General features: G+C 37.6%; 11 protein-coding genes, 1 long non-coding RNA gene and 1 pseudogene across 22 annotated transcripts; 7 read left to right on the plus strand and 6 right to left on the minus strand.

Annotated features, from left to right (window-relative positions):
* Nucleotides 1–492: 492 nt before the first annotated feature.
* LOC306844836 lies at nt 493–3,816 on the minus strand. The gene is made up of 3 exons (XR_013781943.1): nt 2,884–3,816; nt 2,268–2,365; nt 493–1,867 (listed from the first exon to the last, which is right to left on the minus strand). It is a non-coding gene; the product is annotated as an uncharacterized lncRNA (long non-coding RNA).
* A 418-nt stretch (nt 3,817–4,234) lies between these two features.
* LOC306844965 (cytochrome P450 20A1-like) lies at nt 4,235–9,467 on the plus strand. The gene is made up of 13 exons (XM_079377431.1): nt 4,235–4,420; nt 4,697–4,746; nt 4,828–4,994; nt 5,235–5,380; nt 5,640–5,807; nt 5,912–5,990; nt 6,073–6,188; nt 6,305–6,359; nt 6,786–6,906; nt 7,288–7,399; nt 7,629–7,693; nt 7,779–7,868; nt 9,077–9,467. The coding sequence occupies exons 1-13, from the start codon at nt 4,349–4,351 to the stop codon at nt 9,225–9,227; spliced, it is 1,392 nt and encodes a 463-aa protein (XP_079233557.1). The 5' UTR covers nt 4,235–4,348; the 3' UTR covers nt 9,228–9,467.
* Nucleotides 9,468–9,673: 206 nt separating this feature from the next.
* Nucleotides 9,674–32,366, plus strand: LOC306845406 (abl interactor 2-like; annotated as a pseudogene). Its single transcript, XR_013785987.1, has 12 exons — nt 9,674–9,837; nt 13,783–13,950; nt 14,292–14,468; nt 15,464–15,481; nt 15,578–15,675; nt 18,799–18,945; nt 20,847–20,968; nt 21,578–21,818; nt 23,108–23,296; nt 27,747–27,833; nt 29,285–29,476; nt 30,696–32,366. The product of XR_013785987.1 is annotated as an abl interactor 2-like (transcript).
* Nucleotides 31,552–41,998, minus strand: LOC306845405 (integral membrane protein 2B-like). Of its 3 annotated transcripts, none has more exons than XM_079378183.1 (7): nt 41,753–41,990; nt 38,362–38,493; nt 36,527–36,742; nt 36,294–36,404; nt 35,963–36,113; nt 34,961–35,068; nt 31,552–32,439 (listed from the first exon to the last, which is right to left on the minus strand). In XM_079378183.1, exons 1-6 carry the CDS (start codon nt 41,837–41,839, stop codon nt 34,980–34,982), a joined length of 786 nt encoding a protein of 261 aa, XP_079234309.1. In that variant the 5' UTR covers nt 41,840–41,990; the 3' UTR covers nt 31,552–32,439; nt 34,961–34,979. The 3 variants fall into 3 exon arrangements, with proteins under 3 accessions (XP_079234309.1, XP_079234308.1, XP_079234307.1); XM_079378182.1 differs by lacking the exon at nt 31,552–32,439 and adding an exon at nt 34,033–34,679 and having other exon boundaries at nt 41,753–41,998; XM_079378181.1 differs by lacking the exon at nt 31,552–32,439 and adding an exon at nt 34,033–34,876.
* Nucleotides 41,999–44,797: 2,799 nt separating this feature from the next.
* Nucleotides 44,798–49,294, minus strand: LOC306845068 (nucleotide triphosphate diphosphatase NUDT15-like). The gene is made up of 4 exons (XM_079377626.1): nt 49,072–49,294; nt 47,459–47,632; nt 47,115–47,311; nt 44,798–46,142 (listed from the first exon to the last, which is right to left on the minus strand). The coding sequence occupies exons 1-4, from the start codon at nt 49,110–49,112 to the stop codon at nt 46,039–46,041; spliced, it is 516 nt and encodes a 171-aa protein (XP_079233752.1). The 5' UTR covers nt 49,113–49,294; the 3' UTR covers nt 44,798–46,038.
* A 6-nt stretch (nt 49,295–49,300) lies between these two features.
* Nucleotides 49,301–60,975, plus strand: LOC306845069 (succinate--CoA ligase [ADP-forming] subunit beta, mitochondrial). Its single transcript, XM_079377627.1, has 11 exons — nt 49,301–49,451; nt 50,398–50,593; nt 55,461–55,560; nt 55,646–55,808; nt 56,058–56,186; nt 56,277–56,415; nt 57,428–57,589; nt 57,844–57,986; nt 58,097–58,217; nt 58,953–59,041; nt 59,997–60,975. Exons 1-11 carry the CDS (start codon nt 49,368–49,370, stop codon nt 60,069–60,071), a joined length of 1,401 nt encoding a protein of 466 aa, XP_079233753.1. The 5' UTR covers nt 49,301–49,367; the 3' UTR covers nt 60,072–60,975.
* A 10,717-nt stretch (nt 60,976–71,692) lies between these two features.
* On the plus strand, nt 71,693–78,831 carry LOC306844975 (5-hydroxytryptamine receptor 2A-like; the record flags this gene model as incomplete). The annotated part of the gene is made up of 3 exons (XM_079377445.1): nt 71,693–72,080; nt 77,686–77,886; nt 78,029–78,831. 3 exons carry the CDS (start codon nt 71,693–71,695, stop codon nt 78,829–78,831), a joined length of 1,392 nt encoding a protein of 463 aa, XP_079233571.1.
* Nucleotides 78,832–81,690: 2,859 nt separating this feature from the next.
* Nucleotides 81,691–99,891, plus strand: atp7b (ATPase copper transporting beta). 2 transcript variants are annotated; one of them, XM_079377694.1, is made up of 21 exons: nt 81,691–82,008; nt 83,173–84,004; nt 84,667–84,870; nt 85,023–85,186; nt 86,059–86,220; nt 86,342–86,418; nt 87,140–87,323; nt 88,001–88,234; nt 89,238–89,329; nt 90,846–90,973; nt 91,410–91,564; nt 93,785–93,919; nt 94,033–94,227; nt 95,163–95,345; nt 95,552–95,777; nt 96,571–96,708; nt 96,958–97,100; nt 97,739–97,942; nt 98,041–98,158; nt 98,268–98,370; nt 99,328–99,891. In XM_079377694.1, exons 1-21 carry the CDS (start codon nt 81,829–81,831, stop codon nt 99,572–99,574), a joined length of 4,104 nt encoding a protein of 1,367 aa, XP_079233820.1. In that variant the 5' UTR covers nt 81,691–81,828; the 3' UTR covers nt 99,575–99,891. The 2 variants fall into 2 exon arrangements, with proteins under 2 accessions (XP_079233820.1, XP_079233821.1); XM_079377695.1 differs by having other exon boundaries at nt 94,033–94,155.
* Nucleotides 99,892–101,737: 1,846 nt separating this feature from the next.
* LOC306844690 (beta-1,3-galactosyltransferase 1-like) lies at nt 101,738–102,727 on the minus strand (the record flags this gene model as incomplete). Its single annotated transcript, XM_079377005.1, has 1 exon — nt 101,738–102,727. One exon carries the CDS (start codon nt 102,725–102,727, stop codon nt 101,738–101,740), a length of 990 nt encoding a protein of 329 aa, XP_079233131.1.
* Nucleotides 102,728–116,293: 13,566 nt separating this feature from the next.
* LOC306845166 (uncharacterized protein) lies at nt 116,294–149,856 on the minus strand. Its single transcript, XM_079377806.1, has 10 exons — nt 149,571–149,856; nt 138,296–138,392; nt 132,650–132,780; nt 131,508–131,642; nt 131,176–131,244; nt 130,460–130,526; nt 130,251–130,354; nt 119,177–128,273; nt 118,557–118,690; nt 116,294–118,286 (listed from the first exon to the last, which is right to left on the minus strand). The coding sequence occupies exons 1-9, from the start codon at nt 149,754–149,756 to the stop codon at nt 118,596–118,598; spliced, it is 9,981 nt and encodes a 3,326-aa protein (XP_079233932.1). The 5' UTR covers nt 149,757–149,856; the 3' UTR covers nt 116,294–118,286; nt 118,557–118,595.
* A 9,505-nt stretch (nt 149,857–159,361) lies between these two features.
* On the minus strand, nt 159,362–198,559 carry LOC306844904 (sodium channel protein type 2 subunit alpha-like; the record flags this gene model as incomplete). 5 transcript variants are annotated; one of them, XM_079377336.1, is made up of 26 exons in its annotated part: nt 159,362–160,557; nt 161,714–161,984; nt 162,079–162,179; nt 162,544–162,685; nt 163,534–163,587; nt 163,708–163,989; nt 165,874–165,996; nt 166,113–166,286; nt 166,381–166,535; nt 168,504–168,636; nt 171,774–172,265; nt 175,426–175,782; nt 176,066–176,239; nt 176,527–176,765; nt 177,351–177,480; nt 177,716–177,913; nt 180,714–180,989; nt 191,402–191,608; nt 192,871–193,012; nt 193,386–193,449; nt 193,791–194,039; nt 195,629–195,720; nt 196,226–196,354; nt 197,081–197,161; nt 197,976–198,118; nt 198,290–198,559. In XM_079377336.1, 26 exons carry the CDS (start codon nt 198,557–198,559, stop codon nt 159,362–159,364), a joined length of 5,874 nt encoding a protein of 1,957 aa, XP_079233462.1. The 5 variants fall into 5 exon arrangements, with proteins under 5 accessions (XP_079233462.1, XP_079233461.1, XP_079233459.1 ...); XM_079377335.1 differs by having other exon boundaries at nt 177,626–177,913; XM_079377333.1 differs by having other exon boundaries at nt 177,575–177,913.
* Nucleotides 198,560–210,285: 11,726 nt separating this feature from the next.
* Nucleotides 210,286–219,190, plus strand: LOC306844866 (uncharacterized protein). 3 transcript variants are annotated; one of them, XM_079377286.1, is made up of 12 exons: nt 210,286–210,421; nt 211,857–211,946; nt 212,161–212,307; nt 212,416–212,617; nt 212,885–213,110; nt 213,694–213,735; nt 213,867–213,973; nt 214,224–214,445; nt 214,930–215,035; nt 216,174–216,309; nt 216,460–217,693; nt 218,692–219,190. In XM_079377286.1, exons 3-12 carry the CDS (start codon nt 212,216–212,218, stop codon nt 218,731–218,733), a joined length of 2,409 nt encoding a protein of 802 aa, XP_079233412.1. In that variant the 5' UTR covers nt 210,286–210,421; nt 211,857–211,946; nt 212,161–212,215; the 3' UTR covers nt 218,734–219,190. The 3 variants fall into 3 exon arrangements, with proteins under 3 accessions (XP_079233412.1, XP_079233410.1, XP_079233411.1); XM_079377284.1 differs by lacking the exon at nt 218,692–219,190 and having other exon boundaries at nt 210,311–210,421; nt 216,171–216,309; nt 216,460–217,847; XM_079377285.1 differs by lacking the exon at nt 218,692–219,190 and having other exon boundaries at nt 210,311–210,421; nt 216,460–217,847.
* Nucleotides 219,191–223,560: 4,370 nt separating this feature from the next.
* Nucleotides 223,561–238,996, plus strand: LOC306844515 (fidgetin-like). The gene is made up of 3 exons (XM_079376714.1): nt 223,561–223,745; nt 224,516–224,690; nt 234,664–238,996. Exons 2-3 carry the CDS (start codon nt 224,660–224,662, stop codon nt 235,854–235,856), a joined length of 1,224 nt encoding a protein of 407 aa, XP_079232840.1. The 5' UTR covers nt 223,561–223,745; nt 224,516–224,659; the 3' UTR covers nt 235,857–238,996.
* The last annotated feature ends 22,630 nt before the right edge of the window (nt 238,997–261,626 follow it).

The raw sequence follows: 261,626 nt of genomic DNA on the forward strand, positions 1-261,626 counted from the left end.
TTATCAATCATTTTATCAATCATTCCTCATAATCTTTTTTTTCCAAAAATACAAAAGTGAAAAATTCCACCGGAGATCTTTCATCATAGTCACCCATCCAGCTCTGCAATTTGCTTTGGCATGCAAATTTGTTCCTCCTTTTCCAGTGAAAGGACACTGGGAAATTGTATTTCTCCATCCCAATTTCTATTTCTGCACCAGTCAGCTGCAGTCCTGGTGTCTCTCACAAAATGTTTTCCTGCTGTGAAAGAAGAAAGTATGGTCAAAATATTTGGTGTTGTGTATATACAAATGTTACAATTAATACCTCAAACTTGTAGGCCTAGAGCATGTACAGTACATGACATAAATGATCTTTTCTAACAATGAATGTTTTCTATAAATACATTACTACCGTTTTTCTTTGTAAAATAACAGTAAAAATTATTTGCAACAAAACTTATGAAAATTACACATTGTTTTGCAACAAATAAAACGTTTTTCTACACTCACCATAGTTTAAGGGGGAAAGGGACGTTCTCTGCATTTAACCCATCCAGGAACACCTGGAGCAGCGGGCAGCCATCAATGCGGCGCCCGGGGAGCAGTTGAGGGGTTCGGTGCCTTGCTCAAGGGTCTCACCTCAGTCGTGGTTGCCGGACCTGAGACTCGAACCCACGACCTTCGGGTTACAAGTCCAACTCTCTATCCATTAGGCCACGACTGCCCCCTGTATTGTTACTACTTTTGTTATTATTTTGGAATAAATGTAAAAATACGTAAAAACACTAACTTGATGACATTTATTGGTTTTGATAAACAGAATATTACACAGTGTAAAAATACAAAATATAATTGTATTTGGCCTTTTTAGTGTAATGTTTATTTAAGGGAAATGTGACAACATATACACATACACGCTTAGAAAGTGCAAGACAGACTCATATTGAAGTAATAACTTACAAAGTACCAGGAAATCCCTAATATGGACAAAAGCATCCAGCTATCACTGTATGATCTGAATAAAAGGCAGAAACCTTTGGAAACATGAAGGCATTAAACACACGATTGCGACCATATATGGTTTATTTGTACTTTTTTTCAATCATCTTCATGTGATTTTATGGTAAATTACCAGGTAAGTTTATGAACAATTCAGTGCTACCTGACATAGCATTTATTACAGTACAAAAACTATTGTCTTATATTTGATAAAAATGAATAAAAAAAAGTGTTTGTAGTACATTAACAAATATATATATATATATATATATATATATATATATATATATAAAATAACATTTTTGTCCCACTCCTGAAATGTTGGCTATGCACCTGTGTATAGTATACACGTGCATACGGTCTATACAGCTAAGCACTCCTTGTGTGTTCTTTATGGGAAAATGCTGTTTAGCTTATTGGGTTCATATTCTGATCGCATCTGCTTGCTGGTATGTAATATGCATCATCAAATCTTTCATTTAAAAATAAAACTGTGTAGTTTACATCAGAAACGGCGATAAACGATCGTGACTCCTGATACGAACTCTGGCAGCTGATACATAGAAATGTATTATAATAATACAAACAATCATAATAAATAACACACCTGTGGGAACTTTGCATTATTAAAACACCATCGATCGCCACCATGAACAGTGTAGTTTTAAACAGCACCACAAACGGCGAGAAAAAACCGTGGCATCTGTCACGAAATCTGGCAGCTGCCAGAAAAGACCTGGCAGCTGCCACGAACTCTGGCAGCTGCCGGTGGCATTTGGCGATGCCACCGGAAGTGGTGCTACGACCTGCAGTTGATTATGTGTAAAGCAAAGAGCATCATGTTCCTTTCTCGACACTGGGCGGTCCCCTTCAGCTTCCTCCTCATCTTGAACAGAAAACAAACAGACATACAGAAGTTCAGTGACAAAGTATGACAACTTTGGAGGGTGTAGCTTATGGGACCACTGGGCTGGTGTATTATGGCTCGTTTCCACTGAGCGGTACAGTACAGTACGGTATGGTTCGGGTCGGTAAACCATGAATCGGCTAGCGTTTCCACTGCCACAGTACCCTTACTTGATAGGCGAGGTGTAACCCATGCCGGAAAGAAGTGATGTGCAATGTGCATTAAAATTGTACGGTACGGTTCGGCTTTTTGGTACCATTCACAACTTTTGACAGTGGAAACGCAAATAATTGCGTACCGTACCGTACTGTACCGCTCAGTGGAAACGAGCCATTAGACTGCATTAGTTTTAGCTTTATGTTTAAGAGATTATTCATACCACTGCAAAGATCAATGGTACAGTCTTGTTCCATCTCAGCCATGGAAGAAGCAGGTTGCATGTCAGGGCGTTCATCTCTCTTCCTTTTCCTCTGATACCTAAAGGAAAACAAAAGGAACAATTAGAGCTGTGTGAAACCATTTAATCATTGTCTAGTTAAACTAGGCCTGCACAATATTGCTTTAATTAAATTACATTTAAATGTAATCAATAATAATTAATATATTATATTATAGTATCTCCTTGAGGCATGCATATACACTGACACACATCAGACCAATATGAGTATTGATTTAATTTAAACAAGGTCCACAGTCCATTTAAGACAGAAGGAGAGAGAACGTGTGACTCAAGAAAGGGCTAGTGAAAGTTGTTCAAAGACATTTGGATAAGGATTAGACTAGGTGGTCTAGACTAGTCACAGTTAAACAAATGTTGTCACAAAGTTGGCGCTAGCCTGCGGCTAACTGCTAGCAGCATGACATTTAAAACAAACCATTAACCAGCATAGCTTAACGTTATAGGCTAGTGTACAGAAAACTGCAAAAAAATCATGCAATCCAGGCTTTCGAGTTTAATCTAATAGAAAGGGATGATAAAGGAAGGATGACTTTACCTGATATGAAGTGAGCACTACAAACACGAGCCTCATTGATCGTAGCATTGTCCCAGTCTGCCGTTTAATAGCTTGCAGCCACAGATGTCGTCTATTTTTTTTGAAAAGGATGAGATCCTGCAGGAATCCTAAAAAACTTGACTCCACAATTGGTGCGATTTGCACCGTCCACGACACAACAACTAGGCATTTTGATGAGAAATCATCTGGTTAACAGTAACACAGGATGGAGCGTTCTGACCCCGACATGCGCAGTACGCACTTCGAATTTTCCTGTGACGTCGACCGTGAAGGGGTCTATACATCTGATCTGCTTGAACATGGCTCATGAACTTAAAACAATTGTGTACTGTACTGTGATCAATGCAGTGGATATAGCATCTGTATCCTCCATTAACCAAAGACCACCATCACATTCCCTTAGTCTGAATATACATTTTGTCCCCGTGAGGTTAATTTAAAAATAAGAACAATCCACTGACGTACGCGGAAAGTATAGTCTACACTCGTTATAAATATGTGTGTGTGTGTGCGCGTGTAGCAAACTTTTGTACCCCGTTCGTTCGTAAACCCAATTCCCCAAGCCTCACAAAGTTTAATTAATAAGCCTACTGTGTTGTATTTTTCTTGTCACATGAACATGTATGGATTTATTCTTTAGTGCCAGCCTTTTATGTCTTTATGCAGCCTTTTTGAATCTTTGATTGCACGTTCAAGTTTAATTTTAATTTTGCTCAGCATACTATAAAAAACAAAACAAAAAAAAAAAAAAACAGCAAACAAACAAACAAAAAAATGTCAAATTACAATGATTGAAGACATAACAACATAACATTTATTATTCAGAGCACGATATACAACCATAATGAGTCCCGTGACCGGCTTATACAGCTGTGATGTGACCGACGTATTTAACCGTGAGGAGTCCAGTGGCGTATACAGACGTGTATAGTCGCGTTGAGACCGATGACAGACGCACATGTCAGTGGCAGCTGTTGTACTGGTAGCGGTGACGTGCGAGTGGCAGCTGCCAGTGCCATGCGCACGAAGCGGTGACATGTGGAGTGGCAGCTGCCAGTGCCATGCGCACATAGCGGTGACATGTGGAGTGCCATGCGCACGAAGCGGTGACTTGTGGAGTGGCAGCTGCCAGTGCCATGCGCACGTAGCGGTGACATGTGGAGTGGCAGCTGCCAGTGCCATGCGCACATAGCGGTGACATGTGGAGTGCCATGCGCACGAAGCGGTGACTTGTGGAGTGGCAGCTGCCAGTGCCATGCGCACGTAGCGGTGACATGTGGGGTGGCATATGCCAGTGGCACGGAAAGATTTTACTCTTACTGTCTACAGGGGCGCACCGGCGCAGGTCTCTGATGGTCACTGTAGACGTGGATAGTTAGCTACTAGTTCAGTGACCAGTTTAATTACATTTATGACGATCCTCTGACATTTCTGAACAGCAAATATGCTGGATTTTGCTATATTTGCAGTGACATTTGTCATTATCCTTATCGGTGCCGTCCTCTATTTGTATCCGGTGAAAAATATAAATATTATCTTCACTGTTTTGTAGTTGTTGTGATCATGTTTTTATGAAATATATGTTTGAATCGCTATTAAATATGTTCTGACCTGCTGCATTTAGAAGGTCATCACTGGACTATTGAGTTTGCTTATTTTTGAGCAACTTGATAAAATGTTGGATATGTGTAAAAGAAAGTCAGCAATTAAAACTGCTATAATTTGCTGTGAAGGGACTTTAATAATTCAGATATGTGTATTTTAACCTGACGTTTTCTTATTTTAATGTCAGTCGTCTAGAAGTGCCTCTGGTGTGCCTGGACTAAACCCCACAGAAGAGAAGTAAGAGTTTGAGATACTCTCTTTATTTCCTTTTGACCTTTGGTCAGTTTCTCCAACAAACGTCTTTCTTTACTTTTCCAGAGATGGGAATCTGCCAGATATAGTGAACAAAGGAAGCCTGCATGAGTTCCTGGTGGGTCTTCATGATGAGTTTGGGTCTGTGGCATCTTTCTGGTTCGGTCGGAGACCAGTGGTCAGCCTGGGTGCTGTGGACCAACTACGACAACACATCAACCCCAACTGGACGAGTGAGTGGCCTGCAGCAAGGGAGGGAATAAGCGTTTCCTCCTAATAAACTAAATGTTAATATTTTGTCACAAAATGATTTCATTTCAATGATAAGATTTCAATGTAAAAGACAGCTGTTAAGTGCTGTTTAATGTTTTTATGGAGAAATTAACATTATAAATGTCATTACCTTGACAGAAAATTGCTAAAAACTACTATGTATGCTTTTTCTAACACATATGTTTGTACTCTTTCCTCAGCGGATTCCTTTGAGACAATGCTCAAGTCGTTGCTAGGTTACCAGACAGGTTCAGGAGTGGGAGTGACGGAGTCGATGATAAGAAAAAAAGTGTATGAGGGAGCTATCAATAAAACCTTGGAGAACAACTTCCCTCTATTGCTTCAGGTCTGTTCACGAGTGTTTATATATATATATATATATATCCCTAGTTCAGGATTTGGACCGACAACAGTTGTTCTCTTCATTGCACAAAATTGCATGACCCATTGATATCTGCCTTAAACTAAAGTTCTTGGATTCTTTTTTATATTAAAGCATAGGTGATTTGTTTTTGTTTGTATTATAAACAATACTGAATATAATGAACTGTCCCTATTTTTAAACATGTGATCCATCTCTCACTACTCTGGCTTTTTTTTTTTAGCTGGTGGAGGAGCTGGTTGAAAAGTGGGCATCTTATCCTAAATCACAGCACACGCCTCTTTGTGCTCATCTGCTTGGATTGGCTATGAAGGCTGTCACTCAGCTTGCCATGGGGAGTCGCTTTCGGGATGAAGCTGAGGTCATCCGGTTCCGTAAGAACCATGAAGCGGTGAGCATTCCTCACTAGGTATATTTAGCGTCATGCTTATGAAAATTATTATTAAACAATGTGATATTTTACATGTAAATGCATATATATCTGGATTTGAAAAGATCTGGTCAGAGATCGGTAAAGGTTATCTGGATGGATCCCTAGAGAAGAGTTCCAGCAGAAAGACTCATTATGAGAGCGGTAAGAAGGCAGCTGAGCAGCGTTTGAAAGTTTTGACCTTATTGTTCAATGTCAATTGATCATGTGGTTTTGTTATTTTCAGCTCTGGCTGAGATGGAGTCGGTGCTGAAGTCTCTGGCAAAGCAGAGGAGTGGACAAGGATCCAGTCAGTCATCTTTCGTTACCTATTTACTCCAGGCCAATCTGACAGAGCGACAGGTAACATCATCTGATTCAAAATGATTCATTTTCAAATTGAGATACTGAATAATATTTATGCATAAATTATAAACAAACAATTATTAAATATGTTTTGCTGCTTTTTTTGTCCTCAGGTGATGGAAGATGGTATGGTTTTTACTCTAGCTGGCTGTGTGATCACTGCTAACTGTAAGATTCAATTTCTCCTTTTTTAGTTGATTGGTGTTGCTTCAGTGTTATTTTAGTGTTGTATAATAATATAGTTTTTATTGACATTTTAACATTAGCTTTTATTTTTATATTTATAATTTAGTTTAATATTTAGTCATTTGTGTTTTTGTTATTTTTATTAGTTTTGTATATTACTATTTAGATGTAATTTATTTCTTATTTATTAATATTTTTACCTTAGAGCTTCAACTTTTCTAAACGAAATTTAATTTACGTATTTAATATAATATTTATATTTTATTTAAGCTTCAGTTAACAAAACAAAATGTATTAATAGTTTTAGTTAATGATAATAACTCTGTGTAGCTTTTCTTTTTTCCATGTCTGTATTTCTGTTATTCTTATACATCATTTATGCCTGTTCTCATCTGTATTATTTCCCAGTGTGCATCTGGGCAGTTCACTTCCTATCAATCTCAGAAGCAGTGCAGGAACGGCTCTATCATGAGCTTGTTGAAGTGCTTGGAGAGGAGCCTGTTACCTTGGAGAAGATTCCACAACTTAGGTGAGCAATAGTCATAGCTTCTGTTATAATTCTGATAATATTATCCATATGGTATTCACATTTATCGATTTACAAGATGCTAAATCAAGCGACCCCTACGTGAAAAAAGTTTAACCATGAAGAAATTAATAGTACATATAGTATAGTAGTAAGCTCCAAAAAAGAGCTGTTTTGGTCCAGAGATATGGGCTTACAATAAATATGCTTGTTATTTATATGAGTATATGCTCCTGGGTTTTTCTTTTCTCTGTACATTCTGGCCACCAGAGGGCATATGTGTGGCAATTCTGTGATTTCAATAAAATACCTTGAGTTAAACTTTATTCCACATGGCCATTACTTTGTCTGGAAATCATCATTCTTGTTCACGTTTTCCCCCAGATACTGCCAGCAGGTGCTGAGTGAAACCGTCCGCACAGCCAAACTGACGCCCATGGCTGCCAGATTACAGGAGGTGGAGGGGAAGGTGGACCAACATGTCATTCCCAAAGAAGTAAGAACTAGTCTTTTTCATTACTAGGCCCACATAAAGACTTAAAAAGCTTTGCAGGTTTCATTCAGTCATTCACAGACTTCTACAATATCCTTAGCCACTTGCATGTTAGTTTTTTTTTGTGTAAATTATGCTTTCATATATTTTTAATTATATCTAGTCTAGTCAGTATGGAGAGAGCTGTGACTTGCCTATAATGTTAAAAATAATACTGGTTGCATGTTTGTAGACATTGGTTATCTATGCCCTGGGTGTCGTCCTTCAAGATGCAGATACTTGGTCACTTCCATACAGGTGTGTTTGTATATGTTCATTTTATATACGGTTGTGTAAGGTTCATGGTTTGCTGGTATTCTGATTGGTTTGTCTTCTTTGACAGATTTAACCCTGACAGATTTGCTGATGAGTCAGTAATGAAGAGCTTCTCGCTGCTTGGGTTTTCAGGGAGACAGGCCTGCCCTGAACTAAGGTACAAGGAGAGAAATTCAGATATTATCGTTAATAAATAACCATAACAAGATCACCAAAAATGTGAAGTTTATCATTTACTTATTCTTGTGTCCTTCCAAGCCTGTTTGAATTTCTGTTTTCTGTGGAACACAAAAGGAGATGTTTAGCAGAATGTTCAGGCTGCTTTACTTCATACAGCAAAAGTGAATGGGAACGGGGTCCGGCAGGCTCCAAAATTTGAGTGAACCACCTTAGCCTTTAATATTGTCGTGGAATTAAAAATAGGTTGAGCATCACTGGTCAATAGGACTCATGATCTACTTTTATGGGGCTTTTTGAGAGAAAGTGTAACACTGCTTTGTAAATAATGCTAGAAGTAATGCTAGCTAACCTTAGAAAGATGCAACATTTATGGGACAGTTAATGTCAGATTTTTTTCCATTTAAGTAGATACGAGTTGGCCTTCGATGCCCAAAATAACTGGCTGGAGGTGTTGCAAAAATGTCTGCCGAGTGACCTTTCGTTTCATTGTAAGGGGTGATATTTATAGACCCCTGTGTAGGTGAAGATATTTCTGGTGTATTGAGAAAGCTGCTTGTTTTCAAACTCTTAATTTACACAAACTAGGGTTGGCTATATATTAAAATAATGAAATAATTCTAAATAATTACAATTAAAATGATTAAATTCCATAATTCTAGATGTTCAAGAACTCAATGTTTTTTAAGGTTCTCACTCTTAATGAGAAATTAATCTACATGACTTTTAATCATTTGGGATTACGAGAAGTTTTACTCACAAATTAGTTTTTTAATCAATTTCTATACGATAAAATATTACAAATCTTGACACAACTAGAACATTTCCATGACTTTTAAAAGCACACCTTTAAAATTCCTTTACATATCCAGGTTTTCCAAGACCATGGAAACCTAAAAAGGATAGTTGTTAAGGGAATTAATTAAAATAAGAAATATTAGCTTGATTTCCTGTCTCTGTTATTGCTTATTTTAAAGATTGTGTTTTTTTAATTGAAATCATTTTAAGCCATCATACAGCCCCCTTTGAAGTATGCTGAGGCCCCCTAGTGGACTCTGGCCCCTGGTTGAGAACCACTACTATAAATGTATAGGAATAATATTATTTTGTAAACTATTCTTTTAAGAAACATTCAATGTCAGATAGTTCACAAATCTTCTCGCTCTGTCCTTCTCTTCCTCTCTTTAGATTTGCATATACTGTGGCCGCAGTGCTGCTCAGCACGCTGGTGCGCAGGTTGAGACCGCACAGAGTGGAAGGGCAGGTGCTTGAGGCCAGGTATGAGCTGGTGACCACACCCAAAGATGACACCTGGATCACAGTCAGCAAGAGGAACTGAAGGACCCATAGGTCCTCTTGGGAAATGATTCATGGCCATTGGCTCTATATTGTGTGGGGCAGCAATTGATAAGATCAAAGCAATGTCATTTAGAACTGTTTCAGGTTATTAAAACTATATGCCATTGTTTTTAGACCCTTTGAATATCATAGACATTCCATAAACAATGATTAATGTTGAATCGCAATCTTTTAACTGCAGTCTTATTATACTAATAAAAGAGTGTGATGAAGAAGTGTGCATCTATCTATCCATCCATCCATCCTGGCCAAATAATGAAACCATTCTGTTGAGTAGAGCATTATAGGGATACAGAAAAGGGGACAGAAAGTTTGACAAATAGACACATATAGGGGAGGAGGAAAGAGAATTGTGAATGTGAAAGAGAGAGAGGGGGGTATTGTGATGGTGTTTTCCTCCTGCGTGCATCAGTGAGTGAGAGGGGAGTGTGATGGTGGTGTTTTCCTCCTGCATGCATCAGTAAGATGTGAAGATGGCGGAGCTGCAGATGCTGTTGGAAGAGGAGATTCCTGCCGGACGAGGAGCTCTGCTGGACAGCTACGCCAACCTAGAGAGAGTCGCCGAGTACTGCGAGAGCAACTACATACAGGTGACTTTACAAAACCAAAAAATAACCGAGACACGGTCAAATACATTATGAGAGAAATGAAACGAGAGAGAAATGATCCGACTGCTTGTGTTGTCGAGTGACAATGCAGTCGAGTCGGACTTAATTCAAGGCATGTTAATATTGCTTGTGATTCATACTAGTTTATATTGCACTAATTCAACACTTAACACACTTTATGGGGATTCTGTTACCTGTTTTCAATGGTTTTGTACATGGGGCCTCAAACGCTGAGCTAGTAGGCTAACGCGCTAGCCGAAGCGAAACCAATGTGTAAACCTCAATATTACCACATCAAAAGACTCTTTTTCATTTTTTTTTAATTTAGTATGAATTTATTAGTTTTATATGCACAATTAAAACAGAGTGATATGATTTAAAGTGGTGTATTGAGTAATAGCGCTTGTGAAGATCTTTTAATCAAAACAGCGCTGTTTTTGAAGTTAGCTCTGCTGCTAAATACTGGAGGCTTATGGACTGTTTTTATTTGATATAATTGCCTTTTAGTGTAGCTATCTATTAATGTTAGTGTTTCTACTAGTTTGATATTATAATGTTTTTTTGTGTTAGTTTATGGTCTAGAGAGAATACGTGCATAAGTGATAGTTTTAGTATTTTGGTAATATGGCGTTTAATCATTTGCGTTTTTGAAATTGCGAGATTTTACTATGGTTTAAATTATTAACTGTTGTATCTGCTTAGTTGTCTGCAAATACCGTTTGTTTGTTTGTTAGTTGTGTTGGTCTAATGGTAAAGCCGTGCTTGCTTACTATGATATTACACAAATACCAAAGCTACTATACAAGAACTGTGGTAAATGCAGTTTTTCCCCCTTCTAGCTTGAGTTTGATGATTCACTCTGGAATCGGTGAAGTGCTTCTGGAACGAAAAAATGAATGATTAAATTCATGTTATTTTCAGTATTCCTGGGGGATCCACAGAAGTGGGTGTGTAAGTATCTGCATTTTTGTTTAGTGTTTGTCATCCCTCAGAAATAGAGCATCAGAAATCAAACTCTTGACATTTATTGCTCCAAAAATACAGGGCATGTCACATGGACCCCGGCAGATCAGTGACTGGATGTCACTGGATATGAGTTTGTTCTCTGTGGATGCTGATTCCAGTACTTTTGAGTCGTGATGTGTTCCTGATAAATATTGCATACTTGACTAGCATTTGCTGGCCTGTTAATGCGCAAAACCATAGGGTTAGAGCTTAAGAGGGAGAGCTCACAGCTGTAAAGATGTTAAACAGGGTTTGCTTTGTGATTTGACTCAGGGGGGTCTCAGTTCATATTGTACCTGATTCAGGCCCTCAGGAATCATGCAGAGATCACAGAGATGCTCTGTGAATGCATTTTATGCTATCTGTAAATAAAGTCTGCTGGTTGTGAGCGTTCATGGTATTTTTCTCACTTCATAGCTTTGTCACAGAGCAGAAATACCATAAATAGCTTCATGTGTCCGAGCTTGGATTTCTTTCCATGGCAGCTTGTAGCTCGGGTTGATATGAGTCTTGCTTGTCTGTGGTCTGATTGTAGTTTAGCATGTAACCCAATATTTACCACTTCCTCACTTCATGCATATTGAATACAGATATGTTAGTGAATTCAGAGAGGTTTTCGTTCCTGTCATGATGTTTTTTGAATAAATAAGCCTGATTGTTTGTTTTGGGAAGGTCATATTAATAGCCTAATTGTTGCATTATTTTGTATGTGTCATGGTCATAGATAGAAAAGTTAATGACAAAAGAAGGTTTTTATCTCGAGCTGACAGTGCAATGACTGTTCCCCTATAGTTTATCACCTCATCATGACATTCAAACCCTCTACGATTGTCTTTCTTCAGTAGAACACCGAATGGCTAAATAATATCCATGTATTGAAAATTGAGTTGATAAAACTATCATGAAAGTAGAACTAGTACTTGTGAGCATTCCAAGTCTTTGAAAGCCGTATGGCAGTTTTGCACAAAGAAAAAAAAAAAAGTAAGTTCATCACAGATATGACATTAATATTGACTCCAAAGCACCCTTGGTTCTTGCGTGTTTTGCATTGTAATCTGTCACATTACATCTAAAATCATGACTGTAAATTTGATTTATTCATTAGTAGTGTGTAAGTGTGTCATTATTCATTATCGGTATATAAGCAACAGCCATTTTGAGGCCAGTGCTTACATAAAGTTGTAGCATGGCAGTTGAAGACTTGAAATATAGTGTACAAACCAAGTGGAATACATTTAAGATGCTTTTTTTGAAGCTTGGCACTGGCAGAATAAATCATCATCCACTGTTGTTAAATGGAAAAGAGCAGCTCAGACATCAGACGTCTCCTTTTATATTTCACTGAAGAAACAAAACAATATGCATTGGAGCAACATGAGGTTGAACTATGGGTGACCTAATAACTAATGGTCAGCTCAGGCACAGGAGTACGTTAACTCAGACAGCTGATGTTTTGGGGAATTACTGTTTTAGTTGGTTTTGATGTGAATTTCCATTTCTTTTGAATGCTATCAGGCGTGTTTCTCTCACACACTACCCTCCTCCCCCACTATCCTCACTCATCGTACCGTTCATCACTGGGCCTTCCCATATATTTGACAGCATCACCATGGATACACCGAAAGGGAATGAATGATGGTTGTAGGCAGCCAATGAGGCAGCCAGTGACTCAAGGCATTTTTTTCCATTCTAGTGCTTTGCTCTGATTGGTTGCCGTAGTGTCTGTTTTGCTCGTTCATATATGGGAATTAATCATGAAAGGGAGTATGGTTGTGCGATATTGACAAAAAAAGAGATCTACATTTTCTGGGATTTTTTTTTTTTTTTTAGATATGTATTTTAAGTGTATTTTTGTGTTGGTGCCTTGGCTGTTTTTCAGTGAATATTGTTTTTTGTGTGTGTGTGTGAAATAGTTCTTTAAACATGAAACTAAAACCAGAAGTAAGTGATGGCAAGTCACTGTCTTCAGCGAGTCATTGAGTCGTTTATTGAACAGATTTGTTCAAATGACTGATTCATTCATTCAGGAACAAAATAAAGTGAATGCATTTATAAATTATAAATTTATAAATGCATTCCATTCCAAAACACAGATTCGTTCGGAGACATGCAACAGTTCTTCTGTGGCTTAGTTTGAAACTGTTTTCATCGATGAAAGACAATATTGGCAATATTGTCTGAAATGTACATCACGTAATAAACAAATATTTCACACACACACACAAAAAAAAAAATTCATCATTTACTCACTCTCATGTCCTTCCAAACCTATATTAGTCTTTTTATTATGTTGAAGACAAAAGATGTTTTGAAGAATTGTTGTTGGCCCCCATTGACTTCCATAGTAAGGAAAGAAATACTAATGGGGTCAATGGGGGCCATCAACTGTTTGATTGCCAGCATTCTTAAGAATATCTTCATTTATGTTCAACATAAGAAAAAAACTCATATAGGTTTGGATCAGCATCACAGTGAGTAAATACTGACAAAATTAAAATGTTGGGGTGAACTATTCCTTTAACTTGTTTATTCTGCTGTTGGATATAATCAGTCACATTTGCAATGATGCTGATATTGAGGAAAACCGCATTCTTGCATGTGATATTGCTTAACTATATCATATGATATAAATAAAGACAGATGCTGGGTATTTTTTGCCTCTATCTTGAATTTTGGGGGGCATTCTAATAGGTTACATAACAAAATGCAAGCATGCATTCTCAAGACACTCAATAATGTGAGCTCACACAATGTTAAAACAATTATAGTATAGTAGATGATACATATCGCACTCCTAAAGGGGAGTGTAAATGAGGGAACAGAAATTAGGCCACGAGTCAATAACATGTTCTCTTTCACCTCTATTCATCCTTCTGTGCTGAGATTAACACTCTCATCTCCTCTCCTTCTCTCTCCATCTAGTCTCCAGATAAGCACAGAGCTCTAGAAGAAACCAAAAGCTACACCACTCAGTCTTTGGCCAGCGTAGCGTATCTGATCAACACTCTCGCCAATAATGTGCTCCAGATGCTGGATATACAGGCGTCTCAGCTACGCCGTATGGAGTCGTCCATCAACCACATCTCACAGGTGCTTTTTACTGTTATAACAAACATTTAATAGTGTGGATATTTTGTACATTGCAATTTTGCTTCTTCTTTCACTTAAATTTCTAAGGCAAGCATCACTTAATTTTTATTGTTCATAAAAGCACTCAAATCAATAGAGCACAGCGCTACTTTTATATTAATTAAATTATATTTTTTAGATTAATTAAACTCTCTTCTACAGATTGTTGCATGATTCATGTCCTACTTTTAGGCTCTTCTTGATTTTAACATGGTTTTGATTTCATACTCAAACCTGTATTTTGATATGTTTCTGTCTACATTTCTGCATACATCGAATCACATTTCATAATTCCTCCACAGACGGTGGACATCCATAAAGAGAAGGTGGCCAGGCGAGAAATTGGCATCCTCACTACGAATAAGAACACTTCCCGCACACACAAGATCATTGCACCAGCCAATCCTGAGAGGCCTGTACGCTACATCCGCAAGCCCATTGACTTCAGTCTGCTGGATGACGTAGGCCACGGCGTAAAGGTAGGGATGAAGCCAGTCTGTGTGTGTTTGTGTAGTTTACTTCCCAAAAGTACCAATTTACATTTGTAAGAGCACTGAATAGGGCGGAATTAGTAATTAGTATTTAAATAGTATCACTTAAGGTGTGATCATGTTAACATTTTGTGGACGAAAAAGGTCCATTGTCAATAGTGTAGTGATGTATGAAGTAGAGCTCACACAGAAGTCACTTTCAAACCATGCACTTTTGGGATGGTCAGCTAATTTGTGTGACCAACCAATCCTAAACCTGCGTGAGAAAGTTATGAAATTCCCAAATTTCTGTTGAAATGACTGTTTTGACCATGAAAATTCAGCAGAAAACAGTTGGTTTGACCACACCTTTAGAGGCTTGTGTATTTGTTATACTGATTTGCTGTAATATTTATTTTGGTGGGGTGAGGTATACTAAAATAGTTTGGTGTGCAGAAAAACTTCTAATAAATAACATGCAAAGTCCTGATATTATCTGCTTCAAATATCAGCAAGAGCTATAATTTTGTGTGTTACAAAAAAATATGTTTGTAAAATGCAAAATTAAGTAAATTCATATAAAATAAGTTAGTTTTTTTCCTTCTGATTTGGGAGCAGCCATGTTAAGATCACATGACCAGCTAAATGCTACTCACTTTATTTCAGTTATTGCACACTTTGCCACTTTAAATTAATCATGGCTGACTGTGAATACCTTTTGTGCTTTTTTAACAGAATTTAAAAGTCTGTTTTAACATTGCTGCTATATCAGTCTGCACAACATAAACAAAAAAATACTGTGCACCTTTTAATAATGGTAATATTGTATTACTATATTGAACACATTAATATGAAATACTATGCATTGCTAGTTAATATGAATGTATTTTGCTTTGAATCATATGGACACTTTGTGTGTGAGTGAGTTTCTCTTTACTCTTCACATTAACGGTTTGCATCTTTTCTCTCCTCACCTTTCTTATTGCCTTCATTTCTGAATGTAGTGGTTACTAAGGTTTAAGGTAAGGATTCAGTCGGGTTTTGTGTATGTAGTGCAATGTCAGTGTCTTTACATTTGTTCTGACTCAGAATAATGAGATTTCACCTTCACCCTTCAGGTCAATGCCCAGAATATGAAAGCGGGTACAACTCCACGCACAGCCGCCCCGACCCAGAAACCACCCAGCCCTCCCGTCCCAGGCAAAGGAACCCTGGGGTAAGTTAGTGCACATTTGCACAGGCTCTGGTTTATTAACTTTTGTCTTGATGACATTTATAAAATGAAAGTTATAATTTGTTAGGAAATGTCAGTAATATATTTTTTCGAGACCTAACCTTCATAGATGTGAACAGATGTAGTTTAATTGAAATATTCTGTCAGACTGCCATCTGGACTGGAGGTAAAACTCGCTGCGGTACATTCATATTAAATAAAAAAAGCTTATGTTTGTCAAACTGTTTTTCTGTACAGAAATATTTGGGAGGTCTTGATTTCTATTGAAAGAACAGAGGCAGTCCTTAAAAGGGGTCATATCATGGTGAATAAAACTTTCCTTGATCTTTCCTAGAGCTCATTGTACTAAGAAAACATTCTGTAACTTTCAGAACTCAAAACTTATGGCGCATTCCACAAAGATCACTTGTTGAAATGAACGCACTGTGTTGAATATGATTTCATTGACAATGGACATTAATGTTCCTAAACGCCTGTAAAACAAATACGAATGCTGTTCCGTTTTATTATATGTGCCACTCAGTATTTTTTTCCCTCATTAAAAAGTTTTACGCAAAAATAAATAACAAAATTAATAGTCTTATTGCCTAATAAAATATATATTTTTTAAAGTGCCCCTATTATGGATTTTTGAACACAGCTCTAAGTGAATGAAAACAGCCTGCAATGTTTTAAATCGGAAAGTGCTCCATGTATAAAGTTATTGTCTCTCAAAAGAAAGAGTCGACTCTGAATCATTGAAATGAGTCATTTTTAAAACGAATCCCCAGCCGTTCATGTTGATGTAAACATGAAATATTAGTATATTGCCCGCCCACAGCGTTGGTCTGAATGAAAATGCTAATTCATTCTTTGCCACTAGGTGCCTCTTTTGAAAATGTAAAAATAGCGGTTTCCCTGGTAACGCTGTACACAAAGCAACACTGCAACTCTGCTTTATCAGGCATTACAGGCATGATGAAATGAAAATAAGACCAATCACTGCAGATTAGCGTCATACAAAGGAGGGGTTTGGAAAAATGAATCTTTGATCGAATTGTTTGGGAGTCCTTGAGCAAGTAAGATAAAAATAAATGCATATTATAAGACAATGAAGGTGTTTTTTGACCTTGCATGCATATCAATCTGTTGTTTGGGAGTCCCAAAAGCAAAATATGAACCTTTCATCACCCATAATAGGGGCACTTTAATACAAAGAGCAGGTTGCCTAATTGGACCAGTCAAAGTGCTACTCACCGTATTTTAAAGGGAACATAACACACACAGTTTCACTCAATCTCTTGTTAATGTTGAGTACCTATAGAATAGTATTGCATCCATGCATATTTTCATAGTCTTTAGTTTTATCATATATATATATATATATATATATAAAAAAAAGTTACAGCTTTATGATCCTCTCTGAAAACAGTCAAGCCCCTGGAGGCATGCCGTGACGGAGTTAAAGAGTCACAAGCACTTGCGCCGATTGCCAACAAAACATAGAAAATTGATGCAGTTTTGCATTTCAGGCTTCAGAGCTCAGAACATTTCAGCCTGATCTGAATTGTTTTTGCATCATATTTTAGTGCAAAAACCTTAACTTGCATTATAAATGGACAACCAGGAGTGAAATAATACAATAAAAATGCATGAAATGACCCCTTTAAATTGTGAGATACTATTGTGCACGTGTTGATTTGGTGGTTGGAAATTCTCTCTGTTGCTTCTCTCCATCTCTTATCTAATCTCTTTTCCTGACAGCCACGCTCACACACATCTACGACTGTGTGTATTGTAGTTAACAGTTTTGGCTTGTTCTCTGTTCAGGGACTGACACACTTAAGCGTTCTGGATCTGTGTGTTTCAGTCTTTGTGCCTTTTTTTGCTACTGCAGGTCACTGTGGAGAACAAACTGTCATGTTGTGTTTGTGATGTGTTATTATTATTTTGTCATTGAGTTTTTACAGCTGATGTTTGTTATTGTTAAACCTCAACTGTGTTCTTCCCCCTCATACCCATGTCCACGGCCCCAACCCCTCACTGTCACCATGGCAACGCAACGGCCAACCACAAGCAGTTCAGACAAACTTCTGTAATACAACACAACAGGCTCTTTTAAATATCTACCCGACATATGACAGATTCCTGCTAGGCCAGGGTCGGTATGACAATATATACTATGCGACAGTAAGAATGCATCGCTGGTAGAGTGTTCCTGTACTGTGGAAATATACTACTAATAGTTACATTATTTACCCATGAGAGCAATGAAGAAACATACAGTAATGTAAAAATGCAGAGTGGGATGTGTCCCAAACAAGTTAAGACAGTAACTGTAGTACAGTTAACAGTTGTTTACATTTGCTAAACTTCATTACTATTATAGACTGAGCTACATCACACCATTATTATAAAATATCTTATTAATTTCTGCTATTTATATGTAATGTATAAAGCAATTTTATATAAACTTAATAGTAATAATGCATGTGTTTAACTAAACATTAGAGATTGTTATTAATAACAAATAACAATGTTAAATTAGATTTCATTTTTTCTTTGTGTGTAACGGTTTAGATAAAATGCTACACATTTCTCACTTGAGAATGAACAAACACTGTTATTTCCTGTTGAATGCACAGTGGTGTGACATCTCTTAACTGAAAAGTAGAAAAGTGTAAAAAGTATCGGTCAAACCAATTTTTGGTCTAGTATTTGTCATTTGTAAATTTACTAGATTATGTTAAGGCATTGTCAGGTGATTATTTATTATTTAAACTTTTTTTGTTGTTGAATTTAAAGTAAAAATGACTGTATTGTCATAAACTCATTGTCATAAAATATTGATATTATTTGTAGATCCATAAATAAAATTACTCATACTTTGATCTGTTTTGGTCATACCGCCCACTCTAATTGCTTCACAGATTTACAAATAACTATAAATAAGATATGACTTGTGAGGGTTTGTTTTGCGGTACTGTTGTGATGTTCTAAATGGCTTTTTACACAAGATGTGACACAAGATCTTCCAGTATATAATTATTGGGGTCTGTCATCAGTGATGTTTGACTCCACCCCTTAGTGGATATTAAAATATTTTAACCCCGCCCCCCTCGGCAGACGGCACTCCCCTTACCGGACGCTCGAGCCTGTGCGTCCACCCGTCATCCCTAACGACTATGTGCCGAGTCCAACACGAAACACCGCACCACCCCTGCAGAGCCCGGCTAGAACTGCATCCGTTAATCAGAGGACTCGCACGTACAGGTACTCACACACACACACACGGTTACTCCACACATACAGCATTATCCCCTGGACAGGCTTAAAATAATAAACTTTGAAAAGGAAAAAAAAGGTCCCTCACACTTTCTCACCCTCTTTTTCCGCATCCTCTTTTCCTTTCCCGTCTGTCCTTCCTGTCGCTGTTGTTCTGTTTTTAAGCTGTCTTTGTTTGGTGTCTGTCGCAGTGTGACTCTCGGCCAAAGTAACAGTCACTCACTAACTTTCTCTTTTCTTCTCCTTTGCTTTCTATCTCTCTTGCTTGGATCTTTTTTTGGTTCAGACAGCCATAGCCTACTTAAAGAAGAGGTCTTTCCTGCTCTTTCACTCACCGTCTTTTTCTATTTCAGTCTTTCTTACCTGTATCTCTTCAGCTCTTTGCTGTTTGCATTCTCAGCGCTCTGATTTTGAGTCTCAAGGGACAAACAGAGAGCACATAATCACATTCTTACAGAATGCTTCCTCTTCTCAGATTCTCACCCACAATTCCTCAGTTCATGACCATGCAAAATGTGTATGAAAAGATCTTTGTTGATTCTATACATGAAGAGTTCAGATGCAAAAGCCTCTAAGTGCCATCTGAAATTTTCTTCTAAATTGAGCATTTTTATCAGGCACCTATGTGTAGGTTCAGTAATTTCCCTTTAATGGCACTTTTCATTGCCATTAAAGAGAAATGGTCACAGGTTTTTTTTCAATGCCATTAAAGAGAAATAACTAAACAAAAACATAGGATCCTGAGAAAAATGCTAATTTTAGAAGAAAATTTCTCGGCACTTAGAGGCTTTTGCATCTGACCTCTTCACATTAATACACTACTGTTCAAAGACATTCAAAATGTTACAAAAGATTTTAGTTTCAACTTTTGAACTTTGTGTTTATCAAAGAACGCTGAAAAAAAGTATCACGGATTCCAATGCAATATAAAGCAGCAGATCAGTTTTTAACTGTTTTCGACCCTAAACTTTTGAAAAGTAGTGTAAATTTACTCCAATTAATCAGGAATTGGACTGAAATTGATCATCAAGTGGGAGTGATTGGGACATTTAGAAAACTCAGTAGTTTGACTTATGGTTAACCAAGCAAAATTGTTGAAATTAAATAGTCTTAAAAAGCTTTAAATACAGAATATGCATTATGTATTGACAAGGCTGTTAGATTTATAACTGACAAAGTACTTCTTATGCTTTATATTATCTGATAATCTGACAATGGCCAAATATTGTCACAATATTGACCAGGCTTTTAAATCAGTCTGCCATTATTATTAACTGATCTGAAAATGGTCCAATGTGAAGTTATTCTTCATGGCCATTTCATCATTCCACCACTAGTTAACCTGGAAATGACCAAGTATTGCCTTTATTACCTTTAGTCATCTCTTGGTAATCTGGATATGGCCAAATATCGGCCAGGCTGAATTTTTTCATCTGCAGTTGACATTTTATAATCTGAAAATAGCAAAATATTGATTCATTAAGTGGCCTGGTCAAAGAAATTTTGACAATGTGCTAAAATTATTATTTTTGGTTAAGGGACAAAATGAGTTGTGCAAGGCCGAATGTGAGGTTCTGCACACTCTGTTCTGAATTATTAATTCTTTAAACAAAATGTAATAACATGCTCTTCCTTTAAAATGACACGTCATTTCTGTTTTGACGCTCTATTGAAAAATGTAAACCAAACAGTTTTTTAGCTCTTATATTCAGTTTGGCTTCATTCAGTTTCTCTTCATTCGTTTTGAGGACAAAAATGAAGTCCCACACTACATTTTTTCCCCCCCTAGTTCCCTATCCTGTTTGAGTCGGCAATGCGTCAAGTTATGGAAGTAAAACCGGCAAATACAGATCGACCTTAACTTGCATGATGTGTTTTGTGTGTGTCAGTAGTGGCAGCAGCGGCGGCAGTCATCCCAGCAGTCGCAGTAGCAGCAGAGAGAACAGTGGGAGTGGAAGCGTGGGCGTGCCCATCGCCGTGCCAACCCCTGCCCCGCCCACCGCCTTTCCCGGTGAGATTCCTGTAATTACTTATTATGCTGCTTTCACGCCATGTCGTAATTACCGTAATTCTGAGATGACAACATGTGACATTTTTGTCAAAGCTTTCCATGTCCTCGCACTCTGAGTTAGCGCCTAAATGAACCGGCGGTGGTCAGGTGGTACAGCTGTCACTGGTCCAAGTCGTAGCTCTAAGAACATTCCGAGTTTACAAATTGTAATTACGGGTTCTGGAGCACGTGAGGGGTTTGGAGTTGATAGTGTTGCCATAGAAACACATAATTCAGCTATGAGTAGAATGTCACGTGTTGTCATCTAGGAAATTACGGTAATTATTACATGGCGTGAACACCGCTTTAGTAAATGAATCTGAGAACTGTCCAAGGTTCTGAAAGAAGCATTCTTGTTACTGTATAGAAGGCTATCTCTTGTCCCATTATTAGAGATGATAACTACTCTTTCTGTTCACTGCCTCTTTATTTCTTCTCTTTTTACTCGCTGCACCTATCCCTCCTCCCTGTGGCCCTGTTTCTCCTTTCAACCTTTCTTTCCTCTGTTCTGTCACTCTTGTTCTCTTCTCCCCTGGGCTTCCTGTCTCTGTATGGCGCGTGGGGCTTCAGGTACAGCACCTGCCCTTCCCAACCCTCCCAAACCCCCTCCGAGCGTTACTATCCCTGCCCCTCCTGTACCACCGCCACCTCCCACCCCAGAGCCAGTGCCACCCGCCCCTGCCCCTGCCCCGACCCCTGCTCTGCCAGCAGAGGGCCCTCCCGAAATACCGCCACCCCCCACAGCTGCCCCCCAACCTCCCCGTTAGCACCAACACCAACCCTGCCGCTGCAACTAGCACCCCCGCTCAAGGTGAGTCCCCTCACCCCTTCCTCAAGTCCATCTCCACACTCGTCCATCTTTGAGTCACAACCTGCATGTGATCATATGTGATTGACTCGACATTACCCAGGATTCATCCCTCCTCCACCTCACCCAGGCTTCACCTGCATGGGCTTGGTTTGTCTTGGCTCGCTGTGCATCCGTGCTCCAGTTCTTGGGTGGATTACATTCCCAGTGGCATTTATCTCCATCACATCATTTGGTCCATCTTTACTTTCTGTTTGTGCTTCTTAGGGGTCTTTCTTTTTATGATGAGATGTTTCATAACAAATTTAAGTGAGGAATTTATTATGGGCCAACATATTTACATGGACTGATTGGTTTGAGGGTCATGTTTTTCTCTATAGCTCTGTTCCAAATCTAGTGAGCTGCTTACCTAGATATCATTATTAAGACAGGGTTTATGTTGCCTTCTAGGACAGCAACCACGTTCAAGGCCCAGAAAGGTAGTATAAGGACATTGTTAAAATAGTCCGTGTGAGATCAGTGGTTCGACTTTAATTTTATGAAGCTACGAGAAGAACCTGGATGCATTGCGCCTTGGAGGGAGATGCACACTGTACATAAAAGTCTTTGTGAACATGTCTGAAGATTTTGACAGAGAGGATGACTTGCAATTTTTGCCCAACCTTACTTATTTGAATATACAAATATACTTAAGATAACTAAGAGAAATCAATGTTCTACATAATTGTTTTCTTTGTGCACAAAATGTATTCTCATAGCTTCATAAAATCATAGTTGAACCACTGATGTCACATGGACTAGTTTAACGATGTCCTTAATACCTTTCTGGGCCTTGAACATGTCAGTTGCTTTGCCGTCTATGGAGGGTCAGAAAGCTCTCGGATTTCATCAAAAATATCTTAATTTGTGATATATTTGGAGGTTTGGAACAACAGGAGGGTGAATAATTAATGACAGAATTTTCATCTTTTGGTGAACTATCCCTTTAACTGTGAGCATTAGTTGTGTCTCTTGTCTATTTATCATGAGTGCTACTTTTGCAGACCTGCTGTCTGTATGGTGTGACCCACATGAGTTAATTATGAGGTTTAATTTCAGTTAGGATGCTGCCTGGGAAGGTACTGTAGCAGACAGTGAGGTGGCTCACTAGGGTTTGGTCAGAGCTTGTGTCTTCAGATCATTTCATATATCATTGAATGTATTGTGGTCTGCATATTGTGTATCCTGTACTGTGATTCAGGGAAGAACCAACAGAATTAGTTTTATTAATTAATTTTCTCTTTGTCTCCCAGGCAATGGTCCTCACTTTTACAGTATGAACCGACCGATGACGCGGCATGCCACGCCCTCAGTGGGAGGTTCCCTGCCCTATCGCCGGCCGTCATCAGTTACTGGACAGCCCAACAACATGCCTCAGAACACAAATCCAAACATGATCCAAAACCAGCTCAATGGAGGGCCACACTACAACCAAAACCAAGGTAGACACAGTAGACATGTTCAAGTGTCCATATAATGGTAGAAAATAAATACAACAACTAGATAAAGAGCTTGTTTGTCATTTAAATCAGTCTAGTGTTGTCAAAAGTACTGACTTCGGTACCAGTCGGTACTGAAATTTAAAAAATGACCGTTTCCCACTAGCATTTGAGCACTGAAAAGCAGAATTTTAAATATCGCTGATTGGCCATTGTGTTCGGGTGCTCAACAGATGTGACTGTGATTGGCTACAATGACCATCGCTGAGCACTCTTCACCGAGCACTCACACAGAAGCACATTTTTTAAAAATTTAAACATTTTTAAAATTTCAGTACCGACTGGTACCCAAATCTGTATTTTTTGGCTAATTTTCAGTGAGCGGTATGGGTCAGTACAGTACGGTATGGTACGATTCGGGACTGAACACCCTGATTGCTTTTCCACCGCCAACAGTACCCTTACTTGAAAGGCGTGGTGTATGCCGGAAAGTAGCGATTTGCTAAATGTCAGTTTTAAAGGTGGGGTATGTTATTTTTCAAAAACGCTTTAGGCTGCATTTACACTGCAAGTCTTGATGACTAATTCTGATTTTGTGACTATATCCGATTTTTTGGACGATGTGCTTGCATTTCTTTTAAAAGTGACCTGTATCCGATGTTTGCATTTTACACTGCACTTGGTGAAACAAGCCAAAAATAGCAAATGACATCACAAACCAATTTGAATAGCACATTGAGTTTAATTTATTAACATGGAATTCATATGGAAACATTTTTAATGCAATAGTTACATCTAGCCTATACATCAGAATAATTATATAGCCTAGAACAAATTCTTCAGGACAGTGATGTACGCTGCTCCACTGAAAGCTTTCAAGTGGAATAATACTCGGGTGGTAAATATTGTTAAACATGGCACATCGTCTGTGTTTGTTTAGTAATTAAAACCAAATGCGTTCATCAGTGATTTATATATCAAAGGTATGTTTGTGTGCATTTTATTTTATTGTTTCAATGGAACGATCGGGACTGAAGCGCTCGTCTGTGCATGAGCCGTCGTCACTGACAACAGCAGCACATTTCAGCATCAGATCACCTCTTATTTAACACAAACGAACGAAATTAATACTCTGCTATTCAACTAGAGATGTTTCATTTGTTACAGGTATGTCTGTACCGCAAAATGTTTAAAAAAAAACAACTCACTTTTCAATAATGTAGGAGACGCATTTACAGGGGAAGATCCAATCTGACCGCTTACACGCCCGGCACAAATAGGGCTGTCACGGTTATGAAATTTGGCAGACGATTAATTGTCTAATTTTAGGGCTTTGGCGATTATGCCGATTATCACGATTAATTGTCAGTTTTTTTATGGCTTTCATTATATAATTGTAATTAATTTAAGGTTTCAGTAAATAATTATGATGTTATCTTTTAATCTTTCTTTACAGATCCAACACCAGCGCTATTTTTTTTCTACACCACTAAAAAATATCAATACTGTTTTTGAGGAACTAATAGTCACTCTTTTTTAAACCCTTTGTTAAACACAATCCACTAAATACTCACTTTCTCACTACAGAGAAAAACTACATTTGAATAAAAATATATAAGCTATGAAATTAAACTAGCTAACTGCATAATTTAGCAGCAAAAACTATATCTTGAAAAAAAATCTTTGGTACACATTATACAATTTTTATTCTGTTAACTATTTGTATTCTTACAAAATACATTCATGGAAATAAGATAGAAATCATGAGAAAAAGAAAGGCTTCTAATAGTCTTTCTGTGTGCAAAACTTTGATCATGTGAAACGCTTTAAACAAAGCTTTTATGCACATGCGGGGTGCAGATTGGTGCATTTGAAGCAACATGGAGTCGCAGCGCTTATGCACATCTAGTGTGCAGAATGATGTGCTTGAAGCAACATAAGTCGCTGCGCGCTGCACTACAAACTAGGGGTGTGCAAATTTTGGTATGGATCCGATACAGTAAATACAGGGCCAGTATCGCCGATACCGATACTTGTCATTTAAAAACAAAACATGCATTTAAATGACCAACAACAATTAAAAAAATTAACAATGCTAATGTTGATATGACTAATATTATATTCACCTTAAATGTACGTGGATATTATTTGCCTTTCTAAAAGGATTTTGCAGGTAGAGGAGCCCAGAACATGAAAGCAATGCACAGTTTCATGTTAAGTATTTTCCTCCCATAGAAAAGAGTTATAATTAACGTGGCTTAATTAAGAACGTAATATTAAAAGACAAAACTCAGTATACACCTTATTAATGTTGCAAACTAGATATACAAGTTAGCAGATGTGCCCAGAATACGAAAGCAACGCTCAAAGTTTTCACATTATGCATTTTCCTCCCATAGAAAACCATTATAAAGAAACGTTTAACGTAAGTGGCTTATTGAATGAAGACAGTGATATAGTAACAGAGCTATAGAGAAAAACATGACCCTCAAACCAATTAGTCCATGTAAATATACTTAATAGTTCTGAAAAAGAACTATTAAGCCATAACTCGTTTATTATTGAAAGGATTTTCGTATGTTATGTACTGTATTTTCTGTTTGTTTTATACATACTGAAATGGTTGTTATTATTGCAATACAAAAACTGATATGAAAAGGGCAAATTTGGTATAGTTTATAAAAATATATAGGCCTACTATGTATGTACAGGTAAGCAGATGAACCCAGAACATGAATGCAACACGCTGAAGTTAATTTTCTCTCATTGCAATATAAAAACATTTAATATGGTGCAATGGAGGAAGACCGTGATAAAGACCAAATAAATAAAGACTAAATTCAGTATACAGTTTGTTAATAAAATATAATGTCTGGCAACCAGCTGAGCCCAGAATATATGCAAACTTGCTAAATTACATGTTAAGCATTTTACTCCCATAGAAAACTGTTATAATGAAAACATTTAAAAAAATCAGAATTGGGTCACTTGAACCATGCAGTGTAAATGCGGCCTTAGAGTCAGGGCCGAGTACCAAAACAAACTTGTAGCCAATCAGCAGTAAGGGGCATGTATACTCATGATATGAAGGAGAAGAGCGTTCAGTGAACAGCCGAGCCGAGTTACAGAAAGATAGAGATGGCAGATTAAAAAAAAACAAAAGAGGATAACGTCTGCTGAACGATAAGGCGAGAAATAGGACCCGTGTAAATATTGGATCAGCTTTCCAGCACTGGAGAGAACTCAAGGAGCGATAGCCCTGCGTTCGGACGCCGAGGTTGATTTGTTTCTTCCCGATAGGTGAGTAACACCGTGTCTACACCAGACGTGCCGTGACGCAACAGCTAAAGTATGCCTACACTGGACACGATAAAGCAACCTTTGAAAATCATTTGAAATTTGTGTCAGTACGTCATAAATAGAACGCGGCAGCAGTTCTCTGTCAGATTTGTTGCGCCCGAGCTCGTGAAATGTATGTCAAATGTATGTACTTTTGTATGCTACAAAGTGAACGCTGTACTACGGTAAAGTTCAAAATAAATATTACTTAAACATAACTTTTGTGCTCAGCCAAAATTATATGACCAGAAACAAATAATAGATTCATGAGACCACGAATGCCTGTTAAATATACCCAAAACGAATTGTATCTCATGTTTAATCACTACAGAGACATCAGAGCTAGCGGCAAATGTCGGAAGGGCTAGCCGAGCTAAGGCTTCTATATGTGGATACATGAGCACTGAGCGCCCGGTCATCGCCTGGAGCTCCGAAATCGGCATAGCAAATTTTCCAAATAGCCTGAAATCTTTCCTGAAAAACTCTTAAAACTACATTTCATGACACGATAACAGTAATATTTAGAAAATTACGTGGGTTTTTGGGCAATGACGTTTCACAAGTCCACAAGAACAGAAAAGAAGGCATATTGAGAAACGGCTATTGTCTGTGTGAAAAATATAAAATGATAAAATACACTGTTATATTTTTTGTGTGTTTGTGCACTCTGATGTAAATAAGCCCAACACTCATGGACAACGGAGTAGAATGAGTGAAGGAGAAGTTTTATCCCCTTGTACCACTCAAAAGTGACGATTCTAGTCAACCAATCAATGTTCTGCAGTGAGTTTAGCTCCACCCTTTTGGTACCCTTTGTAAAAAAAAAAAAGTGGTTTGCTATTTTGGTACATTCACAACTTCTGACAATGGAAACAGACGTAATTGCATACCGTACTGTACTGCTCGGTGGAAACAAGCCATTTGATAACACTTAAGTGGGTTCAGTCTTATTGGCTTGATCTGATAGCTCTCTCTTTTTTAACTTGCCATCTCCTTCTGTTTTCTTTGCAACTTCCTCTGTTTTCATTCCTTTTGTTTGACCCACACTCAATTTATTTTTGTTTCCTCACTTCCCTTTCTTATTTCCTCTCTGAACTGTTGTTGGGGTGGGTAGCCCCTATGGCCCCTCCACCCCCCTCTATTCTCCAGATCACCCCCCAGCTACCGCTCATGGGCTTTGTGGCTCGGGTTCAGGAAACCAGTAAGTTATTGGTTTGGGAAAATAATCTTGAATGTATGGAAGACCATTTCTGCTGCGGAATAAAAAGCTAAATAAAGGATTTTTAATTATTAGATTTTTTTCTCACAATTCTGAGTTTGTCTTAAAATTTGGGCCTTTTTTCCTTAATTCAACAAGTTTAGAGCTTGTTTCAGCCATGGGATAAAGGTAATTGTGAATTTGTATCTCACAATTTACAAAACCTTTTCTATTGCCATTCTAAATATAAAAAAAATTCAAATGGTGATATAAATTCACCACTGCAAGAAAATTATGAATTGTCATATGAAAAGTCACAATTACCTTATTACCTTTATTCATTTCATGGTTGAAAAAAATTGTCAAATGTAAACTCATAAAACTCATAAGTGAAACAAGTTATAATTGAGATGTAAATGTGGTATTACAAGAAAAAAACGCTGAATTGTAAAAGTCAAAGTTCTTTTTCATGACAGAAACGGGCATCCATGCAAATGTGTCTGTGGTAGATTAATGAATGTGTTTAGTGTTTAACAGGTTTTGCATGCTATTTAAACATGCATGTTTGTGTATATATATTAAAATGTCTCATTGTATTTCACAGACTTGTTGCATGTTATTTCACATCTGATTTGATCCATCAATAACCTACTAAAACATAGTGTTAAGGCATGCAGGGAGTTTCTAACAGTGTGTCCTAACCAGATGCAGTGAGAAAAGTCATTTGTTAATCCACTCCAGATGCAACCAAATCAATCACAAAACACAGCCAATCAGACGAGCGTGTGGGCAGGCTTGTACTCGCAATGAAATGAGAACATGATCAAATTTATAAAAATAAAAATCCATTTTAACTTTATTCACTATACATACTCAGTGACTTTGTCTTGGAATATACTTACTTGTTCACACAGGTTACAGTCAGAACGTTCTTGTTTCCCAAGAGTTGAACTCAACCATAATGATCGCAACAATGGATAATTAAGTCACACGCATTTATATTAAAAATCAAATTAAAGCCTTTTAAGATTATATAGTTTGTATGTTCTTGTTCCCAGCCGTGGTGTTGCAGAAATAGAATCCCCTGTCGCGGCTGGTTAGGACAACAACTCTGATTAATATGGAAAATATACCTTTTTGTGAGGTGTGGGGTCACGTCGCATCTGGTTAGGCCACATTCATAATATAATTGTTCAGAAAATGTGACGAGCCATTGTTTTGTTTAGCTGTTGCTGTTTAACAACCTACGTTCTGTATATTAACCACTTGTTCATTTTTAAATCAGACATGACTCAAAGTAATGACTTAAGGTTCAGTTACTTTTTGAGTAATTCTATAGAACTTGCACATAAGAGTCAGACTAATCCTCCTTAACTTCCCCATCCAGCATGAGTCATTTGTCTCGCATCAGCAATAGAAATCTATATCTGAGATTGTTTTTTTCATCCCTTTAGTCTCAGACGCTCCTCCACCACCGCCTCCTGCAGAAGAGGTGGAGTTTGAGGAAGCAACCCCGCCCCCGCCTCCTCCAGAGGACTATGAGGATGAGGAGGGTGATGATGAGGAAGAGTCAGCGGTGGTGGAGTACAGTGACCCCTACGCTGAAGAAGACCCGCCATGGGCCCCACGCAGTTACCTGGAGAAAGGTAAGTTTCTGTTTTTAGCATTTATTTCTAGCTGTTTCTCCCAGGGCACAGAAAACCCTTGTTTGGGCATCTAGGAAAACAGCTATTTTTATTGTAGGTAATAAGGCATGTAAGCATAGCGCCTACTGATTTGAATGGAGAAAGATCCATATCTCCAACATGATTGCATTTCAATAATGTATATCAAATCAGCAATGATTAAACATAATTACTGATTAATAATAGCAATGTTATCATAAATGTGACCCTGGACCACAAAACCAATTTTTCAAAATTGAGATTTATACATCATCTGAATAAATAAGCTTTCCATTGATGTATGGTTTGTTAGGATAGGACAATATTTGGTCGAGATGCAACTATTTGAAAATCTGGGATCTGAGGGTGCAAAAAAATCTAAATCTTGAGAAAATCGCCTTTAAAGTTGTTCAAATGAAGTTCTTAGCGATGCATATTACTAATCAAAAATGAAGTTTTGATATATTTACGGTAAGAAATTTACAAAATATCTTCATGGAACATGATCTTAATGTCCTAATTATTTTTGGCATAAAAGAAAAATTCATAATTTTGACCCATACAATGTATTTTTGGCTATTGCTACAAATATACCCCAGCGACTTAAGACTGGTTTTGTGCTCCAGGGTCACAAATGTTACTTATTCAGCTCAAATAACAAAAACTATTTATAATCCTGCAGATTTTTTACAGTTCATACATTTTACTGAAAATCTGTATAAGCCCATTTTTGCTGCATAAGGAAAAGAAAATCAAGCTTTGAATGAAAGTTGAAATTAAGTCAAAATTTGTGCGATTGTAAAATAAAAACTTAATGACAAGTTTAAATTTGTTACAAAGATTTGTTATAATAATAACTTTTTATCTGATGACTTTGATCTGATGATTAAAAAGTCAAAATTATGACAAAAAGTAATATCCTAATAGTAGTATCTCATAATTTTGACTTTTTGTGTCATAATTATTGGAATTAGTTTTTTAAATTAGTTGAAATGGGCTTCTGTAAAAATGTATAGGGTTTTCAATTTTAATTTAATTTCTAGAGTATTGAAAATCTGGCCAATGCTGATAATTATTTTTGAATTACAAATTCACTTTGAAGCTAAATGAAAAAAATCCCTGCTGTGCTGTAACACTTAATTACAGTAAATACATGAGCAGACATTGTGTTTTCTTCTTTTTATCACACTATTCCCATCAGTGGTGGCTATTTACGACTACACACGCGACAAAGAGGACGAGCTGTCCTTCCAGGAGGGGGCGATCATTTACGTCATCAAGAAGAACGACGACGGCTGGTTCGAGGGTGTGATGAGCGGCACCACGGGCCTCTTCCCCGGGAACTACGTGGAGTCCATCATGCATTACGCTGACTGAGCCAGCGGGTGGTGCCACTGCTCCTCTGTCCATCATCTTCCTCATTCTTTTGAGTGTGCACGCACACACACACACACAAACACACACACATGAATTCAGCTACACTACGTCATGCACAAGCTTGTTGCAGACAAACAGACTGAGAACTTGCGGTGAAGAAACTGCAGTGGCGACGATTTTAACGGGGATAAAACTGTTCAAATGTGTAAGATAACTACATTAGGAACATTTATTCATCTCTTAATTTCAGTCTCTTAGAAACATGTATCAGAAAATTGTTGGTTTGCTTGACTTGTGTTGATAGTGATCGCTCTGCTTTCGCTCTTATCCGTCTCTGCTCCGGAGGAATGGGCCTGACTAGCAGAAGGACAGTTGTATGGCATGTTCCTTTTACATCACCTCTTAACCGTGTGCTGTCCACTGACCAGCAACTGACAGAAAAAGCTTTTGCCAAGAATGACAGAACAGGGATTTTATGCATATTATGGTGCCAGGTAATAGAGAGATGCAAGGATTCAGGTGGGCTTCTTTCCTTTAGTTTTTCATTGCGTTCAGAGTTGAGTTGCTTTTAAACCGTTACATTTTGAGTGCAGTTCAGTTTGATATGCTCAGCAGGAGGATATACCAAAGGATTTCAGTGGCGTTTGGGATCAATTACAACAATTTTCACCATTCCTTTACATTCATTTCTTTCCAACAAGATTTTATTGCTTGAAATATTTGCAAGTATGTGTATTCTTTGTATGTATGATAAAAAGTAAAAAAAAAACACTTAAATTGTTCAGGAAGTTTGTGCCATAAAGAAATGTTCGTAGGCGGTCATATTTTCGGATGTGAGAGGTTGTTTCTTGAATCTCAGCACCAGATGTGGTGTTCTTCAGGAAGAACATGTGTATTGTGATCTTTAACCTCCGATTCATCCCTTTGACCAACTGTGGACTTAAAGATTCAAGACTATTCTATATGTACGCTATATATTGATTTATATTCTAGAAATACTATTGTGTTGGTGTATGAGTGGTGTAGAGACGAGAACCCCATTTATCTGCAATAACAAAGGCACAGTTAGAAAGCCCTCAGTCGACGAGCTACAGAGATTTTTCAAGCACAAGAGATGCACGTGATCTTAGGGAGACCTTATAAAATGTGAAGAACTGATTTTTAGATGAAGAGATACTAAAAAAACAGAAACCAGCCCAAGTTTTAAAACCTCCTCATACCCACATGCAGATAATGTGGAACAAACTGTACTAATGCACAGAGACTTTTTCTATCGAGTACTTTGATGTCTATATGTAAGTGTGTGTGAGTGCGTATGTGAGCGTGAAGCCGATCGATTTCATTGTTTCTGGATCATTGGTGACTGACTTGCTTGTCTGTGTGCAAATCTTTATTTTCAATGAACAGTCTGTGGCGAGGGTGTGTGAATTGAGTCTTGCATGTTGATCATTTCTGTGATTTTCCTGCTGATGGAGAATAAACTGGATATATCTGGTCTGCTTGCTCTTGCTTCCTCCGAGTTCAAGGGTCGTGGATGGTTTTCTGCTGGAGCGGGTAAGAACCAGACGCTGTTGTGAAGAGGAATTGATTTTCTGGTTAGATTTATTCTAATAAATCCAGAGCACTGCTGAGGTCCTCTTAGGTAAAGAGAAATTTAACAGTTTTACTCTAACAGCTAATATGTTTTAGGGTTTTATATTAAGTGAAATTAGAAGTGGTTATATTTAAAAAAATAAAATGAAAAAAAGTCTTTATTAAACCTAATGGAGAATTTTTTTTTATTACTAATGCACAATGCCATTCCAGGGTCTTTTCTGCACCTTATTCACATTTCCATAAATCAGTCAGTTTAATGTTTAATATTCAGAATATGAAATATATTGAACCACTTTTATTGAAGAAAATTATGTAGGAAACAAATCACTTGCCATCACAGCATCTTGTGTGTACATGTACATACATATTTATATATACACACATATATATATATATATGCAATCAGTTGTTGAAGCCACAGTATTAAGGTGTGCTGACCCAAAAATCTTTTAAAAACCTGGGCCAAGTTTAAACCAGTAACCAGGCATCAGTCTGACTTTGACGTATATATTGCCATTATTATGTTTTATTGCTGGTCTTCAATGATAATGTCAAGTTACTTTAATGTATTTGCACCAAAAAATAAGGATTTATGCTGATATCGTCCAAAACCGCACTTTGCCAGGGGTGTTTCCAAACTTTTGGAGGGCAGTGTGTATGTGTGTGTGTGTGTGTGTATATATATATATATATATATATATATATATATATATATATATATATATAATAGTGCTGTCAAATGATTAATCACATCCAAAATAAGTTTTAGTTTTTTGAGTGTGTACTGTGTATATTTATGCATATATAAAAATACAAACACATGCATGTGTATATATTTAAGAAAAATGTTTATATATTAAATATTTTCAAAATACATGTTTTTATATGTACATAAATATACACAGTACACACTCAAAAAACTAAAACTTATTTTGGATGTGATTAATCATTTGACAGCACTATTATATATATATATATACACAATTTTTTTTTTTTGAAAATAAAACAAAAAAATAAAATGCAAATAAACTTTTAAATTTTTTCATGAAGTCTGTTGCTCACAAAGGCTGCATTTATGCACTCAAAAATACAGTAGTAATAGTGGCATTATAATTATTAAATGTTTTCTATTGCAATATTTAAAAAATGTAATTTATTCCTGTGATGCAAAGCTGAATTTTCAGCATTACTCCAGTTTTCAGTGTCGCATGATCATTCACAAATCATTTTAATATGCTGATTTCTGCTCAAGAAACATTTATCCATATTGAAGACAGTTCATTTCTCATTTTAATTTATTTAACTTAATATACTAAAACTGAAATAAAAAAACAACTACATAAACATTAAAAAAAGAGAAAAGGAATAAAACAGTCACAAATGAACTTGTTACAACTTAAAATTTATATATATTATAAATATAATATTATTATTATACATATTTAAACGAATTTTATTAAACTAAATATAAACTAATAAAATACTATTATAGTTTTTATTAATATCTCAGTGATACTAAAAAAGATTTTCTTCCTAAGAAAAAGCAGAAATAAAGACGAGCAAACTTGACTGGTCAAATTTTTATTAGTATTAACATGTTTAACATTAAAACCTTTTGGGTTATGTGCAAAGTATAAATCATTCCAACTCATATTGAACTGGTAGACATTTTAGTAAATTTAAACAATCTTTACAGAATTCATCCATCAATCTACACCCAATACCTCGGCAGCCCCTAAGTGACATAACAGTTAAACATTTTATTACTCTGCACTTAGACTTCTGATTGAACTCTTTTGGATTTTTTTTTTTTTTAAGATTTACAAAATGTTTTGCATCCTCTAGATTTGATCCTAGATTTGAATTCTGTACTATAGGATGTTTTAGCAGTGTATTAACTTACAGCAGAGCACATTCTGTCATTTAAAATAAAAACCTAAAGTGTAACTAGTACAAAAATCAATTCTGTGTATTTCTTACATGTAATAATTGGCCGTATATCACAAATCTCTAGTCAAATATATTTCCAGTATAGAATCTGGTATCTGTGACGGTTCACAGTTTTAAACAAACACTAAACATTTAGTGCATCTTTTATAGATTTCATTGTACATTTATCCTCTGCGAGTCCTTCCCTCTCCCACGGTCAACTTGGTACTAGTTATTTTCATACGTTACATCCCACGCACCCTGTTGTTTGAGATTGAGCTCCCTGCTTAACAGAAACCCAGACACAGAAAAATGTTTACAAAGAGAGAGAAACTGGTCCAAATGTTTTCCTACACACAAATGTTTCTACGCATTATATTGCTCTTGGCGTTCCGTCTCATTCTCTCTCTGCAATATTGATTGTTGCTATACAGAGAAACAAATCTGAGAGCAGCACACACTCCCACGCACACACACAGACTAACAGGGGAAACAGGAAGAGGTTTAATGGAAGGAGAGGAAGGGTCAGAGCGGAATTTGTCAAAAGTGGTTTTATCTTGTTACCCAGCTGTCTTCACCCCCCCTACGGCTCACAGATAAGAGTCTCCACCACAAACTTGTTCTCAAAGTGAAGAATCTTGTGGCAGTTGAGAGCCTCTCGCTTCTGGATACCTGTGAAAAAGAGAAAAATGGTGTGGTGAATGTATGTGGCCCAATTATGTGTCAGAGCTCAATACGACACATTATGGCAACATGTACTCTAATATATCTATATACACCAATATACATATAGTAAAAAAGTAATACTCTCAGATATTACAATTTAAAATGTTTTCAGTTTTAATGTAATTTATTCCTGTGATGACAAAGCTACATTTTTCAATTTTCAGAAATCATTCTAATATGCTGATTTGCTGCTTTCTGCTAAGTAAACAGTTGTGCTGCTTAATATTTATGCAGAAACCATATATCATGATACTCGTTTCTGCTAGTGGAAGAGGCAACATTTCTCATTTTAATTGTTTACCTTGATGTACTAAAACTGAAATAAAAATTAAACAATATAGATATTTAAAAAAGGAATAGAAAATGACAAAAAATTACTAAAACTTAAATCATAAAAAATGTATCTTATTGATGCTGAAAAGAGTCACGATGCTTAATATTTTTGTTGAACTTGTGATACTTTTTATTTCAGGATTCTTTAAAAATTATTCAAATCTGTAAATGGCAAAATAAATTGGAAATCTATGAACTGTGATGTATGAAAATGTACATTTATTTACCTTATTTTATTTATATTCTATTATTTTGTTTCAGTGGTTTTGATGGTTTGGAGTGTCTTTTTGTTTTGCTGTTCAAACCAAAGCCATTAAATAAATTATATATATATATATATATATATAAAAAAGAAAAAATCTGAAATTTTGTAACATTGCAAAATATAATATTTAAAAAACACCCTAGTAAAGACTCATAAATGGGACAAAAAGTCTTAACTGGCAAATACTGTCTGTAGAGGTTAGTGTGTAATTAACCTAAGAACAATGGGATGCATGCGTTTACCAAAAACGGCCTCTCTGCGCTCCAGTTTGTAAGTGTCTCTCCCTCTGCAGAGACCATAGATGAAGTAACCCAGCTGATCCACATGCTCCAACTTTCCGGTCACTATCATCTGTTCACGCACCAGGTAGGACTGCGGCAGGTATGTTCCAGCCTGCAAACACAACCAAAAATCACAGACTAGAACTGTGTTGCAAAGCCTTGCCAGTTCACAACCTGGACTTCATTTATGGTCACTGTTCAAATGTCTAAGTAGGCAGTTCAGGAGGCTTTGAGACAGACTAAAGGATTTTGAAGAAGCTCAAATATAAGACAACAGTGTTGCTGCAGTTACCTTGATGTTGACAAGAAGCTCCAGGAAGTCTTTGGGTGGCATCACGACAGAAGTGTTGAGAGGAATGATGTAGCATTTGTTCAGACGCAGATCCAGATAGGCTGTCAGTCTCTAAAAGCAGAGAAGGAAAACCGACATGTTACTATTTTGGTACATGTAGTTTATTTTTGGGAATCTGATGAAATTGTCTGTGAATGTATGGCTTTGTGAGGGAGATAAACTTCGGTTCTCACCCTGTTGAAGTCATGAACGATGTCAGCAGGGTCGCTGTCGCTGAACTTGGGCACTGGGATGTTAATGAGCTCCACCCCCTCGTCCTCCAGAACTCTCACTCTCTCCTCGATCCTCCTGGACGCAGCTGGCAAATCCATGTTGTTTTCCTCCTGGCTGTCCTGCATCTTGTAATTTTCCTCACGGTAGTTCACCCCGCAGAAATACATCCTCTCCTCCTGGAGACCATCATTATGAATAGACACATTCATTCACCATGCTCAACTAGACACACATCATTCTGTCAGATGTTTCAGTATGCTTAAGGAAATGGAATTTAAGATTTTAAGTTTGCACCAATTTTGTAACCAAAGATTATTATTTTTTTTAAATAAATCATATTTAATTAAATAGTAAGGTTTTTACACCACATCACCTAGTTCAATTATAATTCTGTTGCATTTTGAAGTCAACATGCTGAGATTCAACATACTTTTGTAGAGTAACTGTAATTTGGATAATAATGTAGATTAGTAACATTTATAGGGGCCTATGATTTCCACGATGGGAGAATTGGCAAGATTCAGTCATATAAACGGAATTTATGTGGAATGTCATAAGAATTTGTCAAATTTTGGATGGCTACATCAAAAGTAGGTCAGTACACTGTACACACAAAATGTGATATGGACTAGTGTCTGTGAACATTAAGCCACCAAAACTAGAATTTAAATATGAATCCTGTGTGAATAAATTGCACAGACACACAGTTTCATTTACTACAGAAGCACACCTGACGCTTGCTGTGTTTTCAGACTCTGCCGCCTCAATGAGTACATGAAGAATCTCTAGAACTGCCCCAAGTGAGCATTTGATCATTTGTTATGAATAAAACTATTGTTATATCATATAAAAACAGAAACCTAAAGGTCTTTACAGCAACCCATCAAAATAAAAGTCTGGTTTAACTTGATGAAACCGTGACAGAAATAGTACCTAATGTAATGATATTACTAACTATTAATAAAATTATTACTAAAACATTATTCTGAAAGGAATATTTCCCAGAAAATTTATTTCCCAGAATTTATCAGAAAAATGTAAATACACAACAGTATTCTGGAAAAAATAAACAAAACTTTTTTCTTTTTAAATCAATTAATTAGAGATGTTTTTCATTATTACTAATTAATTACCATTAAAATGAATGAAAACAGAATGGTAAAAATAAAACATTTCATAGGGCCTTAAAAAGGTCATTTTTGTTAAACTTTTAATGAATTGGTTTAATCTTCATATAATTTAAATTAATTAGACATGCTTTTGATGAAGAAAATTTTATTAAACAATTAAATCTGTTTTTTAAGTAAATAAAATAATAATATTTATATATATATATATATATATATATATATATATATATATATATATATATATATATATATATATCTCAATGAAAATGGAAAAAACTGAATCCAGAAATATTTAAATGGAAAAACGGAATTTGGTAATTCACCGCTGACAAGATAGGCTTTTATTAAAATGGAAAAAAACCTGAAATTGTTGCTACAACATGACTAGAGAAAACAAAGAAATAGGGCTGTGGTATTTCTATTAGCTAAAAACTTCAACGCCCATAATGCTAACATTGAAACAATACAAAGCTGGCTGAAATGTTTGTTTTTTGTTACTAATTTTTCATGGAAGAATGTTTATCGTACTGACAAAGAAATCACTTCATCTATTTTTGGACTTTTTATTGTTCTTAAATTTTGAAGTAAATCATAAACATTTGAATACTTTAAGGATCCAACAGATTCACATTCTTATTGACAGCTGATGGAAATGGTTCTCTCACCTCTATGAAGTAGTACCTGTACAGGTAAGCTCCGCCCACAACCACTCCAGACAGAATGAGGGCCAGACCCAAACACATGCACCAGCACCAGGCCCTGGACTGCTGCCTGATACGGAGACCATCCTCCAAGTCCTATATGCAGACACACACACACACACACACACAAATACGAGGAAGAAAAGCTGAATTATATGCTTCTGGTAAAAAATATTTTTTTAAGCAGCTGATGACTTCAACAATACATGCTACATTTACTCTTTTAGCTTTGGAATAGGCAATCTAAATAGGCATATAATCTTTTATGTAATATATGGTCTCACTTCATGACGCCATATGAGAACTACTGTTGGGAACTGTGTTTTTGTTTCCAAATGTTCACATTTTTCTTGCTGAAATCCCCACAGATTGCACTCACTACTAGTTCACCTGCATGTGTTTATCTGTGTTAAAGGAGAATTTTCATCAATTTTATGTGCGAGCGTATTTAGTCTGGGTGTGGCTTTGTAGAAAACAATTGCATTGTTTGCAACAGATACTGGGAAATTTCCAACCTCCCTCCAGAGACCAACAGGAACAAACACACTGCATGATGCAAATGAACAAAACATCAGCTGACTGATGAACAAGGACGAAAGTGAAAACAAATCAGACTGAAAATGGTGACAATTTGGCACCAAATCTTTTTGGTCCTCATTTGTTTGTCATATTTTTCATATACAACATAATGAGAGCAAAAGAAGATAAAGTAGCTAAGCTGTGTTTACAACAGCTAAGATGTTGCAGACTCCAGGGAAATTATGAGCAACAAAAACGAGTCCATTTCAGCTAGAAGCATCTATAACATACATAAAGGTTTGTTTACATGTGTGTCTGAGGGATGCATTGCAGTCTGTACTAAATTTCCCATGACAATGCTGCAATTTAAATGAGTCTAGTCATCATTATCTCTCCTCTAGTTCAGTAAACACCAACCTTATGACCTTGCACAGACATATTTCATATTGTGTGTGTTTGAAAATGATTAGGCAGCAAACACCGATCAATAATGAAAAGTCAACCAACACATTTTAAAAATGCATGTTCATAAAGCAAGTGGTCACATCAAAAGACCAAGTTAAACAGGGAAAAAATTTTTTTTATAAAAAAAAAGTATTATGATTATTTATTTCTTCAAAATCAAATAAAAATGGCTGGTTTTATTATTAAAATGCTAAAATATTCTGTTGCTTACAGTATTTGTTGTAATACATAAAATATATATAGTATATGTAATAATGTATGGCATAAGATTTACATAATATATATGTTTTTTGGAACAATTTATGTTGTAACATCCTTGTTATACGTTACATGTAATTACAAGCAACTAACCCTAAACCTTACAGTAAGTAATATAAACATTTAATATTATGATTAATATTACTAAGTACATTGTAATAATGACTCCATTATCAAAATAAACAGTTACAAATATTTGCACCCATTAAAAATTCAAAAAATTACATACAAAAATAAACACCCACACTGATTATGAATCCTGATTAGGCAAATATTTGAAGCTGCATATTCAAATGCTCCTCTACTGAATTATTACTGGTAGACTTTGAAGTTATACTAGACTTTTGAAGCTATAATCTAGGACACCAATCCATGTTTTAATTATCTGTGAAGGCACAGCATCTGCACAACATGAAATACATTCAAAATCACCCTAAAGTAATGTTGGTCTTAATCAGTTTAAAAAAATGTTTTTATCATTTTAGATTTCATTTCTTTTAATCTATGCAGCACACATGCATCAATAATTTGTGGTCATGCGACATTATAGTTGCATGAATGCACTTTCTGTTGTGGACTTTGCAAAACACGAGCCGAAAACAAAAACCTTAAAAGATTCACTCACACATTTACACACAAACACACCTGTTTCAAATACACAAAGCCTTGCCCGCACACACACAGACACACTGCAGATTACGGCTTAGCTAACAGAGACCGTCTTAGTTTAAATAAGCAGAGCCTTCAGGAGTTTTTCCAAGGAAAAAAACATGGCTGTTTTTGGTAGTCTGCTCCAGCCGCAAGTTCAGTGAGGCTTTGATCACCTGTGTGACAGAGGATTGCAGACCACACAGCACGATCTTTACAGCTTATCTCATGATTAATTGACACCTTTTAACCGATTTAGGTAGTATTAAGAGTCTCTGATTGCCCGAAATGTCTAAAGGCAAGGAGCATCGCTCCATGCATGAAACCTTCTGAATCAATTTCTTCTTTCATAAGACATATGCCTGCCAAAATACTTGCTGAATTAGTGCCAGTGAGATCAGGCTGCAGACCGTTGGTCTGATCGCAGTGGCAGTGTTTCAGCAGACACAACAGTGTCTTATGAATGATTCACGACCTCTTCTTCTTGATTATCAACCCAATTCGCACACTAGGCGCTGACTCATCCTCAGTGGCAGCTGATGATTGTATTTGAAGAACAGAAACAGCCAGACGGTGCATGCATCTGAGTGGGAGTTGGTCTCACACTTATGAAAGTCTCCCACGATAAGCTGGCTAAACATGTATTTCCTCTTCCTGATTTTACTATGTTTACAACTGCAACCTATTCAGGAAGTGCAAGAGACAAATGTATACATCCACTTTCCTTTAAATGCAAATCTCATATGAAATTAACTGTTTAATTTTAAATAGTGTAATGACTGCACAGACGTGTTCTAGTAGTTCTAGTAGCCTGCATCAGGCTACTAGAACAAGCATTTAAACTGCAATTCATGATTATATATATATATATATATATATATACACATGCACCTTTGTACATGCATTTCTTGCAATGTTGCAAAAAATTTTATTTATCTGAACATTGCATGTGCATGCATTAGGAATCTTGATGGAAAACATCTCAAAAGTGCAATGCAATAAGATTTGTGTGTATATATCCTAGAGTTTGTGTTGGACTGTCGGCCATTTTCCTGTAAGCTCAAAGCTGTCACACACACACACACACACACACAGAAACAAGGCAGGAGATGGCTTCCCCCTAAACACACAAAAACAAAACTACCAGACAAAAAATAAGGTTATAATCCTCACACAGCCTGGACGAACATCGTCTACGTGTTTCAGTTACACTGATGTAAATAACGTCTATACTGCAGTCAAACATCAACTATGTTTTTGTTTACTTTTAATGTTTATTTTTGTACAAATCCTTTATGAATTCATTTAATGTCGTCGTTATATGTTTATTTAAACACTCTGACCGACCACTGTTACAACACGTTATAAAGAATATAATGGCTAAAAGCAATGCTGTTATTAACGTTGTTTTTAATTTCATTAACAGTTAACTTAGCCGGTTAGCGTTTGTGCTAACGAAACTCACCACATCCTGAGGGATCAAAGCTTCATCCTTCTCCTCCTTTTTTAAATCCTTCTGTCCGAGAGCGGAGTTGAAAGCGAGTTTCACCATGTTGTGTAACTGAAATTTGTTTTATCAATGTTTTTTTTTTGTCCCCACCGAACTACAGCGAAAGCTTGGCGAATCCGACGACCTCTTTGTACACTGTGCTGCTTCTCAACTTGCTGTGGCGCATTTAGCTCGAGCCGACCGGATTCAGACTGTATGTTCATCAATGAACGGAAAGGGGGCGCTGTTTCCACCAAATATACATAACATCGTTTGTTTAATTTTAATAAAGTTATATTTCAATGTGATAAATAAATTACATGAACAGACAACGTATATTATAAAATAATATAATATAATATTATATAATCAATTCACTGATGGGGGCGTGGTTTCTAAAAAAATGAGACTGTCCAACCTACCAGGTAATGTTTATTTGAGTGCAGGTAAGGTTTATGTGGAAAAATAATACGTTATGAAATACTTGCAGTAGTATTACAAATGTAAAGGGTGTTGTCTGGTGGGAACAGTTAGAGTAAGTTTGCGTGAGGAAGTTATGATGAAATATTGGTAACACTTTACAATAAAATATTTCATTATTAATACAGGTTAATGCTATTTTATTACTTGCAGGGATGGGCAGTATTTCAAATACATGTATTTAAAATACGTATTTGAAATACAAAATAATATTTTGTATTTAAATACCTTTGAAAAAAATCTAATGTATTTTTTATTTAAATAGATTTAATATTAGTATTTTGTATTTTCAAAATACATAAAATACTCTTTATTAGACTGCTGATTTCCTGTATCAACTAGCACAAACATGCCACTTTCATTCATGTGAGCTGCAGCTGTGTGATCTAGAATTGGTTAGTTAAATTTTCTGGATTCCTGTAAGGAAACAAGGAATAATACTGCCTACGTGTGCTATCAAAATTTCCTATTTCCAATGTCATAAGTCCTGATTACAATCATGTCGCAGTCAAGTGCTTTGCTGTTGGAAAGAATAGGAATCGTGGAGGACGCCAGGTTTCCTGGGGAAATCTTATTAAGGTCAAAATCGTAGATATTTAAGATATTTCATTTTGAATAAAATGTAGCATCCCATTTGTTTTTTTGGTCAGATTTTGGTTTTATCAACTAGTCAAATGTGTTCATTAAACTTTACTGCTTGCTATGGCGATATGACAATATAAATGTCAGCGATGTTACAAACTGTAAATCGATTAAACTTTTTCTATATCATTTATATATCATCTTGGTATGCAAATGTATCTGTGGAGCTTCGAGTGGGCAGGAGCTATTGACACGTCAGAGCGATAAAGAAACATGGATAAATGAGCAATAAGCAGCTTTCTGTGTGTGTGTACCCCAAAACAAAGATAACTATAATGTTAATAATAAAGAAAATTAAAATTAATTGGGCATACTCACACTAGGCACAGCTGTCTTGTACTAAAGTTCAAGCGCGATTGTCCTTTCGCTAACAGACATCACAGGTTTACAACCCAAATTCCGAAAATGTTGGGATGTTTTTTATATTTGAATAAAATGAAAACTAAGACTTTCAAATCACGAGCCAATATTTTATTCACAATAGAACATAAAAAAAAATTAAATGGAGAAATTTTACACTTTTATCCACTAAATTAATTTAAAATTTGATGCCTGCAAAAGGTCTCAAAAAAGTTGGCACGGGGGCAACAAAGGGCTGAAAAAGCAAGAAATTTTGAAAAGATTCAGCTGGGAGAATATCTAGCAACTAATTAAGTTAATTGACATCAGGTCTGTAACATGATTAGCTATAAAAGGGACGTCTTAGAAAGGCAGAGTCTCTCAGAAGTAAAGATGGGCAGAGGCTCTCCAATCTGTGAAAGAGTTTGGAAAAAGATTGTGGAATACTTTAAAAACAATGTTCCTCAAAGTCAAATTGGAAAGGCTTTGCAAATCTCATCATCTACAGTGAATAATATCATCAAAAGATTCAGAGAAACTGGAGAAATCTCTGTGTGTAAGGGACAAGGCTGAAGACCTTTGTTGGATGCCCGTGGTCTTCGGGCCCTCAGACAACACTGCATCACTCATCGGCATGATTCTGTCATTGGCATTACTAAATGGGCCCAGGAATACAGGTAAACACAATCCGCCATGCCATCTGCAGATGCCAACTAAAAACTCTATCATGCAAAGAGGAAGCCATATGTGAACATGGTCCAGAAGCGCAGTCGTGTCCTGTGGGGCAAGGCTCATTTAAAATTGATTGTTTCAAAGTGGAAACGTGTTCTACGGTCAGACGAGTCCAAATTTGACATTGTTGTTGGAAATCATGGATGCTGTGTCCTCCGGGCTGAAGAGGAGGGAGACCTTCCAGCGTGTTATCAGCATTCAGTTCAAAAGCCAGCATCTCTGATGGTATGGGGGTGCATAAGTGCATACGGTATGGGCAGCTTACATGTTTTGGAAGGCACTATGAATGCTGAAAGGTATATAAAGGTTTTAGAGCAACATATGCTCCCCTCCAGATGACATCTATTTCAGCAGGACAATGCAAAACCACATACTGCAGCTTTTACATCAGCATGGCTTCGTAGCAGAAGAGTCTGGGTGCTGAATTGGCCTGTCTGCAGTACAGATTTTTCACCTATAGAGAACATCTGGCACATCATTAAACGAAAAATATACGTCAAAGACGACCACGAACTCTTCAGCAGCTGGAAACCTATATCAGGCAAGAATGGGACCAAATTCCAACACCAAAACTCCAGAAACTGATAACCTCGATGCCCAGACATCTTCAAACTGTTTTGAAAAGAAGAGGAGATGCTACACCATGGTAAACATGCCCCCGTCCCAACTATTTTCAGACCTGTAGCAGGCACCAAATTTGAAATGAGTTCATTTTGTGTATAAAATTTTAATATTTCTCAGTTTAAACATTTGTTATGTTATCTATGTTCTATTGTGAATAAAATATTGGCTCATGTGATTTGAAATTCTTTTAGTTTTCATTTTATTCAAATTTAAAACACGTCAGCTGAGTATAATGGTGGAATTTGCAGTTTTACTCGCAAACTACAATACCTGTTCATCAATAAGATGAGAACCAGACCCATTGTAAATCTAAATGTACTCAAATTCAATTAATTGAAAAGTGTGATATCCAAGTAGTTCTAAAGATTTTTGCTGTCATAATGATAACAATAGCGCATACAAAAATAGTAAATTAACTGTTCCATGCTCCGGCGCGGTTAGTGATCACACTACATGCGTACTGCACATGAGCCACCTCTTCAAGCGGTACAGGGCATGGTTAAACGAACCACGCTGGACACGGTACAGAGCAGTCACACTTGTGAAATTAACTGGACTTTGGGGGTCAATTGTGCTCAAGCATGGATCAGATCCCATTGTGTGAGTACATCCTAAATCTAAGTGAATAGAAGATAGCACACCACAACTATAACCATAACAGCACGAAACATTATAAATGATAAAAACATTGACAGCCAATCGGAATCATTTCTGCTTTAAAGAGCTTGAGCATTTAAAGTGACAGATGACACAACTGCATTGTATACTTAGAATACACTAATATACGTAGTTACCTTTATAATTATCGTTCTTGCTGTAAACAGGCCTTAATAGTGTTACTTTTTCATTGGATGGCCAATTTCAAATGTATTTTCTTGTATTTGTATTTAAATACATTTTTCCACACAGTATTTTGTATTTTTATTTTAAATACATTTAGATGTATTTGTGCCCATCTCTGATTACTTGAATGTTAAAATGTAGAAATTAGAATTGGGCAAAATTAAATGCTGTAAAAGTATTGCTTTTGGGATACCTAATGCATTCAGTAATGTTAACAACCCCTTATCGTTAACTGTTAACAAAATATCACACATAACATGCTGTGTACTTATTATACCGGCATGTACAAAAAAATATATGACTGATAAGACCTAATAGCTTAATAGCCTTAGATATAATTTAATACACACGTGTGTTCAATAAAATCATTTGGCTATTGGAAAGCTGGAATAACTTTCAGTAATTAATTATCCATAACAGTCAATCTGAAAGTACAGTATGTTAATCTCACAATTTAAGGCCAGGGTGTGTGTCCTTTCGACAGGTCAAAGCTCTCTTCAAAATGAGTGAGAAAAAGCCTAAGGTGAGTTCAGTTCACCTGATCCTGAATAAGGTTAAGTCAGGGAGTGACAAGGTTGATTTCTTAACTACAGAAAATCCCTTTAACTCTTTCTGAATGGCTGGAAGTCCTGCTGTCTCAGGTTGGCTAATGGCAAGAATAGCTGCTCTTCAGGGGGAAAATCCTCCCACCGCCTCCATGTCCAACCTGAGAAAGAAATAACTAATGAATCTGAAGCTTTCAGTGAAATACTGCAGTAACACTGCTGCTGCTTGGCATTTGGGCAGATACAGTCAAATAATTAAAAATGAATCACTAATTTTTCAGTATTAGCTACACTCACATAATAAATTGATGTCTAATACTAAATAAACTAATTTATACTTGGTCAATACTTACTCATAGAAATCATACATACAACATAGAAATACAAAGCATATGATTTGGTTTTATGCAGTGCATGACTATGTAAACATCAAGTAAATCTACAGATACTTTTGCTGCCATACTTTGTCTTGACTATCGGCATACAGTGGCATGTTTACATAAAACATCTTTTATGTAAAATATCTTACGACAGTAGAAATAAAAAATAACCGATTCTGCAAGGGGTTCCAATACTTTCGCATTCCACTGTATAGTCTGGCTCACACTGGTGTTTATTCTGGCCAAAAAGCACTCATTTAGATACTAAAAGTGTGCTTAAACAAAATATAATGTGACCAATTCTTATTACAAATATTTGACTCCAACTGCAATCACTCCTGATTATGTCAAATTGTATGATCATACCTGATGGATATCATTAAGAAAATCAAGACTTTGAAGTTGGGACAGAGATTACTTTTGTGTAGATCTACTTTTATTTCTATGTTAATGTCATCTTAATCAATAGTTTGTCTAGCATATCTATTCATTTGAACATCAAATAAACCATGGGATTTAAACTTTTAGTGCTTTATAAAAAGCCATGTCATCATTATCTTATACTGTATTCAAAAAACATTTTAATATTTGCTCAAAACTGCTAAAACCTGTTGTAATGGTGACTGCCAAGTTGGCGTGAGACAGGCAATAGTCTCACATGACAGATTTTTATCACTATCATGAATGATCTGTGGGTGGGCCATCTGGGCCCTAGACTACACAGGCAATAACACATTCAAAGAAATGGTTTACCTTCATTCTTCTCTGGCTCCAAATTAAATGGTTCAGCTGAGAAAGACCTGTCCATTTCTCCCTGCATGAAGATTGTGACATAATGGTAGTTTTCCTCCAGTCTGATGGAGTTGACGACGGATACAAAGCGAATGTTCTTCAGTCGGACACCAGCTTCCTCCATCACCTCTCTCTGGGCACATTCCTCCCAAGTTTCTCTGATAATTGAAATTAATTTACATGCAACCCATGTGTATTAATGCACTAGCGCATAAGAAAAGTTAACATGAATTAGCAGGAATTATAAAGAATTTGATACATTAATAAAAGACCACACTGATGCATTTTTGTGATGGCAAACTCACCCGAATTCAATGTGACCTCCTGGTAACTGGTAGGTGCCTTTCCCAACTCTGGTTGTTCTTTTTCCTAACAGGACACATCCTGGATTGGAGGAGTCTGTCACAAGAACCCCAAGTCCCACTCCAGGACGTTTGAGCATGGGTTTTCCACTTTGAACAGCCTCAGACATATTTAAACTGTGTTATAAGAGACAAACAGTTATATAGCTGTAAACAGTTTTGTTTACATAATATATATGTGTCAGTGGTCTAGGCCATTCACATTATAGCCTATGTAATATAGAGTGGCCCCCTCATTTTAAGATGGGCCACCCCAAAATTAAAATTCTGGCTACACCACTGATATGTGTGCACTGTGTATATTTATTAGGGTGAAGTCAGCTAAAATGGGCTATCAGGTAAAATGGGCCAAATAAGGATGTAGCATCAAAATTTTTACAGAAAATCACAATAACTGATTTTGCATTGTTGCTTCAACACTTTTTTATTGGACTGAGTTTTTTTAAAGACGGGCAGGGCAGAGTGTTACATGAAGCTTGTCAGAGAAATAGTAATTGAGCCTGACAGAGAAAATTTCATTCATCACTAATAAGGGTACTAAAGCAATTATAAGTAAGCTTACCAACAAAGCAAAGGCTTATGAACAATGTTTTGACATGCTCTTTCAAATAAAAAGTTTAATTTATAAAAGAAACTTTGATTTTTGTGAAAAAGGTTGTTTTAGGTAGAACTGTCTGGTTACGCTAAAATGGGCCACAATTTTCTGCTAAAATGGGCTGTATACACACACACACACACACTTTTACACAGAAATTGAGGGTGAGAATAGGTTTATATGCCTAGATATGTATCCATACAAAATCTTAATAGTCTTTAAAAAAAATTGCATTGCATACAGTATGGCAGGAGGACAAGCAAAGAAAGGAAACAGAGAGACGAGAAGAGAAAGGGAAAGGAAGGAAGATGTCAGTAAAATGGGCTGAATACACACACTTTTACACAGAAATTGAGGGTGAGAATAGGTTTATAGGCCTACTGTAGATATGTATACAAAATCTTAACAGTCTTTAAAAAAAGTCTCTTTTTATTTTGGCCCATTTTACCTGAATGTTGTGCCGTGGCACAAGAAGGTATCTGCTGATACTCTAACTCTCATAATTTAAAAACTTTTATACTTTTTCACAATATAAAAAATATAAATATATTTAAGAGACCCATGCTAATTTCTAACAATATCATTAGATCTCATGCATAGCTTATTTGATGGTATTATAAGTCATTTACCAAAACGTGGCCCATTTTTGCTGACTTTACCCTATGTATATAGAAATACACACACTTGCATGTATATATTTCAGAAAAATATGTTATATTTATATATTAAATTATATTTATAATATAAATTACATGAATATAAATATAAACATGTAAATATATATATATATATATATATATATATATATATATATATATATATATATATATATATATATATATATATATTCTTTTTTAAACCCTCCACTAGTGAGAGAGAAGGACGTGCAATGCTGGGGATCCGCATGAGCATAATTAAGCAACACAACTTTACTGGAAATCACATCATAGTCTAAACTTACCAATATCTTACTTGGTAGATGAGTCTCCTTACAGAAAGCATACCTTTTACGATCTGGTTGAAGCTTGTGCACTATTAGATGTGCAAATGGTACTATTAAATCATCTTAATTCCCAAAAGAAAGCAAATCTTTGTCACAGTAAACAAGTGAGTTGATTTGAATGGTAAGCTTTGGTTCATGGAGAAGGAAACAGCCAGCTGCGATTCTCAAAGTGGAGCTGCGCAGTTGACGTACGTCCTGACGCAGGCGCGTGCAGTCATTTGTTTTTGTGCTGCGCTGCTTGTGCACAGAGCAACATGGCGACGTCCCTGATCTGTGGCCGGTTGTCCGCTGGACTGTGGAATTCCGGCTCCAGGACGACTTTAAACTCGGCAGCTAAGGTCAGTTTTGCGTACACACATCAGATAACTATATCCGACTGTCATTTGTGAAGTGGCTTGCTTTTTTGATCACTTTTAGTGACACCAAGTGGGCGATTCTCCTTTGACATTAGCCTTCAGGCTAGCTGCCTGTCACTATTACTAGTGCTTAGATTAGCAAACCTATTCATTTTCTGCTGAGCGGACGCTCTTTTGGAGTTAGGCAGATTTAACTTAAATTATATCTGGGAGTTTGATTTGTTTGTTTGTGTATATGGTTATCATACACACTGTACATGCCATCTGGGTTTCCGAGTTAACTTTGACCTACATTGACAGAGGACCAGTCTGTTTTGTTACACTTCAGTGTTTCTATTCAACTTTAATAAAGTTAACTCTTAAACCACTCAGATCTGCAAATATGTCTGTTGTAATGAACAAAATTATACTATCCTTTACTGTAAACCTTCCTGAATCATACATTTCATATCATAAATGTCTTATGTTTGGTCATTAGAAGGTTGTAACCTTGAGTAAGACACCCAAGTTGCTCCGTAAAGGACTGTTCCTATAATGAGTGTACTGTATGTCACTTTGGATTACAGCAAAATATTAATCAGTCATTAATTCATCAGCTAATCATCTTATATTGCTGGTGCAGATAGTCTCTTTCAATAGATGTTATGATTCCACATATTCTGATATCCCACATATAACTGAAAGATTTGACTAAAGTCAGTTAAGTATTAATCTATTGAGCAAGGGACAGGGAAAATCCTTCTCCTTGTAAAACTGAGACTTTGCTTGTTCTTGTTTCTGTTTGTGGATTCCATTTGGCAATCTACAAAAGTTAGTGTTTGCAATGTAAATATGACCATGGCTTTGTAGCAACCGTATTGTCTCGTTTGCCAGAATTTATTTGTGTTGGATTTAATCAGTATTTTCTCTCTTAACTTAAAATTACCAGGTGCTTGGTGGGACATTGGGCTTATTTGGTAATCATGGCAACCAGCCGTCTCCAATGCTGTCAGTGCAGCAGCAGAGGAACCTCTCCCTGCATGAATACATGAGCATCGGGCTGCTGAAGGAAGCGGGCATCTCTGTGCCTGCCGGTTTGGTAGCCAGCACGCCTGATGAGGCTTATGTTGTTGCCAAGCAGATCGGTAAGAACACATGAACATATGCTGGGAACTAATTGAGGAAAGTCGACAATATTTATTCTCAAAGGGATGCATGCTGCATAACTGTTCCATAACATATGCACACCGACTCATTTGTATTTTCCACTGTTTAACATATTTTTCACATTGGAATGATCTTGAGTAGTATTTCAATACAGTGTATATGCATTTTACGGTATGCCATGCTATTACGCAGGTCATATTACAGTGTTTTGAACAGGACTGCCAGATTACCCTATTTTAGGGTCTTGAATTCACTGTGTGTTTGTGTTTCAGCTGTTGTGCTGTTCTCACACACGCTGCAGTCTAAACATAGTTTTGCACCACCTCTGGAGAATGTGGCTGGCCTAAACTTTAATCTAACTATCAGCATATAGGAAGCACCTTCACAGACCCGTGATGGACAGGCAGTGCTGTTAGCTGGAATAAAGGAGGGTAGGGTGTCACAAGCATGGCGGGACTAGCTTTAGACTGAGAAACATGCACAGTACAGAATGGGCTTAAGTGACTCGTTAGTTTGAATCGTGTGGCAGTTCTGAATAAAATTGCATTTTACTTACTGTTTCCACATGAATAGCCTTTCATTTGCTGTGCATTTCATTTCTGGTAAATGCAAAAAGTGGGAGTGTTTTATTTGCAAAATTGCAACATGGACAAATATCTATAGTTTCACAATGTTAAATCAGCGTTTTAATGGCGTTCTGTGGGGCACTTCCCTTTTTCAGTGCTCCAACTTGGTACAACTTTAAAAGGGTTAGTTGCCCAAAGCTGAAAATTCTGTCAGTTTTTACTCACCCTCTTGATGCCTAAACCTCCTGTGACAGATGTTCTGTGGAACATCTTATTATTGAATTGAATGAATTGAATTGAATTGAATGATGCATTTATATAGCGCTTTTATTGTGTATTGCTGTACACCCAAAGCGCTTTACAATCATGTGGGGGGGTCTCTCCTCAACCACCACCAGTGTGCAGCATCCACTTGGATGATGCGACGGCAGCCACAGGACAACGGCGCCAGTGCGCTCACCACACACCAGCTACAGGTGGAGAGGAGAGAGAGTCATAGAGCCAATCAAGTGGATGGGGATTATTAGGAGGCCATGATAGACAAGGGCCAGTAGAGGGAATTTGGCCAGGACACCGGGGTTACACCCCTACTCTTTACGAGAAGTGCCATGGGATTTTTAATGACCACAGAGAGTCAGGACCTCGGTTTAACGTCTCATCCGAAAGACGGTGCTTTTTGACAGTATAGTGTCCCCGTCACTATACCGGGGCATTAGGACCCACACAGACCGCAGGGTGAGCACCCCCTGCTGGCCTCACTAACACCTCTTCCAACAGCAACCTAGTTTTCACCGGAGGTCTCCCATCCAGGTACTGACCAGGCTCAACCCTGCTTAGCTTCAGTGGGCAACCGGTCTTGGGCTGCAGGGTGATATGGCTGTGGCTTTATTGCCAATGTTTAAAATTGTTGTGCTGTTTAATATTTTTGTGGCAACCGTGTTACATTTTTAGGATTTTTTGATGAATAGAAAGTTCAATAGAACAGCATTTTTTTGCATAGAAATCTTTTGTAACATCTTTGCAGTCACATTTGATAAATGTACAACTCGAATTACGGAAATGGTAGGACGTTTTTTGAAATTTGAGTAAAATGAAAACTAAAAGACTTTCAAATCACATGACCCACTATTTTATTCACAATAGAACGTGGTTGGGCCCTATGAAATCCGTTTTATTTTTTCCCAAATTCTGTTTTATTTTTTTCTAAATTTAAGTTTTTAATTTTTCTGGACTGCTTTTTAATGGTCAAATTAAATTTTATTCATCAAAAAGCATGCCTAATTAAAATCATGAAACTTTTACAACTTAACATTAACTTTTTAAAAGTGTAACAAAAATGACATGTTTAGGGCCATATGAAATGTTTTATTTTTTTCTCACCTTACGTTTTATTGTTACCAAATTCTGTGTTTTAGCATTTCTAATTATTTGATTGCATATAAAATGTATTATTTATTCTTACAGTAGTTTTATGAAATGTTTTTTTTTTCCCCTCAGAAATTCTGTATTTAAATTGTACTGGTTATCAGATGAAGCATCAAAACATTGATTTAATTTATATTTTAATTAATGAAAATTAAACATTTACATTTTTGGCAAATAAAGGGGATTTACTATTAAAATTTATATATTTTGTGATTATTTCTCCAAAAAATAAAGTTTTATTATTTTTCAACAGTAGTAGTAGTAGCCTATTACGCACATTCTACTAAATAATAGTAATATAGCCTATTTCTGGCACAATGTCTTTAATTTGTTAAACCAAACTTTTATTTTGACGGGTTGCCGTGAATACCTTTAAAGTTCTGTGTGTATATAATATGACGCTAGTTTTACTGAAATGAAATGGTAAAATTGTTGTGAAGTGACTCTCAGATCAGTTCTGGAGATGTTGTTCATGTATTTATGTCCTCATTGAGACGGCAGACGCTGAAATCACCGCGAGCGCCACGTGCGCTGTGTATGTAACGTTAGTAAACAAAACAGGATTCATATTTGAAAAGACCTTTGGGGCTTAATATTTAAAGATACTAGTCCATATCGCGATTTGATTTAAGTGTAATGACCTACTTTTGATGAATTCATCCAATCTTTCACAAATTCCGTGACATTCCGCGTTAAACTGTAAATTCCGTTTTTATAACTGGATTCCGCGATTCCGTCCGCGTTTTCTGCATCGCGGAAATCATAGGGCCATACAAGTGTTTAAACTGAGAAATTTTACAATTTTATGCACAAAATGAGCTTATTTCAAATTTGGTGCCTGCTACAGGTCTCAAAATAGTTGGGACGGGGGCATGTTTACCATGGTGTAGCATCTCCTCTCCTTTTCAAAACAGTTTGAAGATGTCTGGGGATTGAGGTTATGAGTTTCTGGAGTTTTGGTGTTGGAATTTAGTCCCATTCTTGCCTGATATTGGTTTCCAGCTGCTGAAGAGTTTGCGGTCATCTTTGATGTATTTTTTTGTTTAATGATACGCCAGATGTTCTCTATTGGTGAAAGATCTGTACTGCAGACAGGCCAATTCAGCACCCAGACTCTTCTACTATGAAGCCATGCTGTTGTAAAAGCTGCAGTATGTGGTTTCGCATTGTCCTGCTGAAATACATGTCATCTGGAGGGGAGCATATGTTGCTCTAAAACCTTTATATACCTTTCAGCATTCATAGTGCCTTCCAAAACATGCAAGCTGCCCATACCGTATGCACTTATGCACCCCCATACCATCAGAGATGCTGGCTTTTGAACTGAATGCTGATAACACGCTGGAAGGTCTCCCTCCTCTTTAGCCCGGAGGACACGGCATCCGTGATTTCCTACAAGAATGTCAAATTTGGACTTGTCTGACCATAGAACACTTTTCCACTTTGAAACAGTCAATTTTAAATGAGCCTTGGCCCACAGGACACGACGGTGCTTCTGGAGCATGTTCACATATGGCTTCCTTTTTGCATGATAGAGATTTACTTGACATCTGCAGATGCCATGGCGGATTGTGTTTACCGACAGTGGTTTCTGGATGTATTCCTGGGCCCATTTAGTAATGTCAATGACAGAATCATGCCGATGAGTGATGCAGTGTTGTCTGAGGGCCCGAAGACCACGTGCATCCAACAAAGGTCTTCAGCCTTGTCCCTTACACACAGAGATTTCTCCAGTTTTTCTGAATCTTTTGATGTTATGCACTGTAGATGATGAGATTTGCAAAGCCTTTCCAATTTGACATTGAGGATTGTTGTTTCTAAAGTATTCCACAATCTTTTTACGCACTCTTTCACAGATTGGAGAGCCACTACCCATCTTTACTTCTGAGAGACTCTGCCTCTCTAAGACGTCCCTTTTATGTTACAGACCTGATGTCAATTAACTTAATTAGTCGCTGATGTTCTCCCAGCTGAATCTTTTCAAAATGTCTTTATTTTTCAGCCCTTTGTTGCCCCCGTGCCAACTTTTTTGAGACATGTAGCAGGCATCAAATTTGATATGAGCTCATTTAGTGGATAAAAGTGTAAAATTTATCCGTTTAAACATTTGTTATCTATGTTCTATTGTGAATAAAATATTGGCTCATGTGATTTGAAAGTCTTTTAGTTTTCATTTTATTCAAATTTAAGAAATGTCCCCAAACGTAATGCATTCATGCAGAATATTAACTTGTTTAAAAAAAACTGCCTCAAACTTGAACAGTAGTGTAGTGAAGAACAGTCAAATTCAAGCTATTAGGAACAAAATGAGGGTGAGTAAATAATGAGAATTTTATATTAAAAAAATGTGTAGTTCTGACTGTTTATTGAAAAGCTAGCTTGTAAAGTTACAACTCCCAGTCGAAATGGTATAAAACTTCATTTTATTGTTTTTACTAAACAGGCGGAATTGAGTTTTTGATGCCATGCCTTCCTAAATCATTTTTTATTGGCGTCATATGTCTGTTGTTTTCAACTGGTTATGCAGTTTAAATCCAAGTGAATCAAAACTATTTAATCCTTCCTGGTCTGTTATGTGGCATTACATTTATCTTAACTATCAGGTCCAGCCTTCCGTAATCCTGTTCTGTGTGTCTGTACAGCAGGTCTGTGCAGGTTTAGAGATTGTAGCTAATTACAGTGTGACTCACTGGTTGAGGATGCAGCAGCTCTGTAGTGAATTTTTCATCTCTGTCAATTTAAGTGGTATTTGTTTGTTTGAGCAAGGCCATGTGTTTTGTGTACTTCTGTGACTGTTTGGTTGGCATTATTCAAGGTTTTTCTCTTTCTTGTTTGTTCTTTCTCTTTTTTTCAGGCTCTAAAGACCTGGTGGTGAAAGCCCAAGTGTTGGCGGGTGGTCGAGGCAAAGGCACTTTTGAGGGAGGATTGAAAGGCGGTGTCAGAATCGTTTACTCGTGAGTGTTTGTGCCTACATTATTGTTCATCACTTTATTACTTTTCCAATTTCCTCTTGTCTTCTCACTCGCTTTGTGTCTGCAGGCCAGAGGAAGCGAGAGATATCTCCTCTAAGATGATTGGCAAGAAGCTGTTCACTAAGCAGACAGGAGAGGCAGGGCGGATCTGTAACCAGGTGTTTATCTGCGAGCGCAGATACCCACGCAGAGAGTATTATTTTGCCATCACCATGGAGAGGTCCTTCCAGGTGAGAAGTCACGGACTAGGCCGTTACTACATGGTTTATCTATGAAACTGCTTTGCATATGTGTTCATTCAAGTACAAAGTCTTTTTACAAGCGTTCAAAAATGACATCACCAGTTTATGTGCTGCAATAAGCAGAATGGCCAGTAGAGGTACTTAGAGTACTTTTACTGTGTCGTGACCTGAAATGTCAGCACTTTACTGGTTTCACCTGCCCTTAAAATGATATGGGTTCTACTCCACCCCCTACAGGGCCCTGTGCTGATTGGCAGTTCTCAGGGGGGTGTGAACATTGAGGATGTGGCTGCAGAGAATCCTGATGCTATTGTGAAAGAGCCTATTGATATCATGCAGGGAATAAAGATGGATCAGGCTATTAAGGTGAGGTGCAGAGTATTATATAGACAGTTCTCACACTGACCCCTGCATGAAAAATGCTTTTATTCTTCTTTTTTTCTCTCTCTTTCTCAGGTGGCAGAGAAGATGGGTTTCCCCCCTGCATTGATCAATGAAGCTGCAGAAAACATGTTGAAACTTTATGATGTGTTCATCAAGTATGATGCATCTATGTTGGAGATCAACCCAATGGTGGAGGATGCATCTGGCATTGGTACCCTAAACCAGACTCCTTACACTTTATATACATTATGTGCACATTAAACAACCCCACCCACTTCTAGGGTTGCACGATAAATTTTGCGATTAGGCAATTAAATCAAATAATGATTTGTGCTGTGGGTTTTAGAGTTAAATGTGGCACTGTGTTCATTTACTTTTGTGCAGCTCATGATCTGGTGTTTGTTTCAGCATATCAGAGTATGTTAGTTCATTTTGTGTGGATTGAGCTGCTCTGAGATGCTTTAACAGTGTTATGAGCTGCGCAAGTGTAAATGAACACAGTGCCGGTCTTCGCTCTGAAATACATAGTCTATTAATTTGCTGACACCTGCCAAATTCAAATCTTGACAAGCTTGAAAAGTAAGAAATCAAGATGTAAATATTATTAGTAATATTAGTAATTTTACAGTATTATTTCTTTAAGCACTTGATATTATCATTTTACAATACAGTACAATAGTATTATTACAATATATATTTCTTAATTTGTTGGATATTTTTATTTAATAAACATTATGTCGTGTTGAATGGGTCAAAAACTGTGGGAATGTGGCCTATGAAATCTTGAGAGGAAAGAGATTTAAAAAAAATAATAATAACCTGTTCACTTTATGGTTACTGAAAGAGGTTTAAGTTAGTTCTTGTAAAGAGTAAACCCGAGTATGAACATCCAGATTTTTCAATATTTTCCCCAAATTGATGGTTCACACTAAATAAAGTCATTTTCAGCTTTTTTTGTTTTTGTTTTAATTATTCTTATAATTTGCTCTCCCCTACAGAATCTCCCCAATCATTCTGGAATGATTATTAGCTATAAATAGACCTGTTCAAGGCATCTGGTGGAAATTTCATGATTTTTTTTCATATTGCAATATATATTGCCGAAAAACAATGCAATGTCAGTTTATCAAATGCTGTGCAGCCCTACCCATCACTATAATACTTACTCCGTAGCTGTGCCATAGTTTTGTGCATTCATAGATGTTTTCTTCTGTGCTTTCCAGTGATGTGTATGGACGCTAAGATCAATTTTGACTCAAACGCTGCCTATAGACAGAAGAAAGTGTTCGACATGCGAGACTGGAGCCAGGAGGACGCCAGAGACAGACAGGCAGCCACAGCAGACCTCAACTACATCGGCCTAGATGGCACTATTGGCTGTCTGGGTCAGTACAAAAACCCACAACCATCCATTAGAGAAACATTATCACAGCATTGAGTGGACGATTCAAAAATTAAACTCGCATATAGCATTTTTTACATTTTAACATTTCTAAATAAAGAATTAGAACTAAAGATATTTATATATTACATTTGTGCACTTTCAGGAAACTTTCTGTGTTTATGCATTTTGTACCATTTGCACTAATTTGAATATGTGTAAGTGTAAATTTATACATGTGATGTCACCTGTGATTAGTCAATGGGGCTGGACTCGCTATGGCCACCATGGACATCATTAAACTACATGGTGGAACACCTGCTAACTTCCTGGATGTTGGAGGCGGAGCCACTGCACAACAGGTGACAGAGGCCTTCAAGCTCATCACCTCTGATAAAAAGGTAATGTCATGAACAAGGGAATTACATTGGATTATGTTCTTATTGCTGCTCTTTTATCGCACCTCTTATGCCAGAAAGTATTCAATGTTTTTCTGTGTTCTCTGTAACAGGTCCAAGCTATTTTGGTGAACATCTTTGGTGGCATCATGCGGTGTGATGTCATTGCACAGGGCATTATCATGGCTGTCACTGACTTAGAACTGAAAATCCCCATTGTAGTGCGGTTACAAGGTGAGAGAGACCGAACTTAATACTATGATTATGATTGATGGTGCGGGTGACTTTGATTAATGGAGAGGCGAAGGGACGGTTTGAAACCCATTAAAAATATTTTCAGTTCCCATACTTTATTTAAAAGGGTGCTGATCTGAAAAATTGAATCATATTATCAGTTATACCCATAAGAACAAGCACTTCAGGTTTCCTTAGAAATTCACATGAACAGGACACAAAGGCTTATCAGAGGATATTCATTAAATACAATTATTATAGTAAATATAGATTTTCCTAGTTACATCCTATTTTAAAATCATGTCATCGGTTAGATGTTGCTATTGTATTAAGTACAACTTGCTTGCAACTTCCTAGCCATTTTGATATTGAAATTGTTTCAGTTTCTTTCTTTTTTTTTATTAACCGGTTCACAGATTGGTCAGAATGCTTCTTAGAATTATTTAGAGAAGAAAACTGAATTTGATGAATTATTGAAAACCCTCATCCAGTAAGTGCAGACTACTAGAAATGTCCTGGAAATTCATTAGTCAAAAACTGAGAACACTGTACTACCTATATCAATAAAAGGTAGCACAAATCCCCCAAGAAGACTTGGAATGTCTGAAACGGAGAGAGGAAACATTGACAGAAGGGTGACAGAAAGAAAAAAGGTGTCTGGAAAGGGATATTTGTGCAGGTGCCTCATGTTTTCTGTCCTTCATCTCACTCTCATCACACTTGTCTGATCTCCAGGAACAAGAGTGGACGATGCCAAGGCTCTGATCGCTGCCAGCCCTCTGAAGATCCTGGCCTGTGATGATCTGGACGAGGCGGCCAAAATGGTGCGTTTCTCTTATTTATGCATCATATGGGCAAATTGAAACTGACATGGGGTGGAATGGAGAGATGAATCTGCCCATCATGGTTCAGGAATCAAATCGGTAGTCCAAAGAAATATGAAGTTTTAAAGGAGTTCTCCCAAAAATGAAAAATCTGTCATCGTTTAGTTTTGTTCCAAACTCGTATCACTTTCTTGAGAGACAGGACAAATCTTCCCATAACTTTACCTGCCATTAATGTTTCAATTTTTTTTTTGGATAATAAAGAATAAAAATTAACATAAGAAAAATGGTTTTACAGCACTTCACAACAAGGTTCATTAATAGTAGTTAATTTCATGAACTAACAATGAAACCTACTTTTACAGCTTTTATTAATATTGGATAATATTAATTTCTACATTATATTAATATTTCAAGTTATAAATAAAAAATACATAATACATCTTTCAAGTATAAATTATAAATGGTGTTAATGTATTATGAATAAACAAATCAAACAAATAAATTATGAATAAACTCATGTAGATTAATAAATGCTGTTCATTGTTAATTCATGCTACCTAATCCAATAACTAATGGGAATATTAGTAACATGTTAATTAAAAAGGGGAACGTGTACAAAAGGAAAAATGAAAGAAAATGTTATCGTCAAATAGAATCAAAGCAAATCTCATTATTATATAATGACTATACAAACCAGATTTCCAGCTACAAGCTATTCATCATTCCATACTGAATGCGGAACCACTGTATGATCACGACAGCCAAGCAGAACATAATGAGTTTTTTTTATGCACCATTATGTAGAGCTTTTTTTTTTTTTTTTTTTTACAATCAAATCACTTTTTTTGTATTTTACTATTAAAATTTAGGACACTGTGTTATAATTAAGATGATCATAATTAAAGGTCAACTTTGAAACATTTACCATACCTTTCTCGATCTTTTTCTCTAGGTTGTAAAGCTTTCTGAAATTGTATCGCTGGCAAAAGAGGCCCAGGTTGATGTCAAGTTCCAGCTGCCCATCTAACAGAGCAAACCTACAAGCCACATCACTATTCATATGAACTAAAACTAAGCCACTTGAGCTCGTCTAGTTTCAGACCTCCAGTAGATTTCTCCACAACCTCGTGTCCTGGTCAAGCTTCTCTCGTTTGTGTCTCTTTGTGGTTCCCCGTTCCTTCTGTATCATCAGTGCTTTCATATTGTAAAAGCACATGTGTATCTGCATGGTGCATCTTTCATTTCATGCAAATCAACCTCACCCATTGCAGAGCCCATCAAACCAATCCACTGACATACTGTTGGGTTTTTTGGTTCCATTGGTTTAGATCGGGTCAGTGTTACTGCCTACTGTTGTTTGTTTCGTCAATGTTATTGTTTGTTTGATTTCTTAAGTGGAAGATGTATTTACGTGGGACTGTATTTATACTGTTGAAATGTACTTGGAGATCCAACTCTTTGGATAAAGAATGTCTCGGACACACTGGTCCTATCTTTTGCCACATATATTCACACAGTATCATTAAAAGAAAATCCCACCCCCTCTTTCTTCATCCCTCCCTCCCTTCCTTCTGTTTTCTGGCGGCAGTGTGTGTCGCTGCAGGATGTCTTCTCTGTTCTCCTGAAGAGAAATGCACCATTTCCCTTTTTAAGTAAACGCACAAGCACTCACAGGGAATATGTGTGTTATTGGTGTTCTCTCTCAGTCTGACATGGAGCCACCGGTGCAGCGGCTGCAGAAAACAATAAAAATACTGAAGCGTCTCAGAGGATGATGTTTGATTCCGCTCAAAGGCTCTGTCACTGTCTATTTTTGAAATGTAGAACGTGTACTACTTTGGCAAAGTAACTCCCTTGAATCGTCTTTCATGTTAGAGTGGGTCCTGTAGTGAGAATTCAACTTTTCTATAAAGGAAAGTGCTCTGAATGTGGCAGCTCACAGTTTGAGGTCTGTAATACCTCAACCATCCAGTAGTGTTCCTGTTCATCTCAATGGCAGATGCCCAGCTGGTGCAGGACCTCCTGAAGGTATGTGATATATGATTTATGTTTCAAATATTAGATTCGTGTCTAAAATGTCCAATACTGCACTTGATAAAATTACAAATGACTTGCTTCTAGCACCTGACTAAGGTTGCATTTCAGTGGTTAGATCGATTTTAGTGCAGTGTTTGACATCATAGATCATGATATAATGTTAGATAGAATACAGAATAACATTGGTATTCAGGAACAGGCATTAAGATGGTTTAGATCAGTGGTTTTCAAACCAGTCCTGCGAGCACCCTCAACACTGCACATAGGTCTCTCATATCTGACACCCATTTCAGGTCTTGCTGTCTCTACTAAAGTTGAATCAGGTGTGATAGATGAGGGAGACACAGAAAATGTGCAGTGTTGGGTTGCTCACAGGGCTGGTTTGAAAACCACTGGTTTAGATCAAGGGTGCAAAATAGTTCCTGGTGGGCTACAGCCCTGCAGAGTTTAGTTTCAGCTAATGAAGGCTTTTAGGCCTGTTTGCAAACTTTATGCGTTGGGGCAGAGTTGGAGCTAAACTGCAGGACTTGGTCTTCCAGGAGTTGGGTTGTTTAGATCCTACCAATCCTACAGTTAACATTTTGTCTTTGTAAATGAGGAAGCATCTAACCTTACAGTGGTAAATATTTAAAAGCATAAACCTCATTAAACTGCATTAGATTTAATGCAGTTAAATCTACTTTAATTTTACTTAAGCAATAAACATCTTAAAGCAAAAAACATCTCAAATGTATCTTGGAAGTTTATTTTTTCTTTTTTTTACATATTCCACTGACAAATAAATATTTAAAACAAACAAGATATATTCTCTGAATATAAGTCTTAATGTCTTGTTTAAGGATTTTAAAGATATTTTTTACTGACATTCATTATTAGACTAAAATTATACTATTTTAAAGTTGATTCTTTTGGATAAATATATAAAATCTTACAATTACCATTTAAATTTGAGATGTTTCAAGTAAATCTAAGTAATGTAATAAGGATCAACAGAGCTGTCTGGTCATCTGACTGTTTCACACATTCACTAGTTGTTAAGAAAATGATTTAATTGGTGATGTTTCAGCATACACAGCTGCTCTTTTTGAAAATACTTTAGAAGCTCACTTCAAATGTGCAAAATATGCCAAATATGCCTGTTCATTTGTGGAAAACTTGTGGTTGTTTTTTGGCAAATTTGCAGCAAATGGTTGCCAAAAGTATGTAGCTCCTCACCAGTTGTAACTCCCATTACCAAACCATTTCCATCACCAAATTTTAGTCAGTACTTGACTAAAATACACTTCTCAGCTGTTTGGAGATATATATCTCTGTTGACAGCCAGTCGCTACTGTGTTATTTTTACTTCCACGATCGGTAAAGCTCAAGTCAAGATTCACCTCAGTGGAAATGAAATTTGCATAATTTCCCACCATGCCCCAGGCTTGTTCATATTTACCTGTTTATTTTTGGTGGAGTGGGGCTTCTGAATTTTTTCTCACAGCGCTGAGGTTGATGCGCCCCTGAGGCTGAAATTATGCTCAGCTTTTGGAGTAGAACTTCTTCAGGGCTTTGCCTGTGAACTCACTGGAACTAAGTAGAAATGACATCCTGGAACATTTTATATTGGAGATTTGCATTTGTCTGTGAGAACTTTTCAGAAAGCAATTTGTGGATTTCAACAATTCTTATAATATCAGAATGTATCATTCATGCCATTGCCCTGTGAATTTCAGTGATAAAAATAGGGCCCTATGATTCACACGATACGGAAAGCACAGACTGAATTGCGGAACCCATTAATTAAATTAGAATTTACTGTCTAATGGAATTGGGCAAAATTTGGATAAATTAATCAAAAGTATGGTTTTGATGTACACTTAATCAAACTGTGATATGGACTAAGTATTTGACTGCTTGGAATATGAAGTCTTCTTTGTGAAATAGCAGTGGAGTTTTGTCTACACATACATGCGCTCTTGGTGTTTTCAGTCTCTGCCTTCTCACTATATGAGGACAATGCTCATCATGAACTTCATGTCAAGAGCTGCTCTGAGACTCACTTCACCAGCATATCATCATTTCATTTCAGAAAACTAACTATTGTTAAAATTCACACACAAAACTCAAAAGTCTTTGGTTTACCTTTAAGAAATTATGATGGAAATTATGCAGGCCTAACTAGTATGTGGTGCGTTAGCTCACTATTGTAAACGAGAATGTACTTCTCAAAGTAATAGTAAGAATAATGATAATTATAGAGTTCATTAAAATATTATTTTAAGGAATATCACAATTGTTTGTCAATGCTTTAATTCAAAAAGCAAAAATTAGCACGAAATTGGTTTACGAAACAAATGAAAGGAATTGTTCAAATTTCATTTGATTACATTTTAAAAGATTAAAGTTTTATGCATTCATTTGATTGACTGTTTTTGATGTAAAAATATATTAAAACAGAAAACAGAATCTAGATACATTTAAACAGACTATGAATTTTTTATGAATTTTTAAGTTTTATTAATTAATTTGATTAAATTTTAATTAAACCATTAAAACCAAATTCTGAACAAAAGTCAACACAGAAGCTGGCAAAATATAAAAAATGGATTTTGGGAAAAATGAAAAAAAAAAAAAAAAAACAGGGCCCTACAAAGGGTATTGAATGGTTTAAAAATGGAGGAACAGATGAATGTAGATCTCTCACTTCACTTGCACCCCAATCCTTAAAAATCACCCTGACCAAAAGCCTCAAATTGAGCCTTTAGAGTAGAACTCTCTCCGAAGTTATATCCCTTTATTAGTTATTCTCATCATATTCCCTATAGCCTTTCTCAATCCATTCATTCCTCTATCCCTCCCTCCCTCTCTCGCCCATCTTCTCTCTCATTAGTTGTGCGGCTCTGACAGGGGTTCATAAATCTTTTGCTGAGAGAGGTGAGAGGGGTGAAGTTGAGGATGTCTCCGCACCCCTCCCACCTCACCTGCTGTTATGGAGCGATGTGTCAGGTGGTCCCTGGAGACTCACCCACCACACATGTGCCGTGTGTTTTTCTCTCTGTGCTCTGAGTTTGTCAGTTGCTAAATGAGACATGCCACATCAGTCATGCTGCTTTCACGCTATTAAAGATACAATGTGTAACTGTTAGCATGGAGCCGCTGTTGCCTGAGGGATTTAATGCTAAAAGACTGTCTTGTGAAAGTCCCATCTTTGAAAACACACAGGGGTGGAATCGTTTGTAGAGAATGTTGTTGTTTAAAAATGTCTGCTTTTGTTATACGCTCAGATGACAGCTGGTTGTACATTGTGCTTTAAAGGTGGTGCTCAATTATCAATTTTCCAAGGTTGCGATAGAGAGATGCTACTGATATGGGTGTAAAAGAATCAAACAGGGTGACATGAGTCTTCAACAAACTCATTCATCAGTTTGTGGCAACAGAACTGACACTCCGTTGCCTTGGTAACTGTAGATTTCAGCCCCCTTTCCAACCCAACACTCTCACACATTATTCAACCAGGGGTGTCAATTATTTTTATCTGTATTTCGTTTTCTCCTCTTTTGACTTTCCTAATAACTCCATCTGATTCACCATATGGTGCATTTTAAAAAGGGCAGCCCATCTTTCACACATTGTGATACAACATACTGTATGTATATGGTGTTTATATCTCTCCATATATGCAAAAAGATAAACAATACAGTATAATAAAGAAGCATTTTTAAATAACTGTTCAATTCATAATACAATAGAGAACCCTAAAGAACCCTTTTATCCCAAAATGAAATGTTAAATGTCATGAGAGTGAGTAAATGTGATAAAAGGCATTACAGACACAGCCTTCAAGTTATCCTTTTTTGATGATAATATTCCATACATATAAGTCCTGTTTAAGCCCCTAATAAAGATTTCCCTTTTAGGTATGATTCTGAATTTTTTAATTTAATTTTAAATCCAAATCTTTTCTGCTCATTTAATAACTTTAGAAAGTTGGTAGGAGTCAGCAGATATTGCAGATAGGCTCTTGTGCTGTGCTCTAAGGTGGGGTGCCTCAAGGTTCAGTGCTCAGTCCTCTACTGTTCTTCACTTAAAGAACTTCACTGGGCACACAATCAAAGGCACATGGCTTCTCCTACTACTTCTGTGCAGATGATTTGCAGCTCTTTCATCTCAACCTGATGATAGTCCTGTTTGAAAAAAAAACAGCATATGCTGGTTAGGCATTTGAAGCATGGCAGCTGGTTTGAACTGGTTTAAGCAGGTCCTTAGTTGGTCATGAGCCATCTTAAACCAGCTCATAACCAGCTGAGGACCAGCTTAAACCAGCTCAATCCAGCTGCCATGCTTCAAAACATAACTAACCAGCAGATGCTGTTTTTTTTTCAACAGGGGCAACTGTATGAACCCATATCTCTGCCAGCCTTTCAAACATCTATGCTTAGATCAATGTTTCCCAACCCTGTTCCTGTAGGCACTTCAACAGTACACATTTCGGATGTCTCCCTTACGTGACCCATCTATTTCAGGTTTTAGAGTCTCTACTAACAAGCTGGAGTGCGTTTCCCAAAAGCAACTAGTCAAAAGTTCTGTCATTACCAACAGAGTTCAACTGAACTTGCAACCACAGTTGGCTAACGATGCTTTTGGGAAACACACCCCAGATTAGTTGAATCTCGTGTGTTTGATTACGAAGAGTTTGAAAATCTGTAGTATTGGTGTGCCTCCTAGGAAAAGGGTTGGGATGCACTGGTTTATATGAAGAAGCATCATCTACAGCTCAACTTTGCAGACGGAGACAACCACGACAGCAAGGAACCTGGGGGTAATGTTTGACGACCATCTGAGCATTTCCACCCACATTTAAATTACCCGGTTGTGTAGATTCACACTTTACAACATCAAGAAAATCAGACTCTTTCTGTTAGAGTATGCGGTGCAGCTCCTCGTCTAAGCTTTTGTCATTTCCAGACAGGAGTATTGCAATATTCTACTGGCAGGCCTTCCAGCCAGCGCCACTAAGACTCAGCAGATGATCCAGAATGCAGCAGCACATCTGGTCTTCAATCGGCCAAAGAGAACCCACATCACATTCATCCTGATCTCACTCCACTGGCTCCCATTTAAGGCCAGAATCAAATTTAAGGTTGTGATGCTGGATTTGCAGGACTGCTACTGGAGCAGCACCTCCCTACCTTAAGTCACTTCTACAAGTATACGCTCACTTAACCACTCCACAACTCTAAACCAATGCACTTACACACACACATGGTGGGTTTCCATTTTTGTGGAGACATTATATAGGCATAATGGTTTTTATACTGTACAAACTGTATTTTCTTTCCCCTTACCCAAACCCAACCCTTAAACCTACCCCAACAGAAAACTTTCAGCATTTCTACATTTTTAGATTTAGATTTTAGACTTGGTGTCTTACAAACCTGGCATTGTATATTACCAATATTATTGTCTCTTTGACAAATTGCTGTATTCCTGCAGTGTTCTTTCTAAAGTTGCTTTGGATAATAGCATCTGCTAAATGCATAAATGTTTTGACATAATTGCCATAATTATGCATTGCCATAATTTTGTTTGTGTATGTGTATATTTATGATTCCATTTTGAGACGTACCATTACCACATGTAGTACAAAACATCTTCGTTATAACTGCGCAAGCCGCTAATATAATTCAAACAGATTTTAATGTGATTGAGGGCTTGTATCTGAGTACACATGGGGTGTGCTAATTGTTGCAATGAAGTATTTATCAGATAAATGAGAGCCAACAGCCTCCCCAGCTGGTGCAGGCTTGTCGACTGTGGGATCGCCTGAGAAATATGTGTTTGTTAGATTGCACTGTTTGTGGGAACTAAAGGAGTTAGCAGAGATTCATGAGTAGTAGCAATGTTTGGAATTAGAACATACTTAATGTTGTTACACCTGCAGAATATGTGTACATTAATATGTATGTAAAGCCACAGTCCTCACTGCTGTAATGTTGTGATCATATTGTGGTTTTCAAAAAAGGACATTCTTTTTCCCCACCGTTTTCTTATCTAATGACCTTTTACTTTTTTTAATGGTCAGTAAGTCAAAAAAAGTTCATTATTCATATTTAATATGCAAATTTCTAATGATTTTATTCCCATTTTTAATAAAAGTAAGGATGTATTCTTGGAAAATATTAAATATTCATTCATGATGTGTATTAATACTACATGCATTCTGTCATCTGACCGATAGCTTCTTTTTTTTTTTTATCAAGTAGTAGTTCTAAAAACGTCCTGATTTCTATAAAGAAAATATATGAATATGTTTTATATTGTTAGTAATGTTTCATGTTGAACACTGACTGGACTGACGTAACTTAGGTTTACTTGATTATCTGAACATAATTATTTCGAAAAATCATGTTAAAATGTAAATATCAAATATGATACATCAGACTTTTGAGGAATTTAGGAACCTTATAAAGACATTATTGGAAAATATAAAGTGACAACTGATGTTCTTCTGCATTTTATGTACGTAGTCTGTTATACTGTTAGAAAGTATGAAAAGCTACCGGAATCGTACTTTTTGGCCATGTAACTATAAGCAACTGCACTAAATTCTAAACTCAGTTTGGGCCTCTGAAAAAAATTGAGGTGTTTATGAGGTATTGATGTCCATATTCTCACAATATCATGTATGAGCCATAAAAGCCTGATGTATAAATTATGATACATCACAAACGGATACAGTATGCAAAATTTAACACTTTGAATATTTAAAAAATATTTAATAAACTGAAAATTGAGGTGTTTGAGCTCCAAATTATCACAATATCATAAACTACATGAGCCATAAAAGCCTGATGTGTCAGTTATGATACATAAAACACACAGACAGTATGCAAACGTTTGGACTTTTTGAACATTTAAAAAAAGATTTAATAAACTGCTCTATTTCAAACAATTAGATTTTTCTGACTATTATTTCATATGCCAGGCAACAATTAGATGTTTTGGACTATTATTTAATATGCCAGGCTTGTTAATAAACCTTATTGTAAAGTGTTACCAGATAATCTCATCATTTCAAACTCTCTCCTTTGTCTGATGATTTGTGCTTTGTCCTTTATTTGCCATAGTCACATAAGCACCAGTTTTACATGTCTATGATTCTGCTTCAAATGGATCACATTCAAAAGGAAATAGTTTTTTTGTGAATTTGTTACTTTTTTCGTTTGGGCACTGAACAGTAAAGTACAACTTTGGTTTCGTGCTTCTTCCATACCTCTCACAGTTAAACGTATCATGTTCTCCAGGCCTGGTGAGTTTTGGAACGCTGATGAGGTTCATAATCCCAGCAGTGTGTGCAGAACAGAGTCTGACACTGAACCGCATCTCGCTCTCCTTGTCTCCTACTGCTCCCAGGTGAGCAATTACAGGACAGCCGGGAGCCTCTTGACACACACACACACACACACACATTCTTGATCCAGCTTCTTCTTATGCTCACACACACTCCTTCCATTACCGAGGAGTGAGTGAAAGAGAATGCTCTATCAGTCTGTCTGCTAGCCGAGCGATCCATCATTTATATGGATGGAGACAGGCGAGGTGGAGTTCTGTCCTCTACAGTTTGAGCTCTTCCCTTCTGCTACTGTACATCTGTTTGCTCTCCCCGCCACCCTCTCTGGCCCGTCCTTCACTTTGCCTTTTTTCATCACAAACCTTGGAGAATTAGCAGGACTGATGTTGTCTGGATTTTCTGCTTTCCCTCTTTTCACTCTCAGTTTGTCTCTCTTTGTTACTTTTCTTTCTCACACCGTGTTTACCCAGCCTTTTTCTCACTCCTGCCTTTTTAGTCTTCTTTCCTTCTGTATCTATTTCTACCCTCTCTCCAATTTCTACCTCTATCTATCTCACCCAATTTTGCCTAGAGGAAGAGGTATATCATTTTATTCCCATTTTTAATAAAAGTGAGGATGTATTCTTGGAAAATATTAAATATTCATTCATGATGTGTATTAATAATGCATTATTAATATCCTGTGATGGCAGAGGTCTTCTGTGGAAATTTATCAATTTACCTGGATTATTTTAGGTCATATCCTGAAGAAAGGAGGATCAGTGGAACACCTTTCGCAGGATGACATACATTGTGTTCTTTTTATAAATATTTCCTTAATTGATGACACAATCTCCTATTAAAGGTAAAAAGGGTAAATGGGACAAAGAAAATAATGAGATTTTAATGGTTTTTAGCCTTATTAACTGAAATGGCAGGTTCAAGAGTAAAATGTAATAGGAAAGAAAAGGAATGAGAATTTCTGCAATGCTCTATTTCAAGGGTCTCACATTATAGTTTATTCTTAAATTCACCCCACAAGCAGGTCTTTAATATATTTCATATTCAGAACTTTCTCAATGGCAGTTGGTTGACTGGAGCAACTTTACTGGAAGTACACAATTTAATATCTGCTATCTTTAATCACAGGAGCTACAGTTTAGAGCCAATCACCGAAGCCATAATGACATGTCAATAAGCATCTGTAGGAAAATTAGACTGTGCTAATTGGCTGACAGCACCACAACATCGCACAGTCCCAAATATGTGACCCTGGACCACCAAAACCAGTCTTAAGTTGCTGGGGTATATTTGTAGCAATAGCCAAAAATACATTGTATGGGTCAAAATTATAAATTTTTCTTTTATGCCAAAAATCATTAGGACATTAAGTAAAGATCATGTTCCATTAAGATATTTTGTAAATTTCTTAGCGTAAATATATCATAACTTCATTTTTGATTAGTAATATGCATAGCGAAGAACTTCATTTGGACAACTTTAAAGCCGATTTTCTTCTGATTTTTTTGCACCCTCAGATTCCAGATTTTGAAATAGTTGTATCTCAGCCAAATATTGTCTGATCCCAACAAACCATACATTCATGGAAAGCTTAATCATTCAGCTTAATAAATATAAATTGAGATAAATCTCAATTTCGAAAAACTGACACTTAAGACTGGTTTTGTGGTTCAGGGTCACATATGTGTGATGTGAAAGGCAGCAAATAAAAATATAAAAGTCCTTTAAGAACCTTCTAAAACCAATGGGCACTGGTCAAACATCTACTAAAATATAATATTGATATTATCAATAAAATAAATCAATCAACCTATTTAAATTATAATCAACAGGGCCAAATTTTATCAGTGCAGTTTTAATCCAATGCAAATCCTGTTGCTAGTTGGCAGTTGCTAATCTAAATGTACGGTATTCAAATGTATAATCATTACTTCAACACAAATGATGTTTCTGGAACTATTTCTCTTAAAGAAATACTTCACCCAAAAATAATAATTCTGTCAGTATTTACTTACAGTATTTACACACAGAGAAGTAGGTGTTTTGAAGAATTCTGAGGTCCAAACAACATGGAATTTCACATAAACCCTTTTCATCTTTTTTTACACCTATGAAAGACAAATACAAGTCTAGCACAACATGAGGGTAAATAAAGTAAATGATTTCATTTTTGTGTGAACTACCCCTTTGACGGTCTACCTGCCATCTGCATGGTTGTAAAACAGTTGTATCTGTTGTTTCAATAGCCCCTTGTGAAAAACACCACCTGGCTAGCACAGCCATAAACACCTGATTTATTCTAAATATTCTTCTACATTTGTAATAGTTCCTGTTTTTCCTGGAATTACACTAAAAGTTTAAAAGGTTAAATGGGGCATTCCATCAGACCCCCCTTCAGTTTCCTGCCTGAAGTGCTTATTTGAATATCTGTGTAAATGTATGTGGGAATAAAAAGGTTCATATGTCTTTGTTGCAGCTGACAAGCACCAAAGGGACCACTCAGAGGCAAGTCTTTCTGGAGGGAGCTCAAACAGTGTCTAGTTTTAGTTACAGCTGGAGAGAACTATCTGCAAAGAGAGAGAGAGAGAGAGTAGGAGAGCGGTGGAGAGAGGGAGCGAGGGAGGGAGATAAGAGACGAAGTGCTGAAAGGAGAAGAGAAAGGATGAATGGAATAGGACCACATGTTGGGTTGATGTAAGAGGCATACATCATCAGTGGCTCATTCTCCAGCTCTGGTGTTCGGAGTGACTGGAAACAGGAAAACTCTTCCAGATTAAGCGGTAATGTATATAAACACAACATAAACAGAGTTTGATGTTCTACACTGTTGAATGAGTCTTGCTGCTGAAGCCACTAGACTTAAAATTTGAGTTGCATGCAATATGCGTTGATAGGGGAATGAAGCAATGGATAAGATTGCATGTTTTTTGTGTTTATGTGATGTTTTGTTTAAACTAGGACAGCTGTGAGGATGCAACGATGAAACATCAGTGCGTTCCAGTCTCTCATATGCTCTCTTTCTTTCTTCCTCTCTCATTGTAAATGCAGCTGTAAAGTTGCCTCCTCTATTCTGAAACACAATCCATCTGCTCAAGGAGCTCTAAACATCCGTGTACAACAGGATCTGGGAAAACAGGAGGCTTTTGAAGGTGACTGTGAACATGTTGTCAATCTCAAACTGGAACGTATTGGGTTGTGCAGAATTGGAGTGCAATGCTTCATATGGACTATGGGTTCCACAAATTAATTGATGTTGCACTTGAAAAAACTGTCTGTTAATGGCCCTGAATGGGACGACTTCTGAACTCAGGTCCTTCGGGATATCAGCTGAGATTTCAAAAGACAAAAGCAGCGAACACTGGCTCATGGAGCAGAAGGTGTCTCTGGGTAATGCAGCTCTGAATAATTCTATGGATTGCAATGGTAGTGAAGACAGAAACAGGTCAGACCCTTTGATCTCTGAGCATGTCCAGAAGAACTGGGTGGCACTTTTGATCTCTCTGGTCATAATCATCACGGTGACAGGTAACATCCTGGTCATCATGGCGGTGAGCTTGGAGAGGAAGTTACAGAATGCCACTAATTACTTCTTGAGGTCTTTAGCAATTACAGACATGCTTCTGGGTATCCTTGTAATGCCAGTAGCCATGGTGACAATCCTCTACGGTGAGTTTGTTTATGTTTACATATGTATTCATCATACATGCATTAAATTTACAGTAATACACAATGGAAGTCTATGGGGTGAGGCATTTCACCAAAATAGCTGTTTAAACACATAGTTTTGAATTTATAGCCTCAAGACATGAACATTATAGTTGATAATAGGGGCTTTTGCACCGAAGGAACCTTTTCATAGTTCCTAGAACTATTGGCAGAAGTTCACGATTTTTGCTGTGTTCGCATTGCAGGATTTAGGAACGGTTTCAGCTCTAGGAACTCTATTTCGGGGAACTAAATTAGCTCCTACTTCAGAGTAGGGTCTAAAACAGTTCTATAGGAACTATCTGTGACGTAAGTGTGTGCTGATTGGCCAAACGCATTAGGAACACCAGCTACTCACCATTTTTAAAAAGCCATGTAAAATTATTTTCTCCACGAACATGGAAAACCGCGATAACGGCATTTTCCTGTTGTCTGCAGGGTTGTGTACTTTTCTCAGCCTTGATGATAACACTACTGTACAAATCGGAGATTTAGTCAGATTTTCATGCTCTTTTAATCACGTAAATTGTGCGTTTACATTCCATCTCCGTTATCATGAAACCCACGACACACAACAAAACCAGCTCTGATCACGGCATCCTCCTTTCACCGGTTGCTGATGTTTGTAAATGCCGTGAATAAAGACGTTGCTGTCGGGGGTTAAGGCTAGAAGGGATACAGCTGCAGCAACTGGGCATGCGCACATTAATATAGTGTAATGTTTTGTCACACTGTACAACAATAATTACTGTTTTTGCATTTTTGTAAGGGGTACATTTAGGGTTGGGTAAGTGTAAATGTCAATAAAACACAATCTAATAGGTAGAAAATTGAATTTATTGTTAGCTTCTGGCCATATCCCTTGGAGGAATGACCCTACTGGCTAGTTCCTAGAATCGAGTTCCTAGAACTACGCAAAACGAAAGCCTCTATAGTGATACTAATATGCAGTCTTTATATAGTGATACTATATGCAGTGTTAAGCCAGTAAGCCATGTAACATATGCATGATATAAACAAGGATACCAGGATTGTTTACAATGAGAACCATCAACAGGAAACTGGGGTCCTGTGACCCCCAAGGTGGTGCTAAGGGGGGAATGTTTTTTAGGGCTGTCAACGTTCTGTGTGACCTTTTTTAGTTAAATATTTAACACAATATTGTTTTGATATGATGAAGAGTTCATTTGCAAAAACAGATAACTCCGTTTTTAACAATTCTCAAAAATCATGTTTTTTCATTGTGCATTCCAATAAATCTCAATCAAACTGCAGTTGGGTTATTTTGATTAGGTTAAAAAATAACTAAAAATACAACGAACTAACACAATAAAAACATGATAACTTAAAAAACATGATTTTTGAAAATTAAGTTATCTGTTTTTGCAAATAAACTCTTCATATTATAACTCCTATTTTGCGTTGACATTAATCAGGGCTATTTTAACCAAACAAAAACCATATAGTTTTATGAATAAATAATAATAGTGAGTAAAAAAGATGCAGTCAAATTAAGTAGAACATTTTTATTTAATTTTTCAAACAAAATTTTGTCATTTAGGATATCACACTGTTTTTCTCGCATGTTGTAAATGAGTCTTTATATATTAAAATATATACAACTGCCTTTATATATTTTTTATAATTTACACAAATTTTATTTGGGGTTCTTGGCATCAAAAAGTTTAAAACCCCTGATTTCAATAACTTTATTTCAAATAGTACTTTTTTTTTTTTTTGGTACAGAAGATTAAACCTGCACATGTGCCTTGAACCATTGCCTTCCATCGTAAGTGTTTTACTGTAAATACAATTTTTCTTTGTTTTTACAAACTGAGGGACAAGTCATAATTTTTTTCTGCCATAATCAGAACCTGCCGTTTACTACAACAGATAATAATTCTTGAGTTATTGTATGAGGTTGTTAACAACGAGCCACGGATGCATGACCCCAGACACGAATTTGTGTCAGGGGTCATGCACAGGATTTTTATTTGAGCTCTTTTACTGAATCAGCACTCATCAGACGCCTCCAGTGAATTTCTTCCCGATCAGAGGTGTAAACTGCAAACTTTCTTGTGTTGTAACATTTGTATCTCTGGAAAATGATGCATTTCTCTTTAGAACAATAATTAGGCCTCCATACATTTTGCTGGAAGGTGATTTATTTCAGTTCATAATGAGTGTGTGTTGGGCCGTCTGGTGTGTTCTAAATTAGCCTGCTTGTATTCACGCATGGGGAGAGAAATCCCTCTTCCTACTCCTTCCAGCGCTTTGATGAGGAATTAATTATGCATTAACGATGCTGTGCTTTGGTGTGTTTGTGCAGCAAAAATTGTTATGTTTCCTATTTGATGTCCTGAATAGTTTGACCAAGGAGAATAAAACATGCCACTTCCTGGTTCTATCAGATGTATGTGGTGTTGGTGTTATGACAGCTGGCCTTCACTAAATGATGTACAGACAGATTTACGATAACGCAGAACTAAATTATTTATTCTCCTTCTTTCTTCTTCTTTTATTGGTGGAGTTTGTCATTTTGAGATCAGAACTGTCCATGAAAACCTAGACGAAACAAAGTCTGCCTAAAGCATAACGCATTGTTTTTTAAATCAAACATGCAAACACGCAACACAGAACTCATTTTGAGTGACCACAACTAATCCACAGCTGGTATCACCTTTTGCTCCCTGAAACGTGTTATTCCCACATCTATGATGTAGTGTTATTATATAACCGAGTAAGAGTAAGTTATGTAGCCTACGTGAAACAGGGTTGTGTTCTAGAACGCTCCAGGCACTAAGAAACAGCGCTCTATTTTAGCTGAACCTGTTGTGAGAATTCTGGGAGACTGTATGACTTTACAGTTCGAAGCACACCAATGAGTGTGAGGGTACTGCTGATGATTACTGTCTGAATCTGCACCCGAGAGTCTTCTACTCTCTCATCTCACATTCCTTGGGTTCAGAAAGGAATCAAATACTGAGACATGGCGCCTTCGAAAACATATCTGTTCTTTGTGAGTCAGCAAAATAAAAGGCTGAAGCTTGTGAAATACAACAATTTGTTTTGCCTGTGACTACTAGTACCCACTTTATTCAAGATAATTATTATTGATTATAATGAAAACGGAAAAGATTTGAAAGTTCAGAATAACAATTATGTATTACACTCCAAAAAGAGATGAATGGCCATATAAAACAATTTTGGGTTCCCCAAAGAACCAATCAGTAAACAGTTCCAAAAAGAACCTTCTTTTTTTGTTTTGGGGCTGAAAAACATTTCAATTATCTAAAGAACCTTTTGTGCAATGGAAAGGTTCCATGGATGTTAAAGGTTCTGCATGGAACCATGAACAAAGAATCTTTGTTTTTAAGGGTGGAGAACAGTTTTTGCTGCTGTTCCTTTTACTAATACTACTTAATATAATAATAACATAATTTAAAATAACTGAATGCTACTTTTCTTTTGAGCTTTCTCCAATAATGTATCATGATTTCCTCAAAAATATTAAGCGGCACTGTTTTCAGCACTGATAAAAATAGGAGCACCAAATCAACTTATTGGAATAATTTCTGAAAGATCATGTGACACTGAAAACTGGAGTAATGGCTCTTGAAAATTCAGCTTTGCCATCAGAGGAATAAATTACATTTGAAAATATACCGTATTAACATTATCTACAGTAGTTTCTCAGGATACAAACTACATTTCTGTAAAAGTGAACTGTTCCCACTGAACTCCCCTTCGCTTCAGATATCATATTCAGATTTTCAATTCAAGGTTATCAGGAATCGTTTTAAATACTTAGGGATTCAGGTGACCCGTAAATATTCTGACCTGTTCAGTGCCAACATTAGTCCTCTCCATAATCAAGGAGTCTCAGTGGGTACTGGTGGAAGCTGCCTCTTGGACAGCTTTAACATCCTTACAAAGTGTACCAGTTTCTTTTAAATATACTACTTTAATAAAAAAAAAAACAGTAGTTAAACATTCATTAAGGATTTGGTCTCAATTCCGTTTAGCATTAGACCTTAAAGACCCTTGTATTACCGCGCCGTGTTTTTTTTGTAATGTTTCTTTTCCACCCTCTCTGATGGACGGGGCTTTTAACATCTGGAGGGAACATGGTTTAGCTACAGTTAGTCAGCTATATGTAGCTAACAATTTTGCATCCTTTACACAACTTCGAGAGAAATTTGACTTACCCATGCAGCTCCCATTTATTTAGATACTTTCAGATACGGAACTTTATTCGTAAGCAGTTTTCTAACTTTCCCTTTTTGCCAAATAAAAATATACTTGATGAGATTTTAGACCTATATACATACATATTTGAAAGGGGTTATTTCTAAAGTTTATACTATAATTGACACAAAACAATCCCCCTCAATGAGCCCACTGAAGGCGCTCTGGGAAGAGGAATTGAATTTGATGCTTGAGGAGAATGCGTGGGATCTAATTCTTGCCCGAATACACTCATCATCCATAAATGCTAGACACATTCTCATTCAATTTAAGGTAGTGCTAGAGTCCATTGGTCTAGAGCTAAATTAAACAAAATATTCCCTGATTTTGACCCAACGTGCCCTCACTGTGCAACTGAACCAGCCACGTTATTGCATTCTTTCTGGTCCTGTCCGAAACTGTCTGGTTTCTGGAGGAAGGTCTTTAGATGCTTTTCTGTTATTTTTTCTTTACAATTAGACCCCAATCCCTTAACAGTGTTGTTTGGCATTCTTCCAGAATCTATCAATTTGAACACATTACAGGCTGACAGTGTAGCCTTTGCAACTCTACTGGCTAGGCGACTTATTCTTATGAATGGGAAGTCAGCAGCTCCTCCTCCTTATCGCCAATGGGGTTTTGACTTTTTATATGCTCTAAAGATGGAAAAAATTAAAATGAATGCCAATACTTTTTTTTGAAAGTCTGGAGCCCATTTCTGGAATATTTTAAGGAGACAACTGTATCTTAATTTAATTTTTTTGTTTATTTTTATTAAACTTTCCCCTTTTTTTAAATAACATGTGTGTATATGTGTGTATGTATGTGTATGTATATGTATGTATCTTTTCTTTCATTTTTTTTTGTTTTTCATCTTTCTTTCTTTCTTTCTTTCTTTATATATATTGTATTTGAATGTATAACTATGCATTACTGGTGTTTTCTTTTTTTTCTAATCTGAATTAATATGTAGATATGTATATAATCTATATTCTTTGTATTATATTTCAATATTTGCCTTAACTTTTCTGTTTGACCTAAAATGAACCAAATAAATAAAATAAAATAAAAATATACTGTATTAACATATATTTGAAACTGTAAAAATGTTACAAAATTGCTGTTTTTTATATGTGGTTTTGACAGTGTGAACTCAATTTTCTTGCTTACATTGCTCCATGGACTCCCCAGAAATATTTAATATTATAGAACTGTATTTAAAATGTAGCCTATATATATAAATATAAATATTTAAAACATTCTCTGACTGTAACCAACAACATACAAGTACATGCTTGTCCAGAAAGTGAAATTTTTTGTCTCTTTGATCTTTGTTCAGGTTACACCTGGCCACTTCCCTGGGCCCTATGTCCAATCTGGATCTACCTGGATGTTCTCTTCTCCACCGCCTCCATCATGCACCTGTGCACCATCTCTCTGGACCGATACATCGCCATCCGTAACCCCATCCACCACAGCCGCTCCAACTCTCTAACCAGAGCCCGTGTCAAAATTATAGCAGCTTGGACCATCTCTGTGGGTAAGTTCTAGAAGCAAGAGGAAATTGCTTTCCAGCTCAATTCTGAAATGCTAAACAACTGAGACGGCATCTATTAGCACTGGTATGCCAAACTAGCTCCAAGCTATCTTCTCACTCTCGTTTTGTCTCCATCTGTCCCAAGTTATCTCCATGCCTGTCCCGGTCCTCGGCCTGCACGATCACACCAAAGTCTTCCGGAATGAAAGCTGCCAACTGACGGACAACAATTTCGTTCTGATTGGCTCTTTTGTGGCGTTCTTCATTCCGCTCATCATTATGGTAGTCACCTACATTCTCACCATCAGTACTCTTCAAAGTGAAGCGACTTTGTGTCTGGACCAACTCATCGTGCGGCCAAAATGGTCATCCACTATTGGACTCCTCCCACGAGGCTCGCTGTCCTCTGAGCGTCTCTTCTCGCGTTCGTCTCTCTGCCGCGACGGGGCTTCCAGAGGATCTGGCCGTCGCTCCATGCAGTCCATCAGCAACGAGCAGAAGGCATCTAAAGTGCTTGGCGTGGTCTTCCTTCTCTTTGTGATCATGTGGTGTCCATTTTTCGTGACTAATGTGATGGCAGTGGTGTGTGGTTCGGCGTGTGACGAAGATTTGGTGGGGGGACTGATGAATGTGTTTGTTTGGGTGGGTTATCTATCTTCAGCAGTCAACCCTTTTATCTACACGCTTTTCAATAAGACTTACCGTGCCGCTTTCGCCCGGTATATGCGTTGCCGCTACCGTGAGGAGAGGAGGTCTCTGCAGCTGATACTGGTCAACACCATCCCTCCTCTCGCGTACAGCTCCTCTGGGCTTCCCCTGAAGGTGGAGAACTCATTAAAGAGGAGGGCAGAGGGCAGCTGGTCTGGGAGCTTCTCCAACACAGACAGGTCAAACTCTGGAAACACACAAAACAAGCAGGAAAGGGAAGAGGTAGTGAGCCATTTGTGAGACTCCAGAGGGTTTTTAATTATGGTTCACATCAACAGACCTTAGAGGCGTCTCTTTGTAGGCGTAAAAGCTTGAAAAATTAAGTCTTTTATTTTAATATGTGTCCACCTGTGCAGCACAACACAGTCAGCAGATCATACCACCTACGGCTCACAGCCAAAAGAGGAGACAGATGCTTTAAATTGGGCAAACAGCAATAGTGTTTTACAACTCTCTTTGTGGGACTCAAATCCCAACTTTATGTTTATTTTGTACAAGATTTGTCAAATACATGCTGTAGATGATTACTTTACACTAATATCTCATGAAAAATAGGAAGAACCACTGTATGAATTAGAGGGATACTCCACACAAAAATGAGAAATCTCTTATCATTTACTTCACCCTCATGCTATCCCAAATGTATACAACTTTCTCTCTTCTGTGGAACACAAACAGAGATTTTTTGAAAAATAAATGAGCATGTTGTGAAACTCGCACAGAAGTGACAGTCCTCAGTGCTTCCACAACACTTTTTGCATGAGTTTCGCAACTCACTTACACAATGCTTACATAAGGTGTGAACACATATTTGCTAGAAGCGATGGTTTATAGTTTAAGAAGTTTAACATATTAGCATTTTTCTCACACACACCTATTGTTTCTTTTCATAAGACCATTGATTCATCCACTGATTACCGCTGAGGGTCCTGTCCTCTTGCATATGGTCTCACAGAGATGTTTGTTTGTTTGCTAAAAATCTGTTTGAGTTCATCTGACTAAAGAAAGTCATACATCTGGAATGCTATGATGTATGGTGACTAAATGATGACAGAAGATTATCCTTTTGCAATTTGTCTTGCACCTGGAGAGAAATAGTTTCATTAATTTATTAATATTATAGATTATATTGTGAAGACCAGTGTATAAAATGTGGGTAGATTAAATAAACCTTACAAGGAAGATTTTGTTGCTTTCTTTATACAGACGGATTTATGGTCTGTTCAAATGGATGGGACTTGGCAAATGAACTCGCAAACAATTCACTCTGAATCATTACATGCCATCTGAATGAAAAACAAATACAGACATGGGTGGCCATTAACAGACCAACTTGGGACACTGAGGAGTGTTAAATGAAAGTGTCTAAACACTGTTTGACTTTTAGTCCTGCCAGACATGCAAAACATTTTGTTCTCAGCAGTTTTTCTAGGACATAGCAAGGCGGTTCTAGGGGTGAATGACTTGTGTCATTGACCTTGGACGCTTAAATTCAGTACCAGATTTTTTCAAATGACTGCATAATTAAATTCCTTTCCATAGATAGGTAAAAACCAGTGTTTGTGCACCAGCTGCATTTGTTGATTGCATTTTTGTAAGTGTTTTCTGAGGATGCGGATGTCATTGGTAATTGAAGACAATTGAAAGTTCATGACAGTCATGTGACTGTGATGTGAGTCGGTCAGACTATCTTGAAACAAAACAACTTCTCTGAAGTCAATACATATGAAGATTCTCCTGATGGGTAAGGTAAGATTTGGCAAAGATTAGTCAACTGAAATTCTAGATTTAAAAATGACAACCTCTTCTTTAAAACTGAAAATACTGTAGGCTTCACAAATGTGTTTCTTTGTGTCAGAGTTACTGTTAAATTCTTGTTTAACCATAACAGATACACTGAGAACACTTATGTCATGTTTATCACCATGGTATCAGATTATAATACCATGGTACTTAATAGCCTACAACACTGTAGATTCCCAGACAGCAAGCAGTGTCGGCCCAGATCCGGCCCACATCTGGCCTGCATGGATTTCACACGGGCCAGATGTGGGCTGGATCTGGACCAACACTATGTTGCTGTCTGGCACATAAATTATGTCTAAAGGATCATTTTGAGGTGATTTTATCTAACTTTTAACAAATTTAGGATGTATGCAGATTTGTGTAACAAATGAGAATCACTCAGATAGGCCTATTGAGTCATTTATTTGGACTCAAAAAAATTATGATTCTCAGTTTACCATCAACTGTTATAACTGTGACAATTATAATTCACTATAGTGAATGGATAGTATTTGGGGTAAAAGCCCATTTTGTTGTTATAGAAAAGCCAAGACTAAGGCCCAAAACATTGTTAGGTTGACAAATGAAAAACCTCCAAAATACATGTCCATCTAATCTATTCCTATAATTTGTAGGGAATAGATTTGTTGGGAATGATACTAGGCTATATAACACACTAACTGATCCAATCACAATGCAGATTCATTTGTGAAATATGTCTGTACTGTTTGCAGATCCAAAATGGTTTGAATAAATGAATTAATTTTATTTTGTATTCACTTTAACGTTACTCAAAGCCTGTATGATATTTCAAAAGTAGCATATTTTCATATTGATACAGATTATCACTATTACCTTCAATATATCAATATACTGTCTGGGTTGTGCCCCAGGGGATTTGTTGAGAAAGAAAGAAAGAAAGAAAGAAAGAAAGAAAGAAAGAAAGTAGACTTTTCGTGTTATTTTTATAATAAGGTAGGCCTAAATCTGATCCTACCCCTACACAAAATGTTTAGATTTTAATTTAAGTCTATTTAGTTTCAAGTGGTTGTCCTCGTTTGGCCCATTGGGAGGTCCCTACAGTGCATGAAGTTTTTTTTTCGAAGCCTGAATGAGATTAATTAACACTGGAAACTCAGAGAAGAGTCATATATCCATGTGCTTTGCTCGGAACTGATTTATAACCTTTATTTGTTTAAGTTTTGCGCTCGGTAACATCATTCAGTTTAATCATTGACAGAAAATGTGACGCCTAAAAGTTTGCCAGGCGGTGACGAGTGCAAAATCCTGAGAGGCAGATGAGGGACGACACGCGGAGCGCAAAACCTGAGGAGATTTAAATGCGCGCGGACCGTCACGCCACGGGACAGCCCTTTCACTTTTAGTCTTCGACTGTTGGTTAAGGAAGGGTCATCGAAACTCCAGAGTTGGGTCTAGTGGGACACCGGTACAATGAGCAAACTCAGTCCTTTCAGTAATCTTGCCAAATTTATCTCAAAGTCGCCTGATAATGGGGCAGTCAGTGGGGAGCAGCTCTGCATGGAAGACTGCAGACCTCCGTGCCGCTGCGGGCCGGACCCGTGCGTTTGTCCGTTCTCACCAAATACTAAAGATGGAACCAAGGAACATCAGGTTAGTTTCATTCAAAACAATCTGAACACACGACAAGTTTCGTAAAGAAAGAAATTGTCTTCACATTAAGATATTTAAAAAGTTTAAAAATTTTTTAGGCTAATTGTTTTGTTTGTGTTGCTTTTCTATAATAATCTGCATTACTGTATGCTTTATACATACAGTTTCCAGGAATTATGGACACTTAAGCAATACATTTCATGAATTTCATTAGATATAAAATGAATTATCATTTCATATCATTTCATTAGATATTCTCAAAAAATATTAAGCAGTACAACTGTTCCAATTTTGCTAATAAATCAGTATATTATATGATTTCTGAAGGATCATGTGACATTGAAGAAAAATTCAGCTTTGCATCAGGAATAAATTATATTTAAAGTATATTAAAATAGAAAACCTTTATTTAAAATTATGTAATAATATTTCACAATATTACTATTTTGTTTCTGTATTTTTGATCAAATAAATGCAGCCTTGATAAGTATAAGCAACTTCTTTAAAAACATTAAAATCTCACATTTTTGAACAGCAGTGTATAAATATATGCCATTTTTCTTCTTTATGTATAATGCCAGGGTTTGGATAATCTATTATATATAACCATCTCTACCTATTTGAATGAGCATTAAATTTCTGACTTTTAAATCTGTATATTTTAGAAGATTAAATGTCAAATTCAAAATCAAAATAGCAAGTAAAAATGAATGACAACAATGATTGCCAATGTAAAACTTTGTGATATTCTGGCCACAGTGAAACTCTTTTGATTAAATATATGAGATAGTAATTGGTCTAAACACTAATGTAAAGTTAAATAAAAATACCTCTTCAAAGTATAATAGTGCTAAAGTCATAGTAGTAAAGTAGCAGGAGTAAATCGCACGTCTTGTGATTGTTCCAGTGGAACAACTTTTACTAATCTGCTCTTTGATGCTGTGTAATGGGAAAATTTTGTGCTAATACTCCTGCGTGATTAGCAAATGCTTTGTAGTGCCTCAGATTCAGAGCAAATTTATTGGGTTCCCTGGAGTGCATATATGTGTTTCCACTAACAATAAATGTTTAAAATGCATTGAAGGTAGTAGCATATGTTAAGCTACATTATAATTAACAACTTGTATGCTCATCAGTTTATGCTCATTTTTTCTATTTGTTTAGGCAAATGGAAGTCCACTGGAAGTCCACTCTGAAAAACATGCTTTTGATAATCTTGCCTATGAACCAGATGGCCACCATGGACTGAAGCGCAATTTGGGCCACCAATTAGCAGTCAAGGAGAGCGAGGTGAAGATCCGGGTGCAGGGAATGACCTGTCAGTCATGTGTCCAATCTATTGAAGAGCGGATTGGAAGTCTTGAAGGTGTTGTTGGTGTCCAGGTGTCTTTGAGTGATAAAGAAGCCTCTTTGAAGTTTAACCCTGTAATGGTAACACCAGAGGTTTTGAGAAAACATATCGAGGATATGGGGTTTGATGCTTCACTTCTGGCCTTGCAGAGTCAACTGCATCCTTCGGTGGCTGACTGGTCTGAGGTAACGTTAGGCGTAGAAGGGATGCATTGCGGGTCATGTGTGAAGAACATAACAGAAACCTTGTCGGGAGTGGTAGGTGTCAACTCCGTATTCGTTTCACTGGAAAAAGGAAGTGTGGACCTTAGATTCGACCCATCGCTGCTTACCCTAGAGACAATTAAAGGGCTCTTAGAGGAGATTCCACCAGGGAATTTTATGGTTTCCATTCCTGGTTGGAATTCTACATTGAATTCTGCCAGTATTCCAACCCAGACTGTCACCATCGGAATTGAAGGAATCACATGCAACTCGTGTGTTCAAGCCATAGAGGGAATGGTGTCCCAGAGAGACGGAGTACGTGCCATAAAGGTTAACTTACAGGAAAAGAAGGGAATTGTAACATTTGACTCCAGCTTGACTAGTCCAGAAGAACTGCGGGCGGCAATTGAGGACATGGGATTTGAAGCGTGGCTGGATCAAGGTTGTGAATGCATATCAAAATACATACCTCACAAAGTGAAGATCATTTTTCTTGCAGAGACCGCATGAAACTGATACTCTACATATCTAGCTGATAAGTGAACACATAAACCTTACTGTTTACTTAATAGCAACTAGCTATAATGAAACTTTTTGAAACATTGCCTTATATGTATTTTTATTTTACTAAATGTGTAATGTGTACAGATGTCCTACTTTAAACTATAGGGCTTTAATCTTTCTCTGACTGTAAAACCAAGTAGATATCACAAAATTGGCAAAATCTTTATCTTGTCTAGACAGTGGCTTCTCCTCTGCCAGCAAAATCTATCCAGAACAATGGTTTCCTTGGTTACCACACAGATTGCCATTCTAGAATAACATGAAGTGTTCTTGAATGACTCAAAATCCAGACATGGCAACCTTCAAAAGGGAAAGTGGGAGAGTTAATCGGATTAAAGAGGCTTTAGGCAGACTGCTCTTCTCTCTCTCATTGAAATGTTCATGAATTCTAAACTGTGATCCTAACTAAACACAAAGCCAAAAATACATATACTGTAGAAATAGTAAAAGAATAATCACATATTTAAAATAACTGTACATTCATCAGTTATGTTCAGTATAAGCACTAAATCTCTACTAATTTTTTTATCTCATTCAAAGATTCTGGAGTTTATGATGTTTCATCGAAAATGTCAAGTGATCTGAAACAAAGCCACACATCCAAATCTTCAGCAATCGAAATCACCAAAGACAACCCCTGTGGCTCAGAGGACAGAGAGACACGCAAATGTTTCATTCATGTGACAGGGATGACCTGTGCATCCTGTGTGGCCAACATTGAGAAAAATCTGTTGAAACACAAAGGTAAAAAGGGCATTCAGGATTAAATACTTTTTAAAGTAGCTAGCAAGCAGTTTTTAATGGAATGTCATATATATATATATATGTATATATATATATATATATATATATAAGCAGAGCAGTGGTTTGATTTTTATGTGTTGATGTATGTCTAGGTATTAAATCAGTATTCGTCGCTCTGATGGCGGGTAAGGCAGAGGTGAAATATGATCCAGGACTTTTGGACTCAGCACAGATCGTCCAGCTCATCTCTCGCTTAGGGTTTGGTGCCTCAGTGATGGAAGAGAATGCAGTCCAGGACGGTGTCTTAGATCTTTCTGTGAGTGTCTGGGTGCATTTGTTGGTGTTTCTGTAACTACAACTAAAAAATAATATGTTCTTCTCGTCTTTAGGTATTTTATTAGGTAACATGTTCCTCTTCTCTTTAGGCATTTTATTTGGGTGATATGTTCTTCTTATTTTTTATTTATATATTTATTTTTTTGGTATTTGTGACCGATATTTGTCATATTTTGTTTAATGTTTTCTCAAAAATGTCTTTACTACCACATTATTAGTAATTTATTATATGTATTGTATTTATTTAAAAAAATGTTTTTTATTACCTGAAAGAAGAGATTTCCCATAAAATATATTTTTATACATCTTTTTATCCTTTTTTTTACATTGTGGTTGTAATGACACTTTGTGTCAGTAATGATGTTGCGATAATGATATAAATTTAGACAATAAATAATAACATCATAACATGTTAACAATATTTATAATAATCTAATTAAACGATGATCCAGAAATGAATCCTAAAGTATGTGGGAGTCTATGGGTTTGTTCTCCCTTATATATCCGCCAAATTGCATGACTGATTCTCTTTCCCCAGTACCTCTGTTCAACAATTTGCTATTTTTAAGAAGCCAAAAGATAAATAAAATCACTGCTTGGATTGAAAACTGCTTGTATTTAGAAGATGCATGATCTCTTCATAAGACAATGCATTTTTATATATCGGAATGAAAAACCCAAGTAAAAAAAGAAAAACGTTACTTTGTCCTCTTTTTCTGCCCTCTTCCCCAGTGGGAAAAGAGATGTAATGGAAATCCTTATGAAGGTCTAATGTAGAATTCAACAAAAGAATGGTTTGATGAGCTTGTTTCAGTCTTGTGGATTTCAGTCTTGACACAGATATTTCATCAGGTCACTGGTATGACATGTGCTTCCTGTGTCCATAACATCGAAAGCAAACTTCTGAGGACAAAAGGAATATTGGAAGCCTCTGTTGCTCTGGCGACAAACAAAGCTCATGTGAAGTTTGACCCGGATTTGATTGGCTCTAGAGATATTGTCCGAATTATTGAGGTAAAATTATATTTATATGTTTAAGAAGGATGAGGTTTAATTAGGTTTGAATTAGAATGCTTTTTCACTGTTATTTTCTTATTCATTCATTTGATTTGTCTGTTCTTTCTCTGTTCTCTAGGGTTTGGGTTTTGGTGTGTCTTTAATAAAAAATGAGGGATTTAACAACACACTGGACCACCAAGAGGAAATTCGGCAGCAAGTATCTTTTTCAAATTTAAAAAGACTCACTTCTGTGTGTGTCTGTGTGTGTGTGTGTGTAGACTTCTATTATTTTTAAACTGACCAAACAATATTTTTTATCCCCTAACCTTCCCTAATCTTCCAAATGATATTTTTATCCCCTAACCAAACCCTAAACATACCCCTTATCCCTTACAGAAAACCTGTTTGCATTGTTACACTTTCAGATAAACATCATTTACTATTTTTAATCATTTTTTTTACCTCGTGGGGACCGGCCTGTCAAAAATCTCAGGTTTTACTATCCTTGTGGGGACATTTGTACACACACGTGTGTGTGTGTGTGTGTTTGTGTGTGTGCGCACGTTGTTGTGACAAATGTGAACATAAATTTGTATAATGACACAGGTATGACACAGGTATTACAAGGTGAAGGTGACTTTTCAGGACATTGACCCATATCCCCAGTTTTCAAAATGCTTATAAATCATACAGAGTGAGATTTTTTTTGGGGGGGGGGAAAGTTGAAATGCACAGTCTCCTGTGAGGGCTAAGTTTAGGTGTAGGGTTGGTGTAGGGCAATAGCACACACAGTTTGTTCAGTATAAAAACATTACGCCTATGGGATGTCCCCACTTTTCACAAAAACAAACATGTGTGTGTGACGTGTGTGCCAGAGAGTGAGTAAGTTTTTGTATTGTTATAAGTTATAGTGTAAACTGGTCTATACCTACAGATGGAAGCATTCATTTCTGTTCAGCCTGGTGTTTGGGATCCCAGTGATGGGTCTGATGATCTACATGATGGTGATGGACAGTCAACACAAGGAACATGGTGGTTCCATGCCTGTGGACCAGAACATCCTACCTGGTCTCTCCATCATTAACTTGGCCTTCTTCCTGCTCTGCACTCCTGTTCAGGTATTTCAACTGCAGGTTATAGAAGAACGTTGAGTCTCATTCATTAATAATTGCCTATTTTATGTGGACATAGAAGTTTCTCATGCAAAATTTCAACAGAATTTCTTCAAGACTACAGTGTGCCTTATTATGTGTTTTTTCATGTGTTTTATGCAGGTAGTTTATGTTATAGTAGTTATGTAATTTCTAAAAAAAAAAAATAATGATTAAGAAGAATATAAGTATATAAGAATATAATATGTAGTTTATTCCTGTCATGGTAAAGTGTTACATGATTTGCTGCTCAAGCAACATATATTTTTGGAAACCATGATAGTATTATTCAGGAAGCTTTGATGAATAGAAAGTTCAAAAGAATAGCATTTAATTAAATTGTAATTATAAATGTCCTCTAATATAGCAGTTTGCCAGTGAAAATGATTCCACACAAAGCTTTGGAACAAATTGGTTGAGTAAATGATTTAATGACTCATTAGTTTCATTCCAGAATGTATCTGCAATTGATTAGATATTTAGTGATTTAGATGTCCATTACTGATGCTATTTTATATTAGTAATGTTTTACTGTGTAATAATTATCACATCAAGGTCATACATAATAGTTTGAAAGACAACCAATGCATAACTGATAATATAGTATTTCTCTCTTTTTCTGGTTCTCCTTTATTCTCATTCAGTTTCTAGGTGGTCGTTACTTCTACATACAAGCATACCGTTCGCTAAGACATGGTGTAGCCAACATGGATGTGCTCATAGTCTTGGCGACCACCATTGCATACGTGTATTCATTCATAGTGCTGATCGTAGCCATGATTGAAGGAGCCAAACAGAGTCCCCTGACGTTTTTTGACACTCCTCCGATGCTTTTTGTGTTCATCGCTCTGGGACGCTGGCTGGAGCACGTTGCTAAGGTAAAAGAACATCAAAAAACACTTAAATATACCGTACATATGGCTCAGAGGGCAGTCAAATGATCAGTCACTCTCCATTATTATCTTATCAAGACAGTGACAATATAATGTTTTTGTCAATAGTTAATATATTATAATAACTGAGAGAGGAAGCACATCTTGAAACGTTATTAAGTTGAATTTTTTAACATTAGTTTACATAAAAGTAGGAAACATCATGGTGTATTAGCCTAATATGTTAATGGTACAGTAAATATGCATTTTGAACTCTCAAAAGGTGCAGCTTTTACTTGAAAAAGACAGTTAATTTAGATATTACCATACGAATGAAACATTTCCATATTTTAATATCCACTTGTCTTGATATTTCCCATACAGTCTAATTTAATAGCTAGCTGATAAGGCAATATATCACAGCACTAGTTTGTACCTTTTAAATGCAATTTTGGCTGCCAATAAACTCATTATACCAGAAAATGCTTATTTAATACAGCAGAAGCTGTGGTTTATGACCATGTGTTTAATACTGTATGCCTGGTGCTGTAATCGCTCTGTCATGCATTCACTGACGTGCTTCATGTGACAGAGCAATCATTATGTTATAAAAATACTGAAATAATGAATTGCTCTTTGCAGGTCTGAGGAGTTTCCTCAAGCTGGTCTGAACTGTCTTTGGTTTAATCAGTAACAAGAGCAGCCACAAAATATCCAGCAACTTAATACACAAGTTTTTTATAGTTTCAGTATGTATAACAGCTTTGTAGTAAAAAAAAAAGCTAAAATAAGGTGCATATTAGTAGCTAAAATATATAAAGTATATTCTGTATGCCATTATGCCAACAAACTGGCAACAAACAATGAATTCAATTAAAGATGCAGCAGTCTCAGTGAACAAAAAACAGGTGGTCATAAGCCCGGACTGTGTCTGTGGGCTTGCCATTTGAGCATAAGTCTTGCCTGGATGAGAAAAACATGATTTTTTGCTTTTATTTTGTCCTTGCAGAGTAAAACATCTGAGGCTCTGGCTAAACTGATGTCACTTCAGGCCACAGATGCCACTATAGTGTCCCTGAGCAGAGACAACACCATCATCAGGTTCACTTCACTCTATACAGAAGTCATTATATGAGCTTTTAGTTAGAAACTAGCCATTTTTCAGGGGTGCTCAATAAGCTCATTATGAACTAATAATTAGATGCTTTTTGACATGATGTTCCATTTTGATGTCAGCCTTCTTATATATATGTATCAAATCTTATCGAAATGAACACCTTATCTCCTGTGATAAGTTTCTCTCACCAAAACCACATCCTCCACACACAATATGATTGACAGGCAGAGAGCATTTCTGACAAAAATAAGCACTGCTTCTCTGACTCCTTTTTTTCTGTTTACAGAGGGCTGTCACAGAGACAGCTATGATTTCCCAGGACACTTGTTTCAATGACATCTGCCAGGTTTTAGGGACATTGTATGTGCAATATTTTTTTTTTAAATCCACTTTTAATTATTATAAAAACAAGATTTAAGCATTGCATTTTAAAAGGTATTTTATTTGTAATATAAACATTGACATTTTTTTTATAAATAAAATGAACACAAGCAAAAATGATTATTTAACACAAAGTTAAGAAGTTAAGTGGAAGAAGTATCTTTTCACCAAGGCTGCATTTATTTGATAAAAATACAGTGAAAACAGTAACATTGTGAAATATTGCAAATAATACCAAAAAGAAAGGAAAGAAAGTGAAGTGTGGCGACCCATACTCGGGATTTGTGCTGTGCATTTAACACATCCAAGTGCACACACACACACACACGCACACACACACACACACAGAGCGGCACCCGGGGAGCTGTTGGGGGTTTGGTGCCTTGCTCAAGGTTCTCACCTCAGTCATGGTATTGAAGATGGAGAGAGCACTGGTTACTCACTCCCCCCACTGACAATTACTGCCGGACTTGAGACTCGAACCAGCGACCTTTGGATTACAAGTCCAACTCGCTGCCCCTAACTCAGATTAATGTGCTGATTTTGCGCTCAAGAAACTATCATTTTAATGAATTATTACCAATGTTCTTTACTGTCACTTTTGATTAATTTAATGATAATCATTCAAAAAATCTTACTGAATCCAAATATTTGATTGAAATTATTAATTATTAATTTTAAATAAATTACAGAATTTACAGGCAATTTGAGACATTTTTACTGCAGTATATTTTGTAAAGCTGCGTAAATAAAACTGACTTCAGAATATGCATTATAATAGAATATATAAATTTACTTCCTCATATACAAATAATTGTTAAGAGTGCAAAGAGCAACAAAAATACAGAATAAACTGCAGCAGTGCAACAGCTCTGCATGCTGTGAGTGCGAGCAAGATAGTGGTTCAATTGAATAGCAGTCAGTACGAATAGATGGTACTTCAGTTGTTGACCTCTGCTATAGAGTTCGGCTCTCAAAGGAGCAGGATTGAGCACCCTTGGCATAAATGAATTCCATTAGATCTAGTAGAACCACAGATTTCTGAATGGTGTTGATTGATGTGTGCTGTGTTGCTCAAGGCTTATAAGACTTAACTGTCGATTTTCTGTCATGTGTCAGAGAAGAGCAGGTTTCTGTGGAGCTGGTGCAGAGAGGCGACGTTGTAAAGGTGGCACCAGGGGGAAAGTTCCCTGTTGACGGGAAGGTCATTGAAGGCACGTCTATGGCAGATGAGTCCCTTATCACTGGTAAGACTTTGACTTGTCAGTGGGGGTTTGTGTGGTTTAGGATGTTAAATCTGTCTACATTTGTAAACAGTGTCATAGTACATACTTTGGGTTTCCCCTGTGATTTACTGTGAAAAGGAGAAGCTACAAAACATCATGTTGGTTTTCATTTAAAGGCACAGTGTGCATGTTTAGCTTGGATAGGAAAGATGGAAAAAATTACACAAATCATCTTTGTTGAAAAATACATTTTTAATATAGAGTGAGTGTTGTTCCTCCTTTGTTTCAAAGTATGATTTTTGGTTTCTGGCTTCACCTCCTCTTTACCTTGTTCTGCTTTTTCCTAGAGATCTATCATGTTCATTAGTTACACTGGCATTATATTGGCCCAAAGGTCCAAAGCTGCCTGATGGATTCGAATCTGACATCCTAACTGAAAGTCTATTTGTCATTCCAGGAGAGCCGATGCCGGTCATTAAGAAACCAGGCAGTTGTGTGATTGCAGGCTCTATCAACGCTCATGGAGGTCTGCTAGTGGAAGCCACACATGTTGGGGCAGAGACCACGCTCAGCCAGATAGTCAAACTGGTGGATGAGGCCCAGACATCAAAGGTAACTCATGTGCACAAACATACCTTTTAGAGCAAGGGTTGTGCGGGAACTACAGGGGGTTCATGAGTTGATGGAAAGGTAACAATTAAATCGAATGCAACATTAAAAAAGGTTGAGATTTAATTAAAGAAGTATATAGTCAGTTGAGTGTTTTAGATTGAAGAGCATCTCTACTTTATTGTGGACAAAGATTTTATAAGTTAAAATTTTGAGGGTTTGAATGTTTGAAAGTGATGAACTTAATAGATAAATATCTGTATTGTAACTTTTAGAGTTTTGCAAAGAATGAACCCAAGTGTGAACACCCTTAAAGAAACAGTTCACTTAGAAAAATTAACATTCATGAACATCCAAGATATAGGTGAGTTTGATTATTTTTCGGAACAGATTTGGAGAAATTTTGGGGTCACTTTAGGGTCGCCGCCCGTCCCTTAAAATATGGAGTCGTCTCATATTTAAAGGTAAAATGATGCGTCCCGTATCAAATCAATACTGGACGCGATTTGTCCCTTATTTTACAAAGGCCAACAAGCTGAATCAACAAATAAGTATTTTGCACGTCTATAATGCTAATAGCAATTATAATGAAATCAATTTCATAAGAAGTTAGAGAAGCTCATCTTGGCATTATTGTTTCCATGGTGATGATGGAGTCTCCAGAACGCACGCTGTTAAAGCCCTTTGAATGCGCTAAACCTGCTCGGTTTAAAACATCAATGAGCTCACATCTGTCCTTTGAACTCAACACTCTCCAGATGTAGAGCTGAATGGGAAAGTTATCAGCGGGTCTGTCCAGTAACTAATGATGAACGCACGCAGTTTACAGAGAAGCATTTCAGCTGCTCACAGTGGACTGTCTGACTTAAAGGGATCCCAATGCTCTGATAGTATTTTTTTCTCTACTATGGAAGTTACTGAGGACCAGCAGCTGTTTAGTTACCCACATTCGTCAATGTATCTTCTTTTGTGCTCAACAGAAGAAAAAACTTGAAGGTTTAGAACAACCTGGGTAGATTATGACAGAATTAAAATTTTTAGGTGAACCATACCTTTAAAGTGACAGACACATCTGAGCTTCTAAAGGCATAACCCTATTGTTTTATAAAAATTTGGAAAGTCTGTTCGAGCTTGATAGACATAATTATTATATTTTTAGACATTATTAGACAGGGGAATTAATAGATTATAATTAATGTTAGACCCTATTTATTAATTTATCATTTATATTAATCATAAATATATCCATAATAAATAAGCATATATGTCATATACAATTTGACATTTTAAAGAGTTTCAAAAATGCTAAATTATTTAGATTTAATGTAGTCCTAATTTAAGCAAATGAATAGAAAAATAAAAAAGAATCATTAATCTCATCCAGGTAACAGCTGTAGAACTGTCAAAAAAGACTATTACTAATAATTAATAATTTACATACATGAGCATGTTTTCTCATGGTGTATTGTTGAGCTATGACTTCCTCACTGATTATTTGTGTCCTTGTTTTTTTTTGGGGGGGGGGGGGGGGGGGGGTGAACGGGTGTCCCTTATGTTGAATTGCTGAAGGTGGTAACCCTACATCACTTGCTCACCAATAGATCCTCTGCGGTGAATGGGTGCCGTCAGAACGAGAGAGCAAACAGCTGATAAAAACTTCATAAACCACAAGTAATCCACCATCTTATGAAGCAGAAAAGCTTCAGTTTGTAATAAATAAATCTATCATCAAGGCATTTTAACTTTAAACAATACAGTCCATACAAACATTATTTAAAACATTAACATAAACATTAATTAATGGAGTCATGTAGATTACTTGAGGATTATTGTGCTGTTTCTATCAGCTATTTGAACTCTCATTTTCTCAGCAATTTTCTTTTTTAATATACATGCACATGCATACAAAAGCAAGTTTACTGTATGTACTTTTCAGTTTAATTTTTACTACGGTTGATAATTCATATTCATAATTAATCTAAACAAGCTTTTGTAGTTACTGTGCACTAAATTAAAAATAAAATAAAATAAATAAACAACTTTTGTATAATTATTTGTTTCAAAAATTTGTGAGAACAGAAAAATCAACAACATTTACTTAATAACATCCAGTCACATGTTAAAATTGCCAGTACATATTCATGTTTCTCCTCTAGTTTTTGATTAAAAGCTATGATTATGCAGCGTTAGAATTGTGATGTAACTGTCCTCTTCTCTTGGCAGGCACCGATTCAACAGTTAGCTGACAAACTGAGTGGCTATTTCGTTCCGTTCATAGTGGTGATCTCCGTACTGACAGTGGTCGCATGGCTCATCATTGGTTTTCTGGACTTTGAAGTTGTGGCAAAATATTTCCCTGTGAGTTACTTTAATTCATGAACTATGTGTGAACGCAGCCTTTATTACAAACAGATCTGTGTAAAAAAAACAAAACAGGAAACGTCTTTAAACTAAGTGTGTGATCTTCACAGGGTTACAACCAAAACATCCCCCGAACAGAGGTGATCATTCGCTTTGCGTTCCAGGCCTCCATCACAGTTCTGTCCATCGCGTGCCCCTGCTCTCTGGGTCTGGCGACCCCCACTGCTGTTATGGTGGGCACAGGGGTGGGCGCTCAGAATGGCATTCTCATAAAGGGAGGAGAACCTCTGGAGATGGCCCACAAGGCAATGCTTAACCATTAGTCCTTCTTTTAAGTCTGTATTTATTAGGCTGACATCCCAGCTGTAGTGGTATCTGTAGAAATGTTGCTGGATATTTATGTACAGTGTTTGGGGCCAGTAAGGCTTTTTGTAGAAATTGATACTTGTATTCAAGATACTTGTATGCATTAAAGTGATCGTAGTAAACATTTTTACATTGTTACTAACTAACTAAATAACTAACTAGCTAAATAAACAAATAAAGTGCTTTCAAACCTTCTATTAATAAAAAAAATCCTCTTGTATCATGGATTCCATAAAGAATTAAGCAGCTTTTTTGACATTGAAGGCTAGAGAAATGACTGGAAAATTCAGCTTTGCCATCGCAGAAATAAATTACATTTTAAAATATATTAAAATAGAAAAGAGTTATTTCAATGTCATATTTAAAAGATTACTGTGTTTTAGTGTTTTGATTATATAAATGCAGCATTTGTGACCATAAGAGACAACTTATTTTCTTCTTTCAAAAACTTTATTTACTAATTTTTATTTTTTATAAACATTAACATTAAAAATCCAACTGACCACAAAATTTTAAATGGTAGTGTCCAGTGTTAGCATCATTGAGATGCAATATTTTATTAATATTTATTTTATTAATATTTTGAATCCGTTTTTATATTTTGTTTTCATTTCAATTGTAGTTAAAGTTTTTGTAATTATGTTGCATGTTTTGTCATTTTTATTAGTTTCATATATCTTTTTTATTCATTTTCATTTTCATTTTAGTTATTTTAGTACATCATATTTTATTTCAGTGAACATTTATTTTATTTTAAGTATACAGAGTGATAGGATGCTGTTATGAATATAGCTGAGACAAAACTGTTCAGATTCTTTCAGGATTTACTGGATAGTCTGTTGTAATTGAACTCTCTTCCCTGCTGTTCCTGCAGGTTGGGGCTGTTATGTTTGATAAGACAGGCACCATCACTAATGGTGTGCCGAAGGTGACCAGAGTACTGGTCCTGTGGGACCGAGCAAAGCTTCCTCTTCGGAAGGTTCTGGCTGTGATAGGCACCGCTGAGGCCAGCAGTGAACACCCGCTGGGCATGGCTGTGGCCAAGCATTGTAAAGAGGTTTGGAAAAACTTTGAAACTTCAGTACAGTTTCATATGATGCAGCCTCTGGGCATTATGTGCCATACATACAAAACTTTCAGAAATCCAGGAAAGCCTGTTTCTAATACTAATTAAACCATCTGTTTAAATAAATAAAACTGCTCTTAGGTGTTGAAGGAGGTTTCTAAATGGGTTTGTCTGCTTCTAAATCTGCCTCTCTGTAGGAGTTGGGAACAGAAACGCTGGGCTACTGCCATGACTTCCAGGCTGTTCCTGGCTGTGGAATCAGCTGTAAAGTCTCCAACATTGAGGATCTGCTGCAGAACAGCCCAAAGACACAAGAAACAAACACATCCCATGCAAAGCAAACACCACTTCTTGTCACCCTCCAAGGAGCCACCACAGATGAGAGCAGCCTGGTGGCAGACGCAGACACATATTCAGGGTCAGGTAAGGTAAACGTGGGTTTTCGTTGCCTCCTAGTGTGAGTTTTGTGTATTACTCTGTGTATTATTAGAGCTTTTTTCCTTTAAAAGGGCATTTTCTAATCTTTTGAAGCATTTATTTATTTCCACATATAGTACTATTTTATTTAAATGAATAATTCAATAACTTAACAGTGCTTTGTACACTACCAAGACTGTATTTATTTCATTACAAATATAGTAAAAACAGTAATATTGTGAAATATTATAGTTACAAGAACTGATTTATTTTTTAATATATTTTAAATTGTAATTTATTCCTGTGATTGCAAAGATGAATTTTCAGCAGCTATTACTCCAGTTTTCAGTGTTACAGGAACCTACAGAAATCATTGTAATATTCTGATTAGGTGCTTAAGAAACATTGCACAAAAATATTAAGCAGCAAAAACTGTTTTCACTATTGATAATAATAACCATCATTAATAACTGAATACCAGATTAGCATATTAGAATGATCTCTGAAGGGTCATGAAAATTCAGCTTTGCCATCACAGGAATAAATTACATTAGCTTATAGTTTTAAAGCATAAAAGCTTTGTTGTGAATGTTAGAGAAGGTCTATATACCAATACCAATTTTTAAACTTTTGTTATTTCTCATTCCAAAAGAGCAAGGAAATGGGTGTTTTCCGTAATATGTCCCCTTTACTTATTTTTTTTCCCAGTTATTGTGGCTCAGATTTCCTTGAATTAATTAAAATCTTAATGTATGAAGACAGAGAAACAGTACAGATTTATGTATTTGTGTTTTTCCAGAGAGCCCTTCATACTCTGTTTTGATCGGGAACAGACAGTGGATGATGAGGAACGGTTTGGAGGTCACAGCTGATGTGGATGATGCCATGAGCAGCCATGAGACTAAAGGACAGACGGCCATACTTGTGGCCATCGATGGTACGTTATGTTTTGTGTAAAACGCAAATAAAAAGTTTTTTTTTTAAATATCAAAAGAACTTGCTAGTGTATCTAATTTTATAAAGGTAGTATCATACTCCCCCCCCCTGAAGCCCACATACAACATAAAGTTATATTTTAGTTTTGTTATTATTTGTCAAACTATTAATTATGTCAAGCTTTTTATTTCAAAACATCAAGATCATCATTTATCCCCCAGTTTTCTGTCTTTCTGTCTCTGTTTCTCAGGTGTGCTGTGTGCTATGTTAGCTGTGGCAGACACAGTGAAGGCAGAGTCAGCTCTAGCTGTTCACACCCTGAGCAGTATGGGAATAGAGGTCTTCATGATCACTGGAGACAACAGACGCACAGCCCGGGCCATCGCCACACAGGTGCATGTACATTTGCATTTAGCCTAGTACCATATAAAATCGTATCATATAACAACTCAAAATAATGTAAATATTGAAATATGTTAATAAAGGTACAGTCATATTAAAGGTTTTGTTCATGGGTGAAATCCAGTCGTAGTACAAATCTGTGCGTTTGGGAAGTTTCACATGAAGCTGAAAAAGTTCCCAAAACAGATTTCGCTTATGTTCAAGTTGGTCCTGTAAATTCATCACAATGACCAACAGAAAGCTGCTTAGTTTGAAATTAACTTTTCTATGAGCAGTGAAGCATTTTTTGCATGCACAATTTGACTAATATGGACATACATTTACTGTTGTTTGACAAAGACGAAATCCTGTTATTTCAATATTCCAAGAATTTCACATGAAGGCCAAAGATTTTTCTAGGGAGATTTCACAAAAGTTGGTCATGTTAATTTGCTGTGTTGACCAATTAAAATCTGCTTGGTTTGAAAGTGACCTTTTTTTTTGGTAAACTATGCTTCATAAATCACTACACTGTTGACAATGGCTCTTTTTTGCCAGCAAAATTTAACCAAAAAGTTACTAATGGAAAAGCCACCCAGTTTTGATATCAAGTTTGCATTTGTGCTTTTGTGCACCGTTTCGTTATACAGGTGGGCATAAGAAAGGTGTTTGCGGAAGTCTTACCCTCCCATAAAGTGGCAAAAGTCCAGGAATTGCAGGAACGAGGTCTGAAAGTTGCAATGGTGGGCGATGGAGTCAATGATTCACCTGCTCTTGCCCATGCTGATCTGGGCATTGCCATAGGAACGGGTACAGATGTAGCCATTGAAGCAGCAGATATTGTCCTTATACGGGTGAGTCAGTTTGTTTATCAGGAAACAAAGGTGAGATTCTATAAAATAACCACAAAATAAAAAGTCCAGCCCTTCATTATGTGTTTTTGTTGATGTAGAATGATTTGCTGGATGTGGTGGCCAGTATTGAGTTGTCTAAAAAGACAGTGCAGAGAATCCGGATAAACTTTGTGTTTGCTCTCATTTACAACTTGCTTGGCATCCCTATTGCAGCAGGTAAACAGAACCAACCATAATTGTTACCAGTGTTTTCTGGCATGAGCGAGTACTGTGAGCATTCTGTAATATGTGGATGTGGTTTACTGGTTTGAGTCTGATTTTTCAGGTGTGTTCATGCCGCTTGGGCTCGTTCTGCAGCCGTGGATGGGCTCTGCTGCGATGGCAGCTTCATCTGTCTCAGTTGTGCTCTCCTCTCTACTGCTGCGACTGTGAGTGCACATACACTACACTGGGATGAAGTCTTCATGTTCTACCTGCACACATCACTGAACACTTTATAGCCCTGTTCCAAAGCCAAGAGTATTGCCTATTTAGGCATCATAGGAGTCCTGACACAATGCCTGTTTTAAACAGCTGGCAGGAAATGATACTGCCATATAAGCTGCACTGAATAATATGTTTTCGTAGATAACCTAAAATGTGCATAATGTGGTAACATCTGATTTAAAATGATTATATATGTTTTTTTGCATCAGTTGTTAGCATAACAGCATGCTAACACCAGCCTATTTTCCACCTTGTTTTTAACACAAAAGTGAGCACAGATATTTTGAACTTGAATGTTAAATGATTATAATAAAAGACAGTTTTCATCCTTGTCCATCTGCAGCACACGTTCCAGTGGCTAAATGTACAGTAATGCAGCACACAAACACTCAAGATGGATTACATGAGTTGGTAGATTAACAACAAGCTAACACCAGACTTTATTCCACCTTATTTTAATGTAAAAGGGAGTGTGGCCATTTTCAACCTAAGTGTGCTAAAAAATCAGCCACTTGCAATCAGTTGCACAAGTTCAGTTTGTTATGCTGGTTGATTTTGCAAACTGGTATTCATTATCTTATTTAAATTTAGTATTCATGAATGCACTGGGTTGTAGTGGAAACACTTTTACCATTTACTTCACTTAATTCCTCTAGGTAAAAGTGATTAATGAGTCAGAATTTTCGCACATTCACTGGAAATAGGTTACTTCTGCATTGAAAAAATAAGTGGACTGGAAACTTCACATGATGAACACTAATTCAAATACTGTAAATCATGACACAAGGATACTGTCTTGGAGGATAGCTGCCCATGTTTTGAAACAGAGCTCTTCATTTTTCTTATTCACCTTCCCATGATGCTTAGACACTGTAAATATCTTTCCATCTCTCTCTTAGCTACAAGAAGACGTCAGCAGAAGAGTATGAGTCCAGAGCTCAGAATCATAGGCTCAGTCTGAGTTCATCTCAGGTCAGCACCCATGTAGGTCTGGAAAACCGTCGCTGTAGCCCTCTCTCATTCCGCCGGAGCTTGGACAGACACAGGCGGAGCCATTCAGGCTCAGGCTCCTCCTCCCTGAAATCAAACTCCTCCCACCCCTCCACAAAACAACCATACAGCACCTCAGGAAGGAACATTGTGTAAGCAACTAGCCATGAGCAGACTTGATGACAGCTGACTGGAAATATTTTATCATGGAACGACGCCAGTTTTATAAGTGTTCAATTTTTATATAATTTTACAATGATAGATTTTATCAAGAATTTTGCATGATCATGATGGTGAAATATTTTCTGACACAGATTCAAGAAGGAGGTCATGTTGATTCACTGTGATTTTTGCTAACACAAATTTAACCCTTTAAACCCTTTTTACCCTTTCTTTGGTTATTGTATTGGAGGATGGCAATGTACATGATAATCATAAATGGAAAACTGGTAATAAAAGTATCATGACAATGTACTTAATGCTTGTTTCTTTAAGAGAACCTTACTCTTTTTTCCTAATGGTAGAATCTAGAAGAATCAGTGCCCAATAATGAATGTAGTAAGCCTTTAATTATTGATAGATAATAGAATAGTATAACTGAATCATTATTTGACATTGGTCTCTTGTGGTTTGGAGAATGAATGGATGGATGGATGGGTCTCTTTGTCCAGTACAAGGTTGATTTGGCATTTCTTGGCCAACAGGTGGCAGTAATGTTAAAGTTTACAGATGGAAAGGATATGGCTGAATTGTATGGAACGCCACTGGTTAAACAGTTTGATAAGTAAGGTTTGTAGAAAATAATTGATTTGACTTTGGTCCAACAGTAGATTCATACAATTATCTGACAGTTTGATTCCAGATTACATTTAAGCATAAAAGACATGTCAAAATAAATGTACAGGCACCTTTACAGTGACACTTTTATTTTAGAAAAAGTGGACATGTTTATTAAATATACAGTTAGCAGTGTAAAACGAGCCTGTCCATGAGTTTTCAGATACAAAATAAAGTGCATGGTTCCAGCATGGCCTTGTCATGTGCTATATGTAATTTGTGTTACATCATTACAATATAAGACCGATGTAATCCCATCAGCAGTACAATCAAATGGCTAAATATACAGTAATGCAGCACACAATCACTCAAGATGGTCATCAAAAATACAAAGTACCTACTATTTGTAAAAGTGAAAAGTTAATATTTTTGTTGCAGTAATATTATGAGGTTACAGTATGCTTGGGTGATTTAAATTCAGCCAGATTGCTTGGAGTATTTTGCATAGCTCCTTATGTTAAAGAGGTCATCGTGAGCAATTAAATATTCATTATTTTACTATGAAAATGTACTGTAACTTTCAGAACTATTTAATTAAGGCAAAAAGAGAGATTGGAAAATAGTCACAAATTAAATTTAGGTGAAAAACCTCTACGGAAAAAAAAGCAAATGAAGTAAATATTTACAGAATTGATTAAAAATAATTATATAATAAAATATACAATTTAAATAATAATAAAAAAATGATACAACCCCTTTACAAAAAAAGTGACTATTGCATGCAAAATTAAAGTGTGTGCGCCATCTATTTTTGCATCTATTATTTAATTGTAACCAAAAAAAGCTAAATAATTTTCCTAGCCCCAGTTACAAAACTGAGCTCTACTGCTTTGCAAAGGCTTGAACTACACATAAATATGCATTCTCATGGGTTATTCTAGTTATCATTCATTTTAAGTGATATACAGAATAAATGTAGTTTATAGCAGACATTTGGGATAGTAAATACTGCACTGTTACTTCTCACAATACTGTGTTCATTTGAAAGCTGGTATTATTAATATAAAGCATTTCACAGCAGCCTGGTATATGAATAATGTTTGTAAGTATGTAAGGCCAAAAACACCTGTTTAAAACCAATAACCATTGCAAATACCTTGTGAATCCAATTTGACCCTGCACATATTGCTCTACAGACTGACATCAGTTTCATGATTGTGGCCTTTTTAAGTATACAGACTGTACTACTGTATCAGACCAGGAGGGTCACAAACAGTCCTGTTAATACCAACACGGGTCACACTTTACATTTATATTTTACACTCTACATTTACATTTATAAATGTAACTACATAAATTAATTACAGATGTAATTAAATGTTTTTAAAAATATGAGTACAATGTAAAAACATGTAGGTACACAATAAGTGCATTGTACCAAATTATTAATTTAAAGTAAGTACATAGTAGTTAAGGCCACCTAATATAAAGTGGGACCCCAACACATCACCATATTTTCATTATCACATATCAGCAAAAACGCTAGCATTTGAGATATTTCTTGTTGGACATATCGTTCCACATTCTCAGTATCTCCTCTGGTGAGATCTGATGCACAGTTAAGACTTTTCGGTAGCGGCAGAGACTGTAAGTAATTTTCCAGTGATTGAATCCACTATTCTGGAAAGGCTGAATGCCCAGTTTCCGCAGGCACAGTCCCACATACACATCCTCCAGATGTAGGAGTCTTGTATGAAGGGAGGTCTTATAAACCAGCTCTGCAATGTCTCCAGAGAAGACGTATCCAGTACCAGAGCAAAAGGGTGGATACCTGCTATCAGGGTACAGCTCTCTGGGCATGAACCACTTGCTGTGGACGTCACGTATGGGTCCTCCGTTTATCACATGACCTGTGAAAAAGCGTCGCCTTGGTTTGGAGTTGGGTCTCAGAAGGTTAAACACTAAATTGTCCATGTTAACAAATATATCACTGTCTGTTTTCATGACGTACTGTGCGTTGGGGCAGAACGAGGACACCCATCGCATGCCCATAAGAGTCTTCAGGGTCAAATTGTGGTAGGAATCCACAAAGTCCTCGACTAGGATGTCATGGAAGATCTGGCTCTCTTGTTCCACCATCTGGTTAAGGACAGGTTCAGTGCTGTACCCAAGAAGGAACAGCGTCAAAATGCGAACGTCGCCAAATGTGTTTTCATCTCCCCACGTCTCGCGGATCGCCTGGCGGGCGTCAAACTCCTTGTGGTTGGTGCTTATGAGGAGAACAAGAAAGGGCGTTGTGCTTTCACATTTGTTGGGCTCGTTGATAAGGAACTTGAAATTGTGCGGGTTTAGAGCACGCGTTCGGATATTGTTGAACGTGTCGTTCTTCGAGAGCCTCGGCAGCAGTTTGCGGGGGGTGAAGGTCATCTGACCCACGTAGGTGGTTGAGGGCCGAGAGCCACTGAGATACCACAGCGCACTGGCCCAGCAGACCACAGTCAGAAAATACAGGCATGACACCTTTGATGGCATCCTGTCAGTGGCTGGATCACCTGTCAATCACACGCGTTCAGCCCACGGGGCCAATCACGTGTAGTTATTAGGAAAGCATCACTCAACTGAGCACAAACCATCCATCTTTTGATGTCAGTGCTGGTTTAGTTTAGTTCAGAAGCATTTTTTTTCTAGAAACACAGACAATACTTAATATTTTCCCTAAGGACCAATTGCCACCAATCATCTTTTGTTATTTAAAAGGATATCAATATTATTTCATATGCAGTTATAAAAAAAGGACTAAGGCGTTCTCTTTACTCATATTCACATTCTAGATCAATGGTTCTCAACTAGGGGCCGAGAGCCACAAGGGCCCTCAGAAAACTTAATAGGGGGTGCCACAGTATGACTTAAAATTATTCAGTTGAATATATGATTATTTAATTCAACTGATATTAATACTATTATTAATAAATTAAAACTTTAATAAAATGCTTAAAATACATAAAGAAATCATATTTCTTTTTCCCCCTCATTTACAATTTCTGCTTGTTTCCCAATTTATGTTTATAAAAATCTTGTGTTGGACAATGAGAAGCTTTTGAGTCAAAATAGTTGAGAACCACTGTTCTGTTTCTAGAAGGTTCTATGCTCTTCCAGTTGTGCTGAGATTTGCATCCACTTTCCAGTGATTGACCTTCTATCATTGTGGGTCATCACTGCATTGCGCCTGTTCTGACATCATTAATAAAGCATATAGGGTGGAGTGGACAGAGATGCTTCTCAGTTCAGGTGCTGCAGGATGTCTCTTTGTCTGTAGGTCACAGAAAGCCGAGATATGCTCTTTGCATATGAGGGTGTTTGTTTTCTTTCCAGATCCCACTTTTAGGCTGTATGTGAACCTAAAACAGAAAAATATAGATGCAAATGTTGTATGCATTGTCTCTCACACACACACACACACACACACACACACACACACACACACACACACACACACACACACACACACACACACACACGTTGGGTTTCCATGTTTTATGGGGACATCCCATAGGCGTAATGGTTTTTATACTGTACAATCTGTATGTGCTATTGCCCTACACCAACCCTACACCTAAACTTAGCCCTCACAGGAAACATGCTGCATTTTTAGATTTTCAAAAAACTTTATGCTGTATGATTTATAAGCTTGTTTCCTCATGGGGACCAAAAAATGTCCCCACAAGATTAAGATTTACTGGTATTACTATCCTTGTGGGGACATTTGGTCCCCAGGACGTGATGAATACCAGGTGCACACACACACACACACACACACACGCTGTACTGATATCACATGATGACAGATAATATATACACAGTGGTGGCCAAAATGATTTGAACACTGGTATTTTCGCCAGCTAAAAATGGTTTTAAATCTGTTATTTCTGTCTTTTGCTGTAGTGTGTCAGTAGGAAATATCAGTTTACATTTACAAACATTCATTTTGCCATTAATTGTAATAATCCAGTGATTTATTTTCTCTGTCTGTCTGTCAGAGTCTGTCTAGAATGACATGAAGAAACAGAACAAATTGAGACAGACTAAATCCAGAAGAACTGTTGCAAACAGAAGGTGGTAGTATTACATGTGGGACTGTAAACTAAAGGCAGACCTGGTAAAAAGATCAGTCACATCAGTCTTGATTATAAAATAGCACTTCAGCAGAATTTTTGCATCTGAAGACACAAAAGACGACAAACAAACATCAGCAGCAATTGTCTGGGAAGGATTCCAACAGCAGAGCTAGAGGCGATCTGTGGGCCCCTCAGCTCCCTCAGAACCTCTCTTGGGAGGGAAAAGTGACTCATCCCTTTTTTCTGGCCTGTTGGTATTGTTTCTATGAACCTCTATTAACCTTGATTAGATCCAAGAGTGACTCGGGCACTGCCGTGTTTTCTGTCTAAGTCAGTATAAAGCATATTCAACACATAACAGACCAGGCATAAATTGCCACACCACTGTTATTTTCATATAATTTTTATACTATATATATATATATATATATATTATATTTTCATATTTCTAATTTTAGTTCAAACTTTAGCCATTTAAAATATGCCTATTTAGTTTTTGTTAAGCTTTAGATATTTTAGTACTTCATAATAAACTAAACAAAAATGAGAAATACAACTGTACCTTGGCAACTAGCTGAAATAAGTATGAATTTATTTATTTACTTATTTAAGATGATGTTTATTACATTTCAAGTAATGCAAATGTTTTATATATATATATAAATCATATCAGACCTTTTCCCTCTTTAATGTGAAAATGACTTCCTAAGCAATGGCACAGTATACTAATATATATATATATATACAGTATATATATATATATATATATATATATATATATATATATATATATATATATATTAAAATAGAAAAGTGATTTTAAATTGTTACAATGTTTAAAAAAAAATTCTGTTTTTTTTTTCAAATACATGAAGCCTTGGTGAAGAGACTTCTTGTACTGTTACAACATTTGTACTGTATAATAACAGCATTCAAAACAGAAATCTTCTCTCACAACATAAGTCTTTACTATCACTTTTTTTTTTAATCAATTTAACAAATCCTTGCTGAATAAAGGTAACGTCTTTCAAGGGAAAAGAAAAGAAAAACACACTGACCCCACATTTTAGAACAGTATCTATATTGTTACAAAAGATTAGTACTTTTAAATTATGCTGTTCTTTCTAACCGTTTTCCTACCAAAGAAATTTGAAAAAAGTATCACATTTCAAAAATATTACGCAGCACAACTGTTTCCAACATTGATAATAAATAAGCATATTAGAATGATTTCTGAAGGATCATGTGACACTGAACACTGGAGTAATGGCTGCTGGAAATTCAGCTTTGTCACCATAAGAATACATTTTATTTTAAAGTATTTTAAAAAGAAAACATATTTCAATATGTAGTAATATTTCACAATAGTATTGTTCTTACAACATGTTTATTAATAGGTGCATCAAATGTAGGTAGAACTGGCAGAGGACCCTGGGGAAAAGATGGGACAGAGAGAGATTAATAGAGAATGATGGGTTTTGGTCCTAAAAACAAGATGGGTAAGCAAGAGTCTCCACCATACAAACACAATCTATTCTTTATCTTGATCCCCCCTTCTTTGCTTCAGATCAACACCAGCCTCCCTTTCCTTTCCTTTAGAAAGGTCAGATACATGCAAATACTGCAAATGCCACAGTATGGAAGCTAAAGAACAACCTCTGCAGTCGCACACATTGATTTAGCTAGCCTATACTTTTTTTCTGGAATAACAGTGTGTGTGTTTTATGCATGATCACACACACACACATACACACTTTCACTCTTTTGAGTTTTGTCAGTCACAGTCATAAGCACCATCTTGTTGCTCGGTCTTTCATTTGGTAGTTATTATGTATCCAAGTGCTGGCATTTCCTTTTCCGATTACAGCATCTGTCTTCGGCCGCTGTAGGATACTCTGCTGTTGCCATGGGGCGTCCAGTTAAACAGTTCTGAGTGCAGTGATTAACCTTCAGCATTGTACTTGGACAAAACAAAGTGGAGCATCACTTTTATGAATGTGTGTGTCTCTCTCTCTCTCTCTCTAATAGTAAATTTGCATATGCATTAAATAATTTCTGGGTCATTAGCCTAAAAAAATCTATCCAGGATTGTTTTATGTCTTCTAAGAGCACAATATATCCTTATTTACTGTTCATTACTCTCTCCTTTACCCTTAAAGGGATAGTTCAGCCAAAAATGAAAATTCTGTCATCATTTACTCACCCCAATGTCATCCCAAACCCATTCAGTATGACTTCCTGGCTGCCTTGCTGTCCAGTTTGTTAATAACTTCACTTAATCAACTATTTAGTTTAACGGCTTCTCCAAATACCTTTTCTATTTTCTCATGAATTAGTATATAAATAAATTGTCTACTTTTATGACACATTTATGTAACTTTTTTGTCATTTCAGAGCACAACTGCCCAAATCCCATTTTTTTTCATTAAGGGAGACTAGGGATGCATGATATTAGATTTTTGCTGATATCCGATATGCCGATATTTTTCAAATAATTTTGGTCGATAGCCGATATCCCGATATATTTTTCCCTTTGTTTTGAAACAACACCAAGTCTCTCCTGTGAGGAAGTTATAAACAAATAATTTTTAATTTTGGTTTGATTTGAACAAAAACATCTTGAGAGTACATTGAAAGCCTTGAAAATAACTGTAATAAAATCAATCTCTGCTGTGTTTTTGGCAGATGCAGTTGAAACCGTAACATTTTATTTGCGATGGTCTAACATTATTAGATGGTCTAAAGCAAAAGAGCTGTAAAAAATCTAAAAATCTTTTAGAGCTCCTTATATTTAAGTTTCCTTATATCTATGTCACAGGGGGAGAGGAATCTAAGTGGCTTTTTTCTTCACAAGCTTACACATAAAGGCTTATTTTTTTGGATGTTTTTTTTTTAACGTTTTCTGGGTTGGTAGATGCACTTTCATATAACTATCTAATACTAACTATACTAACTGGACTTTTGCATTCAGATACTTCATGTTATCGGCAAATAACGGGACAGGCAGCTGAATACTGATGGATGGGTATTATGTTTTAGGCTCTGGCAGATGTAATATAATTTGATTCACAACACATTCAGTCGGTCAGAGAGAGAAATACTATCATGGCTCTTTCACTGACCATTACTGCTACTATAGCTTAATTTAGTTGTAGTAAATGCACTGCAAAAATGTTTCCATCAGTATTTTTGTTTTGTTTTCCAGTAAATATATTGTATATCTAATCATATTATGATCTAAAAAAAAATACCTGAGAAGCAAAATCACATATGAATTGTTTTCATATACGTTTATTTTTCTTCCTTCAAAATTTCGTTTATTGTTTTTTTTAATGATATAAAAGGAAATTAAAATTTGCTATTTGAGTGAAATGAACATTAAAACAACGCAATCATGGTCAATGTTGTCTAGCTCTCTTCTCTGTTTTTGACTGACTCAATCTGTAATGAATAAAAGTAAATAATGTCTGCCAGAGTCTAAACCATCTTTGTCGGTTCAATGGCTGCATATTTGTCATATGTATAATTGTGTTTGCTAACGTAAGCTTTCTGTGATTTACTGATCAATAAACAGACGGCTGGCACTGCTTCTCTCACTAATGATAAATCTTGAGGCAGTGTGTGTATGTATGATCTTTCCTAGCACTGGCTTCATCTGCAATGACTGCCATGTTATATATATATATAGTTATATATATATTACATAATTATAGAAATGATACCCTAAAACTATAAACCCTTTTAAAATATGCTGCTGTTTCAAATCGACAAGATGTTCTTTCCAGTATTATTCATTTCTGTTGATGAGTTGGAATTTGAATTGAAGCACCACAGGATATTTAATTGTAATAAGGCTGTACAGTCATGCCATCAATTTGTAGGGCCAAACCTGGAAGTCTAATTTGCCATAGATTCCCACAGGAATTTCCAGTGGGATTTTAGAATGGCTGTTGTCCATTTACAGTACAAATTAAATCAGGCTTGTGGTTACCATGAGACTTTTTGTTCAACACCATAAACTACACACAGTCCTCCCTAAAAAGTGAACTTAGATGCAGCTAATAAACTGCTATATAAGGACTGCTTCATAAGCGTCATAAACTTTTAAGCCTCCTTTAAATTGTGTGCCTCCATTTGAAAAAATAAATAAATTATAAGTGTAATGAATTGTGTGCAAATACCAAATATCACATTCATATGTGGTATTGCAAACAAAATTGATTATTAATATCATTCAATGTTTGTCAGGAAATAATTATATCTGTATGACAACATATTTTTGGATAATTCATAATGAAAAATGAATTGTAGTAACTACACTTACAGAAGATACATGAATAAAATTTTTAATTTTACTTCCTTAAAAATTGAATTACAATTCTGCATCACGTTTTTCACATCACTGCAAATTCAACTTAAATTCATGGAAAATAACTGACATTTAAAAAGTATCCTCAATTCATTAAATGTTATAGTTATATGAATGGTGCTACCTATTTACGATGGCACAACACATTAGCAGTCAGTTTAGTTTGAATCCCACATTTACACTTACATTTCCCCAAAGTTTAAAGATTTAAAACAGTGATAAGTGATGAAACAGAAACAGACAAACCTTTCATGGTCAGAAACTGTTTCATTCTGTCTCAGTGCTGATTAATGTGTTTTACATGTGTGGTAGCCTGTTGGGTTCTATCTAATAACTGCTTTGATATAAAAAAAATAACAGTTTCAACTGCACTTCAGAAATAAGACACTCTCCACTATTTAAATATTTATGTGGATAAGAGATGCTTAAACAGCCTTTTTTTTTTTTTTTTTCAATATAATTTTTTTTTTTTATTAATTAATTAATTAAATTTTATATACCCTTTTATTTAACCATACTATGACCGACAAGACCAGGGGACAGAGAAAACAAGAGAGAGAAAAAAAATAAAAAAAAAAATAATAATAATAATAATAATAATAATAATAATAAAAAAATAATAATTATAATTATAATGATAATAATAAAAATAAAAATAATAATAAAAAAAAAAAAAAAATTGTGGATAAAGTCAACAGAGAAGGGGGGGAGAGAGAGAGAGGAAAAAAAAAGAGAATGGGGGATAGAGAGAGAGAGGAAAAAAACAAAACAAAAAAGAAAACAGACAATTTGCTTCGATACCTGCTGACAAAAAGAGAAAACAACAGAAGACACAACAGAAGACACAACATCAGAGAAACTGCAGCAACAACCAACATCTGTATGAATCACAATAAATTCTAAATGTTAAATGTTATTGAGCAACACGCATAACTAATATTACAAAATAAGTTTTGAAGCAACAGCAGATCAGAACAATGTGTGTCTGTGAGCACCCGTTCTTACACCAATGTGAATGCTTGAGTGTACACCTGTGTGTGTGAGCGCGCTTGTGTTCATAAGGTTCCTCCATGTAAATGTTTAATAGTGTGTGTGTGGGGAACAACAGCCCCATCCCGCAAGGCATGAAGCAGGCATGGAAGAGACCCAGGCCCCAAACATCCGGAGGCCCCCCAGGGCACGGGACCCCCAGGGGAACCACCGCAGGGACAACTGCGGCCCCCACCCAGAAAAGGGCAGAGGAGAGCCCGAAGGTGGGACATCCGACAGCCACAGTGTAGACACCCCAGGGTGCCGTGGCGGCAAGCCCGCAGGCTCCGCCGGCAGCCGACCACACCAGGGCAGACCGAGCCCTGGGCCCGGAGATCCAAGGGCCCCCCACCCCCCAACCGGGGCCCAGCAAGGCCAGTAGGGCCAGGCCCCGCCAAGCGACCGCCGAGAGTGGGCCAGCGCTCACCCGAGCATCCTGCCCCGGCGCGAGAAACCACCAAAGCACCGGCGGCATCCTCCACCGGCAGGGCATGGTGGTGGGGTGGGGGTCGACTGAGATGATGAGTGAGGTGGAGTCTAAGGCCCGACCTGACACATAGACGTAGACGAACAAGCACACATATACACAAGCATACGTTCCCACCCTCATGCACGCAACGAATATTCTCACCCTCGCCCCACATGTAGACACACAAAAATGGACATGGTACCCACACTCACACTCCCTATATGCACTCTATACTCCTAGATCCAGGCACCACCACCCCCAGAGGGGTAATCAGCGCCCGATCCCGGAGCTGAACCCCCTTCGCTCTGGCGTGGGGACAGGAAGACCACCCCGGTCCCCGCAGCAGCAGAGAAGACCACCAGCCCAGACCCCGACCGGGCGGCCAGCTCATCCTCGCAGCCCCCGGCCCCGGACAGAGAACAGAGAACAGGGGTGTGAGATAAAAAAAAAAAAAAAAAAAAAGAGACCCCATGCTTCACCTCACCCGCTCAAATGTAGTGTTGGTGTGTGTTGTTCTAAGGTGCTTTAAAACAGGGGTGCTTTAAAACAGGGGAGGGGCACCCTCCACAAGCTTGTGTCAGCTCGTCCCCTCCCTAGAGCCCTCAATGTCTATGTGCAACTTAAAATTGAGAAGTGGGCACTGGCACCAGAGGGAAGGCTGAATGAACAGACCGCCCTCCGGATGCCATTCAGTGTGCCCACCCCCAAGGCCCTATATGTATGTGTCATGTGACAGTAAGTAATGAGAATGTCTAAGCTGTAATGTGTGATTGAGATGCAGGTGGCCACGAGGAGACAGAGGAGTACCACCTCCCCCGCATCCCAGCGACACACCCGCACCTCAAAACCCTACCTATGTGTTGGTGTGATGGAGCGGGAGAAGTGAAGCCTTAGGGATGGGGAGGAAAGCATCAGAGGGGGCAAAATACCCCCCCCTTCGGAGCCAGCTCCCCCGCTGACCCCCATAGGCACCCCCGTTACCCCAAATCTGCCCAGGGCGGGGGGCCCAGGCCCATCCAGACCAGGGCCCATGGCAGCCCGGGGCGGCCCACCAGACCCCACAGCAGAGGAAAAACTACCCCACCCCATCACTCATTCAACTCCCAGACTACATAAGACAATAAGACACCCAGGTTAGGCCCGTTTTCCCTGCCTCTATTGGATCCCCCCCGCGGAGGCACCGATGCATCGAAGACCCCCACACCAGGGCCGGGCCCAAGCGCATGCACCAACCCATGCTCCCGGCGGCACACCAACGAGGACCCAAGCCCCCCAGGCCCAGCCGTAACCCCAACCGGGAGGCAGAGCGCCCCCAGAACCCCAAGCCCCCCCCGGACCAACCCTGGAATAGTGCAGCCGCCAGGCCGGCAACCTACGTCCGCCGGCACAGGCATCCCCAGTAGCGCCGCATGCAGCCGCCAGAAAAACAGCACCCAAGAGTCACCAATACCCCATCCAGACCAAGATCGCAGCCCCAGCGCCGAACCCCCCAAGAAACCCACCCCCAGGGAACTCCCAGATGCCCCAAGCCCATATGGCCACCCCAACAGCAAAAACCACAGCCGGACAGAATCAGGACCCCCACTCACACTAGGTGATGGAGCTGATCAAAGGAGTCCAGAGAGATTGATCTAATGTGGCAGCAGAAGCTGTGTCAAGACTAATATAATCCCACAAATAATTTCTATATTGGTTGATATTAAGATTATTTTTATTTTTCCAGTTCATGAGGACAGTCTTCTTAGCAATGCATAGGGCAGTGAAAGCCATGTGGATTGTGTTACCTTCTGTAGTGACACCATCTAGGTCGCCCAACAAGCAGACTGAAGGAGAGGCTGGAATAGAGCATTTAAGACACTTTGATAAATCTTCACAAATCCTGTACCAGTACCTCTGAACAGGTGGACAGAACCATAGAGCGTGGATGTAATTGTCAGGTGTATTGCCTTGACAGTGTGAGCAGTTGTTAGAAGCTGTAAGACCCATCCTGAACATCCGATGACCTGTGTAGTGCACTCTATGCAGGATTTTGTATTGTATTAATTGTAAACCAGGATTTCTAATCAGTTCAAAGGTTTTTAAACATATCTGAGACCAGAAATTATGGTCCCAGTTTACTGCTAGATCTGCCTCCCATTTTGCAATAGGAAGTGATACTGATTCATCTATTTTGGAAAGTGTCCTGTATATTTTAGACATTAATTTGGGGGTTTTGAGATTAAGAAAATCTGCCACACTTGGTGGTATTTGTAATTTGATATGATTAGATTTAAATTTTTTTTTAAAAAGATTAAAAAAAAAAAAAGGCTGTGAATGATGATAGCATAACTACACATACGTACTGTCATGTGTTATCTGTGTTACTGACAGGCCAAGAAAAAAAAAAAAAAAAAGAGATGCTTAAACAAGGAAATGTGATTGGTATGCAAGTGGGTTTGTTTTCCCTCAGCTCTGTGAGAAGCTGCTCTACTTACACAGAAATCACACACACACACACACACACACACACACACACACACAATAATACAATGACATACCAGCGCTGTGGTTTCTCATTTCTCAGAATGAAAAATTCAGGGCAAAGTAATATGAATTGGAATGTATACCTCTCACTTCACAGTAACTATGAAATATCACTATATGAGAACACTGATGAACTATCTATACTGTACATATAAGTCAATAAGCAGATGTGTTGCGGTCAACATGGACAAAGTCCATTTGAAGTAACAATCTCAATAATGCATGCATTACATCATTGTGCTATGCATGTGCAATCATACAAGATCTTAGGAGCTGCAACAGATGTACAATATCAGGGCCTCAGGCTGAGGGCCATGCGCTATTAAAGGTCAAAACTATTTAAAGTAAAGGTCAACGTTAAAACATGCTCTCACATTCCTAAAATAGCTACAGTACAACTTTAAAGTATCCTCAAAAGTTTCCTGATTATACAGGAGGGTGTGATTGCTAGCTCAGCAGAATTAATTCCCAAAAGAACATAATCAAAAGCATGTCAATCATCCAAATCATGGCAAAAAATAAAGCTGACAGTATTAAGAGGTTGCCAGCAGCCTCATGAAAAAATAATCTCTCTCCACTAAACAAAAAGTAACAGACTGACAGAGGTCAGATCCATAGGAGAGCCTTTTTTCAAACTCCAAACCATGATGCATAGCAGAGCTCATATCACGAAGCTTCAAATCAAGTATTAGCGTCAATCAAAAAACTCACCAATCAGGGCTGTGAACTGTCTTCACAATATCGATCATACTACTGACAATTTGTTGCCAATGGGGTCTAATTTTGTTGTCAAAACAGCTGAAACATTCTTACGATTTGGAAAGGTGAGTAAATGATGAAAGACTTTCAAATTTTGGGTGAAAAAAGGGTCATGAAAAAACTTTTTTTTTACAAGGTTAAACCATATATGTTCATGTTGATGGGAAGAAGGAAGACAATGTTAATGCACATTATTTAAAATTTTTAGGGAGGAAGTGGTAAAAAAAACAATGTTAAGAGAACATGAAAAGATATGTGATATATCATAAGATTTAAACACTTAAGTCATACACAACCTATAGTGACCATTACCATTTAACAAGTTAAAAAAAGAACCAACCTAAAGTTTAAGTAGAAATATTAACTGATAAATAATTACTAGTAACTTAAATAAGTGGCAGCAAGAACTGCATTAGTTACTAGTAGGACGTGGATAGTTGATCTCAAAGGCAACACTTGCCAGTTGTTACCAGTGACAATAGAATAGACTCTTTTCGCTATAGGGACAGTATTTAAATAATTAGTACTAATGAATAGCTACTAGCCTCTTGAATTGCATGCCATTGATTTACACAACAATTACGTTATAATTCAGAACAAATGCTAAAATTGCCATAGTTGAACTTTATATTATAACATTTATAGGCTATATTATATCACAGCGTTTTATAATATTTACAGATGAAATGCTGGTCTCCTGGTAATAGGTCCAAAATATACGCAAAGAATGCTTTATGCATAGCTCCTTTAAACCTGATCATATCATCACATGACTCTGTAGCGCTGCTCCTGTCACCTTAAAGAATAGGACGCTCTACAAACGCAGACGCTCGACACACTAAGTGAACTTCAACGAGGGAATGCATTGCGAACCTACCTTTTCGGTCAGATTCTCTGCATTGGTGAAATCCTGCCAGTTTTCTTCAGAGCACAATGCGAACGCACGAGCGGTCGAATGGTTGTGAGGTGGTGCGCTGCGGCGGGTTATGGAGCGCTGTCCAATCAGCAGCCCGCCCGCAGAAGGCGAATCAGTGCCAGCCTACCCGACTGCTCACTTGACCAACCTACTCCACTTCATACTGCAACCTCGCTCTACAAAGCACAGGCCAAGATTACGACTGCTTTTGATAAGGCAAGGTTGATAACTGAATTCATTTCACTGTAAAATACCTTCACATAAAAATATCAAAAAAAAGAAAAAAAAAGAAAATGCATAGCCTATGTAAGTTTAACAAGTTTAACTGTAGTTTATGTAAATGTATTTATTTGTAAAAAATAAGAAAATTTCTTTATATCTATATAAAGTAGGCTGCAGTGATATTGTTTGTAACCATAAGGCCTCTTTAAAAACCATTCTGACTAATTCTGTGTTAGCAACTGATGCAGCCCGCCATTTTTTCCAGAAAGTTTTTAGCTGGATGCTTTTGTATCCCTAGAGAGAAGCTGTATTTTTGTCTACTAAAAAAAATAATACTGTGGATTAAACTATAGCCTATGTCTCCAACATTCCCAAATGACCACAACGTACAGGTAAATAACTCATTTAGTCTACATATTGGCACTAGCGTAGCCAGAAATGTTTAAGTGGGTGGGCCTACATAACACTGGGTGGGCCAGGTGTGTAGCATATGAAAACTGCATGTCAAATTGCCAACAAAAAATACAGCACCAAGGTTCTTCTAAAGCATGCATTAACATTAGTAATTTGTTATAATGTTCATTTCAAAATTTACTAGTAGGACATAATTAAAATTAAAAGTTATCTGTTAATGCATTAATTAACGTTAACTAAAGGAAGTTTATTGTAAAGCATTACCTCAGTCAGGTGGTCTGGCCGGTTTCATTTGTAGACGGCCCAGATGTAGCTATTGCTGAGACTTTTACTTTTTAAAGAATTTATCTGATTTATGTTTGCTTCACTAGGATGTTTTCAAATTTAACTTCACATTTTACTATTATATCCTTATGCTGCGTTCCAGGCAGGTTTTTGAGCTCATAAGTCACGACTTCAAACAACGACTCACGACTTTGTAGCATTCCAGGCAAGTCACGCCAAACTGATTTATTTCTAATTTATTTATCTTTTTTGATTTATTGATCTATTTCTCACCGTGTACCACTTGCAGAAACACCGCATCCGTAGGGGCTGCCATTGTTGTTTCGCGGGCTATATCGATCTAGTATGAGTTCACGGATGGGAAGTCACGGGTTTGACTGACGTTCCAGTGCACTTTCACGGGTTGAAGGTTGGAAAAACACGGGTTACGGGTTGCCTGGAACGCAGCATTAAGGTCAATGTAGTCGTGTCGATAGTTGTAATGATACTACATACACAATACCACCATTTTATTTTATTTTTTATATTATTATTATTTATTTGTTTATTTATTTTGTCAATTGGTGATATTTGCCATGATTCTGAATTGAATTCTCTGCAGTTTCTAAAACATAAGTGGGAAGGAGTAATTGCATTGTATTGGAGTAAAGAGTATACAGTATACTTATTCAAACATGTTGTAAAAAGTAGAGAGTAAAGTGACATCTTTGATACTCAGTAAAACTACAAATAGCCAAAAAGCAACGTATTAAGTAAAATAACTAATTACATTTACTCAAATACTTTATACCACTGAAAGCTCGCAAAACAATAGCCTAACTAATGAGGGTTAATTAAAAAGTGTTATCTTAACAGCATTTAATTCTATTGACTACTGAATTATGGGTAGGTGTTGAATTCATTTACAAATGAACTTCTGTTTTTTTGGCTATACATGGATCATGTTTCATTCGAAAAATACAGAACATGATGCTGATGAAACACAAAAGATAATACTGATTATTCCAGAAACATGTTTTTTATTCATTGTCAATGCAGTAGCAGTATAATAGAAACAATTCATTCTAACCACCTTAAGACAGACAGTCTGTCGAGAATTCTATCAAACAAAAGCAGAAATAACACCTTATGAATGTTCTAGAAAGAAAGCAAAAGAGTTGCAGGCATGGAAAACAGACACAGACAAAGATACATGAATTCTGAATTAAATGTTTACAGCAAAAAAAAAAACACTATTATCATATTTTCCCAATTTATCTTGCACACCAGGTGCTTTAAATAAAGCTTTTTAAAAGGTTCAGATTGTGGTTAAATGTGCTGTCTGCTGCGAGCTGAGTATAAAATTCAATACGAGCATGCTAACATTCATCTCTCCATGAACAGAGCTTTGATACTATTGTGTATAAATGAGTGTATGGCAGATTAAACAGTGTTAATTATTACTTTTTCATCAGTCATCATCATAATATCGGTTCTGTTTAATTTGATCCTCTACAGACAAGAAGTCATTTTCATCCTGCCAGAGGCTGCTGGCTTCACTCAGCAGCCCAGCATCTTTGGTGTCATATTTATCGAGCGGATTCTTCCTCATTTCCGCCTCAGAGTGTTGGCCCGTCTCCCCTTTTGATTCTATTCCAAAATCCAGAAGGTCATCCAGCTGAGATGAAGCTGAATCTTTGCTACAAATATCATCCTTAAACTCAGGAAACAAACTAGAACTGTCATCAAAACCTGCAAATATGTCATCTAAGAAACGTGTGGGACTAAATTTTGGGTTGTCATCTGTCTCAGCGCAAACCAATGTTTTGGTTTTTGGCTGTTCTTGTTCTGCCACTTTTATGTCATGCGAGTATTTGGCACGTGATGAGACAGAGCTGTCTTCTTGGAGCTGTTGGAATATGTCAGAAGCCCTCATCTCACTGTTGATCTCTTCTTTAAATGGTTCATGAGCAGGAAGTGGCCCTGTGGAGAAGTCCAGCAGCACTGGTTCTTTGTTAATTTCATCAATTCCTGCCAAACTGGCCTTGTTGTCCAATATTAGCTGGCTGTTGTTATTATTGTTGTTGTTTGCATTGCCATTGGCTGTTTGGCCATTTGGTATTTCACCATCTATCGCCGTCACTTTTACCTCTTCTCCCTCATTTACTTCACTTTGCACTTTCTTTTCACTTTCCTTAGTACCATTTTCATCTGTGATATTTGCATTGTCACTTTCTTCTTCATTCTTAGATCCTTCGGCGACTCCATTCTCCATCTCCTCCTCAACTTTTTGACCATTCGTCTCACTTCCTTCTTTTGTCTCAGTTGCTTGAGTTGTCTCATTATTTCTCTGATCTGTGGTCTGCTGGCTTTCGTTTGAGGGCTCAATGGCTTTGCCTGTTTCACTGGCATCCTCTCCCCCTTCAGCAGTTTCAGGTTTTGGCTCCACTGTCTCTTGAGTTATTTTAGCATCTGTAGATGATTTTTCTGGCATATTTATGGATGGCTCAAGCCCTCCACCATTTTCTTTAGGGACATTTTCTGCAGAGTTTCCACTAGTAATTACAGTTTGCCTCTTATTTACTGCTGGTTCATTATTCTCTTTACCCGAGAGTTCTGATTCAACTTGAGGGGGCCAGACAGGTTTGACTACCTTTATTTCATCCTCCAAATTAAATGACTTTTTTGGGGAATCGGTGAGGGGCGGCCACACAACTGCCATTTTGTTTGCTGACTTCTTAATGTCATCATTAATCTTTTCTGGAGGAATCCTCTCTGTGGTGTTGGAGTCATTTTCTTGCGGGCTGTGAGTTTCTTTGACATTAAAATTGACAGGAGGGCTGTTTTTCATGTTATTTGTCTCTGAGGAGTTGCTCTGATTCTTTGTACTCCAAAGTTCTTTGTGGGGCCTTTCTCCAAACCCTTCATCATAGTTGCCTTTAGACTTGAAAAGTTGTTTGTAGTGTGGCTTGCAGTACATTCGTCCATGGAGAGAAGCATAATTTCCAAGACTAATGTAGAGAGAGAGAAGCACAAATATGAGATACAGTATCAGCCATAAACAAATATCAGATTTGAATCTGATATAAACTAGATGGCGGTATAGTGTGTTCTCTCATTACAACAAGAACAGCTCACATGCTCATAACTTCCAAATCAAATAAACCTGTATGGAATTATGATGCATATAAACTTTTCAACTTTTTTTCCTTTCTTGTTCCACGCTGTAATACATTCAAATGTTAAAAACATCTAGGATTTTTGTAAAAAGAAGCCTCTACCTTAGCTGGCTGCTGCAGTGGGTACATCTAAAACAGCTTTTATGGAAGTTTTGATTGTCTGCTATGAGAGACTCCATGGGATACACCCTCTTCCGACATACCCGACACAGTTCGGACTCTGGCACCCGTATTTTCTGTCAGAGAGAGAGACTAGCATCAGAAAAGGCTTTTAAATCAGTCAGCACACATTCATACGCAGACTCACATGGACAGACAGTAGACAGTTTCATTATACTTTTATGAGCAGAGTTTGGTTAGTTAAGAGATATTAAAAAGAAACAAGAAGCTGAAGCTGTTAGTATAGTTGTTAGAATGAAAACATTTAAATACAACTTGCATTTAGGGAGGCAAATATCACATCAGAACCTCAACACAGTCTCATTACATATAATGGGCAATACTACAAATATACAAATCAATAGTAACGAAATAATAATCATATTCACTTTGACTATCTAGTTTAGCAGCACTCTGTTATGAACACAAACTAAAAGATCAAAATAAAGTACAGACAGGAATGCCTAAAGCATCACTATTTGTCAAATGCAAACACACCATCGCTGTTTTAGTCATCACTCTGCACTCTTGTTAACCTTTCCATGCTCGTCACATAGATTTACCGGTGACAACAGTCTGGTGCTGGTGTGAAAAAGTCTGTGATCTGTGCTGTTCAGATACAGTGAAGCCCAGGTTTTTGAAGACATTTTCACTCTCCGCCCAAGTCTGCTGGAAGTTCTTTAGTAACTCTTCTGCAGAGGCTTCTGGTGGAACATCCAGGACAGGAACATTTCCTCTTACTACATCTGCGTAAGTTGGTGGATCACCACGGGTTGTCACACTCTGAGAGTGGGAGGTTGTTTCCATCTTTGAGCCTGTTACAGTGTTTCCAAACTCATCTACAGTGGAGAAGTGCTCAGTTACAGATTTAGTTTTAGAGCATCCTTCAGGTGCTTCCTCTTGTTTCTCAAGATTCTTTCGCTCTTCCCTTAGGTGCTGGTGGGCTTGCTCACCCGTTTCAAAGACATTCTTGAGGGCTTTAATATCAAAGCTTGGTATGTCCTCCACCAAAGTTGACTTCTTCTCAGATTCAACATCTTCTGTGTCACTTCCAAGTCTCTCAGTAATTACAATGGGCTCCTTCCGCACATAAACTTTAGGCTGGGGAGACTCGAATTTGTTAACAAGTCTGGACAGGTCAACCCTGGGCAAGTCCTCTAATATTCTCTCATGGGCGTCAATGGATTTCGGGATCTCTGGCTCATTATCTTCTGTATCTGGTCCAAGACGCTCTGGGATGTCAATAGGGTCTTTGCGTACATATGCACGACAGACCTCTGCTTTCTGAGCCTCTTCAAAGAACTCACGCTTGTCTTTTACAGTCATCATGGAGTCTCCATGGATATCTGTGACATCTGTCAAGGATGATTCCATCATGTGAGTCTCTGATTCCATCAAAGTAATCTCTGAACAGCTGGATGAGCGAGACCCTTCCAAATCTGTTTGGGCCTTTATTATGTACTCTGGCAAAGGCATTGGTGGTGGAGTCATGCCTTGCGAGAGTTTGGCTGTGGTATCTCTTAGTTTAGCTAGCTTCTCAGAGCGACTCATTGTAGGGGAGGGTGTGGATTGGTTCAGATGTGTTGGTGTTTCAGACCAGCGAGGTGGAGGTGTTGGTGTAGTGCCCGACCTGTAAGAGGAAGGGGGTGATGGAGTCACTCGCAAGGGAGAGTCTGTCCTCTTGGCGGATTCAATACAGATGAACGTAGGTGACGGTGTCCGCATTCTTAGCTCAGGTGGCATTTTGAGCTCTGATATCTTTGATTCACTCTGGCACTCTGTCTTCTTCTCCTCCACTACTTTCTTCTGAGTCTCTATTTTTGCTGAACCAATAGTAATCTTAGATATTTTCTGTGTGGCTCCACCAACTATTTTCTTTTCCTGTGATGACTCACTTTTTGCCGTCTCTGAAACAGACAAATTTCCCTCTAAAAAATGTAGTTTAGCCAGGGCAAGGTTCTGCACATAGATTATGACCTCGCTCATTTTTTGCTTGTTGTACTGAGTACGGCTTATATCAGCCTTTTCTTCAGAACCAACTAGCCAATCAGGAATGATACTCAGCATTGTCTGTAATGACTTTGGGTTCAGTTTTGCAGGAGCTCCTTCAAACTCTTTGATATAGCACAACAATTTTTGAATTTCTTCACATTTTTGTGCATAAGAACTTTCGGATGTCGTTGATACACTCATTTCATATTCTGCTGTTTTTGTAATACCTGTTTTGTTTTGCTCCTCTCTCTGCATTGACTGTTTTATGGCCTCCTCTCTGCTTGGAGGCCGCAGTGGAGGCTTTACCTGCTTCTTGATCTGGAATTTACTTTTCTGTTGAGTGCTCTGTTGTTGAACTGTGGTCTGAGTGACCATCCTCTCCTCATGAATCTTGACGTGTTCCTCTCTCACTGTTTGATGTGACTGAATGACAGATGTCTGCCCTTGTCCTTGATGTACCTCTGTTGATATTGCTGGTTGTATTTGATGTATCTCAACTGATGGTCTTGGTGCCACAGGTGGTGGCTGCTTAACTGATGTTTGTCTTTGCTTCTTCAACTGGACCTCCATTTTGGTGTCTTGCTTGGTTTGTCTCATTTCCTCCTTTTTCTCAATTTTCACTTCAGCACTGGTGGATTTTTGGAGGCACTCCTGACTCATGTACACTTGAGAGACATTTTTTTCGGTTTCTGTGACTGTTTGCTCTGTGCTGATTGTTTGAACTGTGTCCTTTCTATCTTCTTGTTTCTCTGGCTTCTCTACCTTAGGCACCTTAAATGTTTTCACCTTGAAGTTAGGGGTCACTTTTGGGATCTTTGTGGTCTGAGAAGGAACCTTCTTGACGTCTTGAGCAACACAAGTCTCTATGCTCTTGATCTCTTCTGCTTGAGCAGAAGCAGTGATCTGACTTTGAATGTTTTTTGTGGCCTGGATGCTCTCTTGTTTTACAGAGTAAGCTTTTGTGCTGTCAACTTGTTCTGCAACAGAGAGTGCATGAACTGCAGGGGCTGGATGGCTTTTAATTTCTAAGGCAGCAGTGGTAGATGCCTGCTTTTTATCTAATGCAGTGCTAGAGGATTCTGTGGTTGTTTTCTTACCGACTTTTGGAAATGAAGGTTTGCTTATCTGAAAATTTTCAGGTGGCTTTTGCTTTGGTGGAGTCTTTGGACTTTTTGGAGGTGCAAGTTTTTCTGCTGTTTCTTTGGGAAGCATGGCTGCCTTCTGTTTAGCCTCTGTTTCTTTAGGTGTTTCTTGCTGTGTCTGAAGAGTCATTTGAGTCTGTTCAGTTTTCTGTGTGCTTGACTCTGCTTCAGCCTTCATTTCGCTGACATTAAATGTTTTAGTGGGTGGGGGTGAGGTGAGAGTAGTTTCTCCCTTGTTCTTTTCAGCCTCCTCTCTTTGTTTGCGATATCTTTCCTCTGCAAGCATGAGTGGTGTTTTGAATTTACTTGCAGGTCTGTTTTTTTGAGCAGAAGTGTCGGGGGGAGGTGGGAGTTTTACTGGTGCAAATACCTTTTTAGGGTGTGGTGGTTCCTCAGCTGCTGGTTGTAGCACTGGTATTGCTGATGAAACTTTAGTAATATGTGGAGCCAGAGGTTCAATTTTTTTAACCAATTCCTTTTGTTTAGTGATGTTCTCTGTAGTTTCGGTGACTGTGGTTATGTTTGATACAACTGTTTCACTCTGCTCTGCCACTGATGGAGGTGGTGGAGGTGGTGGAGTAGGTGCAGGTTGTTTTTTCTGCCATTTAAATGATTTGGGCTGTGGTTGCTTGGGAGGCTCAGGTTTTGGCACCTTGAATAAAGTTCGTCCTTTTGGCTTTTCAGGTTGGGCAACAGAGCTGAGTTCCTGCTGAGATGGAGGAGGAGGGAGGTCTTGGGGTGGAGGAGGTGATGGAAAGAATTCTGTGTCTGACTCCATTACAGGGGGTGGAGGTGGTGGAGGAGGAAGGTCACTGTCCTGTCTCATGACTAGAGAAGGGCGTGGTAAAAGGGCTGGCTGGACATCACTTTCTGCCACTGGTGAGGGAGGAGGAGGCAAAGATAGCTCTGATTCAGAGGGAGGTGGAGGAGAACTCGGAGGTGGTGGAAAGTGAATCTCTGGCTGTGGTTTCACTTTTTTTATCATTCCTTTGGGACTGAGATTGCGGTTCAGGCTCTTAACATTTTTTTCTGATTTTAAATTCTTGATTTTCTGCTTCTGGGTTACGGTGGTTTGTTCTGTTGTCACAGTCGTCTGAACCTTTGTGACTTTCTTTGTCTCCTCGGTTTGCTTCATGCTAATATTACTTTGTGATGCCTCCACTGATGCACTCGTTGCTGAAGACACAGCCGCAATTTCAGATTTCTTCTCACTCATCTGACCTCCAAAGTTATTCTTCTTTATTAGCACTGGACTAGGAGTGTTCTGTTTTTGTTTGATATGTTGCTCCTTGACATTTACCTTTTGAGAGCTCTGAGAGGACTCTTGTGCATGAACAGCTGTTGTCATCTGTTTAGTAGCAGAACGATAATCCTCAGAAGTCGTCTGATTTTCTGAAGATTTGATCTCAGTCGTCTTTTGTGTGCTGCTCTGCTGCATGTTTCTCACTGGAGGTGGATTTGTTGGCTTTTCCTCAGTTTTAGGTCCAGTGGGGCATTCACGGGCTGCTTGTTGAGGGGGAACTGGATTCTTAATGGGAACTTTAGCTTTCTTGTGAGGATTCATTTTTGATTTGTGGCCTGATTGCTCTTTCTTCTTCATCAGGGATTTAATGGTGCCCTGAACATCTCCCTTAATCACCTCTTCTTTCTCAATTTGTACTTGCTCCTGCTCATAAAGTGATTTGATGGAAGATTTTATGTCACCCTCTGTGCTTGGCCTCCTCTGCATACATGGGGATGAGGTTGGCTCCAGTAAGAGATGAATTGTACCTTTTACATCACCCTGTTCACTTACTTGGTGCTGGAACACCCTCTTTTCAGTTGAAGCCTCTTGAAGATTAAGGAGGGCAGTCTGAATGTCACCTTTAACAATCTCCTCCTTCTCAACCTCTTTCACTGCCTGCTTTGCCTCCTCCAGGGATTTCAAGGTACCTCTAATATCCCCTGGGACCACGTCTTCAATAATTACCTCAGTCTTTGCAGATGATGATTTTTCAAGAGATTCTAATGCACCCTTGATGTCACCAGGGACAATATCTGGCTTTTCTATTTCTTTCAGTTGGTTTTGAGCCTCCTCAAGAGACATAAGTGTTGTGCAGATATCTCCTTTGACTATCTCTTCTTTTTCTATGACAACACTTTGGTTTACAGCTTGTGTGAGAGAGTCAAGAGCTGCTCTCAAGTCTCCCTTTACTATCTCTACTTTCTGCATGTTATGCAGGGATACTACAGGTTCCATCATAAACACCTGTACTGTGCTAATTACATCACCAGGTACAATATCATCTTCAGCAACCGTTCGTCCTATTGTTTGCTGGCTTTTTCTTAAAATCTGTTTTGTTTGCTCTACGTCACCTCCAATAATCTTTTCTTTAACTTTTTCCTCAACAATTTCATCAGTCCCTATCTGAAATTGCCTAAGGTAGTCCAGTGCTCCTGACTCAATACATGTAGAATAAAAACTGACATTTCCTCTCTCTGCTTCTCCCACAGTTATCTTAGAGGACAGGTCCTTTGCATCAGCACTACCCAGCAGCCTATGCAGTGTTCCACGAATATTTCCACTAACTATATCCTCTTTCTCAACAATGCTTTCACTTTCTTTATTGAGGAGTGAGTAGATGGTCATCTTCACATCTCCTTTCTCATCTTCTTGAATCAGAATGCCACGTTTGGAAGATCCATCTTGCTTGAGCAAGTTATTAATTGCCTCTTGGATATCTCCTCTGATAATTAGCTCTTTCTCAACATTATCACTCTTATTCTGATTAAAGAGCTGTTGGACAGTTGAGTTGATATTTCCTCTTTCCTCCTTGTCTATGGTGATTGCCTTCTCTGTTGTCTCACGTCTGTTGAGAAGGTTCATCATAATATTGTTCAGGTCTCCATGTATTACCTCTTCTCTCTGGATCTCTGGAGTGTCCTGGCTTAGAAGTTTGTATTTAGCCATTCTGACATCTCCAATCTCATCTGCCTCAATTAGAATACCTTGTGATTCAACCATTTTCTGAGTATACAGCTCTTCTAGGGTTGCCTTGATGCTCTTACCAACAATCTCTTTTCTCTCTACACTGCTCTCATTGAACTCGGTAAGGGGGGTGGTTTCAAACAACCATGTTGTTGTTTTCACATCAGCTTTTGGGATTTCTTCACGAGAAATGACAGTGTCTGTTTCATCAACTTCCTTGATGCGATCAAGTGGTTCCTTTTCAAAGAGCCACACAGACTGCTTAACATCACCTTTTACCACTTCTTCATGTGTCACCTTCTCCATCTCATCATACTCCGAACCTTCACCCCGGATCTTGTCAATAGTACGTGTTTCAAACATCCATGTGGAGCTTCTCACGTTACCTCTCTGAATCTCACTGACACTAACGGTTTTCACATATTTCTTTGATAGGTCATCCATTTCAAAACGCTGTTTGTTTGTTTTCACATCCCCCCCTTGGATGTCTGCTACTGTTTTAACAGCAACTTTCATATCCTCTGCAATTTCATCTAGAGGCTGAGTTTCAAACCTCCACCTGGCTGTGCTGACATCTCCCTTTTGGATGTCTTCTTCAGTAACAGCTTTGATGACATAAACCTCATCTGTGTCTCTAATTGAGTCTAGGGGCTTTGTCTCAAATAACCATCTTGCCCCAACCACATCTCCTCGCAGAATCTCTTCTTTTGTAACTGTAGTAACCTCATGATAGTGCCCTTCTTTGTCCCTGATAGCATACAGTGGTTGAGTCTCAAACATCATGGTGTAGTTTTTTACATCCCCTTTCTCTATCTCCTTGTGTATGATGCTTTGGAGTTTGCTGATCTCAGTGTCAGATGCCTCCTCCTGAATCTTATCTAATGAGTATGTCTCAAAAATGAAGCGACCTTTATCAACATTACCTCCCTGAATATCTGTTACTGTGCATGACTCCTTGCGTTCTTCAGAATTTGCCCTGATGGAATCAATTGATTGGTTTTCAAACATCCAGGTACAGTTCACCACATTTCCTTTCTGAATGTCCTCTGCTTGACGGCATTTGAGTTTCTGCATGGTCTCCTCAGATGTAGAAGTCATGATATCAGATGACTGATTCTCAAAGATGTATTTCATTCGTGAGACATCTCCAGAGTGAATGTCAATCTCAGTGATTCGCTTAAAGCCACTATGATCCTCGTTGTCAGTGATATTTTCTAGGTTTTCAGTCTCAAATAGGAAACGCACTAGACGTACATCCTTACCTTTTACATCATCTTGCTTTACTGTGCAAGTTTTCAGGATTGTCTCAGAGTCATCCTTGATGCTGTCAAGAGTCTGAGTCTCAAAAAGCCACGTACAGGTTTTAACATCTCCTTTCTGTACGTCTGTGGTGTCCTCAGTCTTTGTCTCTACTTTCTCATACAAGACATCCATTGGTTGGGTTTCAAACAACCATCTGCATGTTTTAACATCACCTCTTTGGATCTCAATGCTCTCATTTTTCCTGTTGTCCTCTTCCTCTAAGTTGAAGTATTTAATGCCGTCAAGTGGCTGGGTTTCGAAAAGCCATTTGGCAGTTTTGACATCACCTGATTGGATTTCTTCTTTAGATATTCCTTTGATTATCTGGAACTTAGTGATGCTCTCATCAAACTGATCAATGGGACGAGTTTCAAACATCCACTTGCAGCTTCTCACATCTCCTTTTACAACTTCCTCTCTGCGCACGGTTTTAACTTCATGGTAGTGTCCTGAGCTGTCCTGTACGGCATACAATGGTGTTGACTCAAATAATACTTTATTTGATTTCACTGAGCCACTGGTGACACCCTCCACTTGTATTTTTTGTGCATCTGTACATTTGCTCAGGTCCATGGTCTCAAATATTTCCTTGTAATTCGTGACATCACCCTTTTCAAGATCCTCTAGATTGATAGTCCGTGTGACCTCTTTCTTCTCCTCTCTGATCTGCTCAAGAGGTTTGCTTTCAAACAACCACCTCTGGTGTCTCACGTCACCTTTCTCTTCTTCTGAAGCTACCACCTTTTGTAGCTTTCCAACTTCTGGTAACTCTTTAAGATCCTCCATTGGCACTGTTTCAAACAAATGCCTAGCAGAAGTAACATCACCACCTAAAATGTCTTCTGGCTCCATTGGTCTTGCATTGGTATGATCTTTAAGTATATCCATCGGCTGTGTTTCAAAGATCATGCAGTGTCTCCTAACATCTGCTCCTAAGATGTCCTCCTTCTGAATCTTTGTGCTTTCCCATTCCTCATCTCTGATTTGATCGAGTGTCCGTGTCTCAAACAGCCATCTTCCCTTGTTTACCCCACCCTGATAATTTTCCTCTATGGAGACCCCACAGATTAATTTGACTTTGCTCGGATCTTTGCTGATCAGGTCAAGAGGCTGAGTTTCAAAGAGCCAGCGTGATGTCCTGACATCACCTTTCTCGGTTTCTTCACGTCGCACCTTGGTAATCTCCAGCATCTCACCCGAGTCACCACGGATGACACACATGGGTTGTGTCTCAAACATCTTGGTTGTTTTCTTTACTTCACCCTTGACTTCTTCAAGCTCTGATTTCAGCTGCAGGAAGTGACTTTCATCAATGGTCTCAGTGTGTCCAAGTGTGTCCAGGTGCTGTGTTTCAAACAAGTACCTAGCAGTTTTCACATCACCCCCTGCAATGTCTTTAGTATACATCACTTGTGTCTCTTGCTCATCCTCTTGGTAAATTCTGTTGAGTGTATCCAGTGGTTGTGTCTCAAACAGCCATGTGGCAGTCTGAACATCTCCCCTTGCTAGATCTAGTTTTCCACTGTGCTCTGCTGAATCTGTTTTTTCTGTACCTAGAGCATCGATGGGCTGTGTTTCAAACATCCATGTAGTATACTTCACATCTTTTCCAGCGATGATTTCTTGTTGGGCTATGTTCTTTCCCTCATCTTCATCTGGTGTGCCATCTTTAATGGAATCTAGGGGCTTGTTCTCAAACATCCAGCGCATTGACTGCACCTCACCTTTCAGGATCTCATCCCACTCCAAATACTCTCTCTCTGGACTTATGCACTTGCCAGGACTGGTACTTCCGCTGTTCTCAAAAACATAGCGTGCTTGCTGAATGTCTCTGCTCACCTCCTCATCACTGTCCACATAGGTTTGCTCTGTGTCTGCCACTTCATTGAAGAAGTCACGCTCCAGGTTCTTACGCACTTCTGGGTGAATGTGCTTGTAGAGGCGCTTAAGTTCATAGAGGTTCCTCTGCTTAGAGTACTGCTCTTTATTGACAGCGTATTTGGCTGAAGTAGGTGCATCTGTTGGCTTAGGGGAAGGACAACGTTCTGGGACTTGGGAAGCGACTTGAAACTGTTGTGTGGCAGATACTGGTTGTGAAAACTGCTCCACAGCCTCATATTGTGAGGAAGCTACAGAGGAGGTAGAGGCCTCTTGCATTGTTTTAGTGATAGACATGGTCTCATAGCTACCTGTGGCGGTAGTCTTTGAAGAAACATTTACTGGGGCCCAAGGAAACTGTTTGTAATCAAGATCAATCTTTGTTGGCAGAGAAGGAAAAGACAAGCATGATATTTTATGAATACATAATCTTGTGTATAAAATATATTCTACTTTTATTTTTATGCATAAGCAGAGAAAGGAGCAATAGAAAGAAATATGCTTGAATAGAATAGTCAGTATAGAATTACGTAGATTTATGTACAATTAACATACGGGCGTTCCTTTAAATATGCACACTTTTGGCCCTGTGGGCTTAAAACACATTTTTTACACTCTTAAGGGGGTCGCACACCGAACGAGAAGCGCAGCGCCGCGTCGCGTCGCGCCATGTCTTTAAAATTCGAACACATTGTATTCTATGTGTGTACGCACACCGGCGGCGTCATTCGGCGTCTGTCCGCGGCGCCCAGCAACGACTCAGGACACTGTTCAAATTCCTGCCGCGCCACAGCGCGCCATCTGCATTGTTTTATATTAAATAACATCATATTTGTCTCAAATCGTTGTTAATACATTAGCCTCTATACCAAGATACCACTGCTGCTAAATACTGTACAGCTTACATTAGTTTTACAGCTTGAATAAAATGAAAACATATTAATTAAATGTATAATAAACGTAATCCTTTTAATCTTTTATATTTCTCTTGAGACATTTTTATATACGCAAAATATTACATTCACTGTCGTCGGCTGCCACCTACTGGATTTATCAGGACACAACCGTTACAACACACTTCAGGTCATTTAAATAGCGGAGTAGCGGACCGCAATGGACGACGAAAAACTAATCAACGAAGTAGGGAAATACCCAGAATTATATGCCACAAACCACAGATTCTTCAAAGACAACATAAGGAAGTCATCAGCGTGGAGGAAGATTGCCGATGTCATCGGGTTTTCAGGTAAGAATGTTTAATTTACGATCTGAGGTAAAATGTTCAGTGACAGTCTAGCAACAACTGCATGTAATTGTACAGTACAATCATAAAATAACGTACAGTACAGACATTGTCTTAACTTCATAATGTCCTTAAAAATAACAATAATGTTGACCACAAACTGACAATTGTTATTTTAAGTAAACAATCGTGTTGAATTATGACAATCTAACGTTACCTCAACAGGAATATGATTATAATTGAAGTTAACAAAGAAATAAGCATACCTTACACACAAAAATGTATCATCTTTGTTTTTATGGAGAAAAAAAATCATATTAGTAGCTACAGCATAAGAAATGTTGAAATTGCCTAGTCAACAGATACAACAAAAGAATAACAGATTTTCATAACACAGATACTTTTCATTGATTAACGTTTGAAAACTCAGCTATTATCAATTAAAATAATATGTTTAAAATAATAATAATAACAAATGACGTTAAAACTCACCCATCTTGCAGCTCAGAACATGTTGCGAATTATAGAATGTACGCGTCTGGTGTGCGATACCTCGAGTTGTCCTAGACGCGGCGCTGCGCGGCGCTGCGCTTCTCGTTCGGTGTGCGACCCCCTTTACTAGTTTTATTATTCATTTGTCAACAGTGGAGATATGCATCACAGAAGAGTTCTGTTATTTTTTACACCAAAGTGTCAATTCCACCACATCTCAAATGATTTATTGTGTTATAAATTATTTAGCATAATAATTGCTAAAGCTAATTTCATGTCTTGCATGATGTCTTGTGCATTTTTTTTTACATGATTTTAGCTTAATTTTCCACATTATGATTGATATGAAATATAGGCCTATCAATACTTATACTTCTCATAATAATTTTCAAAGCTCCTGGATTTCTGACCAAGATAAACCAGTAACAACTATACTCTATGTAAAAGACAGTTGTATGACATACATGAAAGAAATGGGGAAGTCTCTTTGAATAAAAATCAACCCTTAGAACAAAAAAGTGCCTAAATTTAAAGAAACACCCATATATTTTAAGTGATGATTTCTTTAACCACTGCAGGTAAAACAATTTACTGTCTTCGTCGGTATACGTAATTTTTACCTTGATATGTTTGGGTGGAGTGGACTCCTCAATACTTTTTTCATGCTGCTGTTTCAGCACTTGAGTAGAAATTTTTGGCAAATCCTCTCCTCCAATTACCATCACTTTAACAGGTTAAAAAACGAAATGAGAAAGAGGAAATTACAAAAAAGTTATGAGGTAACTTACAATTTGTTATTAAACTGTAGTAATCTACATTTGAACACTACCTTTCTCATCATAATGATCCCCAAAACTTGAAGCCACACTCTGATGAACATTCTGGTCAAGGGAAACCTAACATGAAAACAGTGAGCAGTGCAACTACACTCAAAAAAAAAAAAAAAAAAAAAAAAAGGTGCTATTACTATAGCACTAAAAGTGGTTATTTGGCTCGTAATCATAGAGGAACCACTTTTGGTGCTGTATAGTGCTGTATATGCGGTGGTTCTTCACCGGTTCTTTGGCATGACTGAGGGGCTATATAGCACCGCTACCATATACAGAACCTGTTAAGCTCCTGTATGGTTCTTCAGCGGTTCTTCAGTGGTTCTTTGGGGGTGATTAAGGTGCTATATTAAAAAAATGGTGCTGTTTAGCACTATTTTTGTTGAGGAAATACAATGTAATATGGCACCTCTTATGGTTCTACATAGCACCATTTGACAAAGGTGCTGTACAGCACCTTTAAAGATATGATGCTATAATAGCACCAAAAGTGGTTCCCTTATGATTACGAGCCAAGAACCACTTTTGGTGCTATATAGCACCATTTTTTTAAGAGTGTAAATAATACCTCAAAAAAAGAACATCTGGCAACAAAATATAGGTTTTCTTTTAAACTATTGAGTTTGGAAAAGCATAAAAGCGAGTAAATCATAGCAGATTTTTTTATTGGGCATTGCTCCTATCATAAAAATGGGTTTTTCATCTTGTGTGGGTATACCTGAGCATTTGAGGTACTGCTTTCTTTAACACTGCTTCGTACCGTCACCTCTGATGAGCTCACCACCTGCTATCAAAAGACAGAGAACACCTGTTGTTAAACAAACATACACAATATGCAACTCACTGCTGTTAGTATGAAATAATCAGCAGTGTTGTGCTGATCATGCCTTGATATGAAAATTAGTCATGTTTATTGCATGAACAACTGCCAAATAAGGGATTCAGTAGCATTGAAATGCAAACTGTACTTTTTCATCAAGTCTTGTTTTAGTCTTTTTTTGGTGGAATTGAGTTAGTGTTGTGGATCCCTTGTGTATTTATCTGCATTACCTGTTTCTGTTGGTAGTGGTATTGTGTTACAGTGCTTTGGGATGCAGAAGAGGAACTGAACTCTTGGCTTTCAAACTGTTTCTTGACGCTGGCCAGTCCGCCTGGCAGAGAGCATGGCTCAGAGCTGTCCATGACCTTGAAACACAAAATAAAAGGGTAAGACACATTCATAAATATGCATACAGAATGAGCTTATATACAGAATAAACATAGAGTAGAGTTGAGACATATGATTCTCCTCTAGGGGGAGCTACAAGGTTGAAAACAAAGTTTTTAATTTCCTCTTTTACTTAGAACCAAGCACACATTATACAAACATACTACATTATACATTGACAAGTTGCATCAGTATTCGTTGTTGTTAATCCTTTAGTATTACACTATTTATTATTGTACAGATCTTAAAGACAGAGAGCTAGTTTACCAATAGAGCTAACCGGAATTATAGTGACAAGAATTTTTTCTCTCCACACAGACAGTAAACATTATGCAGAATTCAACACAATGACAAACAATCAGAACATGTTCGATATTTAATATACAGCAATGGAGATCAGGATTTTGAACCAATGGGATTTCACAATGGGCAGCAGTCCACACCACAGCACACCAGAAATAAACATAGTTCTAAACTAATGTATTCTAAATGTAAATATATGTTAAATTACCCATAAGAAAATAGAAAATAATTCTGTACTTCCAGAAGGATTATTATCATTAGTTAATAAACTATAACCAAAAATAGAAAACAATCAACGAAAAGGCTATATATATTCATGGTTGTAGTTGGTTAGGATACAAGCACAAATTGTTTAGGACACTGTGTAATAATACTCCACCTCATCCAGTAACTGCCATCTCACTTTATTTAATGCAGGCCAAATTCCCACATGGGATCAATGAAGTGCAAATCCATTTAATGTGTATTTTATGCATCTATTATGTATTGCACAGTCATTAAGTACAGCATGCTTATATGGGCTGAAAGGATTTTTTTCTGAATTGTAAATATTAAATAGGAAGTGAAAGGCCTTAGACAAGAAGTAGGAAATCTGTGCCTATTTTTCTTTCGCTACAGGTAATATGATAAGAGTGTGTGAACGAGCATATGTATTTGTGTGTGTGTTCATGCTGGTAAATACCACAGATGGGTTTCTCTCCTCCTTGGTAGCAGCAGCTTGGTATAAGGCCAGTCTCTGCTTGAGAGGCACAGTATCAGCCTCACCGTCGGCGTGTCCCTCTCTTGATGGTGAAACACCTGCGCTGCCCGCAGCTGAAATACACACAGAGACACACTCAGATTGCAGGGTCTGCATCATTCGCTATTAAACCTGAACCTTTAACATAAATAAATGCATTTCTTCACCCTGACTCAGGTCTCATGATTGGTTCATGGGAAACTAATGTTAGATTAGAGATCACATCATCTGTCATATTTTCAAGAGTAAATTTAGCCATACAAAGTCAAACTGACAACAAGGATGTATTGTGACAGCTAATGCTGACTCTCTCTCTGTCTCCCAGTCTATAGATGGCTCCAATGACAAGATGAGAAATGATGTCATAAAGCATGCGCGTCGTTCTCATCAATCATGGTTTTCAAAGTTGGATCACCAAGCCATCACCATATCAGCTCTGGTAAGGCTTGTACTCATAAAAGGTAATTTACATACATGGGAGGTTATGAGGATGCACAATATAATTTTACCATTATAATAATACCAAGAATTTAATAATAGCACTGTTAAATATAATTATAGCAGTAATTAAAACTTAAAATATTTACAAGAAGCATTTAATTTTTTTAACATCATGGTATAGAATTCTCTTACTGGTTTTTTGTGGATTATCAGACATGACATGAAAATAATTATTGGCTTATCCGTATTAGCCAGAAATGTAGCGGTTGATGTACAAGGTTGCTTTATAATGAAAATTTAATTATTTTGTTCTGATTAATACTGTAGTAATTATCTATTGTAATACTATAGTATGGAAATGTATTTCCATCATGGAATAAAATTTATTTTTTGAAACTTTTTCTCACAATTCTGACATTTAGCAGTTCTGAGTTTATCTCACGATTCAGAATTGCAAAATATAAATTCAAAATTGTGAGACGCAAATTTGCATTTCTGAGAAAAAAAGATCTAAACTTGCAACTGCGAGAAAAAAATCAGAACTGTCAGAAAAAAGTCACAGTTACCTTTTCTATTTATCATTCAGTGGCGGAAACAAAAACAGAATTGTAAACTCAGATTTTTTTTTTTTTTTTTTAAAGTCAATATTGCAAGATTCAGGAATCTGAGAAAAGCTGTGAGATATAAACTCGCAATTGTGAGAAAAATTCTGAATTGTGAGATTTGCGAGAAAGCTGCAGTCACTTTCATTTTTTAAAACAAGCTCCCATACAATATATACCATATAAAAATTTTGTAAAATAGCTTTAAAAAATATTTAAATCTTAAATTAAAGCACATAAGAGATTACTGTGAAAAGGTACGATTAAGATGATTTACGAATGAAATATCAAAACATTATTGGCAGACGCATGATAGCTCTTTGAATAGCTGCATATTTTAAGTTCTTCATTGATTGAATATTTGAATTCTCTCCATCACCGCTAAAGATAAGAGCCCATGGAGGATGTCCTGCAGTGCTATTCGCTGACGATTTCAAGCCAGATCTTTGTGCTGTCATACACCCACACTGCTTTTCTTGCATCAGTAAAGCATGACCGTATCACCATGTGACCAAGACATGTTCCCTGAACCGTTAATTTTAGCAGAGCAGTTATTCAGAGCATGCCAGTTTAAAACTAGCCCAGCAGAGGGATAGAGATGATTCAGGTCCAGAATAAGCAAGCTTTAGTAGCTGTTGAACAGAAACTCTATACCTGAGAGTATCTGACACTTTTCAAACACAGAGACGAGGGGAGACAGAGGGATCACGCACTCGTTTGTCATGATAGAGAAAGACATCAGCGAGGAAGATGGACGATGAACATTCCAGAACACCTCCCAAGTATCTAGAACCGCAGGGGTTGGCGGCTTTCTAGGCTATCACGCATTACCATGATGTGAAGTATCCACAATACCGAGAGCAATTAAAGAAGACTTATTTTAAACCAAGGCCCGTTAGTTTCATATTTCAGAAAGAGAGCGATAGAGAGAGTGTGTGAGGCGCCCAGGAAGAGTAACTTCCTTGCAAAGCCATAGCAATCTTTATATCGGTCACTTGTCTATCATCCAGATTTCTACTTCTCTAATAAGATTATCTGCCACAGTTCTGACTTTTCATGATTAACAGAAAAAGGAAGTAGTGTAGATTGATTGCTTTTTTGATTGTTTTGATAAATTACTTCTCTGGTTTTGGTTCACTTTGTCAGAACTAGCAGTATTAGATATCTGCTAATTGTGTGATTAATCTGTGTAAGCAGTATATCAGCAGGCCTGTAATATTCTAGACTCTAGTCCATGGAATGCAGCAGTAGCTTATGGGCTAAATTCAGAAAGCCCGGTCTTTAGGACTCTATTCTAAGACACTCTGACATATATGACACTCACAGCCTCACAGCAACTACAATGCACATTAGAAAAAAGACATGTATCAGTCATCTAATTTTACACTTTTCTTCACATTGTCCATATAATTGTTCATATAACTTCATTTTTGAAGCCAACTGCCACTACTCAGTTAAAATGTAGTGAACTGTTAATGTTAAATGAGAAGCATAATGCGTTTTGAACTGCTAAAACCTTAAAGTTCTTGTCTTGCTGAAATAGCTAACAAGTACACTCTTAAAAATAAAGGTGCTTCACGATGCCATGGAAGAACCGTTTTGTCTAAATGGTTCCATAAAGAACCTTTCTGTTTCACAAAAACTTCTTTGTGGTGAAAGAAGGTTCTTCAGATTATAAAAAGGTAAGCAAGATGGTTCTTTAAAGAACCTTTGACTGAATGGAATGAAAAATGGTTCTTCTATGGCATCGCTTGAAGAACCTTTTGAAGCACCTTTATTTTCTTTTATAAATAAAGCGTATAACAGGTCTCGGAAAATCTGAAAGCCTTTGGTTAGCAAAAGAACCCTTTTGTAACTTTGTTTATATAAAAAATACTCATCAATATTAATTTCTCTCAACTCCATTATGATGGAACAATATGCCATGTGTCCTCTTCATGCAATCTTAATGAGCGCTATTGGCCTTAAACCTGGAAATATGTACTTATTAATTTCAACTCTTCCAATTTACCCTTTTCATTTAAAAAAGGCTCAAAAGCAATACTTTTATTAGATTATTGTCAAATTGTGAGTTAATCAGTAGTGCTGATTATTTCATCAAAGACCTTGCATCTTCCAAATGAAACTTCCTCTCTAGTCCTCTCAGACATCGATATCAGTAGCCACTTCCGTTGAATCACACTCACCTACAGAGATCTGACGTTTCCTCTATGTTCCTCAAAGTTACAGTAGTGTCACCTGGACAATCCAGATCCCACCTGGAGACCCCTATAGACACCCCGTGTCCGTGTGTGAAAGTATGAGGGTATGTTTGGAGACCAGCTCCAGTCTACTGTCCGGCTCACCTCAGAGTGATGGAGGGCAGGGACAGCTGGCTGTATTTCAGAGGCCCCTACCGTTACCCTCCTCCTCTTTAAAAGATTGCCAGTCTGCTAGGCCTTTTTTTAGATAAGCTACTCAACATGCCCTTAACCTGAAGTCACAGAGAGACAGACAGACAGACAGACAGACAGACACACACACTGAGGGGGAGAGGCACCCTGCTGTCTGAGAGATTTTAGAGTCATTCATCCTTTCAAAATGCACATTTCACATGTTTAAATTAAATTTAAATAGTTTACCAAACACGTTTGGTGTAGTCCATACAACATGTTAGCTATATTCCAAGCCTTCTGAACTTCCTAGAACAGCCCTAAAAATTGACTGATAATCTCAATAAATAATGATTTATAAATAAATAATATAAATCTGTTCCTTAGAAAGCTATGGTATGGCTTGTAGCACACACGTCTACCTCTGTGGTGCCTATTATGTTTTTGGAACTTAACAGACATGGAAACTTGTTGTCTGGAAAATTCTTCAAAAAAATTTCCTTTTGTGTTCCATGGAAAAAACAACATACGATCCTGGAACAATACGAGGGTGAATAAATAAGGATAAACACAATTTTCAACAGAACTTTCTCCATTTAAAGAGGAGGTGACAGCTACTACAAAGCTCTAATTATTATAAAGCACTTCCAGAAAGGTCTTACATTTGTTTGTATGTGTTGGCATGAGAGTTAGACAAAAGTCAGGACTTCGGTCACTCAAAATAGCAGTTTCATTTATTAGTTTTAGTTATTTAGTATGTCAAGTTAAACAACATTTTTACATTTTATTTAATTTTGTTATGTTAATTTTTTAAAAAGTAACACAATTAACATTATTATAAGCAAGATTCAAGATTCAAGAGTTTTTATTTGTCACATACACAATTATACAGAGTATAACCAGCAGTGAAATGTAGGTAACAACAGCATGTTTATCATTTCAGTTCATTTTTTATTATTTATTATATAATTTCATTTTTTATAGTTTAATTTTTAGTTTTAGTAAACTATAATAAACCTGATTTGATGTCTCTTTAGTTTTAACAGCCATAATTGTGTTGATTGGACATTTATGGCTGTGTGCTTTTTATGTTACATTTACAGTTAGTCATTTAGCAGACGATTTTGTCCAAAGCGACTTACAAATGAGGAAAATGGAAGCAATCAAAATCAACAAAAGAGCAATTATATGCAAGTGCTATAACAAGTCTCAGTTAGCTTAACGCAGTACACTTGAGACTAAAGTGCAAGTCTTAAAGGGGCAATTTTTATTTATTTTTTTGTGGAAATTCAGTTTGTGTGTGTGTGTGTGTGTGTGTGAAAAAAATCCTCTTATAAAATTGAAAAATCTAGGTAGCCAACTTTGGCCCTTAAAAGACTGCGGAGAAAACATACATTCACACCAAATAAAAAATGTCTTCTGATTCTCCTGGACAGCATTAAAGCCATGCATCACATGATGTCAGACACCAACACTCAAGAGAATGCAGCACACTTGAGTGATGAACAATATATCAGGATATGCAGGAGGATATGCATGTGTGAATGTCAGCGTACGTGTGTAGACCAGTCGTAAACAACACTGTCTATTTAAAAGACGAGCTGATAGCCCCATTTAAAGAATGAAAGAGGGATAACCAAAGACAGACACTGACCATACACAAATCAACTCACCCGTCAAACAAACCTATTAAATTACACAGGCCTCCCACTAGCATATTGTCACTGAATATATTTAAAACATGTACACTCAAGCATTATAAAGTAAAGTTTGGGTATGATAGCGCTACTTTTAAGACTATATCCTATGAAAACACTGAAAACGCAAAGTAAACGAAATAAGTGCCTTAAGAACAAGATTGCAGCAGAAATCCAAACACATGTACATACATACACATACATGCATGAGCACTAAAGCTCATCTGTCATCACAGTTGTCATCATGCTAGACAGCAATGTGTGAAGTCTTTAATCATGTCACCTTCACACACACACAAACTGAATTTCCACAAACATATAAAGCACATAAAAAAATGAAGAGGTTGCAAACAGTACAGTTTAAAATATCCTGAATCAGCCTTTAAATAGCCAAACATAGACATATTTAGGGTGAATTAAAAAATTCTGGTGTTCAATTTAAAAGAAACTGTATTATAAAAGCCAAAAGATACTCACATCCACCAAAGTTTGAGTCCTGATTCGACATTTTTTCTCCTACACCACTATATTTGTCTGCTACTCTCCCACTAGATGAATATGAACCACTCACGTCCTAGAGAGAGAGAGAAAAAGAGAGAGGCAGGTGTGGTTAGAGAACACTTTCTACTCCGTGTTTCATTTGCATTCGGCAGTTCCACGAGACCTCCAACAAAAGTTCAGAAGAGAGTTACGAACAGAGAAACTGTGTTACATGAAGCACACGTGTGTGTTTGTTTTGTCTATTTATTATTAACAGTATATCAACAAGACTCAGTGTTGTATAAGCTAGAGTTCACCTGAAGCTTGAAAGCTGTCACCAAGTCAATAGTAATGCCCTTGAAACAGGAACATAAATGGGGAAGGAGGCTGCAATAAACTGCCAACAGTGAAACATATTTACAAACAAAAGGAAATGTATTTATAAAATTAGTTTAAATGTATTTTCAGTGTGTACTTTGAATAGCACTGGCATTAGACACGCGACAAAAGAAAACATATTCTGCCATAACACAGGTCTAAACTGTGTTAAAACTGTCTTAAACTAAGTTTAAGCTTTGAAGAGTTACACTGTAAGAAAAAAAAATCCATAGATAAACAGATAATGTCCTGGGAGAAAATTAACAGCACATTTTATGGTAAGTTTACGTCTAAGTTAACCTGAAACACAACACAATTCAATGCATAATTCAGTAAAACATTTGTGGAAAAAATCTTGAAAGAATGGACGAATACATTATTTGAATGTTTTGTTTTCGTTGCAAGTATCATAACGGTTAAAAGCTGCTAAATTTGCATAGTCCCTGCATGCAAAAATTGCTCAGCATGTCTAATAATCATCGGCTATGCTTTTGAAAAATCGTGACAAATAATTATAAAAAAAATACATTTGTAAAGGTGTCCGACTTTCACATGAATAAGAGTCCTAACTGGTTCATAAAAAAGGTAATTATGTCACAGAACTGCGAGATTTAAACTTAAAATTCAGAAAAGAAAAGTCAGAATTGTGAGATATAAACCCAGAACTTCAAGAAAAAATGTTTGAATTTTTAGGATAGGAAGAGCTCAGTTGTTGAGTTTATGTTGCTACGTCAGGTAATGTTTTGATATCCGAGTTTTTTAAAAACGTTTTGAGGAAATAAGACAGCAATATTTTAAAGGGTTGGTTCATCATAAAATAAAAAATTCTGTAATTATTTACTAACCCTCATGTTGTTCCAAACCTGTATGATTTTCTTTCTTCTATGGAACACAAAAGGAGAAATTTATCAGAATGTCTGAGCTGCTTTTATTCATACTGCTTTTAATCAAGTGGATGGGGACCAGGAACACATCAGTATATGCCATATTCACCCTCAAGCACTCTCTTTCTCTTAACCCCTCTGTCTGTTTTGCTTCACAAAAAAATTTGCAAATCAAATCTTCCCCTATCAGGTGATCCATGAAGTACTCATGCAGCTGTGAAAAACAGTTCAAAACATCATGAAGGGAAAATCAACACTATCCCACACATGCTAATGCACACACATATTGATTGTGTCCTGTGGAGTCATATTTCACTATTCAGCTCATCTGGTGTAAGACACACACGCAGAGACTGTGCAACACTGAGCCAGGAGGTCAAAGTTAACCCTGGACAGAGAGAACAGGTGGTTTCATTTACACACACAGAAAGGCCGAGTTTCACTTTATCAGTTACACTTCAAGTAAATTAAAGGCTAACTACTGTAAATGAATTCTAATAAACAGCCTTGTCGCTTTCTCATGTTGTCATTACTGTCAAAGTGCTTTCAAACACTGCTGATGCTTTCAAATGCACTGATATTTTGGCAGAACTTACTTTAGCTAAAAGCTGATCCTGTTAAAGCGTTAAAGCTGTTAAAATTTTACCTGGATAAAGATTAAAAGAGCTATGAGTTAATTCACCTCAACAAACATCAGATAATGAAGAGATAAAGAGTCTGGAGCATGTAGATCATCTCAATGAATCAAAGCTTACAAAAACCAAAGTGATTTACAAATTAAATCTTGACAATATTATGTTTATATGTTTGTCTTTACAAAAAGTACTGTGACATGGTATCAGATTATACATACCATGGTATTTGCATGTATATAATGGTACTAGCCTAAATAATACTAAATTCACATACCAATGGTATTTCAAAGCACTTTAGAGAATACCATGGCACTACCATCATGGTAGTGTTAAAAAAAACCTGATACCACCAAATTGTCCAAAACGGCAACATCATGGTATTAACCACGTGTTTTTGGGTAACTAGATGTTACCATTTTTTGGTGGCCTGCAAAGTGAAATAATGTCTAATAAGCTTATTGAACATACATTAAGAAAATGAACCTCAGTTGGAGAGAAACAAAGATGTCACAAACAGGATTATTATAATCTCTTACGAAAATTAACCATGGTTTTACTACAATTAAAATAAAAAAACATGTTTACTATAGTCAAACCACGAATGAACCTTAGTTCATTGTAAGTAACTACGAACAGTCTATAACAGTCTTTAAGTGTGACTAAATGTAATTTTTAGTAGTATGACAAGCTACTCATCACTGTAAAACATGACGGTACGACATAAAAATTCAATATGATGAACCGTTAAACCCGAAACGTCCTTGGTTTTCATTTCAGAAATCTGGTCATCCTCGTGTGTTTGTGTGCGTAAGGGGATTTCCTGTTTTTGTAAGCACCACTGAGAGTCTCCCATTACTCTCCTGTCTCTGTGATAAGTGGACATATTTAAACATGAGTCACTGACCTGGAGTTAGAAAAACAAACCAGCGGGGCAGATCTCTTACACACATACACAAACAGATATATAGCCATCTTCTTTCTAGCATAAACAATATTTCCACCAACAATTTTAAAACAAACTCAGAGGCTTTTATGCACAAACAGGAGGAAAGAAAGGATGATGGAGGATGACAGGGTTTGTAGTCTCACTCTTAAAAATAAAGGTGCTTCACGATGCCATAGAAGAACCTTTTTGTCTAAATGGTTCCATAAAGAACCTTTAAAATCTGAAGAACCTTTCTGTTTCACAAAAGGTTATTTGTGGTGAAAAAAGGTTCTTCAGATTATAAAAAGGTATGGAAGAGATGGTTCTTTAAAGAACCTTTGACTGAATGGTTCTTTGTGGAACCAAAAATGGTTCTTCTATGGCATCGCTTGAAGAACCTTTTGAAACACCTTTATTTTTGAACAAGGCCGCAGGTTAATCTACATAACGTGAAGACACGGTATGATTACCATGCACACATGAGATTACACAAAAACACATACCGAACATCCTGTGACAGTGCGTGAACATCCAAACGTCTAAATACGTTTATTGTCCCCAGGCCTTGACCAACAGTTCTGTTTTCTTTTTTTTAACACAAAAGGCAGCCAGAAACAGTCACAAGGAGCTGCTTTTAGCCTGAGCGCTACACATAGCACAGGGATAACTATAAAAGAGTGAGATGACAGCACCTAATACTTTCTACACTTTTAGCAGTATAGTTACTGTGTTTGTAGGGTATATTTAGCAGTAGCAGGGCAGTGATTAACTGTCAGCTAGCTTTAGCCTTTAGCATGAGTTCATCTCTATTTAAAACTAAATGTAAAGGAATGTTGCGGGTTCAAAACAATTGAAGCTGTTTTGAGGTTTGTCAATGCAGTTGATTTCTACAGAAAATCCTTCTGACTCTGAGCTTGGTTTATAAAATCAAACAAAACTGCAATAATACATTTGCAATGGATGTGCAATTTGTAATGAATCACTCTTTTAGTGGGACTGCTAGCAAATGAACGTGTAATTGTGTTTTACCAACCGATTCCTGTGGAAGGATTTTTTTTATTGTTATAGTCCCTACATGGTGCACGTATCATGTGATAATTACATGTACCAGCTTTAAATGGCCATGACAGGAAAAATTGGATAGAACGTTGCATAGACAAGGTCAGTAAGCAGTTTTATCACATTAATCTCGTTAACATCTATAATGTTGAAATGGCTACCCTTGTGAAAAGGAAGTAGCACTTACGTACATAATATGCTTAAGTTCTGCATGTCAACTGCAATTAAATTAAATTAAAATGAATTTGAATTTGAGTTCATAATAAATGGAACTTTCTTTAAGTACACTTAAGTAAACTGTTATTTCGTTAATTTATTAGGCTATAGCCTATTATCAGAAAGCACAGGTGTTTTTTGTTTTTTTTTACATACTTTTAAGGTTTGAAGAACACTACATGTGCATGTTCAATACACTTAAGTGCACTCAAGGGTATTCTTGTGAAACAGTGTATATTTTGACCATTATCCTGGTGAAATGGCCATAGACTGTCATTGTAAGAACACTTCTGGCATTTTCAGCAGAGTGTATTAAGTGCTTTTCACTATTCCTTGGATACTGAACATATTTGCTTGAAAGAAACAAACAGTGAAAGGTCTCAAATATTGTTCAAACAAAAAATAAATTTGTTTATACAGACCACATATCCAAACTTAGTCAAACAATGATTTCCTTTGCTCTGTTGCCAAGAAGCATTCTTTGCCTCGCTGAGGTTTTAGGCAGATTAATGGAATTCCAAGAGAATAATTAGACTGTGGGAAAATATTGATTAGGTATCAGTTCATTATGAGAGATGTTTCCACCCTTGCATTTGCTAATAGTGACATCTCCTGGACAGAATGCGCAACAACAGTTCTCGGCCTGCTGAAGAGTTTAAAAGTTCTTGTTATGTAAACCTTGGATGAACCTAAATTAAAATCCAACTAGAACAGGATGTGAGGATTTGTAAAGCTTTCAGTTCTAAAGTGGCTTATGAATAACAGCAGGAGGATTTCATTTCTGGAATGAAAGTTTCTCAGTCTCTTTCTGACAGCCGTTAATCATGGCAGCCTCTCTGTATACCTTAACTGAGTAATAATGAATGAGAGAGACAGAGAGAAAGAGTGTGTGTGTGTGTATGTGTGTGTGTGTGTGTGTGTCTTTGCAAAGGGATCATGAAATATTAATAACCCCAGTGGGGTGGAGAGGTCATGTTTCAGATAGAAACGATAGATGGATCTCTAGCAATCTCTCTCCTCTTCCTGTGTTTATCTAGCCAACAATTAGCCACTCAATCAGGAACACCAGTCACTCGTTCCGCTCTTGTCCAAAAAAACCCTCAGAATCAAGACTCAAGCATCTGATCAGATGGCCAGGCCAGTGTTTCACAACCAAGATGAAGAAATCTACAACTTACTCACATTCCAAGTATTCTAGATTACTTCTGTTTTCTGTCAAGCACAATCTTCATGCAGGGACTATCACAAAAACCTTTACAAAAATGTACAATATCAAAATACCATAGTTAATGGTACCCAGAAATTACTTATGTAATGTCTTTACTGAGGTAACCATGATGACTAACACCAAATGCATACTGTTTTATTGATACAACAATACCAGAATATCTATCTATCTATCTATCTATCTATCTATCTATCTATCTATCTATCTATCTATCTATCTATCTATCTATCTATCTATCTATCTATCTATCTATCTATCTATCTAGATATGTTTTTTTGTAAAAACATGTTTAATCATAAATAATGATAACAACCCTAGTTACTACTGATTTTTGACTTATTGAAAGTTGAAATGCCAGACCAAACCACTGCAGAGGTTTGAAAAAAAGTAAGTAGCCAAATGCTGCCTTTTAAGGTTATACGAATTTGCTAATGCAAACTATATGTAACAATAGCCCAAGGACAACATCTACAATACATGCACAGTGTATGTAAATTTGTACAGTATAGTAACTTTCAGCTCTGCTGGACAATATAACTTAGTTTAAGCTTTGAACATTATCTGCTTAGTATGGTGGCCGAGAGAGATCAACATGCTGCAACTTCAGAACACACATGCAAATAGAAAAACCAACAACACAGCCAAATGCGCAGTAGCACAGACCACAACAAATTACCCCAACAAAATTAGTTGATTTGTAATAGATAAAATATTAACCATTTGCAACCACAGTTGTACAAATACCATGGTTAAACTATGGTTAGTGTAGTAAATCCATGGTTAATTTGTGCATGGTTTAACCATAGTAACCATTTTCTTTTTAATTAAATTTTTATATGATAAATTTAATTCATTTTAATAGTATGGTTAATTTTTGTAAGGAACGTTTTTAAAGTAAGTTAGCCAGCTTATAACGTTTCATCTTTGTCAAATTGACAAAGATGTTGTCTTAATTTGCATGTGTTTTTTCATTTGCAGCTCTCTCGGCCACCGTACATTAGCCTACCATGTTCCAAAAAACTAATCTATCTATTTTCTAAATGCATGTTACAATGGAAACAGATACTGTAGATACTGTAAATGATTAATCAACGCATGTTTCATTTTTTCACAAATTCTTACAAATGACTATCTGCTTGCATTCAGATCTGCCTCCATCCAATCAACAACCTATGCAAGCAACCATGTCCATTCTTTTTGACAATCCGTTTCACACTGATGTATGTCACAATACTGAAGAAACTGTATATCCCTTGTGAAACTGCATTGCAATATATTTTGCCATTATGTAATTGTTTACTAACTAATAGGAAAAAATCAGTCCTGGCGTGATGATGATCAATACTGAAGAGCATTTTTAGGTGAGATCTGTGGAAAAGATTTTTCATTGGCATCCATGGTTCCATAAAGAACCTTATAGTTGAAAAATAGAAGAATATGTTCTTATAGTTGACGAATGAAGAATAGTTGACACATCCAAGTTAATATATGAAGAATCTTTAACTAATGGAAGCTTTACAATGCACAGAAGGTTCTTTATAGCTAGATATTACGGTGTTTTTCACACAAAGAAAAAAAAAATTGTTTCTTTTAAGAACTGTTTACTGAAAGGTTCTTCAACCATAAATGTTTTTTTATATGGCATCACCTTGAAAACCTCCTTTTAGAACCTTAATGTTTAACAGGATGGGACTACACAGGGTGAGATGTGTTTAAACTCTAAACTGAGCTTGGAGTACTACACTTCTAGTGGTAGCTGATATCAAACTAGCATGTTTACAGTTTTTCCTCGATTGCTTAAACATATTTGCCCACTCTGACATCACATTTTCAAAACAGTTAACACACAGGATAAAACTGAAGCTCAATGGCCAAAATGACTAATTTTGTTAGCAAAATGCTCTAACACTCACAAAACATTAAAAACATGCAACATAAGCAAATATTTCCATCAAACATCACAACTTGTGGTCAAATTATTTTATTCTTTCAATCAATCATTACACAATGGACAACAAAATACAGCCATCAATATGAAATATGATACTTTACCAACTCAAATGGATACTGGAAAAAAAAAGCTACCAAAGGAAACGTATGGGTGGAAATACATTTAAAAAAAAAAGATATATATATATTTTATCTTTCACATTTAGTCCATTCGTTCTTGACGATTATGCCACAGGTTCTCATCAACATCGCATTGAATGTTTTCCCTTGCAATGCACTGAGGGAAATACCTCCTTGCATGGCGTATCCATCCCTGGCAGTCCTCTGCACCTATTGCCAGGCAACCAGCATTCATTGCCTCCAGGAGGGGCATCTGCTCATATGGCCGGTGATCATACACCTTCCACCTCCAAGCAGAGAAGACCTCCTCGATTGGGTTCAGAAAAGGTGAGTATGCAGGGAGGAATTGCATCATAATACGAGGCTGTGCTGAAAACCATTCATTCACAAGGCGAGAGTGGTGGAAAGCCGCATTGTCCCAAATTATGTCAACAGCCCTCTCTCTTCGGGTGGAATCAGTATTTCTTTCAATGCATCAAGAAATGTGATGAGGCGTTCTGTATTGTATGGGCCAATAGTTGGTATGTGGCAAAGGACCCCATCATTGGAGATGGCAGCACACATGGTGATATTGGCATCCCTCTGACCTGGCACTGTGACAGTGGCCCTCTGCACAATGATGTTCCTCCCGCGTCTCCTCACTTTACAGAGGTTGAAGCCAGCTTCATCCACAAAAATGAATTTGTGATGTGCCCCTTCAGCTTCAAACTCCATTATTCTCTAAGAAAAAGAGCAAATTCATAAAGCAAATTATTCCAGTCGCATGTAACTATGGTAAACAAGGTATTACAATAAAAAATCTGTACCTGCACATACTGGAATCGTGCCTCCTTTACGATGTCAGAGTTTCTTTGAAATGGAACTCTGTACAGCTGCTTCATTCTGACATGGTTTCGTTTAAGGTCTCGATCTATAGTTGCCAAACTCACACTGTTTATATTTCTAAATGCTTCTTGATCTTCAATTACTGCTGCCTGGATTTCACACAGTCTTATTGCATTGTTTGCCACTACCATATCTACAATGGCAGACTCCTGTTCAATACCAAATATCTTTCCTCTGCCACGAGTGTGTGGTAATGTGTGGATTCTATAAAGTAAAAGCAAAAAGCATGTCAAAATTGACATTACTGTATGACAGTCACATAAATGGGATTGATAAAACATCTGCATTACTGTAGACACAGTTTGTTCTGCTAACAGGGCAATGCAGTAAAGCTGAAATACACAGTGGTATACATTACAGTAACACTGTGAATTACCTGTTCTCATTCCGAAAAAGCCTGACAATAGATGCCACAGTGCTCCGACTCTGAATGGGCTGGACCCTTTGTCCAGCCTCTCTAAAGGACAAGCCATGATTGATGACATGGTCAATAATTGTTGCCCGAATTTCATTTGAAACTTGAGCTCGATTTTGTCCTCTTGCTGTTGCAGCTAATAATGGTAATTCTACCACTGCATATTCCATGTGACTCTGCTCATTACAGATAATACACAATGAGACTTTACAACAATACAACAAAACATAACTGTCCACAACTTAACATAACATTCAACAACTTCTTTTTTGACTCGAAGCTTTTGTTTGTTTGTTTATGTGTGTGTGTGTGTGTTCTTGCAAGTATGAGGAAAACCAAACCATGCTAAAATAATTAGTTCATTCTTCTTTCTTTATATGTCTATCTCTATATCTCTCTCATTTTCTTCTGTTGGCTTAACTCTGCCCCCCCACACACATTACCCACATGCAAATTATAGGGTTATTTATACGAAAGCCAGTGTTGCGGAAAGAACCCCAAAAATAAGTTTTAAATAACATAGTGAAATGTGTGTGTGTGTGTGTGTGTGTGAGCATGTCAGCACACAGTTGCTCTGCTTCCCACAAGTTTATTGCCAGTAGCTGCTTCAGTAGCTTTGTTGTGTATGTGTGTGTGTGTTTGTGTGTGTATGTGCGCATGTGTGTGTGTGTGTGTGTGTGTGTGTGTGTGTGCGTGTGCACTGATGCACGTTCTCTCCATTTCCAGATTGTGACCTTTCTCTCTGTCTCTTTTTCTCTGTGAGCTCACAACAATTTAATTGAATGGATTAAATGTTCCTATGCAAAAGGCCAGCAAAACGAGCTTTCCAGCACAGAGCAGTTTGTCAAACTATGAAAACTATGAAACACATCATTTAAACATTCTCTCTTAATCTACTGTCTCTCTCAATCATATCTTACTCCTTTCATGTCTGCTCTTTCAATTCTCATTCTTGTATCACTTATTTCTCATCCCTGTCTCATGAATTTTTCATTCTCAGCCATCCCATCAGTGCCACTTCACTGAACCGTGACTGTTGAACACTAAACTTTCAAACCCGTTCTTTGAAGTATGGTGAATTACAGTAGCACAAACCTAGGATCCCCTTGAACAGTTCACCCCCCTGAAAAGACCAACAGAAGTTTTTAATGCTGGTCACCATCATTGGATGCAGATGTGCTGGTGATTACCTAGTATCAGTATAAAGATTATGCTGGTTGAAGAGTTTATAAACTATGTTGTGCTGGTAAATAGCTTGGCTAAATTCCAAACTAGAGCAGACCAGCATAGAGGCTTAAGCTGGTCTTCTGAGCAGGCTACACTGCCAAAGATCAGGTTTGAGAAACTGGTTATGCTGCTCTGATAACAAAGCTGACTAATGTGTAAGAATGTTTCGAAAAACAAAGTCCCAAGTTTATAGCAAGTTGAACCAAACCCTGTCTAGCTAACCAAGTTAGACAAAGAACAGGATTTGGGTCACATTACTTTTCCTTTCTATTCATAATCTCTTATATTAGCACGTTAGCACTTCACTTTCAAAAAGGACCTCACATATACTGTATATCTGAAAACTAGAAAGCAGCAATGCTTTAAATTAATGCATAGTACAGTTACTATATATACCAAAGACTGATGAGGGAAACAAACTGAAGCTAACAAAAGTCATTGATATGATCTCCAGATTTCTTCTGCAGACATTTGTCAGACTGGACAGGATGCCAGATTGTTGGAAATTCATGGAATTATACTACCGTTTAAAAGTTTGAGAAGGATACCACAGTTTCCACAAAGATATTAAGCAGTGCAACTGTTTTTAACATTGATAGTAATAAAGAAACCTTATTTCAGCACCAAATCAGCATAGTAGAATGATTTCTGAAGGATCATGTGGCACTGAAGGCTACAATAATGAAGCTGAAAATTCAACTTTGCCATATATTAAAACATAATATTTCACAATATTACTGTTTTCACTTTATTTGTGATCAAATAAATGCAGCCTTGGTGGAAAAAAAGAGACTTTTTCTCAAAAGTGTAAATAAATCTTGCTGGCCCCAAACTTTTTAACATTAATGTAGCTCTCTAAGCTGATGCTTCAAAGAACTCACAATCCTGAGTTTATTGTAAAACATCCATAAGTTATCTGCCTAACCAAGTCTTTCAATTCATTATCTGCATGTGGGCACTTAAAATAAAACGTACAAAAAAAGACAATTTAAATACCAAAGAATGGTAAGGGGAAATCAAACAGACCCTCAACAAATATCAGTGATATGAATCTTCAAATGATATTTGGAATGCTTGGAAAATCAGACGTGAAAGTCTTGGGAATAGATGACTGACTCTTTTTAAACATGCAGCAACAGCTGTTTTTATAGTTTTTTTTCTCTTCCTCTCTCTCTCCTCTTTCTCCATCTGCTCTCTTTCTTTAGTCGTGTTGCAGCCACCAGCAAAATATTTGTAAAATGACATCTTCATGCACACATTATCGCTCTGCATCAACAAACAGACTCAAGAGCTCAATTTGTCTTTTCCATTCTCATTCTCTCATTCTCTCTCTTTCTCTCTAAGACTCACCACATGTTGCGCCGGCGGTTTCTCAAACAATTGCTTCAGGCTGCTGAGTGGGATGTCAAACTTCTCAATGCGCCTGTTCTCCTCCAGGTCCTCTTTAGCGTCCGCAGGCCGCAGGGTGAGAGGAGACGAACGAGCGTACTCTTCTTCTTTCGACAGCTCGGGTCCATTTCCTGATTGAATTTCCATTGTTCAGGAAACCAGATATTCCAGTCTCCCCCACGACAGCAGAGAGGACCACTACTGAGAGACTGGACAGAGGAAGAGAGACACGGTGAGAGAGAGAGAAAAAGAGAGCGAGAGAGGGATGTGGAGGAAGAAGTGCGTGGCACAGTTGTGGTGTCTAGGAGGCCGAACCAGACGGACAAACCGAGGACGGCCTTGAAGGAGGAGAAAAAGAAAGAAAAGAAAAAAAGGTCTCTGTGAACTCATGCTATGAGTTTCCTTCCAGTAAACACAATTGTCACATGCACACTCAGAATGCCAAAGTTAAGGGTTTCAAAAGCGCTGCAGTTGAGTAAAACATAATCGCACACACTCCTGCCAACAGGAAATGAACATCACTCCTGAACAAATCATGGAAATTTGACCACAGCCCTCCTCACGGCTTTGACACCAACACCCTTTCCTTTAAACATACACACATTTCCTAAAAAGAAAACCCACCCTGTATCCTGTATCCATAAAGTTCCAAAAATCTAAAAAAAAAAGCCATATACTTAAACAAGCACAGATTAAGGCCACGGGGAATCTAGGGGAAACGCGTTTTTTTTTTTTTTGTCAAAAAATAAGACATTACATTTCACAATTGCAACTTACAAAGCCATAACATTAACAGATATTATCTTAGAATTACAACTTTATATCTCCAAATTACACATTTTGGTAAAACTTCAAACTTTCTATTATGCAACTTGGGCTCATTTAGCAGCTTATAAAATTGAGATGTAGTTCTGCAGTATCCTGTTTTCAACTGTTTACAAACATTTTCAAAACTTTGCCTCTTTTTTTTCCAAACTTTAGACAGAAATCCAAGAATTGCACACACAAAAAGCAAAATGCCTCACATCTCTGCTTTCAAAATACTACAAACATCTATTACACAGCTCAAAAGCAAACATTTTCAAACACCTTTGCCATTATATTAATTCCTGTTAGATTTGTGTGTGTTACACAGAGCATTGTGTGTTGTGCTTTGTTATGAAATTGAAAACTGAGTCAAAGGCTGAGAATTAGTTTATGGTTTTGCAGATTTGGTGTGTAGTTCTGGTATTTGAGTGTCTGGGTTCAGAAATTGTGTGACAAGTAAAGATTTTGTGTGTAAGCAGTTGAAAAAAACAACAACTGTAAATTACAATCATAGTGATAATTAACAGTGTCTGTCCACAATAACCACAATATTTTGACAAAAATTGTTACAAAAATAAAAATTTATAAAAATTTAAATAAATAAATAAAATAATTGATGTCTAGAGGCAACCATTGTAGTGTGTTATGATCAATTATGACAATAATTGTTACACTATAGCTTATGGTTACTTCAATTCAAAGGCTTTGGGTCAGTAAGATTAATTTTTTTTTTTTTAAGAAATTTGTGGATTTCAAATAAATGCTTTATTCATCAAAGAATTCTGAAAAAAAATCTGTTTCCACAAAACGATTAAGGAGCACAACTGTTTTCAACAGTGATAATACAGTTTTTTTTTATTATTATTAAGAAACTACATATTAGAATGATTTCTTAAGGATCATGTGACACTGAAGACAGGAGTAATGGCTGCCAACACAGGAATAAATTACATTTAAAATATATTTTTAAAAGAAAGCAGTTAAATTGTAATTATATTAATTATAAGCTGGATTTTAAACAAATTAGACTTCACAGTGGACAGCACTATATAATGGACATGGACAAATGGACAAAGGTCAAAGTGTCCTGTCATGGTCACAGCAAAAGAGTTTTTACATGGAAGCGAGAGCTTTTATCCCTTGACATTAAATCATGTTGCGCCTGTTTATGACATTGTGTTACTGTCATATTTCAGTTTGTTTTTACGTACAGCTGAAATAATTTCCTGTGGCAATCAACAGCATACCATAGATGCTGCTGATAGAGTTTAACTTGTAAGCAGCAAAAATAGCCTCCTGCTGCACTGTAAACTCCTTTTTATTTGTATGTGACTGAATAATCTGACAGGAAATGGCTGTAGACGGACTTGTGAATGGAGGAAACCGTTATATATAAACTGGGGGGGGGGGGGGGGGGGGGATTCTGTGACCAGCATTACTTAAGTAAATGAATTCCAAGCAGGACACATTCAGACAGTTGAGTCATGGATCAGAGACAGGTGAAAACATATGACCTAGATTCACACGCTCTTACCTTCTGCTATAGTGGATGCTTGTTGTTCACAAAGGAGACTGTAGGAATGGTTAGTGAGGCAAAAAGAAGGAGACTGGAGAGATAATGGAAGAGGGAGAATGATGGGGTCAAGTTAATGCAAACTAATGTTAAGAGAATTAAGACGTGGCTGAAAGGAGAGAGAGGATGAGAACGTCACAGAAATGCATTATTCAACCCTCAGCAACACAGCTCACTTACAGGCCTGTCCACTCATCTTACATACTACATACACACCAAAATACAGAGACAGAAACATCCAGCTAAAGGTTAGCCATTCATGCTTTAATGGCACACAAACTGATGACATTAAAACTCTGACATCTTGCACAAGGGCCAGAATGTTTTATTTTGTATTTTCTTTATTTTTTTGCAAAAGCCTCACATACAGTAATGTGCTTTGTCTCTTTTGTGTACCACAGATAAAGAATGTTTAGAATGACATGAGGGTGAATAAATAATGATAGAATTATCAAACAGTCCCTTTAATTCCAAAAAAAAAAAAAAATGTTTTTCAAATTATTTAAGATTTAATTGTAGTTAAAATATAAGATAAAATGTTAATAATAATAATAATTTAATTAAAAGATTAATATTTTAAACAAGTTTAAAAAACAAAGTTTGTTAACAGAACCTACATTTTATTTAGCATTAACTGACACTCATTTAATATTACACAAATATTGCAAAAAAAAAAAAAAAAAGAAACAACAGAGGGCCTTACACATATCCTAGAGGTACACCATGAATTACCATTACAAATTATCATTCAGTTGAATGAATTTGATGAATTGTCATCAGCACGTCACAACTAACTGAGACTGAATGTGCATACAATTCTGGAAGGCCCTGTGAAGTTTTTGTTTATGATGGGAAAAACTCAACCCTCCAAAAAAATTATGTGCTTGGTTCTTGTAATGCGCATTCTTTAAATCATACTTAATTGTACTGTACTCTTGTGTTCAAAAGCATTTTCAATTTCATGAAAATATTTACTGGTGTCAGACATTGTCATGCAACACACTAACTCTGAAATTGTGTTGAACAATGTGTTGAATCTATGTCATCTCAGTTCTTCACAGTCAAGGCATTTCCAGAGTCGAGATGAGATTGCTCCTCACCGGTAAAGAGCAGTGTTTGTGGAATTAGGTTGTGTTTCTCTGTTTCTCTCTCTCGTTCACTCTCTCTCCTCACTTGACCTACTTAGCCTCTACTTCTGGCAATGTGTGTGTTAAATGCATGGTTCTTTTAATGCCACACATGTATTTTTTCTCTCTCTCTCGCTCTCTCTCTCTCTCTCTCTCTCTCTCTCTCAAGGGACTTGCTAAACAGTGGGCTTGAACTTTTAGGAGCACATTTATCTGTTTTACAAAGTAGAAAATTTCTACACTCTTTTGCAGCTTGTTGAACTTGGTAAAATGCCTGTGATTTCCTTTTAACACAAATGCAGATGGTGAGATGGTTATTTTCCCACTGTTTTTTTTTTTTTATTAACATCATCATGCTTTTTATTTTCCCACATTTTACTTTAGTGGAAAAAGTGAGCTGGTCACATTCAGAAGCAGATACTCACAGTATTTAAAGTGCCACACACACTCAAAAACACATGTACACACAAACACGTTTACACAAGGAACACTATTCACTATTAACTAGTTGCTTATTAACATACATATTACTAGCATATTGGCTGTTAATTAGTATTTATAGAGCACATATACACTCGTTGGACCCCCTTTTGCCTTCAGAACTGCCTTAATTCTTCGTGGCATAGATTCAACAAGGTGTTAGAAACATTCCTCAGAGATTTTGGTCCAAATTGAAATGATAGCATCACGCAGTTGTTGCAGATTTGTCGGCTGCACATCCATGATGCGAATCTTACGTCCCACCACATCCCAAAGGTGCTCTGTTCGATTGAGATCTGATGACTGTGGATGCCATTTGAGTAAAGTGAACTCATTGTCATGTTCAAGAAACCAGTCTGACATGATTTGAGCTTTGTGACATGGTGCATTATCTTGCTGGAAGTAGCCATCAGAAGATGGGTACACTGTAGGCATAAAGGGATGGACATGGTCAGCAACAATACTGAGGTAGGCTGTGGCGTTTAAACGATGCTAAATTGGTACTAAGGGGCCCAAAGTGTGCCAAGAAAATATCCCCCACACCATTACACCCCCACCACCAGCCTGAACCATTGAGGCAAGGCAGGATGGATCCATGCTTTCATGTACTTTACACCAAATTCTGACCCTACCATCTGAATGTCGCAGCAGAAATCGAGACTCATCAGACCAGGCAACGTTTTTCCAATCTTCTGTTGTCCAATTTTGGTGAGCCTGTGTGAATTGTAGCCTCCATTTCCTGTTCTTAGCTGACAGGAGTGGCACCCGGTGTGGTCTTCTGCTGCTGTAGCCCATCTGCTTCAGGGTTCGACGTGTTGTGCGTTCAGAGATGGTACCTTGGTTGTAATGAGAGGTTATTTGAGTTACTGTTGCCTTTCTATCATCTCTAACCAGTCTGCCCATTCTCCTCTGACCTCTGATATCAACAAGGCATTTTCGTCCACACAACTGCCGCTCACTGGATATTTTCTCTTTTTCAGACCATTCTCTGTAAACCCTAGAGATGGTTGTGCGTGAAAATCCCAGTAGATCAGCAGTTTTTGAAATACTCAGACCAGCCCGTCTGGCACCAACAACCACTCCATGTTCAAAGTCACTTAAATCCCCTTTCTTCCCCATTCTGATGCTCAGTTTGAACTTCAACAAGTCATCTTCACCTCATCTAGATGCCTAAATGCATTGAGTTGCTGCCATGTGATTGGCTGATTAGCAATTTGTGTTACCAAGCAATTGAACAGGTGTACCTAATAAAGTGGCTGGTGAGGGTATATGCCTTATGCTGCATGATCATATTCTAGATCCATAACCCTACCCAAAACCTAAACATATACAACTACCTTACTATCAATAAGCAGCAAATTAGGAGTTTATTGAGGGAAAACTCTGTGAATATGTTCCCTAATCTAAAGTATCGTTACATAACAGTCATGTTGCCATTTTTTGATGTGAACCATAACATGAAGGTAATATACAGTGATTGAAGTTCTACTAAATACAGACTTTATTTGAATTGTTAATGCACATAAAAGCTAAGATTTAGAAATGTGTGTAGAATACTATAGCTTGTTTGTTAATTATTTAGAGCTTTGGGTTTAAAAAAAATAAAATAAAATAAATGCAAAAGATTTAAAGGTTTAATATTAAAGACACTAGACATTATCTAACATATAATTACATACTAATAACATTTGTTTTAAACACATCAATCCTGACAAAAACAGAATTTTATTAGTTACTTTAGTAAACTCAACATGGTAAAGGGGTAGGCTATGGATCCTTTAAGAAGAAATAATTAAAATCTCTGTTCCTGGTCACGTGGTGTAACGCCCGCTGCTGATGAAGGGCAAACGTCCATCATGTGTACCACTCATTCAACCGCAAGAGGGCTCCTTGGACTATTTCGATTAGAAAAAGACTTTATAGAAATGGCTCTGGAACCAGCATCAACTCACCAGCCCCACCCTGTGTTTTCTCAGTTTGAATTGGTCGAGATTTTAATCTGTGCATGTGTGACGGTATAATTTTTTATTTAGCTGTTATTATGAATAATTTGATTTAGACAACAATGATGTTGACGCCTTATCCTTAACCTTATCAGTTCATAAACACGCACACTTATCTCCCGCACCAGACCTCGCCATAAAAGACTCTCAAAAGGTAATCCCACAGGAACAAACGCGTGCCTGTCTCTCTCAATGACTGAACAGAAAGCATGAATGAATGAGTGTGAGAGAGAGGGGATGAGAGACTCGAGAATGAGGGGTGCTGGTGGGGGAAAGCCTGCTGAAAACCCCAGAGCACTATGGGCAGACTCTGTGTGATCAATCACTGAAGGGTGTACGGTGTCAGGTTGCCAGGCAACAGGAAGAAAAGCACTCCAGCAGGGTCACTCCTGATTAGAGTGTTTCTCATGCACACACACACACACACACACACACACACACACACACACACACACACACACACACACACACGCACACACACACACACACACACACACACACACACAATCTTGGGTCTGTTGAAAGAGGGTCTAGCAGCAGTACTAGAAGGATGATTGCAGCAGTTAATCTCACCGATGAGACTAAATTTAGGCCTTCTCCTGTTTGGGCGGTTCTTACCTCTCTTCTACACCTCCTTCCACTTTTCTTCCCCTTTTTCAAGCAGAGATCTGTTTTTGATGTCTACAGCCGTAAATGTTCAAAAGATTAAGATTATATTGAACAATATCTATTTGTTATATATTTGTATTATTTATTAATTATTGAATGGCACAGATATACCAATACAGACCAAAGGCAAATGCTGCATATTTGAAGAAAAAAAAAAAAATCATTTTCAAAATAAATGTCTTAGGCTTTTCAGTTACTGGCTTCCCAAAATGTGCTTTATTTTGGAAAACTACAGTGAATGTCTGCAAACTCTACTCCGCTTCAGAGGAAATCAATTCATATTGCACATCCAAAACAAAAGGTAGTACACGTTTGCAAATCATAAACATTTTCAAGTAACTCAACAACAAAAAAAAAAAAGCATTTCTCTGCTGCGAATCTCTCACGAAATGATATTTTCGATGTGTGTAATAACGAATATAATAAGTTTAACTTTGGTACAAAAAATATGATCTTTATTATTTTGGCTTTTAAATAACGTCACCATGTAGTTGGTTAATATAGTGCATGCAGTTTACTACCACACTACGAATGAAATATGACGACCACTGATTGCTTCATAAATTTTTATGTACATTTAAAACCAGGACCTGGCCTTCACATGTAGCACTGTGCAAAAAGAAATGTAAACAAAATAAGTTAATTCAAAATAAAAAAACAAAACAAAACCAATAACATGAGCTTGAAACTACTATTTACAATATAAACAATAAAGAGAATGAGAATAAAGCACATCGATGGTGGCCCCAGTACATACAGTCAAAACACACACATATAGATCTCTCTCACATAAATAAGCTCTTTCTCTTTCACACTCGCACCTCTCACACATGCATCCAAATGACAGTTTAAGTGGCGTGTAAAAGTGCTCCTCTACAGAGTTGAGTACAGAGGTGTGATACAGCGTACCATTATATATATACAAAATCACCACCACTACAGAAGAGCTCATGTCATAATCGCATTATTCAGCAGAACTCAGGGTGTTGCCGTTACTCGGCGACAGACATTGAACTTCAAAACGAGGAACATTGTTTTCAGTAGAGATCCACTGACAGGTTGACCTGCACCTATGCACGGAATGGTTTAGATTTGGAAGATATATATATATATATATATATATATATATATATATATATATATATATATATGCGTTTTTTTTTTTCGTTCTTTCTTTTTGTTCAAAATAAAACGAGGAGGTGAGACATGTGGCTGTCTGGTACAGAGACATTCAGTAGGGTTACATTGCCATTTCTTATCATGTTCACCAGTGAGTGTACATTCAGGCTTCCCGAAGTCTGTTACCGTTACAGTAGTTTCACGGAGGGGTGGACATCTCGTCGCGTATGTGCCTCTTGAGGTTTAGAACGTTTAGGGTTCAACGAACAGCTTTTGCTGCGTAATATTGATTACCACTGGAAATAATTGCAATATGCACCTTAAATAAGCTAAAATCAAGGTTCGAATGAGGCACTTACAAACAAAGTGAACTGTGCCAGCATTTGGAGGGTTTACAGGCCAAGATTTACAGCTTATGTTTTTTGATAAAACACTAGCATTTAATCTTCTGTAAAAGGAAACTGCACTATGTTTTGGATATTATTCCTGTGGTTGTTGCCATTCCAGAACTGTGTTGTTATGCACCTTGTGTCAGGTAAAAACATAGACAACACTTCTGATTAGACCACTTATGTCTGTTAATATAATGATCTTAAGTAAAAAAACATATCTACAATCAATCAGTTTTAGACATAGACCTAGCGTGAAAAAAAAAAAATCTAAATATAGAACGTGGCCCCTTTAAGACATAAATAAATGAAAACTGTAGTCATGTGGTACACGCCCAAGGAAATCACATCACCTCTTTTTGGTGTCTTTGTGCAGATATTGTGTGAAAGTTATTGGGTTTACAGGCTTTAACAGGCGTTGTCATGACAACAGATTTGAAAGATAAAAGACAAGATTAGATAAGTGATTATATCACACTATTCTCACGTTAACACATGTCTATAATATGTCTATAATAATCTATAATATATCATATAATGTTAAAGTTTTGTGGTTCTACTATACACGTGGCTGTAAACAGTGTTACATTTAATGATGAATTGCTTGGCCTCTTTTACTTCCTTTATAAGTGCCTTATAGCAACACAAAAATGTTGTCAATTGAGGTGAACATACACTGAACCCAGAACATTCATAAACGGGTTTGACTGAGTTTGGCTCATTCTGCTATCAACTGTGAAAGAGTGTGTTCAATTAATCCATTTTAATGTTTGTGTTCAGTAAGGCAGTGGAGACATGGTCTACATCTTCATCCATAAATAATAAAAAACATCCTATGTGTGAAAGTCCTGATTAGTAAAGTAGCATTCTGCTCTCAGCTTATTGAGCGATTGATTTTGTAGCACTTAGAGCCTACTAGTGTGTGTGTGTGTGTGGTTTGTTCTGTATACGCTAACGCTAAAGTAAATGAGGTCCCGTTCATATAAATCACTACTGGATATGATCAACATTCCCCAGCCCCTTCCACAGACGTGCCCTTAAATGAAGTATTTCAGACAATCAAACCCATGAGTAGAAAAGTTCAACATGAATAAAAAAATGGGCTAACAAAAATGTGCAGGTATATAATACGCCATTCAATAAGAAAGACACCAGCGGTAGTGTTAGCACTAGCTACTGATGACTATAACAGTTTCTTTCAGTCCTCAGGATTGTGTAACAACACTCAAAACTAAAAGACAAACTCACACACCACTCTACGCTTGCCATTTTGTTTCACACCAGCGTCCTTAGGGATTCAACAGTCATACTCAAGCGTGTGTGCGTGTGCGTGTGTTCGTCGTGTCGACACTGGCACTGTCCTCGAATCAACGCTTTCCGTCAACACCATAAATGCACCCTAAGGCTAGCTCGGTGCGCATGCACTCAATAGTCTAGACACACGCACATACACACACTCCGCCTCACACACACTCAGTTTGGCATTAGTTCCAAAACCGCTTGAGGTGAATTGCACCCCGGTGCTCGCGCTCCACTCTGTAAACAGTGTCTCAGTTGAAACGAAGTCTCTGTTTCAGTCCCTCGTTCATTTTTTTCTGTCTCTTGCATCTTTTGCTTTGTCCTCCTTTTCTCTCCTCTCCTTTTCGTATTTGTCTTTCTCTGACTTGGCCACGCTGTTATAAGATGGCGGAGACGCAGAGGAGGGAGTCATATCCGTTTTGTCTGACGCAGAGTTCTCTTGAAACTTTCCAATGACGAGCACCTCCTTCTCAGGGATGCGCATGGTCCCGTCTTGCAGCTGCTGTCGGTAGGCTTCGGAGGCCTTCTTTACTGTTTTCCTTATACGGTACCGTCGGAAGGCCCTCTGGATGACGACAGCCGACATCTCCTCCTGTTTTCTGCGGAGGGTTGTCGTGATTGGCTCGTAGGAGACTTTGGAGGGATTAGAGGCCATGAAACGATCCTCCATCTGTCCCCTCAGGGCATCCATCTCGCCCTCCTCTCCCAGTACCCTCAGGGTAAAGGCGAACAGGATGTCCAGGCAGTGGATGCGGTCACCACTGACCATGGGCAGGTCCATGGCTATGAGCTGGATCTTGTTTGGCTTAGGGATGCGTAACGGAGGATCCAGAGCGTCTGCAAAGTCAGAAAGCTTGTTGTACTCCACGAACTGTGTGGCGTTGGGGTCGAATCGCTCCCAGACTTCATAGAACATTTCAAAGTCGTCCTCGCTCAGCGGTTCGGCGCTCTCCTCTGTGGCTACGCTGAAGTTCTCCAAGATCACGGCGATGTACATGTTCACCACAATCAGGAAGCAGATGATGATGTAGCTCACGAAGAAGAAGATGCCGACCGAGGGGTTTCCGCAGTCGCCGCGGTACATGCTGCCCGGGTGCTCCAATTCGCTGTTGCAATCCGGATCTTGTTTGTTCAGGATGGGTGCCAGGAGGCCGTCCCATCCTGCTGAAGTCGTAATCTGGAACAAGCAAAGCATTGAGTTCCCGAATGTCTCAAAGTTAAACATGTCATCGATCCCCGCCTCGTGCTTCACGTAGGCAAAGTTGGACATTCCGAAGATGGCATAGATAAACATGACCAGGAACAGGAGGAGGCCAATATTGAACAAGGCAGGAAGTGACATCATCAAGGCAAACAGGAGTGTACGAATGCCTTTGGCTCCTTTGATGAGACGAAGAATGCGGCCGATTCTAGCAAGGCGGATGACTCGGAATAACGTTGGCGATACAAAATATTTCTCTATGATCTCAGAGAGGAACATACCTGACAAAAACAAAACAGTCCAATAAGTGATCTCAGAAGTTCATGAATTTTCCACACTATTTGAGCTTAAAAGGATAGTTCACCCAAAAATCTAAATTACCCCCTTAATTTACTCACCCTCAAGCCATCCTAGATGTAAATGGCTTTCTTCTTTCAGATGAATACAATCGGAGTTATTTAAAAAAATGTCCTGGTTCTTCCAAGCTTTATAATGGTTGTGAATGGGAGTCCAGATTTTGAAGCCCAAAAAGTGCATCCATTCATCATTAAAAGTGCTCCACACTGCTCCCGTGGGGTTAATAAAGGCCTTCTGAACTGATGTGTTTGTATAAGAATAATAATCTATATTTAAAAAAATATTCATATTTAAAACTTTATAAACTGTAATAACCGAATAATCTCTAGTTTCCGCTAACTGTTGTACTCGTGTTCATGAGAGAGTGGCGTTTCAGCGGATGACGTAGGCGAACGTGATGATGAATGTGGAAATGACGAATGCGGAATTGCAGTGGAGAGAGCAAAACAAAACACCGGTCTTGAATTAGAAGTATAAAACAAGGATTTGTAAAGAAAAATGTTGGAGGATTTCGATCAAAGCCAAGAGGAGACTGGTTTTCCTTTGCTGTAAACAAAACTTGCTAGACTAGCATATCCTCAACGAAGCTTATGCTACACCTACGTCATCCGCTGGAACGCCACTCTCTTGTGAACCCGCATACCACAGCGGAAGCTAGAGATTACATTATATAAAGCTTTAAATAGGGATTTGTTTTTACACAAATGCATCAACTTATTTCAGAAGGCCTTTATTAACCCCCTGGAGCCACATGGAGCACTTTTTATGATGTATGGATGCAGTTTTTTGGGCTTCAAAATCTTGACCACCATTCACTGCCAGTATAAAGCTTGGAAGAACCAGGACATTTTTTTATATAATTTCAATTGTAGTCATCTGAAAGAAGAAAGTCATATACATTTAGGATGGCTTGAGGGGGAGTAAACCATTGGGTGAATTTCATTTTTGTATGAACTATCCCTTTAAATGTGATTTATGGTCAAAGCATACTCGGCTCAAATATGTATGGAATGTTTAAGTAAATCTTTAATGATAGTTTAATGATAGTAATAGTCTGTGGAACCTCCAAGACTTTCTTACCAACAATTGAGAGAATCACCACTACAAAGTCAAACACATTCCAGCCAATGGTGAAGTAGTAGTGCCGCAGGGAGATCATCTTGAGCACACATTCTCCAGTGAAGAGGATGATGAAAACCAGGTTTATCCAGTACAGAATACCATCCATGTAAGGTGTCTGGTCATCGGTTTCCACCATCATGGTCACCATGTTCAAGCAGATCAGGATCATAATCACAATGTCGAAGGCTTGTTTGGTGATAAAGTCAAAGATGAGGCCTTGAAACTTGTTCTAGAGTGAAGTACAGAGAAATTGGCATTTGGCATGTTGTATGAAATATATTGGAACTTCTTAGCGGTTAGGGGGAGAGAGCTGTGTGTCATACCGTAGGCCTGGGAATTGGCTTCTGAGGCTTCTTAGATCCCAGTTTCTTCATGGCGTTGTAATATTTCTTTTGTTCTTCTGTCATGAAGATATCCTGACCCCCTAGGTAAAGAGCAAATGCAGAAGGCTGGTTACAACCACGGTTTCATTATATGTCACAACACAAACATAATGCAACCAGGCCTGTTTTTCACCTCTGAACTTCAGGAAATGTCAAAGAGACAGTTCAGTCCAAACCAGTTCCTATTGATCTCTCAATACATTAGCACTGTGTGCGCTTTACAAACAAAACCAGTTCAATAAGTTATCATTGTGTGCTCAATAAACAAAGCCACAGACTGTGTACATATCACATTACATCTCTTTGAAAATAACCTGAACAAACACACAGTGGTTGATTGAGACTGCACACTGTAATATGCACTATAATCCTTATCACTAAATTCACCTTCCTCAGTTTAAATACTTATCTTTTTCTTCTGCTGATTGAAGTTATCAATGATGACACCAATGAAGAGGTTAAGAGTAAAGAAGGAGCCGAAGATAATGAAAATTACGAAGTAAAGGTACATGTAAAGGTTTGATTCATAATCAGGCTGTTGTTCCAACTGCGGGTACAAGAAAATGTTGTGTGTTATTACACATTTGCATTCCTAATGTGCATCACAACTTACTCATCATAAGCACACTCTTGCTTAAACATAAAAAACTGCTCACAATTGTCTATGCATTACATTGTCCATGCATGCAGCAATACCAGAGGATATGTGAGATTTTCAATGCAAAATTATTTTTTAGCCATTTGATTATTTTAAATCACAGTTATTATTCAATTATTTAGATTTCATTTAAATTCAATTATTAAATCACAAATCTTATTTTTTATTAATTATTCATTTGTTTACTTCAAAACAAGAATACAGTAAATTGCCTTTTTGTGTATCTATAATTATTAGTAAGTGATTTAAAATATGCAACTATGATGTTCATTAAGTCATATAATTATGCATAGTATTGATTTATATAATTAGATAATTAATCTATTTACTAAGCAATTCTAATGTGAAAGTTAGATTATTTTTTTAAATAGTTTTGTAAATAGTCACAGTAAAACTAAATTAAAAACACTGAAATGCCCAAATTAACAGATATACCCTTTGTATGGAGTATTTTCAGTTGGAGTAAACCACGACAAATATACTGTAAATCTAAATAACCTAAATAAAATTATCCTTAGTTTAAATATTTTTGACATTTCTGGAATAAAGGTAAAGTCGAATAAAGGTAGATCCTCAAATGCCATTTTTTAATTGTGTAGTCATAACTAAAACAAATACAATAATATACTAAGCAGACAGTAACAGAGAATCATGGAAAAGGGTCTTTGAATGTCACAATGCAGTCTGAATGATAAAAAAAAAAAGATCTGTTAACTGCACTGAAGAGAAACACTTACATCACGAGAATCCACAGCTGCGTACATGATGTCCATCCATCCTTTAAATGTGGCCTTGTGAAAAAGAACAAAATCACTTTCAATAATAAATATATCATGTGAATATGCTACAAATACAAGACCTCTTACTAAGCAAAACAAATCTTAGTCGGGCTATGCATTCAGCTTACTCACCACTTGCAGTAGCGCCAGGTATCCAGCTCCCACATTATCAAAATTAATTTTCACATTTTTCCAGCGTGCCGAGCCATTGTTTCCAATCAGGGCAAAGCAATCAGACATGTTATTGACCACATGGATGGGAAACATCTCATCATTGGTGATATTCACACAATGGTAGTATTTCCCCGCAAAAAGGTTCACCCCCATGATGCTGAAGATCAGCCAGAAGATCAAACACACTAGTAGCACATTCATGATGGAAGGTATGGCTCCCAGCAGGGCATTTACTACAACCTAGAAGAAAAGAAATACATCATGTCACACACAAATACATCCATATGTATTCACTTCATACTCTTGCTAAGGACACAAGAGCTGCGAAACTGCAATGAACTTCCTGAGTTTCAACAGTGGATGGCTTACTTGCAGGTAAAAACTAAATTCTTTCCATAGATTTAAGATAATGCAATTCTAGACAATGACAAGATGATTTTCAGAAGGTTAACACGGGTTTAAGAATAGCAAAGCTAAGTCTATTTTATCCTTCATTGAGACCGAGTAGCTAAAAATGGAGTAATCTTCCTAATTTACTCCATAATCAATTGCTAAATATCTTTAATTATTAACCGACTGCAATTTTGTTCATAGAGCATAGGACTTTAACATATAAACATCTTGCAGGGACATATCACACATATCTTTGAGCTACCAAAATGTGGAAAAAAACAAAAATTTAAACAGAAAAAAACCTTGTGGAGACACGATGACGTCACAACATTTGTTTACTGCAAATGAAAAGAGACACATAACAGAGAAAGAAATGTAAGGTCAAGTCACAAACACCACAAAACCACCACAGAATCATCAGAATAGATCAGAGAGCTCTCACCACAGCGCATGCAGAGAGGCATGCACACTAAAGAGAAAGGTCTAAAAATACAACAGTCTACATACAATATTCATTTATTCATGTGATTAGGATGTTCTCATTAATATTCACCAGCAGCATGCAAGAGGATTACAGCTTTCCAACATTTAAAAAATTAAACAGTATTTTTGTGTGAGCGTGTGTTGTTTTCCTCAAGTAGGACATGTTCTAGGATCAACTTCCTTGGTTCTGGGACAGCACTGGGGATGAACTGATCAGATTTTAGGGTTCAGGCTGATGTTAAAGAAATAGTTCACCCAAAAATAAAAACTTGCTGAAAATGTATTCACCCCCAGACCATCCAAGATATAGATGAGTAGATGAGATCAGAAATGTTGCATTACATAACTTGCTCATCAATGGATCCAGTGAATGGGTGCCATCAGAATGAGAGTCTAAACAACTGATAAAAACATCACAATAATCCACAAGAAATCCACACATCTCCAGTCCATCAAGTAACATCTTATGAAGTGAAAAGCTGCATGCTTGTAATAAATACATCCATCATTAAGGCATTTAAACCTTAAACCTTGCTTTTGCTCAATGTATCGATAATCTATAATAACGCTTCCTCCAATGAAAAAGTTCATCCCCTGTTATTCTCTTACATCAAAATCCACAGAAATATTTGGTTAGAACTGTGTTCTCTTGTAAATGGTGCTTGATCTGTGCATATTCCTCTCTTGATTCAGATGAGATTACTTTTTCACTGGAAAAAGCATAATAGATGGAAGACTAGTATTTTCACGGGAAGCAATGGTTTGAAGTTAAAAATGTGTAAATGATGAATTTGTTTATTAAAAACATGCAGCTTTTTTGCTTCACAAGACTGACACTTAATAACACTTAATTGATGGATTGTATCCATGTGAATTACTTGTGGATTATTGTGATGTTTTAATCAGCTGTTTGGACTCTCATTCTGACGGCACCCATTCACTGCATAGGATCCATTGGTGAGCATGTGATGTAATGCTACATTTCTCCAAATCGGTTCCAAAGAAAAAACAAGCACATCTACATCTTGGATGGCCCCAGAGTGAGTAAATCGTCACAAATTTTCTTTTTTTACCAATTATATATGGATTTGCAACCACTGAAGCATAACTTTAATGTCAATTGTTACATCAATAATCTTACCAGCCACTCTGTAATGTTAAGGTTTGGTTAGAAATAAGGTTAGGCATCCAGGAACAGGTCCTAATTGGTTCAATCACGCCACACATGTGTGTGTGTGTGTGTCTTACCCTCATTCCCTCAAAGCGTGACAATGCTCTCAAAGGTCTAAGAGCACGCAGTGTTCTCAGTGACTTAATGGCAGTTAGTTCAGAGTAACCAAGAGCATTTGCTACCAGACTCACTAACGACACCTGTAAAATAAAAACATGCAGCCAATCATGAAGGGACTGTGTTTAGACCCAGAGAATACACACTATCCACTTACACACTGTACAGTTGCAAAGCAGTATATAAGCTCCATACATACATCAACAATCAGGAAGTCAAGCCAACACCAGGCATTGGTGAAGTATTTCACGAAGCCATAAGCAACCCACTTTAGAAGCATCTCCAAAATAAAAATGTATGTGAAGACTTTATCTGCATATTCCAACACTGTCTTTATCGTCTTGCGTTGCTCGATGTAGATGTCCTCAAAAGCCTGAACACACATCAACAAATTTATTTGTTGAATGTTTGTCTAATAAAAAATGATTGAGTGGGTGAGTATATTGTGTTTGTGTGTGGGTGCTCACCAATGCTCCACTGCTGAGTAATATCATAAAGATGATAAAGGACTCAAACCAGTTGTGCTCTACAATGATGAAGCAGGTTTTCCTGAGAATCCACCAACTCTTCCCTTTTCCATTCTCCACATCGACCTGACAGCACTGAAACCTTATCACACAGCCTGAGTAAAAGACAGGGAAAAGTAACAATGTGAGTGGACAGCAGAACAATTGAGCTCAGTGAAAAACTTAACACTCCTAAAACGTCCCAAATATTCAATACTAAAAGTCTTGCTTTGGGACTATATATGATATAAAGGGGTCAAACTAGCTTTAGCTGTAGCATTTTTTTCACGGTTCATGCTTTCATTTAGATCCATGTCTTCAACCCTTTATTACTCTATTTTATGTACCCTTTAAGATTTGTAATATTGTTGAATACTAAAAGGTGATATGTGAACTTGACTGTCTTAGTCTATTGTTAAAAAGTTTGAGGCCGATCAGTTTCTTTTAAACTGTTTCCTATGCTCACTAAAGCTACATTTATTTGATCAAATATACAGTAAAAACAGAGATATTATTACATTTTAGAATATTGCTTAATATATAATTTTTTATCATGTTTACAATGTAATATATAATAATAAATAAGTCATGTTTTATATTTTTATATACTTTGTATTATAAAAAAATGTATTTTAAAAGAATTTTCAGCAGTCATTACTCTAGTCTTCACTGTCACAAAATCCTTCAGAAATTATTGTAATATGCTGATCTGGTGCCCCCCAAAAAACATTTTTTTATTATTAATGGTGAACAGTCATGCTGCATAATATATATATATATTTTTTTTTCATTATTTATTATTAGGATTCTTTGATAAAAATTAGGCCCGGTTTCACAGACAGGGCTTAGCCTAAACCAGGATTAGGCCATAGTTCAATTAGGACATTTAAGTAACTTTTATAAACGTACTTAGAAAAAAAACATTACTAGGGTGCATCTTGAGACAAAGCAAAAGCACTGATCAGTCAGTGCAAGTTTCTTTCAGTTGAAACAGCTCAGACTTACAATTTAGTCTAGGATTAGTTTTAAGCCTTGTCTGTGAAACTGGGGGATAAAGTTCAAAAGAAGAGCATTTATTTGAAATCACTTGCATCTTTGATGAATAAAATATCTAATTTCTTATTTAAAACATAGTCAACTTATTTCAAATAAGTATATTCATTTTTGAATATATTAGTCTTTACATACATTTAAATCTTTTTCAGAAGAACATCAAATAAATCTGGTTTCCCAAGCTGTGCTCCCCTTAAAGTTCAATGCAGTATTCACAACTCGTTTAGCTTCTGTAACATTGTATTTGAGAGTGAAACAGGATATTCAAAGAGAAAATTAGACAAATTAGAAATTTATCCCAATAAACAGCCATTCCATAACCACAATGGAGTCAAGAAGAGTTTTCAGCTAATTGTGAAGCACTAGTGCCCTCTTGACCTCAATTCACCCACGAGACCATCTTGACATATGACAACAATAATGCTCAGATCTACTGCTATAATTGCTGTTTTCTCTAATTAACATTAACTGGCATGGAATCGGTGCGTTAACTAAGGAAAATAATTTATAAAGACTGTATTACCTACAACAATAGCCTACAATAAAGCCTAAATAGGTTTTAGGCTAATGATCAACATTAACCAATACTGGTTGTAGGTTAACATTAACCAGTATCTGGCACAGCCCACTGTCAGCTGGAGAAAAATCATTTCAATTGCGGAGCAAGTTATCATGTTTGAAATAACATGCACTGGTGAATAAAGCCAGGAATCTGGATTAATAAGGTAACTAAGATACATTTTGATTTCCTGTTTGTACACAAATGCACACACACCCTGGTTTCCATGATTTATGGGGACAGTTCATTAATTTAATAGTTTTTATACTGTACCAACTGTATTTCTATCTCCTTACCCTAACCCTCACACAAAACTGTCTGCATTTTTAGATGTATGATGTTTAAACTGTTTTCCTCATGGGGACCAAAAAATGTCCCCATGAGGTAAAAATTTACTGGTATTACCACCCTTGTGGGGACATTTGGTCCCCATAGCATAGGGAATGCCAGGTAAACACACGCACACACACACCTTCTGTGAAGCAGGCTACTGGGTCCAGGGACTCTTCCGGCTCCAGCTCCACAGATTCCGCCCCCTCTCCAGGGGGTCGGATATCCACTGTGCTCCCTTCTGAGGAACTGAGAACCGCATCAACAGGCAGCTTCTACCCAGGCATCCATGCAGCCACACAGCCAGACACAAAAAAGCAGACACACACATATACAGGCACAAGATTAGGCTTGATTGAAGCACACCATCTCATCCAGATTGCTTTTGCAGTTATTCTCAGTCTCATGCAGTTTCAGATCATTCAAAAGTACCTACAAGCCCGTGGATTTAGAGATTGATTTGATTCATTGAATTAATTTTCTAATTAGCAGCCAAGCGTGAAGACAAGCGTCTCTGGCTTCACTGTATAATCTCACAGTCAGCTGTGGGTACATTTGATGTGCCTTCATTCCTTCCTCATGCATGTTTTTTTTGTTTCTCAAGGTGCATTATTTTTCTCATCCAAGCTTGTGATCTTGTCATCAGATGTTGAGTATTTTCATGTCCAGTGCAAATGTCAACCCCTTACCTTTCCCCGCCCCTTCCAAAAACAAATGGTTTCTATTGGATAATCCCAATGCATTTGGATTGGCATGATTCAGATTATCACATGACCCCACCCCATTGAGTGCAATCCCTTGATTGACATGAAAACACAGGCTGGAAGTCCATTCCGTTAAGCAGTGGTCAAGCTTCGGTCCGCCAGTCAGTTTGAAGAGGAGGGGAGCCGCATTAGCGTTAACTAACACCAGAGCCACACGCTAAGTCTGAGACAGCATTTCATTAGCTTTGATTGGGGAAAAACGACTTTGACTGGATCGTAAAACGCAAATAGCAAGCTCTTAGGAAACCATATAAACTCGTCTATGAGATTTTATATTGGACGGCATCATTTTTTAATGTTATTAACCCTTGGGACGCTTGTTCATCAGTGGTTAAAGACTATTGTGCAGAACAGTAGCATACAAAAGCTTCTCGCAGAAATAAATTTGTTGATGCAGGACTCTAATTATATTGTCTGCTGTTACTGTAGATCTAAAGTACTGGGTAAGAACTCATTTCCTGACCACAGTGTGTTTCTTAAAGCTACTGACCCTTCTGACGGGTTTGCTGCTGCTGAATTGATAAAACAGTCAGTTAGAGGCTAAAAGATACATAGAGGAGGATGCTGTCTAAAACTGAGCTGGAGCGCTGGTTGACGTGGCACCCAGCTAATGCGGCGCAGGGGAATGATGTAAGCATGCTGTGTGCAATTTCAGAATCTTCCAGAATGTCTCTAACATTTTAATCACAGTAGGAATATAAGAGGCTGAGCAAACCTGAACAAGCTGCCCTGACCCAGACTGAATGGATTCACTGGAGAGGCTCTAATCTTTAAATAAGCCTCTCATTAAGCTGAAATAATTTTTAGCAAGTCTAATGGATGGATTAAAGTCTAAAGATTGAAACGTTCTTATTTGCTTCCTAATCCCTTGTTACTCTCTGGTACTCCCTAACTTCCAGTTCATATCTTCAAATCTTATTAGGAACATATATCATTGGCACAGAAATATGAGGTGGCACGAGGCACAGAAGTTGTAAAGTCATGAAATATCTTTCTAAATTAACTGTTGGCTCGGTTCCAACCAGAGCAGAGCCTAATGATTGCATATGCACAAACAAGTGTCATAAATGCAATTACACACTTCAGGAGATTGCGAAATGCCTTCTTATGGTCGACTGCTATGAAGACAGATTCTCACTATTGCAGCAGTTTACAGTGCAATATGCTGTATGACTGAATATTTGCAGATGTATAAACGCAAAAATATAAATATTCAAAAAGAATTATTCGCAACTCAAAAGCAGTTGTTTATCATAAAACTCTATTTATACCAAGCTTGTAGCTGAACAGTCTAACTTTCTGGGTCATTTAGAGATGGACTAATTCTAAATTGACTGCAATAATTAAAGTTTCCTGTTTTTCAAAGCTCTCCTCACACACATACACACACACATGCACACTCAACCGCTTCCTGTTTTCAGGTAATTTAGCTCTGAATGCTCACTGATGGCTTGTACAAAAAAATAAAATATACAAGCTAATGTAACAGAAAGATGTTCGATGGGCTATTGATGTAAAATGATGATCTTGCTCATTCCATATGACTGAAGGTACTGCAAAGAAGCCCAGTGCTACAACAGAAACACAAAGTCATGTAGAAAACAACAAACCAAAACAAAAAGGCTGACAGCTGTCTCTCTTCGGTGCAAAATAGTGTTGTTTAAGAGGGAGGGAAGGGCACAGGCATTGAGAAACGAAAAACAAAAGGGCAATCCGATCCAAAAAGAGAGATAAAATGAGAGAGAGAGACGAGAGTTTGGTCTGATTTAGATGACAAAGGCAGTCTCCATGGTTAGTGTGGGTGAGGAGGAAGGTGAGTCTCTTACAGGGCTCTCTCAGAGAAAACCTGGGGTTCGTCTGTCATAACGCTGCAATAACAGGTCACACACAGAGAGGAGATACACACTTCACATAACATGGATAATAACGTCTGCAACTTCAACACTGAACCACTTAAATTAGATATAGAAATAGTTAGAAGAGGGGAGAGAGAAAAGATTAAGCACAGTGACAGTACTGCTGGAAAAGCATGGAAATGTGCTGGAATACAAACACACACACAAACACACACACACAGTTAAGCATACTCAATTTCACCCTGGGCAAGGATGCTGAATTTAACAATTTCCTCAACAGCCTCATTCATAGTCTGTGATGCATAATGCCATGCCTGCTCAGTTGGTTGTAAATAATACACATTAGAGTGTGTGAGAGGTTGTGTGTATGCAAGGCTGTGCGTGTTTATGAGAATATTGTACTGATATAAATGTGTATAAGTCTACCTGCTACAGTGCCCAGAGGTTTGTCTTAATTAGCTGAAGATGAACAGGGTCAAACTGCCCTGAAGCCCATGGAACAGTAAAAACACACACACACACACACACACACAATGGACTGCGGCTCTGAGCAGAGAATGATGCAATGGTAATATGACTCAACACAACTGTTTGTCCCCTACAGGGAAAGAGACATTGACTCCTGATGAATTACAAACAAACCTAAAACAATAAATTAAACCATTAAAAATGACTTTTTTTTACATTATGTTACATAGCAACTCTCTCCGACACTGAAACACAAAAATTCAGAGCTGTGTTTCATGCATATTAAAAGTGAAATTTCTGTTTAGCCATAGAAATCCGGCTTACCTCTTTACTGCCCTCGACATCAGACGAGTCACTACTGAAATCTTCCGTGTTCAGATTTTCAAAGTCCGACTCTCCCACCGCAATCGGTACTGTAACAGTAAGGCTGGGATTGTGTATGAACGACATGTAGTCGCCTTCCTCTATTCCATACTTTACGTGACCTTCCACCCCATTACCAGGGGAGACACAGCCCTCCTTCAGATAGTCTTTAGTGAGGTCGACGGCCACCGGAGCGTGATTGGACAAGCAGTTCTCCTTGCCGTCGCTGTGGAGGTCATCAAGGGGTTTCTCTTCATCTAGAGCGCGAGGTTTGGAGCTGGCCAGGCAGAGGCTTTGGAGGAACTGGCGTAAAGTGGACTTGACCACAGCGATACCTTTATGTATTCTGCCCAAAGCGATCTGCAGGTTGTTCATTTCGCTGTCGTCATCTGTGGCGGCCAGGTTATCGGCACTGAAAGAGCTCAGCAGCAAGGCCAGGAACAGGTTCAACACCTGCCACACAATGACACACACTTTCAGAATCAGTGTGACCAAATGGCAATAAGATGAACAGATTTGACTCAGAAATGATCATGATGCGTATGGGTAAATATCTTGAAACATGTTAAGAACATGTCTGGGTCAAAGGTTATGGCTTAGGAAGACTTTTTTTAAAAAGAAATACATATTTTAATTTAACCAGCTTGCATTACATTGATCAACAGTGACAGTAAAAACTTTTACATTGTTACAAAAACTAATTATATTTCAAATACATGCTGCTATTTTAACTATTTTCAACACTGATAATAAAGAAATGTCACTTGCACATCAAATCAGTATATTAGAAGGATTTCTGAAGGATCTTGTGACACTGAAGACCAGAACAATGGCTGTTCAAAATTTAGCTTTGCATCACAGTGACTTTTTTTCCCAGAAAACAGTTATTAAATTGCAATAATATTAAGAAGTATTACTGTTTTTACAATATTTTGATTAGGGATGCAATGATACCATTTTTTCAGATCCGATCCGATCCATAAAATTCTGAGTATCGGCCAATTCCGATCCGATCCGATCCGATACCAGCACAGTTTTTTTTTTGTTTTTTTAATCAATGTAGAATTTCTATACTTCTGTGTCACTCTTTTGTGTGTTAAACACAATCTATTAGACAACTTAATTTTAATGAAAAATAACATGAAAAAATATATAGGGGCTGTTTACACCTGGTCACTTCATGCGTTTTGTAATATAAATCCTATCGCTCAAACCACTTCAGGAGGTGGTCTGGGCCGCATTCTAAACTAAACTGGACATGTGTAAATGCATCTGGTTGTTGAAACCACATATGTAAATTTTACATACTGTCCCAAAATGTAAAAAATAAAAATAAACGTGTGAGACCGTGTTATGGGCTATATGACATTATAGTCAGATACGACTGCGCTAATGCAACACACATCGCCGCGGACGAGTAGCTGAGTATCTCTTCAGCAAGCAGACACGCAAAATGCGGCGAATGAAACTGTAATAAGACGCAGACGATCAGCACAATACTCTTCATTAAAAGTATAAGACAAACTTATCTTTCCAGTGCTGATGCCACGTGCTCTCCTATTGCGGACTTTGATCTTGAAATGAGCTGATAATGAATAAAATGCAGCGCTTATTTTGATTTCGTTGACGTGAACTTCGTTACATTTAAATATAGCGCAGCAATTGAAGATCGGATTTATATCCATTTTGCGACTTTGTGGCCATGTGTAAAACGAAACGTTTTAACAAATCCGATAGATATCCGATCAGCGAAAACGCATGAAATGACCAGGTGTAAACAGGCCCATTCATAATCTATGACAAAAATATTATTATAAATTAGGTTAGTGGATAATTTAGCAGCAAAATTTATTCTAGAAAAATCATGAGTTAAAAAATCTAAATTTTTAAAAATCTAAACATTTAGTGATAACATTATTTAGTGGGGAACAAATAAAAGTAAATATGCGAACGACTATATCTGGTAAAATGTTACAAATTGCTCTTTGTATTGTTGTAAAATGCATTAATGAAAACAAGTAAATTTATTTATTTATAAATATAAACTACAAAATTAAAAGACATTTCTTTTAAATCTATAGCACAATGAAGGCAGCGACATATGATAGAGCAGTCCTATCTATCATATATGTTGCTGCCTCCATTACTGTGCTATACATTAGATTATTAATAGCCTTGATAGGACAGAACAAGAAATGCTTTAAATAATCTTTCATTGTGCAAAAGCATTATAATACGAAAAGCTCCAATAGAGAGTGGCACAAAGCGCTTATGGCTTCCCGTGTGCAGAATGATTGACTGTCTTAACCGAACGTGACACAGTTTGAATGCTGAACGGAGGATGACAGACAGAAGCAGCGAAGAGAAGAATTTACTCGAACTTGAATTTAATGACTTAAATATTCATCTGTACCTCACATTAAACTATGGAACGGCTTCAGAACACTTGGACTTTGACTTTATGGTGCTTTCTAATGTTTTTGTGCTTTCGTGGGGCTTAACAAAAACACAGAATAGTATACGCACAAGATCGGATTTGGATCGGTCTCGTCTGACCGATACCCCATCTGGCAGAAATTCCCGTATCGGAGCCGATACCGATCCTGAGTATCGGATCGATGCATCCCTAATTTTGATCAAATAAATGCAGCATCGGTGAACATAAGAGACTTCTCTCAAAAGCATAAAAAATCTTACTGACCAAAAACTGAATGGTAGTGTACATCAAAAAAAATTATATAAATAAATAAATAAAAAGCAAAAAAAGAAAGAAAAAAACTATTTCAGGACTCATTCTCACTGCTGTGCTAAGATGAAAATAATGTTTTGCTGTTTTAATTTAAATGTATTTATGTTATTAATGTCAGTACAAATACAATATTACAGTAATACAAACATAGACTGAACATTATGAATAATGACTATCAAAATTATAATTTCTAATATTCTTCTAATAATATTTTTCTTTGTTGGAAGAAAATAGTAAATGCCCATGAGATTCACTCTTACAACAGGGTGAATTAGTTTTGTTTTGATTCGACTGAACAATTAAAAATGACTTTGCTGACTCTAATTCATGCTACAACAGTGGTCTTGGGCTTTATGGTGAAAAGAAAATATTTTTGCTTACTGATGCCACTGTAGAACACCACATTCACTTGTTCACTAGAGATAATGGTTAAAATATTCCATAATTGTCTGAAATATCTAAAGCGTCTAAACTATCTAAACAAGTACATCAAATGACTAAAGTTGCAAAGTAGGAAAATGTTCCTGGATCAACATCCTGTCAAACAAACATAGTCCTAACCCCAAACCTTAACCATTACATACCTAAAATCAGATGGACAGGACGTTGCTGAACTCAAAGCATTACCCTTACTTTACACTCAAAATCTGATCAGTTTACAGTAGATGAATGTTGTTGCAGGACAATTAATGATGTTAATCAAGTAGCATGTCCTACTTGGCAGAATCCCATCAATCAATGTGGAAACTATAAAATTGCAAAAGTAAATGTACATGAGAGGAATAAAAAAGAAGACAGGAAGAAGAAAGGGAAAGAGGGAAAGCCTATCTTCCAGGTGTCTCTGTGTGGCATGATTGATCTTACCACCAGATTCCCAATGACCATGACCATCATGAAGACGATGAGACACATTGACTGCCCCGCCACTTCCATGCAGTCCCACATGGTTTCGATCCATTCGCCGCAGAGCACTCGGAACACAATCAGGAAGGAGTGGAAGAAATCGTACATGTGCCACCGTGGCAACTCACAGTCATCTGAGATCTTGCAGACACAGTCACGGTAGCTCTTTCCAAACAACTGCATTCCTACCACAGCGAAGATGAAGACGATGATGGCCAGGACGAGGGTTAGATTTCCCAGAGCACCAACTGAGTTACCAATGATCTTTATCAGCATGTTCAGGGTTGGCCAAGACTTTGCCAGCTTAAAGACTCTTAACTAAGAGAGAGAATGAGACAGGAAATGTTAGAAAAGAGATGTTTTGATGTATGAAAATTTGGGTTTCTGAAATGGTATCAGCTATTCAGTTCAAAACTTGCACAAGCATGTAGAATACATTAAGCTTAAGTGTTGTTGTCATGTAATTTACTCAACTTGTTATGTTCATGACAATTTATAATGAAAATAACAGCATTAAACTAGAAAAAAGTCAAACAGAAGCATTTTCACTAGTGGTCTTAAACCTTCAAACCCCACTGTACAAGAGAAGAGATTTGCTCACCAATCTAAACGACCGCAATACAGAAAGTCCCTCAACATTGGACAGGCCCAGTTCCATGAGACTCAGGCTCACGATGATGCCATCAAAGATATTCCAGCCTTCTTGGAAGTAGTAATATGGGTCTAGAGCAATTACCTTCAGACACATCTCTGCTGTGAAGATTCCTGTGAATACCTGCACAGAGCGCAACAGGAACAAATCAGCACCTAAACAATCCTACAACTACCAACAGAACTAAAAATCTCAACACAAAACCGAAAATTACAAGGTGCACTAATACGTGTCAAACCTGCATTCTCAATGTTTAAACAAAGAATTTTAATGCATCATAAGAGTTTGCTTGAACTTAGTAGTGTAATTACTACTAACAGTTTTGTATTTGTTGTACTGTTTTATGCTGATTTAAATCAATCTAAAAAATACTGTATTACACTAATGAGAATCTGGCATTGAAAGCTCACCAGGTTCCCAACTGACAGCACATGGCTGAACCGTGGTGTCATAGGGTAGTGCTCCATGGCCATGAAGAGGGTGTTGAGAACAATGCAGATGGTTATGGCCAGGTCTACAAATGGATCCATCACCACCATGTTCACAATCTCCTTCACCTTCAGCCAGGCTGGACAGCAGTCCCAGATCAGAAAGCTGTTGGCAAACTTGTACCAACATGGAGGACACTTCTGCCGTGATTCCTCAAGTTCTGTGAACAGAAATCCTTTGCAGTTTAGATCTGTTAAATGTTCAAATAGCTTTCAAATTAAGGTTGAATTGCAAAAAAGGTCCACGTCTGGATTGTCTGATGGAAGATTGTGTGTTTGTGATGATGACTGAAAAGTCCGTTGACAGTGCATGTGAGGCGTTCAGAAATAATTAATTGCACTTGCATGTCAGCAGCGTCAGCAACTATGTGACAAAGTCAGTGTTTAAAGGTCAGTAGATGAGTGTGAGCGTGTGTGTGAGGGTGATCTTCAACATATAATATGAACCTACTGACAGCATCTAAAACAATCCCTTTTAAATATATGTAACTCATTAAATACTCAAGACACAATTAAACAAATTAACTTTTATCAGTAAATGACAGAAACTTTCCCAGAGAAAGCCAAATTTATTTATAAATGAAATTCAAATGGGGCTAAAAATTAAAGAATATTACTTTATTTTCTTTATTCTCTTAGAAATCACAGAGAGCAGAATGAAATCATTATGGAAAATTGTCAAAAAGTGTTATTGTATGTGATTTTAACAAATTTGTGTGCATCTGTGAGGTCAGTGTGTTTCAGACCTTCCATAGTATTTGTCAGAATGCTAGCCACACTGAGAGCTCTTTTTCTGGCTACTGTCTCATCCAGATAATCAGACGGCTGGTGTGATCCCGAACGTTTTTTACGTGCCTCAGACTCAGTGGTCGTGCCCTAGAAATAATTTTAAAAAACACATCTTGAGGATTGAGCATATTATTGTTAACATAATAAGGTGTAATTTCCTAATGTATTTCAATTACTCTACCTCAGGTAACAAACGTCCGATTGGTGATGTTGGCACAGATGTCCCGCCCACCAGGGAGACCACTCCATTGCAATCAACTGTGCAATGCATTTTCCCGTTGGCTGGGAGCATAATTCTGGGAGCAAGGCTGCAGTGACTGACAGTGGAACTTCGTCTCTCTATACAACCAGGTACAAAGAGCGATCCGCGGCGACTTTCGCTATCCTCAAATGTGCTGTGCTCATCGTCTGCAAAATCATTCTCTGAGCCGAAGTCTCGCACTTTACCACGAAAACTGAACAGACTCGCGCGACTGTTCCTCCTTGGGGAGAAGAGAGATCCACGAATGCTGAGAAGAGACTGAAAAAGAGATAAAAACAAAAAAAACAAAGAGAAACTGTAAAGCACGATATTGATTAACCAGTACACAGAACGTCTCGGTTACGGACATAACCCTCGTTCCCTGATGGAGGGAACGGAGACGTTATGTTGTGACGACATAGGGGATTTACTTGGAAGCCCCAAACATCTCTGACTTAAGAGAAAACGCCAATGAAAATTGGTTAGTGGATTTTGCATACCTGAGCCACTCCCCGTACATAAGGATATAAAAAGGTAACAGGTGCATCCACTCATCAGGTTTTACCCGCTGAGGAGCCAAAAACGAGTCCTCGGCAACCAGCGATGGTTCAAGATTGTGGCATGGGGACATAACGTCTCCGTTCCCTCCATCAGGGAACGAGGGTTACGTACGTAACCGAGATGTTCCCTATCTGTCGGTCACTACGAGTTATGTCGTGACGACATAGGGGTCATATGGAAAGCGCCACAACCTGAACCCCGTCACGACCTTGTGCATGCAGATGTTGACAAGCTGGCGAAGGTCGCAACCTTCCCATCGCCCCAGCGCAAATTCGCTAACCTTGGTGCCCGCAGAGACCACTGAGTACATCGCTGCTGGAGATAGCCAAGCCGCTGTTCCTTTCCCCAAGAAATCAGAAGGGATTTCGACCTTCTATGAAAGACCGCTTCAAGTCTTTCCTATTTGTTGTTACAGCTTGGCAGTAACGACGGGGAAGCGAGCCTTCCGGAGAAGGGCGACCGCAACCAAGAGGACACGGATACGATCGTCCGTGATTTGCTTTTAGATTTGCTCTTTCAGTTGAAGTGCCCAGGGGAATCGCTGGTGAAAGGGACTCCGCTGTCTGCACCGTGATGCCAACCGGGAACAAAACAAAGATGAGGCTTTGTGGAGAGCACAGTCTTCATCCACTTGGCTCCGAAGCAAAAATCTGATGGATGCACCTGTCGCCCTTTTATATCCGTATGTACGGGGAGTGGCTCAGGTATGCAAAAATCCACTAGCCGATTTTCATTGGCGTTTTCTCTTAAGTCAGAGATGTTTGGGGCTTCCAAGTAAATCCCCTATGTCGTCACGACATAACTCGTAGTGACTGACAGATAAGGAACCAATTTGTATTTGTTATTCCAGTCCTAATATTCCTGGATTAATAATTAAATAATTTATCACTAAACTGAATAACTGGCTTTACGACATTAGTACTGCACTGAAAAGTATAGCCATATATGAATCTAATTTAAATCTGTATGTGTGTATGTATGTACATATATATTTATCCCACAAGATAAAAATGAATTAATATTGTCGTTTTCTACATGGACCTGTTGTTATAAAAGCTGCGGTGTTATTCGATTTTTTCAAATCTCAAAATTGTCCAATGGTGTGACTGTCCAAAACATGGTTCAGTAAATTACAACTTTTATAAATTAAAAACAAAAGCATAAAAATGTTAATAAATACTTCCGGCATAATTGTACAGGTGTATATTTTAGTAAATGGCAATCATTTTATTCATCCATATATTTCTGAACGCACAGGAACTTTTGTCTCTGAAAACCATGTCCTATGGTGTGACACCATATCCAGATTATAAAGCGGCCAATTCCAGAGAAAACTTTAATTAGATGAAGGACCCCATTCATGGACGTGTTACTGAAGCCCCTGTCAAGCCCATGACATGAGCACATGGTACATTTTTGTCTCAGAATTATTCAAATATTTGACTTTTTTGGAACTAGTACAAAATGTCCTACGGTGTGACACCTGTACTGTCACACAAAGATGTCACACTAGACGACAGGTCTCTTTAAGAAGCATTTAATAATTAAATAAGATTTGTTTATATCCTGTTTATTCTTTTTTTATCATTTTCAGTGTTCTTAAATGCAATAATTACATTAATTAAACTATTTTCTGATGTTTTTACAGAAAACTTGTATTGTTATAAAGTGTCATGAAAATAAGCATAAAATGTGATACTTTGTTTTTGAGACAGAAAGAATTGAGCGAGAGAAATTAGTGGAAGAGAGAGGGCACTGAAATATATAGAGAAAATTAACAGGGATCCACCAGAAGGAGGAGATCCTAAGAAAACAATGCAGAAAGTAAACAATCAAAACGATGCCTTAAAAGTAGCCATATAGTTTTAAAAATTCATTCACATCTTAATGAATATAGTTTGAATATCAATCATTTTTAGTTGTGCCACACATGCAGCAGGGGGGCTAGAAGAGTTTCAGTAACACACTGATTGACTAAGAGACTGAATTTTGTTGATGAAAACTATTTTTTGTTTTGTTTAAAAAACATGTTGATATTGTTTGTTTCAGAATTAAACTTGCTTTCTCCTTTGACATGTTCAAAATGAAATAGAAATAATTTAAACTTCCACTGCATATGTGATTTGTGAATAATGCTGTTGAAGATTAATGTGCATACACATGCCATAACTCTTAATGCCATAACCCACACACCACAATCTGTTTCTAGTGAATTCAGATTTGTTACAATTAAATGAAACCACATCTCAACCACATTTACATTTGGATTACTTCTGAGGCATCTGTGTAATGCATCTGTGCCACCTTTAGCACTGTAATCCTCCTGTGTATAAGTGCATAACTGAACATTTTAATGAGCTAATATTTTCTGTCTCCTTATCACACTTCTTGAGTCGATTAGCACTACGCACACCTAACCTGAGTAACAATATAGTTGAGAAGCTAAGAATTATATTTTGAACACAGAAAGGCTTATCAAACTACATTTCCCATAATTCCACAAAAAAGAAGTAGTCACCTGATTGGGAGTGGAACACTTCTTTTCATACGAGAGTCGGTTGGCATCGATGGAGAACCGAAATCCAGGCCGTCTAATGCTGTCCTCTGAGGCGGACTTGTGGAACTTTTCCTGATCGGCTTTCTCTTCTTCTTCCCTTTGTTTTCTTTTCTTCCTCCTGTTCCTTCGTTCTTTAGCGCTCTTGGAGCTGAGTCTGGACCCCCCGGAGGAGCTTTCCTCTGACAAGCCCCCCCTCCCGCTGTACTCCCCACTCTCTGTTGCTGCTGCCGCCGCAACCTGCCAACCAATCACAGCACAAGCTCCGTTGTCAGGGGCAACCAGGGGTAGACTTAGTTCAAGCTGGCATACCGAAAGCAGAGACAAGAGACGGATAAACAGTGGGCAATGAAGCAGGGACGATTGCTTTATGTGATCAGACTAAATTACATGTATTGATCGAATTGTTGACCTTTGCCACTTTATTCCATTCTCACTAATAACTTTCTTTTTTCTAATAATGTATTTTTGTCTAACTTTTGGAATCACACGTAATAACATAATAAGCCCAATTACTAGTAAACAGCTCTATCTATCTATCTATCTATCTATCTATCTATCTATCTATCTATCTATCTATCTATCTATCTATCTATCTATCTATCTATCTATCTATCTATCTATCTATCTATCTATCTATCTATCTATCTATCTGCCACCATTCAAAATGCATAGTTGCCATCTTGGAGTTAATCTACATCTTGCTCTTTTCATCTTTTTCTCTGATTCTCTCACTCTGTCTTCCTCTTGTTTCTCTCTTTTTCATGTTTACTAGGAGAAAGGACACTCCCTCACTCGCTCTCATTATCTGTCGGTTTCCATGGCGACAGGACAATGTTATCCACAGCAAGTGTGGAGCTGAGAAACTTCAGAGATGACGAAGGCAGAGGAAGAGATCAAAGATCAGGAAACGAGAACAACATAATGATCAAAACAAAAATAATGAGAACGCATAATAACTGTAAATCAAAGTGAAAAAAATTTAAAAACTGTCTGTGCAAGTGAACATAAGTTTGTGTACCAAGCTGGGTAGATTACTTACAAATTGCAGTTTGTTACTGGTTCCAAATTACATTACAAAAATTGTAGTTGTTGTGTAATGGATTACACATGTTGTACATGTGTAATCCATTACACATGTTAGGCTACTTTTTGATTACTTTTGCCCTAACTCGTTTATCACGTTGATTTAAATAGGATAATCTTGTGGTCAAATGCTGTGTAGCTATCTGACTAATGACTGATCTCTGTATGAATGTCTTTCTGAAGACTTTCTGAATGTAAAAATTACTATATTAGTAATCACAATATACCTATTTTTATTTGATCTTTGTTATTATGAATAAGAACAGATGCCAAAAAAAACATACATCTTACATATAAACAAAAGCATTCAAGTAAGAAAAACAAATAATCAAATGTAAAAATCCATTTAGTATGTTCATTGGAAGTAAATTGATTATTACCTTCAGATAATTCGTTTTTTGATTTAATATTGAAATCAGAAAAATTGAAAAAAACAATTTTTCGTTTTTCATTTGTTCAAACAAAACGAAAAATCAAGAATTCGGCTTCATTTTTCATTTTTATGTTCAGGGTCTGAAAACAAATAAAAAACTTATATTCAATCTCTACAAGTGTGCAGAGTAAAATGTCCCTCTCCGCTGATTGGTCAACCAAACATTACAACATAATAATAGTCCTAAAAACATAAGAGTCATCCGCTACTATGGATTCTTAACGTGTTTATTTCTACTACATTTTATCTCTTTATCTTCATCAAGCAGCCAGATTAAGGAATGGCTTGACACAAACCGTACCGAGGCAGAGCCTAGACAGACCTTTCTTTTGTGTAGGCTTAAATTCTGAAACCTACCCGTGAAATATTAGTTTACTTCGTACCTGCACTCACAACTACCTACTAGCAATCTTTGCCATGGCCTGATTTATTATAGCTAACCACCTATTAAAATCTGTGTGGCAAAACTGTGCAAGGCACTGCAGCGCGGGAGATTGTATTAGCGCAGACCACTATAAATTTATGTGAACATATGTAGTTTTAGACAATAAGCTGAATTTATTTCATTAATATTGAGTATTGGCCAGCTAACTGATGGCTTACAAAATTGTTATTTTCTCTGCCAACTAAACCGCAGAACCATTGTGCAACTGACTCGCAGTAGTGGTGTATCTGTAAAATAATTAAAGCAAACAGGATGCGCTTTCTGCTGTCTAGGTTTCTGTGAACTTGAGCGAGAAACGTATGTACGTTTGTATGGGATCTAAGATGGCGCCGCGCACGGCAGCCATGGTGCTTCGCTATCCATCTTCAAGCATCCATCTGGAGAATCTCCGCTCTCTACCCAACAAAACGGATGAACTCCTTCTGCTCTCCCAGACAAATAAGGATTTTTCAAACTCTGCTGCTCTGTGTTTCACGGAAACCTGGCTGAACGACACCATTCCAGACGTTACATCTTCCGAACTTTCATTACACCGTCCAGTGCGTTACATCTTCCGAACTTTCAGCTGTTCAGAGCAGATCGTGACGCAGAATCAACGGGGAAATCGCGCGGCGGCAGGACGTGCTTTTACATCAGTGAAAGGTGGTGTACAGATATAACAGTGTTAAAGATGATGTGCTGTTCAGATCTAGAAACGCTCTTCATTAACTGTAAGCCTTTCTATTCGCTGCGGGAGATTTGCGCGTTCATTCTCGTGAGTATTTACATTCCTCCGCAAGCGCACGTGAGCTCAGCTCTACAGAAACTCGCTGATCTGATCACAGACACAGAACAACAACACCCAGACTCTGTTTTAATCATTCTTGGGGACTTTAACCAAGCAAATCTCTCACATGAACTGCCAAAATACAGACAGCATGTTACATGTCCCACCAGATAATGTAATATATTGGATCACTGCTACACCACAATAAAGAATGCATATCACTCTGTTCCACAAGCAGCTTTGGGGCTCTCTGATCACTGCCTGGTTCATCTTATACCAACCTACAGGCAAAAACTTAAATCTGCTAAACCTGTAGTAAAGACTGTAAAGAGATGGACCAACGAGACAAAGCAGGTTTTACAAGCCTGTCTCGACCTTACTGATTGGAGTGTTTTTGAAGCTGCTGCCACCAATCTGGACAAGCTCACAGAGACTGTAACTTCATATATCAGTTACTGCGAGGATATATGCATTCCCACCAGGACTTATGTAACATTCAACAATGATAAGCCATGGTTTACAGCAAAATTCTGACACCTTCGTCAAGCCAAAGAGGACGCCTACAGAAATGGGGACAGAGTCTTGTACAATCAGGCCAGGAACACACTAAATAAGGAGATTAGAGTGGCTAAAAGGACCTACGCTAAAAACCTGGAAGATCAGTTCAATTCCAATGACTCCGCTTCAGTGTGGAAAGGCCTGAAAGCCATCAACAAGTACAGGACACCATCCCCCAGCACTGAGGTGAATCAACAACTTGCTGAAGATCTGAATGAGTTTTATACAGGAGTTTTAAACAGGCTGCCACATACAACAACACTACAGACCTCCAAGAGTACTCAGAGACTGTCACTGCCTACATCACCAAGTGCATTGATGATGTAACGGTCACAAAGTCCATCACTGTCAGGGCCAACCAGAAGCCGTAGATGACAGGGGAGGTCTACAGACTTCTGAAGGCTCGGAACGCTGCCTTTAGAGTTGGAGGTGAGGAGGGCCTGAAGACAGCTAGGGCCAACCTTTAAATCAGGCCGTTGTCCCCACATGCTTCAAAGCTACCACCATCATTCCAGTCCCGAAGAAGTCATCTCCATCCTGCTTCAATGACTACCGTCCAGTAGCACTCACTCCTATTCTCATGAAGTGCTTTGAACGGCTAGTCATGCACCACATTAAGTCTGTCCCCCCCCCCCCCCCCCCCCCCCTCCCCCCTCCCTGGACCCCTTCCAGTTTGCATATATGTCCAACCGGCTCTGCCCTCCACCCAGCCCTCACAGATCTGGACAAAAAAGACTCATATGTCAGGATGCTATTCATAGACTTCAGTTCAGCATTCAACACAATCATCCCTCAACAGCTCACTCACAAACTGGTCCAGCTGGGGCTCAACATCTGTTCAACTGGCTGTTGTACTTCCTGACCGGGAGACCTCAGGCAGTACGGGTCGGCATTAACACATCCAGCACCATCACACTGAACACTGGGGCCCCCCAAGGATGTGTGCTGAGCCCCCTCCTCTTCACTCTGCTGACCCACGACTGCACACCATCACACAACTCCAACCTTTTCATTAAGTTTGCGGATGACACGACTGTGGTGGGTCTCATTAGCAACAGAGATGAGACAAACTACAGTAGCGAGGTGAGCCACCTGGCCGGGTGGTGCAGTGACAACAATCTCTCTCTGAATGTGGAGAAGACGAAGAAGATTGTTGTTGACTTCAGGAGAGTACACACTCAGCATGCTCATCTGACCATCAATGGTGCGACTGTGGAGAGAGTGAGCAGCACCACGTTCCTGGGTGTGCACATCACAGAGGACCTCTCCTGGACTAACAACGCTGTAGCACTGGCCAAGAAAGCACAGCAGCGTCTCTACTTCCTCCGCAAACTTAGAAGAGCCAGAGCCCTGGCCCCCATCATGTGCACCTTCTACAGAGGCACCATCGAGAGCATCCTAACTAGCTGCATCACTGTGTGGTATGGCGCTTGCAACGCATCCTGCAGCAAGTCACTTCAACGCATAGTGAGAGCAGCTGAGAAGATCGTTGGTGTCTCTCTCCGCTCCCTCCAGGACATCTACAGCACCGGTCTCACCCGCAAAGCCCTCCGCATTGCAGGGGATCCCACCCACCCGACACACAACTTCTTCAGTCTGCTGCCATCAGGGAGGAGACTGCGGAGTCTCCAGGCGAGGACCAGCAGACTGAAGGACAGCTTCATACATCAGGCTGTCAGGAAGCTGAACTCCCTCCCCTCCCCTCTTTTACCCCATGCAACACTGAACTCTGATACTACGACCGCCCCCCCCAGCTCCCCCACATCCCCAGGACCTTCCACCCCCCCACCCACTTAAAAACTGTGACCAGCACCTGTCACTTGTGCAGCATTGGACTGATCACTACCTCATCCAGCATTGACTGCAAACTACCTCTTCGGATAGTCTGATAAAAAGACTGTTCTCTTGTCACTTCAACAGACTGATAAGCTCTTCTTGCACTACACATATATCTGCACAGTTTTGTTTTATTTAACTGGTTTGCACTCTATCTATTCTGCCATGTGCCTTATGCCACTTTATTTATCTCTTTTTTTATTTTTCTACAATGTCCTCAGACTGATAAGCTCCTCTTGCACTATATATACAGTATACACTCTATACATATACACATATATCTGCACAGTTTTATTTTATTTAACTGGTTTGCACTCTATCTGCCATGTGCCTTATGCCACTTTATCTATCTCTTTCTTTATTTTTCTACAATGTCCTCATTTGTATATCTGTATAGCTGTATGTACATATGTTTAAACTGTATTACCAATTACCAGGACAGCCAGGCACAAGAACAGTTTCTTCCCCCAGGCAATCCAATTTATGAACAGTTAAATGCCCCCCCCCCCCCCCCCCATTATGCAATAACAATGTGCAACAACCTTATATTTATTTGCTACCACCTCCATCCTTGTACATCCCTGAATCTCCTTCTATTCTATCCCATTCTATCATCTTTGCACAGCTGTATAGACCATTTCAAGGACGTAGACAATTACAAAGGCGTTGGAACACTACTGCGCATGTCTGGTCCTGAAGCATTTCTGGTAGCGCAATTTTTAAATCTCAGATCTATCAAAACCTACAGCACATACTTTTTAAGTCTAGCGAAAACGCAAGTTAGGTTTTTTTAAAAAAAAATACTCTTTAAATATGACTGAGGTGCAAACTTACAAAGAACATTAAAAGTAGTCTTCCGGACGGCTCTGATTGATGATGCGTGCGTGTACATGAGAGATGGCGGTAAACGCGTATCGCAGTCGGGATGCTTACAATTAACTCCACAGTGGAAAAGTTGGGATCATTTGTTTGTAAAATGGATGACATCAGTCTTATGTTTGGTTAAACTGAAACAAGACAAACAGTGTTACTTACGAACTTATCATGGTTTGTGCTAAGATGTCCGGGGAGGTTTTTAGTGGACATTTCACTTGCATTGCTGGGTCAGTCTGTATGTCTACGCATTCATTTTTATTTGTACAGCTCTTTTCACAATACATATCGTTTCACTGCAGCTTTACAGAACATGCATGTTTATTACAATGCTAAATGAATGCTAGTAAGCTAATCACTTCATGCCATTATTACTGATTTCATTCGTTTTATAATTGTGTGCTTAGTTTGGTCAAGTTTGTTGCTTTGGAACAGTGCTAGAAAGCATTTGAATGCTCTATCTGAGCCATCATGTGGTCACAAATAAACAAGATGAATGAAATTCAATGCTGCTTACCGTGTTTTGCATTAACCTTTATTAGTTTTTTTTAAAAAAATAAAAGTATAGCCTACATGCAGATTAATAAATGCACACACACTACAGGGTATATATGTGGGTATATATGTTTTTATGCACATTTACTGTAAACACACACAGGTAAAAAGTGTGGGCACTATTACTATTTTTTTATGTTTTTTAAATAAGTCCAATGCTCATCAAGCCTGAATTTAATTGATCAAAAATATAGACAAAAACAGTAATATTTTGAAATATTACAATTTAAAATAATATAATATAATAAAATAATATAATATAATATAATATAATATAATAATATTTTAATATGCTTTAAAATATCATTTATTTCTGTGATCAAATCTGGATTTTCAACATAATTACTCCAGTCTTTAGTGTCACATGATCCTTCAGAAATCATTCTAATATGCTGATTTACTATCAGTATTGGAAAGCAGTTGTGCTGCTTAATATTTCTTTATAAACTGAGATAATTTTAGTATTCTTTGAATAAAAGAACAGCATTTATTTTATTTATAATATAAATGTTTTGTAACAACATGCACTACTGTTCAAAAATTTGGGGTCAGTATTTTTTTTATTTTATTTTTTTAAAGACTATGGAGACATTTATTCAGCAAGGATGTAATTTTGTTTTTTTTTAAGTCATCATAAAGACATACTGTTAGGAAAGATTTCTATATTTTGAAAATCCCTGCCAGGATCCAGAAAAAAATATTAAGCAGCACAATTGTTTCCAACACTGACAATAACCTAATATCAAATTAGCATATTAGAATGATTTCTGAAGGATCATGTGACACTTAAGACTGGAGTAATGGCTGATCAAAATCCAGCTTTGCATCACAGAAATAAATATAAAGAATATTAAAACAGAAAACGGTTATTTTATATTGTAATATTTCACAATATTACTGATTTTGTCTGTATTTTTTATCAAATAAATGGAGGTACTGCATATAAACAAAAGACAGAGACTGTTTCCAGAAAATGTATTAACTTGATCAATATCAAAAGCAGCAGACTGACCATGAGCAGCTTTGAGTACTACATTGCATTTCATCCTCAAGTTCTCAAACACATCTGGGTGTTCATATGGTCTCATGTGATTTGGCACTGTCCTGTCTCCCTGTAGTACTCACTGTCTTAGGTGTCTTACATTACAGATGATGGCTTTCCTAAACAATTATTTTATTTAATGCACAACATTTACTCTAATCACCCTGGTAACTGACCATTCACTTTGCTTCCATCTGGTAAGCGCTTCCGTAGCCTGATGGCAAAAACTGAGAGACTTAGGAGGAGCTTCTTCCCCCAGGCCATCAGGCTCCTAAACTCTAACTCGGTGTCATAACATCACTTGACTCCATGTAAATATCACCATATCAATAAGCTATTCATAATTTTTCTCTACCTCATATTGCTGCTATTTAAATACCCTGTACAACTTTTTTGGGTAAGTCGTGGCCTAATGGTTAGAGAGTCAGACTCGTAATCCAAAGGTTGCGGGTTCGAGTCTCGGGCCGGCAGGGATTGTAGGTGGGGGGAGTTAATGTCCAGTGCTCTCTCCACCCTCAGTACCACGACTGAGGTGCCCTTGAGCAAGGCACCGAACCCCCAACTGCTCCCCGGGCGCCGCAGCATAAATGGCTGCCCACTGCTCTGGGTGTGTGTTCACTGTGTGTGTGTGTGTGTGTGTGTGTGCACGTTGGATGGGTTAAATGCAGAGCACGAATTCAGAGTATGGGTCACCATACTTGGCTGTATGTCACTTTCACTTAAAGAAAAAAAAGTAAAAGATTGGATGACCAATAATAAACAACTTTTTTGCACATTCCTCTTTATTACTATTTAAGTCAACAACATACTGACCTGCACATTTATATTTATATTTTTTATCTTTTATTTTATTTTATTTTATTCTTTTATTTTTTCTACTTTTATTTTTCTTAATATTTGTATTCTATATAATTGCACTGTCCTTGGAGCGGACCTGACCTACATTTCACTGCTGGTTATACTCTGTATAATTGTGTGTGTGACTAATAAAAATCTTGAATCTTGAATCTTGAATCTTACAAATAATACTATTATTGTTTAATACATCAGTACATGTTGGAATTAACATTAGACAAGCATAAGTGATGAAAAATGTTTACCGTTAGCTTTTGTATTTCTATAATGTGTTACTCACTGCATTTATCTGCTGACAAGACAGCTAGACAACTAATGAGAACTCATATTTAATTATAGCCCACATAACGCTTGCAATAAAACGGAAATAAAAGCTTGGCCTTTTTCACTAAACAAGAATCAAAATGCCAGGCGCATATGTAAACAATGACGAAAACACAATGCTGCATCATACTTGAAGAGTTAACGTAAAAGAAATACAAAGAATGAAATGGAAAAAAACTAGAACTTGTCCTTACCTGAATGGAAATGTGCGCTGTATATCCTAGAACTGCTAGTGTCTTCTCGGACAAAACCCTTTAATTTCCGATTATTTATAAATTAATGTTAGTTCCAGACCAGAGGGAGCAACGAGCAACAAGGATCTAATTTTAATTTTGACATTTTAAACAGCAGAATTAAATAAATGAATCGCAATCCCACTGTGCATCAACTGACAGAGTCCGGCAAAAAAAAAAACAACAACAAGGGAGTGGGAGTCATTATTCTGGGATTGGGACAGGATTCCTGTGTCACCCTCTAGTTTGGATATGTTATTATAACTCAAACGATTTCACCTTCAAATCATGACGTCAAATTCACATTTCACTAAAACAGCACTCTGAAGAACAAATAGTCCCAAGCCAGTGGGATAACAACATATTATTTCCTATAAAGTGCTCTATGAATAAAACTCAAAATAGAAAAATAGCTAATAGATATGCTGTGAAGATAAAGTACACAAAGTCATTTCTTTTCATATCTGTCATATTATTTAGGTTCCTCCATTGTCCAAAACGCAGCGTATTGTCTAAAACAAAAGTTATGACTCCTGTGTACGTTCACATGCATTCATGCTGGTCTGTGCTTCACTACAATACATTTTCCCTGCGCTGCAGTGCGTCGCGCAGCTTTGCCACGCAAATTATAATAAAATAGGCGGTGTGCCAGAGGACTAAAAGGCTCTGCCTAGGTACCGTTTGTGTCAAGCCATTGGTTAATCTGGCTGTATGATGAAGAGAAAGAGGAGGACTATTATTATTCTTATTATTTTTAAGGACTATTATTATGTTATAATGTTTGGTTGACCAATCAGCGGAGAGGGGCATTTTACTCCGCCCACTTGTAAAGATAGAATATTCAAGTAGTTTATCCGTTTTCTGACCCTGAACGTAAAAAAGAAAAATGAAGCCGAATTCTTGATTTTTCGTTTTGTTTAAACAAATGAAAAGCGAAAAATGAGCCGTTTTTTTTTTTTTTTTAGATTTTAAGATTAAATCAAAAAATGAATTATCCGAAGGTACATGGACCCAAGATTAGCAAGTGACACCCTCTTTTCATTTATTGCTAGATTAACATTAATGAGAGAGATGGTCTATATATTAAGATCTATTGTTATGTTACACATCAGAAGTTTTTCCCCAAATGTTTACTTAAGACATAACAGATTATGTTTGCGTGAATACTTGTAATTCTGTGTATATGTGTATATTTATCAGGATCGCATGCTGCGGAAGCGGCTTTATGTACACGCTTCAGATGAGAGTCAGTGCGAGAAGCAAGAAAGGGAAAAAGTATTCCTCTCATAAAACATACAAATAAAGATCATTTTAGATGTTTAATTACTATCTGGAGCATTGGGATTGCTAGACGAGGACTTTGTGAACTCATTTTTGAGTTCATTTTTGCATGTAGCTCAAAATAAGCCTGTGCACACTCCAACTCGTTTTGCCAACACGGGTCACAAATATGAATAAATTATTGCTATTGTGTGAATAATATATAAACATGTAATCATCAATAAAAAAGTAACTGTAATCTAATTACAAGTACTTCATTTTTGGAATCTGATTACTTAATCGAGATTACATGTAATCAGTTACTACCCAGCACAGTATGAGCGTGCTTGTGTGTGTGTGTGTGTGTGTGTGTGTGTGTTTGCTACCTGTGCCTCTTCCTGCTGTCTCTTTAGCTGTTCTAGCATGGCTTGAAACTCTTCCTCTTTCTGTTGAGCCTCCTCTATGGTGGCCTGGTTCTGCTCATCATATGCCATGGCCACCACAGCCAGGATGAGATTCACCAGATAGAAGGAGCCCAGGAAGATCACAAGAACAAAGAAGATCATATAGGGCTTTCCAGCTGCACGCAGGGTCTGTGAGAGACATACACGAACAAAATGTTACAAAAATGCTTTTTTCGAAAAAAGAGAATAAAAAACAAGTGAAAGGATATTGATTTATTGATTAGTTAATGGAGAGATGCTGATGTTTTCTAATGCATACAGGAGAATGGGTTAAACTTCATAATGTTTTCTTTATTATTTTTTAATTACACCTATCATTTTAAAAATGGCCTTGTGTCAGAATACGCTTAGTTCCCTACAATATAGCAGGCAAAAACAGTATGTGGTAAGAGTATATGCAAATTCATGGTATTCATAGTATCCGTAGGTGCAAAGTACCCAGTTGATCTGTCAGTTGGACATTTTAATATCATTTTAATATTTTAATAGTTATGAATTGTTGTGAAGCAACGCAACATGCATTGCAGGTCAAATGACACCGCCAACATTTCATTCAAACTACACATTTTTCATACTACATATAGAACATTCCTTTTTCATGGCCATAAAAAGTTCTTCACCAAACATTGTACCTACTCTGACAGTATGTGATATCAGATGCAGCTTTGGTTGGTCCAGTAAAGAAACTGAATTAAGCGCGGCAGTTTGAACTTTGATCCGAGTGGATAAACGCTCCGTGTGGTGCGCTGTTTCGTTACGCTTTTGGTGCATAAACATTATATCGAACATTTATCGACCTCTTCATATCGTTTTATCGAAGAAAGTTATATCGCGATAATTATCGTTACCGAATTATCGCCCAGCCCTAGTTGTATCACAAAATAAACATGAATGAACATCAGAAGGTATCTTGTTTTAACTGCAGAGAGATGTCAGTACACACCATTTTTCAAGTTCAAGTCCACTGATGTAAAACTAATTTCTGTCTGATTTGTTTGTTGGACAAATTAGCAGATTCGGCGATATAATTTGTCAGATCACCTTTCAATCAAACTCCAGGGAAGAGTCAATTCCTATTTGTTTGTGTATGACATGAAACTTTTTGACCATACTCACCATGCTGTTATTTCAGCTCATGTGGATTCATTTTGTCATTATTTTGTGTCAAACTTCCTTTTATCTCATTGCATTCAATTAGCTCACAACTTAGCTCACAAAATTTAATTTGTTTTGCTATTGCGCTGGATCTTCAAGAAACAATGGTGTGGTATAATGTTTATAAGAAATAAATAGCCATGGTCCAGACATTGTAGAAGGATATAGGGTCTCTTTTTATGTCTACAGGAGGATATTGAGACCAGATGGATGGTAAGCTGATGTCAGCGCTGTACCTGCTGGTAGAGGTTTTCCCAGAAGTCTTGTGTCATTAGTCGGAAGAGTGAGAGGAAGGCCCAGCTGAATGTGTCAAAACTTGTGTAGCCGTAGTCAGGATTACGACCTGCTTTTATACACGTGAAGCCCTCTGGACACTGCCTGTTGTTCCAAGGAATATGAAAACATATTTTCAGTATATTCAGTGAATTTTTTTTTATCAATTTAGCCCAACAAGGGACATCATATCAGTGGTTCTCAACCAGGATGCCAGGGCCCACTATGGGGCCTCAGCAAACTTTCAGGGGGGTCACAATAAGTCTTAAAATTAAGTTATAGTTGCATACATCTTAGAATCAGAAAGCCTGAGAACCAAAGCATTATATCCACTTAACCAATTAAAAATGAAGATGTTATATCAAGTAAACCTGCACAATTTCAAATGAAAAAAAAACATTCTTTACATTACATCTAATCTATCTATATTCTCTATGTTCTGTTCACTAGCATGTGAAATCTAAAAGAACATATTCACCCTGCATCGCTTGAATTTCCACATAGCAAAGGATCTCTGCGGCCTGGGAGGAAATAATAATTGCCTAAAAAGGGGAAAGGCACAAGATAAATGTCAATAAATAATATGATAAGAAGCTGAATATACACGCACAAAGATGTACAGTATATGTTACTAGCCCTGAATCCTATAGCTTGAAGGAAGTGCAATTGTCTAAATTGTCTAAAAAAAGGCAAGCCTTTAAACCACACTCACTGTGAGGCAACACACATCCACACACACAATCATAAGACTGCTTTGAGCACTAGATGACTCATTTTTCTTGGGGCAGTGGAGCTGGGACATGTACAAGGGCATGTAGTGTCAACGAGCATCTCAATAACACACACACACATAGAGAGAGAAGCAAACACATTCTTCACTTACTCTCATCATTAATGTACTCTGTCCAGTTAAAGGTGCTGCGCAGCTCTAAACGGGCGCTATAATTCAGAGTGGCGGTCAGGTTTTCAGTGACATTGACCTCTAGAATCTTTACACACTTATGCCGCAGGTTTCCCATGAAGAGCTGCAGTCCAATCAGAGCAAACACACTCAGACAGAACACAGTCAGGATCATCACATCTGACAGCTTCTTCACCGACTGGATCAGAGCACCAACGATAGTCTTCAGCCCTGAGGAACATGCAACGGTGGTCAAAAATACTCCCAATACAACTCAACCACAATGTGATTACAGCTACATAGATATGGACAGGCTCTTATGGTAACACTTTAGAATAAGGTCTAATACGTTAACATTATGTGGAATGATAGCTATATTAACTTTTACAACATTTAGGTTAATATAAATCCAAAAGTTTAATGATAAAGTTAGTTACTTCGTGTTTACATTACAAAAATGTACATTATTTATCACAAACATGAATAACAATGAACAATAGTGTATTTATAAATCCTAAATACTGTTCATTGTTAGTCCATAATATGTCATTCACTAACTGATGTTACCAAATTGCACCTTATTATTAAAGTGTTCCTCTTTCTGTCTTCCTGATGATTTTTTTTTTAAATTGCAGGAATGGTTCACCCAGAAACTCATTATTAATTCACCCTCATGTCATTCCAAACCTGTATGTTGTTATTTGTTTCTGTTAAACACAAAAAGGAAATTGACACAGCTCTATTCTACACAGTGACAGTTCATAGCAAGCACAGCTGTCAAGCTCCAAAAAAATAAAAATAAATAAAAACACCCTGAAAGCACCATAAAAGTGTCCTGTACAACTGGTGTGCTATATTTCAAACCTTCTGAGGTCAGATGACAGCTTTGTGTGATAACAGAAAAAGAACATTTATTTAGATTTGGTGTCATCTTGAAAATCTTGTGTAGTGTATATTTAAATTAAGACTCAATTTCTGATCTGTTCTTTACACAAAGCTATCTTAGAAAAACAGCATACAGGTTTAGTTTGGAATAATGAGGATGAATAAGGAAAAAAATGGCAGAATGTTCATTTTTGGCTGAACTATTCCATAAAATCTGACAAAATTACTGTAATTATAATTTTAAGAATATAGTTCAATCCATTAAAAAAAAAAAATCTAGGATAACACTACAAATTTAGAAAACATTCTGCTTTAGATATAAAAAAAAGCAATTAGAAGCTTTTGGTGATTAAAACAAGGTTAAATATTAGTACACGTTAGTTGAATAAATGTTTGTGAAATTGCATATAAACAACATTAACGCATGCAGTGTAAGACAGTGAGAGTGAGTGCGAGTGTTGCCTGTGTGTGTGTGTGTGTGTGTGTGTTCTTCACACACACACACACACGCAGCAGGCATACAACGGGCATGGCCGACGGTGCGCATGCACATAGAACTCAAACAGCAGACAGAGGAGAAGAGAAGAGTAGAGGGTCTCAAGTTCTCTATCTCAGGCTATAGGCTTCAGCAATGTCTCATGCAAAAAAAAAACAACACAACTCAAAAATGCCCAGTTGTCTATTTCCCAAGGCATGATGGGAGACCTTTCCCAAGGCGTGATGGTCTTTGGGAAATAACAGAGCAGAGCCCGGCAGAAGGGAAACTACAGAATGTGTTTTTAAAAGCCTGGAATCCCGTTTTTTACGCCCGAGCGGATTCCTGCTTTCTCTGACCGCTGGGAGCGACAGAATGAGAAAGAGAGGCCAGCGGAGGAGGGGATGGAGTGAGCGAGAGCTCAGATGGAGAGAGAGGCAGCCTGTGAGCTAGCCCTCACCTGGAATCACTGATATAGTTTTGAGTGCTCGTAAAACCCTGAAGGTTCTCAGTGCTGAGACATTGCCCAGATCCACAAATTCTGTTACATATCTGTAGGGAGGGGGGGAGGGGGAGGGGTCACACACACACGCGCAAACACACACACGCACACATGTTAGGACAGGACAGGGTAGCAGAGGGAAACGTCACACAGAGACACACACCTGACTGACACCTGTGTTTACGCGCACACGCATGCGCACGTCTATACACACACGCGCGCACACACATCCCTTACCTGGGATGACTGAGATAGTTTTCAAAGCTCTGAGCACTCTGAAAGTGCGGAGAGCTGACACATTGCCTAGGTTTACAAACTCAGTTACATACCTGTAGAATCAAATAGAGAGTTACCACAAGCGCACGCACACACTTGCTCAAACGCACACAACCGCAACCGACATGGATTCAGCAGCTTTCCTTCATCAATGTGTCCAAAACTATCTGAGCAAACTCTCATTAACAGTTCAGGAAAAACAGTGTACGGTCTCATTTGTCTTATGTTTTTAATACAAAGTAATAAGCATGAGGAGCATCTGTCTTCAGAGATACTCACGCCATCAGAATGACACTGAAGTCCAGCCAGTTCCAGGGGTCTCGCAGGAAAGTGAACTTCCCCAAGCAGAAGCCCCGTGCCAGGATCTTAATCAGGGACTCAAAGGTGTAGATCCCTGTGAATGTGTACCTGAATGCACACAAACAAACTTCACTAAGAACGATTAAGTTGTATGAAATTGAAACAATCGAGTGTTAAAGACCCCATGTAATGATGCTATTATTTTGCTATGCTGACAAACTTCCTATTGGAAAAAAAAAGTCGGACCAAGGAATGCTGATGGGCTGAGGTTAAAAAAGGATGTACTTATTCTCAAAAGTCTCAAAAACATAAATTCAGTCATTTCCTCACACAAAAATACTGTATGGCTTTAAATACATGGAATATAAGATTGAACTGTATAGTATAAACTAAATATATGATGCTTTTTTGGTGTTTACTTTTTTTTTTTAAAGAACAGACATGATTGGTCACTATAAAATAAAAACTATGCATTTTTGTTTCACAGAATAAAAAGTGGAAGAATTTTCATTTTGGGATAAATTATTTTATAATTATTTTATAACTTATCATTTTTTAATTTTTAAAGTCCCCAAAAACTTTGCTACTAGGTGTTGTTAGTCAGTAACAGCTGTTATATAAATAAGCTGTTATATTATATAAATACAGTTTATAAATGAGGGGGAGAGGACACAATCTACAGATGATTTTTTTTGACAAAAGGATGTCCATACAAGTGTTTACAAGATCATCAATATGTTTAGTTCATTGTCCCAGAAGACAAAGACTGACAATTTTGTCAAAAGATTGAGCTGTAAAATTTCTATGCAGAACTGTGTTAATAATGTGACTTACTCCACATTCTTAGCCCATTCCGGGGGATTGCTGAGGGTCATGAAGGCGCAGTTGGTCAAGATCGTGCACATGATCACAAAACTGAACATTGTGAGCAGCAGTCAAGGAATATACACAAGAAAGTCACAGACACACACAAATATTGCATATATACTCTCCCAACTACACCTAATGTCAAGCGCAGCCTCAGACAGCACGCCTAGGGTAACTGTCTTGATATTATCAATGCTTATGAGGAAGAAATAATTTATGGATTTGCCAAACTTTTGCCAGGTTTGTCGCCTGAAATATCTGAAAGATATTAAAAGTTATTTTTGAGGCGCTTGGTAGCAAACAGTTAAACTTACAGAAGCGGAATTGGTTAAAGTAATAGTAAAGTGACAGTTCACACAAATGCTGTTCTTTTGAACTTTCTATTCATTAAGGAATCCAGAAAAAACGTATCAGTATCTAAAAAAATATTAATGTATGTATTTGTGTATTTAACATCAATAATAATAAGAAATATTTCTTGAGCACCAAATCAGCATATTAGAATGATTTCTGAAAGATTATGTCACGTTACTGGAGTAACGGCTTCTAAAAATTCAGCTTTGCCATCACAGGAATAAATTAAGTTAAAAACAGAAACAGTTATTTTAAATCATAATGGCATTTTACAATACTACTATTTCAATGTATATTTGATCACATAAATGCAGCCTTAAGAGACATCTTTCATCAACATAAAAAAAAATTGTGGAGTCCAAACCTTTGAATGTTATAAAGTATGTATGTTGGTCAGATTGTCAGATGTTGGTTCCTGTCTAAGTGTTCTATCAAAATAAGACAAGAATGTATGCCGCAAGTGAAAAGTCTGGAGACTAATGTATACCTTGTTTAGATGCTTAGATACATCCATTCAGCTGAAAAAGGATATGAATGCACCAGGACCTTGATGGAGATTCTCCTCAATGGATTGAAGGGGCTCAAAATATACAAAGCTGGCGTAGCATTAAAGCGGAATATAGTCTTCCCACGATTCAATACTATAAAGGTCTGAAGCAGAGAAAAAATGATTTTAGTTCTGCGACAATCTCTTTTCAAATCTGTTTAACAAGGAGATATGTAACTACAGAGAACGATACACATTATAACACCAGACTGAAGTCCCGCTGGCTGTCTAAACGCAAATAACAAGCTTCCATTTTAAAATCTTCTCACACATACTTTTTGGTTGCTGTAGTAGGTGTCCAGGTCCTCCAGGGGGACGGATACAAATTCAGACGGAAGGTCTCCATAGATAAAGGGCAGGGATTTTCCCGCCTCCAAATCGCTGTTGGGTTTGGGCCCGTTTTCATCATCATCATCAGGCCGTCTCTCGCCTTTGGGCCGTTGGGCCGCCTCCTCTGCGATGCGGCACTCGATAGCAGCGAGAGACTCAGGCAAGAAGGGCCGGAAGCTGTCAGGTCCGGGTGGAACGAGCAGATGAGCAGCCATATTGACATCCTGCTCTGGTAGCTGCACCAGCTAATCTCCGGTCACTCTGGGAGCTGAAGGAAGGAAATCACACGTTCAGTGCACAGTGGCTGCAAGAGGAGATTGATCATTAAAGTGGAAGTCATTCATTTTTATGAATTGAGTCAATCTGTGGCAATTTAAAACATGAAATAATCACTGTCAATTTATTTACATGATGATCAGCATCACACTGGAGACCCGGGAGAAGATTTCATATTCTAATTATTACCAATAAAAAGGATGTTAATATTCATGCAGTGCCATTAGATGCAGCTTGTGTGTGTGTGTGTGTGTGTGTGTGTGCATGTTTATGTGGTTTACGAGGACACAAATTTGTATAATGACATGGGTATGACAGAGGTATTACAATATGAAGGTGGTTTATGAAGACACTGCCTATGTCCCCGTAATTCAAAAGGCTTAAAAAACATACTAAATGGTGTTTTTTTGAAAATCTAAAAATGAACAAAGTCTCCTGTGAGGGCTAAGTTTAGGTGTAGGGTTGGTGTAGGGCAATAGCACACACAGTTTGTTCAGTATAAAAACCATTACGCCTATGGAGAGTCCCCATAAACCACAAAAACCAACATGTGTGTGTGTGTGTGTGTGTGTGTGTGTGTGTGTGTGTGTGGTTGTACCAGCTCTGTATGTTACAGTAGAGCAGCAGTGCCTGCGGGTCACCAGGCATAAATAGCCAGTCTGGCGTGCTGCCCTGAGTGCTGTGGCCAGAGCTGTGAGCACCAAACTGGTCGTGTACTCAGAGCGAATCAGTTACATTCCCAGGGGCTCATGACCCCTATGAATCCACCATCTCCCTCAAGATTCAAAGTCTTAAAGAATAGACGTATATGTAAGACATGAGGGGGAACGAAGAAAGATATATAGAGATAAAGAAAGCATGAGGGAGGGAAAGAGATGAGTGTGAATATTGAAATGCTCATAATTTGTAGTTTGGGGTCAATATACTGTATATATCTATATATCTATCTATCTGTCTATATAATATATATACATATTTTTTAAACAAATTATCTTTATTCAGCAAGTATGACAGTAAATATACATACATACAATAAATGTTGTTCAAAAATGTTTAAATTTATTGGGCAGCACAACTGTTTTTAATGCTGATAAAAAGGTTATTATGGCACAAAATTTGCATATTAGACTGATATCTGAAGGATCATGTGACACTGAAGACTGGAGTAATGGAGTAAAAAGTCAGGATTTCCTATATTGCTTTGTTTGTTTTCTCATATGATTTCAAGTCATATCAATATTTGATGTCCATTCATTTATTTGCTGTGTAACACACACTGTGTACACACACTTGAATCCAAAACCCAGTTTTGGTATATTATTACATTCATGATCACATACACAAGTGGCACCTGAGCATGCATCTGGCTGATTTTGAAATTCAATCCCCCCATCCCCCACAAAACATGCAGATTCATACATCTTAAACAAAACAACCTTGCAATTCAAACTGGTGGATTCAAGACAAAAAAAAAAAAAACCTCATTCTTGTTTTCTAAACCATGTTAAAGATGCTATAATTACAACTCATCTCCAGCTAACGTATGCCTTTTAAAATCTCAATTCTACCTTTTTTTATATAATCCTTTTTTAAAAGTTCAAATAAAACTGACCTGAATCAAACTGAATCAATACGGTTGACAGCTGTGAAAAGAGAAAAAAAAATGACAAAAACAGTAATTGTTTTTGTTTCTAGAATTTTCAAGAACTAGGATTTCTTTTTACATAAACAACAGTTGACACTGCTCCAAACCACCCACCATGCAAAACCTTAGTCCTCATCCAAGTGGAAAAGCATAGTAATAGTTGCAATAAACATTTCACCAAGCAAACTGAAAAATCAGTAGTCTCTTTTTTTAACTCACTGTAATCAGTAGTATCTTTTTAATTCACTGGATCCTGCATAGATCATGTCTGCCTTTAATGAATGAAGATGAAAACATTTGTATAACTGTGAGTGTGTGACCAAATAAAATCTGCTATTCACTCTTTCCTTTTTCACAAATAACTACCACACTGAAAAGCAGAGGTGAAAAAACTGTTGCATATTTTGGAAAGCTTGTTTTACTAACATCCTTATACAAATCTCATGAAAATTACATGCCCAAATAATGAATCATACCTCAAATAAATCAACATTTTATATTTATAGGATATACTGATATAATAATTTGAAAGGAGCAATTCACTCAAAAGCTTGCTGAAAATTTACTTTGCCATCCTAAAATAATGATGAATTTGATGAATTAGTTAAAAATTCATCAAATTCATCATTCATCATTTGATGAATTTGTGCTAAAGATGAATTTGTTTCTTAATCAGAACAGATTTGGATAAATTTATCATCGCTTATTTACTATTGGATCCTCTGCAGTGAATGGGTGCCGTCAGAATGAGAGTCCAAACAACAGATAAAAACATCACAATAATTCACAAATAATCTCACCATGACTCCAGTCCATCAATTAACATCTTGTAAAGTGAAAATCTGTGTGTTTGTTAAAAAAAGAGAAAGAAATCCATTATTATAACGTTTTCTAATAACATCCATAATCCTTAAGAATGCTTCCTCCATGGATAATAACAGTTCCATCGTCTGTTGTGAAAAAGTTCATCCCCTGTTGTCTTCTCACATCACTGACATATTTCTTTAGAACTGTTTTTACTGCTTGATGTGCATATTTCTCTCCTGATTCAGAAAAAATAACTTTTTCACTGAAGAAAGCATTATTACGGCTTGAGGACTCTATGACCAATTTATTTAACTATAAACTCAAAGCTTTTTGAGTCACAAGAAGTAAACTGATGGTCATGGATAAACTGAGTCATGTAGATTTTACTGGTTTATTACTGTTATGTTTTTATCAGCTGTCCAGACTCTCACTCTGACGGCACCCATTCACTGCAGAGGATCCACTGGTGAACAAGTGATGCAATTTTACATTTCGCCAAATCTATTCTGATGAAAAATGAACTCAAATACACCTTGGATGGCCTGAGGGTGAATACATTTTTTTTTTCACCAGACTTTTCAGGTGAACTACAGTATTCCTTTAAGACTCAGTGTGCAATGACCAAGTTTGAGTTGCATTAAACTGAAAAGTGCAGTTTTTCTATGCAGAACTCCTGCTAACAAGGTCTTCTAAACAAAATCTTCCTGGGTGCCCTGGTCTGCTCTGGGCTAGATTTCTGTGTGCAACTGTGACTAATATTCGGCAAGCAATTGTTTGTGTGTATGTGGGTCTGTGAGTGAGCAATGTGAGCTGTCTCTCTCTCTCTCTCTCTCTCCCTGCCATCACCCAGCCAGTTCAGCCTGTTCCCTCTGAGGACAGAGGTAAAAAACAACTCCCTCATCCATGCATCCACCCATCCACACACTCATCCAAGGATCCACTAATTCAACCCCCTCCAAAAATGAGCCAATCCTCTGGGGTGCCATTACTCCCAGCCCTGCCCTAATGCACACCTGTCTCCAGGGTCAAACCAAACCTCAGAGAGGAGGTGGGCGGCACTGGCACAATTTAAATATATAGTAGGTACGCCTGGGTAAAATCAAGGGTGCTACTACTCATTTTGATGAGCTGTCAAAAATCAGACAAACGCTGAGAAATTCTGCAAGCTCTACATGATAAAGTGATTTATCAGTACCATGATAAAGCTTGTTAAATTCGGATTATACTGCCATTACCATGAAAAAAGTGCAACATCCAGACATGATCAAATAAATCTAAATTAGCATAGACCATCAGTATAAAACATGTCACCTTAGTGGATCCTGCATGCTACTTCATGTTACTAGGATATTAAAAGATCCTGACACTATGTCAATGAGAAGGTGGATTAAAATATTCCAAGCCAACTCTAGGCATTCGAAATGCCAAACAGTCATGCATCCATAGTCAGACACTGTACGTGTTTAAAAGATGCTTTCTGACAGATGTGGAGGAAGTGACCCTTCACACTCACACAGCTCTAAACTCATCACTTGACAATTCCTAACAAGGCTGTTGCTGTTTTCTAATCAAGAATTTACACATTTTCCTCAATTGTGCGTTAGAATCGTTTTGCTCCGTCGTGGATAATAGGGATTCGCGACAGCTGCTCTCCATGGTGCTGAAACACAGGTGCGCCTGGGCTCAGCTCAGGTCATCCGCCACGCGCGTCCTCCAGCGCGTCACATTCGCGCGTTATTCTTAATGCCAGTTTTTCACACACACTGACGCTGACGTGTTTAACACATCTGATTCAGTAAATTAAATAACAGCAATGTTAAAGGCTTTTAACATATATACAGAAATGCATCATTCATAAAATGAGTTTTCAGTCGGTACAGGTTGTTCCTTAGGATTTCACTTATTGATTTATATTATTATTTATAATAACAACATTTCTAAAGAGTGCAAACAACTACCCAAGACAACGTCCGAAATGGACTAATTTTCATTTTGGCGTTTTCTTATAAGTACTGTTTCAACAAGTCAAACATTTGGGGACCTCTCAAGATCCACATTCAACAAATACAAGGTTCCAGTCGACGGATGATGTTTAGCACGATTGTTATTTTAGGCATTGAGTGGCGACAGAAGCCCAAGGTGAGCTTGAAGGCCCTACCTTTATAGATGAGGATTCATCTCGAGCAGGGGCGAAGCAGCTGTCGCCATGTTGACGTCTCCGGTTATTTCCACCCAAACCGCAACCAACTCCGTACATGACACCATTTACACGGCCATTTCTAGAGCTTTATATAAAAAAACATCCCCCGGGGCTATAACAGCTCTGCATTTCCACCCCTGATGACACCGACTGAAGAACCGAGATTGATGTAATTCCACGTAAAGAGAAACCCACCCAAAGGGTTAAACGGTGTCTAGGCGACAGAAAAAACGTCTCTGGGCGTGCCTTTTTTCACTGACCAAAAATATCTCCAACGTAAACGAGTTTTAGAGACATAAAGGTTCGCATTAAAGCAAACTGGCACGTTTGGATTGTGTTTTTCAACCCCTTCTCGTGTAGCGACGGTGGGTGGGTGTGGAAATGTGAGGGAAGGAGGGGGTCGCGATTGCTCCTCTTTTCAATGACAATCTTTATCAATATAATTAACGTGCTATGTGGAAATCTTAGGACGTTGTGGTTCTGTTAAGCTTAAAACAGTCGACCAGTCCTTCGTTCAAACAGCATCTCCCTAATTTTGATAGATCAGCCAAATTCAGCACCACCATCATCATCTCCACAGGCAACCAGCAGAGAGAAACCCAAACATCTGTCCGGGTTTTTACATTCACAAATCCTTCATAAAATCCCTGATATGGCTAAAAGCGATAATGCCAGCGATTCAAATCCTGTTTAAACTCGTTATAAATGGCAGGATGATCTGCGCAAACATATGCCTCAGACTCCGTGATCTTTATATGGATGCTATTCATTATTTTATTTTACGTCAATTGATCATAATCCCATTCTGTTTGATGCTGAGCAGTCAGAGGATGACCTTTAAATGAATGCATCACCATATTCTTCATTTGCCTAAAGGACACAAAGTCCTAATCACCCACCTGTCAAACAAATACCTATTTTGAGATAAATATATAAGCCTATTTATATTAGTTTTACAACAGTATTTTCACGGTCGTAATTCGATATGATGGGTTATAAGCCACCTTCTTTTTCCAGGCCTTTCTAGACGTTTCTGAATTGATCTTTTACTCACCATAGCAATGCCTGTCAGGCTCGAACCTGGATTTCCAATCACTTCGTTTTTACCGTTACTTCCGTCTATTGTGTTTTTCTCCCTCTCAAACGCTGTTGGTGTCAAACAGATCGAGAGGACGCGGCGACGTTGTTATCCATTGAAAAGCGCTCTCAGCTGTCGTTCGTCTCCCCAAATATCACGGATGATAGTCGCTTCCGGTTATCGGTGTCTTGGGTGGTGGGAGTGACGCGTGCGCGTGCCTCACGACTCGACTCCAGACCCGCACGTGAGGCCCCGGCCGACCACCGTTACGAAAACACAGTGGTTAGACCGAGAAGAAATGTCTACCTATGTCAAGCTTCTTTTTTTATTATTATTTATTATTGGTTACGTCATAGGCATTTCACAGGCTAGTATTTGTGGCATCAATGGTTAATTCACTTTTTATTGAGAAAAAATAATTCTAATTAGAGGAAATTAGGCTATTACTCTAACAATTATTATTTTTATGTAAAAAATGTACATAGCATTTTTACATATTACCTTTGACATTATTGTTGCTCCAGAAATTACTTTATGTTTCACATTTGTTTTACTATTTACATTTTGAAAGGGTATAATAGGGCATTTAAATTGCAAGGTGGGGCATGTTTTCACAAAAGATTAAGGTGTGTTGAGTGGAAATGCTCAACAGTTTTTTGTAGACTTTAATGTGCCTATGCAAAAATGGGCTTACTTAAAATTGACTTAAACAGAAGTATTCTCTGCATTAAAACTGTGATAACTAGCTCTGGTCTTTCCTGTGTTTCTTTGCATGAAATGTCAACAAAAATGTCCAATACTTTAATTTACAGTACTTTTTTTTTTTAAAGATATAAAGATTTTCAGATGTTATTTTTTTTAGATGTTATTGCTCAAGTTAAAATGTTGTTGTTGATATTAAAATTGTGTTGATAACACATGCCTTTGAAGACCAACACAATGATAACTAACAAATAGTTTTAATTTTATATGCAGATATAGCTTATTTAGCATTTACTTTTACCTTCTATATCTAAAGCTGTATCTTCTGTTACTGCTTTAGACTTTATTTTGTAAGTAAGCCTACACACTCAGAATAATATTGTGTCCAATGTTTTCATGCAAATTAGTAATAAAGGGAAGAACTGTGAAGAATAAAGTATAGAATATATTACCCTAAATATACTATGGACCATAGAAGGAAAGTCTATTTGTGTTCTCTCTGGGGACAAAAAGTTTCAAATAAGATTAAATGAGATTAAAATGATTTCTAGCCTGTTTCTTTGCCCATCCAGGAATGTATTTTACTTTCAAAAATCTAGGACTGTACAGGTTCCGTAAATACTATTGTGTTATATTGTATAGGGATTGAGGCAGTTAGATTCTCAAATCCCTAAATTACCCAGACACGGTCAAAATGAATAATCCTTATCCATGCTTGAGAGGCTGCTGGCTAACACTGCGCCCGAGGCATGGGAGAGGCGCGCTGCTCCAAACAGTGCGCGCGCACCCTCTGCTGGCGACAAGGAGAGATGGTGGCGTTTCTCACGACAGCTTCATTATCACATGGAGCTGGCTTAATTAATTGCTCAGAAACTTCGCGCGTTCTCTTCGATTGTTGATTACATGTTTAGTTTGGGTGAATGCACTTGTAAATTTGTACGGTCTCAGTCTTAAAAATACACACTCAGAAAAGATCAGTGATTTACTGCGTTACAGCGGCTGTAGTGCCAGCGCGTCGCGCCTCCGCAGGGCTCGTGGTGATGCATGACGCATCGCGCTGGTTTTGACATTCACTGAGCTTCCCTCATTAAGAGCTCTCGCCCGCGGGTTGTCATCGAGGCATAGGCCGTACTGAAGGATCACCAGCCCGCCGACCGGACAGAATACGGGTGAACTCTCTCAATGGAGCAGCTGGCTATGACAGAAATGTTTACCCTGCAGAACGGATGAATAACCCGATAAATACGTCCAGTGAAAGGGTCCTGCATTCCTCAGCCGCTGTCGCCTGGACAAACGATGAAAGCATTTAGAAATAGACATTAAGATTAAAAAAGGGTAGGGTAGGGTAGGGTAGAGTGGGGGGAAAGATACATTTTTATTGTAACTATGGACTACGTTAGCGAGAGTGATGTAAAAGTTTTCACCATGAAGCTTGCACTGGTGATGTACCGAAGAGAAAACGGATTTCACAGTAAATTATCTCATTTTCAGCAATAAGAAAAAAAATATTTTAAAGCTTGTTTTGTAGAACATCACAGTTATATATGATATGAGAACAGTAGTGCCTGTAGATAGAGAGTATGTGTTATTTAATACAAATGTAATTATATTTTCAGAATGACATCATTTTTTTCTCAAACATAGTGTGTGGGGTAAAACGCCCCCAGGGGCCAATGGGCAATTACTGTAGTTATTCTGCTATGAACATCACATCTTTTGTTTTTACATCAAATGTACTCTAACTAGTTGGTTGAATAAAAATATTTGGCTTTGTATTTAAAATTACCTCAAGTTAGCATCAGGTATCAGTTAGCTAGCCAGTTATCATCAGCTAACTTTTTTCTTCAAATAGACTATTATACTTTTGTCATTCATAATTATTGATTATATTCTTTTTAAGTTTTAAGCTAAAACTGTCTGTATTCTGATTTAGCTGTAAATGTTTAAAGCAAATTGTTTTGTCAGACCCCCATGGCACAAATACATTTTTTGTTAAAAATCTAATAACATGAAAACTGTGGACATTTTTCAAACTTGGTTTATAATTTATGTCATTGTCACTAAAACTATGGTAACTTTTCTGAGCACATTTAACTTTTGTTTCACTGAAGAGAAAAAATTACTATCCTTAAGGGGGGGGGGGCGTTTTCCCCACTCTACCCATATAAAATAACAGTAACAATATTTTGTATTTCTGTTATTCTTCCACATGGGCTTTTGTGGCCCTGTGGACTTTTTGAAAATTATGTGATGAAAATATATATTTTAAGTCAAATACATTTGGCCAACAGTTTTATGTATATATATAGTAATACTAAGGCTTATACAGCACATTTTATAATAGCCTTGGCTATATAGTAGGCTATTTACTCAAAATACACATAGTCACACAATATGTTCACACCTTTGCATAAATTCACAACTAGCTTAATTAGAAATGACCTATTGTCACAAATAAGTAAGGGAATGACAAGCAGGTTCATTGAACAATGGGAGATGGATGATCGTGGAGAGCAATGGCAGGTGAGTGAATATACTGAAACCAGTCCTTAGAGTGCCTTGCTGATAACTGACAGTCTCTTTCTTTGCTGGATAGCTGGAGCTTAGGAGTCCAAAAACAAACTGGAAGGGAAGTATAAACATGTTAATGACACAAGGGAGTCTGGTACAGTTCAGGGTAGTGAACCGTAGACCAGGCGAGGAGGGAGCGTGGAGAGTGTGCAGATATAGTGGAGCTGATGAGTTCTGACAGGTGCTGGTGATCTATAACGAGGAGACTGTGATCAGGTGAGTGTCGTGACTGAACTGGTGACAGAGACTCCCTGCCATATATATTTTAATATTGTTTACAACTGATATTTACCTTGTATATTTCAGTGTTACATATCATACGCTTCCTGTTTCTTCTCAAGTATGCTCTACCAATCAGGCTTGGTAAACAAGTACACTAGCCTTTGAAAAAACTTTATTAATTGTTGTGGTCAGGATGGAAAGGACACAACTCTTCAGGAACTGTAATCATTTGTTTTTACATTTATTTGTATTCATTTAGGGGATACTTTTTATCCAAAATAACTTATGAGGAATAGACTACAATAATATAGACATTTTCAAAAAGTATTCAAAAGTTTTTGTATTTCACCCTTTATTTAAATCATCAGTTTTAAACATACAGTAATTTTGATGTTAATTATATGATATGTAGTATTTTGTATTATAATATTTAAGTTTTAGTTAAAGAATTAAGCCATTTACACTAGGTTAAAACAATGAAGAATATGTAATGTTAGATCTTGAATCTTGTTAAAATCTTGAAAATGAAAAATCACAAAATCATAACATTTTAATGTGACCTTCATATAGAAAAAGACATATATAACATTAACCCTTCTCTGTAAGTTACCGTACCATATATCATGTAAATGGTTTAACATCCCATTAAAATGTAATTTTACTGTAAAATACAGTAAACTGTTTTTACAAGTAAAAACTATGAATTACTTGATTTGTAGTGGGAAAACTGTAACAGAGCATATTTTTAATAGTCAAGTCACCTTTATTTATATAGCGCTTTTAACAATACAGATTGTGTCTAAGCAGCTTTACAGTATCAAATAATTTTGATTTCTTCTTGTTTTTGTTATCTGTAATATACATTAGGGTGTTTGTGTTACATTTTCTGTTATTTAGTTAATGTTTATTTCATCATTGCCATATGTGTTACCCTGATAGCATTTTTTCTCTGTGGTCCTGTGCACTGTAAATACACAAGTATTGGCCATTTTTACAGACAGTCCACTTACGATGAACTGAATTATCATGTGACTTTCTATTTTGCCTTTATTATGGTGGCTGTCTGTATATTTTAAGATAATGTTATAATAAGATATGTGAAATATAGAGGCTTTCCATAATACTGGAAGTTTCACCACAGTATTTTATAGTGAATTTCTGGCAATCACAGCTGCCATGCTTTTACAGTAATTCTAACATTTTTTTTACAGTACTGGGATGTAAAATCGCTCTACTTTAAAGAACCACCCTTAAACGACCTAAAAATGAAGTGCTGCAAATGCAAATCGACTTGAGATTCTTCAAATTCGTATTTTCTTCAAAGAAAAATACAGCATCATACTTTTTCATTAGATTAAAATGGTCTATATCTGCTAATACATGAAATACCCTAAAATATAAATAGCCTAGTCCAAAAGTACACACACAGCACAGTTGCATTAGCACTAAAGTGTGGCAGGACATGCCTTCATTAGAATGGCTCTGCTGAATATCTCTACTCACCCACTGACACTAAACACACACAAGTTCATGAATATCTCTTCAGATGCCAGAATAAGCACATGACCAGAAACGCAAACAGACACATGAGAAAGGATTCAAGGTCTGGCTTTTCTTTGTGGAGCTGGCCACTGGTCAGAGGATGTGTGAAATAAACAGTCTACTGAGAGATGGCATCGTGACCCGACGTGAGTGGAATGAGGTCATGTTATCAACCTGAAATGTAAACACATGTACACACAAGGCTATATTTGAGCATCTTTCTTTGTGTGTGTGTGTGTGTGTGTGTGTGCTCCTTTGATACAATGAACTCACAGTCCTTTAAATGACTGAAGCATTTTTGTAGCATACATGTTACATAATTACTGATGAGTCCTTGAGCGTGTTCTTCAGGGCTGTGGAGAATAGAAACCTCTCTAGTGCTTACAGAAATATCTAAACATTTTCCTGTTGTAAGAAAGTGATGAATTACTGCACTTCTGTGTGGCCCTACTGAGCAAGCAAAATGTGTTGAAATGAATCAACGGCCGCAGCTGACTCTTTTGCACACTCTGAGACAACAGGCAAACACAATAAGCTGATTACTCATCCGTTATGTGATTGGCCACCAGTTCTTGAAGATTTCTAGTGGTGCATTAAACACAAGTAGCTTGATTCATTCATGCCCACACACCATCTTTCTCTCACACAGCTTCCCTCAAACATTTAAGGCATTATTTACTGACAAACAGCACTAACCACATTCACTTATTAACAAACAAAAGGTATCTTTCATATATTTCTCCTCAACAAAAATGATTTTTTTTCATATGTAGCTTTGAGTAAAATCTTAATCATGTCAACTCATTAGCCTTAAAACAATGTTATATATCACCGTCTCTGTTTCTTTCTCACACACAGGAAACAGATTTGTTGATGTCACAGCACTGGGCATGTCCATAAGGTAGGCTGCTGACAACACTAGAGGATTACAAAAGCTTGTCTTTGCATCCACTTGGTTCTTTGCTCATTTAGTCCTTCTTTTGTTTTTAAACGGCAGTTGTTGGAAGAACCCCCTTATAGAGGACTGAAGATAGGTAAGATAAGGATTTGAATAAGATACAGGTGCCACACATTGCGTGTTTGTGTCCAAAACTTTGCGTGCGCATCGGTGAGCTGATAGTACTTAAGTTAATCCTGCTGCGATGTAACAGACCTTTTAAGGTTGTTGTGAATGTATGGTGAGGCTTACTATTGCAATTTGTGAACGAAAGAAAAATTTAATTAGCGTGGTTTAAATGTCTGTTTAAGAACCAAATGTGGATTTCTGAGTGCCCTTACTGAGGATTGGATGGCCATGGTCGCTAAATGCGCACTAGGTGCACGTGCGTTTGGCGTTTTATTACGGTTTTTTCGAGTTCATTCTCGTGGGAAATACGCGTGGGTTGATATGCATTTCTCCGCTTTGCACCGATGATCAGCGGCGGGGAGGCGTGAAGTAGAGCTCACGCCCAGATATGATAAACGTGACGCTCCAGCAAACGAGCACCATACACACCCAAAGGCGTTGGCTCTCCAACTTTAAAAAAAAAAAATTAATCACTTTCAGAATAGCTTTTTATTATTTACAGTCCATTTTAAGTCATTTTATTTTACTCAAATTTGGAGTTTACGGTCTGTTGTGATTTGGACGTGATTTTGTTTGGGTATGTATCAACGAATAGGGTAAAACGGCCTTACCAACACTATTACCGAAATTTAGCATTAAATTAACATATTACCTAATATTAATATAAATTAAGTTAAAGATTTGGATAAAATAAAATAAAAAAAATACTCCAGGATTAGTAACAAGGTTTCACATTTCAAGCTGGGCAAGCTTGTTCCCATTTCTTGTTAAAGTGTTGAATTAACACAATATATGTGAAAATATACATTAGTTAAATACACCACAATTTGTTTTAAGGCTCCATTTATTTGATCTAAAATAAAGTAAAATATTAATTATGAAATATTAAAATGTAAAAATTTATGTTTTAAAATATTTTTAAAATGTAACTTCGTGATGGAAAAGCTGATTTTTATTTATTTTTTATTTTATTTTGCAGCCAGTCTTTAATGTTACTTCAATTTGATTTAATGAATCCTTGCTAAATAAAAGTTTTAATTTCTGTGAACTGATTACCGAAAAATCCCCAAGCTTTTGAGCGGTAATGCATAATAAGGAATTATTTTCTTGCCTGCTGTGTTGGAAGTTGTGGGAAAAAATTGTGGGACAGAGTTATATGCATTTTGAATAAAATCAAAAACAAAAATAATTATTAATTTCTACAATTAACTGTCGTTTGGAGGGGAGCTTAGAGGCAATCGATTTGTTGAAGATTAACATAACATGAAAAGTAGTTAGTTTAAAGTTAGTTTAAGCTGATACTATGATGAGATATCACAGAGTTATTGCTCCAAAGAACATGGGATTTGTGCTTTTACAGCTTAAAGTAAAGCAAATGTAAATTGTGATTCCATGTCTAACAGGGACCATAGCAGAAAGTACAGTCAATGAAACATATCTGGAAATCTCCCCTGCACAGCCATAGCTGAGACTCAGAGAGGATTTTCACACAGGTTGGTGATGTGATTCATCACAAAGCATTCTGCCATGAGTGCATAACAATGGATGCCGCAATTGCCTCTGTTCCAAAGAGCTACAAGCAAATCCATGAGTGACCGTATCTGGATGGGTTCTAATATCATTCCGACTCGGATGAATTTGATATATTTATATATATAGTGTGTTCTTTGAATGACCCCTCGATTTATTTTTCTGCTTCATCAATAGGACAACCCAAATCTAGAGTGTCATCTGTCCTTCATACTACCTATAACACGCACCTATGGATCCCCAAGAAGATCTCATAGACAGGGACATCACTCTGACTGTACTGCTCCCAGGAGGACAGGAGACCACAGCCGCAGTGCATGGCAGGTCAGAGAGAGGGGAAAAATAAGAGTGATATTCCACATTTTCACCAATTTTTGCACTGAAATGACCATCTGGTCATATTTTAAATGACGTATGTCTGTGCACTTGCAGTAAACCAGTTATGGATGTTTTGGTTACACTGTGTGCTCAACACCATCTCGTTCCATCGGATCATGCCATTAAGCTTATTTCCACAAATCAAAACCACATCAATTTCAAACCCAACTCCATGATTGGCTCTCTTGAGTTTGAAAGAGTTGTCCTGCAAACTAAAGGATGTGATAACAACAAGAAGAAACCTCATGTTCCTGTGGTAAGTCTAATTGAAAGCTTAATTATATCCATATCTTATAATTTTACCTTGATTACCATATCATCTCAATTAAATATTTAGTGGGTTTTGTCAAATATCAAGCAGTTAATCTTGAGTTTTGGACCCTTTTGGTAATAAAACAAGTGTATATTGCTGAGTCTGAATTGTCATACTTTTATAGTAGGTCACCCAGGTTGGACACAAGGTCTGTCTAAAGTCACTATATCTGGCATTAAAAGATTGAACACTCAAAATTTAATTTCCCAGGCAACAGTTCGCCTTCTGGTAAACTACAAGAAGTCCCATAAGGCAGTAGCACGGGTCAATCCTACAGTGCCACTGGCTGAGCTGATTCCCACAGTGTGTGAGAAGTGCGAGTTCGACCCTGATACCACTATCTTACTGAGGACACATCAATCAGAGGAACCTCTGGATCTCACCAAAACACTCAACGACTATGGAATCAGGGAGCTGTATGCCAAAGAAATTAAAGGTTAGGAAATTAAAGTCACTGTAGTGACATTGTAGCAACGTTTGCATACTGTATCAAATTAATTTAAAAGCAGCATACAATGTGCAGTACATACTATGTGTTTAATACACAGTATAGGTCTCATTCACTAATAATTGCTTGAATTATTCAATAAATTCACAATCTATGATAAATTTACACCTAATTTGCACATTTTCATGTGCGTAAGCATGTGAATTTTTACCTCATGTTAATGAATTTGGAATATCATAAATGAGTGACTGTAATTCTCATTTGCATGAAACACACCTAAACCGTCTCCATATTCTGCTTACTACACAACCTTTTAGGTTTTTATGCAGAGGAACCATGCAGTTGCTATTATTTGTTGTTGTTTATAATTTTTAATTGTAATTAACTGTATGATATTTATGAAAATGTTCATATGTAGATTTCACACACAAATTCATAATTCACACAGTTAGTGAATGAGACCTATGTTTGATTTTTGAACGAGGCATCTGTCTGACCTATTTTTAATCATATAAATGGAGTAATATTAATCTTTTGAAGTTAAGTTGAATTTTTCTTTTTCTTTTTAAAGTGGTACTAAACAATCCTGCTGATCCTGTATTAACCAATAAAGGTATCAAACTCCAAACAACCACATTTTGTAACATAAATAATTTTTTTTATACTGCACCAGCAATTTCCACACAGCTGATGTTTGTCCACAAAAGTTTGTTTGATCTAAGAGGCTCTTTTGTGTTTGACCAGGTGGTGAGGAAGAACAGAAATCTTCAGTTAAAGAAAAAAACCACAGAGAGAAGGGAAACAATGGTTTCTTTAGTTTATTCAAGAAAAGCAAAAAAACACATGAGCAGGTTTGTACACCTGTCAGTCTGTCTGGTTTTGCAATCTGTGCAACCTGCTGGTTGTCATATTTAGGAAATGATGAGGGTAAATATCATAACTGAACTGTAACATTGTAAAAACTTGTACCGGTCCACCCACCTGTCTCTGCATCCGTTTATCTTTCGGCTTTCCTTTGCACCTGTTTATCTTGCCTCATGTTTATGCCTCATTATCTCTAAACATATTCAGGGAATTGTTTTTTTTCCCCCTCTTCTACAGGCTGTGATTGGCAGTGCTCCAAACTCTCCTGAACGGAACGGCCAATGTGCGGACAGGGTGAATGGTGTTAACGTTCACTCAGCCTTACCCATGGTCCCTGCCGACATGCCAAAGAAGAGACGCGCTCCACGGCCTCCTATGATGGCATCCCTGAGTGTCACCTGTGGGCATCACACCAGAGACGTTTACGACCTATTAGAGAGTGACTCTGCTAGAAAACAGGTGGGATTGCTGTGGGCCTCTCCATACAAGTCCAAACACACCTGTACCCTTGGCCATCCAATATTCATATCACATGCATCAGTGTTGTTTTAGTATTATTTATATACTATTATAGTATTTATTGATATTTTGAATTAGCCTTTTATATTTCCATATAATGTTTTTTTTCTTGTGCAATGCGCTCAGTTTGACCCTGGATGTCCACTGTGACGAATGAGCTTGTAATAACAGCTGCAATTTTTAACGCCTTATATTTTACTCATTATTTGATTGCCAAAAGTTAATACATTTTCAAACAATTACATTTTCTTAACAATAAATTAAACGACTGACAATTTGCTCAATTTAATAAGCAATGTAATGAGGTTATGCGACAACTACAGCATAATTTTATTTACTGTGCAAAAAGTATTTACTGTGCAATATGCATTAAGCAGCATGTTAGTATTTTAGACCAAACATAACCTCTCTGTGCCTTGCTCAGGGTCAACTCAGTCGTATCTCATCCACCGAGTCCTCCCTTAAAAGGACTAAACGGAGAGCTCCGCCCCCTCCGTGTGATGGCCCCACCCCATCCGATTCAAACAAAGGTATGCATTTATTTTTGTTCATAAGTGTTCTTTTAGTTTTCTATGTTTAAGCATTTGTGAACACTTGTTTGCATGCTAGTGCTGGTTTCCTAGATGCCAAGTACGTGCAATTTCAGCATAGAATCATGCTTGAACTGTGAGAATGAATACTATGTTTTTGTTTCCAAATTGTTATATTAATTATTTGCTCTTGTCTTACACTGTACTGCCAGGAGGAGGAGCCTAACAGCCAGCACAGTCTCCTTTCCTCCTCCTCCTCTCCTCCATGCATGCTTCTCTGTTCCTGCTTTCATCGGTGATGGGCTATTTGTCCTCTGTGTCTTTACATAGCCTTCATGTCTTATGCACATTGCACTGAACTCTGTGTCTTGTTCTGTTATTTAATTGGCTTCCTTGTTTAATGTCACTGTTGCTTTACACTGTAATGTGATGTCTCTTTCACCTTGTTAAATCACCTTGTATAAACAATGTAGAATTCTAGAGGATGAAGTAACACACTCAGGTCAATAAGACAAATGGGTTTCATTGTAGTGTTTGTATGTTTTAGTTTTTATTATTATTATTGTAAAGTCATTTCAGTGTTTGTCAGGCAAATCTGTAGCACTTTATCACAATATTTGTGCCTTAATCTTGAGGCACAGCTCCAAAGATGGTTGTAATCAGTCTACATAATTGCAGTTCAGCTTTATTAAATGTCAATGACTTTTTTTAATATGTTAGGGTGATTAGGGATGCTTTTAAGAATTTGTCTAAAATTATTAAAACTTCAGAAATTCCAAACAAATTAATCAGCTATATCCAACATTTTGAATTTTAGTTTAGTTTTGTAACTTTGCTTATTGTTAGAACCATTTTAATGTTAAATTTGTATTAACATTCTGTGTGATTTGTCTTGTGTTCTTTTTCTTCAGACAGAATTTCATTAATTATTCAATATATTTAATATTTCATTATTTTTTTTTGCCAAATTAACTTGAGATGAAGTTTATTCATATTTGAATAAATTAAATGAAAATACATACTGTGCTGTTTGTTTTGCTTAAGGTGTAATATTAGTGAGAGGTTGCAAATGAGATGGTTTTATACACAAGTAAAAACACTACAGCATCTTTGTCATAACACTGTTTCGCTTCAGTAGAGGATGCTCAAGGGGGTGACAAGAGTTCAGACACATACAGAGCTCGCATTGCTGACCACTGCCCTGCAATCGCTAAAGTTATGAGTGAACTTGCAGAATCTCTGCAGGCACGGCAACAGAGAACGCTATCTGCTAAGTATGTTCATTTTGCTGAATTCACTTCTTGAGTTGAACTTCCTTTAGAAATATAGAAATTGACCTTCTAGATATTTGGTTTTTCACTGTTCACTGCTTGTGTTCTTGACTTAACTGGTTACTGATGATTTCTTCTCATTTTCCTCCGTAGTTCTTGTATATCCCAGAATCAGCTAGCAGAAGATTCTTCTACAGGTTTGTTTTCTGAGCATCACACCCCTGAGGCTGAGCTTAAGGCTCTTTCTGGCTGTGAGCTGCTGACAAACCCCTCTGAGAGAGAAGGTTTGACCACCTTCACCGTTGTTCCCCAGAGACGTCAGCAGAGCAGGCAATGTTTTGAGGTGCCACTAACCTTACAGACACCCGACACTGCTAAAGCCGAACAAGAGCTGTGCCCTGGAGACCCAGATGCACTTGAGATCTCCACCACAGAGCTTTTGGAAGCAGTCCCAACTGAACCTTTTAGAAATGGGTGCAAGGGTTCAGATAAAAGCAAGCACTTACCAGAGGTTCTACATCTACAGCCTGTGGAGCAAGAGAATCAAACTTGGACAGATGAAGAGAGTGAGAATTTGGAACTTGAAAATGAAGAGGACCAATGTATTTATCCAGAACACATGGAGCTAGAGAGTTCAGAATCACCCCTAAGAGGCCTTGGTAATCTAGAACATTTAGGCAGTACAATGAATAATCTAGAACTAAAAGGCAATTGGGTTTATCCTTCAGAACTAGCTGATAAACTTGCTGACAGGTCACCAATCGATCCAAAGTCAGGCCCTGAGCAAGAGGAGTTGGAAGAGCATGCTTTGGTGGAAACTGGAGAAGAAAAGGATTGGGTAGAAGAATACAAAGAGAGGAGAAGGAAGTTTCTAGCTGGTGGTGGCTATAATGGTGGTTTGAAAAAATTAAATGTTTGGGGAAGGATTCAAAGAGAATTTACAAACAATCAAGAAGAGACAACAATGCAAAAAATGGACTTCCCGTCACCTCCACCACCTGTCTACTGTGATAACAATAATAGTGAAAATAAAGAGGACGAAGAAAACGGGAGTAAGCAGGAAATGCAGACTTATGATGAAGACCTTGACCAATGTGCAAACTTGAACTCAAAGCCCAAATATGCATGTTATCTTCACTACTCCAATCCGAAATCCTACTCTACCCAAACTGATCCAAACGTCTCTAGTGCTGAAAACATCTGCAGCTCTAATCCAGGACCTCATAGAACCTCCTTTTTATCTAAATCGCATTCAAGCTTTGACCCCTGCCCTCCTGCAACAGTGTCTCTTTTCGCCTTGGCTGTATTTCAGAAGGCTAAACGCTCCAAACCAGGGTTGGATCCCAACTGCTCCAGGAGACGGGAGCTGCCCATGAACACACACACCGTGAGTAAACTGATAGACATCAGTGAAATATTAATATTAATGAGTGGGTCAACATTTTTGTCAATTACAGGGAGTAATTGCCAAATTACATTGAAAGCCCTTGCTTTGCATTGTTAACCAACTTGTTGACCACTTATTGGGCTGAAACGTACACTACCATTCCAAACTTTCAATTCAACAAAAAATTTTGGCTTCCACAAAATGTTTTCAACATTGATAATAAGACACTTTTTTTGGAGCAGCAAATCAGCATATGAAAATAATTTCTGAGGATCATGTGACTCTGAAGACTAGAGCAATGATGTTGAAAATTCAGCTTTGCCAATGACATTTTAAAGTAAATAAAAATAGAAAAGATATTTTCAATATGTAATAAAGTATTTCACAATATTTGTGTTTTTACTGTATTTTTGATCAAATAAAGGCAGCCAGTGAGCATTTGGGACCGTACGTAGTTTCTTTTGTTGCCTGACCGGAAACATAACAGGATGAAAAGAACGTATAGGCGTCTTCCAGATGTGTTGGTTACTTCATTGTCGCAAGAGCAAGGTGTGTCTGGGTCAGGGATGAGTTATGTATGTGTAGTTTGTAATGTAAATGATGTCTGATACTCATAATAGTCTCTTGTTTATTTAATGGGCATCTTCCTTCCTCTAAGCATGTTTTTGTGTGCATTGCACATTTATAGATTTTGACTTGAACTTTAAAGAATTCCAGCAGTCATGGTGTGAGTGTTTTGAAAATTACTTTTTTGAAATGACTCAATCTAATGACACCTCAACAAAATGTGTAACTTCCATCACCGATTATGGAGTAAGTGTATGTTCAGTGTACAACCATACAATGTACTGCATGTGGCTTCCTGAATGACTGACGTGTGCTAAAAATGGACCTGGCTCTGGCTTTCAAACCTGGCTCCAGAAAATATAGAGCTACCGGTGAGAGTCTTGCAGAACGATGGGACTTACTATGGTGTCTTGTTTTTTTTTTTTTTCCAGGTAATTGATGGCCAGTCTGAATATGGGAGTGTTCATAAATGAGGAAGAGGGGCTCTTCACCAGAATGAACGGGACACGCTATATTTAAACGACTCCTGTTTCTTATCATAAGATTATCTGATTATGTGTTTTTAGCATTACAAGTATTTTGGATGAATGATGATAAACATTTTGAAAGCTTTACCTGCATTTTCCTGTTTTGTTGACTGATTTCAGTGATGCTTTCAGGAAGGAGGATTTTTCCAGCCTTTTAACTGACTCTCACATGAACAATATTATGCCAAGAGTAAACTTTGCCTCAACGGAATTCATGTGTAATTTTTTTTTTTTTTTTTTTTTTTTTAAATGAAAGCTTGTATTGCAGGGTTAAAGTTTTTTTTTTTTTTTTTTTTTTTTTCCTCAAAGAAATTAGTCCTGAGAAACTTGCCAGGATACTATTTTCTACATGTTGTCTTTTGTATTTTTGAGCTTTAATAAATAACATTTGTTCGTAAACTTCAAGCAAAGTTTGTAATCTTTCAGATTTAGAGAAAAATATAATAGCAAAGACCGAGTGGGTGGTGCTGTGTTAAAGGAATAGTTCACCCAAAATTGATCATTTGCTTTAAAAAATAGTCCTGTTGGGCCATTCAAGATAAAGATGAGTTTCATTCTTGGTCATGACTGATTTTTGTGAAATTTATTACATCACTTGCTCACCAATGGATCCTCTGCAGTGAATGGGTGCCATCAGAATTAGAGTCCAAACAGCTGATTAAAACATTGTAATAATTCACAAAAGCTCCAAAAAGCACCATAAAGTGATTCATGTAATCATTTACTGAATATATTGCTGTCCATCATAGCTCCAGAATCTATGACATACTAATGTTTTTTTACTGTTGTGATATCTAAGTAAAATTTGTATGGAGTTGTTTAATGTAACTGTAAGGATCACCAGGGGGCAGTATATACCAAGAGTGCTGAAAGTGTTTGAGAACGGTGTATTGTGCGTGTGTTTTTGTCACAGACAAGTCAAACACTTTTTCCCTCGCTCATCCTGATGTACCTCACGTACTTTGCGGATCCATTCAACTGTCACTTTCTTAACGATAAACCCAAAGGTTAAATCACAGAGGAGAGCTTTTTAACCAGCGACACAGCGTTTTGTGTGTTTTTAAATACCTACCGCTTTCTGCTAGCAACATCTTTTCTGTCTGTCAAGACAAGTTTTATAGACTTAATAAAACTGAGAGGAAAAAGCTTTCGGTGTTGCTTTATTCTCTGGGCAGTCAAAGACATTAAAAAGGATGAAGTTTATTTATCTACCTGGCTTTTTGTTTGAAGAGGACTCTCTCAAGGCCGCAACAGCCTGCAGAGTGGTTGCATCTCCACCTTTTAGACCTTCAGCCATTTCAGATTTTCCTCCTCTCATTTTCAAGGCGTTTTCCTGCCCTCTGAGACACCTCTCTGTGGTGTGTAGGAATGGTTTTCCAACAGGCACGGCTGATTGAATAGGATCCCGCTAAGCACAATGAGGGGCTTTTCATCAAATTGGCCTATTGAAACCCATGTGTGGCCGTAAACACTGCGGGTATATGTTTGCCATAGCCGATTGGGGGTTAGGTGGGCTTTATTGGTCATCTGACCCATGCATGTTTTCTATTTTATAAAGCTAGTTTGGTTTACGCGTGTGTAAGTATGCCAAGGAACTGATCGAACCGCTCTCACGTTAAAATATGCACCTTGTGTAAAGTCCACTGGTGGTGCATGAGATGGAGGAAGCGTCTAGTTCTCCCTGGTGAACTGGTGCCTTTCTCACCTCCCTCATCAGTATTCCGGCAAGTTTGTGGCGCGCATACTTCCTACTGGTCACTGAAGCCAGATCAGCGCTCCCCCAACCCCCGTGCAGCACAGACACACCCGGCGAGAGCAGCGCGCCACGCACACTCATGAATACTGATCACCTAAAGCCCTAATTAACAATCAGAGCCAAACTTATTTACATAAAGTCTGTCTCAGATGGAACAGGCCTCAGATGAAGCTGTCAGACAGATATCTGCACTTAAAAATTCACTGAAATCTATTAGACTATGATGGGTCGCTGAGTTCAATGGCACAGCAGCCAAAGGTAACAGTTTTGGCCTGTAGTTTAACATTATACAAGGTATATGTAGACTGAATATATTCTCTTTCACACACACATATGAATTACCATGCATATATAAGTAATTTAAATCCATTTGAAATTCATTTTCATGGTGTCATCTTGGGATCAACACACAAGCATGAAACGTATGTTAAAAAAAGATTTTGTTTGAAATCCGTTAGACTATGATGGGTTGTAGAGCCTAACAGTAACAATTCAGGACTGTGGTATTAATAATGTGTATGTATTATGGGTCATATTATATCTTCTCTTCATGAAAATGAATGAAAAAATACTTATGTTTACCCATTAAAATAAATATATATATACATTATGCACATATTAAATGTGTGTGTGTGTGTGTGTGTGTGTGTGTGTGTGTGTGTGTGTGTGTGTGTGTGTGTGTGTGTGTGTGTGTGTGTGTGTGTGTGAGAGAATTAATGAATTATTCTCCTGGGAGCTTCACACATGAGCATTAAATCTTGAGCATGAGCATAAAATCCTAAAAAAAAGATGAGTAAATATGATATTTATATATTAGATACAAGTAATTTTTACTGTATATTTGAGTTTCATGCTCATGTGTATTGCTTCAAGGAGGACGCCACAAATAATAAATGAAACTAATATAATAATAATTTATATAAATCAGCTGGTGGTGCATACATATTATATATACAAAATCATTTATTTTCATGGTGCATATATTTATGCAATACTTTATGATATATAAATTGTCATTCATGGTTATGTAGCAAAACACATGAGCATGAAACTCAAGCAAATACGGTAAAAACATGATATTATTTTAGCCAGCTGTGTGTACTGTGGAAGGAGTAATAAGTTTTCATCTGAAGGTATGCCTGACCTTTCCGACTGTCCAAAAATGTCAGTTCGGCTTTCAGGCACGGAGCTGAGTTTCTCTTTAACGTTGCCTCCCACAATCTCTGACATTTCCTCTGATGTCACCACATTCTAACCCCCACAATGCTGTGTGGATGGCCTCTCCTCCCTGCCCTTACCCAGAAAGACAGAGAGAAAAGACAAACAGACAGACACTATATTTAGTCTAGAAGTGGACAATAGAATCAAGAAAATCACAACATGCATAGTTTTTCAACCTCAGCTTCTTCACTTTTAGTCCTGTTTTCTTTAACTATATGCAAAATATTGCTGGTTGTCAGTGCTCTCTATCTTGAATTCTTTGCATTTTGCTCACACTGCTTTTAGATGCGTCTGTGTATTTAATATGAAAACTGGCTCTTTTTTCTTGTTTGATGAAAAGTAATTAAAACAATTCTAAATGTCAAGGTGCTCTTTCTTTTCTCAGTCTCTTTCAGTGTTTATTCTTTCTATTTTTCATTCTGTCAGATTATCTCTCTTTCATTTTCTCTGCCATTTGACACCAGGGTCATTAACATGTCATGGCTTCACTGGCTAATATGCAGAAATATTCGTAATTTATGCTAAACTTGTGCCTTTTATGTGAAATGATAATCGGAGACAGGGACATGAGTGGCTCTGTAATTAGCAAACATAAGAAATGTGGATTAGAATGAGATGATGTTGAGGTTGGTGAATGGAGGCTTGACTTTTTTCCGCACACTGAATGCATGGTGAATTTGTCTGGGATGTCTTAATATGAATTATCATGCACATTATATATGCTTGAAGTTTATTTAATATACAGTGACTGGTGCATTACACACCCTAATATACTCATTTAAATGCATATATGCACACATTTACAGTGTAGTACAAAAATAAATGTGCACTCCAATTATAATGAACATCATTTCATTTTAAGAGGCATTTTAACAGTAGAGAGTAAAAATAAATAAAATAAATAAAAATTAAGGTGAAGGTGGAAAAAGAACAAAGGCCCCTTTGTATATTATGCATTGAGGCTTTGTAAATCTCAGGTACAGAAAAAGTACTTTGCAGTTTATTTCATTGTTTATCAAATTACATAGCACCATATGTGATCCTGGATAACAAAACCAGTCATGAGTAGCACGAGTATATTTACAGCAATAGCCAACAATAGATTGTACGGGTCAAAATGATAATTTTGTCTTTTATGCCAAAAGGAAAGATCATGTTCCATGAAGATATTTTGTAAATTTCCTACTGTAAATATATCAAAACTTAATTTTTGTTTAGTAATATGCATTGTTAAGAACATTTGGACAGTTTTAAAGGCGATGTTCTCAATATTTAGATTTTTTTGCACCCTCAGATTACAGATTTTCAAATCTCAGCCAAATATTTCCTATACTAACAAACCATAGAAAGCTTATTTAGACCATTCAGCTTTCAGATGAGGAATACATTTTTTTTTTTTTTTTATTATTGACCCTTATGACTGGTTTTGTGGTCGAGGGTCACATATAGGAATTAATTATAATATAGAGTCCTATAATCAAATTTACACGACCTTTTAATGGCCCTTCATACTGTTACAACAACATAAAAATATTTTCTCACAGTTGTTTTCAATGACTTCCCGTCCTTTGTCACACTCTGTGTACAACATCAGCGTTGTCCTTTTCCACAAATAAATGATTGGAAGTATATTTGTATATTTAAGTGAATTCCCAAAGGATGTTTAAACCCGCTAGCTTTGACAGTGTTTAACATGATATACTACGTGTGCGTGAGAGAGAGAGAGAAACTGGACTCTCGGTTGGAGTCCGGTAGGGCGCATGCGCAGTCGGAGATGAAGCTTCTCCGCTTTCTTTTCGGCAGCTGGCGTGAGGTTCTGGAATTCCAACATGGCAGTAGATGTGGTCAGTATTTCTATGGTGGTCAGTCTCTCCAGCCCTGACTTGGAAGCATTCCAGAACATCACCGACTCGGAGTAACCCTCATCCTCCGCTCTCAGCAGCACAGCTGGACCCTGTCGCCGTTCTCCGGCGCCGAGCAGGTAAATCTTTCACTTTGTTTGTGTCCACCAGCTGTCCGTTTGTACCGGAGAGAGAGGGGCCATGCCACAGCACGGACAGCGCGCTCGGACACTCGGACACAGGCCCGAGCAAAACATAGCGCGCAGTTTTTGTTCGGCGTGACTCTAAATAGCGTGAAATTATGATAATGTGAGCACTAGGCAAGAAGTTTTATTATGGTAGCAGAGTTCTATCATAAGGCAGCATTGATCCGTGTGTGTGTTGTGTGTCCAGGCGAGAATGACAGAGACATTCTCACCAATCAGCACAATTCAATATGATCTCTGATTTCATTTATAAATCTCAATTTAGCTATTATATCAGTGATGTTTCCTTTGCAAGACTAGGCTATTCAAATAGGCTATAGCATTGCCAAAACAATCCAGAGTGACAAATACAAAATATTATTTAAATGACATTTTAATCAGATTGAATATAGCCTACTTATCTGCAATAATTAACTAAACAGAAAAATCGCCTACAAAATCGTAATTAATAGGCTACGTTTATTTTTATTTTAAATAGCTAAATATAAATACATTTTCTGGATTTACCTGACTTTTTGAGCGCACTAATTAAAATGTTTATAGCTTTAAAATGTATTTAAAAAAAAATGGGGGGGGGGGGGGGCGTTAAACAAATAAATATGCCTAGCCTAACCAATGATAATTACTAAGAATTTTCATATACGTTTAATGGGAACATTTTCCTGCTGCATTATATTAATCTCTACTTCTTTCTTTCTCCACAGTTTGGGGTTCCTGTCCGCTCAAAACACTATTTATTTGCATGTGGTGCGTGTCCTTCAACTTACTGGAAAGTCTTTCTCTACGCTTTGTGGAAATCATTGAAGTGAACCTTGCACTCCTTTTTGTCACTCTCAATTACCTTGCTGATGTCAAGCAATATGATCAGCGGTTTATATGGTAGGTCATATCTCTGTTTTGTTTGTAAATGCAGTATTTCGATTAGCCTATATTTTCTGTATGAATTATTTGAATGCTCTATTACCGTCAAATCCCAATCATATGCATGCATGCATTAGTTATTTTAATTATTGCCTGGCAGAAATGACAAGAAAGTACGGTTCCAGGAAAGAGGGTAATGGGATCATGGCCCAGGATGGATTCGAATTAAATAAAAGCGCTCTTAAATAAAAGTGTTAGAACATCCTAAATCTTATCTCTTCTCCTCACTTTTTATAGCCTATATTTTCCTACTTGAACGTTTTCTCATTCGGATATTACATTCATACTGGTCGCGATTGATTTTCAGTGCTATGATAGCGTTTTCCTGGTTCGCGTCAGGGGATGGAGAGTTGAGATTGGAGGTTACAGACCGCAATCATGTAGCGCTGTATCTCCAGTCGGGCGCGCGGGCAAAGCGACTGCTGCACGAGCGCGTAATAAATGCTCGCGCTGTGATGGGATTCTGTCGGGAAATCAGCCGTGAGCGCACAGTGGCGCGGGTAGTTAGATGTGCATAATTTGGACTCAGATGTATTGCGAAATGACAACACTTCATTTTCCAATATTCCAGTGTTCCCCTTGTCTCTCTTTGTCTGTCTGCCTCTCAGTCAGAGCTGTCGACTTGTCTGTATGAGGGGTTGTTTATCTGTCTGAATGTGGTGTCACTGAGCAAGTCACACAATAAATCACAAGTTTGATGGGCATTCGTGAATTAGAAATGGACAGTTAAACTACCATGTGCGTGTGTTTCTTACTATACTTTCAAATGGCCAACTGGGTAACATCAATCATTGAGTGACAGTCTTTTATTGTTCTTCTTGTGGGTAGCCTACAGGTTTAGCAGGTTTAGTGTGTAGTCAACAGGTTTAGTGTTTCAGACTTTAACAACCACGGACATTTTGGGGGACATGTCCCCCCAATAATGAGATATTTATCTTATTTTATTATTATTATTATTTTTAAATGAATCAAATAGTAATATCATGTGATGCAAGCTACTTCAATTTCAAATGCATTACTTTCAAATAAATTCTGGTTCTTGTATGTTCTTTCTTTTCTAATTTATACCCTTGAATCCTTTAATTGTTTTCAAATTGTTCAAGACTCAGTTACAGCCGTGGTAGTGTATAAGTATCCATCTTTATGAAACATGCTGCTCAATATACTGCCCATACAAAGGCAAAAGACCTTAACTCGCTAGAGTGTGAAACTGAGAAAAATGACTTTAAAGTTTTAAGTTAAACTTTAAAGTTTTTTAGTTGTCCAGCCAAATTAATTATAGGTAGGACAATGGAAATTTGGCAATTAGATGTTTTAGTAATGAAAATTATCTACATTAAAAAATTCTGATCTCAAACTTGATTTTTACCACTATTTTAAAGTTAATGTACTCTGCCTTTGCATTGTCTGAAAAAAGTAAGAAGTCACACCAAGGCAAAAGGCAGTAACTTCCACATTATCACTATTTTGTCGCTGATCACCATTTACAAAATCGTTATAGTAACACCTGTATAAAGTCTAGTTATCATGGGCTATATCATCTCATATAGGCTATTGCATATAGTAATGTGACTGTATTAATTTTAGAATTACAGACACACTGTCCCCTTGTGGCACCAGCAGTGTGGTAATAAGCAGACTAAATTTTAAACATGTGAGTGGATATCGTTTTGCAAGTTTTGCAACCAATTTATTTGCTATGCTCAGTAACGTAAAACAATGCTAGACATAGCATTATTGCTTATATTGACTTGGATGAAATAGCCAAACCTAAAAGAACGACTTGTGGATTTATGTGAACGGCAGCAAGCAGGCATGCTCAGAAATGCGTGTGGATTAAACATCAACGACATTCAGCGCCATGGAATGATTTTATCGGGTTACAAGAAAAGGTAGGATATGGATTTAAGTGTGAACTGTTAGGCCAACCAGCCCGATCTCACAGCAATTCGTACATATTTTACGAGGTGGCTAATTCTGATTTTATGATTGATCATGCTACATGCCACGGCATTCGAGTCCACACGCATCCAACTAGAAGTGACAGCCTTGGTGAATGATTACAAATAGAAAGAAAAAAAAAAACTTTTTAAAGGTTATTTAGGATTATGTATTGCTGCCAAGGTGTCTAGTCTTTACAGTGCTTTGTTATATGGAGCTGTTTGGTAGATCGCAATCTAATTCGTTTGTCTACACCAAAATGCGGCAGACTTTAATGGACAGTAAAAAAAAGGAAGAACACCGTATAACTCCAAGCTGGCACCGTAACTTCATATTGATGCACAGGTAAACAAAAGCAGAAAGACGACCCATGAGACGACCCATTATTTTCTCGGAAAAACAATGAAATGGACTCAAGATACTTATGTACATGATAAAGTATGTCTTGAATGTTCCAAAAATATCAATAACTCATTTTCGACTAAAATCGAAGTTACGGTCTTTTGCCTTTGCACGGCAGAATAGTTCCAGAAGTGTGTGTTTGTGTGTCAGAAGCCTTAATTATTGTTAAGCAAAAGGCTTTTTTGAGACTTACTCAGCTAAAGGTAGAAGACTAGGTCATACATTGAATTCTGCTTTTTAAAAAATGAATATGTTTGTGTTCTGTGAGGAATTGAGCGTGACTGTCAATATGAAGTCCATTGCTGATACTGCTTTTTTGTGCTGTTGTTTTCCCTAGGATGATGTAGTTAAGGAACTGGCTTTTGTTAACTAAACGGATAAAGCAATAAACTAACAGGATGGAAAGTGATATTGAGGACATTTTATAATCTATAAACTAATATTCTACAGAAAATGTTTTGTTTTCAATGAGAAAAAAATGAAGAAACATCTTGAATATTTCTAAGTGAAATCTTTTATAATTAATTGATCAATTGTGATTAATTAGAAAACTAATTAATATAATTGCTGTTTTTAGATAATTATCCAGTATAATTAAGCCTAGTGTTGTCAATTTAAAAAATGTATTTATATAAAAATGTAATTTATGCCATTACATTATTACATTACATTGAGTACACATTACAAAAATATGCTTTAGAAGTCAATATGTTGTATATCCAAATCACTGGCTTGTGTGAACAGCTTGTTCTATAAGCAAATGTTGTTTGTCAAAGTGTGTTGCCTGATAAATCTGAGCTGACACACTTGCACATTTGCAAAAACATATTTTAATTTTCATTTACTCAGACAGTAGGTAAATACCCTTTTTTTGTGCAAAAATTTGGACCCTTAAGTGTGTTTGCCCATATGATGGCTACATAATAGGGATAAAACAGCAACAAAAAATATAGATATATATAGTTTTATATATATAAAATGAACACATATCTCATCTTCCGCTCCTGTCTGTCGGCCCCTCCTTTTTTTTGACAGTCAGATTATGGTAAAAGTTTAGTGTTGACAGTGTTTGTGATGAAATGATCCCTCTATCCTTTACATCTAACATCCCTTTTTTTCTTCATTCACCTCTCCATCCCTCCAGCTCAATCCCTCCTTTCACACATCTAAAGATATTTAGCGACAAGAGGAAAGTGTCTTTGAGTGACTAATGAATACTTTCTCACATACTTTCTCATTTCACTCATCTGTCCCTATGATACAGAGACTAGTGCATCCATCCAGTTTGTGTGTGTGTGTGTGCATATGAGAGATGATTGAGCTGTTTAATATGCTAAAGCCCTATTAAAGGCCGATGTCAGCAGCAGACGGCATGCGGCCGCCCAGCCTGCCCCGGCCCAGTGCTCTGCATTGTGTCTCTAAATGAACACGGTACTGTGTTAATTAGCAGAGGAAAATGGCGTGTGGAATTGAATTGGTCATTGACATGCGAGGCGTTCGTCTCTCGTTTAGAGAGATATGAAAGTGATTTAAGCCCTTGCTATGTCTTTTATGGAGGTTTTAAAATAATCTATCTGCAGAAAAGAGAAGAAGAGAAGAGGGAGGACGTGAAAGAAAAGATTTGCCTTGTCTGTCTTCGATTAAATTTATCTTTTTTTTTATTTTTGCCATGTATGTCTCTCTGAAATATTTGATTCAGACTGATTCATTTGAGTCAAAGTGTCAGATTTCTATGCCACTACTGTCACCAAAGAGAATGGCAAAATAATGACTGTTTTGAAACAGGTTTCCAGAACACTTTCAACACAATAGTCCTGTCCCAAAGTCACTCCATTAGTTGAGCCAGGGATGCTCATGCAAATAAAGTGTTTTGAAAGTGCTTCAAACCTAGTGTTTATACTTTCCAAGGAAAATGTGTGTGCAAATTGCAATCCATTTAACCCATAATTTTGTATTTCCAAGAGAAACAGGATAATTAACAGGAACAAATGTAGGATGCGTCTTGATTTTATCCATTGGAAACTGATTTGAAGGTGAAAAGTATATATATATATATATACACTTTTAAAAAACATTCTGTAAAATTTATGGTAAAAAACTTGCAGCTGTGGTTGCCGGAATTCTACCATAAACAATACGGTAACAACATTTTAGGTTTTACCATTTTAACTTAAATTTACAGTTAAATACTGTAATTTCATTAACTGATATAATGTTAATATACCAATCTATTGAAGTACTGAAATCTCTTTTGTACCTTTGAAACACACTGATAACCACCAAATGCAGGTGGTGATGAGAAAGTCACATGATGAACCAAAGCCCACCATAAGCAGCTTTTAAATAATAGCATATACAGAAGGTGCACAGTGTCATTCACACAAGCACTAAACACCATCATGGTGAGACTCATTAAACTGAAATACGCAATAAACATTAATTTAACAACATTAGATGTAACATACAACCCTAATAAACATAACTGATAAGAAAAAACTTAAGAAGAAACATAGTTATTTCAAAGAATAAACATCAATTTCAAACAATTTGAAATGCAACGCAGGGAATTCTGGGAAAGTCAGTTTACGGTTTTCTCTGTAAATTTTACAGGAACTTACCGTTAACCATTTAACAGGTTTTTACTGTAGCATTTTCACTGTTTTTTACCGTTAAAATCACAGTCATTTTTTTTACGATGCATGCAAGAAATCATAGAGATGTGAATATGTTTGTACCAGCTTTGCAATTTGGCATTTGAGTGTATTCCTGTTTTTACTTGTGTTCGAGGTTGAAATATTTTGACATATTGTCACACCTATTCATTCTTTGTTTTCACTTAAAGTCCATTGGAGTCTTAAGAATTTTGACTTTAACATTGAAATATGCACACACTTGCAGACAGGAGTTTATCAAGGAGCTGTATGTTGTGGCTGGTTTCACCTTAAAGTTTTAATTGAATGGTTTCTGCGTCATTTTACAGTGACTTTACAAAACAAAGGTTTCAATCTCTGAGCTTAAACGTTCATAGACCTTCCACTGCTGAGGCTACGTTCTGTCATACTTCTCTGCACCTCCCTCTCTTTCTTTCTCCCTCTTTCTCTCTATTGCAGCACTCAGCAGGCCAGGGCTGAAAGTCAGGCGTTTTGAAGAGGGGACGTTGAGAGTGAATAGCTCATTCACATTAAAGAAGAATTAGAGGGCTTCCACCCTGCCACTCTTACAATGGTCAAACAGCTTGGCACAACAGGAGAACTGTTCACACCAGCTAACACACACACACACACTGAAAAGCATGCCCTTTGTGTCAAGTAAAAGAGAGCATGGTTTTGTATCAAATGTATTTTCTGTTTTATTTTTAGATGGATAATATGGTCTATGCAGTACTGTGGCTCGTGTCATGCAATATTTGGCTGATGTCTTGAGGAGTAAACAGCATAAATAGAAGAATGTTACACTGTATAGGGATTACTCACTCGAAAATTCAAATTTGGTCATCATTTACTCACTCACATTGTTCCAAACCCATATGACTTTCTTTCTTCTTTGGAATGCATAAGAAGAAGCTAAGCAGAATGTTCATGCTGCTCTTGTCCATAAAATGAAAGGGAATAGTGACCATGGGTTTTTAAACTCCAAAAATTAGCACTATAAAGAATGATAAAGGAAAGGAAAAGAAAGGATGTGACGTGTGGCCAAGTATGGTGACCCATACTCAGAATTTGTGCTCTACATTTAACCCATCCAAGTGCACACACACAGCAGTGAGTAGTGAACAAACACAAACACACACACACCCGGAGCAGTGGGCAGCCAATGCTGCGGTGCCCGGGGAGCGGTTGGAGGTTCAGTGCCTTGCTCAAGGGTCTCACCTTAGTCATGGTATTGAGGGTGGAGAGAGCGCTGGACATTCACTCCCCCCCATCTACAATCCCTGCCGGACCTGAGTGATCTTTGGGTTATAAGTCCGACTCTCTATCCATTAGGCCACTACTGCTATAATTAACTAATTATAGCCATAATTAGTCCATATGGCTATATTCTATGTCTTAGGAAGCCAAACGATGGCTTTGTGTATTGAAATGACAAATTTAAGTCATTATTGACTGACACAACTCTCAAATCTCATTCGCATTTGTATATACTATATTAATATAATGTCAAACCAGTGTGATATCAGTAATGACAAAAATTTGTTCTCATGTGTCTCTGATTACACCTGATCACAATATGCCAATGTGAATATACTTATTTAAATGATGCAAATTACATTTGAAAGCTCTAACAGACAGGAAGATTATATACACTATATACTATATACTGTTATTACACTTATGGAGCTTTTTTTTAACCATTTTTAGAGCTTGACAGTCTCTGGTCACCATTCACTTTCATTGTATGGAAAAGGCCACTGTAATCATCCTGCCTGATGTCTCCTTTTGTGTTTGATGGAGCAAAGAAAATCATATAGGTCTGGAACAACATAAGGTTCATTTTTGAGTGAAATACACCTTTAATATAATCATTAAATTCTGTAAACTAGTGCCCATTTTTCCTGAAGACAGAATTGGGTATTTTTGTGACTCTTTGTTTTGTGTTTGTGAAAGATTTGAAATAAGGAACCCATAGGAATCTGTACTTCAGCAGGTACTTACTGAAGTCAATGGTCTGGATTAGATTGTGTGTATGAGTGTGTACACATTTTGTCTAGATACTGTTTGAAGGACTTTATCCGTTTTACTATTTTGCTGTCGGCAACAGTAATGGCTGTTTAATTACTCAATAAAAGCGTTTTATGGATGCAGCGTGTGCGTGTGTGTGTGTGTGTGTGTGTGTAAGCCTGTGTGATGTATTGATTTTACTGCCGAAGAAACCTGAGATTTCACTTAGGAGAAGTGAGTCTGTCTGTCTGTCTGTCTGTGTGTGTGTGTGTGTGTGTGTCTGTGTGTCTGTCTGTGTGTGTGTGTGTGTGTGTGTGTGTGTGATGGGTCTTCTCTGGAGGATTTGTAGCCAAGGGGTATGTTGGAACAACAGAAAGTCATTCTCTAAAGCACCAGCACACACTCTTTTACACACACAAAAGTACACATACACTAGATCAGCAGCTTTGCGGCTAATGGGATTGTCCAGGTAGTTCTGTAGAATACAACAAAAAGACAGCATTTGAGAGAACATTCCAGCAAACTGCAGCTAATATTGGACATAACAACACATCGCTTTTGGCTTTAGACTCTGGTGAGGATGTAATGTAGGAAAAAACAGCTAGAGAATATATATATATATTTTTTTTTTTTTCCAGATTTAAATAAATAGCCCACTCCATGATGCATAGTACTTTGTATTGTAGAGGAGTTGAAGTTAGAGTGTAATTCTTTTGAAGAACCCTTCATGCACTGTTTTGGGAATTTCTGCTCTCATCTCAAGAAGTTTGACTGATGTTGTTTCTAACTGAGGTTTTATTTTAGACGACGTTCATCCTTTAAGGTTGTTTTATAGTCACAGTAGTTCTTGCAATTGTTCATTCTCAGTGTTAGGCATTTTAACAAACCCACTTTGGCACATAAACCGTTTCTGCTATTGACATGAATGATAGCTACGCCAAATCATGTAGCTTGTGGAGGACAGGTGTGTCATCACTTTTACAAGCAACTGGACATCCTGTAGCTCATACAGCATATTATGGCGAGAGCAATGTCAGTGTCATGGATTCGATTGCTTGGGAATGCATACACTAATCAAATGTATTTCTAATGTAATGTGGCTAAACCCATCTACCAAATGCATAAAAATTTATATCTAAAAAAATTACATAGACTTACTGACAAATATCTGTAAAACAAAACATTTTCTGTTCTGTTTTTCACATCTTTTTCACCGATCTAGTTTTCTGAATTTACCATTTTTTTATAGGCAAGCATTTAAGAATTAATGCTGAATTAATGACTACTATTATGTCTCACTATAACCTCAACCGTTAAAAGAGAAAAAAAGCAATTAGGAAGCTGTTAAAAGACATCTTTAGCTCTTTCATATGTGTTATTGATATTGATTTTAATCATTTGTCATTTTATTGTATAGTTCTTCTTATATCCTACCATTTCTCAGCCTCCTGTCCTGCTAATTGCCATTAGTGTGATTTGTACCCAGTATTGTAAGTCACTTTGGTTAAGTGTGTGCTAAACTATACAAGTTTTTAACAGTTAAAGCTATTGCGAGTGTGATGAGTGACTTTCAAAGTCATAATTTATGTCAGTTCAAGTCTTTCCAGGGAAACGGTGCCAGTTGCTCCACCTCTTGTGTGTGTGTGTGTGTGTGTTTGCAGTAAGTCCAGTCTTTTCCCATGAGAGAACACTGAATGACCTCAAGTTGCATATCGATCAGGAGGATTTGCTGCTTGATAGAATTGAATGTAATTGGGCAGTTTTTAATTGAGATAGATAGAACATGTAAATGTTGCTCCATCAGCCCAAAATCAATATCCATCTGCTATAATATGGAGTATATCCCTCTTTCTTTATTTCGTTTCGACAAAACATTGGATTGTTTCTGATGCTCAAGGTTTTGCTTATCCAGAGTACTTTCAAAGTCAGAAAAAAATCCAATGATTCTTCATCTTAGAAGTATTTTATGTGTTATATTTTATGGCTTAAGGACATTATCTCTCTGTTCTTTTTCCCTTCTCCCCCATCTCTCTCCCTCTGTACAGCCATATGTTCGATGCAGAAGAAAAGCTCTTTGTTTCGCAAACTAAAATTTTGGTGCAGTACTGTATGTGTGAAGCTGAAATGACAGAGATACAGTATTTTTAGGGGTAACATCTGTTGTCGGGTTCAGTTGCTAATGCCGAGAGCTACAATATTGATCAGTCGTTATTACAGTATGCTGAAATATTATGTTCCCGCGTGGTGTGCATGAGTCAATGAAACTGAGAAAGAGACAGAGAGAGTGTAATATGAGGTTCCTTGATTACATTAAAGAGCTTTTATTTCATTCACTTGAGAAGAAGCCTTCTGCTGTATTTAAGTATCAGACCTTAATGATATCATCAGCAGTATTCTTGATGTGTGTGTGTGTGTGTGTGGGGGGGGGGGGGGGGATGATTCAAGTACACAGCTGAATTTAAACTTCACTGTCAATCTAAAGACCATAAAACAGCTCAGAGAGCTGCTAGTGTATGCCTCAAAAAAGAATTGTGAAAGCCATTTTCAATTGTCTTTCATTTGAATATTTTATATTATTATTCATTTTTGTGCTTATGTTTATTCAGATGATTATGATTATTCAGAATTGGTCATTATCTGGAACTGTGGTAATTTTCTGCTAACGTTAATTAACCTAAATTGCTCACATTTTCTCTCAGTGGTGTTTTTGTAGCACACTTAATTTATATTGCGATGGAAATAAGGTAGAATAATAAGTATAATTAATGTTTTTTTTACAGAAATATATTATAGCATGTTTGCATACTGAGTAGCAAATGCATGTGGGCGTCACATTCAGAGGCTTTTCGTTTATGATGTTATTTATATTTCTGATTTTTATAAAGTTCCATGAGTTTGAATTGACAAATATATATTTTTTTCATTGGCAGGCGTGACCATGCAGTGGAGCCCTGAGCAGTCCCAGTGGGCGGAGCAACACTATGACATCACCTCCACCACTCGTTCACCAAGGCATAAGATCGAAGCATTTAGGGATCCAAGGCTAACAGGTTCAACCTCAGCTGCAGCGTATCAACATTCGTGGGCAAACGATGACATTTCAGCTCTGACCGCTTCTAACCTGCTCAAGAGGTATGCAGAGAGATATTCTGCCATTCTGGATCTACCCTGCGAGAGTGGACTCATGGGATATCCAGACACAGCCATCTCCGTTAGCGTAAGGGGACCTGGTGTTGTGAATAACGGGCCGCCCCTTCTTAATGGACGGAAGGTGGAGGCAGAGCCTTGGCTGGAGAGTGTCTACACTCCGTTAGGTTGCGTCCCCGAGCTTCTTCCCAAAGCACCACTCAGTGTGACGGATGTGTCTATCAGTGCGTGTAACTCACCGGTTATAGGCAGTGGGAGTCTTCCGGAGCCTTGTTTCTCCAGCAACAGTTGTAACGGTCAGACTGGGAATCAGGAGTACAGCAGCACTCCCTACAGCACTCCCTTCCTGCAGCCTGTAGGCACTTACGGTGGCTCTCTTTTCCACCCTACCCCTTCCCATGCCAGTCTGGTATCAACCTACACTGCTAACACCTCACCAAACCTAGCTGCATACAGTTACCCTAACACCCGTTACCCTTCACAGGCCATTCTTCCTGCTGGCTACAGTCCTCCCCCTCCTCCCTCGGCGTACCTACCTGCAGGTATAACTCCTCCGAACCCTCTTCCAGCTGTGGGATACTCATACCCAGCCACCAGTGTCTCTGAAAGTGATGCCCCAAATGCTAGCAGCCTTTCAAAGTCATATTACCCATCAACTCAGAGCGAGATTGGGGTGTTTGAAGAGTATGATTTTGGCGGCAACTCTAATTCAGACTCTAGGTCTGAAAGCAGCCCCCTATACAGACCTTCAGGAGACGAAACGGTGGACAAGCAAAATGGGTTCAACCGATCTGCTGATGTAACATCTTCATCCTTCAAGCCAGCTAATCACGGAGACTCTTTAAGAAGCTTGGAGACTCTCACGGTAGCCATGAGCGGACAGACCAATGGTCCATCCAGACAACACTTCCCATCTACCTCAACTTCTGTTGTCACTTCTCATCAACATCTCTGCCTTGACACAAACACACCTTGAGCGGTTGTGCTCACACTCAACCAGAAGTGCTTGAGCTGATGAAGTGTGAGTGCTCCCCCTTGTGGATCGAAGGTAGAGGGACTTGCTCAAAGCCATAGAGTTGGGGTTCAATGGAAGGGCCTCAAGATACAGATGCAGCAGGGGAATTCTGCCCAGGAGGTCTCTACATTGGACAGGAGGAGATTAGATTCTCCATTCTGGAAAGAGGACAATGATGTTTATGCCCCTCCTAGCTGAGCTTAACAGGTCATTGTTAGACACTGACCTCCTCACTCTGATAGGAATGGACAGACCAGTTTATCCTCTATGACAGACATGTATATCTGAGAGGGATGGAAATAGTTTGCTACTTCATTCCAAGAGATAGGAGAGTACATCATAGGAATTTATATGTCTAATGGATGTGTTGTGGCTGCATTGGGGACAAGGAGTCACGGTAACAGATGTGGTGGTGGACACTAGCTTTGGTTGACCATATTGCCATGGTGTACATTCTGAGTGTGTGTTTGTGGCCTTGTAATGGTTATTTATGTAGTGAGCTTTAATTGTAAATCCTGTTCTCCCTTTTTCCACAGGAGAATTGACAAATCTTGATTGTTTAAATAATCCATGTGTGTGAGTGTGAGAGAGAGAGAGATAAAACCTCAGGAAAGTGTCTGTCAGATAAATGGCATATGCCTGCGTGTCTAACAGAGAAGAAGAGGGCGTTTTTGCATACTGTCCTTAGGAAAAACCCAATTCAATTGACTTGAACCAGGTGGTCCAAAGCAAAATGTTTTTTGTCTGTTGATAGGTTTGTATGCACTTTTGCTGCATTTTGAGAGAAGATACAAGATCATTCTATGAAACATTATGCAAAAAGGTTTTGCAGTTCTTTAAGTTCTAAAAGCTGCTGTGTGTAGTTTTTATTCCTTTGAGAAATTACATTCTCCTTTCATAGGTTAATATGCAGAAATAACATTCAGTTATTTGTATGTTTACCTCCTGAAAAAATGTAAACATTGTGGTCCCAACTGATCAACACTGGCTTAACGATTGGTGTGAATTTGACGGTGGGACTTTCATTTGTCTGACCAATGTCAAGTGGAGGAGAATGTTTGAATTAAAAATCTTTATTTTTTATAATTCCAAACAAAATTACAAACTGCAGCTTTAAAATTTGCTGTTCGATTCAAAATGTGTAGTAGATAACAGTAATTATCAGTGCTGTTCTCTCTTTTTCACCAATTTCTGCTGTTATCTCAAAAATGTTGTAGACTATCTTGAAAAATAAGTATATTGAGTGAAACATTACTGCAGACATTAAAACAAAATGCTTCCTGAGACGGTCTTGTCCTGCTTGGCCACCAAAAATAAAACATTGCCTTAAGGGCCAAGTGTGAAAATGCTCAGCGAGAAGGAGAGCACATGACTTTGCATGTTTGTCTTCACTTAAGGTTTTGTGCATTTTTAAAAATAGTGTTGAGTTTACTTTATCCCAAGCACTGGAAATAGGTTTGGCTGACCTCACTACAAATCTTTCTGTTTACTTCCTTTCCCTTCTTTGTGAACCCCGCCAAAGGGAATTAAGATATTATACTTATTTATGAAAGTCAATCACCAAAGCAGCAGTGTGGGAGCCAAATCACAAAGAAATGTTCAGCTAAAATCACTCCCTCTGTGTGAATACTTTTTTGTCGGTTTTATTTTATTTTCCAGTTTCAATGCAGGAGGGTGAATTGGCTTCATTCCAAGAGACGAATGAAAGGAATTCCTTGAAAAGGCTGCTTAAAGATCCATCAGGTCAAAATTGAATTGTGAATTGAACCAAATCGGCTGAACTGAACTGAACAAACCTCAATCATGATGATGAATCATGCTCTGCAATGGAGCGCATCACTGCATTGTTTCTGTGGTATTACTGTTATCACATGCTCAGTCTGTTCATAACTTTCCTGTTGACCGCAAACTTTACAACTAAAATGTGAGAGTTATTTGATTTATTGTACAGTTTTCGAATGATTAGGACATACACCAGTACACTTTTCCTTACACAACTACACACATTTATCATTGTCTAGATGAAAACACAGGCATTATTTTTTGTTTTTGTTTTTTCAGCTGTTTGCCAAAAGTACCATTTCTTTATTTTTAAAGAGAAATGTTTTCTTCCACATCACGTTTTTATATTGTGGTCATTTGAAGTTGTTTTTGTTTTATTCTGTCTGCAGCTTTTCTGTTTTTGTCTTGATCATTTTGAAAATTAGGAGAATTATTAAATGATATCACATCAGTTCCTGATCTGTCGTCTTATTAAAAGGGTTGTTTGGTATTAAAACTTTAGTAGTAAGGCACTAAGAATGTTGATTGCCTTTTTGTTCACATAGTTTCAGTAGATAGTTCTAAATTCAATCGTCTGTAGCATTCTATGCAAAACTCTGTTCCTAAACCTAGTGAGCACACTCTTGACATGATGGCTGTTCCAAACAGTAGACCGCAACATTGTGCATTAAAAATCAATTTTCTTCACTTAATATTTTGTGCTATGTATTTTTTGTGGTTATGAAGTTGTGGAAGTGGTTAGGTTAGCAACATGCTAACATCAGTAACTGTGTCTATTTACATACCGAGTCTGAGTATATCTGATGGGTCATTTGAGGTTCCATAATTATTAGGATGTTGCCTATAGGCAGCCAAGCTGCTCACTAGGTTTTGGAACAGAGATATTGTCCATTTTGGCAACTTTCCAACAAAAGATTCAACTTAGAAAAATGTTGTAAGTATCCTTCTAAGATGTACCCAAACACCTCTTATTCTGTATATTTTTGTTTGTTTGTTTGAACTAGGGAAAGAGTATCTCTACAAAATGTGATGTAACCAAACTGAAGTAATGGGTCCTCAAATAATCCTTGCATACAGCAGAGGCGTGAATGAGTGCCATCAAATGAGAGATATTGAAAACTGTACATCATATGCATCAAAATACAGCATTTTATTGCATATGTTCTCAATATCTAAAATACAGTTGCATTTAGAACTGAGTTGTGAGTTATTGCAGTCAAAAAGAGAGAGTGTGTTGCCATATTCTCAATCGACTCTATTGTGTTTGTTTTCATGACTTTGAGTATTGTAAACAATTTGCTAATTAAATATGTTTATCTTAAGGCCTTGTTTGCTGTGTTCAATGGATGGGAAACACTACTTGTGGGTTTTACTTTTTGGACAAACCCAGAAATCAGCTAAATTTGATAAAACCACTTTTTAGGGTGCAAAGTTACTGTTAAAAAACCATTCAAGTAAACATTTATGCTACAAATGCACAAATATAAGCGTGAATCAAATTCTTTTAGAAGTAGTTTTTGGGTTATGGTTAATCGGTACTAATTAGCTTCAAAAATGACCATGTAGTCTATTTCTTCACTGAGATAGCTAAACTTCTCTCTCTCTCTGTGTGTGTGTGTGTGTGTGTGTGTGTGTGTGTGTGTGTGCATGTTTATGTGGTTTATGAGGACACAAATTTGTATAATGACATGGGTATGACAGAGGTATTACAATATGAAGGTGGTTTATGAGGACACTGCCTATGTCCCCGTAATTCAAAAGGCTTAAAAAACATACTAAATGGTGTTTTTTTGAAAATCTAAAAATGCACAAAGTCTCCTGTGAGGGCTAAGTTAGGTGTAGGGTTGGTGTAGGGCAATAGCACACACAGTTTGTTCAGTATAAAAAACATTACGCCTATGGAGAGTCCCCATAAACCACAAAAACCAACGTGTGTGTGTGTGTGTGTGTGTGTGTAGTGAAGGATGGTTGTGTTATTTAGCCCACTTTTAAAGCATCTCACAGAGCTTAACATTTTTTGGTACTTCATTTTGTTTTCTTTTCACTTTCTGTGATGTTTATCCAATTTTTTTAGCACTTATTTTTTTACATCCAATCCAATTTTTTTAGCACTTTTTTAGCACTTGTTCAATAATGCAGTTTATAGAGGGATATAATTGTGATCAAATTGGAGCCACTAGGTGTGAGTGTGAATGTGTGTTAGCCCCTTGATTGACTGGCCATCCGTTGAGGGTGTTTCTCTGCATACAGCCCGAGATTCTGGAATTTGCTCCAGCATCACATACAAGTTAGGAAAATGGGTGGATAACTAATTGTAATATTATACACACAGTTGATATGTTTATGTGGACTATACGTGTTATTCAGGTAAATGAGATCATTTTGTTCTTTTGTATTTTTCAGGTGTTTGTTGGTGTTAACACCCCCCCCCCCCCATGTGGGGCCTCACAGGTGAAAATAACCTACCTAAATTAAAATGGTAACAGTTTCTGACAAAGTGTGCTACACAAACAAATTAGGTATCTTTGGAAAGAAGACACTCTAGGCTTTACTAACCATCATCCAGAGTTGATAATGCTCAAAAAGATAAAAAGTTATAGACACTGACGTGCCTTGAAAAATGTTTTTCCACACTGAATGTTTTTTTATTTCATATACAAATACATGAAATAAGTCCTGGAGCAATCCAGAAAAGTAATGGGTTGAAAGCCACGTGTCTCATGAGTTTATATTTCAAATTTGAAGACGATACCATGAAAAATGAGATTCCTGCAATATTTTTTCACCAGTTTCCTACCAGTGTGTTCAGGAAGATATGTTACAGTGAGCTTTTTATTCTCAATGTTTTTTGCGCTTTTTTCCTATTACATTCTCACACAGTGACTTATGTTTTAATAGCTTTGTTTTTTTATTTGAAGTTAAATGTAATTTTCAACAATTAAAGTATGCAGGGCATAATTCCATTTAAGGACCCTTAAATGTACAGTCTATGCAAATTAGGGGAAATTGTGCAAAGGCAGAAAAGAGAAAGAAAAACATGAATAAATTATGCAAATAACAAAAGGACTTGACCATTTGAAAGCCTAAATTTCCAGTAATAAGCGCAGTGTTTCATTTTTTATTTTACCATGATGTTATGAAATGACAGTGCTCCAGTGTGTGTGTGTGTGTGTGTGTGTGATGGATTTGACATGGGGTGAATGAACGCAAACGGCACTAAATGCCAGTGTGCATGTCTGTGTGTGCGCTCAGGCTTTCTGGATGACGGTACATTTGCGGGGTAATTATGCATAGTATTGGAATGAAGTTCAAATTATGTGTCCATTTGTGTGTGTCTGTTTGTATTTTCTCTTACTTTAACAGCTAAGCAACATGTTTAACCTTTCTATTTAATTGGAGTTATTAATTTGATAATTCTTTCTTTCTTTCGTACACATTCATTTGAATGAATTTAGTTGTTTAGTTGAGTTGTTTAGTATGTATGTGTATCTAATTAACCATATTTTGGCAACAAATTTGTACCCTGAAATGAGCTAAATCTGACAAAATCTCTCAAATCTAGTTTTGAGGACATCCTCATTACAAACTATTTTAAAGAAGTTTTTTTTAATTGCATAAAGTTTTCTGATAGGGTTAGGTTACAGTATTTATAACTAGCTGATTAGAAAAACAATAGAGGTGAGAGATTTAGATACAGTAGGGATCCAGATTTAGATATCTAAGTAAGTGTGTGTGTGTGTGTGTGTGTGTGTGTGTGTGCACGCACAAAAGCTACTACAGCTTACGTCGTGGTGAAAAAAAGCAGGTTTCATTCCTTCAGTCTTAACACTGGATGACCCCAACAAATGCACTATAACAGAACAATCATCCACCCATTATCCAACTATATTTTTCTGAAAAATTCCCATAATTAGATTAAACATATTTATGTGCTGGCCCTCTGTGCTTCTTTTTTAATGGTGTTTGCTAAGGCAACAGTCACTATTACTATATAAATAGCAGTCTTCATGATGGACAATATTTTTATCTTTTTCTTGAAGAACACTTAGTCAATTGGTGCATGTTGGAGCATAATTGTCATACTGTTTTGGCTTTCGAGAGAAACTCAAAACACCCTCGACCACATAGCGCTGCATTAAACCATTCAGAGCATCTTAGCAAACACCTTTAATTTTCTCTAGAAAACGTAAAATCTAGTTTATTTTTCGCAGTTCTCTTAAAGCTAAAAAAAAGCACAGAAAAAAGGCCTGTCCATCATCGATTTACATGCTGAGCTCAAAGCAAAAAAAGACAGCCCTACGGCTCATCATTCGGTCCAATCAGCTGCCCTGGCATTTGATCCTCTTTTTAATGTGCCTGAGTTGCGGGAACATTTCGTTCTAGATGAGGGCTGATAACAGTGATGATGTCTTCTAATCTCAGACAATTATCTACATGTTATTGTGGTTAAGCTAGAATGAAGATGTATTCATCGTCACGATTCTCTATTTTAATAGACACCTTAATTACCCCCAACACAAGTCATTAAAATGTAAGGTAGAGTACTCATTTGAATAATCATAGTGCTGCCTTGGCAGGCACCGAGACCCCTTGTTCACAACTGAGAGTTCAACACTGAACCATTACAAATATACTATTAAGATTTTGAGCTTTATTTCATAGAGATGTCTTTCAAAGATAGATAGGTGTGCTTTATCCTGTTTTTATCTCCGGTTTTGAGCTATTTTTCTCTGTCTCTGCTTTCACGGTCGCTACTTTTGATGGCACACTGTTTACACCATTGATCTGATACAATGACAGGCGTGAATTTTACCCGTGAAAAGCAAGTTTATCTTTCAAGATAAGCCTGCCAGCCCTTTTAGGGCCCTTTTAGCCCACATTCCCATTGTCTGATGTTGAAATACGTCCTTCCTCTGTTAGTTTGCAGCGAAAGCACATTTCAGATATAACCCATAATTCATTATATTAATAGACCTTGATATTTGAAAACAGGTAAAAGTGTCTTTATGACCCTGCATTAAGAGGAAATGGCAAACATGTCATCTGATCATCTATCCACATCTACAGAAAGAAACAGTCATCTGCACGCATTTAACTTAAATGCTGAAGCTGGATGAAATTGCTATTAAAGAAAATGATTAGCCAAATATTAAAAATATCCTGTCATCATCCACTCAACCTTACCTGTTAGCTGCTGTGAATGGATCGGTTGACCTCAAGAACCAGATCAGTGAACCATTTTTATCTTTATCTATCAAAAGGGTCATGTTTTGAATGTCTCATTCAGACCGGTTTTGTGAACAACCGATTCATTGCAGTTTACGACTCAATATCTAAAATATAAAAGATATTGAGAATGAATCGTTCACAAATCTTTTGCTGCTTCTCTCGTGAAGGCGCAGGAAACGGTCTTCAAGATATCTCGTACGAAAGAACGGATGTCATATGCATTTGGACATTTTGAAGTTTGAAGTTGAAGTTTTTAGTGTGCAAATGAATTAATTAAATAACAAAGAATAGCTGCAATGATCAAACTTAAAACTGGCGACAAGATTCATATTGTGGCTGACGACTATTGATTAAGTAACGTGACAGGACAGGAAAAAATCTATCAGCAATACTAATTAGCTAATTAATATTCATTTTCATAATATTCATTAGCCTATTGTTCAGTCTTCTCTAGGTCGCTACCTGCCTCAGTTGTCCACATTCAGTCTGAGCTACACAGCTTTTGTCCAAAAGAGCAGAATGGGTGTCCAACGAGGAATAAATGCCTTAGCTTTATAAATTTAGGCCCCACTGTGTCTGTTACTTCCTGCACTTTAGCCTTTTTCCTCCTTGGCATTGCATCTTATTGGCTGAGAATGAGGTAAAGAGTGAATTTTAACCCACTGAAATACAAATAGCTTTAATGTACCGGCCTCTTATTCTATAATGCCAGCTGTGTGTCTATGGATGTGATGCATGGTCTCTCTGGAGACACATTACACGGCTAATGGCCTGAGCGTGCTTCATTACTGCTTTAATCCAACATAGTGAGATCATTTCAAAACACACACACACATACACCCTTTTTATATCATTGACACATTTGTTCTCTTTTTTTCTCGATCACTAATTTTGCTTCTCTCTCTCTCTCTCTCTCTCTATTTTTATTTATTGAATTTTTTTGTGGAAACATACATGCAAATATCATAGATTTGTAAATAAAGCACTTTAGATGCCTCTCTCTCTGTAAAGGCTCGCTGTCGCTACACATTTCTAAAGCCACCCTTCAGCAGACGAACCCTGCTACTGCCACCTTTTTATCTCTCCCTCTCTCTCCTTTCTTCCTCTCTGTAAATGCCATCTGAGAAGAGAACATTCTGACAGACTGACCTTGAGTCAGCGCCCATAACTCAACAGGTACTTACAGTATGAAACAGATTGCTTTTATATGGGCCTGTAAAACAGATCCATGTATCTGTCTGTTCACTATGACTCATAAACACCAGTCAATCATATACCTATCTATTTGTGTGCATTCTGTCTTTCAGAACAATTTTAGTTGTAAATCAGCCCCATATATGTACAAAAGAAAAAAGTAGCATTACAAAAAAAAAAAAAAAACTATGGCTTCATTCTGGTATAGAATGCCCACTTTTCATGAACCAGTCAATTCTTGATGTAAAAAATAACATCATGTCCCGCAATTTTCTCAATGAATATTTCAGAGGTGATTGCATTCAACTTGGGCTGCAAGATGTATGTGTGCAACTTGTGATACAGTTTTTTTGCATCTTGGTTCACATTAAAGTCTCTCTGAGACCCTGAAACACTGCATCATGAGCGCATGTGTAAATGAACTTAGCGCCACTGTTCACTTCACAGACTCACAGTTTGATTTGCAAGCTTTAAAGGGTTAGTTCACCCAAAAATGAAAATCAGTCCATGTTTTACTCACCCTCAAGGCATCCTAGGTGTATATGACTTTCTTCATTCAGACGAATGCAATCGGAGTTATATTAAACATTTTCCTTGCTCTTCCAAGCTTTATAATGGCAAGGGCGGGTGTTTTTGTTCAACAGTCCAAAAGTAGTCAAATAAAGTACATCCATCTATATTAAAATGTGCCTCACATGGCTCCAGGGGGTGAATAAAGGCCTCCTGTAGCGAATCGATGCGTTTTTATAAGAAAAATATCCTTTTAAACACCTTTCTTTCAATTCTGCTAACTGTCGTAGGCGGAAGCCGTTCTAGCGGATGACGTACGACGTAGGTGTAGCGCACGTGCTGGTGATTAGTGACGAACGTGGATGTGCAACAGAGAGAGAACAAAACCAAATGCCGGTCACGAATTAGAAGTACAAAACTAGAATTTGTAAAGAAAAATGTTGGAGGATTTCGATATAAGCCAAGAGGAGACTGGTTTTTCTTCGGTAAAGTAAGGAAACTTTGCTTCCTTTGCTCCTGTAAACAAATGTTGGTTTTTGCGAGACTCAAAGGAAAGGAAAGGAAAGGAAAGGAAAGGAAAGGAAAGGAAAGGAAAGGAAAGGAAAGGAAAGGAAAGGAAAGGAAAGGAAAGGAAAGGAAAGGAAAGGAAAGGAAAGGAAAGGAAAGGAAAGGAAAAGGTTATAATGTGTTTTGACACACATGTCCTTGCTGTACGTCACACTGAGCCTGAGCAAAGTCAGACCTGCTGGTCATCTCCATCAGGCCTGAGGGCAGATATTATCATGCAGATTCAGGAAATGAGCAAAGAGCCAAATCTCCAGAGCTGTCAACTGTAATTCCTGTAATACAGCACATTTCCATCTCCCATCATTTATGGTCTGGCAGCATCCACCGGAAAGTCTGTCTTTCGTGAATGCACGTATATGACAGTTAGCGGAAGTTACACAAAACTGTTTATATCGTTTTAAAGTAGGGGTGTGCGATATGACGATATTTAATCGTGAACGAATTCATTCAGGCCTAAAAGTTATAAAATAATAAGTCATTGTTAGCTTTTTAAAATGATTTTTTATGTTCCACTCCCCAACAAAATCACCCAGTAATTCTAAAATGATTATTTTTTTCCATATGTATCTATTCAAGTAGTCTACAGTAAATTCTTGTATTTGTTTCATATTGCAATTCCAATTTTTTCTAATATTATGTAGAACACAGTTGTGCTCCATAGGCAACCGAAGTTTGAACCCCGGCTCTTCTTTCTTCTTTTCCTCATTTCTCTCAAACTTCACTTCCTGTCCACTATAATAATAAAGCAAAAAAACTCTAGAAAGAATATGTTCTATTTCACTAGAAAATATGCATGTAGGCTATTTATCATGTATGTATCAGTGTATTAGGGCAGTACACTATAGCAAAAAAACTGAAATTCTTTCATCAGCCAGGACTGTCACTTAAACACACAATATTCCCACTTGATTTCAAACTGACTCTTTCCACGCCCTCAAAATGGATCTCACACTTTCTTAGCCATCAAGCGCTCCATCGGAGCTTTAGCTAATGTAAGTGGCCTTCTCTGAAATTACTGTGTCTACTGTGATTACTTATAGTCTCAGACACTGATGCAACCGTACTGAATATCTGTACATCCTCATCTGTGCAGTGCGCATGAAGGTATAATTAACCACACAGCCTCAAGTCTCCTCATTTCAGTCTCAGCATAGTAAACACAGCATGTCTCAGCCGTATCTGGCATCCTAAGTATCTCCATACTTGAGTTGCGCAGACAAAGGAAAGGCTTTGTTTCTCTTTCATAATTGCATTGTGTGGACTCTTACACAGTGACCAGCGAATATGGCATGCCGTTTTGACTTTTATTCCTTCTCAGGATATGAATTCTTGATATCAACAATTCAGTTTTTACTAGTTAAAATGTTAATTCTTGATATCAAGAATTAAATTGTTGATATCTGTAACTGTATTTTCACTAGTTAAATGTCACCATAGGCTGCACTGTAAAAAATTATCGTGATTTTAATGGTAAAAAACTGTGAAAATGCTACGGTAAAAACCTGTTACATGGTTAACGGAAAGTTCCTGTAAAATTTACAGGGAAAAACCGTAAACTGACGTTCCCAGAATTTCCTGCGTTCCATTTCAAATTCTGTTTGAATTTGACGTTTTTTTTTATGTTTCTTCTTAGTTTTTTCTTATCAGTTATGTTTATTAGGGTTGTATGTTACATCTAATGTTGTTAAATTAATGTTTATAGCATATTTCAGTTTAATGAGTCTCACCATGATGTGCTTGATAGTGCTTGTGTGAATGACACTGTGCACCTTCTGTATATGCTATTGTTTAAAAGTTGCTTGTGATGGGCTTTGGCTCATCATGTGACTTTCTCATCATCACCTGCATTTGGTGGTTATCAGTGTATTTCAAAGGAACAAAACAGATTTCAGTACTTTAATAGGTTGGTATATTAAGATTATATCAGTTAAAGAAATGACTGTATTTAACCCTTTAGGCGCCAGGGTTTTTTGGAAAAAATGCTGGATTTTGACATCAAGATTTCAAAAGCTTGTGGCTTGAAAGGGCTTAAAGATAGAGATCTACTGTAAATTAAAAAAATGTTGGGCATTACCGAAAGTTTATGTGGGGTGTAAATATACTCATCTAATTTGCATATTATGACGTCATCAGGGCTTGAATTTCATAATATTTAGGAAATAGTAGATATTGAATTGATGTTTGATTTTTTTTTTTGTTTTTTTTGTCTTTTTCTCCTCATTCCAAATGACCAGAAAAGAGGAAACCAACAATAAAACAGGAGAAAGTAGTAAATTATTACTATATTACTGTGCCATAGTAAAATACATGTGCCTATTACTATATAGTAGTAAAACGCATGTGAGCAGTAGCCTACTTTTTGATCAGTTCATCAGTAATATTCAGGAAATAATAGATATTGAATGGATGGTTGAACTTATTTGCATGTTGTTGTTGTTTTTTTGTCTTTTTATCCTCATTCCAAATGATCAGGAAAAGAGGAAATCAACAGTAAAACAGGAGAAAGTAGTAAATTATTACTATATTACTGTGCCATAGTAAAATACATGTGCCTATTTTTTGATCAGTTGACCAGCTATCTGTCCAATCAGGTATCTATGTGACAGTTTATAGTTCTTGAGAGTATGGTACCTCTCATTGCATGGCACAGCGCACAGACCGACCCCACACACCGCACCTGTACTGTCTGCCGGCGGCACTTAGAGCGCGCGCGATCAGAACAAACAGCGCAATCTGGCCGATCATCAGAGAGAAACAGCTCTCCTATGGACACTAAGACCACGTCCACCCCTGCCACCCCCCATCCCCGTTGGGCAAAGTGTTGAAATGATCACTTGTTTGTGCTTTGTGAACGATCGCGCCTTGCGCAGCGGCACAATTGCGCGGAAAAGGTGTACCGGGAGAAGCGCGATCATTAGACGGCCGATCGTCATTTCCAAAAGGCAAATATTCCCCTTCAGAGTCAGAATCGGCCAATAACATTTGCAACACATCCTCACAGTACAACTTTTTATTAGCCGTTTGGCGATTTTCTCTCACAAATCTCACAATTTACTCAGACGCTATGAACTGAATTGCTTCCGCATTAATGACACGATAGCTCACTTACTATGCTATTTCCTCGAACAATTTTGGTCTAGAATCGAAGTACTACATGTCTGCCATCTAGTGGAAGGGAATACAAATGAGCCATTACACCAGATTAGGAACTACAGCCCATTTCATGAAGTATGACGTCTTGTCGCAATTTTGCGACTTTGGCGCTTAGAGGGTTAACTGTAAATTTAAGTTAAAAACGTAAAACCTAAAACGTTGCTACCGTATTTTTTACGGTAGAATTCTGGCAACCACAGCTGCCAGTTTTTACCGTAAATTTTATGGATTTTTTTTTTACAGTGTGCCATTCAAAATCAATTGTTGATATCAAGTTGAAATTCTTACTAGTTTAAATTCCAATATCAGATATCAGAAATACAATTCTTACTAGTAAAAATGTCTATTCTTGATATCAACAATTTAGTTCTTGATATCAACAATTTAATTGTCACTAGTGACAATGTTCATTTCTGATATCTGAAAATGTATTTCTGATATCAACAATTGGGAGGGTCATTTCTGATATCAACAATTTAATTCTAGATATCAGAAATTAACATTGTCACTAGTGATAATTAAATTGTTGATATCAAGAACTAAATTGTTGATATCAAGAATTCAATTGTTGATATCAACAATAAAATTGTTGATATCAAGAACAGACACTAATTCTTGATATCAACAATTGATTTTGAATGACATTTAACTAGTGAAATCAACAGGGGAAGTCGTGGCCTAATGGTTAGAGAGTCGGACTCGTAATCCAAAGGTTGCGGGTTCGAGTCTCGGGCCGGCAGGAATTGTAGGTGGGGGGAGTGAATGTCCAGCGCTCTCTCCACCCTCAATACCACGACTGAGGTGCCCTGCAGCATAAAATGGCTGCCCACTGCTCCGGGTGTGTGTTCACGGTGTGTGTGTGTGTTCACTGCTGTGTGTGTGCACTTTGGATGGGTTAAATGCAGAGCATGAATTCCGAGTATGGGTCACCATACTTGGCTGAATGTCACTTCACTTCACTTCACTTGAATTGTTGATATCAAGAATTCATATCCTGAGAAGGAATAAAAGTCAAAACGGCTTGCCATACAGCGAACAGTCACGAGGCGAGATGGCACAGCCGCTACACGCGTGCTCTCTGTGCTCTGTAAATTAGCATACCATCTGAATTCAGTGAGCACATGCAACTTTGGGGTCAATATGCATGTCAGCGGCGTGTGCGCGTGTGAGAAAGAGGGAGGGAGACAGAAAGGGCTCTCTCCAAGAAAGTCAAGTGGGGTTGACGGCTGAACAGTCTCTCTGCTTCTGTGTTCAGAATGGACGATTCTGTTTCCTACGCTTTGGAAAGCCAATCTCAGACTAACCCTAGCGAATAATCACAAATCCTTCTTTGCGCGTTTCAGTCTAGGACAGAAACGCCACACACACACACACACACACACACACACACACAGATGTATCTTTGAATCTTTGAGAGGCAGCTAATCCGAACCACTTTAATAACTTGTGTCGATAAGGATGTCAATTTAATGCTTTTCCAAAAGACTGTTAATATCTTCACATGCTTAATGTCCTCAGCCAGCACCAAGTTTGACATCATTACACCCCCAGCTTTTGCAATCAGCTTTTCGCAAATAATTATGCATAGCAGTTTTGTTTAATTACATTATGAGTTTAATTCGCCTCCGTTTTAGTGCTTCAGCATTACACATCTATCAAAGCTTTCTAGCTCTCCGAACATGCGTGCGTGTGTGTGGTGGGTAATTATGAAATTGCATAGCTGAAAACACACACAGGCATACACACTGATGGCCATCACAACTACCATTAATTACCTTTGCAATTAATTGCATCTTTTATTGTTATTATTGTTTAATCGGCTCTATAAAACAAAAGCCAATAAAGAAAAATCTATGATCCATTATAATCAGCGGTTGAGGGTGACCAAAGAGGGTTGAGAGAAAGAGGAGAGAAACTATGTAATTACCGCCCTTCAAACCACAACAGCACCATTCTAATCAAGCCTGTATGGAGCCCCAGCATACACACACACACAGACACACACACACACACGTACCTTCTCAGGTAGAGAAATCTAATTGAGGATGAGGGCTGAAAATTAAAATTAAAGCTTAACATTAGACACACATAACCTTGAGACACAGTTTGAAGTGGCAAATTCTCGGAGAGAGAGAGAAATGTTACAACCTCGTATAAAGAACGCTAACAAAAAATGAGTGGGTTGGAATAATGAGTTTTTTTCTGTATTAAATCTCTTTTTTATGCCACAAATCCATTTCTTCAAACCCCTCAGTCAGGAAGAGCTCTTTCCGTTAATCACTTCATTTTCCCGCTCAAATGGGTCGGCCCACTCGCAGACCTTGACTAAGTATGCAATGGAGGGATGGAAAGATGCAAATGTGGGGCAAAATTATGAAAATATGAGGTTTGTATAGAAGGTTACTGTGAGAAGTAATTACGGGTGTTCGGTGGAAGGAGCTCCAGCCCCTTTTCGCTTTCGCTGACAAGCCTCGCCGAGGCAAACACGAGAGTGTGGAGCTAATGACTCTTAATGTGGCAATGCTGGCCATAATTTCATAGTCCTCGCTCTTAATAAGCGTAGATGTAATGAATTGGTATTTAGAGGAGAAACTGTTTCCATATATCTGTTTAATGCCATTACTGAGCAAATTAACCTTGCAGGGGATTCATTAAGCTCTGTTCCGATTGGCTGATCATGCGGGTGGAACAGGAAATGTATTAAGGATGGACTACCTTTAAAACACAGAGCCTCAAAGTTTTAGTGTTGGACAAAGTAGTTAATAACCACAGCTGTAAATGCATGTGTCATGAGCGAGCCCACCATTATGACTAAACAACTCTTCAACCCTTCCCCCAGCCCACCTCTGGAGTGGAGCTGATTGACTCGTGATGTTTGAGAACCGCTCTGAGTTCAAGCAGGAGTTGAGTCGTTCCATCGAGAGGTTATAAACAAGAAGATGATTGACATATGTCTTTATGACTCAGTCATTTTGACTGATGTTCTACAAACGGCAAGAACAGATGAGACAAAGATAAAACAAGAAAACATGTCTTGCCATCCATCTTACTGTGAGAGCGAATCAGATTGATTCAGTATCTTGATATAGCATTCATTTACTTTTTTCTCTTTTTTTTATTCTCTCCGTACTTGCTTAGTCTCAGTACAGCTGTTTCTTTGTTTAACCATATTTAATTCTGAACACATACCAGACTTCTATCTGTACTGATATAAACAACTACACTCTAAAAAATGCTGGGTTAAATACAATCCAGCGCTGGGTGAAATATGGACGAACGTCTCAGGTTACGTATGTAACCCTCGTTCCCTGAAGGGAACGAGACACAGTGTCGAAAACGCTAGGGGGAACGCCTTCAGCATGACCGTGCTCTGAATACATGTGTAATCTGTCCAATGGAAGGGCGAGACGTCACGGGCGGGTGACGTAACCGACCAGAAAGCATAAAAGCACGTGCGGTGGAACCGGCATCAGCTTCTAGGAATGAAGCAACCGCCGGCAGGGATGCTGGAAGTATGGCCTAGAGACGCAGCGTCTCGTTCCCTTCAGGGAACCAGGGTTACATCCTCTGGAAACATGTACTAGGGGGTGCCTACCCATTGAGAGGCCACCGAGAAGGGTGCTGTAGGCCGATAAAGCCGTCACGTAGGTTACCCCTGCAGAGAAACGGGCCTGCAGGAACTCCAGCACTGTAACAATCGGGCAGTTAACTGGGTCAAGGTGGCGGTCTCCACACCATGAAGTGACAAGTTTCCTTGTAGAGGGAGCTCTGGATTGGAGGATGGTCTCAGCAACCTCGGTTGAGAGATCGGAAGCTATGAGCTGTGCCTCCTCAGAGGCCACACCCACAGCTTCCACAGCTCCGGGCGAGGGTGGACAATAGTGGCCCCCGCCTGTGAGAGGAGATCTCTCCTGACAGGAATCTCCCATGGAAAGCCGTCGAGGAGAGAAATCAGGTCAGAGAACTATACTCGGCCCGGCCAGAACAGTGCTATCAGTAGTAGACGAACCTCGTCCCGGCGCACTCTTGCCAGAACTCCCGGGAGCAGAGCGATCGGGGGAAAGGCGTACAGACGAAGCCTTGGCCAATTCTGTACCATAGCATCCAGTCCCAGAGGAGCTGGATGACCCCGGGCCTCGGCCCCTGCCTCGACAGGATGTCTGCTCCCATATTGAGATACCCAGGGATGTAGACAGCTCTCAGCGAGCAAAGTCTGCCCTGGGACCACACAAGGATCTGGTGCGCCAGCTTGTACAAGGGGCACGAACGCAGACCTCCCTGGTGGTTGATGTAAGAGACCACCGCTGTGTTGTCGGTGTGCACCAACACATGGCGATCTCTTAGGTCTGGGAGAAAGTGTCTGAGTGCTTGAAGCATGGCCAGCATCTCCAGGCAGTTGATGTGCCATGTGAGATGGCGACCACTCCACAGACCACGGGCAGGGTGGCCACTCATGACCGCTCCCCAACGAGGGATGCGTCCGTCGCTAGCATTATGCGGCGAACAGGAGCTCCGAGCACCGGGCCCTGAGACGAGAACCAAGAACGTCTCCACATGTCTAAGGCACGTAGGCATCGCCTCGTGACCTTGAATGCGAAGTGGGTTTCCCCTCGGGGAGAACCCCTTGGTTCTGAGTCACCACTGTAGGGGTCTCATGTACAGCAGGCCAATAGATATCACGTTGGACGCAGCTGCAATCAGACCCAGCAGTTTTTGAAACTGCTTGACAGTGAGTGACTGGCCTTCTCTCACTCTCTTGACTGACGTGAGGATCAACTCAAACTGAGCAGGGGACATGCGTGCCTGCATCGTGGTCAGATCCCACACCACGCCTAGATAAGTGGTTCTCTGTACTGGAGAAAGCACACTTTTCTTGACGTTCAGTCTCAACCCCAGCTCTTTAAAGTGCACGAGAACGACATCTAGATGTCGAATCGCCAGCTGCTCCGATTGAGCTAGAATCAACCAATCGTTGATGTAAAAGTGCGGGGTGAGAGTTTCAAGGCCAAAGGGAAGAACCTGATATTGGTAAGCTTTGCCCCCAAAAGCAAACCTCAGGGACTTCCTGAGAGTGGGAAGGATGGAGGCGTGGAAGTGTGCGTCCTTTAGATCGATCGTGACAAACCAGTCCTCGGACTTGATCTGAGATACTTACCTGTTTGAGTTTTGAGCATCTTGAACTTCAGTCTGCTGACTGAGCGGTTCAACTGATGCAGATCTAAAATGGGACGCAACCCTCCATCCTTCTTGGGAACCCGGACTCTCTTTCGTGAGGAGGGACTACCTCGATGGCCTCCTTCCTCAAGAGAGTGTCTATTTCCTGTTCCATGACCAGACCCTGCTCGGGGCCCACCAACGTGGGAATCACCCCGTTGAAAGGCAGCGGCGGAGCGCCGAACTAAATACGATTGCCGTTCTCTACAGTACACAGGACCCGCTGAGACACATTGGCAGTAGTTTCCACGCTGCCAGATGGTCTACTAAGGGAACCAGTCTCGAGAGACTGGCCTCTGATGTACGGCGGGGAGAAGCACAATCAGCCCCATTACTTAGAGCTGACGGCACGAATATAATGATATCGTCATTCATAATATGCATTTGCAAACACTGCAGCTTTACAAAGCTCATCGACGTCCTTCACGTCCACCTCCTCAGAGGAAGACAGGCGGAGCGTCGAGCCCTTTCTCTGGGGGGAAGAACCGCGGGGCGGGCTTCCGATCCCAGAGAGCGGGCGCTGGATCTGATGGGAAAGGAAGAAGATAGGGGCTCGCCCATCTTCATTCCCTCCACCTGATCCATGTGCGATTCCCACGAGCGCAGCCGCCGCTCCGCTTTTTTTTCTTTTTCTTCGGCAGAAGCGGGACCAGCACCGTGAGAAACGCTAGTGAAAGCTCACTCCTCAAAGAGAGCCATCCGAGAGCAAGCAGACGCAGTGACAAACGCTCACAAAGCGGACAGTCAGCTCCCTCGAGAACGGACTCTGCGTGCTCTGCTCTCAAGCAGACCACACACGGACTGTGTATCCCCAGCAGTGATGTAACGTTTGCAGGGAGGAACATACAGCCTGTAATGCGATCTGCTCTCGCCCAAGTGCTTGCACACATTGTGGAGCTTATGCCGCTTCCACCGCATGTGCTTTTATGCTTCCTGGTCGATTACGTCACCCGCCCGTGACGTCTCGCCCTTCCATTGGACAGATTACACATGTATTCAGAGCGCGGTCACGCTGAAGGCGTTCCCCTAGCGTTTCCGATGCAGCTCGAGTTCATGGAAGGGAACCCAGCGATTGGGTTGTATACCCAGCGCTTGGGTTACTGCCCAGAAGATTGGGTTAAATATTTAACCCAACTGTTGACTGAAAACAACCCAGCATGTGTTCTATCCAATATTTACGCAGCACTGTGTTGTATTTAACTCAGCATTTTTTTAGAGTGTCATTCAGTCAATAAAAGAATTTAAGGGATAGGTCATCCAAAAATGAAAATCCTGAAAATGTCCTCACTGTTCCAAATATTTATGCATTTCTGTCTTCTGAACACAAACGATGACATTTTGAAAAGTGTGGGTAACCAATCGCTGTCCCCATCGACTTCCATAGTATTTGTTTCCATGTTATGTAAGTCAGTTGGGACCAGCAACTGTTTGGTTACAAGCATTCTTCAAAATATCTTCTTTTGTGTTCAACAGAAGAAACCTGAGGGTGAGTGTGTTATGATCGAATTTTCATTTTTGGGTGAACTGTGCAGAATATATGGATAGTTGATGCATAAAAATGTTTTAAAGATTTAAATTTTAGATTTAAATTTAAATTTATAAAAGGCCAGCAATCATATCTCTCTTTTTTCTTGTTTCTTTTTTTTTTTACAATTTTTTACATTTCATGTAGTCTGTTGCATAATATGGTCATAAAATCTCCAATTGTAACAATAATAAAAAAAAAAAATAGCAAGATGTTGTATAGATGTTAACCTCCCAACCTACTTCGTGTGAGCTACCCATGAGCATCTTAACACTTCTCGAGTTCACATTAATATCCTAAAATGCAGATCTAGCGTGGGTAGCATAATCAAAAGAATGAAAATAAGACATGATCATTTGGAAATCGTTGAGTTGCCAATAGAGACAAACTGCAATTGGGGGACAAATGATGATTTTACTCATGTTAATGAAAGAAAATTAAGGTTGGACTGTCATGTCTTTAACTGTTGAAGAGGGCTCTTAATTACGTTCTTTCTCAAAAGGAAAAAATCAATCAAACTGTTTTCAATCAAAAGTTCGCTTTAAACAGACTTTGTAAATGTGGGGAATTATTTATATAATTATTCTTTTATCTTTGTTTTCAGCTAGACGGGGGGACGAGATTAAATCCATTATATTATAATTAAACATTTTCATTTAACAATGAGTTGCAAATTGGAGCGGAGGTCTTATGTGTGGGTGTTTGTGCCTGTTTGTTTGAAACGATGTGAATGAAGGGAGCATAAGCAAACACCTAAATCCTGAATAATTTAGATCTCTTCGATTTCTACCCGTGGCTGTGCCTCTACCTACAGCGCAACCCAAACAGATGACGCCGTCATCTTAATTACTTAAAGAGTCTTCAATTATCAATTTCATTAGATAAGAAATTATACTTTTTGGAAATAAAAATAGGGCAGTGTATTGCTTCACACAGAGGAGAATGTCAATGTACAGAAATGTATAATTACTGTAATTATAATGCAGTATCTAAATCATGCAGCATGTATTTATATAATAAAACAAATTGATACCTGATACATGCAGTAATTCAAATACAACAGCTTTCACTCCTGCTATTTAACTTGAGTTAAAAATGTTGAGTAGGTATAATAGATGTAAATGTGCTGCCATCTGCTGTTGGAGGAGATTCTGTACAACATTAGAACTGCATTCCAATGTAAATAGTAATCTTTAATCTTACAGTAAATGAAAATCTTCTTGTTATGTTCAGATTTCTCGATCACACATTCTGACAGTGTTATTTTAGTATTATACACTATTATAGTTTAATTAATATTTTGAATTCGCTTTTGTTTTTTAAAATTTCATTCTTCCTTTTTAGTAATTCTATTACCCACCTTTATCATTTTTATTGGTTTTTTTATATATAAACATTACTGTCTAGATTTAATATGTATTTTTCTGTCATTTATAATTTCTTCAAATATTTATATTTAATTTAATTTAATCATAATTAACTTTACTTGTAATTTCTGATGTTTATGCAAAGCATGTATGAGTTGGCCGGAAGCTTCAAAAAACATCAGCTGGATTACCATCGTATTCTGTAATGTTCACTTTTTGTACACTTTCTATTCACTTTTTAGTTTTTGAAGCATCATCTTTGAGCATCCTGTACATTATATGGACTCACAGTGATGGATTATTTGTCTAAAAAATCTTTGTGTTTATCTGAGGAAAGAAATAAATATGGGATGGTATGAGAGTGAGTAAATGATGAAATAATTATCCTTTATGCCTGGAGTATCCCTTTAACTGTTTTCTCCCAATTGTACAAACTGTACAGCTATCTGCATTCAACACTGTTACGGTCAGACAGCTGATTGCCATCATCACGAGGGCAGAGGTTAGATGTCAGACCATGTTTCAGTGATACAGACATACAATCAAAACAGTGCTTAAATTGCAAACTGTGGGACTGAGCCTGTGTTTAATTGATAATGGTTTGACTGACGAAATCTTAGAGGCTGTGTAAGGTTTCTTTAGAGCTCTTTAAATATCCACTCTGTAAATATTTGAAAGTAAGAAACGAAAGCCAGTAGGGTAAAGTCTGGCAAACTCAGCACTGAGTGAATTAACAAATGACCATTTAAAAATGATCAAGAACTTTTATGTTTAAAACTTTGGATTTTTTTAAGCAATTTAGCACTCATGTGCTTCTCGTGGATGAATTGCATTATTGTATTCCTCACTTATTCACGAGGCTTTGGATGAATGTGAATGTAAACGTACTGTAAATGTTGTAAATTAACATCTCTCTATCTGAAGATACAGATTTACATGCAAAAGAAATAAATATTGTGCACAAAGTTGCAAACTCAATCAAGTAGCAAGACACACCACCATGGCTAAATCCTAAGTGCAAAGGAAATTTCACGCATATGAAATCAAAGATGTCAGCGTTTCTTCAGACAGAGAAAAGTTACATGAAGGTATGCTACATTAACTTATAGCATGACCGTATGTGAATTTAGGTGCACTGTATGTGAATTTAGATGTTGGATTCATTAAATTTTTATTCATTTTAATCAATGTGAGAAAATTAATTTTCACAGATTAGATTTGTAATTCATTTTACATTAATTTGGAAATTAATTTTAAAAATTTTATAAAAACTACTATTTTATATATATATATATATATATATATATATATATATATATATATATATATATATATATATACTGCCGTCAAACGATTACTCGCAATTAATCGCATCCAAAATAAAAGTTTTTGTTTATATATATATATATATATATATATATAAATACAAACACATGCATGTATATATTTAGGGAAAATTAAATGTGTTATGTTTATATATTAAATATCTTTATATATGATATAATTTATATGAAAATATATATACGAAACTACATGTAAATATTTTCAAAAATATATATGTGTGTCTTTATATACACATAATAAATATACACAGCACACACAAATTTTATGTAAACAAAAACTTTTATTTTGGATGCGATTAATCACGATTAATCGTTTGACAGCACTAATATATATATATATATATATATATATATATATATATATATACTGAACAAAATTATAAACGCAACATTTTTGTTTTTGCCCCCATTTTTCATGAGCTGAACTCAAAGGTCTAAGACTTTTTCTATGTACACAAAACGCCTATTTCTCTCAAATATTGTTCACAAATCTTTCTAAATCTGTGTTAGTGAGCACTTTTCCTTTGCCAAGTCAATCCATCCACCTCACAGGTGTGGCATATCAAGATGCTGAGAAGACAGCATGATTATTGCATAGGTGTGCCTTAGGCTGGCCACAATAAAAGGCCACTCTAAAATGTGCTGTTTTATCACACAGCAGTACCACAGATGTCGCAAGTTTTGAGGGAGCGTGCAATTGGCCATTGGAAGCTCATCTGCATGCTCGTCGTTCTCATTGGGGTCTCGACCTGACTGCAGTTCGTCGTCGTAACCGACTTGAGTGGGCAAATGCTTACATTTGATGGCGTCTGGCACTTTGGAGAGGTGTTCTCTTCACGGATGAATCCCAGTTTTCACTGTACAGGGCAGATGGCAGACAGCGTGTATGGTGTCGAGTGGGCGAGAAGTTTGCTGATGTCAACGTTGTGGATTGAGTGGCCCATGGTGGCGGTGGGGTTATGGTATGGGCAGGCGTATGTTATGGACAACGAACAGAGGTGCATTTTATTGATGGCATTTTGAATGCACAGAGATAGCATGACGAGATCCCGAGGCCCATTATTGTGCCATTCATCCACGACCATCGCCTCATGTTGCAGCATGATAATGCACGGCCCCATTTTGCAAGGATCTGTACACAATTCCTGGAAGCTGAAAACATCCCAGTTCTTGCATGGCCAGCATACTCACTGGACATATCACCCATTGAGCATGTTTGGGATGCTCTGTATCGCCTTATACAACAGCGTGTTCCAGTTCCTGCCAATATCCAGCTTCGCACAGCCATTGAAGAGGAGTGGACCAACATTCCACAATCAACAACCTGATCAACTCTATGCGAAGGAGATGTGTTGCACTGCATGAGGAAAATGGTGGTCACACCAGATACTGACTGGTTTTCGGACCCCCCAGGAACCCCCCAATACAGTAAAACTGCACATTTTAGAGTGGCCTTTTATTGTGGCCAGCCTAAGGCACACCTGTGCAATGATCATGCTGTCTGATCAGCATCTTGATATGCCACGCCTGTGAGGTGGATGGATTATCTTGGCAAAAATTATTATTATTATTTTTTTTTTATGAATTACTTTTAGTTTGTGAGTTAGTTAATTAGTGAAAATATACTGTGCTGCTTGAAAGTTTGTGAACCCTTTAGAACTTCCTATATATGACCTAAAATATCATTAGATTTTCATTAGAAGTCCTGAAATTTGACAAAGAGAATGAAACAAATGAGACAAAAATATATACACTGTCATTTATTTATTGAGAAAAACAATCCAGTTTTATATATGTCAGTGGCAAAACTATGTGAATCTTTTCTTTCAGTATTTGGTTTGCAGCAATAACTGCAGCTTAACGTTTCTTGTAACTGCTGATCAGTCCTGCACAACAGCTTATAGGAATTTTAGCCCATTTCTCAGTACAGAGCCATGTCAACATCTGTGATGTTGGTGGGTTTCCCCCATGAACTGCTTGCTTCTTCCACAACATTTCAGTTGGATTAAGTCCAGACTTTGAGTCGGCAATTCCAAAACATTAACTTTGTTCTTCTTTAACCATTCTTTGGTAGAACGACTTGTGTTCCATTTGGACACAATCTGTCCAACTGTGGATTTGTGGAGTCCAAACTCTTTAGAGATGATTTTGTAACATTTTCCAGCCTGATAAGCAACAACAACTCTTTTTCTGAGGTCCTCAGAGATCTCCTTTGTTCATGCCATGAATCACTTCCACAAACATGATCAGACTTTATAGATCTCAAACCTATAAAAACAAGTAAAATCTCTCTCCTGTGTCCTTCCCTTTCTAGTTGTTTTAATAATGGACGGAGATCAAATTGGATTGCAGGGAAGTGAGAAAATACAAATTAGTTTCCCACAGTGACTCAAATATACACATGCAGATTGGTACGCACACACATACACACGTGTCGTCTTATGTGCCTAAACCTCTCCATTACAGAGGAGCAGACATTACCAAAGGGGTCTGTGTCACTTTCTAAGTTTCATTCTTGTGAATATTGCATACAGTTGAATATTGATGAGTCGCACTGATAATTAATGAGGAGATGATTTACTGTAAGTGCTTCAGTTGTATCACTTTATTGATTTACATTCAGTTCCAAAGCATGCCTGATACTTTCATTTTCTCTCTCTCACACACTGCACAGTAATCTATTTTTTGGGGTCAGTAAGATTTTAAGAGCGAGAAATGGATACTTTTATTCAGTAAGGACGCATTCGTTTGGTCAAAAGTGACAGTAAAGACATTTATGTTACATAAGATTTTTAGTTTGAATAAATGCTGTTATAAATGCTTTCTATTTATCACAAAAAGGTAACATATTCCACAAAAATAATAAGCAGCACAACTGTTTTTAATTTAATAATACTAAAATATTAATAATTATAAGAAAGATTTCTTACGCAGTAAACCAGCATATTAGAATGATTTCTGAAGGAGCATGTGATACTGAAGACTGCAGTAATGATGCTGGAAATTCAGCTTTACCATCACATGAATATTTTAAACAGTTGTTTTAAATTGTCATTATTTACAATGTCACTGTTTATTTTTAATCAAATAAATGCCTTGGTGAGCAAAAAATAATGCCAAAAATATTTGAAAGAACTTGCCATTTCTAAACTTTTGAACAATTCAATTCTGTTTACTGTACACTTTTTGACTAATTTTATTGCAAGCTGGTAAGTAAATAGCCTGCCTTTTATAATGCATTCTCTTGCTTTCACCACTAGATGCCAGCACTGTTTTTTCTTCTTTTATCCTTTCCTCAGCGGGGGTTTTCCTCATATTTCCGTGACATCAGAGGTCACGAAGAGGCTATAATGATCTCCTAACAAACATTTAATTGCAGTAAACCAGTCAGCGTTCAAGCAGTGGAAAGTGCTGGCGTCATTTCTTTGTCTTGCAGTTGTAGGACGCCGCACGCACGCACGCGGTCGTTTTCTACAAGGCCTTACATTAAATATTTATTTATAAAGAGCGTGTTTTGGTGGATAGACGCAAACGTTTGGTTCTTTCTAGTAACACAAAGGCTATGTTATCCGTTTTCCAAATTGTTTTTTATTTTTATTTAAAAAATAAACACGTTTGAACACTTTCCTTCCTCCCTTACTCGCCATTTGGATTTTTTGCATGCTGATTGTGTTTTATTGAAAACCGATTTTTATAGTAAAGGCTGTTCTTTTGATAAAAAGCTTTTCTGTATTCTAAATTATTAATGTGTACAATTTCTCTTCTTCAGTCAAATTATCCTTTTTTTATTATTATTGGAGGAACGCTGTCGTTCCGGAGTATTTCCAGCACCATGGACAGTCCCAGA

This window comes from Barbus barbus (genome assembly GCF_936440315.1).
Source record: "Barbus barbus genome assembly, chromosome: 25".
Classification (NCBI taxonomy): Eukaryota; Metazoa; Chordata; class Actinopteri; order Cypriniformes; family Cyprinidae; genus Barbus; species Barbus barbus.

Excerpts from the sequence above, each read along its gene's own strand:
- LOC306845405 (XM_079378183.1), bottom strand. The coding sequence starts at position 41,839 with ATGGTGAAACTCGCTTTCAACTCCGCTCTCGGACAGAAGGATTTAAAA. Across the intron at positions 36,114-36,293 it reads AGCTTCTTGTCAACATCAAG|GCTGGAACATACCTGCCGCA; the intron begins GTAACTGCAGCA and ends TTGTGTTTGCAG. Across the intron at positions 35,069-35,962 it reads GCGCAGAGAGGCCGTTTTTG|GTATCCAGAAGCGAGAGGCT; the intron begins GTAAACGCATGC and ends TCTTTTTCACAG.
- LOC306844965 (XM_079377431.1), top strand. The coding sequence starts at position 4,349 with ATGCTGGATTTTGCTATATTTGCAGTGACATTTGTCATTATCCTTATC. Across the intron at positions 4,747-4,827 it reads CTAAACCCCACAGAAGAGAA|AGATGGGAATCTGCCAGATA; the intron begins GTAAGAGTTTGA and ends TTACTTTTCCAG. Across the intron at positions 6,189-6,304 it reads CCAATCTGACAGAGCGACAG|GTGATGGAAGATGGTATGGT; the intron begins GTAACATCATCT and ends TTTTGTCCTCAG.
- LOC306845068 (XM_079377626.1), bottom strand. The coding sequence starts at position 49,112 with ATGCTTTCTGTAAGGAGACTCATCTACCAAGTAAGATATTG. Across the intron at positions 47,312-47,458 it reads GGAGGTCACATTGAATTCGG|AGAAACTTGGGAGGAATGTG; the intron begins GTGAGTTTGCCA and ends TTCAATTATCAG. Across the intron at positions 46,143-47,114 it reads GGAGCCAGAGAAGAATGAAG|GTTGGACATGGAGGCGGTGG; the intron begins GTAAACCATTTC and ends TTTCTTTCTCAG.
- LOC306844515 (XM_079376714.1), top strand. The coding sequence starts at position 224,660 with ATGTCAAGCAATATGATCAGCGGTTTATATG. Across the intron at positions 224,691-234,663 it reads TATGATCAGCGGTTTATATG|GCGTGACCATGCAGTGGAGC; the intron begins GTAGGTCATATC and ends TTTCATTGGCAG.
- LOC306845069 (XM_079377627.1), top strand. The coding sequence starts at position 49,368 with ATGGCGACGTCCCTGATCTGTGGCCGGTTGTCCGCTGGACTGTGGAAT. Across the intron at positions 55,561-55,645 it reads GGTGTCAGAATCGTTTACTC|GCCAGAGGAAGCGAGAGATA; the intron begins GTGAGTGTTTGT and ends TTGTGTCTGCAG. Across the intron at positions 58,218-58,952 it reads CATTGTAGTGCGGTTACAAG|GAACAAGAGTGGACGATGCC; the intron begins GTGAGAGAGACC and ends TCTGATCTCCAG.
- atp7b (XM_079377694.1), top strand. The coding sequence starts at position 81,829 with ATGAGCAAACTCAGTCCTTTCAGTAATCTTGCCAAATTTATCTCAAAG. Across the intron at positions 84,005-84,666 it reads TGAAGCGTGGCTGGATCAAG|ATTCTGGAGTTTATGATGTT; the intron begins GTTGTGAATGCA and ends TCTCATTCAAAG. Across the intron at positions 98,159-98,267 it reads TGGCATCCCTATTGCAGCAG|GTGTGTTCATGCCGCTTGGG; the intron begins GTAAACAGAACC and ends CTGATTTTTCAG.
- LOC306844866 (XM_079377284.1), top strand. The coding sequence starts at position 212,216 with ATGGATCCCCAAGAAGATCTCATAGACAGGGACATCACTCTGACTGTA. Across the intron at positions 212,618-212,884 it reads AGAAACCTCATGTTCCTGTG|GCAACAGTTCGCCTTCTGGT; the intron begins GTAAGTCTAATT and ends TTAATTTCCCAG. Across the intron at positions 213,974-214,223 it reads GCAAAAAAACACATGAGCAG|GCTGTGATTGGCAGTGCTCC; the intron begins GTTTGTACACCT and ends CCTCTTCTACAG.
- LOC306845166 (XM_079377806.1), bottom strand. The coding sequence starts at position 149,756 with ATGGAAATTCAATCAGGAAATGGACCCGAGCTGTCGAAAGAAGAAGAG. Across the intron at positions 138,393-149,570 it reads AACCGCCGGCGCAACATGTG|GACGTGAGTGGTTCATATTC; the intron begins GTGAGTCTTAGA and ends CTCTCTCTCTAG. Across the intron at positions 131,643-132,649 it reads AGGAGAGAAACCCATCTGTG|GTCATGGACAGCTCTGAGCC; the intron begins GTATTTACCAGC and ends TTGTGTTTCAAG.